The 228394-nt window shown below is 47.3% G+C and overlaps 1 protein-coding gene across 50 annotated transcripts; it reads right to left on the minus strand.

Annotated features, from left to right (window-relative positions):
* Positions 1–10355: 10355 nt before the first annotated feature.
* Positions 10356–225314, minus strand: SORBS1 (sorbin and SH3 domain containing 1). Of its 50 annotated transcripts, XM_059660859.1 has the most exons (36): positions 225203–225314; positions 167229–167323; positions 120133–120187; positions 118112–118180; positions 116100–116145; positions 115769–115864; positions 114189–114317; positions 104320–104346; positions 104100–104212; positions 98890–99585; positions 97926–98288; positions 94534–94678; positions 90610–90639; positions 85414–85586; positions 83720–83783; positions 81857–81931; positions 81469–81531; positions 71479–71526; positions 71232–71361; positions 69492–69606; positions 64089–64172; positions 59711–59776; positions 59062–59163; positions 56270–56319; positions 47982–48154; positions 45274–45359; positions 42142–42309; positions 38405–38451; positions 35072–35186; positions 34833–34958; positions 32929–33120; positions 30703–31467; positions 20703–20762; positions 19947–20005; positions 16746–16858; positions 10356–13608 (listed from the first exon to the last, which is right to left on the minus strand). In XM_059660859.1, exons 4-36 carry the CDS (start codon positions 118124–118126, stop codon positions 13541–13543), a joined length of 4602 nt encoding a protein of 1533 aa, XP_059516842.1. In that variant the 5' UTR covers positions 118127–118180; positions 120133–120187; positions 167229–167323; positions 225203–225314; the 3' UTR covers positions 10356–13540. The 50 variants fall into 50 exon arrangements, with proteins under 50 accessions (XP_059516842.1, XP_059516838.1, XP_059516847.1 ...); XM_059660855.1 differs by lacking the exon at positions 116100–116145; XM_059660864.1 differs by lacking the exon at positions 115769–115864 and having other exon boundaries at positions 225203–225313.
* Positions 225315–228394: the final 3080 nt, after the last annotated feature.

Below are 228394 nucleotides of genomic sequence, written 5' to 3' on the forward strand. Positions count from 1 at the left end.
AAGACGTGGTCTGAGGGATAACATTAGTGGACAATAGGCAGGCTGGAGAATTCTGTGGGGAGGGCTCTGAGCACCGGCGATCAGATAGGGTGTGCAGTGGGGACAGGCACAGGCTTCCTCCAGCCTCATTCCACCCATTCCACCCTGCACTCTCTCTGTGACATCCCCTCCCAATCATTTCCTCTGGGGCTTGGCCTGAGTTTCGGGCCTGGTCTGGTTATGGCTGATACTGAAACTATTTATAGCACTTGGGGACAGATGAGTGGCAGGGCCAGTTTCCATGACGCCAGGCCTCCTAGAGGGTGGCTTCCTCTCTGCTGGGTCTGCACCCACCCCCTCTGGGTTCATCTTCTCTCCTATTACCTCTAGCATTCTGCTTCCCTGTGGTCATTCCTTGGGTAGCATCAGGGCTGCTGCTGGGTGAGAACAGAGCGGGTGGACAGCTAGAAATGACAATGCTGACAGGTATCACCACCTGTCCCCCTCGACTCCTCCCATTAGGTTACATTCTAGGCCAGTGGTTGGCAAACTGCGGCTCTTGAGCCACATGTGGCTCTTTGGCCCCTTGAGTGTGGCCCCGAAGTTTCAATCACACTGTACTTGCGCGCCCGCACGTGGTATTTTGTGGAAGAGCGACACTCAAGGGGCCGCAGTTTGCCGACCACTGTTCTAGGCTGAGGAGAGGTCTCAGCCATCACCATTGAGTGCTGTGGGCCTGGGGTCTTCTCCTACCCCTGGGGCTAGCCACTGAACCTCTGACTTCCGCCCCCACCCACTGACCACCTGGAATTATGAATCCCAGAGCATAGGAAGAGTGGTTACGAACTACGAAGTCTGGAGGTAAAAGAGATCACACAAAAATGAAGTGGGAAAATGACCATGACGACGTCTGTTATCCTAGCCAGACGTTAGTTCCTATGTGGGGTCTTTGAAGCAGGTGAAAGGAGAGGTCTGCCCTTTGTAGCTGTGAGGGTTTGGTGAATCATTTAGCTGACTGGGACTGTTTCTTTTTTTCTCTTTTAGTCAACACCTAACAAAACAGACAAAAATGTCCTCCCTCACGGAGCTAACATTTTAGTGTAATAGACAAACAATAAAATAAATAAGTAAATGATATGGTCTCCTTTTTGTGTATGTATGGTTACATATGTGTGTGTATCTATACTAATAAAAGCGTAATATGCTAATTAGACTGGATGTCCTTCCAGACGTCCTTCTGGATGACCTTCTGGACAAAGCCAGGGCTGCGAGGGAAGCCTGGGTCCTGGGTGCCAGAGGGAAGCCGGTGCCGGCAGCCTGGGGAAGGAAGGCCTACTCTTGCACGAATTTTGTGCATTGGGCCTCTAGTATTTAAATAAGTACGTGTATGTATATGTGTATTTGCTTGCATATGTTTTCCTGCCAAAAGGTCCTGGAAGAATGATACTCCAGAGCAGCGGTTCTCAACCTGTGGGTCGCGACCCCTTTGGTGGTCGAACGGCCCTTTCACAGGGATCGCCTAAGACCATCCTGCATATCAGATATTTACATTACGACTCATAACAGTAGCAACATTACAGTTATGAAGCAGCAACGAAAATAATTTTATGGTTGGGTCACAACATGAGGAACTGTATTTAAAGGGCCAGAAGGTTGAGAACCACTGCTCCAGAGCAATGAGTACACCTGGTGTCCTGATTTTGGTTTCTAAACACCATGAAAGGTACGGTGCTTCTCAAGGAAATTATATGGCTGTGGCGAGCTAGGTGCATGACGAGCCCAGAATAGCTGGTTATGTAGAAAATAAGAAAGTTCTTGAAAAGGTGGTGAGCGCATGTTACAAGGGCACAGAAGCCTGCTTAACGGAGCTCCTACTTCTAAATTTGGAACAATTTAAGCATTAAAATTGTCTAGCTCACCAGAAAAAACACACACGGATCAACAAGTTCACACAGTAGATGGATGTATGGATAGATGAAGGAAGCAAGGAAGAACGGGAGGGAGGGAGGGCAGAAGGAAGAGGGCTCCTGCTTACGGTGGAATTCTGAAGGCCAAGTAGGAAATGTGGAGGGGGTGCAAGAGTTTGCAAACCGCCCTGGCTGGGGAGCTCCGTTGGTTAGAGCGTCGCCCGGATACACCAAGGCTGCAGGTTCTATCCACAGTCAGGGCACAGAAAGAATCAACCAATGATGTATAAATAAGTGGAACAACAAATTGATGTTTCTCTCTCTCTCAAATCAATAGATAAAAATATTTTTAAAAAAAGAGTTTGAAAACCATCATTTTGCAACTATCATAGTAAAGATTAATTCAAACAAGAATCATCATTGGGTACAAAATCTGGGGTGACAGTTTGATGAGCAGGACGTCTTAGAGTATTTCCTGCAGATGGCTTTTTGGATACAAAGGGGAAAAATAACAATACATGGCAAAATCCAACACCACTTTGCTAGGAGATCCAAGTTAATGTCACCAGCGAGGGCAGAAGAGCAATGTGCGACTCAAATACGGCATCCTGAGAAGGGCACAGCGTTGCTGTGTAACACGCCAGCCGGGAACGCACAGCCTGAACACAATCACAGGGAAACATCAGACAAGCCCCTCATAAATTAAAGCCTGGGCGAGGAACTATGTTCTTTAAAATGGCAACGTCATCAAAGACAGAGAAAGTTGGTGGAAATGTTTCGGATGAAAGGAGAGTAAAGAGTCCGACAACCCAAATGCAATATATCTGGCGGCAGACCCGCCCTTACTGGAGGGAATGAAAGGATACAGGTGGGAGGTTGAAGTCTTGTGTCAATGTGAAATGTGCTGGCTGATAACTAGATGGTGGCTGTGTAAGGGCATAGCCCTGTCTTTAGGAAATGCACACTGGGGTATTCAGAAATAAAGGGCCGCACCCTGGCCAGTGTGGCTCAGTTGGCCTAAACTTGCAGTGGTCGGCAAACTCATTAGTCAACAGAGCCAAATGTCAACAGTACGACGATTGAAATTTCTTTTGAGAGCCAAATTTTTTAAACTTCAACTATATAGGTAGGTACATTGTTATTAACTTAATTAGGGTACTCCTAAGGCTTAGGAAGAGCCACACTCAAGGGGCCAAAGAGCCACATGTGGCTTGCGAGCCGCAGTTTGCTGACCACGGGCCTAAAGCACCGAAAGTTTGCTGGTTTGATTCCCAGTAAGGGCATGTGCCCGGGCTGCGGGCTCGATACCCAGTAGGGGGCGTGCAGGAGGCAGCCGACTGTTGTTTCTCACATCGATGTCTCTCTCCCTTTCCTTTCCTTTCTCTCTCAAATCAATGAAAACATTTTTTTAAAGAAATAAAGGGCTGCATGTATGTAACTACGTCTCAAACATTCAGAACAAAGTTACGTGTATATGAGTGTGTGAAAGGAGAGAGAGAGAGAGAGAGAGAGAGAGAGAGAGAGAGAGAGAGAGAGAGAACAAATGAAGTAAATGGTATAAGATGTTAACCACAGCTGAATCTGCTAAAGGATGGCCCTGCTAAAGTTCTTTGTACTGTCCTTATTCTTGGAACTTTTCTGTGATCTTGAACTTATAAAATGTTTCTTAAAAAGGAAAAAAAAATATGGCACCATAGACGGTGTTATGTTCTATGGAGAAGGGTTGCAAGAGTCAAAAATAAAAGTGGTGAGAGGAGAAGACCTCCCGGAAAGTGATTTGAATGGAGACCTGAGCCAGGTGAGTGAGCATTCCAGGCGGAGGAAATAGCAAGTTCAAAGATGGGGACTCCTGGCATGTCCATTGGCAAGGTGGCCGGGGGGCTGGGGTTAGCGAGGGAGGGAGGAGTAGGCAATGAGGTCAGAGACATGACAGAGAGCCTACCGGGCAGTGCCTGGAGGGGCACTGGAGAGCCGCTAGGAGTCAGAGGGAAGGTCCTGAGGGCTCCAGGCAGAGGATTAACACGATCTGCCTCGTGTTTTCAACACTCTGCTCTCTGTGTTGAAACAGATGGAGGAGGCGGCAAGAACAGGGCAGGGAGCAGTGAGTGGGTTGTTGTCATAATCCAGGCGAGAGATGATTATTGGCGGGGACCCAGGTGGAGAGCGGAGGAGCCTGGGAGCGGGCCGGGATTCCGGCTGTGTTGTCGAGCATTTGCTGATGGATAGGAAGGGAGGTTCGGAGGGGTGTCCAGGATGACTCAAGTGTTCTGGCCTGAACAGCAGCTGTAAGGATGGAACTGCGGTGAATGAAGACGGGGTAGCCTGTGGGAGAAGCAGCTTTGGGGTACGCTATGGAGTTTAGCTCTGGACATATTTAAGCTCCCGTGGGGATGTGGCACCGCAGCTGCATCCAGGAGTCTGGAGCCCACAGGAGAGGCCAGGCGGGAGAGGAGCATACAGTGGATTTTTAAGACGTGAGCGTGGATGGCGGCACCGGGGACCAGGAAAACAGGGGAGGGCGAGGATGGGGCCTGGGGACACCAACTGTAAGATGTTGGCCTGGGAGACGAGGAGGAACCACCACGGGCAACTGAGAAGGAGCAGCTGAGGGACAGGAGAAGCAGGCGAGGGTGTGCCTGGGAGCCAAGGGAGGAGAGTGGTTCTCGGAGGGAGGGGTGAGCAGGAGAGTCAGATGCTGCTGAAGTCCAGGGAGCTGAGATTTGAGACCTAGCACAAGATCCAGAGGCGGGAAGGTCACTGAAGGTCATGAAGAGGACAGTTTTGTTGGGGGTTGGGAGCAAATGCTGAATGGAGTGGAGCTCAAGCGGGAATCAGAGGAGAGGAACCGGAGACCGCAAGTACAGACAGCTCTTTTTTTTTTCTTTCAAAAAATTTACCGTTGACACTGTTACAGATGTTCCCATCCCCCTCCCTACCCCTTTGGCCGCCTCCACCAGCCCCCCGACGGCTCTTTTGGGGCCTTTCGCTGCCGAGGGAATGAGGACAAGGAGGCAGTAGCTGGAGGAGGAACAGGATTGAGAGGTTTCCTCTTAACTGAAAAGCAGGACCAGGCCTTCTTTGCAGGGTCAGGGAGAGGTTGCTGTGCATAAGGGACTTCATTGTTTCCAGGTAAATGGGACACAGTTGTTACTTACTCTCTTTCAGGCCTGACCCCGCCTGCTCGGGGTGAACTCTCTAAGCCCCTGGATTGCAGCTTAGCGTCCTCCCTGCGTGTTTCTGTACACAGCTCCTTCTGAAAGCTCTCCTCTCGCCCCTGGAGTCCCGCTGCCCCCCCCACCCCCCATCTGCCTGCTTCTCCCACCGTTCTCTAGAAGTGCCTCCGGTTCCACACCGACTGCTCGGGACACCCCCTCCGCAGGCTGCCTCCCCTGGGCTCCTGGTGCCCTAGGACCTAGGGCCTAGTCTAGAATCTAATCAGTGGTCGGCAAACTGCGGCTCGGCAAACCGCAGCTCACGAGCCACATGCGGCTCTTTGGCCCCTTGAGTGTGGCTCTTGCACAAAACACCGGCTCTTCCACAAAATACCGACTTCTGCGCATGGGTCACGAAGTTTCAATCGCACTGTACGTGCGCGCCTGCACATGGTATTTTGTGGAAGAGCCACACTCAAGGGGCCAAAGAGCCGCGGTTTGCTGACCACGGGCCTAGGTGAAGGAGCCACACTGAATTCTTTGGAAACTTTTTTTTTTTTAAATATATTTTATTGATTTTTTACAGAGAGGAAGGGAGAGAGATAGAGAGTTAGAAACATCAATGAGAGGGAAACATCGATTAGCTGCCTCCTGCACATCTCCCACTGGGGATGTGCCTGCAACCCAGGTACATGCCCTTAACCGGAATCGAACCTGGGACCTTTCAGTCCGCAGGCTGACGCTCTATCCACTGAGCCAAACCGGTTTCGGCTCTTTGGAAACTTTTAAAAAATACTTTAAAAAATGGAAAGAGGGAAAGGGAGAGGGATAGGATAGAAACATTGATGAGAGAGGAACATCATCCATCGGCTGCCTCCTGTATGGCCCCTACTGGAGATCGAGCCCACAACCTGGGCATGTGCCCTGACCAGGAATTGAACCAGTGACCTCCTGGTTCATGGATCGATGCTCAACCACTGAGTCACACTGATCAGGCTAAAAAAACAACAACAAACTTAACCCCGTTCATCTACAACTGGACTCCCACGCTGAAGATGATGAGGGCACCTCTAACTCCACGCTCACTTGGTGCGTGGGAAGCATTTTGTCACAGAGGGAGGAGTTTCAGGAAGAGGTGTCAGTTGAGGGAGAGCCTGAGATGATGAATTCTTAGCCACAGACAGGAAAGCACACATCCAAGATGACCTCCAAGAAAGACCTGACGGGTCTTGTCAACAGTTGTATCTGAAAAGTATACATCATGCCGGCTGGAGTGGCTCAGTCAGTGGTTTAGCGTCAACCTACGAACCAGGAGATCACAGCTCAATTCTCAGTTGGGGCATATGCCTGGGTTGTGGGCTCGATCCCCAGTGTGGGGTGTGCAGGAGGCAGCTGATCAATGATTCTCTCTCATCACTGATGTTTCTTTTCTTTCCTTTTTTTAAAAAAAATATATTTTATTGATTTTTTTACAGAGAGGAAGGGAGAGAGATAGAGAGTTAGAAACATTGATGAGAGAGAAACATCAATCAGCTGCCTCCTGCACATCTCCTACTGGGGATATGCCCACAACCCAGGTACATGCCCTTGACCGGAATCGAACCTGGGACCTTTCAGTCTGCAGGCCGATGCTCTATCCACTGAGCCAAACCGGTTTCGGCAATTACTGATGTTTCTATATCTCTCTGTCCTTCTCCCTTCCTCTCTGAAATTAATAAAAAATATATATATATTTAAAAGTATACATCATAACCTTTGATCTAACAATTCCACTTAATTTATTTTTTTTAGAAACATAACATTTTAATAGATGAAATAAACACTCCAGTACCTGCAGGGTAAAAACTTGACAGGGGGTGGGGTGGGGGGAGAATCACTCTATAGTGTAAATTAGAAAATGAAACACACACTCCCAGTAGCTTTCCCCTCATTTGCAAATCACATGGCAAGGTCAGACTCTCCACATCAATACTTCTAGGAATTTATTCTAGAAAAAAAGTAGGCACTTAAAGTACTAAGAGTATGTAAAAGGTTGTCCATCAGAGAATTGTCCATAATTGCAAAATATTGAAAACATCCTGCCAACAGGAGAGCTGCTGGGTATACCACGGCGCAAGCACACCCTGAACACCATGGAGTCATTACGGAAATGATGTAGAGATGAGTAGATATTGCCAGGTCCTGGGTTGCTCCCTGCCACCTGCCTTCAGAGGCAGTTGTACGAGGACGTGATGCTTGGAGTTGCCATGGCAGCAGTCAGCTTGTAATTAGGAAAGGCCAGGGGAATCAGAAATGCCAACCCAGGCGCCTGCCTTCTTTTCTGTGAAATGAGACATCTGTGTCACATACGCTGTCACTTGTTGGGCCATGTGCCCTTGCAGTTCAAGTTATTCTTAACCGACACAGGAAATATGGAGTACAAGGTCCTCGGTGGCCTCGGAGCTCTGCGGATCTATGCCACTACCTATGGGAGCCGCAGTGCAGGCATTAAAGGGCTGGTGTGGGCGTGAGGAAGTACAGGCAGGGGCTGGACCAGAGAGGCTTGTGAGTGGTAAAGAATAGGATGACATGGAATCGGCAGGGGTACATGAAGATTTCTTCTATGCCACTGCTGCTATCTCAGCTCTGACATTAGACGGAGGAGGGACATAAATCCTTTATTGAAGTTTCAATGTTCAAGCACGTAGTAGATGTTTAGCAAACGGTCATCACTACTGGTATTCCATGAAGTCACTCTTGCAGACTTGTCCCAGCTGTCTGTCCCCTGGAGCAGGAGCGTGTGATCAATGCAAAGAACTGGCCTTGGAGTCAGGCTGAATTCCCGAGTCTCAGGTTCCGACCTGTAAATGGAGACACGAACACCCACCTCACAGGACTGGCATGAGCAACGAGAAGAGGCATGGAAGGTGCTGGTGTGCGGGAGGCACTGGAGTAACTGGAGAGCTCTGTGGTGGGCCTGGCAGGTTGCCTTCCAAACATCACTTCTTCCTCCTTCCTAACAGAACTCCACTGTGGTCCAGGCACCTCCTCCTCCCAGACGAGGAAACCCAGGCTCAGAGAGCTCAACAGGCACTTCCGAGGACTCACAACCTAACAAGTAGTGGGTCTTGCAACCGGGTCCTTCGAACCAGGTCTGCAGACTCCCAGCCCACTGTTCTTTCGAATACCTCTTGTTTCGGGAGGCATTCGCACATTTATCTAACACAACAAGGTACCTGGCATTCAGAATTTCTAACTTAGAGCCTGTTTCTCCCCAAGAGCAAGAGGCAGAAGTCACATGGCTTCTATGACCTAGACTCAGAAGCGACATACCCTCTCTTCTGTCATAATCTGTTTGTCATGCAGACCAACCCTGACAGAATGCAGAAGGGACCACTCCAGGCTGAGTCTTGGGAGGTGAGGATCGCTGAAGACTTTCTTGGAAGCTGGCACCACACGCATCTTAACATTTTTATGAAAATAGTTTTGACTTTACAAGTCTCCTGAAAGGGCCCGAGGACTGCAAGGGGTCCACAGACCACACTTTGAGATCCACGGACCTTGATACTCCCAGCTCTCGCTAAAATTTTAGCTACATGATTCATGCTACTGCTCGGAAGATGATTTTCAGATCCACCTCTCTTTTGCAGATTCATATCAGTTTGTCAGATCTCGCTTGAAAACAAGTTTTCCAGAGAGATTCAATCTAGGTAGCATTTTGCTTCTGCTGATGGCTGAGTGAAGGGAAGAGTAGTTTATCTTCCAGGACAGACATCAAAAACTAAAGCGTCACATAGTCACTCATAATCTCATCCCGGCCTTTTGCATCTATGGCTTCATCTTAAATATTTTTGAATATTCTCAATCTGAACCACCTTCTTGGCTAATCCATGCAATAAATTACCTGCATCAAGAAGCAACTTAACAGGAAGGGCTTTAGCCTTGTCTGGAGTCAGAGAACTGGTGGGAGCTGCTGCCAGGCTGCCTGTGCTGCATTCAGTAGGTGAACCTGCAGCCAAACAAGACCAGCAACCCCAAGGATAAGACCAATACCAACAGAAACTTTGTTTCTGGATTCATTCCTGTCCGAGGCTAGCTCCAGTTCCCTCCTTCCCAGTGATGTCACCCAAGAATGGTCCGTGGTGTTAGTTTCTATCACTCTTCATTGGAAAGAACCCACATACAATGGACTCTTCGGCCTCAAATTACATTGTGAGGGATCTGAGACCTGAAGGAGCATGTGTGGAGAGACAATAACAGAGGGCTGAGAACTCAGCGAAGATAGAGAGGACTGAGAAGGGGCCGATCAGAGAAAAGGCAGGCGAACCAAGGGACATTTCCTAGAAGCGGGTAATGAGCTAGTTCTATGGTGGGGAGACAGATACTCCCGTGGTCTTGGCCGTACAATAAATCGGCATTTCTGGGGAAGGCAATTTGGCAGGATCTCCAGATTTGAAATGTTCCCGCTCTTTGAGCCAATAACTGTACTCAATGCAGCATTGTTTGTTGTGGTAGAAAGCTGGCGAGACTTGCAAACATTTGCATCATCAATAGGGGGTTGGTGGATTATGGAAACCTATCCCAGTTCCATTGTTAAGGGGATAAAGACTGCAAAGCGTTTGTTTATAGATTTGGGTATTTCCTATGTGCAGAGGAGAAAGCTTAGAGGACCATACAGCAGACAGTTGGCACTGGTGACCTCTGTGGGGGCAACTGTAATTATGGAGAACTTTCACTCTCTAGGTTTAATTTGATTTAGAAAAACCAAGTGTGGTGTCACTTCTTGTGCCCTTGTCTTGTGGAGCAAATCAAGACCCATTTTACATATTTCATAATGTTTTACCTTTTCTTTTAAAGATTTATGCATTATTTTTTGTAATCAGAAGAAATAAAAATGTATAGAAAGAATGGTGAAATGGTCAACGATAATTCAAAGAAGGTCATGAAGTTACCTTACTGAGAAAAGAATAAGGTAAGAAGAGGTGCCTTCACGGAGTGGGTGGGAGCCAGATGGCAAGTGATTAAGAATGAAAAAGGAGCCCTAGCCGGTATGCCATCCTGCGCACCAAAAGGTCATCAGTTCGATTCCCAGTCAGGGCACGTGTCTGGGTTATGGGTTCAATCCCTGGGTGGGGAGTGTGTAGGAGGCAGCCAATTGATGTTTGGCTCTCATCTCAATGTTTCTCTCTCTCTCTCTCTTCCTCCCCCCCCTCCCCCCCAATAAAAAAAGAAAAAGAATGAAAAAGAAGAAGAAAACTGAAGCAGTGAATGTAACTCTCCTTTGGGAAGGTTGGCAAAAGGAGGAAGCAATGAAAGCTAAGAACAACTAGATACCACGTGATTCTGAATAAAGTTTATTAAATGATATGTACAGCAAATGTAGTAATTCAACACCTTTATTTATCAACCCACTGCAATAAAGAAAAATAAATGAACAGGAGAACCTGTGTCTGCACAGCACATGCTCTCGGTGTGTAATGTAAATGGCAACACTTTAAATTAATTGGTTATGTATAATGTCAGTTATTTTTCTCTCAGAATATAATCTTTTTTCTTTTTTGTAGTAATCTAGTCCAGCAATAGGACTTAATACTACTTCAGATAAACAGAACTGCCAAAAAAAAAAAAAGAAACCAAACAGAAAACAAAAACCTCAAAACCAAAAAAACTGTAACTGAGATTATAGTTACTACCTTCTCTCCCAGAAATAATGATTATTTATTTAAAGTTTTAACTTTACAATGGCTGTATTTGTGCTAAAAATCTGCCGGTGAATTATTTGGAATTCCTTCATTTAAATAAAAATGCAAAAAACTTAATGACTTCCTTATTTTACCTCCCTTCAATTGAAATTTTTAAAATTATTTTTCTATACAAAGTAGGTACATGGGCTATACAAAGTTAAATATACATATTTACAGTCCCACCTAAGCATATGGTTTTTTTCTTTTACTGACCCCAGAGAGACTGCAAAAGAGAAGTGGTTCGGGGCTTGCCTTTACCCAGAAGCGTGGCTAATATATCAAAACTGTCTGCAAGGCATGCCGCCAGTTAGCTGCACTTGCTATTAATAAACCTGTATAAACATCTCAGCATAAAAATAGGTATTTTATAATACTAAATGTCTGAAGACAAAAGAGCATTGGAAACCTTTGTTCCTTCTCTTGTCATACATAGGAAGCTGAAGTTTGATGCAAATTTGAACACATGATTTTATTAAAGACGGGCAAATTGGTGAGGCATAGCTGGGTTTCTGTTGATACACAAATGCGAGAGGCTGGCATCATATGCAAATGTGGCTTTACAAATTGGTTTTATTTTCTAGCTGTATTTAAAGAGGTGTTCACAATTACCTACAGAATCAAGAAGCACCCCTCAAAAAACTATTAGGTAAGATCATGATATTAATGGTTTGCATCTAAGAAAGATGAGGAAACACATTAGCCAATACAAGAATTACATTTCCAAACGAGTGAAACGCTGCTGGGCAAATGCACGTGCACACACACTGGTACTCATTCCCTCAGAGTCAAATCACAGTGCCCTGGGCAGCGGAGGGGACCTTCCAAAGCTATGAGTCTTATTTAAGGAATTTCTGCCCAGGAGGCTCCTCCGCCCACCCCACCCCACCCCACCCCACCCCATCCCAACATTAGTTCTATAATCTTTCCCCTGGGGATTAAGGCTCTGCTCTGCCCTAGTTAAAAACAAATGTCTCTGGGAAGAGGTAACATACTCCTGTATCAGTCATTTACACTTTAGTGTGAAGAAGTCAGCCAGCAAGATTGGAAAAGAGGACAGGGAGAGAAGTGAGTGCACTGTAGCTGTCTGATAGGGGATGGGCAGCCGGTGGGATCCTAAGATGAGTAGTGGAGACAGAGGTGGAGGCAGAGACACTGAAGACAAACTTTTTGCTTACTTATAAAGACTCAGACCTTCGGACAGTGGTACTGGGCACTTCTGAGCTACAGGCAGAGAGCCAGGGCTCCTGCACACACGCTGGCACTCGGAAGTGCTCCTCCTACTTGTGGCCGATGTGTATTTGTGGAGAGGGTGAGAGTCTGAAGACTTGGAAACAGCGCCAAGTGTTTTCAGTCATAAAGTACCCTCAGGCAAAGCGTCTTCCAGCATCCTAGTTGTTCAACAGTCAGCTAATAGAGACAGAAATACAATACTTTCTAGGATCCCTCCAGGGAAATTCATCTCTTCCTCTCTCACACCCTTCTAAGCACATTTCACAGTCTCTCCTGTGTGTGTGTGTGTGTGTGTGTGTGTGTCTCCAATCACCTCTGAGTCCCCAGGCAGGGAACGGGCCATTCCTATCTTTCATTCTCCAAGGGGTCTAACAGAGAGGGCTGACAAACATCCTGGACTCGGACAGAGTTGTGACTGAACACCCAGGTGTCGCAGGGGCCTCCCCGCTGAGCTCCGGCCTCCTGGGAGCAGCAGAATCACTTCCTCACACCTGGCGCTGCATCCGCACCTCTGCTCTGAAGCGAAGCCTGGCCAGGGTGCACCAGGACCCACAGCCCCGGGGACTACATTCTGAGTGGCCCTTGAGCTCCTCTGGGGATGCGGTAAGTCTGCTGGCTGGTGCCCAGCATCCAGTGTCTATCAGAGGGTGTTAAATGAATCACTGAACATCACCATCCTTTTCTCCCTGAGAACAGGCCTATCAACCCCAAACTGTCCTGGCCAAGAACAATCCAGAAGAGAAAGATTAGCAACGGCGTCTGATCAATGAAACTGTGGCCTGAAAGGGAACATATGTGGAAGCCAGTGATCCGGGAAAGGAGCACACGGCATGTGACCTCAGGAGCCACAGGGCTTCCTGACCCAAGTCACTGGGACACGCACATTCACTGTCTGCCTGGCCACCTGCTCCCGCGGGCAAACCTCCGTGCTTTTCTGTCTGACACCAGGGGGCAGTGGCGATGCCGCAGGCTGGGTGTGCATGCTCGGGCGCCGAAGGTTCGCCTCCATTTCCCCACTAACCTCAGCAGGTCCAGCGAGGGGCCTCCACCACCGTCTAGGGATGACCTCGCAGCCCAGACCGATCTCCAGCGGCGCTGATGGTGCTGGGGGATCTGCGGGCTCGGGTGGCTGGGGTGGGCGGGGGTCTGTGCGGAGCCTTTGGAAAATGGCTGGGGACCTGCCGGGGCTCTGAGGGCCGCTTCAGGCAGGCCAGGGAGGCAGCAGCAGGAGGCATCCCTGTGGCCACAGGTCAGATTACCTCAGACGGGGAGCGGAGGGGAGGGCTGGAGAGGCTCCCAGAAGCAGCTATATAAATACAGATTTGCCTCATTCCTTTCTGCTCAGCGCATGGTCCGGGCCTGTCTGATGCAGGGTGAGCTGAGACAGGCCCGGGTTTTACACACAACACACTTCTCTGTCCCGCTCTTTTGCTTCGTTCTTTATCCACTGTATTACTCTTCCTACTGACTCAACTTTCAAATAAAGAGACCAGTTCATGGGTTATGCTTCATCCTCCGGTAAAAATCATCTCTGCGGTTTTCAGTCTTCTTACAGATACAAAGGCTTTACATAGTTGCCTGGAAAAGTGCCAAACTGCCTGGTCCTTCTGGAAGTACCTGTGAAAACACGAACAATGAGGAGACCCGCCCGCAGGAGTGCAGAGGGCCCTGATCGCCACCGGCAGCCCGCAGCGCAGTGTGCGGCCTCCACACGGTGCGGCCTTCCCTTCCCTCACTCAGGCTCAGCATCGGGCTGGGTGCTGAGCGAGGCAGGCGTTTTTAACACTCCTGCTTTTTGTTCAGATGAGCTTTTTTTTCAGAGAGCGTGGGTGACATTGCTGAGGCCCCACAGCTTAGCAAGCACCAGGGCACACTTGATCCCAAGCCTCTGATCCCCAGCCACTGCTCTTCCCAATGCTTCTCCGTTTTTGGAAGAATGGACACATTTCTCTAACACAACAAGACACTGGGGATTTACAATTTCTAAACGGCAGGATTTCTGAAAGTCCAGTGGATATGACCACACATCAGAAGGAAATTCCTCTCTTAGGCCTGGCTAAGCCCCACACGGACTCCCAGCCTTTGGGACCAACCTTAGGAGGGTTCCCGTTGAGCCAGAAACATTACACGGTTTGGGTACAAAGCCCTTCCTGGGCTGCTCCAGATCCCTATCCAGTTGCTGCCCTCGGGATTCCCTCTAGAGTGGCACGTGTGTGTGTGTGTGTGCGCGCATGTGCACACGTGTGTGTGTGTGCGTGCATGTGTGTGCAGCTATGCCACCAATACCCTCTCATTAGCAGACAACACCATCTGAGCACTGCTTCCTTTTCCCAGTTGGCCTGGATGTGGCTCAGAATCCTGTCGAATACAACCTTCAAGCAGCCACTACCAGTGCGTTGGAGCTGTTGCCCAAAATGGAACGTCTCAGATAAAAGAATGTGTCACAGTGACTACCTGACCCCTGGGGGGAGGGTCAAGAAGGTGGGAAGGCCCAGAGTTGCCGCAGAGAGCTGGTGAGCGCCTTGCCTTATGGATGAGGAGGAGCTTGGCTGGGTTACTTTATTCAAAGTCTGAATATTGGGTTACTTTTGGAAGTGTTTGAGGAATTGAGGAATCTGAAATATTTCCTTTACCAAGCTGCCGGGATGCTCCGTTAGAGAACTGGTGCCCCTCACCCCACCCCCGGTTCTGGTAAAAACCGTAACTGCTCTGGGAGAGGAGAGGTTAGCAGCGCGTATGCACCGGAGCTGGGCTCTCGGCAGTGGCCATAGGCGTCTGCTGAGCACTGAGGCAGGGCCGCTCCGAACTGGCTGGCTGCCCCGGGAAACAGCACTGGACTTCGAAGGCTCAGTACAGAATGAAGAATGTAAAGTAGCTCACAGTTTTTTATACCGATTACATGTTCAAATGATAACATTTGAATGCATTGGGTTTAATAAAATATATTAAAATTAATTTCACTGGCTTCATTTTACTTATTTTGTACATAGCTTGTATTATGTTTCTACTAGACTTCTTTGCATTAGAACAGCGATTTTCAACCCTTTTTATCTCATGGCACACATGCACTCATTACGAAAATTCTGTGGCACACCAAAAACATATATTTTTTGCCATTTTGCCAAAAAAATTGGTATAATTTTGAATCATTCACACTGGGCGGCTATCGTTGTGCTGGCTGTTGTAATTTTTTTAAAAAAATATTTTATTGATTTTTTACAGAGAAGAAGGGAGAGGGATAGAGAGTGAGAAACATCAATCAGCTGCCTCCTGCACACCCCCCACTGGGGATGTGCCCGCAACCAAGGTACATGCTCTTGACCGGAATCGAACCCGGGACCCTTTAGTCCGCAGGCCGATGCTCTATCCACTGAGCCAAACCGGTCAGGGCCATTTTTTAAATTTGACAATCTAAGGGCAAAGAGGTCAGTGCCCCTGACTAAGCAGTCAGGAATTGCATGTTTTAAAAATTCCTGTGGCTCACTGGCTGAAAATCGCTGCACCAGTGTACTGCTGACTTCTCAGATCTGGTTTCCCTCTGAACACAGCACTCAAGGTAGTGAGCCTGCAGGCTTCTGGGGCACTGGGAGGGTGCGTGGCTTTCTAAGAGGCTGGTGAGGCCACGGCAAGTCTTTCTGGCTTCCCGTTTATGCTGAGACCTTGCTGTTCTCACTACCCCAGCCCTGGCATCACTTTGCTTTAGTAAAGCTTGGGCAGAGAGATCAGGAAAAAGTCTTTGGAGAGAAGATAAAGGCAAAGCCATTGTACAAGGGGAAAATTGAGGCAAAGAGTGAGCTGGTGACTCCCAACATCATACTCATACCTGCAGAAGGAACAGAGGCTTGGGCCGGGGTTCAAACACTGGCCCGACTATTTGCTGCCTGGGTGGCCTTGGGCTAGGTCAGTGATGGCGAACCTTTTGAGCTCAGCGTGTCAGCATTTTGAAAAACCCTAACTTAACTTTGGTGCCGTGTCATATAGAAATTTTTTGATATCTGCAACCATAGTAAAACAAAGAGTTATATTTTTGATATTTATTTTATATATTTAAATGCCATTTAACAAAGAAAAATCAACCCAAAAAATGAGTTCGCGTGTCACCTCTGACACGCGTGTCATAGGTTTGCCATCACTGGGCTAGGTACTTAATCTCTTTGGGCCTCAGTTTTTGAATCTGTGATGAGGATTATTCTTGGCTTTTGGGCTGTTTGTTGAAAGACTATCAATAAGAAAGTATATCAAGCAAGTATCTGCTTTGTAATAGAATTTCACTTATTCCTCCATTTTATAAAGGTGAATCCTTTGTTTTAATTAAGCAGATGGCTTTGGTTAAAATTATTAGAAGGCTGGAGTAGATAAGATCTTGAAATGTTTACACATACGCTTGAGTTTCATGGTAGAGACCTAGGCTCAGTCAAAGTTTCTTGTGTTGTTTCATAAGAGTTTTAAAAAATAAAATTTCCAAATGTAGAACAGATACATGCACAATAGAAATACAAACAGAACTTAATTAATGAATTTGACAAGTGCCCTCCCTCCATTGGACGCTGGCAGATTTGAGCTTTAGGTCCAACACTAATTGCTGCCAGCCACACAGTCCCGAGAGCAAACATGAACTGTGCCCAGCACTCATGGTGGTTCGGGGACCAAGAAGGCTCCTCTTCCCTGCGGAGAATATGGCTTTTGCTGGTTCATCACTCCTAGTTGTTCCTTCAGAACACGGCTAGTGAGAGAAGTGGGACCAGGTCACTTACCAACAAACCATCCATCGTCACACTTTTCCATGACATCAACAATATCTCCATCTCGGAGTTCCAACTCATCATCGTTCTGTGGTATATAGCTATATAATGCTTGGTAGCTAAATCTATCAATGAGAAAAAGGAATATTAAGTAAGTGACTGATAGGATTAAATAAGGGCTTTTTAAAGCCATTTCAGTTAAATCAACATTTAGGTAGTGTTTCCTGCTTACCAGTGGAGAGAAAAAGTATTTTACTGGCGATTTCTCTAATGACTCATCATTGGGGGAGATCCATTCAACATCAATCTATATGTATAAAAGCCTAAGCGACCGTCTGACCATTTGACTGTTCGACCGGCAGCTATGACGTGCACTGACCACCAGGGGTCAGAAGCTCAATACACAGGCATGGAAATATTGAACAGACTGATGAATCTCAGAGGGAAGAGGGGTGGGGGGGTGGGGGGGTGGGGGGCGGGGGGAGGACAGGAAGAGATTAACCAAGGATCTTATATGCATACTAGAGGCCTGGTGCACGGATCTGTGCACTAGTGGGGTCCCTCAGCCTGGTCTGCAGGGATCAGGCAGAAACTGGCAGTCTGACATCCCCCGAGGGCGCAGGCCAGGCCGAGGGACCCCACCAGTGCATGAATCTGAGCACTGGGCCTCTAGTCTGATAATAAATTAGGACTGGCAGGGATGGAGAACTTCTGAGCAAGTCATGACCAATCCTTTTACTTAGTTTCATTTGGTTACTGTAACAGAGGATTTTTTCTAGATGTCCCCCTCCCCTTTTACATTTACCCAAGGCTTTTTCTTAACACGGGATAATTTATATAGGTTGTTGGGAATAGTCAGAGGTTACTGAAGTCCAGAGATAGACATTATATTCTGGCAATTTACATTGGATGGCCCAAGACAATTGTCATATATTATAAAATTGTCATATTTATATGAAATATATTCCAGTTGCCTCACCATTTAGCAAAACTACTTTGAGTTTCTTAATCCACCAACAGACATTTCATTCATTGTTTTAAAATACGGATGTCATTTTTCTGAAACTCTTGAAAGCTTTTTTTTCTATCCCAGTGAGCTGGGGGTTAAGATTTTTATTTAGGTGGCAGTTGGCCTAAGGCGATTAGGGTGTGCTGCTCTGCTTGTTCTAACAGCCACCTCGGAGAAAGCTGGCATGCGGTGAAGTCTGGCATCTGCTTTGGCAACAAGGAAAAGCTCCGTTTTCACTTATTCCTTTGACAAATAATTAAGAAGCATCCACTGCACACCAGTTCACAGTTCTGTTTGCTCACTATTTTGAAACACAACAGTAGCAGGAAAAACTCTGCCATGAGCCAAACATCTACCATTTCCAGTAGATGCCTGTGATCTCCAGTGTGTGGGCAAGACAGACTAGACCCAGGTACGCGAAGCCAGCGCCTAGAACAAGAGGCTCATTCTCCTCTGCTAAAACCAAAGGGGTAATTTCATTGTGCACATTTATCTGAATGTGTCCGTCTTTTGTAGGTGGATCTGCCTGCCAGAGGGTCTCTAATGAGGAATTAAGAGTGGCCACAGACTTCAGTTGGCAAATGAGCACATTCTGCTGTTTCTGTATGTGCCTGCTGCCTCCCCCACCCTGGCCTCCTCTGAACAGCTGCTCCCCTTCACCTCCACTTGCTCAGCTCTGGGGAGTAACTCCTGATTCTGCTTCCTGCTCTCACCCCCAGACTGCGGAGCGCGGCTGGAGGAAGTCCCGTAGCCTTGCTGCTTGGGTCGCCCGGGCAGCGCTGACGTTGGTGGGAGTCCCCCGCCTCCTCTGCTTCCCTGTGCAGAGGGCTCTTCACGCTGCCCCGTTCAGGTTTAAGCCTCCAGACCCCCTCCCTCCTGCTCTGTTCCCACAGGGGAGGAAGGCTCCCTCTGGTCAAGTTGAACTCTATTTCCTTAGCTTCCGTGTTCTCTCCTACGTCTGTTGACTCTCTCAACCCCTTCTCCTCTGGTACAAATGTACTTAAGTCTCTGCACCCTAAAAATACCCCCTCTCTGTCTGCTACTCCCTCTGTCTAGAGCCCTTTCACCCACCATGGCACCGACTACCAACCCTTTTTAAGGAGGCGTCTGCCTCCCCCTCTCTAACTGCTGTCTCTGAGGTCACCCATGATTTTCTCCAGTTGCCGAACAGAACACCTGGAGGACACGCCGCATTTCCTCCCGCCTTGGCCGCTCTGGAGCAGGAGGCACTGCTGACCGAACACACTTGCTCCAATCTGCACAAGGGATCGCTCCTAACCCCTCTCCCGAGTCTCCTGTGGCTCCTCTGTTGCCTTAAAAGTTGTTCTCCCAGGACCTACCCTCGTTTCCGTTCTCGCTCTACCCGGAGTCTCCGTGGGTGACCTTGCATGTGCCCGTGGTCACAGTGCACCCACTCTGTCCTGGCTCAGGCCCTCATCACTCACTGCCTGGATTAACATCTCCCGACCAGCATCTTTGTCCCTCGCCTCTGAAACCCACCTTCTACTCCGTTACCAGAGTTACCTCCCGAAAACAAAACAGAAGCAATATGCTCCTCCTTCAAACCCTCTGGTGGCTCCTGAGAGCCTGCAGAATGAGACCCAAACTTATTTCAGTCGCACCATGGATTCTACAACGGGTCCCAACCTACTTTTTGAGCTTTGTTTCCTCCGTGAACTGTACCCTGCGGCCACGTGGGCACCTCTGAGGTTGTCCAGGCCCTCCGTGCCCATGTGGTTTCCTTAGCCGGGAAGACCCTGCTCTAACCCTCAAGTCCAGTTTGTCTTTCAGTGCTTATTCCAAATCCCCTCCCTCTGGGAATGGAGTTTACTCCTCTGTGCTTAAAAGAGGAGACAGAGCCAATATATTGTTCTTATCGAATGGATCAACCCTATTCACTCAGCTCTCGTCACAATTAATTTCCTTCCTCTATTCCCACAACACGAGGAGGGAAGCCAGTCAGCACAGCTCTCATTTGCCCTTGGAGAGCAGTTCATTCTTTACCTGTCTCTCTCCCAGTAGGTCATGACCTTACTGACCTGCCACCTGTTCTCACACTGGCTGATGGGAAACACGGAATTCTCAGAGAAGCTGGGAGTGATTCACTCATTCCCCCGCCTGGCTGCCCCACAGCCAGTCAATGAACACTTCCTGAGCCCAACAGTCTGCTAAAATGAGAGAACTGAACTTTGCCGGGTACTTACAAATCTTGTGAGGCTTGACTCCTGTCTGGGGTGACTCTTCGCTGCTGGGCTTGAGGTTGCTGAGAAATGATTAAAGATGATTTATTGTCAGAAGGGGGTACCTTGTGATGAAAGTCAAGGGGATGAGAGACAGTGCTGCAGTAATGAACAGACTTTTCGGCAATGTTTATGATCTCATTGCAAACTGCTTCCTGTGAGGTGGCCCCGAGATATCCAGAAACCCCCATAAAACAGTCAACATGGGGACAAAAAAAAAAGAAAGAGAGGAAGAGATGGAACATTCCAGACGAAGCACATAAGTCCAGGAAAACAACAGAGTTGAAGATCCAGGTTAAAAAAATAGATATTCCAGTAGTGGAGTGCAGGAGGGATCCAGGCGTAAGCATGGAAAAACAGGTAAGATACAGAATTCGGAATTTAGTATGAATATTAAAAAAAAAGGTAGCAGCATAAAAGCCTGCAATTAGTGAGTAACTGTTACAAACAGAATAACTTCAGGATAGAAATGCAAGTATGTACCCCGATCATGCACTAAGACATTGATTTAATCCCGTATGGAGGCAGAGGAGAAATGGCATCTCTAATTCCTCTGCTTTTTGAGAGGGAAGGGGCGGCCTACCATCTCTCTACGACAGTAGCCACAGAATCCTGTAACTCGTGGCTGAGAGTTAACCAGGCAGTACTCCCGGCTGTACTCTGGAGGCCAGTAAGGACTCTTTTTAGAAAAGCTACAGATTTAGTCAACAGGCGTCTTACCACATAGCTCTTTTCAGATTCTGTGAGATCAGGTCCTGCGCTCAATGAATGATGAGAAGGCTGTGATCACCAAGCAAATTATAAGGGAGACATTTTAGCAGATGTCACATTGGAAAGAATTCAAAATAAAAGCGTGAGCAAATACACGTACCACACCATCACACTCGATGACACCGGACACTCGTAGCCTAGGGCCACCGAGTCTCCATGACAACACGGTGGGTGCACAGGAGAAAATGCAATGTACAGAGTTAGAAGCAAGCATCCAGGCAATGAGATGGGAGGCTGAGACATGGCTGCAGGGAGGTGAGAAGGACCACACAGGGTCCCAGAGTGGCAGACAGACACGGACGGGCTGTCTAAAGAACAGTTACGTCCCTCCGTTACCACACACCTGGTCCCCATACTCTCAGCTGCCTAGCATCTATGGATGGGCTGCTGGACCAAAGCCAGTTTCAGTTACCTGGCCAACTGCTGGCAAAGCAGGCTCACAAAACTACCAGGCACGCCACGCTTCAGGACTCACAAAAACCGAGTAATGCTTCTGAAAAGCTCCTTGGTAATGTTTAGTATTGGAACAAGACTGTTCTGGAAAGATCTGCACATGACACACTCCAGCTAGGTGTTTGAGGAGTTGAGACGTCTCACAGAGCGGAGCTGAAACCATCACTCATCAGCTCAGGTACCCCAGGGGCGGTCAAGGACGAGCACCCCTCTTTAAAGTGGGTCTCCCACAGCAGAGGCCAGGCCTGCACCGCAGGGTGTATGAAATAATTTCCCTCACAAAGGATTCAATCTCAAGCTCTGGGGAGTCTCCCTAAATAAATATTTGAAGAGCCATCCTTGGAGACTTCCTCCAGGCGGCCCACCATCATAGCCCCGAGCCTCAGCACCTCCAGGGACACCTGTGCGTAGCTCCCTCGTTCCAGAGAGGCCCCGAGAGGGTGAGGCCTCCTGAGGCCACACTGTGAGCTCGTGGTGCACTTGGTTCCTGGTGTCATCGCCTGTCCCCGAGGACCTTCCCTGTCACCCCGGACCATGTCCCACATTCCCAAGTGTGCTCACTGACCGTACTTCACAGAGTCCTGCAGAAACCCGGGAGACAGGCAGGGCAGGGTTACACATCCCCTTTTCTTTAGAACCCAGAAAGCTGACGCTGCAGGACCCACATCCATTCCAGGCACCACTTCTACCCTCCTGTCCTTTTGGGAAACCCCTTCAAGTTCTCCAAACCCCCTCCAAACTGCAATCACCTAGCCAGCCCCCTGGACTCGGCAGGAGTGAAGGCAGACGCAGGACTGGAAGAGGCCTTTTCAAGCTCCTACAATGTCTCAGGGCCTGCAGGCTCTGGCAGGTGACGGGCGCTGACCCTGCATAGCCCCCTCATCACCTACCAGCCTCTGGCCCAGGCTTCTGTGGAACAAAGGGAAGCAGTAGCCTACTCTGCGGGCTTTCCCACAGCAGAAGAATGGAACTTATTCTGGGCACCCCGAGCGGGGCATACCTCCAGGCAAGGGGAGCGAAGGGGAAACTTTCTAAAAGTAAGAGCTGTCTGTCCAGCAACAGCAGGGGCTGCCTGATGAGAGTGTGTGGCCTGCCCCAGCAGCTGTCCGAGCTGAGGCTGCGCTGACATCACTAGCTGGGACATGGGGTAGTGCTTCTCAGGCCTTCATGGACGCTGGTCTCTCCTGGGATCCTGTTCAAAGGCAGGCTCCCGAGTGGCACCTCAGGGGTGTGTGCTGAGACGGCTGGTCCACAGGCTGCAGAGGCTCTCAACTATCTGACACTGAGATTCTCTGTGCCAGAACGACATGGGTCGCACCTCATAAAAATAAAGTTCTCAAACAAATAAAAATATTTCCAAACTCCATCTGGGGCCTGATGACCTCAGGTCAAATGCAGACCAGAGAGAATGCGGACAGTCTCCCAGAGTAGTCGGCACAGTTTACGGAAGTCCTTAGCATCTTTCAATCAACTTAATCCCAAAGCAGTGACTGGAATCGATCATCCACAAATAGTTGGCACATAAGAGATTTGGTGAATCAGATACAGAAAGAAGGACTGATATTCTACGAAATCCTTTCTTTTTAAAGCATTTTTAAAAAGCAGCTTTCAAAGCACATATAAGTCTGAGTCCTCATCTGACTCGTGTACTAACGCGAGTGACAAAGGGCGGGCAGAAAATGAAATGTTAAGGCTCAGGGAAGTCTGAGAACTTGACAAGGTGGCTAAGCCCCTGAGAGCTGAGCCTCCTTGTCTGATCCCTGTACGCCAACCCCTCGAGTCATGACGGGCAGCTGGTAGCACCAGCGCACACCCAGCTCAGCCTCTTCAGAAGACCAGCGTATACCTTCTCATTACCTGTTCATCATGTGAAAGGCACGATGTGCACGAATAGGCATCATCCTATCATTAGCTCAAGGGTCCCCAGTACTAAAAGGGATACTGATGCCCCGCCTTCCTTGGTCTCAGGTCCTATCCAAACCAGAAGGCAGTCATCATCACAACCTTCACATCCAAACACACTTAACATCTGGACATACTTAACTCATCTCCCAGAGGTAGGGACAATTTGGTTCCTTATTTAACGTTTGTGGGAAAATGCAGGAAGAAGGCAAGATAAACATTTATCTTATTAGTGAGAGAGAAGGCAAGATAAACATTTACCCTATTAAGATTCAATTTCTTCCCCCTTTTAAAAAAATATACTTCTATTGATTTTTAGAGAGAGAGGAAGGGAGAGAGAGAAACATTGATCGCCTGCCTCCTGTACACGCCACACTGGGGAGCGAGCCCGCAACCCAGGCATGTGCCCTGACCAGGGATTGAACAAGTGGCCTCCTGGTGCATGGATCAACACTGAACCATGAGCCCGCCAGCCGGGCTCAATTTCTCCCTCTTGGAAATGCTTTCCTTAGACTCTCCCTCCAAACCTACGCCAGCCAATATGGTCACCAGCAGGCACATGTGACTTGGCCAGGATAAAATATACAATGGATTGCAAAAATAAAGTACAAAATAAAGAATGTAAAATATCTCAGTGATTCTTATATTGTTTATATGTTAAAGTGAATTTACTTTGATATATTGGGTTAAATAAAATAAATTATTAAAATTAATTTCACCTGCTCCATTTTACTAGCAGGAAATTTAAAATTACATTATGTTCCCACTGGACAGTGCTGCCCTGATCCCTGGTCCTCACAGTCTGCCCTTATTCAGGCCTAAAAGTAGACACGCGTTCTCACCAGGACCTCATCCGGGGTTAAGAATAAAGAGGGTATTATCTCATGCTAAGTGCGTTTTGGACTCTTGGAAATGCAATGAAGTTTTTCACATGTTTAGAAAACAGCAATTGGCCCAACACACGTACACACACGGGTGCGTACATACACACGGACACGCACACACACACTGCATTCCCCTCCCCCCTCATCAACAATAAACAGGTGGTAGTTTTGGATTCAGAAACTGCTTTGCTTTCCTATTTGCAAACACACACCCAAGCACCTCTCTTGGCTGGAGCGCTGGCTTCATTCTTCCCCGTGAGCAACCCTGCAGCGTCCTTGCTCTGTGGCCTTGCTGCCCTTCCATCTCCAGTTCACAGAAGTCCCTCAGAAATCTGACCCTAGCTCCCTGGGACTGTTCATCCTTCTGGATCCACAACACACCTGGTGCTGCTGTGCAGACACTAAGCACCTTCTTCCAGCGTTTGGTGTGTGCCAAAGCCCGAAGCCCCAAATAACTGTCTGCAGGCTGAAGAACAGCAGGGAGTCCTGGAGGTGTGGGCAGGATAGAGGAACTCAACCTCAACATGCAGGACCCACCTAGAGAAACCTGCTCTCCTGGCCTGCCCGGGCCCTCGGAGATGGTTTTCTTCTCATCTCAGGCCCTATACCTTTCCGCCTCTTCACACCCCACCCACATTTGCTGACCTACCCTGGCCTAGGGGTGAGAAATCTGGCTTCCAGGCCAGGCTCTGATACCAATTTGTTATTTGAACAAAATGCTTAATTTCTTTGGAGTTCCAGTTCTTAGTGAAATCAGAGGACTGGACAAGATTTACATCAATGTCCTTTGGCTGTAATGTTCCATGACTGGAGTGTAAGCACCCTGTGATTGAGACCTGGCACTGGGCAGGGCTGAACTGGCTGAAGGGGACAGCACCACTCATCGCCCACTGAAGACTGGACGGAGGGCTTTGACAGTAGCCCCCGATGTAGAGGGGGATCTGGCAGTGTGGGAGGTGAGGGTGCTCCGATGGAGACAGAAGGTTTGCAGCTCCTGGCGCACCCCGGGCAAACTCTGCCCGAGGAGTAGGAAGCCCTGAGTGACTCGGGCTCCTAGGATTTGGCTCTAGGGAACCTAGAGCCATCCTGCAGCGCCCTGCTCTGTGCCCCCCCCCTGCCCCGCCGGCTCTGACTCTGCTGATTCTCCTGATTTCATTGAGCAAAAGATCCCAGCTTAAATATAAACCAGTGACAACCGAATAGTTCAACTGCTTACCACCTAGACCTGGTCTCCATCAGATTCCCCCACAGATTACACACTAGCTCTTGTCATGTAAACCTGATTACAACGCTCCCATGCTCAGCCACCTGTCAGAGTCTGGAATGTGGACTTCTGTTTCCTTCCTAAAACAAGCCGAGGAGCAACGGCAAAGGCACTCAACTATGAAGAAACCGAACGCTTTCCAAGATGATGGCTTTGTACTCCAGGTGGGAGAGAATACGGAGAAGCAGGGACTGGCAGAGTCAATCTGAACTTCTAACTTCTGGATCTGTGCAACACAAAGTAAAAGGCTTCTGCCACCACTTACGCTCTTCTCTTCCTCCCCCCACCTTCCTCTCTGTGGTGGAACGGGGTAAGGAGGATAAAGTAAACTACCTCTTACTGTTCTTTTTCCTGCCATATCAGTATCACACAACAGGTACTTATTGGTTCTAATTACATGCTCGGGGCTGGGTGCTTTAGTCTCATGACATCTCATTTAGTCCTCATAATAATTCAGCAAAGTGGTCGCTATGTACCTCAGATTACAAAACTGAGACCCAATATGTCTGAGTTGGGAATTTGAAGAGCCAGGATTTGAACCCTGGTCTCTGGGACTCCAAGTCCTGCACATTCCACTACACCCTGATCTCTGGAGCTAGGGGATCTGCTGTCTACCACTTCTCCTAACGTTTTTCAGGGGGAGACACTTCAACGCTGGGTCTTAGTTCCCCATCTTAGATGGTGAGACGCTGGTTATTTTTGTAAGAACTTTGGCCAGTGTCTCTCCGCGTCCTGTAAATTGTTAAATGCCCTCGGTACTTAGAGATTTCCCTCCTGAGGGAGCCAAAGGGAAATGATTCCCATTCTTAGTTGGATATCTTAACATTTTAAATTTCCTTTTGGTTCTCACAAGGTGCATTGCAAGCTTTTCCTTCTAGTTCTGATGTCTGTGCCCAAAGCAGGCCTGTGTCTTTGTTCTTATCTCTCTGGAACTAACCTAGTTCCCACGTGGTGAGGGATGTTCCCAAGCCACCAAAGCACATCACTCTGTCGTCAGTTGAGTAGCTTTCCTTCCTCTAGGCCGCCAAGTGATTTGTTCTTGCATTTCTCAGACAGATGCTTTGAGGACACACAGCTTTCCTGAATATTTTTATTTTTAAATGTCACGCCTTCAGATTTTATTGTTTGACTGGCTTCCTTCCCTTTAGGAACCAAACTGACATCACAAAAGTGTGTCACTTTCCTCAGACCTCAGCTTTCTCATCTCATCATGGAAGTCCAATCGATTTGGGCTCTTAATCTGGGGTCCATGAGCTCCCAGGTGGCCTCAAGTGTGGCTCTCTTGAAACTTCATGCGGACTTTGGATGCTGGCCTGGATCCCTGGCTGACCTCAGATTCCCACAGGTTCCATAACCCAGAAGTAAGGAGTCACTGAAACAGGTGATCTTTAAAGATGCTTTTTAATTCAGAAATTCCACGAGGCTCTCACCAATTGTAGGAGCTCAGAAACCAAGGCTGGGCGTCCGTCAGCAGACAGTGCCCTGGTTGGGGAAGCCCAGTGAATGTCTGCTGATGCTCATGAAGGTTTCCGAGAGGCGCTTCCCCTCTACTCGCTGGACTGGTTGTTCTAAACTTGCTCGGCCAAAATTATGCCCCTCAAATCCAAGAACTTGGTTGATGATTCTTAACTCTTGGGCGTTTTGTATGTATGTTTTTGTCCAATTAAGCTGTCCCTCAAATAATAAAAGGGGAAACTTTCACTTTTCAATTGAGAAGGTTCGCAAGTCGATAATAAATGCCATACTTTGCATTTGTTCTTGCTTTTCCTTTCAACTGAAACTCACATTGGACTTTTAGCTAGTCGAGACCAGCAAAGACAGAAAGAACTCTCATTCTTGTCTGACTGTTTTGCTAACGGACTGTGGAGCCAGAGGAGGGAAGTGACTCATCCAAAGACACGCAGGCTGATGGGAGCTGGAGCCCAGCATCCTGTCCACACAGCGTGCCTCCCCCAGCCCCCTCCCCGACTTGGCTCACCCCCTTCTGCTGTTCAGAGAATACACACCTACAAACACAGGGGACGGACCTGTGTGACATCAGCTTGGGAGGCTACCAAGGAGTGGGAAGTCATAGGCAAGTGTTCGCACATCTGCAGAGTTGGGGGTGGCGGGAAGGACTGGACAGGTGACTAAGGGGAAGGAAAGCAGCAAAGCAGGGACTTAGCACCAAAAATGGAAGTTTGACAACCCAGTCACAAGGGTCACGTGACCGTGAGGAAGATGACTAGCTACACTGTGCTGACGAATGCCCGCCATGGCACCACCGAGCCCCTCCGTGCTCTGCTCCAGCCTCTTCTCCACACCACCCCCCTCTCCCCTGCAGACACCCTACGGGTCACCCCAACCGGGAACTTGCCACTCCCTGTACCCCCTTTCACATCCCCACCCCTGGGCTGTGGCAGGCCTATGTGCTTGCTGTGAACGCCACCCTCTGGCTGGGTGCCTCCCACAGAGCTCCAGGTCAAACCCCACTTCTCTTACGCAGCCTTTCCAGATGGCCCCTTCCCCTCCTAGTGCTCATCATCTCTCCGCATCTTGAACCCTCAGAGTGAGCTGCTGTCTGTCCTCCTCTCTGCATTATAATTACTTGTGGACATGTCATTTACGAAAATGACATGTTGGGGTCAGTCATCTTTTATCTTTCATTCAACAAGTATTCATTTAGCGCCTTCCATTGATCATGTGTCCTGGTGTCTCACTCTCATTGTGACACAGACAAGCAAATGGGCAAATGCAGTAGAGCTGAAGACATGCCCCACAGGTGAGGTGCAGAGGGCTGTGGAAGCACAAGGTCAGAGCATTTAATCCGTCTTGCAGGGGCGGGAGGACGCCAGGAAACGCTTCTGGAAGGACATCTGAGTGGAGAAGTGTAGGCAGGTGGCAGTCACCCAGGCACACAGCGTGGGGGCTTTGGGAGGTGAGGCTGGCCTGCTGTGTAAACAGCCCGGCACATGGTCCGCGAAGCCTAAGAGAGACTTTCCCAAGAGCAACAGGAAGAACCCTGATGGTCTCCCCTCTGTTTCTCACAGCACTTAGCACGGGGCCTAGAACATCCTTGATGCTTGGATGGAAGAGAAATGATCCTAACAGTCAGAACATCGGCGATTTTAAGGCTCTCAGGCATTTCCCTCTGTTCACTGGTCAGATACTTTTGGTTCAGCTCCCCACAGCAAGCAGAGTGGCCGCAGTTTTCCCGATAACACAGACTCGTCTGGAGCACATTTATCTACAGTGACTCAGCCTGAGCTCACACCATCCTGACGGCCACCAAAGAACAGTGTCACTGAAGTCCTTTCCATCTTTAGCTCTGTCGCCCAGAGGGCCTCGCGAGGCAGGAAGCTTCTTTTGAAGGACCCCATTTCCCGAGTATCGGGGTCCTGTTCCCAGGCACAGGAGGGGCAGTGAAGGGGCTGGGAGGGAGGTGTGTGGGCAGGAGCCCCTTTCCCACAACCCTCTAGCTCTCGTAGGGAGCAAGGCCCACAGCCTGGGCGCCACATGGAAGAGAGGAGAGAGGGCGGGGACGGGAAGTGGTCCACTGGCGGCCTGGAGGCCCATCGAGAACGGAACAGCGATTTCATCAAGCCTGGCACCCGTGTGGCCAGCTCCTCCTCTCGCCCCTCCGTCAGGAAGGGAGCGTGTACACCCCTAGCCCGGCCCAGGGCTTGGCACCACGCTCTTCCTGTGCGTGCTGGGCCTGGAGGCAGGTCGCTGTGACTCACTGCTGACAATAAGGAGGTCTCCGGGCACCAGGACTGATGGGGAATGTTTACAGAACCGTTCCTGTGTCAGACATTTAACTCTGTCCCACCAGCCACTTCACCACGTCTCCCCAGTGAACTATTCTGTCCCTCACTGGCCGCACCCTTTTCTTCCCCAGTGAACACACGTCCCAGGAGCGCCTGCCGGCACGGCCTCCCCAGGTGCTCTGTGCCCCTCAGCCCCACACCCGGAGCTGGAGCAACATCCACCTTGTGGAGCCTTCCCTGTGCCGGGCACCACACCCCCACTTTATCCTCACAGCCCCCCCGCCCCCCGGAGGGAGGGACCGCCTGGCACAGGAGAAGCCCGCGCTGGGAGATTAGTGGCTGCTAGCGTGAGGCTCGGCCTGAGTGGTGACATGTCCCACACCGCCCTCCCGCAGCACACGGCCCCCTCCCCACTGCTGGCTGGAGCTCGAGGTCTGGCCTCACTTGCGTGTGGGTCTCTGTGGGCTCCAAGCGCACCTCCATCACTGCAGTCCTGGCGCTGCTGACCCAGGCTCCTCGAGGGCAGGGATGGGTGACCCCTGCCCCCTGCCCCCAGGCTGGTGTCTACAGGTCTTGAGTAAATATTTGTTGAGTGAAAAATGAAACTTTAAAGGGAAATGGGGACACCAGGTCTGAGATCAAGCAGTCTCCTGTGGGCATCGTACACAGCGACATCGTCAAACGGTTTGGAGCGACATCGTCAAGAATTCCACTGGGTGCTAAAGACATTCTAGAATGTTCTCAGTTCCAGAAGCAGCTCCAGGTCACCCGGGATGGTCGCCTCCATTTACAAAATGCTGACCATGCGCCACCCCAGCCCCTGTACGAGCACTTCTCACACGTGACTTCCTGGAACCCTCCCGACCACTCTCTGAGGTAGGTGTTATCAGGTCCATTTTAAAAATGGGGAAACTGAGGCTCAGAAAGGGAAGAAACTCCCAAGCACTAGACATTAGGAGGTAGGCAGGCAGGCACACCTGGCTTCGTTGACATTTGGGGTATTGAACGGCATCGCCACATTGGAATCGCGATCGAATTGCCAAGTTTATCTCCCCCCCACACACCAAAGTCTCAGCGCTCAAAACACCCTACAGTCACCTTGGTCCGCACTCGGAAATCTCTGTAGCGGACACGGACAGAGGAGGGGACAGTCACGTGGAGAGCAGGCGTGCCCAGTCAGGGACCCAAACCTGTGAGGCCGGTGCGGGGCCTGAACGCTCCTCCCGAAGCAAAGGGCACTTGTTCGCAGTGAACAAAGGCCTGTGCACCCAGACAGACAGGACGCAGACCACGGAGCCGCACGGCATGCCACGGAGCGGCTCTCACACAAAAGCAAACCACACTGCGCACACGAAGCCTGTGTTCCAGCTGTTAGTCTGACAAACCGAGGTGATCTCCGCAGCGGGAATGGGGGAGGGGAGGCCTTCCTCCTTCTCAGGGGCTTGTGCAGGAGGTGCCCCAAGGGGGGTCTTTGGAATCCCCTCAAATGGCAGGAATAGAGCCTGACTTTTGCCACCGACTTCCCAGCCCTGACATCTTCATCAAGGACCCCTCTGTTCCCTCCTGGGTATTTCTGCTCCCAAGACAAGCAAGTGGGTCTCCCTGGCATCACGTGGCCTCGGCAGGCGGACTGTGGGTGAGACGTCTGGCCCACCTGCCAACGGAGACTCCAAGGCACACACGTCATGCTGCAGGCCTACCTGGCGCACACCACTCCGAGCAGCCTTCCGCTCAGCCTGCTCGCCACCTCTACGCGGCTCTGTCTGCTCAGCCTCCCTGCCCGGGAAAGGGCTGCCCAGCGCCTGGCTGGGCTGGCTCTCCTCGGGGGTGCAGAGGTCTGAGAGTCTCTGTTCGGTGCTCAGGCACCTGACCACGTCTGAAGGTTTCAAGCAGCTCTTCTTAGAGATCGTGGGTCCGCCCAGGCATCTCTCACCTGCCTCCCTCTCTGCTTTCCTTTCGTACTGTCTGCTTTCTTCTCTCCACGGGCCCTGGCTGCTAAAGGCGTTGCTAAGCTCCGAGATGACACTATCAGGGCTCCCAAGCAGAGGCTGGGAGAAGCTGCCCTGCGGAAAGCCTGGAGGGGGCCTGTGGCTGCCACCGTCTCCGTTGACGTGAAGGGAGGTCTGGGCACCAGGCACCGGGGAGTAGGCTCGGTGTGGAGCAGGGAGGGCCAGCGGGGAGACAATCGAGTGGGGGGTGGAACGACCCGACCAGCTCGAATGGGGGAGGCTGAGGGACAGGGAGGGACTAGGCCTTGTCAAAAAGGCAAGGTGGTCAGTGTAATAGACAGACGCCTCTGGCAGAGGAGGCAGAGGAGGGGTCAGGGCCAGAGGACGCCGGCCTGGGACCCCCACCGTCAGTGAGATCCACTCCGAGGTGACAGCCTGCATCTCAGGGGACAGGGCTCGGTGGGGGTGAGGCAGAGATGAGGGGGCTGGCAGGATGAGCTTGCTGTGACTGGGAAACTTAAAAAGAAAAGGAGAGAGAGGAAAACAAAAGGAAGAAGCACAAGGTAGAGTCAGCTTAAAGAAGAAAGGAGGAATAACCACAGGGACACACGGAGAGGCTGAAATGGAGACGAGTGGGACACTCTGGTATCCAGAGGGAGCTGTCTGCTTAGGTTCGGAGAGAAGCTGAGATGTGCGCACGTGTGTGTGTGTGTGTGTGTGTGTGTGTGTGAGAGAGAGAGAGAGAGAGAGAGAGAGAGAGAGAGAGAGAGATTGTGATCATGTGCAGCTGGGGAGGGTGGAAGACGTGAGTGGAGTGGGGGAGAGATAAAGGGGTCCCACTGGGCACTTACACCTGTGCCACCTGGTCTGCAGAGTCACTTCCAAAGGAACACACTGGAAGCTGCCCGCCTGCCCCACCAACCACCTGGGCAACCGAGGCCCTGACCCAGAACCGAGGAGAAAATGGTGACCTGCCACTGCCCCGCCTTGCCTTGGGCTTTTATTCTCTCCAGGGGGCTCAGCAAAGAGCCTTCCAGAGAGGAGTATGAGCAGGGTGGTCAGTTTTATAGTCTCGCTTGGCTACAGTCAGGCAAAACATCGAATTGAAGTCCCTGTAATATAAAGTAGAATGTGCTGCACTAATCTCACACCCTGTGCCCACAAGATCACAGCAGGTGGACCTTGCTGGGCAGAGAACCTGCCAGTACCCATCTCCTGGGTCAGCCCTGGGCGGTCAGAGAGGAGAACATGACCAGGGAGGAGAGGAGAGAGGACCATCCACTGTCACCTGGTCCCGGGCCTGCTCTCCTTCCTCCCGACAACCCACAGTGGCAGCAGGCGGGGCTCTAGCAGGAAGTCGCCCACATGCCTCTCCCGAGCCCAGGGTCCTCATTTTTCTTGGCTTTGGGGAAGTGGAGATTTGGAATAATTCATGTTTTAAAACCAGTTTGCTCATAATGCATGTTCAGGGAAGTGAACATTTTGTGATAAACCCCCTTCCTTCAGCCCAGTGTACACAGAGGTGCTAGAAGTTACGTTTTAAACCTGGTCTGTGCTTGCAAAGCATAGTCTGGGTCTTTACCTTCTGCAACCAACCTTGACCAATGAGGTGGCAAGGACCGACTGGGCCACGGCACGGAAGAACAGTGGAGGCACCCGCCCGCTTCACTGGGTACTCCCGGCACAGAATTCTGGACCAGCTGATAAAGGCTCCGATTTCTCTCCCTCTCATCACCTTATCCCCAGAGCAATTTCCTTAAGCTCTCCCTTTTCTCCAACCAAGGGTGTGACAATATTTCCCAACAGGGGGTGAAAAGTGCCGTTTGTATGCATGAAGACAGGCCCGGTGTGTCTACACCCCCCTGCTGAGGGCTGTTCTCAATCACAGGCTGAAGAGCCACCCTCGGGGGGCTGTGCCCTCAGCACCGAGGGGCTGTCACACCGACTGTGAAAACCAGTGACGAGATGCGTAGGTACCTGTGGGCTCGCGGTGGCACTACGGCTTGGGGAGGAGTAAGGCAGGTCGATGTAATCCACCCGGTTTTTCACCAGTGGCCTTTTGATCACGTCCACGTAGGTGATGGGGAAGATGCCTTGCCGGGTCGTCCCCGGGATCCTCCCTTCGTACCAGTTCTCGTCCACCTGTCGGAGCAGCGTGATCCTCTCACCCTGTAAGACACAGCAAGGCGCGGTCCGTGTCCCACCATGCCCCAGCCCCAGAGGCCCTGCCTGCACCCCTCGCTGTCCTGCTAGTTTAGCACACTCTTTGCTCACATGAACCTTCCTTGCTAGACCTGGAGAGAATTACTGTCACTGGGATGGTGATGCTCCCAGCAGTGGAGCTACCTGGATGCTGGGAGGTTGAGCTTGGCTCGTAAATATTTCCATAAAGAAGGTCAGACTCATTCCCCGAAGCTAGCAGGCAAATGGAGTGTTTTCACTCACTAAATGCATAACGGACAGATATGCAAACTTCTTCTCTAAGGCAAAGGCTTTTTGGGAGGGGTTCTCTTTTTTCTTCCTTTTTATAACTTTATTTTTTCCTGTGTCATTATAGAAAAATTAAAGCGCAAGCAATATAAAGCAGAAATAATCGTTACCCATAATGTTATCACTCCGGCAACTACTGTTAATATTTTTATATATGTACTTCCCAGAATGAATTTTGTTTCTGTGAATTGGACTTGCACATCTTATTTTTCTTATAAAAACTGAGTATGCACTGTATTTCCCTTTCCCAACTTACTTTTTTTATACTAAACAACATGTAGTGAGCCTCGTTCTTTCTCAAGAAAAATAATTCTACATTTCTAACAGTGCTGGCAGTGTAAGGACCACTGTGGGCTATCCCATTGCACATGCCTGCGCCCATTTAGTTGCCATTCACCTGATGTGTGGCACCTGGGTTGCTTCCAGCGTTTCTTCTTTTCTAGGAGGGGCTCATCTTTATCTGAGGCATATACTCACTCTCCTCAGTCCTCAATGGAACTAGTAACTTTAGTAAGCCAGAGAATTTTGGCAGGTAACGTGTTGGCATTCCTGGGAAGAACATGTCTCTGCCAGCTTGTGTTCAAAATAAGCAAGCGGAACCCTGGCTACTGTGGCTCAGCTGGTTGGGCATCGTCTGTAAACCGAAAGGTTGTTGTTTTGATTCCTGGTTAGGGCACATGCCCGGAGCTCGGCTCATTCCCCAGTGGGGAGCCTGCAGGAGGCAGCCAGTGGATGTTTCGCTCTCACATGGGTGTTTCTTTCTCTCTCTCTCCCTCTCCCTTCCTCTAAAAATCAATAATAATATAAAATAAGCATGCTAAGCTCCTCGAAGGCAATAATGGATGATAATAATACTGGCATCATCTCCCACTTACTGAGTACCAACTAGATGCTAAACGTTGTTTCATGTACTCCTCCTGCAACAGCTCTAGGAGAGCCACTTATCTTCATTTTACATATAAAGAAATGATGGCTCAGAAAAATTATTTAACTCCCCAAAAGCTGCACAGCTGAGAACCTGTGACTTTTGGCTTCACAGTTTTTCAAACTTCTCCTGGTGTCAAGACTTGCTTTTCTCGACTAAGCCAGAACCTGTGATGTAAAACCTAGTCACCTACACAGCTCCGATCACATCATTAGGTGCTGGACAAATGCCAACTGAATATGGAAGGTGTGTAAGATTCAGAAACTGCTGTCTGTAATCAGTGAACTCAATGTAGTTAAACCCTGACTCTCGCCTAGGGTTTATTTTAAAAATTATCTCAAAATTATCCAGTTGCCCTTCATGCACCCTGGACTGGCACATCTTCAAGGGGTTGCTGCCCTGCAATGCCACCTGCCCTGAGATCAGGGCCACCCAACAGGCCCGAACCACGGGTGAGAGGGCTCACCTTCCTGAAGGACATTTCTACTTGCGTATCCCCATTGAAGTTGAACTTTGCGATAGCTTCTCCGTATTCCAAGATCTGCACCGGTGGCAACTTTTTGGGCTGAGCCTTCTCCGCAGGAGGAAGAAGCTGAGAAGGGAAACGAGGTAAAAGGGAAGAAGTGGGGACGTGAGAGGAAAGTTCCCGATAATCCGTGGCCCTTGGGCACGACCGGCTTTCCCCAGGAAGAGGGGCTGCGGTACCTCGATGTAGGTGCGCGGGAAGATGCCCACCCGGCCGTGGTGCTCGCCCTCGTACCAGTTCTGGTCGATCTGCTTATAAATGTAAACAATGTCTCCCTTTTGCAGAGGAAGCTCCCTGTCAACAGAGGGTTATGCACGTTAGCAGACGTTTCAATGCATGTAAGATTAAGACGTGTAGATTTTTTTTAAAAAATATATTTTATTGATATTTTACAGAGAGGAAGGGAGAGAGATAGAGAGTTAGAAACATCTATCAGCTGCCTCCTGCACATCTCCTACTGGGGATGTGCCCGCAACCCAGGTACATGCCCTTGACCGGAATCGAACCTGGGACCTTTCAGTCCACAGACCGACGCTCTATCCACTGAGCCAAACCGGTTTCGGCAGACGTGTAGATTTTTATAAAAGACTTTAAGTGAGGCCAAAGGACCGAAGGACACAAGTGGGGCTCCACATTTGGAAGTGAGACCCCTCCGAGGCGGGAAGTCACATCACCTTTGGTGCTTTTCTGGGCTTTTCTGGGGTGGATGCTAACTTTCAAACTGACCAGCACTTGAAAGTGCTCAGGAGCCTATTAGCTTGTTGTGGTTTCTCCAAGAACTTTTTGCGAATGCTGTGCTATGCTCACGGTTTACATAACACCTAGCAACGCACTCGTTAGTCTTAACTGATGTTCATTCAATGATGACAAACGTTTCCTTCTCAACACTTTCACTGCCTTTTCTACCCTCTTCTCTGCCCTGCCAAGGCATGTCTTCATTGCTTTCAATTATCATCAAATTATTTCTCCAATATCAATATCCTCGATCGTTCCATCCATCTCACCATCCATCCATCAACGTGCAGTAGAAAGGCTCTAAAATTAGGCAGATCTGGATTCAAAAGCCAGTTATACCGTCTACTAACTCTGGAACCTTGGGTGAAATACTATCTCTGAGATACTTTATCAAAATAGGAGCTAACTCAGAGTTGTTGGAGAATTCAGCAACAAACTACAAATAAAACACCCAGCAGAGTGCCTGACATGTAGTTAACACTCAGTAAATGCTATTTCCTTTCAGCATAAAGGGATCTTGGAAAGAAAAGTAAATTTCCAAATGTTCTTCATGCCCCTTTCCCAACCTCTCCATATCCATCCCTTTGTTTGCCTCAATAATGATGCTAATCCCTAATCAGGACTCCCTTAAAAATTAGAGACAAAAAGATAACCTAAAACGAGAACTTAAAAGGAGAACAAAAATTGTAACTTGAAATTTTCTTGACTTGAAAACACACACGCCTAGATCTTTTCCATTTGCGCCACACCAACCGCTGGGAAAGAAAGGTCTGTGCCTGCAGATTGGAGGGGGTGCCTGCTTTGCCCTGTGCCAGGAAGTCCCATGGACGTGAGAGACGCTGGCTGAACAATGGGGCCACATCTGGAAAACCTTCCACAAAGCCGGCGCTGTGCCGAATGAAGGAACAAGGCAGCCTTTGTGGTCTCTCATTGGTAGATGGGACTCTAATCCGAAAGAGGCCTGTGAAGGGATCCGGGCACCTGTCTCTGGAAGAAGGAATGTGTTTGGCCAAATTTTGGCCATAGTCCTCCTTGGGATGTTCTGAAATCACCCTCCCTTTACACCCAACCACGGACACCTGGGTGAGCAGGACCCTCGGCACATCCACGGGTGCTGGGGGTCTGCAGGCCCAGCGCTGCCACCTAAGTGACTTGCAGCTGTACCGGCAGGTGGGAGCCGTAAGGGCCCCACTGTTAAGAACTTTTTTGCTATGGGGAAAAGAGAACCCAGTGACTGCAGACGTTTAAGACGCAAGCCTATGGGTCTGTCACTGCCGCCTGTAGGGACGCTGCACGAACTTGTTTTGGCGGCAGCGGGGGCGGGAGGGAGGAGCCCTCTCCAGCGCCCGCACTGTTGGAAGTGGTGACGGTCCTGTTTACCTCAGATTTCTCATCTGTTCTACTTGACAGGATTGCTCTAAAAAAATTGTTTTAAGACTTTAAAATGTGAAATCGTGGTAAATGCATTATTATCAATACGATACCACTTAATGAATATTACATGGACATTTCTTAATTAAAAAAAGGGGGATGAAGGTGTCGACTTGATTAAACTAAAGCCTATTTTATAAATCTTTGTTACCCTCTCTGGTTACATCATGCAAAATGTTTTATAAGTGTAGTACCTTGGCTGCCCTGCAAGACAGGCACCTTTATGCCCATTTACAGATGAGAAAATTTGAGGTGGGAGAGGCTGGCGACTTGGCCATGGTCACAGAGACAAGAGTGGCAGAGGCAGGACTCCAAAGCCCATGCTCTTTCTGGGACATAATGCCACCGCCTCTTGTTAGCTGCTGAGCCAAAGGGCTGGAGGTGTCATGACAAATACCCGAGGGCACCAGACTTGTGCCCAGGTTCTAGAAGTCATGGCCTGGTTTGTGCTGGAGATCGCGGCCCCGCAGCCTCCACACACAGTTCCCGTGTCTGAGGATGGGAGGTCTCCCTCATCATCAGATGTGGGGTCTCCCACCAGCAGGACAATGGGATGGCTGCTGGCCACTGCTGCCCGCGAAATCTCTGGTCCACTTTCATCCATAATTAGACATGAAGTGAACAGGCTCCTTTTGGAGCCCCATCTTCGGGAGCACTCCCATTTCATTCCCTGGAAGATATAGCGGTCTCCTGGTCATCTAAACGTAGGTTGCACTGGGTTAGTTAAGCTACTCAGGTTTCTTTCTTCATTGAAGGACTTCTAGAGCCAGACATGTGCCAACAGCAAAGTCTCTCTTCAAGGGCAGGCAGGAGGAACAGACACGGTGGGGTGGTCCCAGGCTCCTTTCTATGACGAGCACTCTGAGAAACATACTTGGAGAAATGCTGGTCTCTTGTGCGTTCCCACAGGCCTTTAACCTCTCAGATTATAGCAGCAAAACTGATAAAGTTATCTTCCTGAGACTGGCTCTGGTTCCCTCCAGGGAGAGGTTGGGTCAAAGGGAGCCCCCACGTTATCAAGCAAACTGAATCCCTATAGAGGAGGAGGCAGGGATTTGAATCCTGATTCCATCACTGACCAGCCTGGGAAAGTCCCTTACCCTTGCAGTTCCTCAGTTTCCCCATCGATACAAAGGGATAACAGTACCGACCTCACAGGGCCACAGTGTAACCTGTGCCATAGCATAACACAGCGCAAAGCACTCGGAACAGTGCTCGGCACACGGCAAGCGCCATAAACGACTGGTTTTCATCACTGTGACTTCTCCAGCTCTTCTCTCTAAGTGGACATCTGTGTTTCAGAGAGGCAGTTAAAATGACAGACAAACAGGACCAGTGGCACTTACTTCAGTGTCTGAGCTTTAAAGTCAAATTTGGCTCTGGCAGGTCTCATCTAAACACAAGAAACAGTGTCAAGTTAAAATCACAATTCACGTACAATGGAAAGGACACATTTTCACGCGTTTCCGGAAAGCAAAGCAGAAAGACGCACTCTAACCAGTTCATTCTGGGGTACACATCTGGGCAGGATTCCTCTCGTCTGACCTCAGCAGAACACTAGGTGGATGTTTGGTAAGCTACGTCATGCATGAGACTCTCCCTAAGGAGGGCCAGATTTGGGGAGGAGGTGGTGACAGAAGTCCCAAAGCTGACGTTCTAGTTCCCCACAGCTGACCATGGCTATTAAAAGCAAAACAAAAAAACTAATAAAACACAAAAAGAGAGTTAGCCAGAAGTCTTACTGTGTGGGAATTGTGACCGTCTTACTCTTACCTCCTCTGTTTGCCTGAGTTAAATTACAACCTGCAAGTGGATGAAACCCCGATTCACCTCTCACGTCATCTTCAACTCTGTACATTTCTCATGGCCTCTGCGATCACCCACAAGCCAGGTGAAGGGGCCCTGCGCTCATTCTTTCTCCAAGGCTGCCCTGCCTATCGGGTGGCTCTCTCCTTCCAGACTCCAGGCCTGGGTGCACCCTTGGCCCGTCTCCCCTCCTTTGTCCGTCTGCCATGAAGTCAGCCAGCTTCCCTCTCCCTCCCTCCCCACTCAGGTCTGACTCTGGTTCACAGGCACAAAGCTTCCTTTGACTTCACTTCTCTCCGCTCTAATCTGCTGTCACTCAGGAGCACAAAGAACATTCCTCAAATGCTTCCATCACATCACTTCCTTGCTTTGAAGTTGGCTGAGGTTCTCAACTGCCCTCAGATCAAATCTCAATTCCTAAGTGTTGTTAAGGCCTGTGGGTAATGTCTCCCCCCCTCACACCTAATGGCCTTTATCTCTTATTACACTCTTCCCGTCAGGCAAGTCTGTTTGCCACACCTTGGCTAAACTGCCTTCTCTGTCTGGAATTTTTTCATTTCCAATTCCGGCAAAAAGAGCAGAAAGCTCACCTTTACTTACCCCCATATGTATTTGCACATCTGTCTTCCCCACCATTAAAAGTAGTTATTTTAACTAATTTTAAAAAAAAAAGGAGGGGAGAGAAGTCATGTGAGCAATGTAGCTGCCAATATAGATCTGACCCCATGACCACCTGGTCTAGGGGAACAATGTGATGGAAATTAAACCGCACACTTCCTCTTCAGTATTAGAGGCCATGGTCAAAGTTCAGGGGACATGGGCGACCCTAGATCCCGATTCCTCAGTGAGGCGCCCCGAGTGGCCAGGCTCCTCAAGCTGGGGTCTTGGAGGGATCTTCTTAAGGGCATGAATTCTCCACAGGAATTTTTTATTTTTCATCTTCATGCTGATGCTTCCATCCTTCTATCTACAGACATGCATATTAGAGGTCAATTGAAGGATGACCTTACAACCAATGCTACACAATTTCAATGCCTGCATTGTGTCTGTGACCAAGGGGCATAACTGAACAGCTGTGGGCAAACAAGAAAAGAACGGATGTGGGGTTGATGATAAATGACAAGAGAAAATGACCAAAACTGTAAGGACAAACATAGCAGTGACTACAACGAAAGTGGTGGCCACCCTTGACAGCTAGCGCTAGAACTGGGTGATGTAAATATTTGCACTACACAGCGCCATCTGCACACTTTGGGTGGCAACAGAGCTCACGCAAAGTGGTATGACCTACAGTTAAATGAATAAAGTTGTACAGGCGTGTATTTACTGTTTAATTCGTGAATTGGCTTAGGTCAAAACTGGGGGTTGAACTTCCTTTTTTCATTAAAGGAAACCCATGTATCACTCAACGTTGAGCAACACTGATTCCATTGATCTGTTGGGACGCATTACCTGAGTCACCGTTGCTTGTACAAGCATCTCTCTCTATCTTCCTAATCTTCCTGGGGCTGAATCCTCTGGCTCCCATGCACTGTGCTACTTACCACAGCAGAGACACCCGTGTGGAGGGGGCCTCTTCTGCTGGACTGCCAGCTTCCCAAGGGCACAGTCTGAGTCTGGGTCCCGCCTCCCCACAGGGACTTGCGCAGAACCAGTGGTCAGCCGAGGTCTGCCTGATGGGTCTGAAGTGTGTCTGCACAGCCCGGTGCCCTCGGATTTGTTGGCGTCTGTTTTCTCATGTCTGTCAGCCCACATCGAGGGCAGTGATTTTCTAAGTGTGGTCCCTAAACCGGTATCACAACGTCACTTGGGAACTGGTTAGAAATGCACACTCGCAGGCCCCATGCCAGAATCAGACACTTTGTGGATGGAGCCCAGCCACCTGTATGTTAACAAGCCCCTAGGGGATTCGAGAACTCAAGTGTGAGGACCACTGCTCTGGAGGGAGGAAGGCGGGCTGGGCAGTGTGCCTGCCTCTGTCCATGGTTATTCTACCCCAGCCGCGTTCTCACGCACGTGTGCTGTCATCTGTGTGAGTGTGCAGGCCTCGGTGCTTTGGTGTGTTCCCATCTTCCCACCACTCTCGAGCGAGCCCGCCCAGGAAGGAGGACCAGCCACCGTTGCAGCCTCAGAACAGGGCTTTGAGGAGCTGGTACAAGAGGGCATCCTTCCCTTGAAACTGATCAACCTTGCGAACTCCTGCCTCTTCCTTATGACCTTTTCCCCATCATGTTAGTCTCTGTCCCCGCTCTAGTTTCCTGTCTTCTAATCTGGCTCCTCCTTTTCTCTAGACCTCTTCTTCCCAGACAATTTGACCACTAGCCAGTGACACCTCTGTCACTCAAAAGATAGAAAAATGAGTATTAACCTACTATTATACTGAAAGATGATAAAACGGTATGTACTTTGGGTGTAACTCATTTCTATACCCCGCAAGCCCCAGACACACAGGTCCCTGAAAGGAGCCAACCTCAGCAGGGCCAATGGAGGGTCACGTGGCAAAACAAACTCTGGCACAAGAGGCAGCCTTGGCAGCACTAGATTTCAACATGCCGACCTCAGGGGAGGGGGAGGAGGCCGAGGCCTGAACAACATCACTTCAAAGGTTTGTGCTTCTTCGTTTGTTTTATAATATTAAGTTTCATAACCTCAGCTGAGAAATGTCAAAATTAAGGGAACAAATGAAACGCCTCTCACCCTCCATGAGCTCATCCCGCTGCAAAACTCATTTCAAAATTTGCCAGTGAGGCTGCAGTCCTGCTGGGCATTTTATCCAAGTACCTCATTGTACCACTAAGAGGCAGCATGGTGCTCTGATAGTTCAATGTTAACGGGACTAAGTTTCGAGGTCGGTGTAAAAGATGCATTGCTAGCTAACTTTTGTAACTTAAGTTTCACTCAACCATCTCTTAGAAGAACCTTGTCCACACGGAAGCTAACGCACAGGGACTAAGGTCTAAGGTTTCTAAGCAGAATGCACAGGCAACATGGTATCACGATGAAAGGCAGGATGTAGAGGACTGGACGCATGGAGGCAGCCGATGCTCTAGGCATGCAGAGGGTGTGTGCCAGCAGATCCCGGTCCCGCAGCCAGGCATGCTTGAACATACAGAGCGCAGGACATGATGGGACTCATGTCCACGGGCCAGCCACAGTGAGCCAAAGCGAGCCTAGGGAAGCCAGGATGACAGAACTAATTCGGCCTACAGCGGGCAATGCTGAGGGGAGGCAAATATGGCTTTGGGTCAAGCAGCAGATCGAGGCGACCAAAACAGACCTCTGACCCAGATTTCCTTTTTGCCGTATCGTCTATATTGAGGAGGTCCCCAAAGCGCTCATTAGTGATAAACTGATGGTGCGTTGGAATGACGCCCGTGTGGCGCCGAGCTGCAATATCGGCCTCTTCTTGCTCGCGCTTAAGTCGTCGCTGGTCCGCTAAAAGTTTCTGCCATGAAATTGCATAAAATGGGCAGTGAATCATCTGGTCCAGGGCATTGGAAAACTGCCAACAAAAACAACTGAGGAAAAGGTGCCAGGTCAATAGGAGGGAAGTTAAGGGTTAGATGCTGGAAGGGCTTTATGGCCACAACTACTATGTTCTGCTATGACCACCCCCCGGCGCCACTCTGCGCAGGAAGGAGAAACCGGGGGGCACTGGGACACAGCGAAGGCTGAAGTCCACACGGTTACACTGTCTGCAACCTGCCCCCGGCTCAGCCCACAGCCCCCTACCTCCTCACACGCGGCAGCAAGGCCAGGTGACCCAGGTGTATCCATGCATTCCTACGCATGCTGGGCTGGCGGCAGGAGGCTGAAGTGCTATCCTTCAGCGATGCGTTCCCACAGCTGTTCCCATGGTGGGACCAGGGCTGGCTGACTCCTCTACCCACATCTGACCTACTACACCTGCTATGGGCTTTTACTCTGAGGGGTCGAGGGCAACAAGGTCATGTTTGTGCTTCCTATGTCTGTCACTCTAAGATGCTTGACAGAGTGGAGCTGCCATTTCAGCAAACAGCTCCTCTTCTCCTAGGCTAGCGATCTTTTCTCTGGGCACAGTTTTTAGGAGGCCTCAGCCAAAGCGATGTTTGACTGGCAGAGCATCAGGTACTTTCTTGCTATACTTTTAAAGATAACTATTTCTTCATTAGGTGAAATGAAAGTGAGTTTAATTTGTAGACTATAAATACAGAAGATAAACTAAGAATGATGGTACTTGTGTTTAGAAGAAATATTCTCCCCTAAATTAAGGAAATAGGCATCTATTTTTATTTTGAAAGATCTTTTAAAATAATTAAACAATGTTGCATTTCCTCATTGCCTATTGGAATGACCCTATGGAATAGAACTTTAATGTGTTTTCCTATTTCATACCAAACATACATCCTTGGGATTAACATTTTTTTGTAGGAAAAGCATTAATTATAACTGACGATTCCTACATTCTTAATAAAACATTAGTCTTTTTTCAGAAGGAAATTAAATGCCTCATGTGACACCTAGCCCCAAATGACGGTGGGCCCAATTTTCCTATTTTTCCAGGGTCACAAATAATAAAGTAACGACTCACCAAAGGCCGTGGGATTTCCAACGCTCGGGTAAGTTGTTGTGAAGATTAAATAAGAAAAGACAAGGAGGTGCTTTGCAAGCACATGGAGCCCTGGTTTCCAGCTCTGCCTCGGGTATAAGGCAACATGGATGTGGCCCTGGCAACCACCACCCTCTCGCAGTCCCTTCCTGGATGAACAAGGAGGTGACTGGGTGACCACGAATGTCCCTGCCAGGGCTGACATGACCATTTCCTGAAATGCCACCATCATCAACGTGGATAAGAAAGCATTTGCTAGAAACACGCCAGCACCGACACCCAGGAGCTGGGAGTGTGCTTTCCCTGGAGCCGTGGGAAGGGACCGACGCTGAGGCCAGGCCTCTGGTGGTTTGGCCCAGGTCACATGAAGCCAGTGAAGGTGGAAAGGGAACGGAGCACTTGGATCTGACCTCGATAAACCCACCTGCCCCGCAGTTCCACCACACCAGCCAATGCCCTGGGGAAAGACATAGCTTTTAAGGGCCTTTGAGCAGTTCAGGAAATGAGCTGCTCACCTTCTGAATTTACCTCTGAATATACCAAACGGCTAAACCAACTACGTGAAATATGCCTCCCGGGGGGCAGGCAGCGTTCTATCACAAAACCTTCTGTGCTGGGGACTCGGTCTACACAGCGAGTTGGAATGCCCTCCTCCACCACGGCTTCCGGCCTGCAGGGCGGCTCCTGTGGCTCAGTGATGGTGACGAGAACCGAGTCTGCTCGGTGGCCTCGTGCACACTCACGGTGTCTGAGCTCTTCACCTGGTTATCACAAACTACTCTATACATCAGATCCTTCCTCTTCTTTCTTCCCATGGACACGTGCCTGCGTTATGCCCGGAGAGGGGAGGCCATGTCTTTTCTGTCTTTTGTCGCACCACCCGGCTCTCCTCAGAGTTGGCCTCACCCGAAATCCTTAAGGAAAATCCACCCAAACCCTGAAACCACCATGAAACAGAACCACCAGGGACTTCAGACTCTGCAGAGAAAGGAAGAGCTGCGTAGACATGGACACCCTCCCCTCCTGCCGCCAGGCTCCAGCCGTGTTCCACCTCTTCACTCATGACAGGAGCAGGCACTGCAGCCTGTTCCATCTACAGGACCCATTGTCCTGGGCACACAGCGTCTAGAAAGCACGCCTCGTACCAAGACTGTGTCATAACAGACGCTGTGATGTGGCCCAGTCAACGGATAGGCAGAGCGGCCTCCTCCTAAATCCCAAGGGAACGCACTGCTTTCCCTGCCCCGTCAGCCATGCCTCCACAGCTGCAAGGCAAGGGCTCAGCCTGAAGCTCTTGGTGGGAGTTTACCAACGTTTATTGGGGCATCTCTTCTTCTGAGTTCAAAGGCAACATCAAATGGTTGCCTTCTAGTGACCACAGTATGTATCATGGTCATTATTCTTCTCCAGTTTCCGCCTCCTCCTACTGCACCCTTCCCAACATGAACTGTGCTTGGTGCCAACAGAGGGATGGCAGTACTGGAGAAACATGCGAGAGGATTTCCCTAGAGAATAATAAGGCCGGGGTCTGGCGGAGGGATGAAAGAGCAAAGAGCAACACAGGTGGGCAACCTCTGCTTGGACCTCCTGGGGGGCAACGTGGCGTTCAGAACCCAGTGCCTTGAGAAAATCTACTTTAAGGGAAAGTGGACTAAAAGAGGCCTGACTGCGCCAATGTCATATAAAAAGTCACTTCTGACAAAGCTAATCTTGGCTTCCAATTGCTAGGCCACGTCATCTCTCTGGCAGACATCTGGGATGTCTACTTCCTTCATATTTTTCTCTGCCCAAAAGCCAAGAGATTTTAGAGATGGCACTTACTTCTTTATCATCATGCCGCCTTCGGATGAATTCTTCTGTGGATTCCAAGTAGTCAGCTGGTATAAAATGTCTTGGTGATTCTGAATCTTCAAAAGAACAAAGTAGAATTAAAACAGGCAAAGATTTAGTGGGAAACCAAACTGGGAAAAGATGTCACCTTTCATCCATTCTAAATAGCAGATTTTTTACAGTTGTAGAGTCCAGTGATCAATAATCGAATTCTGAAGGAAAGAACCCTCGAATTCCCCCCACGTTTTGGATTCACTTGTGAACTAGTGTAATACAAAACTCATTACAAGGCAAAAGGTGAGCAAAAGGAGAGGACCTTCTCGGACAAGTGTCCCTGCTCAGAGGCGTGCAGGATCTCACAGGGACACACTGTACACACACACACACACAGGCCACCGAGAGCGGCTGCCTCTCAAAAAACCACGGCGAGTTGGGGTTGGTGCAAACTGCAAGGGGTGCAAGGGTTCAAATGAACCAATTTCTTGGATGAGCTAAACGGCCAATTTTTCTTTCGAAACAGAGTTTGGTGGTTAGTCTAGATGACATGGGGGCTTTGTTTTTGAAGAAGTGCAGCCACTACGAGCCATGATTAATTGCCAAGCAAAACAAACAGAAAACAAAGGACAGACCAGAAAATGGGCACCAAGGGCACACAGGAGGAGGGGGCAGAGCAAGCAGAGTGGAGACGGGAGCTGAGACTGGGCAAATACACAAAAGGCCACCTCCGTGGGATGGTCCCAGTTCACTGGGTGGGTTGTTGTTTCTGTCCAGGCTGTGGTCTGAGTACGGCACAGGGTTCCCATTATCAAAGGCCCCCGGGCAGTCCTCTGGGACCGCGGGTCTCTCCTGAGGGGGCTCTGCGGTCCGGCCCAGCCTGGCCATGGTGTGTCGGGAGGACAGGCGCTTGGGCACCGAGGGCTTCCCCCCAGCGCGGGGCTCGTCCTGCTGGGGCTGGCTGGGGAGGTCTGGCTTCCGGCCCGCCGGGGGGCCCGAGAAGTCCCCAGGGGCAGGCTGCCTGGGATGGTGCTGGAGGGGCTTTTTCAGCCGGAAGGGGAGGGGGCTCATCAGGTAGATGTTCCTGAGGAGCGCGCTGCGGTCCCCTCTGCAGTCCGGGCGCCAGTCGGGCTGCCGGGAGGCCTGCTGCTCGTGCTTGCGGATGGTGGTGAAGCGGGTGTAGGAGGCCGGGCAGGTGCCCTTGCACTTGTTGAGGCGGTGTTTGGGGAAGTCTCCGTGAACGCTGCCGCCGCTGCCCTCCCTGCTGTCACTGGAGACGTTGGAGCAGTGGTCGAGCTCGTCGGAGCAGGTGGAGAGGGGCTCAGAGGGCGCCAGGCCCCTGAACCCCAAGGGGGAGTCCACCAGGCGGCTGCACGTTGGGGAGGCATAGACCCCCGCGGGGTTCATCCCGTCCACCTCCCGGGGCCGGAGCTTGGTGGACTCCAGGAGGGACTCGGCGGAGCGGGCTGCGGTCAGGCCGCTCCGGGACAGCACGGGCGTGGGGGACTTGCTCAGCCTGCCTGACAGGTCCAGGGACGGCATGGACCGTGACCGCTGGATCAGCTGCTCAAAGGCCGTGATGCGGGAGGAGACGGTGTGCTTGGGGATGTGCTCCGAGCCCTCCTGGCTGGGGCCCAGCTCGCCCCTGGCCAGGGCCAGGCTGCTCCTCTCAAAATGGGAGGCGAGGTCCCGCACGCTGGAGGAGGAGGCAGAGCCCAGGAAGAGGCCCGCTCGGTTGATCTGGTGCATGTCCCGGTAGAGCATGGTGAACTGCATCCCCGCCTTCCTGGAGAGCGGGCAGGGCCTCCTGGCGCTGGAGCCGTACTCCTGCAGGCTCAGGGTGCTGCTCGACTTGCTGTCGTAATCCCGCCGGGAGCGCATGAGCAGGTTCTCGATGCTCCCACCCACCTGGAGGGGGAGCCCTCTCTTGGAACCATTCAAAGAAACGGAAACACAAAGGTTCTCACAGCTCTGAGCCTTTTCTGATGGCAACAGGGCACTCTTCTGTTCCTGCAAAAGAGCGCTGGGAGCGGAGAGCCTGGGCTTGAACTTGGAGGGGAGGATTTCTGAAATGCAGGCTTTTGCAGCAGACAGGGGTTTCTTGTGCTTACACACAGGGCCTAAGGCATTGCTAGTGTTAACCGTTCGGCTATGAACTGAAGATGAAGAAATCATGTGAGCATTCCCACCTTTACGATCCACTGGAAAGCATGCAGAATAAAATAAACAGACCCATTAGGTTAAAGCTGAAAGCTGCTAAAAAAAAAAGGGAGAGGTAACATGCTCATTTGTCATAAGGTGTTTTTATTTTAAATTTCCAGTCGATGTCCAGAAGCAAAATAATCTGTGCTGCAAAGCAGGTGCAAAATGCAACGAAAAAATGGCCACCTTGCTAGTCAGGAAAGGCTAAAGCTCAGCTAGTTTCTAAGAAAAGGGAATCAGAACAAAAGAGAGAGAGATGCTTCAGGGAGAGCAAGGCCGGGGATTGAAGGAAGGAGAACTATTAATCCAGAAAGAAAAATGGCCGGTGAGAAACGAGGGGAGGGGACTAGGAAGGCTCAAAGGCCTGGAAGTGGACCCGCACAAGACAAAAGTGATTCCAGTAGCTGGAGGTTCACCCCTGCCAACACCCCGGTGACAGTGTGGACGGGAGAGACACCCGATGAGGCAGACAGGCGAGAGGCCTGCAGGCTTCGCGGGGTTACCTTTCGTGGAGGCCGAGCTGGATGGGCGCTTGAGCCCACTGAGGCCCTGGAGAGGGATGTCTCCACCTTCCAGGACGCTTTTATAAATCTGCCTCTCATTCTCCAGGCTCCCGAGGTCGCCGGGAGCCCCATCGGATTCCCTCTTCACTGCGTGGAAGTTGGAAGAATATATACTAAGAACAATGTAATTTTAAAAGGAAGAGAGAAGAGGGGGGAGGGGAGAAAAAGAACAGGAGTTAGTATTTTAACATTTGTCTAAAAGGTACATTTCCAGCTGAGGGTAAGAAACATACTTTCTGGCTTTCTAATCAAGCACCGCCCTTCTAAGGAGCATTCCTACGCAGAGGTCGAGTTCGACAGGCAAGGCAGGCCCATGGGAGCCCCTTGTCCAGATAGCGAACTGCCCTAATTGAATGACTGATTTGTGCTTTCGCAGACTGAGAAACACAGCTGGGGCAGGGAGTAGGAGATAAGATTAGGAGGTGGGGAGGGCAGGGCAAGAGATGCTGGGGTCCAGGTGCTGCACACAGGATGGGGCAGTCACGAATATAGTTGGAGGCCGGCTGGCGTGGCTCAGTGGTTGACTGTTGATCTATGGACCAGAACGTCATGGTTCGATTCCCAGTCAGGGCACATTGGGTTGTGGGCTCGATCTCCAGTGCGAGGCATGTAGGAGGCAGCTGATCAATGATTCTCTCATCATTGATGTGTCTCTCTCTCCCTCCCTCCCTCCCTGAAATCAATAAAATATATGTATGTATAAAAATAACGTTAAGTGGAGCCTCCGACCAGTGTTGGCAACTTTAAGTCCAACTTAAAGTTGGACTTAGATTCCTGGGTTATTTTTCTTTGGCCAATGAAGCATTAAAATCAACCATGAAAAGAGGAGGCCCAGCTGGGGCTCCAGGACAGTCAGCCACCAAGTGAAAGGGAACCTGGGTCCTCCATGCTTTCACGGTGCCAGCCGCCTCTGCACCCACTGCTTTCAAGATTCATACTCAGAACATGATGCCATGTTATGAGGCTCACCTATCGATACATCCTTCACTCACTGACATAGCCTTCACTTACTTGTATCTTGTTGAAGTCCTGGGTATTTTTGCAAGTTCCCACAAATCCTTTTTGGAATGAGGTGGGCCCCAGAAAGGATGAAGAACACTCACACACTGAACCGCCCCTTCCCGAGGCCCAGTGTCCTGCGCCCTCGCCCCGGACACACTGACAGGTGGATGCACAGGCACAGATAGGGAAGGACTCCTTCCCCACAGACATGCCCAGGCTGCTGCTCGGTCCTACTGAGCTCCGTTTGCTGGAATTCTCAGCTCTAAAGATGTCAACAGCTGGGTGGATGCTTCATCCCCGTATTTTATTATGAATATTACCACGTGCATGGGAATGCTTAAGGAGCTGTAATAGTGAACACCTATGTGCCCGCCTCCCCCCGCCCAAGGTCCAGTGGGCTGCTTCTGCTTTATCCACATCTGTCCGCTGCCTTCCCTTTCCCCAGCGATCACAACAGAATTCCTCTGATCCTCACAAACAACCCCACTCCTCCCCTTTCCAGAGGGGGAGCCCCACATGGAGTGGGAGTGGGCGAGGCTTAGTGGAACGGGAGGGCTGGACCCTGAGCCAGGACACCAGCGCCACATGGAGCCGCTGTTCTAGAACATCTCCCCACGACTGTGGAGGCAGTGCCCGCACCCCCCACCCCGGCCCCCCGAGCCCAGGCTCACACACCACGGAAATGGAATCTAAGGGAAAACAGAATCAACCCTCACAGCTGAGAACATACAGGCAGGCGGTGGAGTGAGACCACAGAGCAGCCCGGCCTGTCTCCCACCAGGCCGTGCCCTGGTTTCTAAGAGCCCACAGGACTATAGGGTCCGTGAGGACACTCAGCATGTATTTGCTGAATGAATAAAAGGTCACATTTTCTGAAAGCAAATTTGGCCCATGTGATCTGATTAAGAATATGTTTTGAACCCTAGTGAGGGGGAGGGTCCCGGATTCAATTCTGTGTCAATCCCTGGCCCTGGTTAGGGTGCATGCGGGAGGCAACCAGTCAATGTTTAGTTTCTCTGTCTCTCCCTCTCCCTTCCATTCTCTCTAAAAAATAAAAAAATATCCCCAGGTGCGGATTAACAACAATAACAACAAAGAATATGGTTTGATTTGTGAAATGACGTACTTAGGAATTCTTCCACAAGTGTAAGAACTATGTCACATTTACTTGGGGCTCTGAGCTATTGACGTCAGTGACCTCAGGCCATCAGAGCAGTGGAGAGAGAAGGGCTGCAGGATTGAGGTGGCCGAGGTGGCCGGTGGCCTGGGCTCAGGCTGGCTGTCCTTCCTGGTGCCGGGGCCCTGCCTGGAGGCCTACTGCCACCTGGAGACAAAAAGGCGTGGCTTTCCCAGGCGAAGGGGCCTGGCAAGGGACAGGGCTGCCACCCACGCAGCTCTGGGCTCTCCGGCTTCTGCCGGCAGGGCATTCACAGATGTCCCCGGTTCTGACTGACCAAAGCCACTCACTCTAGTGGGGCGGGGGGGTGCTTCAGGAGACTAGCAAGCTGTCAATGCCGGTTTAGACCAGCACAAGTCGTCTAACTTGGTGTTCCCTTTGAACTTCCTAACTGAAAAGAAATCTGCTTCTTTTCAAAACTTCCCCTTCGCCATCCACCCTCTTTGGCTGCAGTTCCTGATTTTGTCCTTCAGCTGAAGCCCGTGTCTCCTCTGTCCATTCCACCTGCAGAGAGACCCACCGACAGGCGTCCTTCAGGCCTGCCAACCAACAGCTGTGGGACCGAGGTCGCTTTTGTGAGAGGAGCACCTCCAAAGCTCTGGTTTGGGGCGACCAGACCTCAGCACAGAGCGACTCTGACAGTGGCTTCCACCCCGCTGTCCTTAGACTGCCGTGGCCTCAGCCAGAACGACCGACCCATCTCCCCTCGTTCCTCCTAACTTCTCGGCCATGACCGGCTGCGGACCTCACACCTCCCCTTCCCCTACCTCACCCGCTGTCAGAACTCACCCCGCCCCCAACGCCACCCCACTTTCTGGCTTTATTCCACCCATTATCACCATTTTTTCCTGCTTCCCACCAGACCGACAAGCCTGAAGCCCTCAGGAAACCTCTCAGGATGGACCTGCTATGGCCAATTGTTTTCTTTCTGATACCGAAGCCGACATGCTTTTTCCAGATGTGTGACACTTTTGCAACTTGTTTAAAAACAATGTCCAAAAGCTCCAGCACAGTGTTCCTAAGCGAGTTATCTTCCCCAGGCCTCCTCATTGGAAAGACAGACACCATTTGTCCACTGGACCAAAGGGGAAACTGAGGACCGGGCGGTGAGGCCTCTGTCAAAGGTCACAGTGCTGCTGGGTCTTTGCTGTGTTCACACAGAGCAGAGAGGGTGAGAACAGGCCCTCGGTCTGGCCGAGAAAGACCCGAGTCACCGATTCCACTCCAAAACAAGCCAGGCTCAGAAGCTCGGCTCTGCAGCCCGGGCGGAGCCAGTTTTGGGCTGAGGAAGAGCAGGCCAGCAGGAGGCAGTGAGGAGAACGGACCCCCTGGCTAAGAGGCAGTGCTGGCTGCTGAGTTTCAAGGGGATTCGACAGAAACTCACTCGAAGAATAAAGTGAGAGAACAGAGCAATCATTTTAGGGCCGAATGTTTCCAATGGGCTAACTGGCCGGGTCGGGATTCCAGCCTGACTCCAACAGGCAATGTGATCAGTGGAGGCAAACCTGCTCACTTTAAAAACTTGGAAACAATCTGTTTCTCTCAGCCTCCATTTCCTTCATCTACAAAACTATTAGGTGTGGTGAGACTGTCCCAAAAGTCCACCTTCAAATCCCTTATCTACAAAGACATTCCTTCCGACCTCCAGATACATACGCTCAACTGCCTTCTAGAAGCTCCACTTAGATCAGTGATGGCGAACCTTTTGAGCTCGGCGTGTCAGCATTTTGAAAAACTCTAACTTAACTCTGGTGCCGTGTCACATATAGAAATTTTTTGATATTTGCAACCACAGTAAAACAAAGACTTATATTTTTGATATTTATTTTATATATTTAAATGCCATTTAATAAAGAAAAATCAACCAAAAAAATGAGTTCGTGTGTCACCTCTGACACGCCTGTCATAGGTTCACCATCACTGACCTAGATGTTCCTCAGGCATCTTAAACCCAACACATCCCAAACCAAACGCAGCTCTGTTCCTCCACCTCCCATCACCCAAGCCAGAGAGCCCAGAAAATCAACCCCTTCTCCCTCTCCTTGCCCTGCAAACTTGAGGAGTCAGCACGCTTTGCTTACTCCGTGTTGACACAGCTCACATCAATCCCTTCCGTCTCTACCTCCCTGGTCCCCACCTCCCACCACTCACCCACACCTGTGCAAACAGCACGCCACCACTCCCCCAGGCTCCACCCCATTTCCCTCCAGTCATTTTTGCAAACTACTGCCAGCGATATTTCTAGAAAAGATCTCACCATGTCATTCCATGGCTCATCTTATTCATTCAACAAGTATCTATTGGGCACCTACTCCATGTCAATCAGTCTCTTTGGTGGAGATTCAATAAGGAACAAAACAGATAAAAAAATCCCAGCCTCATGGAAAAAAAATTACCTTTTCTGTTTGTAATATAATGTTACTATTATTATTCACTTTTCATTTGCGGCTCCTCTGTAAAGCGTACCTTTCTTCCTCCACGAAACAGAGGTGTTCCCTCCCTCCTGATCCCATCACTGCCTGTCCTGCACTGGATTCTGATGGTTTACAAGTCTGCCTCCCATTACACTTACCTTTGTTCAATAAATATTAGTGGAATAAATGATTTCATAAAATTAAATGCCTACACACACACAGATTTATGATACATTTTCAAGCCCTGGAAGTTTCTAATATTTCATCAAGTTCTCCAGGCAATGATTTGTGTTTTGATCTTAAGTTAGATTAAGGGAAAAGGGTGTTTTTTCAAGTGCACCATCACCACTTAGGAAAGCAGCAGCTTGAGTGCCACCTGCTGGCCAAATAGAGTAAAGCTCTTTGGTTAGGCAAAGACTATTCAAACTAACCAATGCTGAAATGCTAAGCAATGATGAAGAGTAGGCTACACTGTTGATTTATAGGTCTGGTAATTCCACAGAAATAAAATACAAAATTTGGCATACATTGTGATCACAACTATAAAAATATATTTTTTTGAGAGGAAGGACTGGTAGATTGTATTAGGATATTGGGACAATGGGTGAATTTCTTCCTCTCTGTTCCCAGGTTCTTTTAATATTGTGATATGTAATCAACTTAATAACATTCTAAACTAAAGTCTCTCCAAGATATTAAAGTGGATTCAAAACAACACCATCCCTTCCCCACTGACCACAGAGTCCTGCACCTGGGCCATTGTGATTCCTCTTTCTTCAGTCCTTGGGTTAAGTCAAGTCTTTGCCAATGTTTCTTTCAGCAGGTCATTCCTGTCCGTCGGGTGAAGGGAACCAGATTCAATCCACAAGTTTCCGGCCTTGGTGCTGAGTTGAATTTTAGTTAATTAAGGTGCTTTCCTATGCGTCAGGCACTGCACTTAAGCTGGCTCCTCACCAATTCCAAACACAGAAAAACCTTATTCATTTGAACAAACTGGGAGAAAACCAAGCCCGAATTTCTGATAAATTCCCAAATGGTAGAATAGCAAGAGGAAACAAACCTCATCTATCCCTGCCACATATTTCCCGTGAGCTAGGGTAAGGCTGAAAAAAACAGAGGTCTTTGAAGACCTGTTCCGATGATATAAATAAGAGTGCTGGGTAAACGAACACATCAAATAGCTTTATGCACATGAATCCTCAGTGTCTGACAGCAATTTGCTCTTTTCGGCAGTTTGCATTAGGCCCCTCAATCCTGCTAACACAATATTACAAATAGTTGCTTAAATGGTTTTTTCAATCATTTGAAAGACATTAAGTTATAAGATGCTTTCTATTAGTTTATTATCAGTATGGTGCAATGGGAGCGCCTGCCAACACCAGTGCCCTGGCCGAGAACATGACTGCTAGTCTGGTCTGAGGAGGAACAACTCCACCACACACCAGCTGCAGAGCCGTGGCTGGTACACTCCTGCTCCCTCACCTGTAAAATGCGGATTAAAAATAATGCCTGGTCCGGGGATGTTGCAAGGACTAACTGAGGTGAAGTACGGAAGCTGCTAAGCATAGGGCCTGGCACATAGTAAATGCTGAGTAAGTAGTTCAAGTCACCACTTTATTTAAGACCCGTGTGCCTAACTCTGACAGGCTGGGCACTGCTGTCTTTTTCTGAATATTCTTAATCCTTAAAGTCTGCTTCAATCATGTGCCACTTTTCTTTCTTTCTTTAAAATATATTTTTATTGATTTCAGAGAGGAAGGGAGAGGGAGATAGAAACATCAATAATGAGAGAGAATCACTGATTGGTTGCCTCCTTCACGCCCCCTACTGGGGACCGAGCCCGCAACCTGGGCATGTGCCCTTGACCGAAATTGAACCCGGGACCCTTCAGTCCGCAGGCCAACACTCTATCCACTGAGCCAAAGTAGCTAGGGCCCACTTTGCCTTCTTATTTACTAACATTCCTTTTTTTTTTGTTTTACCCCCAAAACTACTAAGGGACAATTATGCTCCTATTTATTACATAGCATAGTGCCTTGGTCCAGAGAAGCTAAGGAATTCACTCAGCTGGCCACCTGAAACAGCCTTTTTTGTCTGTGCATTTCAGGGAGATGGACGGGGCGAGGAGGCAGAGGGGGAGACCAGGCAGCAGGCTTGCGTTATGCAATCCTGGGAACGGCAGGGCAGGGAGAGATCTGGTCCAACCAGGCTTCGGGCAGTCAGGACCGCCAAAGTGACAGGCTTTGTCGCTGACCAGTGGGTGACCTGAGGGACCAGTTTGCTGGGAGCTGTGGCCTTGAAGCAGCCTTCATCTGCAGATAGCCTGAGGCCGTCTGTGGGTTCATTTCTGGGACCTGGAGGACCTGCGGCTGGTCATCCTTGGGCTGAAGGGATAGTTCAACTATCTCCTTAAAACAGAGTGAGCCTCAGAGCCCAAGGTAGCGGGGTGGGGGGCGCGGGGGGAGAGCAGGGGCAGCCTGATGATACAGCTGAACTCGGGTTCCTCTCTGTCACACCGGTGGCCTGACAACCAACCCAGCAGTGAGTGCAGGAGGCGATGCCGACCTGCTCCAAGATGGAGCTGTCCTTTAAGACAGGAAACTACCGACCTGCTCCAAGATGGAGCTGTCCTTTAAGACAGGAAACTACCAACCTGCTCCAAGATGGGGCTGTCCTTTAAGACAGGAAACTACCGACCTGCTCCAAGATGGAGCTGTCCTTTAAGACAGGAAACTACCGACCTGCTCCAAGATGGAGCTGTCCTTTAAGACAGGAAACTACCGACCTGCTCCAAGATGGAGCTGTCCTTTAAGGCAGGAAACATTCCTTCTAACTGCTGTCCTAATACATTGTTTCAACTTCTTCTCAGACTCTGGGGTCTGTTAATCATAGCCATTAATATACACATTTATAGAAGAAATATTAATAGAATAGATCTGGCTAGAGATTTGGTCACTACCCTAAGAGGATGAAGGGTTTTTTCCAATTTTCTAGTGAAATACTCCAATCACAGCTAATCGACTTTCAAATGAAACCACTCTTGCAAAATGCCCAAGTGACCAAAAGGTTCGTCACAAATATCCATAAACTCAGCATTCAGATCAAGTCAGGCTTCTGTCTGCACAGGTGAGCTTGTCTCACTGTGGATTTGCCCAACCCAAATGGAACAGGTAATAGCTGTGCCTCCCCTTCTTGTCACGCTCTGAAGAATAAGATACAGACACAGCGGTGATGAGGTGAGGAGCTGCTCCCACCAGAACAAACTCCCAGACCTGTGGGTGCACCTGGCATGATGGAGATGGAGTCCTCGCTCTCAAGGAGTTTACAATTTACTAGAGGCCTGATGCACGAAATGTGTGCAAGGGGCTTGGCCCTCGCAGCCCCAGCGTGGTCCGGAAGGTCGTCCGGCTGTCCCGTCTAATTAGTATATTACGCTTTTATTATCATAGATTAGAGTTATACAAACATAGAAGGAAAAAAATGGATGACCAGAACTGAATTGCTACTTATCACCAAGCTGTACATCATTCAAAGCCACTAGACTGCTGCCTACAACACACACTTAGGTCCAGATCGTAAGCGTCTCCCGTTTAGACATTCCATACAGTGAGCCTAGAAACAAGGTGGCAACTTACTATCCAGGAGGCTCTGAAGACATTTCCGGAGTGGGGCTGACTGCTGAGCTCTGTAAATGTCAAAAAGAGAAAGAAAGAAAGAAAAGTGAACATGCTTTATTTTGACTCAGATGTTTCAAGCCAAGGGGCGTCCCTGTTTCTTCGCTTCCTAATGTAGCCAGGGCCTCTGGGAGGAGGGGGCCTGGCTGGAAAGGTCTCGGGCCGGGAGGGAGGGGCCCTCTTTGTCTCTGGTCTTGACCTCCCGGTGGCTGCATCGAGGCTCCCTGGGTGGGTCAGGAGATGGCCGCCTGGGCCCTCTGGGGGACAGGCCCACCGTTTGGCCAACATGCATTGACAGAGCACACCCTCCCCCAGCGTGCCCCGACCTCCCGACCCCCTGCCAACCCACTGCAGACTCCTTCATGCGCCCCAGATGCCACATCCAGAGAGAGGGCCACCCGAAACATTAGGTGCAGAATGCACAGCAACACATTTTAAAAGACCACACTGGGTTTAGCTGTTTGTCTGCCCCCGCAGACTTAGACGTGCAAAAAGGGGGAGAAATGCAGGTTTACAGAAGCTATTAATGACCACCTCAGCCTCAGTGGGAAACACTTTATAAGATTACAGACCACGGTGCAAAAGGAGGAAAACAATAGGGAGCTACATGCAGAGAAAAAGCAACGCACTGTGTCGTTTATTTAGGGTTTCTGTTATCTTGGAGAGAATCAGGCAAAGGGTTCAGTATATTGGCTCTTAAAAATAATGTGGTGGTTGAATAAATCAGTGAAAAAGTTAACTTTCAAAGATATTCCTAGCTCTAATACTGACCATTTCAAGGAAAACAAACTACCTGGAGGAGAGATATTTGAGGAAAGGAAACACCAGGAAAAAAGAAAGAGACTGTGCAGGAAGGAGGTAACCTTCCTCAGGGGCTCAGCCACCTGGCCCTCTGCCTGCTGGTCCTGGCATTTCTGAGGGCACCTCCACCCCAGGAGGTCCCCGCCCTCTCTCTCCCCATTACTCCTCAGAGAAGGCAGCCCTCTTACCTGCACGTCCGTCCGTCCGTCCGTCCGTCCAGCCCTTTGCCTGCACTGGTCTCCCTGCCCACCCTTCCCCCTTGAGCCTGTCCTTTGGCTTCTGGGTCTCCCCACCTCTGTGGACGATGCCCCGGTCTCCAACGTGGAAAAGTGTTTGCCGACCCTGCTGAGCCCTCTGGGCACACGCCCCTCGCCTTCCTGCCGTGATCACATTTTTAATCAGCGTGTACCCCTGGGGATTCCAGTTCCTCTCCACATACTCCAGCTCCCGTCCACCACTCAGCAGCCTCCAAAGCTTTTAGAAACCTCTGGATTATCAAACCCATTGGCCTTTCCTCAGAGTCGAGGGTGGGGACCTTTCTGGAGCATTGGGTCATGCTCAGACCCACCTCTCATCTTTCCTCCTACGTCTCGGGAATGCTCTCTCTCTGACCTCCCCTTGCTCTCCTGCTGTCACCAACATCCCAACAGGTCCTTATGGATCTTTCATCCTTTCAACAGGCTCCTCCCTTCAATCTTTCACCTTCCCCAGGCGGGGTGTCTTCATCTGTTCCCGGACGTCAACCACCACCTCTCTTCAGGGGACTGCAACTGCCTTTGTAAGCCTCTGCTCGTCTCACAAACCTAGTCTTACATTTCAAACTGTCAGCTGCATATCCCCTATATGATACCCAACCAACATTCAAAACAAATGACCTAAAACCAAATCCTTCATCTAACCTCTGCACCGACTTTCTCCCCATCTTTCTTCTGTGACGCACTGCTGTCCCCACGGCTCCCTCTGTCTGGACCAAGGGCTCACGTTGTCTGTTTCCATCCTGCCCCCCAGTGGCCGCAGCTGTAACCCCAGCTTCCGCTCCTTCCCTGGGCTACGTCCCTGGCACCCACTTGACTTTTGGTGCCTCGTCACTCACGCTGGGGGTCTGACCCTCCTTGCTTCCCTAGCTCCGCTGAAGTATAACACGATCCACTCACAACCTCCACGCTCCCTGCCGTGGTCTGCGGACCCTCCCAGCCTCGAGTGTGCCCACATTCCTCTCCTATTTTCTGTAAAGATCCCCTTTCCTTCAAGGGTCTCTCTTGTTTCTTCAAGGAGCCCTAGGAGCAGATCTCCAAACACTGGGTGTTTTCCTTCCGCTGGGAGCCCATTTACCTCGGACTCCCTCTCTTCCTGACCCAGCCTTTAATAAACCACGCTTTGACACGGCTCCACTTAAAAATACCGGTGCAGGCCGAGTTTCAAACGCTTGCCTGTCGCCCGGCGGTCTGGCCCCTGGAGTGCATATTTTCATTGAGAACTTCCTGACCTTTCAAACCACAAGCAGGGCTGCTCTGGCAGTGCCTGCACTTAGTAAGCGGCGCTCGAGTCACTGCCATGCTTTGGAGAATGATCTCCGAGGCCGGTACCTCCCAAGGCTGCAAAAATGACAGGTGCCAATCACAGCTCCCTGAGAACCCCGAGAGGCATACCAAGGCGAAGGCAGGGAAGGAGGAGGGCCGCCCCTGACAGCAGAGGAGAGGGGGAGCATGGAAATCACCAGCCACCCCACGGATACCTGCAAAGCCCCCTTTAAGGAAGATGTCAAGCTCCAAAGAAACCAAAGCAAAACTGAAGTTGGGGGAAGGGGATGGAAAACAGCAGCCAGAAAGCCATGCAGCTTCACAATAATCAGCGAGACAGTCCCCTCCTCAGCGACATCCCAAACCGCAGAGCAAAGAAGACAGAACCGCGCTGGGACAGGCGTTGACGGCAGGAGGAAAGCTCGGAAGTACCTGCGCCAGGTCTGCACGGGCTGCTTTACTAAGCGTCTCCGTTTTTCCTACGTCTGCCTCTAACTCTGTGCGGCAGAGGCTGAGCTCTGTTTCTAGGTTAGTCTGGTACGAGAAAGAAAAGATGAGAAAGAGCGTTTTAGTTTAGGGGACAGGCAGAGAGAATGGAAGGTTAAGTTTGAAAAGTGAATCTTCTTAGGGTTCTATTTTAATAAGGCAGAGATGGCAAGATTAAACAAAGAGCTCACTGGAAATGACTAAAAGCCACGAGAACAGAGAATGCAGCGTTAGGCATGGAAAATATAAGCCCCACAGTAATCAGAGCTTCAAAACTCTCTTCTCCTGGCTACAGAGAACTACAAATACCACAACACCTGCCGGGAGGAAATACCTACTGTCTCTCTTTTCAGTCTGGTGACTGGCAAATACTACATGTCAGAGTAAGTCATTGCTTAAAAAGCACACACACCTCTATACATCAGTCTATATCTCAGAGACTTTGTTAAACAGATTTATCACCAAGCAAAAAAAAAAAAAAAAGTTATCAAGTTAAAAAAACAGTGATTGAAGAAAATAAGAGCAAAACCCCACAGCACACTCACACTAACCAGGCCAGGAGCACACACACAGCCCCCGGAGAGGCACGCATTACCTTTCTATCCTCTCTAGGAAGGATAGAGCAGTCTCCAGGAGTATAATCCCATATCTTTTTGGGAGGCTGATGGGAAGCAGAGGAGGAAATGGAGAAATGAGCATAAAGACAGACACGGAGACCGGCTCACACAAAGAGGGGCACACCAGGAGGGCTCATCAACAGGGAGCTAAGCAGGGCGTGGGCGCTAACTGGGAGCTTCCTTTCTACGTTTCTGTCTCAAGAGCAGATCATGGTTGGAGTCCAAATATTGCAAACTTAAAAGACACAAAGAAAAAAAAAACATTAACACCAATTTGAACAAAAATCGAAACTTTAAAAATTCCCCGTTGTTGTTTTCAAACTAAGATGGCCACTGAGAGCCCACATTTCTGAAGCAGGCTTCTCCACTGTGAAACTCATTGTTCCTCGATGTGGCAATCTGGAGATTTGGCCAGTGGAGGGTAAATTGCACTGAATGTGTTTTCTGTGGTTTGTGGCAAGTGTACCAGATGGGTGTTAAGTTTCCCACGGTGTGACTAGGCAATTTTAATAATGTTCACTGCTTGCTTAGACATTAACACTGCTAGTGGTAGAGCCATACCTTCCATCTCCTTTAGAGAACAGAGTTCTACTTTGCATTTAAACAGCGGACTGTAAGGCTATTTTTGTTTTTTCCTTTAACTCTTCACGATAGAATTAGGGTACATTCCTAAAACAGAAATCTGCTGGGAGAACCGCTGTAACGTCTAGTGAGGGAGGGGTTCGAATGTAGGACACTGGAAGTTACAAGCTACTCTGCCCCCAGGTGAACCCTCTGCTCTGTCCACTTAGACTTGAAATTTCTCATACAGCTCCCCCTCCCCTCTGCTGTCACTTAATAGCTCCTGGAATATTGTAATTATATTCATTATAACCAATTAGGGAAGCTTATTCAAATTGGTTTACATTGTGACATTTTGCCACGAGTTTACTTATAGAAATCACATCAATTTCTGTAGAAGTTGGCGGGGGGGGGGGGGGTGACACCCAGGCTCTTAGTAATAAATTTGCAAATGAAAAGTAATCTGATTTCAAGATGCATTTACCACCCACAGCAATGGGACAGCAATGCGATCTCTGTAGACTTATACTCTGCACTTTATAAAGTAAGTGCTATTAACAATCATCATTTTTCTTTAAGCGCTTTACACACTTCACAGATGGTTCAGATGGGAAGTAGACCTTTGAAAGCCACATACAGTCTCCCTACGTGTCCTGACTACAAAAAATAAGACAGTGCTTACAAATTAAATTGGTTGTCAATAACGTCCCCCCAAATGGCCCCGGAGTCTGGAACGACGTATGTTCCACAGCACCGGTTAGAGCTGAGCGGCGTTAGAGTCAGCTCTTGCTGAAGTGTCAGTGTGTTTGGTGGGTTTCAGTGAAGGGGCTGAAGGAGGAAGGGGTCCAGGGTAAATGAAGGTCTAGCATCAAAGTCCTGGCAGGCTTTCCTCACTCGGGGTGGGGGGCGGGGTCGAGTGGGTGTGGAATAAAAAGCAGAAATGATGACCCACACGCTTTGGTAGGAGTTTTAATTTCATTCTGCTTCTGAATGACGGCAAAACCTTCAAAAACAACTTTCCTGGTTTATGCCACGTTCATTTATGTCTCTTACCCTTGTATGGCCCAGAGCGACTGGGGTAGGAGAGACGTGAAAAGAAGAAAAATATTTCTCCCAACCTCCCCTTCTTACCAAACGCTGAGAGTGCCATCCAGTCATTCAACTTGGTTCAACTAGATAGGAAGCCCACCCTTCGAATGCCTCAGACCATCGGAACTGTGGTCTCAACACTGTTCCCTCCGGATAGACAGCGATTACGTTATTTTGGTAAGTCTTTAAAAGTTTTACCTTTCATTACTTTAAAAGACCTGCACAAAAAGGAGCAGTCCCCTTTAAGGACCCTAAGGTCTATGTAAGGAACACTTGTGGCTTGAGAGAAATGACATTTTGGAAAAGCATTTCTTTAAATAATTAAGAGGCAGTTAGAATAACAGGTTGGGGATACGAATGACAGGAGGTCCCAGTACACGAATGGGCTGTGCTCCCAGGATCTGTGTGGCATGGCTGGGGGCACTCAGACCAGCTTCCCGCAGAAGCAGTGTCAATTCACCGAGCTCTCAGAGAGCTGCTTAGTGTGTGCTGGGGCAGAAGTACTGTCTCTTGCTGACAAAACCAGGATTATTTGCAATGACAGATTTGGTAAAACAAATGATTAATTAGAATCATTTCATGTTTCCTAAAAGCTAGCATTAAAGAGAAAACTATTTTAGTCATTTGGCCAATGAGGAGACGGCTAGAAATTTGTGGACCTGAATGGACTTTGAAATTCAATGGCATGGACTTTTGCTTATACATAATTCAAAGCAAATAGCTTTTGTTTTCCCTGATGGAAATATGGTATTATTATTATACCATAATATATATATTATTATATATACCAATCACTGGGGAGAGGGGAGGAACTACATATATCAAAAGGATTTTCTGTGAGATAATTGAGTAGGTTTTAAGAAAAAGAAAAGGGTTAAAATACTGTTAAATATTTGAATGTGGAAGAGACTGCCTGGGTAGACTCCACTGATGTCTGAATGGTGGACAGCAGGGAAAAAAGGGAGAGAAAGGAGAAGTGAGGTGTGCGTCAAAGCTTTGGGAAGGGGAGATGGGGCACGCTCTGGGTTAGATGCTTCCCTCTCCACTGGTCACTAGGTGGCGCTGTTCACCCAGGACAGCTTAGCTGCTATTAGGAGCCAGTGTCCCAGGAGGGACAAGGTGGGAGGAATGTCTGTTTCTACAAGCAGGATGTTTGCAAGTCAGGTGCTCCTCTCAGAAGATGCAGGAACTTTGAAACAAAGCTCAGCATCGCTAAATCAACAGAGAAATCCCAGAGCACCAGCTTAATTTGTCTTTGTCTTCATCTTAATAAAAATATACACCATGGAATTTAACATTTTACTGAACTATATAAAGTTAATTCCTGTCTGCAGATAAAACCATCATTCCAAACCACGGTGACTCAAATACTGGAGGCAATGCTTAAAATCTCACATGAACATCTAATGCAGTGGCTCTCAACCTTGGCTGCACATTAGAATCACCTGGGAATCTTTTTAAAATCCTGATTTCTGGGCCTCATCCTCTGGAAATTCTGTTTCTTTGTTATGGGATAGGCCACAGCATTAGTAACAAAGAAACAGAATTTCCGGAGGATGGGGCCCAGAAATCAGGATTTTAAAAAGATTCCCAGGTGATTCTAATGTGCAGCCAAAGTTGAGAACCATTGATCTAATGAAATATTCTATGTTTATACACTTAACCCCCCACTTGTAAATGCTTTTTGCAGTTGTGAACATTTAAAGTAAGTGGAGTTTTAAAGTCAGTTTCCAGCCATCTCCAGTGGAAAAATGAGCTCCCTTCTCCCTTCTGGTGGGTACTCCTCTGAGTACAGGGCTAAGAAACCCTCCTTTAAGTACACAAAATCCTTTGGTACCAAAGCCAACTCAGACACATCAGGGGGAAGCTGTGGAATATTATTAGGCTCAACACTAAACTTGCTAGAATTCCTAACTCTCATTTCAAATTTTGGGAAATGTTATCCTAACTCACAGAGTTCATTCCCTAAAAGTCACCTGACATGGGGTTGTCATCGTGGATCACATCTGCATAGACCCTTTCTGGCCGGCTTCAACACTCCCCTTGCACAGGTGCTTTTAGAAGCCCTATCCGAAGCAGTGGCCATGCTGGTCTGCTCACGCTGTGGTGCACTGTCCTGCTTATCTTCAGTATGCCATAAGGACTTTGGCCACGGAACTGAACTGACGGCCAATTCAATGTCATCCACAGGCATGTGGCATCGTTGCTAGTGGTGGGAGGGACTGAGACAAGCTAGGATCTAGTTGTGTCTCTCAGGATTTTCTGGCAATAAATCCGGAGCTCACTGTCCTTTCTTGGTGAAGTAAAGCAACGGAAAGCTTACAGATGGTAGTGAGACTAGCCCAGCCGTGGGCAAACTACGGCCCGCGGGCCGGATCCGGCCCGTTTGAAATGAATAAAACTAAAAAAAAAAAAAAAAAGACCGTACCCTTTTATGTAATGATGTTTACTTTGAATTTATATTAGTTCACACAAACACTCCATCCATGCTTTTGTTCCAGCCCTCCGGTCCAGTTTAAGAACCCATTGTGGCCCTCGAGTCAAAAAGTTTGCCCACCCCTGAACTAGACAATCCCACCAGGGCAACCGACACGGGCTCCCCACTCCCTGAAGTCCTTACAAACAGATCTGATTCCTTAGCAGCGACAATGCAGCAACAGCATGATTTTTAAAAATGTCTATAACCACTGAAGCTATTAAACTTACCGGTTTCCCAAACTCCAATTCCGAAAAGAATTTATACCAAGGTTCATTCTTTAAATCTATCTCTTCTGGGCTTATATCCCGACTCTATAGGGGTTGGTGACAGGGAAATGGAAGAGAGAGAAGGATAACATTATGCAAAGATTACATAGGAACAGGCCAGTAGAGATGCAGTGGTTTCCAGATATATACAGAACTGCATTTAACAGCAGCAATCACCCGTTTCCACTGACACTGGCAACATCATGGAGCTAAAAAAGATGGGGAAGGACGTGTTTATAGAAACAGGGCCCCTGAGCGAGGGAGCAGTGGGCGCATCACGCTCAGTCCCAAGGCAGGAGGATGGAGTGTGGACGGGGAGCTCTGCACACACTGTTGCCCCCCACAAATACGAATGCGGGGATAGCAGTATTTCCATATTGTGGGAGAAAAGAAGGACCTCATCTCCTCTTCACCAAGAACTATTAGTTATGAGCAAATAACCTGGTGAGCACACCAAACATTTAGCCACTTACGCCAGGTGAGTAGAGCAAACCATTTTTACGGGCTAGTACAGTTTTAGTACTTATTTGCAAGGCTGCCTTAAGGTTTTCAAAATAAACGCAAATTTTGACACTTTTATCCAAGCCAATTTGTTAATACTGCATCTTTAATGGCACATGAGTAGGTGAGAAACCATGTCCCTTACACAGTAAAGTGAAAGATGAGATAAGTAACAACAGAGGACACGAGTGAAAAAACATCTTAAACAAGCTCCCAAGGGGATGGATACAGATAGAATATACTTTATGTTCTAACAAGTAAATGTTAAAGAGCTGGGAAAATTAAAGCGAGGGAAAAGCCGAACAAGACAGATAGCAGAACAGGGGGAGGAAAAACTTCTGGGTTATGTTACAAAAATAAGTTAGATTTCCCACTTTACAGAATTCTCAGGTAGTTCACACAGAGTGAGAATGGACCCCAGGGGATTTCATATTTAATCAAGTATTTATAAAGTCCTGGTACTTTGCTGTGGAAAACGTGTGTTTCTGGCAATAATTAGTTAAAGATGAATGCCTGGAAAGCAAATCATGTTTCCCCCTAATAAAACGGAGATATGTTCACAGCAGACAAAAGTGTTAGAGGCTCATGGCTTAATTAAATTCCAATTAAATTCATACATGTCTATGTTTCAAAAAACCTTGATAGTCACAAGACAGGGGGGGATTTTCCGGTAACGGTACGAAATATGAAATGTACATTTCCCACGGAGGTGGAAAATGGTCTGTAAGCAACGTCACTCCCTCGGGCCCCAGCACAGGAGGAGGGGCTGCGGCTGTGGACTCCTCAGTGCGCCTGCTCCCAAGCAGCTCCCCCGGACTCGGCTCTCTTAACGTTCAGGCCTTTGCAGCTTGTAGGGATGCTGCACACGTCTCAGTGACCTTCACCCATCTCTTCTTCTCAGATCCTTAGAAGAACCTTTCTATTATTCCTACGTTTGTTTTATCTTTTTGCAAGTATAATAAAAATATTTATTTCCATCAGAAGAACTGTCACTGTGATTTTTTCCCCTACATTTGTTTTAAATTGAGGAAGATATGACAGAGAACGTTCCTTTAACTGAAATTCACTGACTATACGTTAGTTGAAACCAGAGGGAAATGTCCAGCTTAAAGCCTCCCCCACGGTCTGTAGGGACTTGGGCTTAAATCTTGAAGGAGACGCCGTGCTCCTCCTCAGGGCTCTGTAACCATGTAAAAGAATGGATTCTGTGTCTCTTCAGGGAGATGAGGCCCCGAACCCATACGCTTCAGGAGAAACAGTTAAGGCAGTGGGACATCCTAGGTCCTTATATGATGGGGTTTCATGAAACCTATTTCATGTTTATTATTTTTAGAGACTATTTATAAGCTGCTCTCTGGGAATAGGTTAGGCTTTTTTTTTTTTTTTTTTAAATAAAATGTACCAACTCTTTCAGGAAACTGCCTGAATGCTTTGGTACTTGGTCCTGAAAGAATTAACCCATTTCATCGCTGAAGGCTGTTGGCAACGTGTCCCATGGCTGAGGTTCACACTGTGCCAAGGACTGAGTCAGGAGGTATGTCGAGCAGCGTGGCCCAGGCAGCAGCCTTGGTCCCTCGAGCTGTCCAGGAAGTGAGCGGTAACACACACAGTGCTGCCGTCTGCGTGTGACTGGGCCATGTGTAACTCAGCTGTCCATCGGTGATGGGACGGACAAACAGCACAGATCCTTCCGGACGCACAGCAGGACCTCGGGACGGCAGGCAGGGCAGGCTCCACAATGCCAGGCTCAGTGCTCTCGGCCGGGCTCCTCTTTTCCCAGCTGGCAAAACCCTTGGAAAGGGCGGGTGCCTTGCCAGGAAAATGCCTGATTCTCCTCAAGGACAGTTTTGTTGCTTGAATAGGAGCCAGAGACCAGCTTCAACTTTTAATTAAATAGTAATCTGAATGTGGTACGTTCATTGACACAGCACTTCATAATGTTCAGGGTTCTTTTGTCCAGATTCTTGCCCTCAAGTCCTCTCACTCGTGACCTCCGTTCGGGCCAGATCATACTTCTGGTTGAGATGAGAACACCGAGGCTCAGAAAGGTTAAAGCACCTGCTCCGAAACACGAACTCAGAGCTCGGTCTTCCAAGTCCGGGTGCTCTTTAGCCGCATTGCACTTCTCCCACTCCCCACGAGAAGGGGCGGCCCACTCGGTTTGCAGATGATATGAAGCTAAAACGGGCCTAAGTGACAGACCTGAAAAGCCAGGGAGGAACTCAAAGTGACCCTGAACCGGGAGGAAACCAAATTGAGAAAATCCCCTCATTGTACACTTGCAAATATAAGTTGTGAAATTACGCTAGTGTCTCTCCTTCCCACTCTTCTCCCAACATCTAACCCAGGGCTTGGCATATAAAAGTTATTCTCTCTGTACTTGTTGAATTGAGTCAAAGTCCTGTAAGGGGCTGGGAGGAAAGTAAAAGGGACAAAGCCTGAATCGGCTATTCCTGACCAAGCAGGGGCTGACCAATATCTCCAATCCCAAGGCCAGAAGAGGAGGAAGTGGATTCACGCTACGGTAAGAGAGGCTGAGCAGTTATGAAGAACTTCGTATGATTTTGCCAAGTAGCTGAGTAGCTCATCAAATCTGTGCGTCTCCTGGTGGGGTTTCTGAAGGTGGTATAGTGTTTTATTTCTCTGGATGGTTGGCATTTGCTCCAGGGACAAAGATGAGCTCTAAGGCAGCCTTTACAGTCTGCCATTCAACCCTTCCTGCACACAGCAGATAGGTGTGCCAATGAGGTCGCAACTTAAATCGCCAGGCTTAAGCAGACACGGGTACCTCAAATTGGAAACAAAAGCATGGTTCCCCTACTCTCCCCTCCCTTCCCAAAAAGGAATTGTGTAATCCTGAGAGCAAATTTAGATTCTACACCTGTCACTAGCTAGTACACTCATCCACAGTTAGTGTGTGTGTGTGTGTGTGTGTGTGTGTGTGTGTGTGTGTGTGAGCAAGCTGGGGGTGGGAGTTTTGTCTTCAAATTCTGGCAAACCTGATACGGGATGTTAAAAGGGAAGACTCACACACTGAAACCAACATTTCAACTTTTCTGTTCAAAGATAGGTGAGAAGAATTCAAACATAAAGGACTAACTTGACTACCGTGAAGAGTGGCTCAAAGATGAGGTTTGACTGAAATTTCTCTCTGAAACGAAGTCTCTAGAGGAAGAGCACTAAGAGTGGAAGCTCCGGATGCAATGTGATGGGCCCTCTGGAGCTTCCGTCCCACGACAGACAGGATGGGCCTCGGTCTCGGCAGACACAGGGGCTTCTGGGTAGGAACACAGATGGTGCTCTGTGATCCATGCGTGTGATCAGGGCAGGTCCCCAAAGAGGGCGCCTATGGGCTACTATGTGTTACTTCTCTGGGTTTGTAAACACATGGAAGATATTTGTAACCACGGTGATATCAAGGAACAAAAAAAAACTATGTTATTTTATTCCTACTTCTGAATTGGTGGTCAAATTATTAGGAACTAAGGAGAGGAGGGGAAAACAAAGAAGAAATTTTAGGGTCAAGGCTTCGAGAGAAGTGACCACCTGTAAATAGTAACACTGCCAAAACAACGCACCCAAAGGCCTACAGACTCTGAGGTCGTTCACGTGCGCTGATAGGTGACGGCGTGTCCTGGCTTGTTATTCCAGTGTCAGGAATACACCCAGAGCATGACTTTCCCTCCTGGAACACCTGTGGGGAAGGTAACCTAATGAGGTTATCATCTTCTAACACGGAGAGAGCCTCCAGTGAAAGGTGGAGCCACAGGCAACATTTTCTGCTCCTCTCTGAACTTTTTGCTTAAAATAGCTGCAGTGCACAGAAAATGCTGAGGAATGACAATCGGGAGCATTTCTGCAGGCTGCTTTATCCTAATTAAAATTACTGATCCCTTTGTGCTTTCAAAGATGTCAAACTTTTATCTTCGTCAAAGTGAAGTCAATCGCTCCTGAAAAACACGTGGCATGGGAGAGGCAGAGGGAGAAGAAGGCGCCCCCACACCTCAGGGGTTCCTTGCTCTGTGCTCAGTGTGGTAGCAGCATTTTAACAGAATCCAGTTCTCAGCATGACAGCTCCATCTTGCGGGCCCGGCGGAGGCTGCGGTGGCACGAGCTTTGGAGAATCCCGTTAACCATGATCAGAATTCTGAACCAGCTTTTTCAAAGGAAGGACGGATAAAAGGAAGTGTGATGGGCGGGTAGGAAACTGATGGGTTTGTACAAATCCTTCCCCGTTTCACAGAAGAGGCCGCTTTTCCAGGGTGGTCTGCTCTGCCCCACACGCCACTTCCCCACTTAGAAGAGATGTGAACCATAAATCAGACCGACTATGAAATTCGTCCTCGATACTGCACGTGTCAGAAAAGGAAGACCTAAAACACATGTTTTAACAGCCTGGGGCTTTCCCCCCTCAAATCACAACATCGTATTAATTACTTAGCTTTTAGTGATGTACTAGAAGTACCTTCTACAAAATTTATGCATGTTCAAATAGAGGCACTTAAAAACACACACCACGAACTTAGTCCAGTTAGTAATGAGCCTGCCAAATTAATGGTTAGATGTTTAAAAAAAGACAGCAGCAAAGTCAATCTTTATGTTAATAGAAAATGCTGAATTAGTTAGAACCATGCACAAAAAGCGCCAGAAAGCCACAAGGCGAGCTTCTTTCAAAGCAGACTCTCAGGGCTTATGTTATGAACACCTGCAAAAATGAAAAGGGTACAAATACTTCATTTTTTCATTGTCTTCTAAACAAAGCAAGTCTATCTCAAGGAAGAAAGAAGGGGATGCAAGTGCACAATGCATCCGGATCAAAGAACATGATAGGGTGGGACAAAGGGACTTTAATATTCACATTACCATCTTTTCGTTGTTCAGAACGGAAGACCTGCCCGGCTGATACTCGTATATGCTTTTGGGCTCTGCACGGTATTTCCTTGTATCCACTTTCTTATCTGGGGGCTCCCAGTCGTTTCTGTAGAAAGAAAATCCTGTTAGAGCTGTTTTCATGAAAATTGGCATCCAACAGGTTCTGACATTGGCTGACTGTAGTCTAATCAAGGAATTTTTAAATCCAAAGCATAAAATCGGACTCGGTGCAAAGCCTTTAGTTGTCCTGGTTCCCGTCTCAAAACCACCAGTTAAAGCTCTGGGTTTGCTTCACAAAAGGCCTAAGGTACCAGGAACCAGGTACCAGGAAGCAGAGAAGAGAGGGAGGCAGGGAGGGAAGCACAAAGCTTGCTCTGCTCTCCCGAGCTTATCATCCCCCAAACACGCCTGCACTTCCCACTCATGCTTGTACAGGGAGAGAGAATGCAGGTCCTGGAGCCAGTCAGCTGTGTTTCCAATCCCTGCAACAGTACTTGCTCGCTGGTGATCCAGGCTACACACTTTACCTCTTGCTACCTTAGTTTCCTCATCTGAAAAATGGGGTTGTTGCAAGGATTAAATGAGACAGTGCATGTAAATCACCAGGTCCATAGTAACCACTCAGTAAATATTATTTGCTATTATAACCGTGGTGTTTCCTATGCCACACTTCACCCCAGTAATCACCCAAATTGCAGCCTTTGGCACACAAATTCGACTGGATCCAGTGGTGGGTTTCAGAGGAGATGAATCCCTGAAAATTGTTTGCAGAGTTTTTATGCCCGCACATGACTGCCTTTGCACTGTGATTATATTTAGTTTTTGCTGCAAGGCAGGGATGATGATTTCTATATGCTTATATTCCCCCACAGCATGTGGTCCCGTCTGCACACAGAACGCACCCGGTTTGATGAATGCCGTTGCAAAGAATTTATAGGCAGACCCAGCCTTCCTTTCAAATTCATTATCAAACTCCTGAGGCAGATGCCACTTATGCATGTGTGGGACTTTCAAAACAGCTATTCAGTTGTCTACGAAGATGGAAAAGGTATGAAGGTGTCAAACTAAGTGTGTTTTTCAGGAAAAATAATTCATTTTGGCAAGAGCCTCTTTTGTGTTGCGAAGCAGTGGGAGACATGTGGGACACCAGTCCAGATGGCATAAGAAGGTTGCTCCATGGGCATCGTAACCCAAGGAAAGAATATCGGGTCATTCCATGCGGGTGTCAAGACATGACTAACGTCATCATTACAGCCAATCCACACCTATGTCTCAATAACATGTGCTGTGCAAATAAACTGATATTAAAAAGTGTAACTTCATGTTGAAATTATATTCTCTGCTACGGGCTCCATCAGTAAACACAGAGAGTATAAAAACACATGACAAAGCTTACAGCTAAGGTTTCTCCTGTGAGAAAGTAAAAAGTGATGAGTTATAGCCAACGTGAATTAAGCCCATACTTGGCCAGGCACTGAGAAATGTTATATGCACTACCTTGTCTTGTTCTTGCAACACATCTGACAAATGTAAAATGTGTCCCCATTTATAGGTAAGAACATGAACACTGAAAGAAAAGGTCGCTGCTAACACAGGACAGAGAGGGACTCCAGGTCAGGTCTGCCCGACTCCTGGCCCCACAGCTGCTGCCCAGCAGCGAGAGGTGGGACCTGGCTGCCACACTGTGTGGCAGCCTGAAGTCACAGTGGATTGGGGAGAAGGAGCACTTACCTTTCTGGGCTTGATTTCAGTGAGGAAGAGCGGGCCGGGAGGGGAAGTGTGGCTGACCGCTTAACTACCTTCTCACCGTCAATGTAGCTCATCTCACTTTTTGAGCGAGGCACAGAAAGGGGAGATTTTGCTGGGGAAGAAAAGTGTACAAAAGACTTAAAACTGGTGAAAGCAGGAATTAGGAAGAGGCTTCCCCTTATCCACTGCTCCCTCTTCCTCCCCATGCTCAGGAAATTCTGTCACTTACTGTCTTCAGAAAAGGAGTATCGAGGAGAATACAGTTCTGAATCATCATCTAGTGAACAAAACAAAATGCAATCAGGAGAAATCCGGCTGAGGCAGGAGAACGAGCGCCCCGTGCCCACTCCCGCCGACCTGCACCGCCATCCAGCCACACCAGGGGCCCATGGGAGGGGAAGGAGCTAAGCGAGAGGAGCCAGGTTTGCAGAGCCACCCACCCAAACAGAACCTGCAGGCCAGAAGGTACAGTCACGTGGCCTGGGAGATGACCACTGCCTGACACCAAGAAAACATGGGGACAAGTGGCCGAAGGGCCTCGGGGAGAGTTTCCACAAGCAGAGCTGGAACAGGGGGCCCCGCCTGGCTGAGCTGGAAGCAGGGGCTGAGATGCCTCCCTGGATGCTCACCCCAAGTCTCTGGTCTAGTCTGCAAGGTCCTCGGAGTCCCCCAGGCCCGCTACTGGGTGGGGTTGTCAGGGAAGAGGTGTGTTTTCTAGCTCCCCACCTCAGCTGTGACGTGTTTTATATGCTAAGGTTCCCTATACAGTATCATTTAGCAAGCAGGCTCTGCCGCGAAAAGAACAGTTGAAGAAAACCCCCATAATCGTATTTTGATTCCACCCCGACCTGGTTCCTCAAGGCACTTTTTTTCCTGGGATATAACACACCCATGGCAGGTGCGGTTATGCGGTTTGCTCCGCAAAGGCGCTGCTGGGGCGAGTGTCTAAACTGTGGCTCTGGAGTAAGTCAGACTCCCAGGGGTTCCTGTAAGTGCGAGATGCCCTCCGAGGGCACAGCACGTCCCTAAAGAAGCCGGGCACTGGGCTCTCAGACTTGGGAACCGCGATAAGGTCTGAACCCCCGTGCAAGTGGCTGCACTGCACTAACACTGAGACTACAGGCGCACTTACAGGGACAGCTTTCACAACTGGGAGTGTCCTGAGAATGTCAGATATTTGGTCACTATCCCCGCGATGACCCTTCCAAAGTGTTGAAACAGTCGGCCTTTCCCATCCTCTAAGGTCTTGCTAACCCAAACTCAGGATTCGTGAATGTGGACTGAAGACCCAATACCTTCCCTTCAAATCTTAGCAAGTTTACAAAACACATGAACTAACCTGAAAGGACAAGTCAAAGAACCCAGTACATGTTAATGACTAAGTGTTAATCAAGTCTTTGTCATTGTAAAAATCATTTTTAGTTTCAGAGTAGTACAGGTCATAATATTTTGTGCAATGTACATAAAGCTAAAACAGCTGTTATTGTGAGTTAAGTATTCTGCAAAGGCAGCCTCTCCCCCTCCCCCTTCTTACTCCCTTCCCCTCTCCCCATTTTTATCTGTCCCAGGTCTTCCCCGCAGCCCCCACCCCCGCAAATAAAGAAAAGCCATTAGGTACCAAGTTATTTCGCCCACCTCCTTCCCCATCCCTCTCTCTGTGTTAAGGCTAGGGTTAGTCAACATCAAATTTGAACAGGGCTTAAGGTTCCTTCTATCCACACAGCCAAGCCTTTCCCTGCTATAAGCTGAGCGGGTGAGTGTCGTTAACTTTTGAGAACAGGCCAGAAGAGATAAAGTGGCATCTGGAAATACATATTTTGAAGAATTTTGTTTTAAACAGAACTTCTGATTACTGTACTGATAAAATACTATGATGTCAAAGAAAACTAAAAATTAAGTTTGATTGGAGGCATTTGACTGGAAAAATCCTGCCTGTCAAATGAAAAATTAGCCTAGTTGGGAACCAATGTACACAGTGCTTAAAATCCAGTCTAGCATTTTAGCTCAAAACTCTGCATCTCTCTGAGCCGTGGAGAATTACAGCCTTTCTGTAACTGGTAACGTGAGGGTTAATTCCTATTACCTGTTCTTGAGGTAAGAAAAAATGGGGAAGAAAAAGGCACTTAAAGATTCAAAGAAAAAATTTTAAAAACCCTGAGATCTTTAAAAATATTTTCTCTCTAGAGCTTTCTAATGTGGATTTCTAGAAGATTCTTTTTCTAATTTTTTTTCTAGTCCTCACCTGAGGATATGTTTAGAGGGAGGGAGAGAGGGAAAGAGAGGAAGGGAGGAAAAGGGAAACAGAGGAAGGAAGAGAGAGGGAAAGCGAGTGGGGGAGGGAGGGAGGGAGGGCGAAAGGGAGAGAGAAGAGAAAGAAAGAGAGAGGTGTTCCTCCCGCATGCACCTTAACCGGGGATTGAACCCACAACCTAGGTATGTGTCCTGACTGGGACTTGAACCTGTAACCTTTTGGTGTATGGGACAATGCAATAGAGCTATCCAGCCAGGGCTAGAAGATTTGTTAACAGAAAATGAGAAATAGTTCTTATAAGATGAAAGGAATAGCTTGGAGCGTTAAACAATTAATGTATTTTGAAAAGCAGAAGTAGGAAAGATGGGGGTGAGGGCAACAGAGAAAATGAATGAATGATGTTCTTGAAGCTATTTCTTATTTGGTGCAGGTGGGGAAAGAAACCTTGCCCACCCCGTGGTCATGGGATCCAAGTCTGGCATGTGGATTTCAGTTCATCAAACCTTTAAGAGGGCAAATTGAAGTTGTACTAATTCATCTGAATATCCAGGGTACATATAATCTATTCTTTAAATTTTTATGTTAGTCTTGCAAAACAAATGGAAGAAATTTTACCCGTGCTTATGAGTAAAAATAATAGCAGCTCCCATTATTAAGTGCCTAATAACAGCCAGTAATGTACTAGTATCACTTAATCTCTGCAATAGGAAATACATAAATATCTCACATACAGACAAGGACATTAAGGCCCAGGGAGGCCAGGAAACGTGCCTGGAGCCTCGCAGTAAGAGCCAGAGCACGTCTTTCTGACTCCACTTCCCTGGGATAGGGATGGGTGCCTTGTTCTGAGTTCACCCTCCCTAGCTGCCCAGTCCCGGGGGAAACTGGCTATTCCTTTATAATTTATATCATGCAAGAGACAAGGGAGAGTGTTGTTCTGCGACTCAGTCCTGCCCTGCGTCCTGGCCTGCCTCCCAGACCCTGAGGCCTTTGCTCTGTTTTTCTGCATCGTCCCCTCCCTGGTGACACTTAGGCAAGTTTGCTGCGTTACCCCACCACTCTTTCAGTCTCCAGGGACACGGGTAGAACCGAGTCACTGTTGCTACATCTCCCGCTTGCTGCTTCTTGCTCTCCAGGCCTGGCAGGCTAAGTCCACACTGGGGTAGAGGGGTATGAAGTTCAGAATGGCAGTGAATGGGAAAACTGGTTACCTGTCTGTATGTCTATATACTAGGGTTAGCCAACAGGAGACAGAGAGAGACAAAGAGGGAGAGAGAGAGAGAGAGAGAGAGAGAGAGAGAGAGAGAGAGAGAGAGAGAGAGAGACCCATAGAGACACAGAGAGATGGAGAGACAGAGAGTGAGTTAAACCACAGTCCAGATACATTAAATAAAACATTTCTCAAATTGTCCAAGAACATGGACATTGTCCGTGTCTGAAATCCTGCCTTTATTCTTTCTTTAGGGTCTTTTTTTGTTTTGTTAACCCTCACCTGAGGCTATTTTTCCCATTGCTTTTCAGAGAGTAGAAGGAAGAAGGGGGGGGGGGGGGAGAGAGAGAGAGAGAGAGAGAGAGAGAGAGAGAGAGAGAGATGTGAGAGAGACACATCAACTGGTTACCTCAGGATGTGCCCCTGACTGGGAATTGAACCCAGGAACCTTGGGTGTGCAGGCCGACACTCGAACCACTAAACAACATCGGCTTGGGCTCTCCAGGGTTTTTAAAACGATGCCATAGTGGGCTGAGCTGAGCCGGGATCCTGTGACTCTTGCTCGTGGTGGAGCCACATGCTGACTGTGCCCCTCAAAGCTGCAAACATCAAACCTTGGCAGCAATGCTCAGAACTTCCTGTGCCAGCCACTTCCAGGAAGCTCTAACACTGAGGGGATTCACGGGGTGGACAGCTCACTCCAGGGTCCACGGACACTGCTGGGCTCTGATGTCCACACACCCGCGCCGCCGCTCTGGGCTTTGGCAGTCTGTCCTGCAGGCGCATCTGGGAACAGCTACTCCCTGACACTGCCAGGAGGCACATAATTGCCTTTTCAACCACAGTGACTTTAAAAATGAACTTCTAAAAAAAGACTTTCTTGGAGAATTAATGACAATCTTAAAGACACTGGAAAAAGTGCTAGTTGAGAACGATTGTTCTATAAAAATTACGTAATTGACCAAAATGGGATGGGCCAAAAGCAGTATTTGCATAATCACTTGCCTATATCAATTAAGTTTCAATTTTATGCATTTCTTAGACCTTGAAAAGTTCAAATTATTTCTCAATAGCAACAGCTTGTTTTAACAGTCTTTTTCCACTGCTCAAATTAATTCTTTCTCCTACTTTAACCCACACACTTAGGAAGAAAGAGGATAAATGGGTCACATGAGAGGACACACACCTCCAACAAAAAGATTCAAAGAAGAAGAGAGACCTATGCAGAGGCAGAGACCAAGTCTGGGTAGAGGGAAGAGGAAGAATTTACAAGCTAGGAAACGGGGCAAGTTGGTCAGTAGCCCAGGGATCTTGGGGGGAAGATTCCTCAAGCTGCCTAGGTCCCCGTTTAAGGCAATCAAATTTTAAGGGATGAACAAAGATCAATACAGGGTGTAGAGTAGCTATAGAAGACAAATTCGGGGAAAAGCAGAATCTGAAGGAGGGGGAACAGGAAAGGAGTGAAAGGTGGAGGAAGACTCACCACCTCATCTCCTGGGGCATTCCTGGCCCTTGAAGGTGGGAAGGGAGTCCACCACTGTCTCACCAGCTAGCGGCTGTCAGACTCCCGTGCTTGTAGGCGGAGGCCTCGGGCAGCTCTAGCTAGGAGAGCAAAGGTGACCGCGGGGAGCGGCTCAGCCCCTCCTCTGGGCAGTACTAGCCAGAGTTTGGGGCAGGAGGCACAGATCCTGGCCAGGCATCTTCACAATAGAAGGATTTGCTTGAACTCAAGCAAAATAAGGCTATTCTTAGAAATCCTGTAAGGCCAGCAGGGGATTATTTTAACTCAAATATAGATGTGACTGGGAAAATCAGCCTCCTAAATCCTTGCCTTAGTGCATCCTCATCGAGAATTGAGGGAAAAGCTCAAGGCGACAGACCCGTAGGACATGATGCGTCACTGCGACCTGGGGATGTCTTGGGGATGGTGTCTTAAGTCACTTCGCCAGGAGGTGGCAGTGGCCAGGATTCGCCTGACAGCGGCGGCAGAGGCCCCGGACGGCAAGGGGACATCACCCCCGGCCGGTGTGGAAGCTCTTCATCCTGACACGGACAAGGGGTTCCTCTCAGGCCACGGACCACGAGGTTTTACTGCTTATTTGGAGGCATCAATTGAAAATGTCTTCTATTTTCACCCACGGAATTTTTGAATCTGTATTCCCCACTCTAATTCTATATCTAAATCCCTCAAATTGCGCTAGCGAGTATCTTCCTCTTCTGGAGGGTGGAAAGGGTGGCATTCCTCCATCCCAGTGGTTCTCAGTCCTGGCCGGGTGTCAGGGAGCTTCCCTGACTTCATATCCCAGGCACCGTCCCGGGAGACACCGGCTCAGCCCGGGAAACATGACTCAGAAGCAGGGCAGGCCCGACGCCTGGAATCAGGCATCAGAGAGCCCTTGGGCAAGGGGGCCAACCAAGAACACAGAGCACAGCCGAGAGGAACGGGAAGCAGCAGAGCAGCAGAACAGAGTGCATAAAAGCCCATGTTTGCTGGGCCCCCGAGACCTGGGTTTGAATCCTGGCGCTGCCACTTACTGTGTGATCTTGCACAAATCACTTAATCTTTCTGAGCCTCACACCCTCTATTGGTAGAATGAGGTTGCTGGGAAGATGAAATGACATGACGACGGTGATGCACTCAGCACGGAGCCTGGTATTTGGTAGGGGCTCCACAGAGGACAGTGAGGCACAGTCATCGCAGTGGCTATGCTACTATTACTATTAATTATTAATAGGATTCTGATTGTGAGCTGCTGGGGTGCTGGCCACCACCCTGCTATTTCCTAGAGCAGAAGGGAGGAGGAGGGGAAGGGGCGTTTCGGAAGCGGTTTCTCCACAGCTTGTTCCTCTCGCTCCGCTTTAGCAGGAAACCCTGGGCAGGATGTCTGAAGACTCCTTCTGGCAGCCCCTCCAGGGTCTGGGTGCAGCGGAGGGGTGGGGCGATGCTGGGCTCCATCAACATCCCTGCTCCCCACCCCCACAATCTTTTTTGACTTGCTGGTATCTCAGAGGCAAGGAAAGGACATTTGCTTTTGAGAGAGAGAATGGAGTGTAATTCCCAGGCAAGGAACTCTGGGTCAGAGAGGAAGGAATGATGGGGAGGAAGGGGGTGAAATGAAAGCTTGTTTGTTTGTTTGTTTTCTTAAAGAAAGTAAAACTCATTTGCTTAGCCTTCTTTGAAAGTTATTCCCAAAGGACTTTTGGTAAATTATTATTTTTTATTAGCTTCCTAAGGACCAGGGAATGTAGTAAAATGACAGGAAATAAGTCTCCTGAATTCATTCTACTCTCCCCAAATTTCCTAGCCCTATTCTTCCCAACTGCCTCATGAAACGGAGTAGCAAACATCACATTGTTCCTGTCCCGTAGAGCGGCTCCAAGATTACAAAGCAATTAGAAGGGGCTGCTCCTTGTTGGAATTTACAGGTTTCTTTAAAAGGATATTTTAAACCTCATTGATTAAGACATGTTAATCCTATTTATCTTCTGAAAGTCTGGCCAGAAGTTTACTTTTGCACCGCAGTGAGGGGAAAAAGAAGGTTGCTCAGCCAGCATAAACAAACTTTCATGTGATCCTTTACTATTCAGGAGAACCAGCTTTGAGACACTTGGAAATGTCTTTTTTACACTGTATAAACAACCAGAATCTAGACAGCGGCGGCAGCTGTAGGCCAGGTTTTGATAGGTTTATTGCAAGTTTCAAATTCTGAATTAAACAAAACAAAAAACCAGCAGCAACAACAGTCTCTCCTCCCCGGGGGATGAACTCTGGAATGAGGGCTCACATCTCTCAGTCAAGCTGTCTATTTTTTATTGCTCATTAAAAACCTGGGGTAGAGCCTCTGTGAGGTGCTAATCTGTCTTGAACACCTTTCCCTGAACGGCATAAATCTTCCCCACGCTGAGAAGGGTGTGCAGGCGCAGGGCTGGAGCTGCACCAAGGACAGGCTGAGGAGGCCCTGCTGGGCTCACGGCACAAGCCACAAGCCAGAGAATCTCTTACTAGTTACAGAAATTAAAATTAAAAAAACGATTTTCAAAAGCGATCGAGTCAAACGTTTCACTCACTTGTAAAAAGCCCTCATCTAATTGAATGCATCTGTGCTCTACCTCGGAGGAATCTGTCATTTAGACAGGAGCGTGGGCAAGAGATGAAATCTACCCTATTTTTAAAAGATCTCCAGGGAAGAAGACTTTCTTAGAAATTTGTGTTCAAGTTTAATCATATTGGGTATTATGAATTTTTTCCTTTTTGGTCTTTGAAAATAAAAAATAATAACGTCTGGCCCTAGCCGGTTTGGTTCTGTGGATAGAGCATCGGCTCAAGGAATGAAAGGTCCCAGCTCAATCCCTGGCCCTGGTCGGGGCACATGCAGGAGGCAACCAATCGATGTTTCTGTCTCTATCCCTCCCTCCCCCTCCCTCCCCTCTTTCTGAAAAACAAAAACAAAACAAAAACAACCAATGGAAAAAATATTCTTAGGTGAGGATTTCTGCTTCCTAAATTATAGATGAAGAGCTGTCGTGTCACCCCTTATTGTTTAAGCCTTTAGACAGAATAACCCTAGTTCCCCCGTGGGCCTGACCTGAAGTGTACCAGAGGCAGACGTCACCGTTGGCCAGGGTTGCTAGGTGTGGCAGTGGGTGATGTGGCAGCTCTGGGTGTGAAGCCTGAAACCCTGTCTTCAGACCAACAGCCAGGCTGACCGTGGCAGCTGCTGGCATTGCCTGTGCCAGGCCTACAGCAATTTTCAATGGGTGTCACTGCTCCTTTTACAGGATTCTCCAGGTGCCCCTCCTCTGCCCATGGCTACGGGACAATATGCCTTCAGGCACGGCGTGCACTTACTACAGATGTGAACCCTACCTTATTGAGTGGGTTAAGCTCCCAGGCCCAAATAAAGTCAAAATGAAAAAGTCAAAACTACCCTGAAAAAATCCCCTTGTCCACAGTCAATTGTTTCATAAGCAGTGTTTTTGGCTAGACTCGGTACCCCAAGATAAAAAGACTAGGCTATCTCACACCAAGTAGACTTTTGTTGGCAGCGAGGTGGTCAAAGATTAAAATTCAATCATCAGCTTTTAATTTTTACATCTGCTTTGGTATGGTAGACTTTTCTTTTCATTCAAATTAGGCCCGAGGCATGAAATGGTTGGAAACCAAAGATTATCACAGAAAAACAGGGAGGCCCAAAAGGGAATATGGCCATTTATTTATTTATTTATTTGAATCCTCACCTGAGGATATTTTTCCATTGATTTTTAGAGAGAGAGGAAGAGAGAGGGAAAGACAGAGAGAAATATCGATGTGAGAGAAACACATAGATTGGTTGCCTTCTGCACACACCCTGACCAGGGCCCAGGCTGGGGAGGAACCTGCAATTGAGGTACGTGCCCTTGACCCAAATTGAACCCGGGACCCTTCAGTCCAAAGGTCGATACTCTATCCACTGAGCCAAACTGGCTAGGGTGGGAATATGGTCTTTTAACTAAAGCTGTATCTACATACCAATGTGTCATCTCATAAATATTAACTGATCAATAAAAGTTTGGTGAATGACTAAATGGATGACTTTACCAATGGTGAGAAGGGCTGTGCGAAGTTTGCTTACCTAATTAGAGCAGAGAAGAACCAAGGTGGTGGCTCACCTTAGAAGACAACTCTGACTTCATGGTCCAAAGCCTTCACTCATCAACACTCGCCAGGTATGCACCGAGGACCTGCTGTGGCCTTTTGGACACATGCTTTTGCAGATGCCACCACGTTGCTCAGAATATGATGGAGTGGCCTTGCCTGATTCCCTGCCAGATGTGGACTTTTGAGAACAGAGGACTTATCTTATTCATGGCACTAACCTCAGTCCCCAGGACAGGAATGGCACATGCAAGGGCTCAACCCTGCCTGAATGGATGAAGGTCAGAGCATCCGACATCTCGTCCTGGAAGAGCACAGAGGGAAACTTCCTCCTGCATGTCCCATGCTCTCTCCTCTTTCTGGGTCAATCCCCAAAGATCAGACAACCCCTGGGACTTGAATAATTCCCAGATGTTGCTCTGAACTTGCCTATTAGAACCTTCTTTGACACCTAGACTTTTTGCCCTAGAGAAGACTATCTCTAGGTGTAAGTGTGACTATCCTCCCCAGCATGTCTAAATTTCTAAGCCAGCTCTTTCATGAAATATTTCATAGTTTGGCCAAAGCCTTTATTTTCAAGAAATATCATTTCCCGCCATGACTGAATCTCATACCTGGATACCTCTTCGGGAATTCCCTACCAAGGAGCTCCACCCTGAGGGTCCATGACAAGAGGGTCCTAGTGATGGAGTTAGTTGCACGTACAGGAATGGGTAACTTTTCTGTTGACAGATGGCACATCTACCTCCTGCTCACCAGCCATAAGACTCAGCCTCCCTGAGTCAATGCCCCACCACCCACAATACCCTGTGACCACCCCAAGCATAAAGCCCTGGGTGGCTGGGTATGGCAGCTTTTCCCAGAGCTCCACATGCTCACAGCATCATAACTAAGGTACACTGGCTACCCCATTCATCATGTAGATTCCAAGGAAATAGGATGAACACACCATCTGGACAGACTCCCATCACACAGTCAGCAAGGAGCAAGACAACACCACACAATGCAAGGTCGGAGGAAGCAAATGATTGGGAGACAGCCCTTGGCCACCAGAAAAAAACCCAGGATGAGAGAAAGGAACAGCACCAGTAAAGGGAGAGTCACATGATTTTCCTTTAATTACCTTCAGATTTAGGACTAGGAGTAGACGCAGGAAACTGGTAGGTAGGAGTGTAAGGACTGTCCTCTGTAGCAGAGAGAAGCAGTGGATTTTGAAACGATCCACCATGAGGTGGAGGAACTGACCAATCCCCCACTGACTCTTTCAAATGACTGATTACCTGTTTAGTGTTATTAAAGCCCGTGGGCATCACACCTAAAACAGGTTAATGTATTAGAGAGGTCTTAGTCATTTTAATATAGCACATCATGCAAATGAGTGAAATAAAATTTTCGCCAACCAAAAACGACTATAAAAATAAAATCTAAAAGCCAAGTCTCATTCCTATAATGGAACTATAAGACTTAATTTAAGGCTAGCACAACAGATACACTGTCTAAGTTTATGGTACCTTCAGAATTGTGCTGGATTTCAGGAAGTTCAGGGAATTTGTACGTAGGGAAATAAGGGTTTTCTTCAGGAGTGTCTAGGCAGAGGAGCAGGTTTGGGAGAGAGAATAGAGGAAGATACAAATGGAGAGAATGAACAAATAGGAATCCACACACAATTTAGGCTCCTTGAATTCCGGAACATAAGCTTCACTAGCGATATGAGAGAAATTCACAATGCGTTTAAAAATCCAGTCCTTTTGCCTGAAGTACTGAGACACACCTAAAGAGACCATATCATTTCTTTTCTTTGACAAAGAATTACGTACATATAGGCTCCGGAAAGCAAGAGGCATTTAACACACAGCGTCAAGTTTTTACCTTTTATAGGCAAAGAATATTAAAGTTTGCTAATAGTATGTAATGAAAACACTATCATAAAATGTTTTGTAAAATAAATCAAGCCTTGTGCTGTGGACATTAGAGTCAAGGCAAACAAATGAGGTTTTCATTTTTCCATACCTCTGCCTACCATGAAGGCAGACAGTTTTGTTCGGGACCTGTAGTTGAGCAGTTAACAGCTGTAACGTATGAGCGGCCCACACTGCTGGTCAGGCAGAATCACATATTTTTCACACGTGTGCCTGTATTCCCACATCGGGGCTGCCAGAGCTGGGGCTAAAGGCTAAACGTGAGACACAGCTTGCTGGAGGAAAGGGACATCAGCTTCAGGAAGTAACCAGAGGAATTGGCACTATCCATTCAGAGAGACCTGGCCGTTAACTTCGCCATCCTGACGGAGCTCATCCACCCAACTACAGTGGACTTACTCTTGGCTCCGAAACACAGAACACGAGCATCTCAATATTTAGAGAGTCTGAAGAGGGGCACCTCTGAACACTGCAGGGGTAATTAACAGTGACCTTCACTGGCATCCACAGCTCGTCAGAGAGATTGGTTATTTGCGGCTTAGGCCAACACTGACGGGACGCTTTTTCTTTGCCTGCGTGTGTCATCCGTGCCAGGCAGCCAGACTGGATTTGGCCACACGGAAGGACAGGATGCTCTGCCTGAGGGAGGCGTGGTACCTTCCCATGGTGCAGCTGCATCCCTGCCTACCAGCTGACTGGCGGCAGAGGCGATGGGAGCTGGAGGGTCATGACCTGCCCGAGCACTGCCCTGGGGCTCTCCCACCATGCGGAGAACCTGCTACCACCCAGCGGGCCCGGCCTGGAAGCGCTTCTCTTCCAGCGTGAACGGGCTTTGGACTGTCAGCTCTTGACTGACTCAGGGCTACCTGCCAATGGCTGGCTCCAGATGGGGAAGATTATTTTTCATATTCACACCACCTTACAGGGGGAGAAGGCGTGCTGATCACAGGCAGAATTTGCAACATCCCTTGGAGGAAGGGAAGCAGGACAGACAGAGAGAGGTAGGTGATTGGTCCAAGATCAGATGAGTCCTGGGGAACTGACTCCAGGTCAGAACAGTTTTTAACTCCCGGTTCAGTGCTTTCTCAACCTGCTCTCCTACAAGGCAGTCATGGGCTGACATGGGGAGGTGCCCTTAAAGCTGGAAGCAGGTGGAAGTTGGAGCTGCTCGCATCCCAGGCAGGCAGATGCCGGAGCGCAGGAAGCAGGGTCTGTAGCATCCCACAACATCTGGGCAGGACTTCTAAGCTGACCTCAATCCCCCACGTGAGGCAGGCACCCAAGTGCTCCCTCCCCCCATTGGCTCTGGAGGTGGCTGCTGGGCTCAGGCAGGCTGGCGATTAATGAGGTCAAGCCGCAGGGCCAGTCCTGGCATCCTAGCAAAGGGGGTTTATGCCCTCACCACAACAGTCAGCATGAGAGCACAGCAGAGCTTCTACAAGAGCAAACCAGTACCTCTGTTTAGCTTGTGGATCTGCTTAAACATGGTCTTGTACCAGTCTTTGGATCTCTCGGTGTTCTGGAGAAAGAGAAAGGCAAAGAGTAACATGAAACGGAAATATTGGTACATTTCAGAACTTCTACAATTACAACAGCTCAAGTCCAAACTCACGTAATTCTATACACCCTGTGATCCCACACTTAAATCTTTTTTAAAAAAATGCAAGACTTTTCAGAAAGAACAGATAAACCAAGAGATTCAGACCTTAATCTGCAGAGTAACATTTGGCCCACAGGACACAGATTTTGACAACAGTGGACGAAGATACACTTCAAAAGGTGTCCATTTTTATAGAACTTTTTAAAACTTCATTTTTACAGAGAGTCTCTTTCCATACATAGATGACTAAACTAAAGTAAAACATCCTAGAAACATACACAAGACAAAGAACATTCGCTTGTCAGGCCTTGCCCTGTCCATCCCAGATTACTCTGTAGAGGTGTGTCTAAGTCACCTTGCATGGGGCCAGTTTCAGAATGCACTTGATAAAATGTAATCCATTATAGCAGCCAATGCCAGAGCCGTCATCCTATTCACACAGCTGGGCTCATGTTTATTTATTTATTTTTTAAGATAAAAATAAACAAGAACAGGGACAGATAGGTGGTTAGACCAGATAGTTTCACTCCTACTTTACAGATGAGGAAAATGAATCAAAGTGTCCAAACCGACAGAGCGGTGACGAGAGGAGTGGAAGAGCCGCCTCATCTATAAAATGGGAACAATATTATTAGCCACCTTGTAAAGTGAATGATGTTTAAATGAGATAATGCACTTGGCACATGGTAGCTGTGATCACTACTAGTGATAATTCTCATTATTGTTACACAACTATTCTTATATAGGACTGGACAACATTTCTTTGGAGGCTGAGCTACTGCTGTTCTATCAGCCTTTTCCAACGGGCACATAACCCTGTACACTAGCTCAAGGGAATCACCGAAAAGCACATGGCAAGGAATGGAATTCACCCTAATCCAGTTTCAAAAGTCGGGCTTCCCTGGAATCCCTGAGGGCCCGCAGGAGGCTGGCATGCCTGTACCGGGGGGTGGGCTGGGCAGGCTACCCCAAGACCACTCTGAGCCATTCTGTGGTTGCCTTAGTTTCCCTCTCATGCTGGGTGATGGGCTTGCTCCCATCAGGGGAACTGCTCCCAGAACCCGTGAACAGGGACCCTGAGCCTCACTCTCCCCTGCGCTCTCTAACCCTGGACTAACAATTTCCGAGCCTGCTCCATGGATTAGTAAATAACGTGTCCATGGGTGGGGAGACCGGGAAACTGCCGGCAACATTCTCCTCTTCAACACGCACTTCTCAGCGCCTCTCAGTTCTGCTGCAGAGAAATCTCCCTGCCCTGTTCCACGAAGCTTTTCTTCGCGTTCATTCAACCGGGAAATCCCTTTTCTCACGAGACTGACGGCACCTCTTTGGGGAGAGCTGCTGCACGCGGAGCCCAGGACCAAGGTGGGCTCGGAGGCTGGACACAGCGCTCTGAGGCTCTGCGCCCTCAGTGGGCTCGGACAGTGGGCAGTGTGAGGACCCTCCTCACGAGGCCTTTGCAACCCACGGTGGGGCCCACATGCACGCAGGGTGTACACTTGTCCCTGGCTGAGAGGGGGCCCAGAAAGGACTTAGCTGGGACTCGTACCCGGAGTGGGATGCCCACTTCATCCATGGACACATCGCTCAGGTCCTGAGTGCTCTTAGCCGCCCGCCTGCTGTCATCCTTGGCCTTTTTGTCAGTGGACCTGCCAGGAGAGGTGGGTTTTTCCTGGGTTGTTGCCAAGTCCCGTTCTCCCACTCTTCTTTCTGACACAGGATCTGGAAGTGAAAAACAACCGTTAGCTGAAGTTCTTCTGGTGGCTCCAAAGCAAACCTCCCCACCCCCCCCCCCCCAAAAAAAAACACCCACTCAAACAATCCAGCTGGGGGAAGTGTGCTTGCTAATTCTCAATTGGAACGAGTTTCACGTAGAGCAAGGGTCAGCAAACCAGGCCCGGCCACCTGTTTTTGTAAATAAACTTTTATTGGAGTACAGCCACACCCATTCATTTACGAATTATTTATGGCTGCTTTCAAGCTAAAATGGCAAAGTTGAGTAACTGTGACAGAAACCATATGGCCTGCGAAGCCTAAAATATTTACCATCTGGCCCTTTAAAATATTTGCAGAGGTATACACCGGAGGCTGCTGACTGTCAGGGAGCAGGTAAAACCATCAAGAGGTGGCTATTCATTCCTTGAAAGTCCTTGTTTCATCTTGGGGAAGTCACTGAACTTTTCCGTGCCCCTGTTTTCTCATCCAAAAATGGGGATAATCCTTCCACTGGCAAGCTCACAGGGACGCTACGAGAGGACCTAACAAGATAACTCATGCCAAAATGCTCAGAAAGCTCTACATTGCTTAATGCACATTAGAATATTTTAAATTTGATTCAGGATTGGAAGTTACAAAGAGCTAATAAACGTTCCATGTGCGGTCTACAGATTATAAAATTACTCCGTTTAACCTATTATTCCATGTCACTTAGTTATGGGAAGGCATTTACTAAGTCCCTGCCAGGTGCTATGCATTCCCATGCAAAGGAAAGGGAACAGGGCTGGGGAAGGCAGGGAGGGATGGCCTCTTCCATTTAGACACGGTAACTTAGAGGTGACAGTGAGATGTTCTTGAAGAAATGCCCTAGAACCCCTAGAAGAAATGTGGGAGCAGGGCCCAGGTGAGAGGCCCCAGCAGGAGTGCAATTTTGGAGCCATCAGCATGAAAGTGATGGCTGAGGTCAAGGAGCTGGAAGAGCTCAGTGGAGGAGGTAAATGAGAGAGTCAAGGGCTGAACTCATGCACCAAGGACTGTCGCAGTCTTAGGCTCCCCAGAAGATGCAGGAGTCGCCAGAGGGGTAGGAGATGAACCACAGGCACAGTGAGGTGCCAGTGAAACCAGAAGACAATGCCAAGAAGTGGGTGGTTAAATACGTCAAAAAATAAATTAAAAAACCAACCTCAAAACAGAAATTGAAGCAGAGGAGGAGGCATTAGATTAGGCAAATGAAGAGTCACAGGATTGCTCTGAGGGAGTAATTTTGGGAGGGCAGTGGGGGTAGATGCCAGATCACAGGAAAAGAAATGAATACAAAAGCAGGAAGTGGGGTAGTAAGTAGGGAGGTGGGCATGGAAGAACTATGCCAACCAGAGAGGTCACAAGATTCGGGGGCAGAAGGTCCAAGCCAGGGGAGTCTACAGACCTACGGTGAAGCCTGCGGTGAGGCTGCGGGGACTGAGATGTGCCCTGGAGAGGAATAAATGCTCAACAGGCATCTGTTCACTGCTTGAGGAGGAGGTTCTCATCTTTGAGAAAGGAAAAGGAGTGCTAGCTGGAGAAACCCGAGGGTGCAGGCAACGTTGTGCTGAAGATGGAGCTGTCGTGTGTGGAGGGGACGCTGAGGGGCGGGGCAACACATTCGTGGGCACCCTCAGAGTTTGTGACTTTCACAGTCTGCTCCATGGATGTCACACTAACTTCCAAAATGCAGGTTTATTCTGTGGTCATAGGACGATTTCTTTCTTTCTTTCTTTTTAAATATATTTTTATTGATTTCAGAGAGGACGGGAGAGGGAGAGAGAGAGAAACATCAATGATGAGAGAGAATCACTGACTGGCTGCCTCCTGCACGCCACCAACTGTGGATCAAGCCCGCAATCTGGGCATGTGCCCTTGACAGGAATTGAACACGGGGGACCCTTCAGTCCACAGGCCAACGCTCTGTCCACTGAGCCAAACCAGCCAGGGCCATAGGACGTTTTCTAAACTTTCTGTGGGAGACTCGGCTCAGGGAGCCCTTCAGACAACCTGATCCCGGTGTCATCACCACGAGCTTTAAAGGATGTCAAGGCCAGACTGTTTCAGAGAATGGGTTCCATTACTCCCAGGAAATTCCAACAGGAGGCCAAGGACTTGGCAGGAAGCATGCGACATGTCAGGGGATTTCAAGTTACCAGAGTCCACCCTTCAAACGGCTCAGCTGAGCATTCTCCTCCCCCCTGGAAAGGCCTTCCTAAGTGGGATCAAGATGTCGAGCTCTGGCCCTGGCTCAGTTGGCTGGGCTCGGCCCATGAACCAGGAGGTTGCTGGTTTGATTCCTAGTCAGGGCACATGCCCAGGAATTGGGCGTGATCCCCGGTAGGGGATGTGCAGGAGGCAGCCAATCAATGTTTTACTCACATCTGTGTTTCTCTCTCCCTCTCCCTTCCTCTTTCCCTCTAAATATCAATCAAAAAATTTTAAAAATAAAGATTTCAAGCTCTGTCTCGCTGGTGTTTGGAGGTGCTCATACTCCTCACTCTTCAATGTCATTTCTTTAGAAGAGGAAGATCGCATCTATGCCATTCTCATGGTTTTGGGGGTCCAGGAAATTAAAAAAATTTTATGGCAGGTGGCTCTAACAACACTTAACTGTAAAACCCAGGCTGACTGTCCATGGATTTGTTCCAAAGCTGCCAGAGCCCTTTTGATCTACAAAAATTAGCCCCGAATTATCGTTTTTTAGAAGCTTGTGATCATGTGATTCATGATTGAGTGGATTTCAATATACGGAGGGCTGAACTGCAGCTTCTGAAGGAAAACTGTTTCTTTATATAGTGAAAACCCAAAGTGACACTTCACTGTGTCACCCAGGTGACGTGTGGGTTGCAGTGAGGGCTTCTGCTACGTCTCACTAGGCCAGTGATGGCGAACCTTTTGAAAAACCCTACCTTAACTCTGGTGCCGTGTCACATATAGACATTTTTTGATATTTGCAACCATAGTAAAACAAAGACTTATATTTTTGATATTTAGTTTATATATTTAAATGCCATTTAATGAAGAAAAATCAACCAAAAAAAGGGTTCACGTGTCACCTCTGACACGCGTGTCATAGGTTCGCCATCATTGCACTAGCAGCTGCCAACGCCTCCCACTCTGGAGCAGTTCCTTCCAGTGTCATACTGTGCTTTCAAAAGCAAGATCCTGGAATGAGCCGCTCAGTAAACAATGGTGCCGGCAGCCTGAGACCGGGCCTCTCTCTTTGTGGGGGTGGGAAAGCCTTGTGACTGAGGTTACAGCCTGCTGACACTTCTCTTGGGGAAGCGCCCCTCTGTCCTAGCCCTTCTCCTGTCTGTCCACCCAGGGGACCATGAGCCGCAGGGGCTCTTTCCCACAGGTGAACCTCACTGAGCAAGAAGCCCCCGAGGGTGGCTGGCAAGTGCCATCCCCGCAGGTGAGATGGCAGAGCCTCACTTACTCCAGGCACAGGGTGGAGTACCAGGCCTGTCGCCCCATCCGCTGGGAGCTCTGAACACAATGGTGCTTCTTTTAAAACCCAAACTAACGTTTAGTGAGCTAGGGATGTGCCACTCTCTGAACCCCATGAGTGGATCTGTCCTCAAACCCAAAGAGGACAGAGCGCGAGGCTTCTTTCAAAGCCGGGAAGTGGCTCGGGCCTGGTGGCACGGTGGACAAGCCCTGGCATTTATATAGCACTTTGCAGTGTGCAGAGAATACCCCAAAGCCTCCTGTGGCACACAATCCTGCAGAGGCAAGGACTGTCACCCTACTTCCCACATGAGGAAACTGGCTCAGGGAGGTGAAGTCACTTACCCGAGGACAAACAGCCATAAGAGGGACGAGCCAGGACCAAACTCTGGGTCTAACTTGTGTTTGGGACACATATGTAATACCCTTTGTAATACTTTAAGCAATAAAATAAACAAACAAACAAAAAAAACCGTGTTTGGGTGCCTTCTAAAAACCTATTCCACTGCTCCTTTCAATCTCCCAGAGGCAGGAAGGAGCCCACAGGGGCCACTTCCCTTCCCCCACCCCGAGCCGCCCTGCTCTCAGCAACCTGGGCTGGGGCCACAGAGTGGCACCTTGAGGAGGGGGCAGCGAAGGGCACCTTATGCTCAACCACAGCCTGTCCTGGCTCCACAGCCAAGTCCTGATAAAGCTGAGAGGGTGTGAGAACCCCATGTCCTGCCCACCCGCGCTTTCCACAAGCCCAAGGACAGCAGTGGGACGACGCAGCACAGGAATCATGAAGCAGCGGCTCAGAAAGCGGTGGCTTTTGCTATCCACCAAATCAGGGACTTTTAACCCCCGAGTTCAAGACTATCTGCAAACGACCACAGCCATGCGTTTTCACACGCGTGGCTTCTTCTAGATAATGAATCTACCGCCTTCACAGATCCCCAGATGGGGCCATGACCAACACAAGGTTACAGCCATCACACAAGCTGTGAGGGCAGCACTGCTCCCTGTCATGGCTTCAGAGCCTATTCAGTGCTCGACACAAAGTAGACATTCAGTAAAATGATAAGTAAATCAAGGGAGGCACCTACTGAAAACAGTGACTACCCATCATGCACTTAGTGAATGCCAAGGCTCGGCCGAGCTGTTTATAAGCAGAACATGTAAGAAACGGATTAGTTGTTTAGTAAGTGATAGAACCAGGATTCAAAGCAGGGTGACTACAGAAGCCATGGAAATGGGTTTCCCCACAATTTCCGCCAACATGTTTGTTCGGAATATCCTGTTCTTACCCATCAGGACACGTCTATTAGTTTGGGTCACTTGTCTGGTCGGCCCCCCCCCCCCCCCCCCCCCAGCCTTCAAGCTGTAGGGAAGCATGAACCACACCTGGTTTCATCATCCTGGCCAACCAGCATCAAACAGAGCCTCCCCCCCCGCCCCCCCCCCGCCCACACACACCAGGAGAGCGCATAAGACTGCTGACGGAACATCAGCGGTGACCGGAAGCCAGCTTTAACACGGACAGGTGCTAACGTGTAAATAAATATTTCTCACCTACCTGACAGGCTACTGAGTCGTTTCTGCTGTTCTGTGATAAAAGAAAAAACACACAGTGTGAGATTTACAAAGACGTGGTGAAACCGCGTTAGGATCCCAGTATCTGTGTCCTCACTGTCCTCTGGGTTTAGATGCTAAAACACTGTGCATCCAGTGAAAGCAGCGTGTTGACGCGGCCCTGTCATCCAAGTGTGGTATCTCATCCCCCTGCCCCTGCGTCTGCACCAGGACTCAGGCACTGTCACTGTTGTTCTGGGTGTTTACATCGTATCTCAGGATAATCTGGTCACGGAAGGAGACCCTCCCACCTCCACTGGTTTCAAGGGAGCAGGACTTTGAACCACCCAGTCTTGGTACCTTCTGAGGAGAAGTAATTGCAATGGTAGCCATAGCAGCTACCACCTCCTGAGCGCTTGCAGATGCCAGGCATTGTCTTAAGAGCTTTTCCACAGGTTAATGCTTTTAATCTTCACAACAACCCTAGCAGTTAGGTCAGGGTGGTTGAGACACCCTCAATGAGGGGCACAAACTACCCAAGAAGACACTGAAAACCAGGACTGGTCTAAAACCTGGAATCTCCTTATCTCTAGTCCAAGGATCTTTCCAACTCTAATCACCAGGTCCCTTTCCTTAACACTGAGGTCTATGGGTTCTCACTCTCCTGGGCACTTGTGAGGAAGGAGTCAACCTCTCGTTTGGAGAGTCCTGTGTGGACGTGCGACGGCATACGGACAAAAATGACCTCTACCTTCCATAGCTGCTAAATATAAAGCAGCCACATAGATAAACACAGAGAGCCTGCCAGCCATGGGTGCTGCCATTATCCCCCGTGGCTGCGTCTCCACCCTCCCCGCAGAATCAGCGTGGGCAAGAAGTAGAGAGCCCGCAGCTGGTGGAAGCAGCCCTGTCCACGTCGGGCCCGTGGACGAGGCTCACTCACACGGCTGGCAACAGAGACCAGCAGAGCTCGAAGCACCGCGCTGCCAGCCACACTGACCAGTCGTCACCTCCATTTCCTAATCTGTTAAATCAAAGCGCTCACTGGGTCCGTGGATCCCGAACTCTGGTCTCCTAGCCAGGGGCAGGCTCTTCCCCAGCAGGCAAAAGCCAAGTTATCCCGTTTAAAACACTATGTTGTTCCCACTTCTCAAGTGTGAAAGGCCCTTCTTTCCTGGAATGACATGCGATGAGGATAACGGCAATTGTCTTTCGGGGGTGTTATTTAGCAAAGTTAGAAATTAGCAACCCTAGGGTGGTCCCCAGACGGTTTCACTTGACAGAAGTCTGGAGACCAAAGAGCTCTTGATCTCCAGTGTGGTCCATGGACCAGCAGACCCAACACGCCCTGCGAGCTGCTGAAAAATGCAGACCCTCAGCCCTGCTGCAGAGCTCCGGAATCTGCATCTGCATCTGCAGATCAAGAAGACCCCTCCCCCAGAGTCTAGGCACAATCAAGACTGCGGAGCTTTGCTCTGGCCGGGAGCTCAGTTGGTTAGAGCATTGTTCCGATACACGGAGGTTGTGGGTTTGATCCCTGGTCAGGGCACATACAAGGATCAACCAATGAATGCATAAATAAATGGAACATCAAATCGATGTCTCTCTCTCAAATCAAGTAAACATTTTTAAAAACTTAAAAACAAAACAAAACACTGAGAAGCTTGGAGCTACGGAACCCATGCATCTCTTTCAGTCCTGAGAGTTTTCTGATTCCAGTCCTCCTACCAGACTGATCATAAGCAATCTGCCCTCAGACACATGTAAAGCGAAGTCTCAGGAGAGGAGCAGGGCTGTGTGGTGCATGACCTTCTGAGCCAGGCCAGACTGCGGTGCCCTCCATCTGCTTGCAGCGAAGGGAGCTGGCTGCGAGAGAGGGGGCTATTGTCACACCACCCCCGGGCCAGTCTAGGCAGGAAAAAAGGGAACCTTTCTTAGGATGACTAAACTAGAATTCCAGAAGTGGAGTAAAGTTATCATTCCCTCAGGAGACTTTGCAATAGTTAAGAAACTTTTTACGGGTACTATCTATGATGCAAAGCAGAGCTGCCAGGCTGGGTCAATTCCAAAGCAAAGCCAAAAATGCTTGACCTACACCCCACTGACGAGCAGTCCAGCGAGGCGCGGCCAGCGAGGCGCTTCCATTCTCCTGGACTCTTCCTGCCGCACCTCCTTGGGGACATATGGTTTGCTCTTTATAGGAAGCGACTTTTCATTAAAAAACAAAACAAAACACAAATATACGTGTATCCTTTTCTGAAGGATGTGTGTTGCAGGCTGCACAACTCTGATTTTAAACCCAGGGGCAGGGCTTGGACAAAAGAGAAATTTAGAACCAACGACATCTGGGCAAATAAGAAGAATCCGTTTGTTCAGGAAAGGAACAAAAAGGAAGAACGGGCATGTCTGTGCCCAAAGATGTCTCACTCGGTGTCAGAGGACTTGGCAGAAGTAACTGACATTACACTTGGCATTTCCCAAAACCCAAGTTGCCTTGGGAATAAATCCCATTTTTAGAGAAACTGCTTTTCCTTCTGGGAACTCACTTGCTTCTATTTGACTGGATTTTTTAAAAAGATGAGTCATAAAGAAGTTCATACAGAACCAAAATTTCACTTTGTCTTGCATTACGGACACTTTCTGGGCAGGGAAAGCCGCTGCCGAGAGGAGAATGGGCTCTTACATAATTTAGTGTGTGTGTGTGTGTGGCGGGGTGGAAGCACTTTTTATTTTTTGAAGCACACAGATTCATGGGTGAAAATTAATATGGGAGCCACACAGAGTGAAAAAAATAAAATTACTAAAATAACTAAGATTGGAGTGGGAAGATTTTCAGTGAGAGAAAATGTTTCATTCATCTGTTTTTTAAGTTAGAAGCAGGAAACAGAAAACTCCATTTAATATGGAGAACAATTAAAAATAGATTTCAGCCTCTCATTCTCATCCAAGTTAAGGCAGAGAGAGAGGCGGAGGGGAGGGAAACTATGAAGTAGGCAAGCAGGGAGTCAGGAAAGGAAGATTTGGTACCGAGCTTTGAGCTCTGAATAAAATAATAAAACCTCACTCAGAAACACCCAGAAAGCTGGAAAAGTTTACATTTCACAGTGCAAAGACCTTTGGGGACCGGGAAGCGCATCCCTCTATTGAATTCCAAAACCGAAACATCTGGATTTAGAAACATCTTCTGGAATCTTAAAGCAGAGGGTCAACATATGAATTATCACCTCAAAGCACTTCTGCTTCCCCACGACGCCTTGCAAAGAAGGGGAAGAACCAGCCTGCGGAACCGCACACGAACCCCCCGGCCGAGCTGCCTGGGGCCACACAGTCAGGCAGTCCCCACAGGGGGTGCTGAAAGGTGGCCCAGTGTGCCGACTGCTGGCAAGAATGGAGGCTGGTGAGACACTGAGACGTTCAGTAGCCTCTGTGTTAGAGGCAGAAAAACATGTTTGACATTTTAGAAAATATTCCATCACTAGGTTTTTTTACAGTTTGGTGCTCAAGATGTCTCTTTCTAGAGAACTCACGATGTCAGAGCTCAATGATTCAGGCACTTCTGAAAAGAGGGACCACTGCACCTAGAGTTTTCAAGCCAAGCTGTGATGAGAATTCTCACGATGAGGAATTAAGGGGCCCAGACTTTCCCTTTCTGCCTCTTTTTTCTTTTTGGTGCCACCCTCTGAAGACACTGTGAACACCCAAGGTGTGGAACACACACTGCAGAAGCTTACTTATTCTGATACCAGATGTCACCGCAAATCAGAGGTCTGTCCGCTACCGTCTACTTGGTGGGTCGTGGGAGGAAACTGGGGCCGATGTCCTTGGAGATGAATGAGATTTGTGAAAATTTGCGTGGGAAGGCAGACTTATTGTCCTGGGGTCACGGAACAGTGAGCGGAGGGAGAGGTGAGCAGTGAAGCTCCCTTACCTCGGTTGTGTTGCAAGAGCACAATAGTGGGATTGACAATGGTCGTGGAGGGGTAGGCAGAGGATGGCTTGCTGACTGGTGCAAAGGTTTGGGAATCAGTTCTAACACGAGATGAAGGGACTTCATTTAGCAGAGGACTTGAATCCTGAAAAAGGACAAACATAACTGTCAGTACACAAAACCTAGAGCTAATGCTTTTTAAAAAGAAAATTAAGGCTGTACAAGGACCTTAATTAGAAAAAGAAATGTAATCAATGAGACGTCATTGATTCCAGTTAGAAGCTTAATCTGGAATGCTTATTCTCTTCGCTGGTATTAGTAAGGGGCGAGAGGGAAGATAATGTTACTGAAAGTCGCAGCAACATTATTCATTATTTTCACCTGGTAAGAAACGTGGATCAATCCAGTTACTGAAAAAGCAAATTCAAATCAAAGTAGAAAAAAACATGCAAAACTCATGCAATTCCAAATGCGGTCCGAGCACGAGAGCTGGTTTAATAGGGAAAAATCAGGAAAGTTTAGTACACTGTTTACAGAAACATGAGACGATGTGAGATAAGAAGCCATAGGTGTAAGAGTAGAAAGGGTTAAGTACTGGTACTCTTGGAAAGCTATTCTTGTCATCCACATCACTGAACACCTTGCTAGCACTTGCTGCTGAGATTCAGATATTATCCTGTCCTACAGCGGCGCTTTTTTCACTCCAATATCGACTGACAAAGATCTCTGAAGACTTGTGAAAATCCTGACTTTTAAAAACCTGAGGGTCTCAGCCAGAAATACCCATAAAATTATTATTCCTACCATTACAATTTGCACGATGGGAATAAGGGCAGTCTTTTTAAAGACAGGAAAAATAAGACTTTGAAATGCAGCAAGGATATGTAAACAGTTTCCTCTATCACACCTATACATTTAGCAATGTTTCTATTTTAGAATTTACAGACCCTAAAGCCAGAATATCATTCTTAAAGGGTTTGAAGAACAAGACTTTGTTACTGTCTAGAAAACAGTATGGCATAAAAGCAATTCGTATGCTCCATCAGAGATCATGGCTCTGTAAGTACCTGCAGGACTAGGGACACGGCCCCAACCTCTTCCTTCCTTCCCCTACCCTAGCACAATGCCCTGCAGACAGCAGGGGCTCAGTAGTAAAATGCCACATGAGAGACAGCAGCCACCTACCAACAAAGGTGCTTCTGAACAACTTGTGTTCAAAAGAACAAAGAGTTCAGGAGAGGATGTGAGTGTCAGGACCCCGGACAGCTCCCAACACACAGTAGGGGCGGCTTCCTGGAACCCACTGGCTTGGTCAGTCCACTTCTGAAAGCGCCCCAATGTCACAGCTGCTACTTATGAGTGGCAGCTCAGGTTAGTGAATGAAACTTTCCCCCAAGACTTGAGGCACAATATGGTCTTGTACAAAAGTGCCTCGTCTTAATTTTTCATTTATAAAGTGGGAAAACAATTACACCATCCTATTTACTTCCAAAGTGATATAACACAAATAAATGACATATCCATGAAAACTGCCCTAATGCAGCCAAGAAACACGAGAGTCGGGCACACGGCTTTCTGAAGTGTGCGTACTGCCATGAGGCCTGGAAGGATCATGTGAGCATTACCCATTTTACAAACTTCACTCTGTGGCACAAGTCTGGTTACTGACTAGATTCAGAACCTGGACTAACTAACGTGAATGGCTGCAGATGGAGCAGGCATCAATGGTGGCTTGGCCGCCATCCGCGGGGATCTGCTCTGCTTGACGAACCTCCTTCAGGGGAGGAACCCAACAGTTGCCCTTTTCACCTTCTACTTCATTGCCTGGGCCAAACTAGAAGTTATCAGGCCAACTGAAGTCTCCTGGGAAGTCTATACGTCAGCGGGGTTTGAGAAACTGAGGACACTGCCCCAACTCACCTGTCCTGGTCTGCCTGAACAAACTCAACATGAACACCTAGATCTACTCAACCGAACTGCTCACCATGCATGTGAGCACACTGAAAACGCTGCTCTAGAGACACATTCTATGCCAAAGGGAAGAGCACCTGTATTCTCCAAAACAAGGGCAGCTGCTAAATTCACCTGTAATTTGAGATAAGGTAAGATGAGTGCAGCAGGGAACAATTTAGCATTTTTCTCCACCTGGGCGGAGTTGTAGAGGTCAAAACTAGGACATCCAAGCCCCCGGGCCACGTTTGACAGTGTCCTGACCTAACCCATTGTGCTGCATTCTAGAGTTTTGAGAAGGGTCCCAGCATTGTCTCTGATATCTCACTGGAATTTCTCTTAAAAGCCTCCCTCCCCCAAAAGTTCCCCTCCTGCTTGATTAAACTGCATGAATTGCTTCAGTTTAATGAGCCACTTGAGCCTGTTTTGGAGGCATACAAGGGATGCCAGTGAACATTAGTTCCATCAGCCAATTGCATGGCCCTACATCTCAAAATGTGGCCCATGCACCCTCAGCATCAGAATCCCCCAGGATGCACATTACCACGTAGTTTGAGTCCTAGATCCCTCCCCAGACCCACTTGATTAAAATCTCCAGGAGTATAACCTGGAGAGGACGATTTAAATGCATTTTCCTGCCGCTCAATGAGCCACGTACTCTGAGCTTGAGAACACAGCTCAGATGAACTCTCTAAGAGCAGGGGCTGTGCCTTGTTCGTAGAGAATTGAGAAGAATGCCCAGAACACGGTGGGGATTCAATGAAGTCTTCTCTTGGGCTTTCCCCCCTGGGTTGGGGGCCTGTCCCTCACAGGATGGGCCCTTTAACTTCATGACCAGTGAGGTGCTGTTTTGCTACAAAGGCCTTGGGAGCCACTACTCAGGGTCCCCAGCAATTATCTGCCTGTTGAGGAAATAGTCCTAACATTCGTACAAGGCTTTTATACCCATTTTCTCAATCATATTCAACTCTTTTTTTAAACCTAGTCTCTGCCATGGCTGTGGACACGAGTTTGTTTACTTGCTAAATCCACACAAGGGTGACTCTCTTCCTCCCCTGCTCCCTGGTGGAGAAACGGCTGTTGGTTTTTCCACCTGATTCGTAGCTTTCCTCAGCTCTCCACAGTACACCTGCCTGCCTGTGGCGAGCACACCTAGCCAGAGGCAAGGCCACAGAGGCTGTTTCCTCGGCGGAGAACCACGTTCCTTCAGGAAGATGTGCATTCCGAACAGGACAGCGAGGAAGAGGGAGGGAGACCGTGAGCAGCCGCGAGAGCCTGGGACACACGGAGGCATGCACTCGGGACAGCAGACCCGGCTCCAGCCATCACGCAAGCACAGGCAGCCAGCACTCCCTCGGAACTTAGTACTCCAGTGAGAAGGGCTTTTACTGCCAGGGCAGACATTCAGGAAAGCCGCGAGGAAGGGACCCCAGCAAGCTTACGGTACTTGAAACAGCTCCCGTGAGGTCAGGCTCCGAGACGCTGTGCAGGCCCTCCGGGACTGGGGGGACCAGCGGAGGCGGTGGTGAGAAGGATGGTGGTGTCTGGCTAACGGGGGGGTGGGGGCCCGGAGCGCTGGCTGGCGGGCTGTGGTGGGGCCGCCTCTGCAGATGAGGGGGAATGAAATCATCTAGAGTCGGGAAGGTCAGAGGTGAGCCGGCAGGGGCGGCCGCCGGGACTGGGGGGCCCAGTGGCCCCCGAGGTGCTGGAGGTCTGGCAGTGCCTTCTTGCCCTCTGTCAGTATTAACCAGGTAGAGAGGGACAACTATGACCTCAGGCTGGGCTGGGCTGGAGGAAGTGGCGTCCTGTAGGAAATAAGGGGTCGTTATGCAAAGGGGTATGGCAGCAGGGGAGAAGGAATTCCATATTTAAACAGTTGAGCATGGACATGCAATGATGTACTCTGAGAACTATTTAATCGGTGCCCTTTGCTCAGGGTGCATGAGACAGTCGGTGCTAGCCAGCTGGCCTCCTGACACTCTATGACACAGAGGGAACCCCATCCAACTTTACTTTCCATCCATCTATTTTTGAATCCTTTTAACACTTTAGGAGAGAGAAAGAGAGAGAACAGGCAGGCAGGCTGTGTTTAACCCCCAGAGCTGCTTGCGGAGCCTGAAAGCTTGGGAATAAATACAATTTCTTTGGCACTTGTTATAAAACATAAACGCCGTGTCCCACCGTATTATCGGGCTATGTATTCCACGCTCTGGCATACTTACATATTCACAGGAAAGACAGACAGGGAGACAGAAAGGACTGTGCTGAGATGTTTAGAGAATTCGGGATTCAAGCTGCAGCGGTATTAACGAGGACAGGGAAGGGAGGGCAGCCCGGAACACAAACGAGCTCTCACATGAGTTCCAAAGAGACGGAGCAGACACACAAACATTCCTAGTTCCTTGCCTTGGCTGGATAACACGGCTGCAAAAGGTAAGGTTCTTTTCTCCTCCGGTTTTCGGGATCAGAGGTAACCTGGGGGCCTAGCACAGGTGGTCCCACTGCATCTGGGAACGAAGGCCGAGTCCCCAGGGAAGGACTCTCGCCACGGTTACCAGCATCTTTACGGGGGTCAAAGAATAGCTTGGAAGAGTGAGGAAGAGCAGAGCGTGGCCTCCCCGTGCCCGCTGAGCAGGAGACAATGCTGGGAGCCAGTGCTCGAGTGCCTTGGGCTGGGTCACGTGCAACACGAGAGCAGCTTTCCGATGCCACCGGGCAAATGTTATTGGCTAAACAAGGTACATATAAGCTGCTGACCTTTTTATTCCCAACTGCCTTATGACGTGGGTTAGAGCTCACATTCCCACTATAAACTGTCCTGGTGGCTGCACAGTGGCGCTGGGGTTGGGGTGAAGCACTGGGGGACGTGGAACCTGGAAGCGAGGGCCCAGGACACACCACACCTTTGGGAGCTGATCTGGCCGCCAGGGGGACAGAGACAGGCTGGGGTGGTGAGGGGCTCTGCTGGCTGGGGGTGCCGGGTGGGGCGTAAGGCTTTGGTGAGCTGCGGTACAGCGAGTCCTTGGGGGCACCGTGGAGGGCAGGGGGCTGCCATGCAAAGTGGCCCACTTTAGGGAGAGGAGGGCGTGGGGGGGAGAGAACCTTTAGTATGATTTTCAAGACACAATATTAAGACAGAGAAAAAGGAGAGAGGAGGGGAAATGGAAAGAAGGACGACCATTAGAAAGAGCAGCATAACATGATCTGAAGAAAAAAACAATTCTAGACAAGTTTTTAAGCAAATCCTCAGCGTAGACTCTCGTGGAGTCTACATCTCTCTCCGGGTCAAGCCGAGGACCGGCTCACTCACCTGGAGGGGAGGCCCGACCCCTCACCCGCAGGAGGGAGCTCAGCCCAGGAGAGCCCCGCGCTGAGTCTATGTTGGCGCCGATCCTTGGCTGACCTGCACTCTTAGACCTCCTGACTGAGGAAGGGTGCCCAGGGGCTAAGCCAGGGGAAGAAGCCCCAGGCCCCCAATTACTACACCTCCTCTCCTCAAAGATTCTCCTCTTTCTGCTTTTGGCTTTAAAAGTTTAAGTTCACTGAAACCCTCAAGGGTCTTTCATGCTTTTCCCTCAGGAAATGGAGACTCGGAAGAGCCATCCTTATTTGTGCTCACAGGAGACAGAGGTCTAACGGAATCCCTGAGCTCTAGCACTCACTTCCATAAGCAGAACCACAGCTCCCCAAGAAGAGAGTGCTAAGGGCTTAGCACCCACATGTGCTCTCTCCTCGCAGGAAACAAGACGATGGAACTAATTATTAGAAGGAAGACAGGTGTGGGCTGAAAAGCACATAATATCCAATTTTTGACGTACATGGAACAAAGGGATCAGACAATGAAACACTTGATTCTCCTACCAGATTGGGCTGTACCTGGTTTATCAAACTCTAGCCATTCCCACCCAGCCCACTAGGAGGCAGTGCATTCTGGAGGGATGTGATCAGCCCCAGGGCTCTTGGCTTCAGAGCTAGAAAGCTACAGGTCACATCTCACTCCCTCTCCCTCCACATGACTCCTCCTTGGGGCTCAGTGGAGCAGAAGGGCAGGAAATAGGGTAAATCTCCAGACTGATCCTCATGTCTGTGAGAGCCATCTGTCAACCTCTGGCTCACCTGGGAATTAGACCATAAGATGCGCAGTTTATTTTCCTAGTGTTGAATGGCTGGATGTCTGTGTCCCCCCAAATTCATGTGCTGAGCCCCTAACCCTAAGTAATAACTTTTAAAGGTGGACCTTTAGGAGGCACTTAGGATTAGATAAGGTCATGAGGATGGGCCCCCATGATGTGGATTAGTGTCCTTATAAAAAAAGGAAGTGACCAGAGATTGCTTGTTCCCTCTCTTTCCCTCCTCCTTCTCTTTCCCACCCCCCACCATGTGAGGACATAGTGAGAAGGCAGCCATCTACGAGCCAGGAAGAGAGCCCAAACCAGGAACCAAATAGGCCAGTACCTTGGACCTCCCAGCCTCCAGAACTGTGAGAAATTAAGTGTATGTTGTTTAAGCCACCCAACTACGGTGTTTTGCTCCAGCAGCCCAAGCCTAGACACCTAGATGCCCTTCACTGGCCCCCGTCTTTAAAGATAACCGTCCTCCAAATGGAGTGTGGTCAGTGTCTGGGTTGTGACCAAAACTGGAAAGATACAAGGGTGTGGGTCTATTTTAAGGTTGCTTTTTATTTTTTTTATTTCTTTGTGGAGTGCAGGTGGCAAGGGGTAAAGGAATATTAGCAAGGGTAATCGGTGAGAAATAAAAACGTTTTATGAGCCTGGATTAGAATATCAAGCCAGAAGTGGTAGCTGACCTATTCCTTAACAAACTCGGTTTTCAAATAACCTGGATGGAGCAGAGCCTCCTTGGGTATCTTGGGCTGACTTGATGCCTAGCCTTCCACAGGCTGCCCATGGCAGTGCCGGTGGAATGCAGCCATGTGGAACCTAACTACTGGCCAAAAAGACAAAAGGAGCAGCCCCTGTTCAGTAGTAACCAGAAGCAAAGCCTTCCAGACGTGCTCACCTGGTCCTGGCGAGCGCAGGCTGGAGGCTGGGGTGTGTTTCTAGACTAAACGATGCTCTCTAGAAACAGTGCTTGAACTGACGCGCACCGCAGGGACCGTGGGGTGAGGTGATGATGGCGGTCAGGGAAGTAAGTGAAAGGCAATTTTGAATTAGGCTCAGGTTTACTTTTACTTTGAGCTGGAGTGTCCCACATGTGATTCCTTCTTGTCCAAAGATAGAAATCAATTGCAATGAGGTTTTAACTGGATTTGGCTCTGGCCATATACGGTGCCGCAGCTGCATTACATCAGGCGCGAGCCCTCCCAGGGCCTTGACCCGGTGGCGAGGACGCCTCCCCAGAGTGCTGACAGCGCACTCGGAGCCAGAGGCCTTCCTGTCCTGGGGCTGCTTTTAGCCCCAAAGAAGGAGGGGGGCAGGCACAGTTCCTTTACATGGAAGGCGCTGCTTCATTGTAAACGTGGCAGGAACCACACTGGCAGTCTGCATCCTCCCCAGCAGGCTACTAATGAGATCTCATTTCTCTTAGCAGAAGGTGAGGCAATGAAAAGATGGGGCTGCTTGGAAGAATCTGAGTGGCTCCTAGTTTATACCGTTCCGGAAACTACCAATCTCCATCTACACTGGGGACACCAACACGATGATGCTGTCAGAGAGAGGGCAGCCCTGGCTCCTGTCACTGGGAGCAAGGACAGCAGGGCAGCAGGTCCAGGCTGGCAGGAGGAAAGGAAGCCTGTGGGAACATCAGGGACAGGCTCCCCCTGAAGCTTCTGGACCCCAATCCAGTCCTTCTGAGGAGATGCTAGGTCTGTAGGGATATGAGAGCCCCCAGCTACCTGGCTGTTCTGAGCCAGTGAATACTTGCAGCTTTGGCAATGGCTCTACAGACAAGTTGTATTCAGCCAACAAATTCAAGAGGTAAGGCATGACCTAAAGGTTCTTGACATTTGGACGGGCAACTTAACTCTGAACATATGGGATTCAACTGCTATAGCAGCAATTTACCAGGCTCCCTTTTAAAAAAGCAACGTCTCGGATAGTGACAGGTAAGAAAATATGCTATTCACAGGTGGTATTACAGGATGTTCACACTTATATTATGAGGCTTACAAACTCCTCGAGGGCGACATTTAACAGTGATCTGAACACAGTGCCCAATAAAGCTGCGGTAAATTCATGTGTTTAAAGTGATTGTTTAGTTCACATGCTTTTAAAAGCATCTCTTTTGAAGAGCTGCGTAAGAAGCCAAAAGGGATCAGTGAGCTCTCCTTGAGCTAAGTCACCGAGGGGAAGAGGCGTGCTTGTACGTTTGCCTGGCGCGGTCAGCGCTGTTTCCTAACCCGGGCCGAGCCGCCTGTACCCATTCTGAAGAAGGAAGCCTGTCGGACGCAGGCAGCACGCTTACCCGCCAGGAAGGTGGTAGAAAGGGAGAACTAGGGCATGCCACCTACTGGGAAACCCAGGTCCCGTGTCTGATGAAGACTTCAGGAGACGATTTGCAGCTCCTGGCTCTAACCAGTAGCCTGGACGCACCGGGCCATGCCCCAGAGAGGCAGCCATGGGGGGGAGGCTTGGTGGTGCTGCTCGGCACACAAGGTAGAGCATTAAGTGACCAGCTCTAAAGCTGGGAGGCGGGTCGACAGAGAGGAAGGAGGATGTTATCTCCGACTCAGTTTCTTTTCAGGGGCCAGTCCTCGGGAACAGGAACCAGAGGATCGCTGGAGAAGGCGTGTGGGAGCCAGGAAGGAAATGCAGAATTCCCGGGTCTGGTGGGTCCTGGGAGAAGGCACCCTGACAGAGGCAGGCACAGGGAAAGGCCCCCCTGAGGAGCACATTTCTGCAATACATTTTGCGCAGCACAGCTTCCTTTAAAAGAAAGAACTGCTCCGTTCCATGGATGCGGCTCCTCTCTGTAAAGACGCCCCTCACAGATTGCCTGGATTAAAACAGGGTCCATTCCTTTCCTCAAAATAGCCAAGTAGCACAGGGAGGGGAGGGCCATCAGGAAAACAATCTAGGACAAGGGACTGAAGCAAAATGATCTCTACTCCAGTTGTACACCTGGGGGCAGGGTGACAGGTTTAAACTACAGGTGCTCCCATTTTGACTTCTAGCTGCTGCTCCTGGGCCAGGGCGTGAGGTCTGGCCACAGCTCCCCATCTTAGGCTGAAAAGAGAAGAGTTGCTGGAACTCTTACAGCCCCACCTGCAGCTGGTTACCGGAATGAACACAAGAGTGCACTCTTGTCTTGAATATGACTCTAAAGAGTTTTTAACAAACAGGCTCAGAACTTTTCCCCACATCCAAGGCCAAATGGCTTCCCTGTTCCAGAACATTCCTAAACACACGTTACTATTATAACACATCGGGCCTCTAGTTCCAATCCCCTGGTGCAGACCAACCTGGTTCCACACCTCTGCTCCCCTCAACCCCAACTCTCCCTACGGCTGTTGCCTGAGTTTCTCCAGAGTGGCCAACAGCACAACTCTGAGCCAGCCCATTCCTCAGCGGAGCAAGCTGGCAGTACAATCTGAAGCTAAATGACTTAGGAACAGGTACCGCTCACTGGTGCCCACCCCGCCCTGGGCACATGCCTACCTGGGGCTTGTCAGAAGGGAGGTTGGGGTGCACGCTTCTGTAGCCCTTGGCAGCGAGTGAAGACGGCTGGGCATTTCCATTGGCATCAGCACTGGAAGAAAGCCGCCACTCATCTGGATGGAAGAGAAAACAACACCCTCACTCGCAGGAACGCTCCGGGTTCCCTCTAATTGGAGGGTCCCGGGTGGAAGGCAGGACAGAAGAATCAAGGGACACATACCTGCTGGGGGATTCTCTGACTCCAGCACTGTGTGTGGTGCAGAAAGGATGAAAACAAGAAAAGGGGGGGGGTGCAGAAATGGTTACATTTGCAGGAAACAAGCATGCGCCCGACAGAAAGGCGCAAGTCCAGCGCCCGGCTGCCGGACACAGAATGCCCTCAGTCACAGCGGCCTAATTACCATAGGAACCCACTCTAAGCCACGATGTGCTCACAGGCGCTGACCTTTGCAAACACAAGGCTCACATTCACAGCAATGAAGAAACAATTGTTCCTTGACATTCTTATTTTACAGACTGAAAGGCAACAGAACTCCACTGTCCAGTCCCTCCTCACTAAATCTCACCCCCTCCTTCACGCCTGATGTGGGCACAGAGTGCCCCCTCCTCATTAGCAGGGGACTAATGAGCAGACCCCAGAGAGGGAGAGTAGATGAGCACTTTTCCCGTGGCTGCTGGTGCTGGGCTTGGAGACAACATGATTTCAGCCCAGAGGTATCTGCTGTGGTAAGGCCTTCTTTTCTCCCCACTGCTTTTCTTCTTTCTGTTAAACGAGCCACATAAACATTTAAAATCTAATCACCCTTTCTGAGTTTTCACTGCACTGCAAGGCACCCTTGTCTCCCTCCAGCCGGCTACTATACTGCCCTCCCAGTCATTGCCCAGCACATCTGAGACCCTAAACCAGTGATGGCGAACCTTTTGAGCTCGGCGTGTCAGCATTTTGAAAAAACCTAACTTAACTCTGGTGTCGTGTTACATATAGAAATTTTTTGATATTTGCAACCATAGTAAAACAAAGACTTATATTTTTGATATTTATTTTATATATTTAAATGTCATTTAACAAAGAAAAATCAACCAAAAAAATGAGTTCACGTGTCACCTAACACGCGTGTCACAGGTTCGCCATCACTGCCCTAAACCTCTAACTTGACCCACTTAATGCCACGGGGCAACAGGGCACAACATTCATGAGCTCGGCTGGAAAGGCAGCTGGACCTCAATTCAAATCTTGACTCTACCACCTGTGGGCTCTGTGTCCCTGGGCAAGTGATAAGCCTCAGTTTCTCCATCTGAAGAATGGGGATAATGATATGCCTGCTTCATAAGTGTTGTTTTAAGAATTAAATGATACAATGCATGAGAAATGCTTAGCCCACACCTGGCAGAGCTCAGTAAATGTCTACTCTAATCATCTTCTGCATCATCTCTCGCCTCTCTTCTCTATCCTCCATCTAGCCCAGTGGTCGGCAAGCTTTTTCTGTAACAGGCCACACAGGAGATGTTTTAGGCTCGGCGGGCCATATGGTCTCAGTGACGACTACTCAACTCTTCTGTTGCAAAACAAGAGCAGACATGGATGATATGCATATGAGCCAGTGTGGCCACATTCTAATACACCTTTATTTACGGACACAAATTTGAATTTCATGTAATTTCCAAGCGGCATATAATACTGTTTTGATCTTCTTTCCACCGTTTAAAAATAGAAAAATCATTCGTAGTTCACAGGCTGAACAAAAATAGGCACGGCCACATCTGGCCTATGGGGATATTTGCCAACCCCTCAGCTTCCTTCTTCTCCCTGGGCGCCTGCTCTTGTCTGACTCTGTACAGAGATAAGAGGGAACAACACAGCAGTTCTCCCAGCCCAAGGCTCCATCTCATTGTGTCCCTCAAGGACTAGAGATGGGCTTTCCAGATGTCAAGTTGAGATTTACACACATTTATTGAACATTTTTCTGCCAGACACTGTCACTTTTGCTCCTATTTAGTATGTTAGTGCACACGAGTCTTTACTTCATGGACGAGGAAATAGAAAGGCCAACTGACTTGCCCAAAGTCACAGCCAGGCGACGACCAAGCAGTCAGCCCAGGTCTCCAGAATGAAGTAGGCGCTCCGCCCACCATCCGCAGGATAGTCAGCAACCCCACATGGGCCACAAAGCAGAGCCTACATTTCAGGGAGGTGGGGGAGCCACGAGGTGTCAGAGCGGCATCAGAATCACAGAGGACAGACTGCTGTGCTCTGCCCCCCAGAGCCTCTGACTCATGATGGGAGGTCAGTCCAAAAATCTGCATTTTTAACATGTTCCCAAGGGAGGCCAAGGCTGATGGTCCATAACCTACACTTTGAGAACCACTGTTATAAGGAATACTTAAAAACATCCTTGTTCTGGAAAACTAACTATGTCTATTTTTGTTTGTTTATTCCCCCCTCCCCCCACCCTCAATCTGGTCAGAGTTTTTACAGATTTCAGTTGTATATTCCTTTAGTAAGTTGTCTGTTGCATTTCTGCCCCTCCCTTATGGACAAATCACAGGTATTTGTCTTCTCTTCCCAACCACAGAAGTTGGGAAATTTATAGGACTTGAATTTTATTCACATTATTGCAATGTATTAGCTTGTGTGACCAAGGGCCAGCTGTCAATCACTCGAAACTTCACTCTCGTCATCTATAAACCATAATCCTTACTCGCAGGGTTGCTGGAGCTCCAGAGGTCAGGTATGTGAAGAATCCTCAACGTGATCATTTTCAACCCTCTCTGTTGCCTCCATCCAGAACCCTGGCCCTCACATCAAACAGATCCTGAAACACCAGGTGACACACTGTGACAATGACTCTCCCTACTCCCTGGCACCTGTCACTTGTACTGTCCCACCCTCCTTTCTACATTATTTCTGGTCTACCTTTGTCAATCATTCTATCAAGTTTATTAGATTTACAAATACACTAAAATATCAATAGGCTCTGAGTGAGGGGCTTTTCCTTAAAGGATGTGAGCTTTCTGCATGGATGTAGGGCACCTTATTTTGCACCTTCTTTGGTTCTCGGTTGGGTTGGTTCTACTCAGGTGACATTGGCCAACATTATGTCGTGGAAAACAGAGAAGAGTCTGTGCTGCCGCAGGTCTGGGCATCCTAAAGGGACTCCCGTGTTGGCACCAGACTGCCAGGTTTGAGTCCTGACTATCTCGCTAACTGCACATCCCACAGCAAATGACTTAGCCTCATTTGTGAAAGAGACATTATCTACCTCTTTTGAGTCATGAGGATCAAAGGGAAATGTCTGGCATAAGTATGAGCTCAGTAAACTAGGAATCCAAAACATAAGGGGAAAAAAATCTGCCCAGACATAGAGGTAAATTAGAGTTGCTAACATCTGCCATTTGATAAATAGTGTCAAGAACATAATATTCTTGGGGCTCAACCCACTTTTTCTTCTAATTCCAAGTCATTAAAACGGTTCCCCTTTCCCTGTGGGTCCCAGGACCTCTCTGAGCAGTCCTCCCCCCTCATCCTTTATAGGACAGCTGTGTTTCTGCAGTTTTGTCACCCTTCATCCGTTACCCAGTCTTCTGAACCTTGAAGGCGGGTGGCAGTATGACCATTATGTGCCCGAGTATAGCATGTGAAATCTTATACACATAACCATCAGCTATTAACTTTGATGTGAGGAGATTATCAGAATGCTTCCTTCAATAAATGTTGGAAAGCTGGGTCCTAGGTAGGCTCTACAGCTCGGAAGAAACCCGAGCCTTCCCACAAGAAGAAAGTAATATTTATTTTGCCTTATCTCTTCCTCCATCTGTCTTTCACAGACAATCTTTTCTGGCCTGAGACCACAGCCCCCTGACATTTTTTTGTATCTCTTTCTGTGCTCATTTCATTTTGATCTGTTCTACATTGTTTTACTGATCAGTTCTTCTTGGAATCTTAGGATAGCTTTCTCTGAGAGAATTGACACATTCTGTAGAGTGTCTAACAGATGAGATGTGTTAAAGTGGCTCTACGAGTGTTTTAAGCTCTTTATGTTTATTTTTTACTTATGTTATGTGGTAATGAACTTAACCTTACTCAAAAAGACATCTGGCTCTGCCCTCTGACTTCTGGGAGTTATTCTCTAAACCCCTGGAAGGTCATCCTGATAGGAGTGTCTGTGTGCCACACCAATAACGTGATTGAGGGTATCAGCACATGGGCAGTGAGAAAGCCAATGTAAGGAAGTCTCAACAAAAACTCTGGACATGCCCAGCCAGTGTGGCTCTGTGGCTGAGCGTCAGTCAGCCTATGAACCAGGAGGTCATGGTTCCATCCTGGGTCAGGGCACATGCCTGGGTTGCAGGCTTGATCCTCAGTAGGGGGCATGCAGGAGGCAGTCGTTTAATGATTCTCTCTGATCATTGATGTTTCTTTCTCTCTCTCCCTCTCCCTTCCTCTCTGAAATTAATAAAAATATATTTTTAAGAAACCAACAACTCTGTGGACACGTGGCTCAGGTGCACTTCCTGGTTGGCATATCTGAGCATAGTGTACACCTCAAGGCCAGGAACTGCACGTCCTTGCCGGGGTCCAACCCCAGCAGGTCCAGGGGTTCCCAAAGGTGTAGACGGAGTCGGCGAAGAAGGAATGACACGGAGACAGCGTTCAGTTGATCAGCAGCCTAGCCAGGATCTCCAGCCAAGTTCTGGTCTCGCTAGGTTCTGTCTCTAGGTTCTGAGGCCAGTTTCTGTCCAGGGTCTTTTGCCATGCTCTCTCCAACGAAGTTCTTCTGTCTGTAGGTTCTGTGTAGGTTCTGTCTGTAGGTTCTCTCTTCTTAGTTCTGTCTTCCAAGCCCTGTGTTCTAAGTTCTGTGTCTTTCTGTCTTCTGAATTCTGTCTGTTGTTGTCTTGTTGCATCTGTATTTATACCAGTTGATTCCAATCCTATCAATCTCTATTCCAAAGGTTAGGGCGTTTCTTATCTCCTTTCCAGGGAGTAAAGATTATATAGCTTAAGCATGATTGTTCATAGTTAAAGTGATTAATTACCCGCCTGGCACTTAGTTGAGGGGTTTTATTCCCTCCCTAACTTCAGGGGAAAATCCCTACCTGGGGATTCAACCTTTCTCGGAGAGGTGACCTTGGTTAAAACACAGCGCCAAGAAGGTGAGCAAACATATTAAGAACCGTATGCCATATATGCCAGGTCCCTTGAAACAGCAAGGATGGACCGGCTCCCGGCACGTCCTGACTCCACAGGAGAGGACATTGGAAACTCTGCTTCTCCTGGCTGATTTTAATCTGAAAGAAACCATAACCATGAGCAGAACAGCTTTCAATGAGCTCTTTGAGTCCTTCTAGCAAATGATCAACTCTGAGGATGGTTTTGGGAATCCCTGAACTTGGAGTTGGTATCAGAGTGAGGGTGTTCTCTTTTGGGGAATTTCCCGCCATCTCTCAGCCCTGATTCTCACACATGTGCTCATAAAAAGGGCTCTGCAGTAACAAGGGCAGGAAGTGCCTTTAACTGCTTCCAAGTTAATTTTCTCATGACACCTTTCTGCTCCTGCCATTTCTGGAGAGCAAATGCGAGGCTCAAACTAGAGGAAATGAGCTGATTGCAGGTCCAAGAATCTTCATGTCCAAAGCTGACTTGTTTCTCAAGAACCGGGCAGGAGTGGAGCCAACTGGCACAGAATGAGCAACATGTAAGATCTGACCTGGCTTTTGGCTTGTGAGTCAAAATGCAGGGATTGATGGTCTTCAGGCTACCAGACAGGAAGCGTATCACACCCATCACCAGTTCAGGCTCCCTGTCTCCTCTTGAGTAAAAACGCCCTGACCTGGGATGTGGTGGGTCACTCTGAACCACAGGGCCGACACTGAGACTGCCAGGCAATGGCATCAGGAAGCAGGGATAAGGTGATGCCTCACCCAGTAACCTTTGTGGTTCTGATTCAAAAACCAAGGCCCATGTTCTGAGATTAGGAGGTTGGTTGGGAAGCCATGGTCAGGGACCCAGAGTCCAGCTTCCACTTGAGAGCAGGAGTCTGGACTGTGGGTTTGAACTGGGGAACCCCAAAGGCTCCATCTGTCCCTGACCCCCAGCATCTCCACCTCCCCATGTTCATGTGATCAGGTGGCCCCCACATCCATACTTTGACTCCAAATTTCCTCCTAGAAGTTCTTTCCTTGCCAAAACAATTCAAGATGTCTAACAAAGGAATTCAACAGCCCTTCACCTTCTGCATAAACCCACCATCTGCATGAGTGCCGGTTATTCTCCTGTCCGCACTGCGCTTTACCCCTCCGTGCTCCTTACACACACGGCACTGAGCCCTGCCCTTTCACTCTTCCGAATCCACTCACCCTTGGCCGCTGCTCTTCATTCCTGCTGCCACCACGCCAGGCCCAGGCCCTCATGGCCTCTAACTGAAATTACTGAGCCTCTTTGAAGGGCCTCCTGTCTGCAGTAATTAGAATGGTTACATGCCTGGCACTGTGTTAAGTGTTGATATGAAAGAGCTCATTGAATCCCAACAACTCTATTACGATCATTCCTATTTTGTAAATGAGAAACTGAAGCTCTCTAAGGCTGAGTGATTTGCCCATATCACAAAGACGGTAAGAGGCAGAGCTGAGCCTCGGAGAGCTCTATGATTCAAGGACAAGCCCAGCATGAGAGAGTTGGAGCAAGGACTGGAAATAGGGGGTATCTCTGAAATGTGGGTGTCAAAGGCCCATGTAGGGAAAGAAATCAGATGCAGGTGCTGGGCAGTGTGGGGGACTGGAGCTTCCAGTCTAGGTCAATGATCAGCAACTTGGAGACCTGTAGGAATGGAAGAAGGTGGCAAAGGCAGGTAGCAAGGTAGGGGGAGGGGTAGACACAGCAGCTGGGGGACATATGCTGGCCTAGTGATCAGGGAGGGAGCTGGACACTATCTGGCATTGGGAGTAGAAAGCATGCCCAATCCTTGGCAAGAGCCACTCATTACCGCACACTTGGTGGGGCTTCCAGTCCAGGCTGGGCATGGCTTCCTGCAAATATTGTTCAAGACTGTTTTCATGAGGCAGGTCCCGGCCCAGTGTCCCCCAGGCCCAGGACAGGACTTCAGACTGGTGTGGGCCAACAAGTTGTCATCCGGAGGCCCAGAGGGAGGGAGTAGGCAGGGATGAGAGGAGGACGAGGGAGCCAGGATGCTGGTCAAGGAGCAGCAGAGTACAGCGACGAGATCCCCACTCCTGAAGGTCCTATCTCTAGAGTCACATCCTTTTAACCTCACCCCCAGTATTAACTCGTTCCAGCTCTTAACCAGTACGGGGCTCCCCGCCACCCCTACTTAAAGCAAACTTATTCCTTCCCACTCAAACTGCTCTAGTACACAATCTTGAATTTGTCCAGTGAATGGAAATCAGTTTGTGTCAGGCAGTTTCAAAACTTGTCAGGCCACAGAGCATTTTGGGACTAGAATGGCTTGGAAACCATGTCACCCAGTCCCTCATACTTCAGATGTGCTTAAAATGTGTGACTTAACCACGGTCAGAACGCAGGTAGTGGATCAGGGGCCCACACCTGGCTCTCCTATTACAACAAACTGCCTTCTGTCCTCACCTAATGCACCCAGAATTATTCTCCCTTTTCCTCCCTTCTCCCCCCTTCTCATCACAATTCCCAGCGACTCGCTTAGTGTCTGACACAGAGATGATAAGTGAATGGCTGAATGAATAATTTGGATTCAGTGATCTCAATTTATGAGGATGAAAATAATCTACTAAGATTAATTTACTGTGAAGTGTGAATGACTGATAGCTATCCCCTAATTCTTCAGAGTTTTTGCATTTTAAAACATGATCTTTTATCACCCAAATTAGCTGTTATAAATTTATAAGACATAGAATTATTTGGGAACTAGAGAGAGTTTCCTAAAGTGACTCAAATAACTGCACAGTCCTGTAGTGAAAGCCTACTGACAGTGTGGCCCTGGGTGGGTAGCTCAGTTGGCTCAAGTGTCATCCTGATATGCCAAGGTTGAGGGTTTGATTCCCTGCCAAGGTACATATAAGAATCAACTAATGAATACATAAATAAGCGGAACAACAAATCGATCTCTCTCTCTCTCCTCACTCCCCTACCCTTCTTTCTCTAAAATCAATCAATTAAAAAAAAAAAAAGAGTAGCATTTGCATTCTGATAGTGCCACACTATAACCACCAGGGGGAGCTCAAGGCTCCTCCTTCCTTTCACCGCTCACCACCGGAGAAAGGGCCAGGGGGTGACCCGTTTTTTATTGGGCCATTGGAGGGGAGGAGGGTTTTCCTCTTTAACCATCACTTGGGATTCACTCTTGCCCTAACGTCCTCCAGCTTGGGAGCTGGATTTTCCCAATTAGGCCTGAAGAGACTGGATTAGACTTGTTTTAGGAAGAAATTATTTTGCCTTCACTTCCTGGCCCCACCTTTCCTGGAGACGAGAATGGCAAACAGCAGTGGAGCAAGAGTCAGGTGTAAATTCAGGAATCGAGGGCCAAGAAGCTACTTTTGAGTTTTAGTGCTGGAGGCCACTCACGTTTTCCCTTAGTCAAGGGAGAAGAAGCTCACACTCCAGCCTGGCCTCGCCCTCGGGCATCTGCCTTGGCACCTGCTCCCAGGATGCTGGGCACTGACCACCCCCATCTTGTCTAATTCCCTTCTATCACCACACACTGCTCCCCACTGTGCCAAAGAGTTTTCATGCCCCCCTTCCTTTCTTCTCTGGTCCCAAGGGGGTCATCATCACCCCAATTCCTTTTTTCCCTTCATTTCCTTCCTTTAAGAAACTCCCATCCCCTATAGTAGCTCTCAAATGGGGTCCTCGGACAGCAGCATCAGCATGACCTGGGAACGTCAGAAATGCAGAACCTGGGTCAGCACCCAGCCCTTCAGGTGGGAATCAGGAATTCTAAAGCTCTGACGGGGGCCCAGGAACCTGTGTTTTTATCCAGGTGATTCTGATGCAACGCAAGTGTGAGGACCGCGCACTGCCACAGAGTGGAGAGGGCCGTCCCGCCCAATCCTGACGGTTCCTGTGGGACCTCAACATCAGAGTTTCCCAACTCCCAGGACCCTTGGGTTGCAGAGAGCCCTCTCCAAAGCGGCCAAAATAATCAGGTCTTCCCAACGTTACCGAGCATTTAGAACTAGAATGGCTTGTAAGCCATCTTGCCCAAGTCCCTCAGGTTTCACATGTGTTCAAAGGTGTGACTTATCCAAGGCATGAAAGCACTACCAAGGTAGTGGATGAGGGGCCCATGTCTGACTCTCCTGCTGCAACAAATGCAGCCCATTCTATGCCACCAGGTGTGGTGCAAAACACCTCCCGCACTTGCATCCTCACAAGGATGCGGGAGGCAGTGCAGATGAGATTACCAGCCGTGAGAGGCTAACTATATCCCCGGACTCGCACAGCCAATAGGTGAAGGGGCTGAACACAATCTACCAGCTCCCGACGTCCCAGGTCTAAACCTAGACACCCAGGCTTTCCGAGTGGCGGGTCGTGTGGGGAGCTGGGCTTCATATGGCTTTTTCGTCTCTGTAGCTCCTAGTCTGCACTGGTCTGAGACCTGCTCTTTTGCTCCTGCTCCCTGAGCTGCCAGGTCACCCCCCGCCAAGCCTGCCCCCTGCCCCACCTCTGCTCTCCTGGGAGCCAGGTCGGTCAGCCGCCTGCACTTCTCAGTGCCCTCTGGCTTCCTCTCAGCCCCAGCCCTGCCTGGCCAGGCACAGCCAAGCCCTCAGAGACACCTAACCACTAGCCCATCTCTCCACTGCCCCCCCTCAGGCCCCCAAGCCTCTCTGTCCTCACCAGTGCAGTCAGCAGAGACCCCAGCTCTGAGATAGGGTATCTGCCCACCTGTCCAGTCAAAAGCTAAAATAAAGTGGTGGTTGCTGCTGTGCCTCTGCCAGAAGCAAGAAGGCCCTGTCAGTTCAGGGCATTGATCACCATGTATCGCAGATGGGACAAAAAGCTGAGTGACCCAGGGGCCCCTGGGAGAATCAGGAAGCAGCTGATGAATCTGTGCCCTTCTCACGTGACTTGAATACCTGCCCCCAGTTGCAGAGGTGGCTCACCTGGTTTGCTTTCGTATTGTGGGCTTTCCTGAGGGCTCACAGGGCTACTGCTCGGGGTGTCCCTGTAGGAGGATGAGGCCCGGAGAGTCACGGCTCCCTTCCCAGTGCAGACTTTTGTAGGATCCATGTCTGAAAAGGAAAGATCCAAAAGGGAGGACTGAATGCAAAGCTCCTAGAGGATTAAGCAACAGTCAGCAAGCAACTTGTTACAGCTGGGGGATGAGATGAACCTGGGCACAGCCGCACAATCTTATGGTCAATGAAAATTAATTTGTGGGTAGTGGGGAGGAATGAACCCCATTTTCAGAGGTTTACCACCCATCATGAGGTTAGGGGGAAATGGAGTATATGTATGAGTTACAATATCAGCTGAAGACTTTCAAAATGAAAGCGGGTTTATTTCTTTTATTAAATGAAGTGTAGGTTGGTGAGATGTCTGGCCAATTAGTAAGGCTCAGAGTTTATGAAAGATTTCTCAAGTTTCCAGACCATCCGTCTTAGAAAAGCTCTAGGCACATCAGGAATTCAGTGGTTTTCTGCAGAGAATCACTTCTCTGGTGGGAAAAGGAAAAGAAAACCTGCATCAGCAAGTCAGGACCCTGAAAAGATGAGACAGGATCTGCTGCCTGGGCAGAAAGACCAGGGGTGAGAGAGCCTCGCATTCCAACTTAATGAAGAAAATTCACACCAAAGGAAAGGACCAGGAATGCTAAAGCCTTCCCTGAACAGTGTGCGCGGCACCCAGCCGAGCCGTCACTGGGTCCCGACCTCTCCGCAGGTGACAATGGCCTAATAACAGGCCTGGGTCATCTTTCAGAATCGCACTGAGAAGGGTTTCAAAACAGGCTTCAAAAGAGCTGGCTGCTCACCCTCCGAGAGTCGGCCCGGGAGGCGCCGCCAACGCAGAGCACAGCCCTAGCAGGCGCACGTGCTCACGCTTCTTTCTGTGCGGCCGAGCTGAACTGAATTCCACAGCACAGCTGGGATCGCTGACCTAAAATCGTCAAGCCTGGGATTATGAGGTCAAGTTTAAGGTGGGCAGTGGACAGGATGGGGGCTCAGACATCCACCTCATTCCCAGGCCTGTGCCAGGCGGAGAGAAGCGAAGCCTCTTTTCCAAGTTCAGCCCAATGCAGAGGGTCCCTGTGCGGCCACATGAATTCTCCGGGAGACTGGAGTTCTAAATAAAGTACTGGGAGAGCCTAAGAAGTCCATGTACCTCAGACCTGCACAGAGTAAATGCTTAGCCTCTGGGTGACCCTTCTCCTAAGAAGGGGACGGGGCACAAGGTAGCTGTCAGTTTGTCTCTGGACTCACACACACACACACACACACACACACACACACACGTACACACACGCACACACACACGTACACACACGCACACACACACGTACACACACATGTACACACACACACACACACACACACACGAAGAAAGGAAACCAACCGAGGCAGTGAGAGGGAATGGCTCCTAAGCATGCAAGGATTAAGCCTCCAGTCTTTGTTAGAAGGAAAGAAGAAACACCATGCATGATCTGCTAACAATTAAAAGAAGAAACCAACCCAAGGAGAGGTACCTGGAGGGAGTACTAGGCCTGGAGAGCTTTTCACTGTCTTCACAGGAATTATTTTAACAGCAGAAATAGAGCGTGCGCATGAGGGGTCGGTGGTTGCTGCAAACACAAAAGGGTAAATGGTGCCTCCAGGAAGGACATTGGGAAACACTCAGGCAGTTGAGGGACTCGCAGGGACAATAGGAGGAAGTCGCCCACATGAAAAGAACACTAGAAAGAGCAGTAGATGCAGTGATTTGAAATAACCTGCTTTCTCTCTTTAGAGTTCTGTGCCAAGACGGCAGAACCCTCCCTCCTACCGGTGCCCGCGTGCAGTTGGTCAGTGTCTCTGTACCTCCTGCCACACCAGGAACTTGCCAAGAGTTAGAGATGCAGATGGCCTGGCAAATAGAGGAAGGGGAGAGAATCAGGGTCCAAGGGGCCCCTGAAAGAATGCCGGGGTGTCTGTGCTGGGTTGTGGGTGGGTGCACTCCGGCCCCAGGTGAGTGGAGGAAGGAAAGGGGCCAGTCTGTGAGTTGCCTGGTTCCTTCAGCCATCACAACTGCTTCCACAGAATCGTACCTTCTGGGGTCCTGTGCCTCCTCTGACAAGTGTAGCCCTCTGTCCCCAAGCCAACCAGAACCCCCATCTGTCAGGCAGCAGATGGTCTTGCTTCAACCCACCCTTTCTCGGGCAAGAGGTGGCCAAGTGTCCAAGTGCATATTCAAGACGCAGGGCAGCACCTAAGTGCGCAGCCCGGGATCTGACACCCGGCTGAGCTTTAAGACCGGGATAACTCGTGGGGCACGGCAAGGGCTGCACGTGTGAAGGTACAAACATGCTTTCGCAGCAGTCCTATTTATTCACTGCTCTCTAAGACCAGCTGGGAGACTGGCTGGTGGGAGACTTCTGTTATGTTACCATTTTCAGAGGAAGAAGCCAGAGGCTCAGAGAGCCGCTCAGAGTCACCCAGCTTCACTGAAGGAAAGAGGCTGAGGCTAGAGTTCACTGTCCTGGCACTGGGTTCAGGGACCTCCTCGGGCCACTAGGATGACCTATGGTTGCATCTGCCTCCTCTTCCCAACCAAAGGTGATTTTTACTGAAGAGGGAGTGGAAACCACCTCCATCTGCCGCCCTCCCCCCGCTCCCCTGGAGCCTCTTCCTTAAGTGGATTCACGGTGTTGCTGGCACCACAGGCTCTTTAAGCATCAGAGGCCATCCTCTCCATGCTCCTCACTGGAGGACTGAACCTTCCCCTGGAGCCACTCCACAGGCACCGCCCTTCAACATCCCCTGATGCAACTCCGCCTGATTGTCCAGGACCCCGAGAACACGGCCCCACACCCTGAGTACAGGAGGGCAGCCAGCAGGGAGGCAAGAACAGGCTGGCAGCAGGACACTTCTTGCCAGAGAAAGCGCCCCAAACCACCACCCCACTCCCCACCCCTCCGCTCTCTATGCCTTCCCTCTCCGGCTCTTCCTTCTGACTTTGCATTTGGCCTGTCGAAAAAGGAATACTTGGCTAAACCAGCCTAAAATTACAAAAGCCAAACACATCAAACTCTCTGAAGTTACTTAAATGCCCAATGATAGGACTTCTGCCCTCCCTCTCTGATACCCTAAAATTTAGTGGGGTGAGCATGGAGAGAACCACTGGCACCCAGAATCTGAAGAGGAATAAATACTGCAGATCATGCAATGCCTGTGTTTTCTAGTCATACCCATGAGGACAAAGGACCTCCTGAGATGTCTGTACCTTATCACTCCAACCCACCCCTCGCTGCAGAAGAGCCACGGGAAGCCCCGCTGCCTGCTACCTGGGCAGCCACATGGAGACATTCGGGATGAGAGATGACAGGGCAAATGGGACCTCAAAGGTCATCTTATCCATCACTCATTTCGCACTTAAATCTTTCATCCTAAAATTTTTAAAAACTGAAAATATGAGAGGATGTGCACGAAATGAATGCCACTGAAATCATTTATTTCAGCAACTAAGACTCCTGCCTCAGGGTCAGGGCTATGAAGGTGAAATGCCAGTGAGGAAAACTTCAGGCTGATAAATGCCATATGCAGCAGGCAGGAGGTACACCTTGGTCTGTATATTTGATCTGTTATTTGAAACACCCTGTGAGCAGGAGACAGTTTTTAATAAGTCACCTCACAGTGGGAAGCAGCAGCCTCAGACTCCTGAGATACAAGATCATGCTCACGGTTTCAGAAACTCAGTGTGGGAAACAGGTCTCCAGCAAAGGGCCTGATTGGATCATGACTATTCCCACTGGGCAGGTGGTCCCTCTCCGACACCCTGCTCCTTCTAGAAAGGCTTCCCAGTACCAAGCCGGGCTTCCCTTTAAAAGCCTTACCTTTGTCCTGCCCATTGCTGCCTGGTGCCAACCCGTTCACCACGGCTTTAGAAGCGCCAACGTCACATTCTGGAGAAAGAAAGAAGCATGAGGATAGGGATGGGGTCTCCCCAACATTTGTTGAGTCCCACCCGGTGGGAGGTGCTGGGGACGTGGGGGCTGCTCATACCTGGAGATGGGCCCCCCTGGGTGTCATGGGAGAATTCGGAGAACTGCGTGTTGTCTGGACCAGGAGAGAAGGCAAAAGCTGCTTTCATGCTGCTCTGTCCACCAGAGGTTAAAACAAGTGTTTCCCACAGAACTGCTTTCTTCCTAATGATCATTTTTAATAGCGGCATATTATTCCCCCATGTAAATACACAGCATGAACCTAGAGAGACCCCACCTTTATGTGGATGGTGTTTTTGTTTTCTTGGAATTAAGACGGAAATTCCCAAGAGTGGAGTTGTCAGGTCAGAGGGTCCAGACTTTTTGGACTCTGGCTGTGAAAGCCTCCTTCTAGCACCACCCGAGGGGGAGAAGTAGGGAGACCTCACACAGGCACTTCCGCACCCTCGTCCTCCGGCCCGGCCCTCCCTTCCTACTTCCTCTGCCCTTATTTTGCCAGGAGTAGGTAGCAATGCCAGTTTGGGCTAATTTTGATATTAGAACAACAAAAACTCTTTAGGCTGCAGAGCCAAAGTTTAAAAAAATGATAATAAAAACAAAAAAGCGTTACAAAGCAGGAGCTGCTGGCAGTACCTGAGCCACTTGGAGGGAAAAGGTGTGCAGCGTCTTATGCATAACAAGAGCACCGAAGGCATCATGGGCCAGTCCCTCCCCTCCCAAGGAGGACATCAGAGCTGGGAACCCATGGACGGAAGACCAGCCGAGCCTGGCGCCAGGTACTCAGTACTTAGGGAGCAAGGCCTCACTTAATCCTCACACAACCCCAATGGATTGGTGCTTCTAGGATGTCTGTTTTACGGAGGAGAATGCAGAGAAGGGTCCACCACAGGCCCAAGGTCACACCGTGGTACCTGAGGAAGCCAAGTTGTGGCCCTGAGCTATCCCACCCAGAGCCCTCCTCAGTCCTAAGCACACACTGTCCGCCCAGTTTAGGACCTGGCTAAAAAGGCACTGTATGTAAATACGTGGAAAGAGATTTCTGGAACATGCTGGAAATAACTCAGGATTGGGACACCCTTGAATAAGCTAGCCCTTTGGTCATCCCCCTCACCCCCACAGCCTACAGGTCATGGGAGGCTCCAGGTAGGCCCAGTGGCCGAGGCGGGCCCAGTGGCCGAGGCGGGCCCAGTGGCCGAGGCGGGCCCAGGGGCCGAGGCGGGCTCAGTGGCTGAGGTGGGCCCAGTGGCTGAGGCAGACAGGTCTTAATCTCCAGATGGAAACTTCTCTGCCTCAAACTCTTGGCTGCACAATGAGCAGGGGCTTGTTCCATTCCCCGTCTTCCCTAGCCCATGCTTTCCACCCCAGATCTAAATGCAATGTACTCAAAACTGGTCATTTGTGTAGGTCTTGATTTTTACTACCACAGGCACAGCAAAAGGGGAGCACACCGCTCCATCAGCCTGGATGAAGGAAGTGTTAGATTAGCTTGCACCCAGGGGCAATTATAGTCCATTGGTTTCTTTTTGCTGCACTCACTGGGATTAAGAAATGCCACTGAGGTGTATACATGTCAAAATTTATCAATTGTATACTTAATAGATCCACAGTTTACTGTATGCCAATTATACCTCCATAAAGTTGTTAAAAATAGAGACAAAGGAAGCTATTACAAAGATGAGGACACATGCATGTAAAGTGTATAGCATAGTTCCTGTCACGTGGTAGAGAATAAATCCTCAACAATGCATGTGATGATAGTGATGATGACGATTTATGACAAAGCTCTGGCACTTACCCAGGTCTCAAAAATAAAAAAAGAAATGTAGTTGGAACCTTCAGAGTAAGTAAGAAATCTGGGTAAACTGCCCAGTTTTGTAGATTTGTCGAGAAGAAAAGGGTTTTAAATGACTTACCCGAGCTCATGGTGGTGACAGGACAAGTCTTTTGCAACTGGGGCTCGGCACTGCTCTGCAGAAAAACAAAACCACACAATGAAACCAATGAATGGCAGGTTCAAGATAAGTCCCTGTGGCTCACATTGAAAAGGAAAAAACAACACATACATCCTTGATAAAACAGAGCTGAACCAGGAGTCAACGTGGCCAAGCTTCTGGTCTGCTACGTACTAACATGACCGCGGGCACGTCACTCAACCACCTTGGCCACAGTTTTGTTGCCTGTACTTGATTTCAATACTATGCAAGGTCTCTTCCAGCTCTAATCCTATATAATAAAACCCTGATATGCAAATCGACCAAACGGTGGATCGACCGGTCACTATGATGCGCATTGACCACCAGGGGTCAGATGCTCAATGCAGGAGCTGCCCCCTGGTGGTCAGGGCACTCCCACAGGGGGAGGGCCACTGAGCCAGAAGCCGGGCTCACAGCAACATTCAGGCCGTGCACCGGGCCTCTAGTATTCAAATAAAACCCTAGAGTTACATGAGTGCACATGGGTCATGGAGAGGGTGAAGTTCGGAAAGAACCAAGTTTTAGGAGAAAGGTGAAATCACAGTATTATTGGAGGTTAATAATAACAACAACAAAAGCAGCAGCAATAAATATGGCTTATAAGGCACAGGGAAATGTTCAAGATGCTTTAATTATGTTAATTCACTTGATCCTCACAGTGACCCTACAAGGGCAAGCACTAACACTGTGTTGGTTCATACAGATGAGGAAACCGAGGCGCAGAGAGGTGAACAAAGAGTTGCTACTGGAACCCAGACAGCCTGACTTGAAAGCCCAGGCTCTTAGGCACTGCCCTCACCACTGACACTCAAATGAATAACCCTCTCAGTTAGTATGGTCTCATCACCAGTAATGTCACTAGTTTCTTCTTTCCTAGAACTTCATGTAAATGGTATCATAGTGCATGTAATCTTCTATACAGCTTTTCTTGCTCTGCATAACACAATTTAGCATTTGCCCACATATATGTGGGCCTATTTCTGGACTTCATTCTGTCCCACTGATCTGTCTTTATGCAATAACTCACTGCCTTGATTACTATAGCTTTATAGAAAGTGTTGAAATCAGGTAGCATGAGTCTTCTAACTTCGTTCTTTTTCAAAATCGTTTTGGCTTTTCTAGGTCCTTTGCATTTTCATATAAAGTGTAAAATTATCTTTCAACTTTTACCAAAAACAAAAACAAAAACCTGCTGGAATTTTTATTGTGATCATTCTGTAGTAAGAAGGTCAAGGTATGGTCTGAGGCTCTGCACAAGGAGACATGCTTTAGTTTTCTTTCTAACATGGGCACCTGTTTCCTTTCTAGGTGGCTGCCTTGCTGTCCTTGGAATTGACCGAGTAGAATGCTCAAGGCAACAAGCAAATCACTCCAAGTCCTGTGCAGCCCAAATCAACACAAACTTTGCCTCCGTCACTGTCAATACACCTGAGACGACCCATGACCTTCAACAGCCCCCTTAGATCATTCTCTAAGCGGTGGAAACATCTGTTCTCTCAGTCAAGGAGCATAACCTGTGTTCTGAACGCCCCAGTGGTTTCCAACCTTGGTTGGTAATACATCAATTTGCTTCCCAGGACCACAAGGGCTGTGGTGATAGCATCCAAACATTTTCATGTAAAACTTTATTTTGGTAATCAACTTTTTATGTTAAGGTTTTATTTATTTCGTTTTTAAAGCATTAGTTAAGAAATGGTATTATTCAACCACAGAGCTATCTTAACAGAAAAGAACTTTTATTCCTTTACAGTCCTTCCTACCTTCATTTATTTGTATAAATAGCACTTACATAGTTGTAACCATATGTCTGGGCAGTTTTGTGTTCTAACTTTTAAATTAAATATTTCATGAACATTTCCTGAACTTCTACAGTCATTAAGTCCATCATTTTAGTGGCTATATAATATTTCATAGTATTAACATGCCATAATTCATTTACCAATTCCCTCCATATTATTTAGTTTAATTCATCTTAATTTTGTAAATAAGTACATAGCACAACAGCATTCTTAGGCAGGGGAGGAGATGAATGGAAACATTCTATGAACCAAACACAAAGGATGCCTCATCTCACACACAATGAGTGATCACTGTCATATGTGGGTAGCTCTTTGCGCGTTTTATATTTAATATAGATTCTGGTGATTTCTGAGTGTCAGCCCCTCTTACTTACAGACTAATCTTAAGTACACACGGTCAGGGCTAATATCCAAAATACTATCCATCAGTTTGCCACAACGTCCACCACCATAGCAGACGCCAGCTAAGGCAGGCTCTGGGACGCCCCTCCCTGTGCCAGGAGCTAACCATGCAATGGCTGGATTGTAAGAAGCTGGAAGAGAATGGGCCCAGGTTGGTAGGTAGGACACTATTTTGATATTTTAGAACTAGTATGACAGTAGGTGTCAATGACGATGCATAGGTGAGTACCAGCTCTGCACACAAAAACTTTTGGGGGAGTAGGTTCTGCTGTTGTCACTCGGTGATTGATTGAATCTGCAGCAGGTGACACAAAAGACGCAGTGGGCCGTTTAAAATAAAAACTGTAGCAAGAATGGCAGTGGCAGCTGTGCCAAGGATGGCGCCCAGGGCCCAGTCCTCGCCAGGGGTGGCAACAGCAGTGACATCCTATCCAGACTATTCCAGAGCCCGAGGTTGGCTCTCATTCCAGCCAACTCAGCCTCCTTGAATTCCTGCCCTGTTCTGAGTGCCATTCCCCAGCCTCCCATAAACTCAGAACTACCTGAGATCTTGCCAATAAATCCCTTTCCAGTGGGAGTTGACCAGAGGTGGTTTCTGGTCATTTGCAACCCAAAAACCTTGACCAAGAAAGATGATGAGGAGGAGGGCATCCCTAAGGTTTCACTGGGAGAGGAGAACCTTCATCCCTCTGCAGTAAGACCAGCCAGACTCGAATCCCACGTGGCTCAGCAAATGGTTTTGTCAGTGAAGATGCATCCGGAAGCTGCACAAACTGAGCCTGACCAGAAGAACGCCAAGAGCTTTTTGAAAGTCATAATCCAGCCCTGGCTGTTTATTTAGACACTAGAGGCTTGATACACAAAATTCATGCAAGGGGCTCGGCCCTCGCAGCCCCGGCTTCGTCCAGAAGGTTATCTGGTCTAATTAGCATAGTGTGCTTTTATTATTATAGATAGTACAGGCTATTACAATTATATGTAGAATGTGAGAGTTTATTTTACATAAAAAACCTGTGACAGTTAATATTTGTTTTAAAACTAAGCTGTAGGGAGCTGATTTGGTTGTGAACATGATGGCACCTCTTTGGAATTTCTCCCATGTGTCCCCTCCATGGGGTAAAAGCCAAAAAGATGACCAGTGCCAACTAGTGACAAAACCGGGCAGCTATTCCCCCAATGGGTTGCAGGAACCTACACAGTATCACAGCTTGAGTGGGGCCAGTGAGGGTCCAGCCACCATTCCACTCCTTGGGCCATGGGACCTACCATACTTGGTCAAAGCATCGCAGCATCCACACAAGCATTCCACCAGAAGAACAAGATGTGAAGTAGCCAGACTTGTTAAGAATGCGTCTGGATAATTAACAGCTCTGTATGGTCCCTCCCTCACTCCACGACCCTATAATTCTGAGATGACACAGAGTGAATAATTACTGAAAAGCAAAAGTTACCGTATACTCCTGCTTCCAGCTGAAATAGGATCCAATAACTAAATATGGGTTTTTGTTGGGGAAGGAAAGAAGGTCCTTATATGGGTGGTTCAGGGATATGTCACTAGGGAGGAACTGAGTTTGCCTGTAAGAGTGAGTTCAAGGTCCAGCAAACGTTTGAAAGACAATGAGCCTTTGGTTGACCTCTCCACACAACATGCTCCAGCTTCTCCTATGCACTGCGGTATTTTGCCTCCACGAGCCGCCCCCCTCCCTGCCCTCCCCCCCCCCCCCCCACACACACACAAACACAGGACTGTAAGTTACAGGAATGGAGACCCTATGTCATCCTCAGGAGCAAGGATACAGTGGGTGCTCAATCATGAACTTTGCCCTTGTCTCTATTTAGCCTTCAGAACCTACTTTGGAGTCTTATCTTCAAGATAACCAGACCCTCCTTAACTGCACTGCAGCTGCTTAAAAGGAAGCTGGCTCCCTGACCGAACTCTGGTTAAACTCTAGCTTTGAAATATAATCTGGGACTTGATATAGTTGTTGCTACTTCCAAAGGCTTGAAAAGCATAGGGACAGCTCACAGAGCCTTGCTGCTTTAAACTCTGCTGGTCCACCGGCAAAGCCACGCTTCTTCAGTTTTTCAATACCTCATCCTCTTCTCCATCTCTATTAATGTAATTTCTCTCCAAATGCACTCTCTACGTAATTGGAGAGGGTGCAGAGGCTCCTCAGAAAGCCAGAAAGGATAAAACACTGTGTTATTAACACTTCCTTGCGTGGGGAGGAAGTTAGGATAAACTCGACCCTGACATTAACTTCAGTCTGGAATCCCATAGCACAGTTGGGGGCTCAGAACACAACAAACACGATCTTTCTGTGAAAAGATCGATGCTTCTGGAGAGGGAGCAATAGGCAAACACACCAGAAAGGCCACCCCCCACGTCCTCCCATTTCCTCCTGGAGTCCCTCCAGCACAGTTTCCGTTCTAACCAATTATCTGAAATGGCCTTCAGAAAGGTTTCCAGTGCACACACGGCCAAGCCCAATGAATTCCGCACTGATCAGGGCCTTGCTGACCTTTCCACCGAACTGAGGACAGTTAACTCCTTCCTCCTCCCACAATCGCTCTCTGGTCCTGATTTCTAAGTGGCACTGTGGACCGGTTTACCTTGGGCCATGAGTAACCTCCCTCTAGAAAGGGGCCTCTGTGGTTCTTCTAGCACAGTGGTTCTCAACCTTCCTAATGCCGCGACCCTTTAATACAGTTCTTCATGTTGTGGTGACCCCCAGCCATAAAATTATTTTCGTTGCTACTTCATAACTGTCATGTTGCTACTGTTATGAATCGTAATGTAAATATCTGATATGCAGGATGTATTTTCATTGTTACAAATTGAACATAATTAAAGCATAGTGATTAATCACAAAACAATATGTAATTATATATGTGTTTTCCGATGGTCTTAGGCGACCCCTGTGAAAGGGTTGTTCGACCTCCAAAGGGGTCGCAACCCACAGTTCTAGGAGTTTAAGAGCTAGAGGGCCCTGAGTTGGTGGTCGTCATTCCTTTCCAAGGACATACTTGCTTCCTGAGGATTTCATCTGGAATATTAGAACCAGAGGATCCATGCACGTTACATAGCCCATTTTCATGGTTTTCCACTCATATCAGGAGGTTTCATGAGCCTCCTCAGGCCACAGCTCAGGCGCCCGCCCACCCACTCCCCACCTTTCACTTCAACCAGGGCAGCTGTCCTTTTACCGATTTCATTCATATATACTTCCTGAGTTTTCCTTGGATAAATGGGTTCTGTGGCTACAAAAAAAGTTTGTAAACCAGAAAAATAATCTTCCCCTTGTTATTTAGGTGCAAAAACAGATTCAGAAAAAGTTTCCCTTTGTCTTGCTTTATACTCCTCCTATTAAGCCCACTTTCCTATCTCTCCTCTAACTTCCTCAGGCCACCTTTAGCCACCTGGCAACAGAATCTGAATTCCAGATGAGAATCAGCCCTCCACAGCTGATGGACTGGACAGTGTCATGTTCCCTTTTTGATATTGCCCCATAACTCACCAAACAATGCAAAGTTCTGATGATAAACTACTAGGACCAGCCAAGGCCATCACCCACCTCTCCCCACCTTCCCCTCCCAGTCTCTGCTGCTCCAATCAGGCCTCATACACAAAACCTACCAGACAGTCAGCACCTGCAGGCAGGACAGTGTGTTGCTTAACTCTATCCTAACATCTAGTAACGCATCCAGCACAGGGTCAGCACCCAACTAATATTGGTGGAGAGAATATCTGTCCCTCGCATGTGTCTGAGTGCACTAATTTCTTCTCTTTCCTTTGCCACCCCCTCCATCCAAAGTGGGTAAGTTGCCTAGTCTTGTCATCTCTTCCATCTTCATGATTCATCCCAGCCACCTCTGCTTTTCCATCCGCATGTTCACCATTCTATTCCATCACCTCATCCCTAGACCATTACAATAGCCTAATAAGGCTCAGAATCACCCTTAGAGTCCAGTACTCCCACATTCTGCCTTCAGCAGCGAAAGAGGTCCTGGGTCAGATTTCAATGGGGAAGAAACATCTACTGGACCCCTATGAGCTCAGAGGGGTTGGCTGGGCAGTACAGGGCAAAAGGAAAAAAAGTGGTGAAACTCCTAGGGAAAAATAATGTATCTAAATCACAGATCCAATGATACCATTCAAATAGCATTTCTTTTAAAAAAATGTTTTTATTGATTTGTTAGAGAAAGAGGAAGGGAGAGGGATAGAGAGATGGAAACATTGATGAGGGAGGAATATCATCAATCAGCTGCCTCCTGCACGCCCCCTACTGGGGATTGAGCCCACAACCCAGGGATGTGGCCTGACTGGGAATCAAACCAGCAATCTCTTGGTTTCTGGGTTGACGCTCAACTGCTGAGCCCCACCGGCTGGGCTGTGAGCCACACCAGCCAGGCCAAACAGCATTTCTTTAGCAGCTACTATGCTTCTAGGATAGTGTTTGGCCTAGAGCAGTAGTTCTCAACCTTCTGGCCCTTTAAATACAGTTCCTCATGTTGTGACCCAAACATAAAATTATTTTCGTTGCTACTTCATAACTGTAATGTTGCTACTGTTATGAATCGTAATGTAAATATCTGATATGCAGGATGGTCTTAGGCGACCCCTGTGAAAGGGTCGTTCGACTGCCAAAGGGGTCACGACCCACAGGTTGAGAACCGCTGGCCTAGAGGACACCAACACGAATCAGACACAGCTGTTGACTTTGAGGCTATCACAGTTATAGGGAGGCAGACATATCCCATTGAAACATAACACGATGGCAATGTTGTGCTAGCAATCTGACCTACGTGTTACAGGAGCACAGAAAGAAAAGGAATGAATTCTGCATGGGAAATAGAATCAAGGAATGAATAAACCCTAACATTTTTAAATGTTCAATGACATACCTTCTAAAATCCCCTCAAATGTCACACTTTGGGTAATACTAGTCTAAAACATCAAGTCCAAACTTTGTAATGTACCACAAAACCCTGTAAGGTGAGGTTCCAATTACTTTTCCATCTCATTTCCCCCATACACTCAATAAGCTCTAAACTCCATGTATTCCACATTTGTCATTCCTACTGAACACTGACAAGATTTCCCATTTCTAAAAAAAAAAAAAAAATTAAAAGATTTCCCATTGTTACTTCCACTTATGCCCTTTCTCGCACCTTCGCAAACTTTAAGGCCAATCCCAATAGCCAGATCCATTTGCCCCACAATAGTAAAGGTTTTTATTTTGATTTAGTTTTGTTTTTAAATCTCCATTAAAATTCACGGTGATAAGAAACTCATTTTAATAAGACCTATTTATAATCACAGGATTCAGGTCCAAAAGGCTGGTGACCACTGGGCTAGAAAGTTAACTACCAATAAATTTGCAAGTATTTTTTACCTTTTATACCTAAATGGAGCCTTTAAATCAGCATATGAAGTTGATTCTGCCAAGAAAATTGCCAATGCCCTGCTGGTATGGCTCAGAGGTTGAGTTTCAACCTATGAACCAGGAGGTCATGGTTTGATTCCTGGTCAGGGCACATGCCTGGGTGGCAGGCTCGATCCCCATGAGTGTGTGGAAGGCAACTGATCAATGATTCTCTTTCATCATTGATGTTTCTATCTCTCCCTTCCTCTCTAAAATCAAAAAATATATATTTAAAAGAAAGAAAGTTGCCAACAACCAAAATACAGCCCAAAATAGCTTCAAGTCTTATGAATGCAGTATTATTTGCACTTCAGACAATTTAGGAGATAGCCTGTAATCATTTATTATTTATATATTAACAGAGGTTTACTATTCTTACTTTAGAGTGCATTCATACTTATTACCAAGAAAAAAATTTAAAAGGCATGAAGAAATCATTCCCAGAAGAAAAAATACAAGCAACAAACAGATCTATGAGAAAATGTTCACTTAACCTGATTAATTAAAACCAAAAAAGATTCAAATAATGACTAACCATTTTTCCACTTCTTAAACTAGTCCACAAATTTAAAAACATTGATACTCAATGTGGACAAATGCAGAGACACTGGCCTGTTCCTTACAGCAGTGCCACTGGAACTGTTTGCAGTACACGGCATCAGGAGCTGTGCTCCTCTGACCCTTTCTGCATTAGGGGCATCGAGCCTGAAAAAGAACCGCATGACAATAACGCTACGCAGTCAGAGAAGACTGCCACAGCTTTATTAATAATCATGAAAACCTAGTAACACTAGTAGTGAGTGACAGCGAACTAGGCCAATTACATGGCCACCCCCCCAACCCTGTGTGGACTGTTGAATAGTTCTGAAAATAATGGCTATATGGACCACGCAACAAGGGAAAAGACTTCTTATCATAAAATTAGGGGAATAAAGCAGGGTGTAGGTCTGTATGACATTTGTGATTATAATTATGTAAGAAACAACACATATGCATATATTTGAAAGGAAATATGCCCAAATCCTAGTAATAAGACGGTAACATGGAATTACTGGTAACTTTATTTCATTCATATTTTCCAAACTGTGTGGAACAGACACAGACAGGCCCAGAATCAATAATCCCTGAGCTCAGGCCCTTTTATAAGGTAGTTATAATACATTTCTTTTTTATTGAAAGGTAATTTTATACCTAGCATTTGATACCCAATTGTGTAATCTTTAGAACTTTCGAGAGAGAATTCTAGGAGACAAGCTTAAAAATGCCACTAACAACCTTGTCCATTAGAACTGGCGGCCCGCGTGGTGCAATCTCCCACAGAACTAACGGCAAATACCCCAAATGTGGAATTCCAGCATGGATCGCCAGTGATTGCTTTTGTTTAATGAAGCCAAACTACTCCCATGCAGTGTCTTATGAGGACGGGACAATAAAACGATGAGAATGTTCAGCCAGATTTCCTAAAGAAGCAATTGCACCAAAAGGTTTTGTCTTAAAATAGTCAGCAGAGGCTGCCAGGTGACAACACACAGGACCCCATGGCTCCCTAGGCCCACTCACTGCCAATTCCCTGCTCCTAACCCGGCTTCATGGCATTCCAGAGCCCTGAGCTCCTTCCCAAACTCTTTATATGTACAACTCTGGGCACACAAGTTTCTTAAACATGCATTGTTAACCCAGAAAGTCTTAAGTACAAAAACTGGCCCATTTGTGTTTCCCAAATATGGCTGTGGCTACAGAGCCCAAACAAAGCTGTCTGATTGCAGCATCCAGGACATTTGGAACCTCCACTTAGACAATCTAGATAATTCAAACCAGGGCAGATTCCCAAATTCATCAGATAAAAGCAAAGCATTTTAGCTCCGTTTAAATTGTAAACACATAACCTCAAACTATTAAAGGCAAGCCCTGGGTAGAGGTGATGTCTTCCTTCTGAAGCGGCCACCACACAGTGTCTACCTGTGGAGAAAGCATGAGTGGAAGCATTCTGAATTCTCAGGAGAGTTAATACTGGGCCATAGGCTACGGTATAAGCAAAGGAGACTGAAATGTTACTGTGTGCGGCTAGAAAAAATCTGAAAAGGGGTCTGTTAGAGCTTGAGAGCGGGAAAGAAGGGTAGGTTTGATATGGCAGGAGAGGTGTCCACTCCCGCAGACAGACCACAGTTCAACTTTTAACCACAAAATTCCTAAGGCTATGTTTTACCACATCATGTATCATACAGACATCTGCAGTGCAGGCCCATACCATGCTCAGGAATGAGGGAACAGAAGTTCCATTCAGTGAAAGGACTTAAATACCTCAGTTCATAATACTGGCTTATTCAGGAATTGCTTGTTTTCTTTAAGAAGTTTTGAAGTTTTACTGAAAGTGTACTAACCTCGCAAAAAGCCAACATGAAACACTGAAAACATTATCTTTTCTAAGGAGGCCTCTCTTCTTGGTGGTATGTATTTAATAACTGGGGTGGAACACACACAGACAGCCCAGAACCAATAATCCCTGGGCCCAGGCCGCTGCGGAGGCCTGGCTGTAGTACACACGAGACCCCGGCTCCACCACTCAGCGGGTTATAGTACATTAGCCACCTTTCTCTACTCTCGTCATTGGATCTTGCACTGATTTTAGGCAATTTTTTAATATATCAGGCAAAAAGGCTGCCTCCAAAATTTGAGAATACAGTGCAAATTTCTGAAACAGGTTTTCTTCAAAGTAAGCTAAAACCACTAAAATATTCAATAAAGTGCCAAGCTCATAGCAAATATTCAATAAAAATGTATTTTTAAAAATAAATCTACTTGTCTCTCAGACCAGAAGATGGAAATAGGTTGGCATCTATTATACATTTATATACTAATAAATACAAACTTTATATGTATGCCTTTATATACATAAACACACACTTGCTCTATGTGTATCCAACTATATCAATAATCACTTTGAACACCGATGGTCTAAATGCATCAATTAAAAGACATTGTCAGGATGAATCAAAAAACAAGACCAGCTGTATGTTATCTGTAAGAAACCCACTTTAACTATAATGACACATATGATGAAAAATGGATGGAGAAAAATATATCATGCTAATAGTTGGAGTACGTGCTTAGTGGCTTTGAAAAACCAAACCAAACAGGGTGAAAAGAACTGGGTTTGAATCCAAGCTCTGCCAGAGCCCTGAGCCCCTTCTCCAACTCTTTATATGTAGGATACAAAGTTCTATTTTTGCCAGGGCTGTGCAAATTGGGAAATCCCGTAATTCCTCAGCCTCAGAGTTTATTTTAATGAAGGGAATTAATAATACCTAAATTAATAAGGTATTTTTAATGTTAGATTTAAAAACACATGAAACACTGTAAATTGCTGTATTATAAAAGGAAAGTATTCTAGCTAAGAAGGTGCTGGTCTAGTCCTAATATTTTTGTTTACTGCTTTAACAGACTAACGAATATAACCACTGTGTGTCTTATTGTGAGGTTGACATTACCAGCATTTACCTGTACAAAACCCAGGCTTTACCCACTGAAGTGGCATCTAAGAACCAAGACATCCATCTCTGGCCCCGCCTTCCTACGCAAAGTCAGGCAATGAAGAACACTCAATAATGGCATCAGGATGAACCTTGAGGACATTATGCTCAGGGAAATAAGCTAAAGAGTATATGATTCCACTTATATGCAGTAGCTATAGAGTCAAACTCAGAGCCAGAAAGTAGACTGGTTGCCAGGAGCTGGGGGCAGGGGGAGAATGGGGAGTTATTGTTGAATGGATATAGAGTTTCTGTTTTGCAAGATGAGAAGAGTTAAGGAGGTGGATGGTGGTGGTGGTTGCACAACAATGCGAATATACTTAATACCACTGAGCTGTGTGCTTAAAAAATAGTTAAGATGTTAAATGTTATGTTATGTGTGTTTTACAGAGAGAGAGAGAGAGAGAGAGAGAGAGAGAGAGAGAGAGAGAGAGAGAGAGACTTCAGAGTTGCTATCTCTTTAGGGTCAGTTCTCGAGGAACCAAACCATTCCTATGGGGCAGCATTCTGTGCAAGGCCCTGTGCTCATGCATAGAACACAGATTAACCATCTCTTCATTTCCTAAAAGACTCACTGAAGAGTCTTGCAGGAGCCAGCAGGAAAACTGAGATACAGACCCGGGCGCTGGCTCCCAATCCTGCGCTCTTTCCACTGAGCCTCCCGCACACAAGGAGGCACAAAACAGTCCCTGCCTGAAGGCTGTTCCGAGAATAGACAGGCCTAAAAAGGAGACATGAGTAATCTTAGGGGACATTTTTATCCAGCTGTGGTAATGAAATAATCCAAGTTATCAACCAAGGTAAGACATGGTGCCTGCCCCTCAAAGATCTTAGATTCTAATTGGGGAGAGAAGATGAGCAGCCTCAAAACCTGGACGAATCACTGAAGACAGCACGGAAGAGTCTCTGCAGACTGCCCTCCACTGCAGGGTGTGCCCACCAGGAGAATGCCACACTTCAGGACCTACCAGCAGAAGACCTGGGGACATGCTGACAAAAGAACCTTTTTCTGGATGGTCAAGATCCCTGTAGGTCTTATGATATTAACTTCTATATAGAGAATGTTCATTGGGGGAGGTTAAATTAAACTGAATAAGCTCTCACACGGCATTTTCTAACAGCCTTTAGGAAATAATGATACTCATCAACACCCCTTTACCCACAAATACCTTTACAAATGTGTAGAGCAGCGGTTCTCAACCTGTGGGTCGCGACCCCTTTGGGGGTCAAACGACCCTTTCACAGGGGTCGCCTAAGACCATCAGAAAACACATATATAATTATATATTGTTTTTGTGATTAATCACTATGCTTTAATTATGTTCAATTTGTAACAATGAAATTGGGGGTCACCACAACATGAGGAACTGTATTAAAGGGTCATGGCATTAGGAAGGTTGAGAACCACTGGTGTAGGGGAACTCTAGAATAAATCTAACTTGGAATTCACAGCTGCTGCTCTATCATGTGCTGGATGCATGATTTGAGGTTGGTCAGTTAACCTTGCCAAGCCTCAGTTTCCTCATCTATCAAATAGGAATAACACCACCCAATTTCACTGTTACAGCGAGCCCTAAATCAGGTCAAGCACATCAAATGCCCATCGTAGTGTTAGAAAGTGCTCAATAAACCGTAGCTGCTTTCAGCGTGATCCGCAGCAGCAATAGTGTCTGAGGCTCAAAACCTTTTCATCCTCAGCTGGTTCCTCTGAGTAGCTGCAGATGTTTTTTTCCAACTATAGCCCCGCTCTCCTTTCAAGAGCTTACTATACCTACTTCCTCTCTCTCCTGAAGTTACATGGCCTGTCTTTCCTCAATAGCACAATCCCTCAGTAATTCAACTTCCCATAAGAAGCAAAGAAATGTGTCCACTCTTGCTCCAAATGGTTAACTCTCATGGACATTACTAGCTAGGTGTCACTTGATTTACATCTAGAACTTACTGTCTTCCGTGTCTTTGGCTATTAACCAGCTGTTCAACTGCAGTTGCCAAGGAGATTTCCAGGTAGTGCTTGGTACACAGCAAAGAAGAGACCCAAGTCCAGTTCCACTGGTGGGAAGGAGTTGTATTAAAGAGTACACGGAGGTAACGTTGGCTAGATCGTGTGCACAGGCCACAAGATGGCTTTGAACACAGGCAAAGGCACTGTGCTTGCCTCTGTCAGGCCAGAAAACCCAAAGTAAGTTCTTCAGAAGGTTCCTGATTCAAGATCCATCTGACTGAGGCATGCAGGATGAACTACAGAGGTGGGGGCACTGGGGCAGGGCGAGCATGTGAGCTGAGGCCAGGCCAACAGAGAGGGCATTGATGCCCTGTGATTTTTATCAGAACCCTCTACCCCCCACTCCCCAACCCCACCTGCTAAAAAATTTATTTCAACCACATGCACCCTTCTCTACCCAGGAAAGAAGCGCCCAGCAAACTTGTTTTGCCCATTTGGCTGTGAAAAGCTCCATCGAGGCCTTGATTACAGCCACCACAGCTGACAATTTCTGCATTTGTCTTGTCTTGCTTATTTGTAGCAAAAATTGCTGCTCAGAGAGAATTTGATTTTCTGAGCTTACTGCTGAAATCTCGTTCTGCCACTTTTGCCCATAGTGAATCTTTTTTCTGTCCAATTGCCTTGGGTGGCTGACAACATAAAATTATCAGAAAATAGAAGGTGTCAAAAATCCCTTAGAACTCAAAGAAGCTTACTAACTAGAGACACTACAATAGCAACCACTAAAATAGAATAAAAGATGACAGAATCAGGGATGTTTAAGATCATTTTCAAACTGTTGTTAAAGAGAACAGTTCTCCACATAAAATGACACTGTCTTCCCAATTCACAGAAATACAGCATAAGACACTGGAAGAAAAGAACTATGTATTCAATTGAAGTTATTGTAGGAAGAGGGGGGATAGTTTAATGACATTGAGGTCCTGATTAAGAGAATATTAAATCTCCCACACTCAACTCCATCAGCAAAGAGTTCTAGTTGTTTAGGCAGTGACGCTACCACTGTGAACCCCTACGTGGGAAACAGGGATTAAAACAGCACCGACTTCCCTGCTGGGAGGAATAATGGGCAGAGCATTTACCCAGGTAGCACACAGTAAGAGCTCAATAAACAGCCATGTACTGACATAATTGGTTTATTTCCCATTTGTCTGGTTCTAATTCCAAAAATGAGGAGAGTTGGAGGCAGGTGGAAATCGTGGTTAGTAAGAGGCTCTAATTAGTCACTGTTTTACTAGGATTTTGTTGGGGGAGGCAGGGCACTGCCAGGAATGAAGGCTTTTTGCCTTGGGCAGAGAAAGCATGAAACTTGCAGTGACCCCACCCAGCACCGCATGTGCACAGAACTCTGCAGGTTACAGAACAGCAGTGCCCTTGGCTGTCTGCAAAACAGGTTGGAAGGAAAGCAAGAGATGGGAGGAGGGGAGAAGAAAGAAAAAGAAATGCAATATGTCTTTATGAAGGTTTCATGTGACCAAAGGGCTCAGATCATCATAGAATTTCAGGGCTGGAAAGGGCCACAATTTCTAAATGTTATCAGCCTTGAAGTCCTGACATTGAGATGAGAAAATGCAAAATCCAGGCATACATTCTCCCTGAAACAGAAAGAACCGCACCCTGCCAAGCCCTTCCGACAGGACAAGGGGGCAAGCCAAGTCGGCAATAGATGGTACACCGACTGCACCTGTGGTCCTGCTGTGCTTTCTAGAAGCTAAGCTCCCTGAACAGGCGTTCGGGACGGTTTGAGTTTGTAAGTCACAAGGACAATATTATTCTAAATTGCTTTTTAAAACTTTGTTGTGACAGTCTCTTCCTTCTATTAAAAAATGCAGGAAATTAAAACTGAATTCTCATAACATTTATAGTAAGTCCAAATGTCTCTAAAACTAAGGTCTAAAATCTTACATATGAGTACAAAGTTGGGGAATAAATGGCTTTCTCCTTTTTAAAAAATAAATCATTAATTTAAGGCAAGTCCACCATCACTGCCCTTTGGTGCTTCTGAACTCATTAATTCATGCAATGAAAGTTCACTAAATATGAGGCATTGAATAGTGGGTCTTCTCACTATTTAAATTTATGGCTACATTTTACATATCTGGAACTCAAGGCTTCAAAAATTCTAACAGGGATAAGACTACAGAGATGGGAAAAGAGAATAAAAGTCCCATACAGCAATCTCTCCTGTCATTTAAGTATGCTACAAAAATCCTTCATAAATATGTAAATTTAGAACTCTTGGGTGGGTTCCCAGTCTTCTTAAAGGAAGCTTTGGTGTTCGTGGAGTTTGCTGAATATATTACATTTCTGGAGGACATGCAGTTTAAGGAGCATATAATTATAGACTTTCTTCATATCTGTTTAATAATAAAGGTGCAAAAATAAATAAGGTTTTCTCCTGTAAAAATGTAAAGTCTAAGTAAATACATGAGATTATGAGGGAGAAAAACCTAAACCATGAGTTTAACACTCTAAAAACAGAAATGAAAAACACTTGAACTCTCAGCATGGTGATGAAGCATTTTAAATTCTCATCTGCTAATATCACGGCTCTAAAACCTAACTGGCAATTTAATGCAGAGAATCAGGTGCAGCGGGGCCTTGGGTAGCAGGAAACCCCGGGTGACTATGCAGTTTGCCAGCAGGTTCTGCTACCCGGGCAAGTCCACCAGTGAACAGGAACAGAAAATCCCAGTGACTCTAAGGTACATGTATGTGTGATTTAAAATACTCACGTTCCTACTTCACTGCCGGTTACACCAAAGTACTTGTATGTAAGATTTTACACCGAAGAGAAGGGGGCTCAGGAATGTGCCCTGACTCTGACCAGATGAGGACTAGCTGGGAAGGCCCTTTTTTGGAGTCACCCAGCAATCGGCATTTACTCATTGAACACGTACAAGCAGCCGAGTTCTTCCAATGGGGTGCCAGATGGGGAAACCCTTCCCAGGCCACTCAACTCTGCTCCCTCATTAAATTCAGAGTGAAACCAGCTGCCGGGAAAGGCGGAGGGTGACCCAGCCATGGCTCTGGAAATTCCTAGCAAAGAAAATAAATGGAGTGCCTGGGTCACTCGAGCTCATAGATCACAGCGCTTGAAGGGATATTTCAGGCAATTAATTGTAAGGAAGATACAGAAACCTCCTTAGAGTGTTGCTCTGCTTCTGGCTGGAAATAAACTGTGGTTTCTCTATAGGATGTGTTATGTTGGGTCCACATTCCAGTCCCCTGGGCCCCTCTGCCCTCAGGAGAGAGAGCAGATGGAGGAAGATAAGGTGGAGGGGTAGGGGTTCCCAAAGACCAGTAAAACCATGTGGATGAAGAATAGACCAGTGTTTCCCAGTCCAAACAATATTTCAACAGGAAAAAATAAAGGTCAACTCTTTACAAGAATTATTAAAATTATATTGAAAGAAACATACAATTCTTCGCTAAACAGAGGTTAAAAAGTTTTATTTAAATCTTATTTCATTCATTTCTTCTGTCCATGAAATCTACACAAATGAATGATGACATTATATTTAAATGTAATGTTATGTGAAATCATTTTTAAAGTCAAAGAAATTTTGAGATAATCCAAGTGCTTGTCTTTCTTGTGTTCTGATTTGTTTCCTTGCACCTATATCTATAATACAGGGTACGGTGAGACACAAACTGACTCCTCTTTGGCCTTAATTTCAAAAGCCAAGAATGCTGCTTTGTGTTACTATGTGGTTAAAAGGTCCTAATAAAACCATCATTATCTTATAGTGGAGTGCCAGCTATTGTCCTTACTTTTATCTCTAAATAAGGTATATTTATTTATTGAATTAAATATTGGTTTTAACCCTTGACATGGGGTGTCATCTTTTCATCCCTTTCCCTCCAAATTTAATAATTTCTTCCCAAGTTACTGTGTTATAAATTCACAAATGACTTACTAATCAATGTAAGTTTTCTTGCTGTGGATACTGAGAAAGCATCTTAAAGTACTTCTTGCTATGCTATTTCTAGTCAATGCTGATGAGTTGCAGAATTTAGAAAAGAGCACAAGCATTTTAAAACGTATTCTCACATGTGCCCTGCAACTGAGTTTTTAACTTATACTTCAATTTTCATCATAAGTTTGAATTCTCTGGGTTTACAAATATTTTCAATTCAGATAACAACTAAATCTTTGACAAGTTCTGCTCTCAGATATATTAACTGAGGAAGGGAGGGAGGGAGGAAGGCAGAAAGAGAGAGAAAAACATTGATGTGAGAAAGAAACATTGATCAGTTGCCTCCTGCTCCACCCAACTAAGCCACCCGGCCAGAGCTGCAGCACAACACTTTACACAAAGCTGGAAATGATCGTGAATTTGTTGCATTGCTTTAAATATAATTTATAATCTTGCACTGGTAGTGTCAGAATTTCATTTAAGCAGGGAGACGGTTTTTCCTGTTTTTTTTTTTTTTTTCTTTTTTCTCTGCAAAATGTTCACAGTGAATAAAACAATGTGCAAATGTAATCCCACTGGCAGGGCCTGCCAGACGTGACTGCTGTCCATCTGCACACAGTCTGCCACAGGTTCCAACACAAAGAATTCAACCGTGCCCTACAATAAGGGCTATTTCACAGCACAATCCATAGTGACTATAACCTTAAACAAGGAATATATTTTGACTCTTTTGTTGATGCCATCTAAAGGACAAAGATTTATTTTTTAATAACACAGGCTTTCATTTCTAACAGTCCATTAGCACTTTACCTTATCATATTAGTAAGGGGAAAGTTTTCATTTTTTATCACTCTTAACTTCTCAAGGTGTTTCCACTAAATAGAGTCTTATTAATTATTCAGCAACAGACAATACTTTCTTATCCAAAGAAATTGCAAAGGCAATTAAAATCCCCCAAATTCAAAAGTGGTTGCTGTTCAAGCATTAAACTCTTTTTTAAAATAATCCCTCTGACATGTCATTTCAAGAGTGTAGTTTTTAGACTTAATGGGTTTTATTTTTTAAAACATGTTTTAAAGTACAAAAGAAATATAAGCACAGGACTAAACATCTGAAAATTAAATAAAGAGACCCATGATGTCACCACCTTAACCACCTCTTAATCTGTGGGACCAAACTTTCACAAACAGCACTCCTTCCCTGGTGAGCTTGTATCTGACTCAGGTAACTACAAAGTATTCCGACTGTACCACTCTTCACCATGTAAACTTTTTTAATTTGGGGGGGAGGGGGAACACATACTCAAGTTCTACTCCAGTGATGGCGAACCTTTTGAGCTCGGCGTGTCAGCATTTTGAAAAACCCTAACTTAACTATGGTGCCATGTCACATATAGAAATTTTTTGATATTTGCAACCATAGTAAAACAAAGACTTTATTTTTGATATTTATTTTATACATTTAAATGCCATTTAACAAAGAAAAATCAACCAAAACAATGAGTTCGCGTGCCACCTCTGACACGCGTGTCATAGGTTCGCCATCACTGTTCTACTCATTTCTTTTGAAAGGTAGTCAAACCTGTTTTCTTTCCCCTCCCCCAACAATAGATAAAATACAACTACTGTTATTATCAAGAGCTCCCCAGGCACTATGCTTAGCATGTTATATATAATATCATTTAATCCCAATAAGCTTATGCTGTATGTACTGTTGCTACCAATTTAGAGAGGCAATGGTCCCATGGCTTCTCCAGGGTCACGTGACCAGTATGTGGTGGAACTGTGACAAAAACCAGATCTATCTGACCTTAAATCCCAGGCTCTTAACTACTACCTCACTACAAAGATGTGTCGTACAATGCATCACCCCCCAGCTCATTTTTAAAACACCCTTTCCATTACACTCATTTTCACAGTTATTAAGAAAATGTACTCAAGAGATCATTCCACACGTTGACTCAGCCTTTGTGAAGTCTGCTTAGTGCCACACGCTGTGCTCAGTGCTAGCTCCAGAGATGAACACTTACTGCCCTTGAGGGACTTACAATCCAAGACCTGCTTAAAAGCAAGATAATGGGTTTCTGTTTTTGTTTTGTTTTAATGCCACATGATGCCTGGACAATGTCCACCGCTGACTGCTGAGAGTGACAGTGAACAGGAGCTCAGACCGAGGCCTATGGGCAGATATGAGGGGCTGCTCGGGTCCAGGAAAGGAACTGAGAGCTAGTTAAGAATGTCACATTGTTGACTTGGAGCCTTTCACAGCACAAATTCCAAGTGTAGAAAGTTTTAGTTCAAGGGGAGACATTAAAGGGGAAATATTAGTTTAAAGTAAAATTAAGTTTTGGAAAAATTGAAAAAAAAAAGTTTAAACCTTTTCATAGTTATGCTTTTGGGGTCAACCTCCACTCCCAAGTAATTGCGTCCAGCTGTCTACTCCCTTGACGTGACTCTTGCCAACTCAAGTAGCAAAGATATTCCACGTTCCAATAAACACGCGGCTCTTTTTAGCACCGGTAGGAGTGCTGGAGGGGAGCTGGAGGGAGTTTTCTGGCCAGGCTTGGGCTACAGTCTTCACAGACAGGCAGTATTCCCCAGTGTCCAGCAAGGCAGTGACAAGTAATCAAGGTGAGAGCACCATAAGAAATGAGTCAGTGTAGGTGGCTCATGATCATGAATGACCCCTTCTCCCTCCATCACTAACCCTTGACAATTCCATGCTTCCCTTTAATGAGAGGTCTACTGCCTTTCTCTACCCATGCCCTCACTTCTCCCTCAGAGGCATGGTGATCGAGAATACAGGCTCAATATCAGTTATCAGTTCCTCCACTTACTAGCTGTGCAACCTTGAGCAAGTTTTCTCATCTGTAAAATGGGTAATCACAGCATTCCTCCCATGTGGTAGGTAAGCACCTGGCACAAAGACAGGCATGGTGCAAGTGCTTAATAAATGACAGCCATTGCTCAGGACTCGGGGCACTCGCTGTCTAGTCCACCCTTTGTCCTACTAATGTGACAGCTCCTGTATCGTTCGCTCTTCTGTAAACCAGGGAAAATTCTCTAAAGGGGATGCCGAGCACTCCACTCATTGTGGCATTCTCTCTGCTCTTGGCAGTGATCTGCTCGTGCAGCATGGTCAGAAAATATTTTTGTTGGCTGGTGGTTGGTTTATCTAACTATGAGGGATCTTTAGAAACTTCCAGAAGCAAGAGACTCTCTTACACTTACTTGGATCTCAGTACCTTACATAGTGGAAAGTACTCAATAAAAATCATTGTCGGGTTTATTTTGTTATGAAGACCTTAGAAATAATCTGTACAGATGAAAACCCAGTCCAGGTGGGAAAGTTGAAGCCTGCCCACAATGTCAGAGTGAGCTTGTGACCTGGACAGGAATGAAACCGGACTTTTAACTCCCATTCCAGTGCTGTTCCCCCGCCAAGGATGCTGCCTTGAGTCAAGACATGGCTAACTGTCTACTTTTCTAGAGAACAAATCATAAGGAGAATGCCATATTTCAAGGAGGGCAAAAGTCTCTATTTACTGCAAATACGCTTACTGGAATTTTCATACAATGCCTTGGATGTAGTAAATAGGCAATAAATATGTTGTTGATTTGACTTTATATAAAAAGTATATGATACTAAGAAATATACCTCAGTAGGAAAAATTCTTCTAGATTCTAACTTTCCATATACAAATAATGAAATATCCTGGTTGCTATGGTCTGAATGTTTGTGTCTCCCAAAATTCATAGGCTGAAAACACAACACCCAAGGTGATGGTCTTAGAAGTTGGGGCCTTTGGGAGGTGATTAGGTCATGAGGGCAGAGCCCTCACGAATGGGATTAGCACCTTCATAAAAGAGGCCCCAGAGAGACCCCACCCCTTCTGCCATGTGAGAGTAGAACAAGCAGTCTGCCACCTAGAAGAAGGTCCTCACTGGAACACCATCATGCTGGTGCTTTGACCTTGAGCTTCCTGGCCTCCAGAACTATGAAAAATACATTTTCATTGTTTATAAGCCACCCAGTCTGTGGAATTATGCTGTAGCAACCTGAAAAGACTAAGAATGAGAAATATCATGAAGTGAAATAAACTAGCATCCTTAACGTGGTTTATCTTTCGATGGGCCAACAGACATCTAGAGAACATTGTTTTGGGCATCAGTGGCCACGCATCTATATTGTACCCCATATCCCAGACTACTAGGACAGCCCCAAATTCAAATTTCCTCTCTGCACCAATAAATAACTTGAAGTTCCTCCCAAATATCACTTTTTCAGAAACTAGTAACTGAATAAATCACATCAGTAAGCATCATAAGTAAAAACCATAAGACACAACAGATTAAAAGCCCTAAACGGAAGCCGCAGGCTTCCCCAAAGGCATATACACATGAGCTACAACTAGGCATGTCTGCAGCTGTACATGTGGCATGGTTTTGTAACAGTCTCAAGTGGAGCCAATGTGACAGCAGACACAGCTCGGGCAGCAGCGCAAATCCTATAACCAGAACCGTTACTCATTTCCATGAGAAAGAAGCAACGGCAAAAAAGGCGGATTATCACAGATTTCTTAAGAAAACTAAGACACCAAAAAATAATTTTTCAGATATATTTTGAAGTCAGAGAACACTGAACTCAAACTCCTATACTTTCTATATTATTACCAGATTGAACCATATAAAATGGCCTTTTTAAAGTCAAAAATAGTCAAATTCTGAAAAATCACGTTCAAACTAATATAGCATTCTGAGGGAACATAAGACCTCGGCCATTGAAGACAGCCTCAAACACGACTTCAGGAAAACTCGCTCCATTTCACAGCGATTTTCTTCAATGAGTTCAGGGTGGGGGTGAGGGCCCAAAGCAGGAGGGTTGGGGGCGGACAGTTGTCTTAGTTAGCAACTACTCCCTGGACTAGGACTCTTCATTTTCCGAGCATGGCTATTACAGGCTTACTGCAGAATAATTTATGAGATGTTGTGCAAAAAAGAAAACATGTCTGACATTTCAGACTATTTTAAAAGATCTCGCTGTAAGGGGAGCTGGAGGTGTGGCAGGTTGGGGCCGTGCGCGCGCCTGGGGGGAGTTGTTTTTAGCAGTTTGGGGCAGGGACCTGGCGCAGCTTCAGAGCTCTGAGGCCCAGCCGCTCTCCACACGCCCGAGGCCCTGCTGGGCAAAGAAGGCATCTCTGTCCCTGCCTGGGGCCTCAGCACTCAGCTTGCCCTTCAAGGTTCCCTGCTGCCTAAAGAAACATTGGAAATATTTCCGTAAAGGAGCGCTGTGTGGAAGCAACAGGAAATAAAGGTTTACTCCAGCGACTCCCTGCTAAGAAAGAGGCAGGGGTCGCAGCTGAGAATCACAGTTTTCCAAGCCACGTGTTATTTTTACCAGATGTTTTCAAAGGCAGGTCTTGTGCACAGTATTTGAGAAGTGTGTTTGTTTTCTGGAATAAAGAGGACTTAACCATGAGATATATGCTAGTTGAACACTAAAAGCCAACCTGAATTCAAGATGACATGGAAAAAGGAGCCTCCTCAGAAACGAGACTTTCACATTTTCTGAGGGCCTGAGAGAAATGAAGCATTCATGTACTCTGAAACTTCCCGAGAAAAGCAAAGTCAGCCTTGGCCATCTCCTAACAAAAATGTTAGGGGAAAGAGACTTCACTGACCAGTGGGCCCCAATATAAAAACCAGAGTCAGAGGCATCCCGCCATGGCCTCTTTCTTTCCCCGCTGCCGCCCACCTCCCACCACCAGCCCCATTTCCATTTGGCTACGGCACCTATGAATACAGCACCCCTTCATTCTACTCCCACAGCCAAGCCTTCCCAAGCTGGGCCATATGTCTGAAAATGTCCCTCTACCTCCCCCAGCCCCGACAAGCTGAGCGCCCATTCATGCCCTTCAAATGGCTCCCACATCTGCCAAAAGCATTTCTTAGGATAAGACTAATTCCCAAAAAGGATGGATGACAGATTTCCACAGCCCCAACCCATCTAGACATGGAAGCTACATGTTTACCATCTGTCTCTTCCCCATAATATATAATCTGCATACTTTTAAAAATATTTTTTATTGATTATGTGAGAGAGGAAGGGAGAGGGATAGAGACATAAAAACATCAATGAGAGAGACACACATCAATCGGCTGCCTCCTGCTTGCCCCCTACTGGGGATCGACCCCGCAACCCTGACATATGCCCTGACCGGGAATTGAACCAGTGACCTCTTGGTTCATGGGTCAATGCTCTGGACATAACCTACATACTTTTATTGTTAATTTATATATTTCCCTAAGGGGCTTTCTCCTGGTTGCTCAGAACAATGTTTCTAGCTCAGAACACGAGCTTGTGGAGAGCAGGGTTCTGAGCCTCATCACATGAGGAAAGACAGACGGAAGACAAGATGTTCCTCCCCATGAAACGTGTAGGGACAGCATGGGGCTGAGAGTCTGACAAGCCCTTTGACTTCTGCCCCCACCCCCTGCTCCTCTCTACGGGTCACTTGCTTTGCCTCGTTGAGCTTCACTTTCCTCTTCTGCAAAGTGTGAAGTAACACCACCTACCTTTGGGGTTACTATGAGGAGTGAATGAGATACATATAAAACCTGCGCTCATAGAGGAATTCAAGTCCTGCATCAACCATTGTTGCTTTTCCTGAACTCTGCCTACACCTTTTAGAAATAGTTCCTTTATTTAAATCTCTTAAATTACCTGATTTGAATATGCCATATGTTTCCTGCCAGGACTCCAAGACTCTCAGTAAATGTCATTTTCCTAAACTTGTCTTCCCCACCTCTCCCCTAATATATGGTTTTCTACCCAAGAAAAACTTCCTAGCTAAGGAAAATATGACACTGTACTTTACTTCCATGTCGTCTCAGTGTTCAAGTTGCTCTGTAAGTCTGGTTTACCCAAATGATAAATTTTGGCATCGTGACTGACTTTCCCTGTTCGTGAGGTTTCTGCATCCTCACTGATTTACAGGTCATAAAATCTCAAGGTTCAAAGTACCCTTACAGATCTCCTGGGCCAGCATCTTCCAAAGTGCGCTCCACAAAACACTGCTGCCACCAAAGTTAGCAGGTAGGCGGCAGAAAAGATGTTCTAGAAGCTAACAAGTTTGCAACATCTTTCCATGGCTATTCTCAGTGACCCTCAATGACATCCTGGGGTATCAGAGAGTGTTTCCATACAGAATCCTGTCAAAACTCACTGAAACCACATTCACTAACATTTTGGCTACAGAACCCCTTACCTATCCCACCTTTAGGCACCCATTAACATCCTGCAGAACAGAGTTCTACCAAATACCCCTGGAGGCAGAGAAGAAAGAGAAAAATTCACTTTCCTACAAGTCAGTAAATGGCGGAGCTGACTTCAAACCAAGCTTCGCAGACCCCCAAGCCCCTCTTCTCACTACACCAGAGGTTGCTAAACTTCATCTGCAGCAGAATCATCAGGAGTGCTTGCTAAGCTGCAGTAGGCTAGGTTTGCATTTCTAGCCATATCTAAGGTGATGCTTTGAGTAAGCTAGGAAGCACACTTGAGAACCAGTGGGCCACACCCATCTGCATTGGTCCAGGGGTGGACAGGCCTCGGCCTACAGCGTCAAGACCTAGTGGCAAGCCAAGGCATAAACACAGGGAAACGCCTACATCACAACAGGGTTAATAACTAACAGTTCAACACACACACACAGCTGTATCTACCAGTAACTAACAGCCAGTCAAATGGCCCAGAGTCAATGAGCTACACAACCTGGACAGTGGAACTCGAGCTGAATCTTAAAGGACAGGAAGGTTTGAGTAAAAAAGAGAAGAATTGGGAAGAGCATTCCAAGTGACAACAATGGCTCCTATTATCCAAATATTTGTTTGTAGAATCCCAGACTTTTGAAGCTAGAAGGGAACTGGACTGCATGTCTTTGGAGAACACTCGGGTTCCTACATTTGAATATGGGTGTGACTGCTATTTCAAAAATTCACAGCAAAACACTTAATGCAAAATAGAGGTGCTCCCCTCCAAGTAAGTGATTTGGAGGATCTGGCAGAGGTCTTTCCGCTCCCTTTCCTGCTGTACTTGACTTCCCTGCTCACCCTCTCTGCCTGGGTGCCCAGCAGCCCACCCACAAGATACAAACCAAGGGCCAAGCAAAGCTGGCCACTGAGTCTACAAGCCAAATGGTTCCTGCTTTCCTTGGGGTGTGTGTGGGGGGCGAGGGGGGGGGGAGACAGCAAGCAGTCCTCCTGCAGGTGCCTGGAGCTTTGATGAAATGGAACAGTTTCTAGACATTCCTTCCACCTCACCCTTCCCCCTCAAAAAAAATCTGGGAAAATAATTTTCACAAGTTGGCTATAGCAAATTTCCTCAAAGGAATAACCAAGAATGAAAATACCATTCTCTGTGATCACTTCAGGGGCTACCATACTCCCTGTGGCTCCCGATCCAATCTTGCGATACTGTTGCTAGCTACGGCTTTTCAAAGAAACGGTAATGACCTCCCTGGGGTAGAAAAACAGCAAGCCTGTCTCTCACTCACTCCATTGCTGGCATTCACTGAACATCTGACATTGGGTTAACATAAGGTAGGATGCAAGTGACAACTCAGACATACACGGCCCTCCCAGTCAAGGCAGAGAAAAAGCACATGGGTGACATCATAAGGCAAACTCGAAGAGTGCAGAGGAAGAGCAGAGGAGTTGAGTTTAAGGTGGAAGTGGTTACTCCCAGGGGCCTGTGGTGTGGCGGGAGGAAGCGGGCGCAGGAGAGGAACCATTAGATGGCTTGAAAGCACCTGCTCTGTGCCATACACTGCTGGGTCCTTCACATGCCCTCTCCTGTCATCCTCACAAAGTCCTATGGGCTACATCAATGTCTCCCCTTACAGATGGGGAACCAACACCCTGGAAGCGTAAGTGACTTGCTCCAGGTCAAACAGCTAGCAACACCAACACGGGAATTTTAGCTCTGGTTTGTCTGAATCTGAAAGTGGTGGTCTTTGATGCTATCAGACTTACAAGTGACATGAGATCCTGTAAACTTCCACCATCAAAGTCAACTAAATCAGGGTAAGTACACTCTCCAGTCTTTTCCAAAGATTTAATTTGCAATTTAAAACATGGTGAAATCACTAAATTTGAGACACACACACACACACACACACACACACACACACACACACACGCGAGCTATGTATTTGCCAAAATGTAAAATATTTAAGTATCATAAAGTTCAAAATTAGTTAAGTATGGGGGAGGGAGGATCTGGACTATTTGTTAAAAATAATCACCAGGGGGCAATACATTTCGGCCTTTGTAGGGGTTTGGACACATGAGTATAATGGCCTGAAATCTAGCTTTTTCTCCTCCAGGATGTTACACAAAAGCTACAAGGAAGTGGGGGAAGGGAGGATGAACATGGCATTCAGTAAATTTAGGAGATAGTCCACAGGCTCAAAAACTGTGTTGTGGCTCCTAAAAGCCACTCAGAGTGGTTCAGAAACATTCAGAGGTAGGAACATCTTAGGATCCAGGAGTTTCCACATCACATAATATGATAATACTAATAAACACATACAGATCTGTCTACATGCCCGGCACTGGACTTTAAGCTTTAGTGTGTTTAATCATCGCATACTGCCTATGAGATGAATACTCTCTCAGAAAAGAGGAAACCGAGGCACAGGGATTAAGTAATGGCCAAGACCAGAGAGTTCAACAGAAGAGCATGATGCCATCTGTGTGAGGCAAACATGGAGAAACTGAGTTTTAAACCCAGGCCTTTGGGCTCCAAAGCCCACTCTCATACCCACGGAGACAGAGCGCCAATCCTTTGGCAGCTGTACAAGATTACCATTATACCGTGATTTTAGGGGCAAAAGATTAGAACAGCCTAAATAAATACCACCCATGGCGACTGTTTGTGTGTTATGACACATCTACTCAATGAAAATAATAAAACTATGAGAGATTGTGAGGTAGCTTGAAATGTGAGATGGAATGACTTCTAAGACTGTGGTTAAATAGAAATGCCAAGTGTAAAACTGTGAAGAGCATGATGTCATTTGTGTGAGGAAAACACAGAGACACACATAGTTATAAACTCGGAGAAAACCTCCAGAACAGCTACCAGGAACTGGTGCCCAGAGTTGCTTCGAAGAGAGAACCAGGCACCGGGATACGGGAGAGATGGAAGATTTACTTTCACTACAAACATTTCTCTCATTTTTGAATCCTGAACATGGTCACATATCACCTATTTATTTGAAACAAATTTAAGATCAAAAACTATTTGAAGAAAATCAATGATTTGCTTTTTAACCTAATTCAGGGCAAGTGGAGTCAAAGAGATCAGAACAGTCTCTCTCTGACAATTCTCTATTCACTCCAGAGAGAAAAGTTAATTTCCTGAAATTTTTCATAATAGAGATTCTGAAAGGCTTAGGACTAAAAAAAGAAAAGAAAAACAGAACGCCATCCACTTTCTTAAACTCAGACTCTCGTTTCTTAAAAAATGCATTAGACAGAGAGCAGGAAATAAATCCCTGTGTAGATGGCTGTACGAGGTGTTTCAGTGTCTGTGCATGAGTATGCAGGACAGAGCACAAGAAATCCCTTAAAAAATAAAGCCATGATGGCAGGTAATGACCCAGCACAACCACTGTGGGGCTAAAATAGAAATGGGTATGTCACCTTCATGCCACTAAAGAAACGGAATCTCTCATGTCCTACAAAACATGCAAGGCATCTTGCCTTGCCAAATTTAAACGGGGACATTATTTTTGAGTTACTATAATTAGTCCCCATTTGTCTATGAATCAGCCTTTATGAGGCAATAGCATCTAAGCCCTATCAGATGAAACCTGAGGCGACATCATCTCTGTTTATTATTTTGAAAAGAAAGACAGGGTGCCAAGTTTCCTGCAACACCCAATTCAAACACTGAAATTTGGAGGACAGAATGTCCTGTTGTCCCCGATTGAAGATAGGAATATATTTTCATGTAATACATCAGCCCCAGGTTCAGCTGGCAACAGGAAGGAATTGAATTCCAGCGCTCAAAAATAGGACTTAAGTACTAAAGCATCTTTCACTGCTCCTATAGGGTGATACTTACATTTTAACCCCTTATGTTGCAGCATTTTCAAGAAGTGCCCATGTTTGTGAACAAACACAAAACATTTTATTTTTAATATTTTTTTTTATTGCTGATAATATAAACACGAAACATTCTAATCTAAAGATACCTGCCTAAGTGACAAGAGGTTTGGCACATGCAAGTGTTGTTAGGCTATTTTCCCAGTCCCCGATACAATGCTTTCATAATTAAGTTCCTCACAAGCGATGAAGAATTTCAACACCAAATATAAAGGCCAAGGAGGGGCAGGATGCCTATTTAGACCTGAAACAGCTGCTTTGAGGTGTTCTGAAATCAGGTACATACATCCAGAAGAATCTTGTGGTCTCCAAAGGGAGTGCAACCAGGGAGCAGGCGGCACTACCTAAGGTAGTTGGGACCTGAAAGAGGGTAAACTGTCCGCCTCTGGAAGAGGTCCAATGCGAGGGTACAAGCTCAATGCTGTACCTCCGAGAGAGCACCGTTAGCATTAGGCCAGGGGGTCGTAGCACATTTGAGTGAGGGTGTGGGGGCAGAAGAAAGAGGCCCACTATTCACTTGCCTCAAATTTATTTGCCTCCAGATTTACTCTGTCGAAGCCTGAAGATTTTCACTCACGCTCATGTGGCCTTGATAAATGTGTACAGGCCACCTATGCCTTCTCTTACAGCAAATACCCTGGCAGTTGGAATCTGGAAGAGGTGTAAACTGGCAACCTTAGGAAACGGTCCCCGTTTTAATACCTGTCAGTCAGCTTCCCTTCAGCAAACCATTTTAACACATCAGAATCTCATTTTTATACTCCAATACAGTAACAACAACAAAATAGGGGATGGGGAGTAATACTTGCCCATCTAACCTCACAGGAATTCTGTAAGAATCAAAATGAAATAATTAACAATGGTTTTATGGTTTTTAAACTTTAGCGAACATTATAACACTGTACACCAGGCATTAGGTACTGTGCAATTCTTACTTTAACAACTCTACAGTGTAAGTACTATTATTATCCCTGTTTCATGGATAAAAATCTAAGGCCCAGAGAGGCTCAATAAGTTTGTCAATGTTACATAACTAGGAAGTGGGATTGAACTTTGGCGGTCTGGCATCACACGGCCAGCGTGGCTCAGTGGTTGAGCACCAACCTATGAACCAGGAGGTCACAATTTGATTCCTGGTCAGGGCAAATGCCCAGGTTGTGAGCTCTATCCCCAGTTGGGGGCATGCAGGAGTCAGCTGATCAATGATTCTCTCTCATCACTGATGTTCTCTCTTTCTCCCTCTCCCTTCCTCTCCGAAAGCAATAAAAATATATCTTTTTTAAAAAACTTTCGTGGTCCAACTCCAGAGTACGTGCAAATATACAGTATACCATGCAGCCTAGCATCAGCATCATCATTGTTATTACTATGAATACTCTCCTATTAAACCCAATGCCACAAGCAAGGAGGATGAGGCTCAGAGGTTGTCACAGCCCAGATAAGATCATAAAGGAAGCATATGGCACAGAGCCAGGGTTTGAAACCCAGTCCATGTGACTCCAGACCCTGTACACTTAACCACGTAGTGAATAAACGCCGATCCACAAATATTTACTCTGCGCCAACTGTGCTCTAAAACACCACTTTTTAAAAAGCTAAGGAGGTCGTGGTGCTCCCTCAGAGCAGAAAGACGCTCCTATAGCTTCAAGGCTAAGTCAGCCCCTCCCACGCTCCCCCGGGCATCTGGAGCCCTGCACACAGCAGGTGCCCCGGGATAACGGATGCCAATAAGGATGACGAGGACTGAAATATTTTAAATGTCAGGATATAGTTCCAAAAGGGAATTAGACTGCTTGATTTGAAGGGTTTGAAAAAGCCCCACGGGGCAGACAGAATGCTAACACGGTTTTTAAAACAATGTGAACAGGTGTGGTCTATCTGAATAGGTAGCATGTGTTAGGTACTTTGTTCATTCCTAGTGAACTTTCAACGTCTCAGGATGACCATCTGACCCCAGTTCTCCCTGGACTTTCATGGCAGTCTCATGTCCCGGGAGTATTAGGTTTTATACTCTTGACCTTTCACCCCCACCCCCTGGTTCTCACACAGTGCCTTGCAAATAGGTGCTCACATGTCTTAGTTGGTTAGACAAATGGAAGATGCAATATTTTATTATTTCCAAGTACTCACTTCCATTCTACAAGGGTTGCCAAGCAGCAGTCCCCTCGCTGCTGAAATGACTATGTGAGAATCATTTTAATTAGCACTTTCATTGTTTATATGCAAATGTACATTCCTAAAGTGGGCCCTTTAAAAATCTTTCCCTAAATCAACATCCCTCACTGAGATTTTTCTTAGTAAATCCTTGTTTATAGATAACAAAGAGATAAATTTCAACCCAGCCCGAGTCCTAAGGATCCTAACTCTGTAATAATGAAGTTAAGAAGCTTTTCTTTATAGGATGCAAGACTGAAATGAGGAAATGCAAGGCACTTCCAGGTGCCAGGACAGAGCTGCTCTCTGACTTACTCATCCCCAAACAGTATGGGCAACTCTGCGAGAGGGCACTCTGCCCACACTGAACTCTTCTTGCAGAAAAGTGGAACCCCCGCTGGCTGCCTGGGCCCCGGCTTATGCAGTCCTCACAGCCATCACAAGCAAGACTCAAACCTCGCCCTCTTCTCTGTTCCCCAGATGTCCAGCTCCAGCTCAGGCAGCCCATTCTCTCCGCTGGCCCATCCCTGCCCTGTTTCCTTCTTTTGGTTCTGACCCCGGGCTGGGCGGCCCTGGTTTTGTGCCTCAGTTTAGGGAGAGGCCCAGGCTGAGAATTCAGCCCTGGCGGAGGTGCGGGTGGACCTAGCCCAGCCCTGCCCTGGGTGGGAGCTCTGATGGTCTCCCGGGGAGTTGGGGTGGGAATAAGTTATGAGCAGTTGGCAGGGCTGAATCTTGTCCTGAGTCACTAACTTGGTCCTGCATGCTTACGCCAGGCAGCCTGGAGAGCCTGTCACAACTTAAAATTAGAGAAGTCAATGGTGAGAAGTGAAGTTCTCGGATGGGCAAACAGTAGACGTTTCCAAGCTCGTTGAAAAATCCTGTGGTCCCAAAAGGGTGGTGAGGACTGGAGCCAGGAGAGCCCGGGAAAGTGCTGTAAGTAGCAGCAAAGCATTCCTAGCACGAGATGCTCTAGTGCAGTGGTTCTCAACCTTCTAGCCCTTTAAATACAGTTCCTCATGTTGTGTCCCAACCATAAAATTATTTTCGTTGCTACTTCATAACTGTAATGTTGCTACTGTTATGAATCGTAATGTAAATATCTGATATGCAGGATGGTCTTAGGCGACCCTGTGAAAGGGTCGTTCGACCGCCAAAGGGGTCGCGACCCACAGGTTGAGAACCGCTGCCTAGTGGCATGTCCGGGCCACGGGAGGAGAAACAGTCAAAGCTAAACAGATGTCAGTGCAAGTTATCAGTCAGAAGCAAGTCCAAAAGGCTAAAAAGCCTGGGATGAGTGAAAATATCAGCAATTTGAATAAGCATTGGGGTGAGTGGGTTTTGTTGGGGGTCGAACGACCCTTTCACAGGGGTCACCTAAGACCATCGGAAAACGCATATATAATTACATATTGTTTTTGTGATTAATCACTATGCTTTAATTATGTTCAATTTGTAACAATGAAATTGGGGGTCACCACAACATGAGGAACTGTACTAAAGGGTGGCAGAATTAGGAAGGTTGAGAACCACTGTTCTAGCTGTACACACCAAAAAGCCTGGCATCAATGTCCAGAAAAATTCTAGCCTGGAGTGTTAAATATCTATTCAATACCTAAGAAAAGAAAAGGTGGTGACCACCAAGAACAGACACAGGTGCACTACGAATAAGTACTAAATTAACCAATTCCTTTATTTTTATATTTTGTTTTTATTGAGAGAGAGGGGAAGGGAAAAGGGAGAGAGACAGAAACATCAATCAGCTGCTTCCTGCATGCATGCCCCCCACCAGGGATTGAGCCTATAACCCAAGCATGTGCCCTGACTGGGAACTGAACCAGCAACCTTTCGGTTCACTGGATGACGCCCAACCAAATGAGCCACATCGGCCAAGGCAACGAATTCTTTTTTTAAACTTAGATTAGACCAATAGTTCAGATGACTGTAACTTCACTTGAGCTAGCCTTTAACAGAGTCCCATGATATTCTTGTGAATATGACGAAAGAAACATGAGCAATTAGATGGATTTATATATAGATGACTGAAGCATCAGACCGCAGGCATGTGGATTTAGCCCTGTCCTGGTACATTCTGGTCCATGACTTGTGTCTAGAGGTGACACAGATGAGGGATACATCTGCTTGTTAGATGACAAAAGCTGGATTTTAAAAGTTCTTCATAGGACATAGGATGAATCAAATCTAACAAGACTAAATGTAAGTTGGGTACATGCGGAGTCTACATATTTTGGGGGGAAACCACATATTCCACATGAACTAAGAGCCAGATGCGGTTACTGAAAAGAGTAGTTAAGTCTTGGTTGTATTAGGGTCCTGGCGATGATCCTCGGAGAACTTCTGGAGGGGATCCCAACACAACTCTGGGATGCCAGCAGAATCTCTTCTAATGCTCATTGATGGCACCATGCAGAAAAATTACACACACACCTGGAGGAGAGCTTGGGGTTGGGACTGAAGAGAGGCCCCCTCTTAGAATACATGTTTAGGTCACAAGCCAGCAGTGATGGCTGACACCTTAGAAACACCTTCTGCTCCATACCTGCTACAGTCAGAGCTGTTTGTCTCAAGATTGTCACTCTCAAAACTAACCAGCAAAGTCCCACTGCCAGCAGGGAGGAGTGGGTGTCAGGAGCATCTTAAATGTGGTGACATCCTTCTCACCCAGTGACCTGTGAGTAACAAGCCAAGATCCCTGAATGGAAACGCCTGGCTGGAATGCTTCTTAGCTCATCAGTCAGACGAGCATCTTTGGAGATATTTTTTTCCAAGGAAGGGGACGTCCCTGAAGGAAATGAGTCGATGCCAACCAGAGAATATAGCAAATCAAAAGACTTCCTGGCGCAGTCCAGACCCTTGGCTGATGTCCTTCCAGCTCAATACCTGGAACTCAAGACCAGCCCAGGGAGATTCAGAAACAGGCTCCATGTGGCTGAGAGCCCAAAATGTCCCAAGTGGCTTCAGAAACCCCTAAGACCAAAGACACTGGGTTTGTTCCAAGCCACAGGATTTCTGAGCTAGAATTTCTAATTCTTAATTTTTTTATATATATATAAAAATGGGAAGGGAGCACTGACTGGTTTGGCTCAGTGGATAGAGCATTGGCCTGCGGACTGAAGGGTTCCAGGTTCGATTCTGGTCAAGGGCATGTACCTTGGTTGCAGGCACATCTCCAGTAGGGAGTGTGCAGGAGGCAGCTGAATCGATGTTTATAGCTCTCTATCCCTCTCCCATTCCCTTCCTCTCTGTAAAAATTCAATAAAAGATATATTTTTTTTAAAAGGGAGGGGAATATGGAAGTACTAAAGGGCAGCAGTATTGCAGAGCTCCCTCACATAATGAAGAACTGAAAGACTCTGTTCTAAATAAATAAGAAAGACCCCGGTCTCCACAGTACTTTTTCCCAAATGGGCATTTTTGCCTTGTACTGTTTGGTTAGTTAACAGAGGAGCCCAAAGGTTTAAACCAGTCTCCCCCACCCCCAGAGCTCAGTGAGTGAACCTCCTAGAACTGAGTGTGAGATACTTTGGACCAAGGGTGATGGGGAGAGAGCACAGATGATCTGCAGTGAGCTGGAACCAACCTCGCAAAACTGCGTCATCCATGAACAGGCAGTAAGGGATCGAGCCACACCCCGCCCTGTCACGCTGAGACTTTAACCCTAGAGCACTGTGAACATCAAATATTGTCCAAAAGCTCAGGCAAGGTTTGATGGCAGAAAATATGCAAGCAAGCATTTCTAGACATTCTCCCTTGTGTCCCATTCTCCATGGACGGGTCTGGAAACCTACAGATTGACTTTATTTTTACTGATACAAAATGGTTCAGACTAGTGTCCGCTTTCTCTCTCCTCGGGCTTCCCTTTTTCAGTGCTTTTGCTCCAACAAGGAAACTACCAGCCTTTAACACGTGCTCCCCCAGGGCCGTTTGGAGACCAGAGAAGCAGCGATAGCAGCCAGAAGGGGGACAGGCTAAAGCAAAAAATCACTAAATGTTTTAACCACAAACCGGAATCGGAGGTTCCTCTGTTTACTTAGAAACAGTTGCTGATGCTTACCCCAACCAAAGATAAACTAGGACAAACCCGGAAAGGGAAGGGGAAGCAGTGAGGTAAGGGCTGTTGTAAACCTGGCACCGCGAGAGGAAAAGCTCCTCGGGTGTCAGGACACTGTTTTCCTCCCCGCCAGAAAAATGAGAGAACAGATGGCTTTGAATAGCGGCAGAGGCTATACGCAGGAGCTAAGCAGAGGCAGAGGCCTGCATCTTCACACACTTAGACGTCATCACAGGCACGTTTAGAGACTGTTGTGGTCGAGTGGAAAGAACGTGGCATTTGGAATCAGAAGAGGTGAACTTGAATCCTGGCTCTGCCTCCAGCAAGCTGTGTGACATCAGATCAGGCACTCAGCCTCTCTGAGATTCAGATCTGTGTGAACTTTAAAATAAGTTGGATGAGCTGATGTTGTCATTTTCTTCCAGTTCTAACATTCTGTTGTACTACTAACACTGCAGCAAGGCAGCTATGCCTCCATTCATCAAGCATTTGCCGAACACTTTCTGCATGTCAGGTGCTCTGCTAGGTACTAACTACAACAGTCTTGCACTCATGGAACCTCCTGATCTACATACAGCAGCAGCCTGTAGACAGCTTCTAGAGTACAGAGGGGAAGACATGTGGACAAGGTGAGAGGTCAGCTGACCCAGCAGAGAATGAGGGAGAGGGCAATCAATCAAGAACAGCTTCCCAGGAATGATGCCCAGGCTGGCACCTGAAGTAGAAGGTAATCAAGCCAAAGGAAAGGGCGAAAGAGTAATATGTACGAAGGACACAGGAATGGCCCAATGGCGCATGCATGGTGGGAGCAGTTCTGAAATAAAGGGTCTTATAAGCCATGCTAAGAAGAGCTATTATTGCCCAGCACTCACTGGCCCCCCACTTTCTCTGCTGCTCACCTTAACATCTCCCTGTACAGCAACATTCTTAGGGTTGGTATATGCCAACACCAGGTCAACCACCAAGCAACCACCCAACCCCTGCCCCCAGCCTCTCCTTTGTCCCTGATCAGGCAGCAGGCCACACCTGCTGTGCATTGTGGCTTCTTCCCAGGCACTCAGCTGGCCTTGCTTTCAGTGCTTGCTCAGCCCCTACTGCCCAACCCCTGGCAGCTGTTCCAAATAGTTTCCACCTTCCTCAGAGCTGCAACCGCATCCCAAACACCCCACTCATGCTCAGTAGATGATTTCCACCTCTGTTCCTGGGCTTGACTGTCCAAGCACAGCTCCCATAGCAGCCCTTCTGCCCACTTGTCCCAAGTTCCTTCCTTAATAGCCAGGCAGGCCAAGCTATGGGTACCTCTTGCTCACAGTACAAAATAAAGGGAAAATCAGAAACCATAGTCATCAACCAATGCAGGCTGATGCCCATGCACCTGACCGGGCTATGCAACGAGCACTGAAATGGGCTAAGGTATATGGATGTGCTATGCATGCAAATATTATTAGCAATTCAATAACTGTTGGCTGAATAAATGAGTAAAGGAATCTGATGTTGAAGAGGCACTCTAAAGAGATGCAAAACACACAGTGTCTTCAGGTACGTGAACCAAGAATACAGCCTAGCATTCTGCCCAGAGGATCCTTTCTGTAACACAATGGCAAGGTCTTCATGAGCCTGGGAACTCTGGTCCCTGCTCTGGCCCCACACACGCGGCCCATTTAATGCCAGCCCAAGCAGCACTGAATCATTTTAGTGCCATTTATTTCTGAAATAAAATTCCTAAAACAAACACAATATATTTAATATAAAGTACATACTCAGTTTAATATACATTGCATACATATTATACCGCGTGTATTTATTTTTCCATGCTCTAAGTGCCGTTATAGGCTCTCAGCCAATGAAAAGCAGCACATCGTGCACTCAGCCAGCTGCTGACACAGCCCCCATGTGAAACACCCTCAGCAGCCCCCATGGCACCATCCTGTATTGAGCATATTCTACAACATGTCTGTTTACTTTACTAAAGACTCTGTCTGCCATTTATTTTCTGTTTTGGTAAACAATTTTGACTCACAATAGTCAAGAGATGATATGCAACTGGTGTTAGATCTGCCAAAAAGAAAAAAAGGAAAAGTAGGGGGGATCACTGCATAAATTACATAAATGTCTAACCACTATGCTTGCTGTACACCTGAAACTAATATTGAATGTCAATTATAATGAGAAAATAAAAGAGATAACTTAATAAAATAAGTCAAAATAAGAATTTTTTTAAAATAAAGGAAAATAAAACTATAAAATTCAAGTGTTAGGGTAGTCAACCAGTGAACATGGGTCAGCTTATAAACCTGGGAACACAGGCTTCAGAAATAGTCTATAGGATGAATGCCAAAAACATACAAACCCGTCTGCCTCGTCTACCTCCGTGCTATCTACTAAGCAGAGCACCGGAGTTCTCTCCCAGTGCTGTGAGCACAAAACTCATTATACGCAGTTCCTCAGTGTTCCGCAGCCAGCACTCCATTTCCCAGAGCGCACGCCCAGCACGGGGTGCAGCATGGGACAGAACAGAGAATTCTAGATTGTTAGTGTGCGGGAAACCCAAACATAATCTCCTTTTATATAAGAAACAAACCACCCTAGGTTGTCCTAGGGTAGGTGGCAAGTCAGCGCCGGGCAGGTGGCCAGGGTGAAAATTCCAGCCTCCTCATGGCCTGCCCAGCATACCAAGCGTCTATCATGAGCTCTCACCCTAAAAGCAAGAAGCTAAAAATGAAGAAAGATCAAGGTGCTGTCTCCATCCTGGCTAGCATCTAGTTTCCAGAAGTTTACAATAATGATTTTAGGAGGAAAAAGGCATTATCAGGAGAAACAGAAACTGCTGATCACAATAGCTCATAAAAAGGGCTTCAATTCACATGCTATTGAAGTGTTGGGCTGGTTTGTTGATTTTGTCTTGTTTATGTGAAGTTCCTTTCCTGTGATCTACTGGGTGCTTTGGAAGGCACCAGGTTCCAAAAAACTAACGACTTTCTCTCCCTAAAATGGTAACTTCTGTTGTCTAATTTTACATTTTTGTCTCCTTACTGTAAAAAGGGAAACAAACTAAGGAATGGTCAGCTACTTCAAGTTCAGTAGTTCAGTTCTATTTGAAAGAAAAAAAATACTGGAAATATTTAAAAGGAAATGTAATTAGTAGATTTGTATAAATGTTCCCAACATGGTAATTTTATGAGTAAACCGCATTACACAGAGTACATGATACATTTCAAACCTAATATAATGATTTGGTATTTTTAAAGAATACAAAAATTATATTATTGCTTTCTTTCCTTCCCCTCTTGCTTAAAAATGCACAAATCTTTTTTAAGGAGGAAAACATTGGTTTCACAACTCCATTGCTCCAACTATTTTTCTCCCTATCATTTTAAATTTAGTTTCTATTACTTAAAAGGAGGATACCAAAATGATGTTTTGCTGAACCTCAAGATCCCTTGATTTTTTAAGATAAAATTTTAAACTGAAACTCTAAGTGAGGGGTTATAAAACAAAACGTCTGAGAAGGTCAAACAGGTAAGGGTGGTGTGGGGACTGCAGCAAATGGGGGCTCGCATGCCCCCACATGCAGAGACAACTGCTGGTTCCACTCTAGCCCACACTGTTCCATGCAAGAATATGGCCCATACTGCTAGATTGTCTGTCAAGTGAAGCTAGAAATCAAACTATGTGAAATTTCCTGACCTTTACAATGCTGGCCACTTCAAAAACTTTTAAAACACTGTTGTTTTGTGGACATCTAGTTTGCAAACTGCCACAAAGCACAGAATGCTACAAATGTGATTAACTCAGAGAACAAAAATGCACATCTAGAAACACAAATTTTGTTGGAAAATGAAGGCTGGTCTCTATATCCTTTTTAAAAAAACCTATATTCTCCTATAACAACCTTTCTCTTGGCCAGGGGAAGGGGGAAGGGGAAATGAATGAACTTGAGAAAAAATGAAATTAGCTGTTAGAAAGCAAAAAGATTACAGGTATCTCCATTTCTTTTTAAAAAAATAAAAACAATAGCAATTCATACAAGAGTGTTTCCAAGTTTTGAGTCCATGCTGGGATAATTCTGGAAGTTGCAAATTGCATCAAAATTAGGCTGCCTTGAACATAGCTATCTTCCCTAAATTTTCTCCGTTGAATAAAAATGCCATTCTAGCCTGCCGGTGTGGCTCAGTGGTTGAGTGTCGACTGATGAACTAAGACAGGGGTGGGCAAACTTTTTGACTCGAGGGCCACAATGGGTTCTTAAACTGGACCGGAGGGCCAGAACAAAAGCATGGATGGAGTGTTTGTGTGAACTAATATAAATTCAAAGTAAACATCATTACATAAAAGGGTACGGTCTTTTTTTTTTTTTTTTTTTTTTTTTTTTTTTGTTTTTTTTTTTTTTTTAGTTTTATTCATTTCAAACGGGCCGGATCCAGCCCGCAGTTTGCCCACGGCTGAACCAGGAGGTCACAGTTCAATTCCTAGTCAGGGCACATGCCCAGGTTGTCGGCTTGATCCCCAGTGGAGGGCGTGCAGGAGGCAGTGATCAACGATTCTCTCTTATCATTGATGTTTCTATCTCTTTCTCCCTCTCTTTTACTCTCTGAAATCAATAAAAATAATATTTTTTAAAAAGAAATGCCAGCCTTGGCTGGTTTGGCTCAGTGGCTAGAGTGTTGGCCTGTGGACTGAAAGTTCCCGGGTTTGATTCTGGTCAAGGGCACGTGCCTAGGTTGCAGGCTCAATCCCCAGTAGGGGGCATGCAAGAGGCAGCCAGTCAATGATTCTCTCTCATCATTGATGTTTCCATCTCTCTCTCCCTCTCCCTTCTTCCCTGAAATCAATAAAAATGTATTTAAAAAAAAAAAAAAAGAAATGCCATTCTAGAGCAGGTAACTGCCCCTCAGAGCTATCCAAACACAATCATTATTACTATGGTATGCTAATGGTTTGTGTGACTAAGTTAGAAGGCTTGATAACTGGCTGGGGAGTGTCACCTCCTGAAAGTGAAACATTATTATATATGCAAATTGTGTATGTGTCTTAGAGAAATTCTTGACCTCTCTTCTCCAAAAGCTTAAGAACCAATGAACCAATACCTATCTATCTATATAAAACCCTAATATGCAAATAGACCGAACGGCGGAACAACCGAACAACCAGTAGCTATGGCATACGCTGACCACCAGGTGGCATGCGTGGAACATGGCGGGCGTCGACCATGGTGGAATGGTGGAGCAGGTGAGCAGGGGGCACCAGACCAAGGCAGGGCGCTGGTCCCAGTCATCGGAGTGAGCCTCTAATGGTTACTGAAAATTCTTTGCTCCCGCGTGCCGCAGTCCCGCCCAGCGCTCACACCCGCTGCCAGCACCAGAGTCGTTGCTTGCACCCGCTGCCAGCCCTGCTCGCACCCACAGCCCGTGCCATCAGCGGGTGTGAGCGGCAGCTGCTGGCCCCAATCGCCCCTGAGGGCTTCTCTACCTCTCCCTGTTCCTAAAGGGTGATCGGGGCAGCAGCCACTGCTCACACCCACTGACAGCACCGGCCCTGCTCACACTTGCTGCTGGTGCTGGCCCCAATCGCTCCATGCCATCAGCAGATGCGAGCAAGGCCAGTGACGTCAGCACATGGGAGCGGCAGCGGTGGGAGAGGGGCTGCCAACAGAGAGGGGACCAGGGGCCACAGCGGGAGGGGCCGGGCAAGGGTGCAGAGGATGGGCTGAGACCTGCCCCTGTACCCACCACAGCCTCGCGGCCCACAGTTCCTTTCAAGGTGCACAAATTCGTGCACTGGGCCTCAGGTCTGATTGTAACAGTGAAAGTTCAATTGCACAAGCTCAAGCACAAATAGTGCAGTCGATTTTTAAAGCATACCTCTGCAGGAACCATTTTTTATTTAATCACTGCCGTAATCAGCAGGCCAGAGAAGATCCTTTCTGAGTGAGGAAAACACAGTGAGTCATCTCCATGTTGATAAGGAGACTGCAGGATGAGGGCACTGCTGTGAAGTAGGTATCAGATGGTGCCTTTTCTAATTAGTGGAGCAATCAACGATTTCATCCCACGACATTCAGTAATCACTGGAGATGAGGTTGGTCTCCTTGTTTTAGTGACAACCCCAAGTACAAACTAATGTTTACCTCCCCAAACCATGGGGCGAAAGGAAAGACAAAAGATGTACTAGTATTTCACTCTATCTGTGGTCACTAGATGGAAAAGGAGAAAATATCTTGGCTTTACACATGGCCAGTAACTGTGATACAACTTTCCTGTTGGTTGAAAAAGTACAAAAGCAAATGTGTGACTCTCCTGGAGAAGCATCGACACCTAAAAAATGTCACTGCTACAAAATGGGTCTCATGTCTTTGTAGGACACAATAACAGCCCAATATGGCAGCCCAGAGAAGTCCTTCCAGACAATGACCCCTGCAGAAGCTGCCTCTGAGCAGCAGTGGGTGAGCAGCAGCATGGGTCCGAGACACTGAATCCTAGCCTCCCCTTTCAGAAAGGTGACAATTTATGCAAATTCCATTTCGAGCATTTTCCTACAGTAGTGGACATTCTTAATTAAATTTGACTGAACTTTGGAGTCAGAAACTATCAAAAACAATAGATTCCCAATGCCCTGTCCTGTTCTCCAATGCACGAAGCCTTTGCTCAGGAAAGCGGCAGAGAGCTGTCCAGTTGAAATGGCCAGAATTTGTGGCTCAGCTCATGGCAATTATAAGTCATTTCAAATCCATATTTGTCTAAAACAGCTGAATAACATATTGGCTAGCCCAGCTGACACGGCTCAGTGGTTGACCATTGACCTATGAATCAGGAGTTCATGCTTCGATTCCCAGTCAGGGCACAGGCTGGGTTGTGGGCTTAATCCCCAGTAGGGTGTGTGCAGGAGGCAGCCAATCAATGATTCTCTCTCATCATTGATGTTTCTATCTCCTTCTCCCTCTCCCACTCTCTCTCTGAAATCAATAAAAAAACATATTTTTAAAATACTGGCTAGAAACAGCCTTAAATCCTTTTTGAAAGAAGGGGAGGAAGGAGGAAAGAAACTGGCCTGATATGCAAAAATCTGAAATTCAACTTTTAAGATGCTAGTCTCAAGTTGCTTATGAACATGAAGCCTCAAACAAGCAAAGGCAGTGGACAGTGAACAGGCAATCACCTCAATCAAAACACATGTCGAGCAAGGGCACTCAGAAAACCAAGCAGTGAAGGAACTCTAAATATTTCTAGATCGTGGATTAAGCCTAAAAGGGATACTGTCATGCTTTTTAAAGCTAATACATAAACATGACAGAAAAAATTTAGAAGTATAAATGGCTACACAGTGAAAAATAAGTCTCCTTCTTACACCACTGCCCTCCCCACAAGGCTACTCATCTCCAGCACCTCATCCTGAGATGGTCTACATTAAGCATGTCAAACTCATGGCTCATGGGCTACAGCCAAGGCCTGTGAGTTTGACATGCTTGGTATACATGCACACAAGCACTGAAGCATCGTTCTACTTTTTTTTTAAAAAAAAAAATTATTATTGACTGATTTGAGAGAGAGTGAGAGAAACATCGATTTGTTGTTCCGCTTATTTCTACATTTATTGGTTGCTTCTTATATGTGCCCTGCCCAGGGATCCAACCCACAACGTTGGTGCATTGAATGACACTCTAACCAACTGAGCTACCTGGCTGGGGCAGCACTGTTCTGCTTTTAACTTAAGGAGGACACCACCATTTTTTAAATGGCCCACCACTCTAAGTCTCTAGGGGCCCAAGAAAGTGCCATCCTTTTATTCCTAAAATCACTTACTAAAGAAGTAAACAGGGAGGAGAAATCTCCCCAACATGACTGTCTGTACGTTTCATTTCTTTTTTAATCTTATTTAGGTTCCATTCTGTGGGATCAGAAGACAAATGAAAACCAACAGGGTTGATGACAATAGTCATGAATATCACTTCACTGAAACCTTCATTTTGCCGTAAATGGCTGGTTACAGATATTGAGCACTGTACAATCAATGCTTGCTTTTCAGAGATTAGATGCTAAAGAAGTCCCATTGAGAATATTTCACTGAAATAGGAGGGTCTTGAAATGCTGCAAAAGCACGTTAGGGCTGTCCATTTCCCAAGTGATTTGCAACAGCACAGGGCAGAATGCTGCAGTATCCCTCTGCCCTCAGTACTGCACTAAGTCCTATTCTTCTGTCATTCCTGAGAAAGGCCTGAGAAGACCAGGCCTGGGCAAAAAGTGAAAATGTTTCCCAACATTTTAAACAAAAAGCCTGGAGGGAGAGCTAAACTTGGGGAGCTCACCAGAGCAGACAAGAGAGAGACGGGGTCCAAGTTCAAGGCAAGAGAGAGGAGGCTGGCAGGCCTTGAGCTGGTAACTGTGGGAAGGGGACCACACTGTCCATGGGGGCGGGAGATAACAAGACTAAAGAAACGCACCTCAAAATGGAAAAACTAAGGAGCCGAATGAGACTATGCAGAAAGCTCAGCAGGGCAGTTTGTCCGGAAAATGGATAAAACCAGTATGTAACAGCTGTGTTTTATGCCAGACGCCCACAGATAGTTGGGAATGTGTGGGATTCAGAACTGATTTTCTCCTCAGTCAATGGCAGTAGAGGGCTCTGGGTGGTACTGGAAACATATAGATCTAGTACACGCATCAGAGTATATTTTTGCTGCTCTTCATCTTCTAGCATTTATTCTTTATAATTTCAAAGACATCCTAATTACTTCCTAAACTGAGGTAGTGCAAATCATAGTGCCTGTTTGACCATCTTCATGAAATGTTATCACATCTAACTTTTATTGCAAAGTGACTGATTTTTCAGTGCACCTTCATTTAATGAACTTTTGAATGATATGATTATAGGATGAAAAAAATCTGAAACACTAACAGTGAATTAAACTTAACAGTCATCAAAATAGCTTGTAAAGCCCCAGTGCACATAGAGAACAGTGTAGTTTACAAGCTACTGGCAAAGGGTGCTGGATCTTTCTGCTTGCCAGCCAAAGGCATAGCCTTGTGCCAACTGCATAAATGCAGTTTCTACTTCACTTAGCTAACCAGATTTAAAATTTATGTAATTCTAAAACGAATATTCTTTCATTTTATATATTTTTGAGGTATGACTTTCATTCAACATTGTATTAGTTTTAGGTGTTCACCATAATAATTTGATATTAATATATACTGTGAAGTGATCACCACAATAAGTCTAGATAGCATCCATCACCATACATAGTTACAGAATTTTCTTTCTTTCTCTCTCTCTCTCTCTCTCTCTCTCTCTCTCTCTCTCTCTCCCTCTCCCTCTCCCTCTCCCTCTCCCTCTCCCTCTCCCTCTCCCTCTCCCTCTCTTTCTTTCTTCTTTCGTTTTTTCCAGAATTTTTTTTTCTTGTGATGAGAACTTTTAAGACTATTCTCTTAGAAACTTTCAAATATGCAATATAATATTATTAAATATAGTGGCTATGCTGTATATTACTTCCTTAGGACTTGCTTATTTTATAACTAGAGGCCAGGTGCACGAATTCATGCACGGGTGGGATCCAGCTGGCCGGCCCAGATCGGGGCCGATTGGGCCCAGCCAGCCAGAGGAAGGGGCTGTGGGTGGTTGGCCAGCCAACCCTGCCCCCAACTGGGGGGTGGGGGCGATCGGGGGTGGGGGGAGGGTTGACCAGGGGGAGGGGCTGCAGGCTATTAGCTGGCAGGCCCTGCTCCCTGGTCAAACTCCAGGCTGAACTCCAGGTGGAGGGGACAATTTACATTATTAGCCTTTTATTATATAGAACTGGAAGATTATACATTTTGACTCACCCATTTTGCCCATTCCCTACCCTCCTATCCCCCACCTCTGGCAACCACCAACCTATTCTGAAATAAACTTAGTATATCTGAACTAAAATTAATTTTCTTGCTTTAGGGGAGTCACAGTATTTCCAATATTTTTATATAAGAAGAGGCTTTGTTACTACTCATATCATGTTATCTTATTTAAATGATTTATATTTGCATTACATGAAATCATATATTCATAGCATGTGCCTTCATTAACTTCTTATTAGAGATTTTATGTGGAAAATGCATGCTTTGCCTTCCCTCTTTTCTGTTCACATCTTACCTATCACTCTGTTCTCTCCCTGGGTGATCTCCTCCAGTCTCTTCATTTTAAATATCATCTGCATTTAGATGATTCTCAGAGGTACCATTTCCAGTCCCAGGCAACTCTAGATCTTTATAAGGGTATCAGGTGAACATCTTAAATGTAATATATCCCAAACAAAACTCTTAGGGTCCCCTTAAACCTCCCTCTTTGCTCCCCATCTCAATAAACAGCAACACCATCCTCCCCAAATCACCAACTCATCCTTGACTCCTCTTGTTCACACCCATACCCAATCCAGCAGGCTCTCCCTTCAATATATCCTGACCTTCACCACTTCACATCATTCTAGAACAGTGATGGCGAACCTATGACACGCGTGTCAGAGGTGACACGTGAACTCATTTTTTTGTTAAATGGCATTTAAATATATAAAATAAATATCAAAAATAAAGTCTTTGTTTTACTATGGTTGCAAATATCAAAAAAATTCTATATGTGACACGGCACCAGAGTTAAGTTAAGGTTTTTCAAAATGCTGACACGCCAAGTTCAAAAGGTTCGCCATCACTGTTCTAGAACCACCACACCAATCTAAGCCATGCCTGGACCACTAGAAGGGCCTCCTGGAGGCTACACTGATTCTACTCTTGCCCCCAAAGTCTATTCTTCACTCAGGACCCAGAAAAATCATTGTGAAGCACAAAAAGGATCACATCACTAGATTACTCAAACATCTCCAGTGGTATCCAATCACGTTTAGAGGAAAATCCAAACTCCTTATCATAGCCTACAAGATCTGGCTCCCACCTACCACTGATCTCATTCCATACCACTCTCCCTTCCTATAACTACCCCTCAGCTCAAGGCCAACCAAACTGGCTGCCTTCCTGGTCCTCTATCATGCTGAGATCCGCCATCATCAAAAGCCTCTCTTTTAGCTTGCTGTTCCCTCTGCCTAAACACTCCTCCCCAGATCCCTTCACTCCATTCAGATCTCTGCACAAAATCTCTCCTCTTCCTCCCTGCCCCTACCCCACACAAGCCTTTTCAGACCAGTCTTTCAAAAAAAGCCCCATCCAGCCCCTCACTTTGTCTTCTTTTTTACATCACTTATTACTACCCGAAATGATATTACCTATTGAGTTATTTCATTCATAAAACAATATTTAGTGAGCACCCACCAAGAGCAAGGTTCTCTTCTCAGAGCTGGGGATACAGCGGTGAATGAAATGAGCAGACTTCTGCCCCAGTGGAGCTCGCATTCTTGTTTGTCACCCTCTCTCAGATCTAAGCCCCAGGGAAACATGCACACAATCTGTCTCCAGTGCCCAGAGCGGTGCCTTGACACAGAGAGGGAATTAACACATGTTTGCTGAATGGGTAAAGTGCTCCCCTGGGGACTCCCATCCCAGAGCCTTCCTGCCTACCAGATGGGACTCCAGTTATACGGGGTCCAGAATGTCCACTGTGTCCCTTTAGACACAGTAATCTGGGCAATCAGCTTTTCAAGTCTGAGATGGGTCCCTAACCCCAGGCCTGCCTGTCCCAACTGCCTGCCCTTCCTTCCCGCTCCAGCGCCCAGCAGCCTGCAAGCTCCTCAGGTGGCCGTGCCACAGGGGTTTGTCTCACAGGGACACAAGAGCACCTGGTCCACATGGAGGGAGCTGACCAGGCAGTCAGCATCAGACAAGCCAGCTTTCCCCAAGAGTGTGTCTGGAATCACATAGCACAGGTCAACCTGCCTCCTGGCTCCTCCACAGCTCACACAAGACCTTCAACATCAGCTAGCCGGCGGGCCTCAAAGCAGCCTCCCCTCAGCTTTGGAACACACTATTGCTAAGCACACATCTTCGCGTCTTTCAACTGCACAGAGGCAAAACGTTTACTGTTGTAATGAGTAAATCAGCTTCTTTCCAAAAAGGAAACTCACAGCCCCCTTTTCATTTGTAAACTGTGAAATTATCTGATTGCAAATAAAAATAAAGGTAACACTGAAATGTAATTAATTTGTCTTTTTTAAAATAAACAGAGCAGCTACTATGGTAGAAAGAAAAAAGAAAAGAAATGCAAATCTTTGAAAGTCTGTAAGTCTCAGAAAATAGGTATTTACAATTCACATTTTCATCATGTATTCATGTTGTATTTGTTAGCTTAGAATTGCCCTGCCAAATAGGATTACCTTATATTTGCCAAGCATTTTATTCCCTCGGAAGTGTACTCACTTAGGCAATCTCTTTTAGCAGGGCAGGATTCATTTCTGTCTGGAGCCCAGAGAGGTCCAACAATTCACCTAACATCCCACAGTGAAAGTGGCAGAACCCAGTAGGTACCAGAACCCAGATAGGCTGAGGTCCAACCCTCCTTTCCTTCCATAATAGAAAGGACAGTGTTGTTCCCTAAAAATCACATCCTATCGCCCACTGAAAATATTTCCCTTCACTGCAGAAGAAAAACACACATACATTCACCAGTGGTTTAGGGCGATGGAAAGATGCATTGGTCCTGGAGCTCTGGGTAGAGAGAGGGTTTCACAGACTCTTCCGACAAATGCCTCGTCCTGCAATGACAAACATACAGAACATCTGGTATGAATCAGGCACCTGTGGCCTCTTCTCCAAGGAGGCCACCCAAACACCAAGGCACCCTGTTAGACTCAAAGCTCCCCCTCCCCTCCTCTCCCAGCCCACTCCCTTCCCATTCTGACTTCCCCAGTAGAACAAGAATCTTCAGTTCACCAGCTGAAATGGTCCCCTTTAGAATCACTGGATCTTGTGCAGAAAGAAGCACTAGAGGTCATGTACAATGGGAGCACAAAGTGAAAGCCCAGTGGGTCACATCTAGCCTGTGCTGGCATTACACTGAATTACAGGGTATGTTTAGAAAATGCAAGCCAAGCTAAAAAGTCAGAGACATCATAAAACCCAGACTTCTGGAACCAAGACCTCTGGCTTCTCTTAAAAAAAAAAAAATCAGAGAATCTCAAAATGGGCTCATATCCATGTCTGAACATGATCAGATGATGCTAAGTAGTAGCTGCCCTTCATAGGCAAGCTTGGTTATCCCAATGCCACAGTCCCCATCACTCCCTAGTGTCTCAACACAGAGAAGAGCTGGAACTGTAATTTACAGAGAAGAGCTGTAATTGTAATATCACTGCCCTTGCATTACTGTTTTTCTTGTGGTACAGAAATATTTCTCTCTACCTATGATTTTAACAAAAGTGGGAAAACAGAAGAAAAGGGGGCTGTGAGTTCCAAGAGGAAAATGAATGGTAGAGCACATATAGCAACTTAAGTTAGTAAGCTCACTCCTGTAGACATTCGCAGTCCCTGAACAAGTACAACCACTCCCATTTTATAATGTAAAGCCGGAAACTGACTTGCCCACTGTCCCGGTTAAGGGGAGAGCTAATTCTAGACTCTAGGTCTCTTGACTGCCAATCCACAAACTTTCACTATGCCCCATTGCATAGCAGTCTTATATTATGAAGCCAAAAAAATAAATACTATATAGACAGATAATAGATAGATAGATAGAGGGGAGGGGGGGGGGGAGAGAGAGAGAGAGAGAGAGAGAGAGAGAGAGAGAGAGAGAGAGATCTGTGTGTGTGTGTGCGTGTGTGTGTCTCAAAGCTAATACTAAATTCAAGGAAATACATTAGAAGTATCTACTTTGTACTAAAATGTTCTCCATACCTTCATTTGTAAAAAATAAATAGATAAATAAATAAATAAATAAATAAATAAATAAGAGTAAATGCTATCAGGTTCCCTAAAGGTTTGTTTGTTTCTGAATGTGAAATTTTCAATAATTTTGCTGCTTTAAGTACAAAAATAATTATCACAAATACAATGCATCTACTACTTCAAAAGTGTTCAGTTAATGTCCAAAACTGTCTAAAATATATTCTTTATGCTAGAAAAATTCCCCTTTACAAGGCTATAAATAAGCTTACGTGCAAGGTACTGGCACTGTAATAAGTGAATGATGTTCACAACTAGAAGCCCTTGGTGGGAGTTATTTATATCATCCTTCAACGGATGTATTGATTCATTCACTCAGCAGGAATTTACTGAGCCTGTTACACGCCAGGCAGTGTGCAAGGTGACTGAGATACAAAGATGAACAGGCCCCAGTCCTTGCCCTTAAGTTGCTCTGTCTGGGTAAAAGAAGGGCCCAGACGCTCGGAAAGAATTTGAAAACAATGGGTAACTGTAAAGAGCTGCGCAGGCACTGTGTTATGGGAGCGCTGAGCAGGGGCGTCCAGTGCAGCTGAGGTGAACAGACGCTTCCCTGCATGGACAGAGGCCTGAGGAAGCCCTGAGCAGGGATGGGAGTGGAGCAGACAGGCGGCAAACTGAGGGGAAGGTGAGAATTACAGGTCATAGGACAACATGGGCAAAAGCAAGGACGACAGCAGCCCCTCCAATGAGGCCTAGTCCAAATCTCACATGATCTCAGAGGTCTTAAAAAGCCCTGCCTTGCCTGGCTAATGTTGCTCAGTGGTTGAGCGTCGACCTATGAACCAGGAGGTCACGGTTCAATTCCTGGTCAGGGCACATGCCAGGGTTTCAGGCTCGATTCCCAGTAGGGGCCATGCAAGAAGCAGCCAATGATTCTCATCACTGATGTTTCTATCTCTCTCTCCCTTTCCCTTCCTCTCTGAAATCCATATATATGTATCTTTGAAAAAGCCCTGCCTTATGCCATGTGCCCCACATCTGTTGAGACTCAATGTGCAGCCCTGCATGTGCACTCTTGAAAATTTATCTCGACAGGTGCCCTTATAAAGAGTGTACCCGCTCCACGGCAATGCAACCAGTGCTATCCCAGGGTCTGCAGGGCCGAAGAAACAAGGTCTCTGAGAAGACAGTCAACACTGTCTTCCCCTGTGCCAGTCACAACATGGTCCTGTCTCCAGCCCAGGGCCTGGGTTTCCAGGGCCACAATCTACTATGCAGTCAAGCCTCAAGCAGGAGGTTTTATGAGAAAGTGTCCCAGGAGGAGTTGTCCTGTTCTTCATGGATAAGAGAGAAGGCATCACTCCTGACCTAGGCTGAGGCAAAACGAGGCAGGAGGGTATTGAGAGGGGGGATAGCATCCCCCAAAGACAAGCTTTTGGAAAGGGCTATAACTAGGAGTGAAGACCAAGTACATGGCCATGGTCAGAGCTCAGTGTTCAAGGCCAGGACAAGGAAACAAGCAGGCAGAATTCACTTGAAAAGTGAAAAGAGCTTCCCTAGATCTCTAACTGACAAGCTCTTGTCTCTAAAAATAATGTCCTGGGTCCCAGACCCATCAAATAAGAGTCTCTGATTTGAAGACCCAAGAATTATTCAGGTGATTCTGGTGCCCAGACTCTGATACCCATTTGGAAAAGAGTACCTTTCACTCCTTAAGCTCATTAATTCAGCATCCCCGAGGCAGTATTCAAGGGTCCAGGCTTTGAGGGAGTTAAACATTCTTAGTACATTTATCCATTCCCTACATCACATTATGACAACCATCACCTACTAGTAACTCCATTTTATTTTAAGTAAATAAAAATACATAAAATGCCAGCAGCCAGGATGCAAACTAGGTAAGTGAAGGCGGCCTCCTGTACCCAATGCCAGTGCCTCCAGATAAACTACTGGAGTTGTCCAGACTCAGCACAGACTGAGCCCTCATACACTTGTGCAGGCTCACCGTGGCAGAACAGAGGGTCTGGGAGCACTCAGTCATCAAGGTGGCCTTCGAGGAACAGCTCTAAGGCACACAGCACTCAGATCAGGTCCTTCCTGCCCACAGAGTAGGACACTGCAGATCAATGCAGTGCCTGGAAACCCGCCAAGCCAGCTGAGCACTTCTCTTCCCAGATTTCCACTTTGTGGTCAAGTAACAACCTGAGCAATCTCAAGCCAAAAATGGCAAAGTAAATGCTGTGGACCACAAAGATGACAGATCGGAGTAAGCTGGTTCCTTGAATGGACCAGCCTAGAGAGATCCCTTCCCTGACATCACCGGATGCTACCGGGCAACATTCAGACAGCCCAGTGCCAGAGACACCAATGGCGGACCAAGGCCAGCCTTCCTAACGGCAAGGCCCAGCTACAATGCACAATGTCCTTCACTAGGATGAGGGTCCCCTTCAACTTGAGGGTTCTTCACTTGAGTCAATGCAAATTTGGAAGAGCATGGGTGGGCAGGAGGTCTAGGAAAAGCCAGGATACTAACTGACCACTTCTGGTGGTCCTCAACTTTTAGAAGACCCATTATTCCCTACAGAACCATTATAAACTTGCCTAAAACAAGACCTCTCTCTCTCTCACTCAATCATCCAAAAGAAATCACAAGAGTTGCTCCACGCCCTACCAACTACCTTGAACCATTACCTACCTACCTCATCTATATCCTCATCTCTACCCCATCCCAAGAATAAAGGACAATACAAGAGGCAGTGAAAGTCACCTTAGCCACCTTTGTTCCTACCAATCATCAATCCAGACCATCCTATCAGCTCTGGACCAATGGGGGCCTCTCTAGTTAAATATCCTCACAGACCATGCACCACTCCTTCATGGCACAAAGCACCTACTCATGCTTGCCTTCTTATTGTTTTTGATATTTTAAGGGGTCTTTTGTTTGACTGGCTAATGACTGTATCCCAATACACTTCCTTCAAAACCTCCAGGTTGTTTGAAGAATATACCTCAAATTTCATGTCTCCCAGCCAAAAGATGATCGAGCCAACCCATTCCCCAACTCCTTAGTCTTGCCACTAGCCTCTGAAATCTAAGCAGCCACTAATTAGTCCATTAATTTAGTGAACTTTATGAAGGACTCTGCTTAGAAAGCTAGTGTAGAATTGGAGAAAATCCCCAACTGATCCTGAGGCTAACCAATTCAGGAAGGAAACATATCAGAGTAATTATCTTTTTATTTCTTTTGTGCAATTTTTTTTAAATCACACTGCATTATTTAAAGATAACCTTCTAGTATATGCAAAATAAACTATTTTTTTGACCTTGAAGAGCACTTTCCTATTTCCCAGAACCAATCTCATTGGGGCCATGCCCAGAGCCACATCCTCAGGACTTAAATGACATTGAAGCTTCCAAGGTGCTCAATGCCAAGGTGGCTCAAGCATCTCTCGCCTCTGGTCCCACTGCCTAGCTGTCCTCCCTTCACACCCCTTGGCAGCGGAAAGTGGGTTTGGAGGAGCTTTTTAAAGTTCTCTTACCCACTCCACAAATTCAGTAGGAGGGAGAATGAATGTTTCCAAGTTTGCTGAATGACACGGAAGTTCATAAAGTAGAATAAAATTAGTTAAAAAATAGGAAAATAATTTTTAGCTCCCCTTTAAAAAAAAAAAAAAGCACGCCTACTTTAAATGATTCACGGTGACTTCATACTTTCTTCCTCCCAGAGTTGGTGGTTCCCTCCCTCTTTCCCTGAGCAGCCCCTGCGCTCCTTCCCTCAAGGGCCTTTGCATTTGCTAGGCTCTCTGCCTGCAAAGCTCTAAATTAGAATGTTTGATTCTTTTTTTAAAAGCCGAAGATTTTACCTTTTAAATATTCTGGATTTGTGGCTTCTCCTTAAAAATACCAAGACCTGGTAACACTGGGCCTTAAGGACCACATCTGGTGGAGCTGGGTAGTAGCTATTCCCCCTTAGGTGGGCAAGGCTCTCAGACTCACCTCCCTAAACTCCAAGGTCAAGTGTCACTTGCCATTTATCATTTGCTTGTTCTCCTTTTTTCTCTGAGAAGAGAAATATTTTTCTATCAACAGTAGGAAAATGAAAGACCAAGAGGGTCTTGTATTTCCCCCAAGAAGGGGAGACAGCCACATTTTTGTGAAAGTGAAGAGCATTCCTAAGAGTTTGATTTGCAATCTCCCACCCTCCATCTTGCACCACCTGCCTGACCTTTGAGGTTTAGAACCCAGAACTACAACTCTTTAGGAACAAATTCTTACTCTAAGTCACCAAACACATTTTAAAACCAAACCACTGGAAAAGAAAACAGTATCCCATTCTCCCGTGAAAATGTTGGTTCTTTGGTCTCACCGTTACTGAGAGCACGGGATCCTGCTCGGAGCCACCAAAAGGGCAGGTTCCACCCCTTATGCATGCTCACATCCAGGTAAATACACAGGATTTCTTGTTTGCACAGAAACTGCGGTTCTATGTGCAGGAGAGGAAAAAGGTCCCCAGGGCTCGCATTCCCCCACCTTTCCCATCACACTCCACCTCCACCCCCACAGAACGTGCTTGGAATGCAAGTGCCCAGACAAGGGGGCGGGCTGAATCAGAGAACCCGGGGAAATTGCCCAGTGAATGTTTTTAGTGCAGTTGTTTCCAATCAGGCTACGCAGAAGAATCACCTGGGGCTCCAGACTGGTGGAGGAATTTGAATGCCCTCCTCCTCAGGTGACACTCACACAGACTGCCCGGCACAGACGGATTCATCCCTTGGCGTTTGGAAACCATTTATTTAAAAAATGGTGACCCCTAGCTATCCTTGGCAGCCTGCAGGATGCGCCTCTTGGGTCAGATCCTGAAGCTGTACTATCTTGCAGGATAGCCACTAGCCATGCGTGGCCACTGAGCCCTTGAAATGTGGCCAGGGTGACCTGCGACATACTGTGATGGTAACACGCACTGGTTTTGAAAATTCTGGTGTGGAAATAAAAGAATGTGAACTAGCTCACTGATAATTCTTAATACTGATTACATATTTAAATGATGGTTTGGATATACTGGGTTAAAAAAATACATATTTAAAAATCATTTCACTCGTTTCCTTTTACCTTTTAATGTGACTACTGGAAAATTTTAGCCGAAACCGGTTTGGCTCAGTGGATAGAGCGTTGGCCTGCGGACTGTGGGGTCCCAGGTTCGATTCCGGTCAAGGGCATGTACCTGGGTTGCAGGCACATCCCCAGTGGGGGGTGTGCAGGAGGCAGCTGATCGATGTTTCTCTCTCATCGATGTTTCTAACTCTCTATCTCTCTCCCTTCTTCTCTGTAAAAAATCAATAAAATATATTTAAAAAAAAAATTTTAAATGCCATACACGGTGACATCGTGTTTCTATTGCACAGCCATGCCGGAGGAGACACATTCTAGCATGGGGGTTATAATCATAAAGGAAAAAATGAGAACTTGGTCAAGCCTGATCTCCATCTACCACCTGCATGACCCTGAGCAAGTTATCGACCTCCCTGGCGTCCATTTCCTCCCCTGCATCTGAGCATGATAACGGAGGGTGAGCGGACATAAAAGAGTAACTAGAAGCACTGGGCATGGCATCTTCCTACAGCTGGTACTCAACACCTGCACATGTCCCTTGGCATCCTTAAGGTCACAAAATCTGAATCCAGGATCTCCCGGCATCCCATTTACTAACCGCAACGCCCAGTCTGCATAGCGACTGCAGATGGCACAGTGACAGCAGATGGCACAGTGGCTTTCCATCCAGAGGGTAAAAGGATCCAGTATGCACACTACTCATAAAATCGTGGAGCCATTGTAGGAGTCCCTCTGAGAAACACTCAGGAACTGTGACCCATACTGTCAGAGCTGCCTCTGGACTGAAACAAGGCAGGTGTGGCCCCGGGAGAGGCCAGAAACTGACCAGGACCTTCCCCAGCAGAGGGCTGCTTTCCTGCTACACCAGAAAGCAGCTGACACTTCCTGCCCTCACACAAGGTCCTTAAGAGGATCAAAAATGATGGACAATTAAAAATGCCCAATAGCTTGGCAAATGGACTAAGAACACAGCTGTTCAGCATCGCCACCAGCAGCACAGGAGAGGGACCAGGGCAGGTATTCTTTCTGCCCTTCCCTGGTATCCAAAAGCACCAACTCTGGCCTGAATTCCTCGGAGGCCAGGTCAACCTTTCGGGCTCTTCTGCAGAAGCGTTTCTCCTCTCTCCTAGGAGCCCACACAGGGGCCAGGACTTCCATACACAGACCTGCAAGTTCCAGCGCCTCTGTTCTGGGGCCTTCTGCCAGCGGAAAAGGTTTTACTGGACAGATAGAGCACACAGATCAGTCAACCCCAGGAGGCCCACTGGCAGAAAAAAAGCATTTTCCTTATTTAAACCGAACAGTCACTGCTCCTAATCCCTCTCTGTGCTAAGCTACCTCCATCTCAAAACAGTACAAAAGGAAAATTTCTTGGAGGAAAAACTAAATACCCTTCCGCAATGATATTTCAGTAAAATATGGCCAAGAAAATCAACCTTTTCCTTCTTTTTAGGACAAATCTGCTCTTTTTTGGAAAAAAAACAAAACACAATGAATTGCTACAGGTAAAACTGCCCGGTAGAACTGCCTCAGACTATATTTGGAACTAAGGTAACAAAGTGAATAAGCACTAATCTGAGAACTCTGACATCATTCTTCATTTTTAATGCAGGAAAACGATCGGGCTGACTCTGGCACGTCAGCCCCCCCCCCCCCCAAAGCAGTGCATCTTCCCCAATCACCCACCTCCAGAGTCTGCTTCTCACGTTCTTCCGCCCCACACTCAGCCTGTCTCCTGACAGAATACACCAGTAACGTGAACATCACTGGGTCTCCAGGTAGCCACTCAAGCAAACGATCCAGCCCACATATAAGAAATAATTTAAGGTTGGGACGGCTCCAGTGAGGTTGGGACAGATAATGGGGACCAGTATAGACTGATGAACAGGGGTAGATGCAGAGGCAGAGCAGCATTGAACAGACTGTCAAACTACAGTGAGAAGCCTGGGGAGGGTTTGGGGGGGGAGGGTGTTAAGAGATCAACCGAAGTACTTATATGCATGCATATAAGAATAACCAATGGACACAAGACACTAGGGGATAGGGGCCCGGGGAATGTCGGGGGGGGGGGGGGGGGGAGACATATGTAATACTCTTTGTAATACTTCAAGAAATAAAAATTATTTTAAAAAAAAGGAATAATTCAAAATGTGAGTGATCTTGTTGAAACCCAATGGGAGAGAATTAAGTCCTTAATGCATAGGAAATTATCTTTAAAGTCCTTCTTCCTTATCTACAAATGATATCCCATACATAGACAGCAGCTGTTCTAGAAACTCTCCTCTACTCTTCACCCCCCCCCCACTCCCCCACTGCCCCAAACCCCAGCTCGAGGTGTTTCCGTCTCCTTCCTTTAGCCACCAATCCATCTTCTCTCACAAGTACTGTGCTTTTTCAGTGTAAATAGAGCCCCTCCTTACACACACACACACACACACACATACACACACACACTGACACACATATACACACACACACACACACACATACACAGGTGATCCCCAACCCCTGGTCCCCCAACTCAGCCTCTACTCATTGCCCTGACTCTATATGAAAAAATGCCCAGGAACTGAGTTAAAAAAGAGAAAAATTTCCTTAGAAGGTAAGATAAGTGGGAAAGCTGAGTGAGTAATAGACAATGGGACTCTCTTCAGCAGAGAGAAGGTCCATGGACATTCACAGTGGCAAGGAGTAGTGAGTGCTAAGCTAGTGCCCAGTAGTGCTCAATATCACTACTCTGAACACCCGACCCAGCCCCAGAAAAGATGCTCTTTACATCCAAGTTTGACTTCTGCTGGAGAGAGAACCCCACACAGCCAGTAATGAACCATACCACCTTGGCTTCCACAAACTTCCAGTAATACATTGGCTGGGTGTACCTATCACTACTGTAATGGGAAGACAGCAGTGTATGGAGAGGGGTGTTTCCCAGGAGGGTCTCTGTCTACAGCAGAGATTCATCCTGACATCTGGAGAAGTTACAACCATCTGAATGTGTGAACTGTGGGCCTAGCACTAGAAAGAACTTCTGAGATGGCTCTGCTTATACAAATGGCTTTGTTCCTTCATTCACCACACACTGAGGCAGTGAGGAGGGAGAGGGAGAAGGTATGGAGAGAATGACTCAGCAAATAGAAGGGGTAAGGTATAAACTGATGAAGAGTTGCATCTGGTTGTGAAGGGCATTAAGAGAAGCGATAAGGGACAGCCATGTAGCACAACTAAAGTTCTGGCTCTGCCATGGATTAGCTGTGTGATCTTGGTCAAGTTCCTACACCTCTCTGAGCCTATTTCCATTCCTTTCCAGTACTGACATATCCCATGGCTCTATGATAAGGACACCTGCTGTGAGGGTCATGGACAATCAGGTGGGGAACAGAAAGGCAGAGTCAGGAGGAGGGTACAAACTATTCCAAAATCTGATGTATTATGATCACTGACTGTTGCTCTATGAATATTCTCACTGTATCTTCCAAAGCTGCAGTTGACAAGCGTGGTGAGTGGTCACAGGTCAGTTTCTGGGCCCACTGATCTTAATAACAGAACAATGTGTACAATGTACTAAGAACAGGCCATTTGCTTATGAGCTGCACTGAAGCACATTAAGAGCAGTGCCTTCCTCACACAGTGGTGAGGACCCTCCCACACCATCCTAATGGCACCCAGAGTCATCCACCAAGGTTTGCAGATGAGCAGACAGGCTCAGAGAGTGAATGACTCCCTGAGTCACACAGCTTAGAGGGGCAGAACTAAGAGAAGCCCAGATTGTCTGACTCCCTACCTACCGTTAAATGCCAATTAGATAACTGCGTGGGATCCATGCAAAGCTTGGACACTCAGAAACCCCGTGCAGATTCGCAGAACTGATCCGATAGGATTCTGCAAAGGGGAGCCAAGAACAGCCTTTCCTTCCTCCACCACCTTGACTAGCAGTTGATCACCAGTTGTGGGGGTTGGTATCCACCTGCTACCCTATTTCACATACAAATTTCCCTCTTTAAGCAGTGTAGGTGGTGGCTTGTACTCTAGAACTGAGATACTTTAGATCATGGGGTTCAACTGAAATCATATGCAAAGACCCTCAACCACTTTCTAAATGTGTATCCACAGGCAAGCCATTTAACATCTCAATGCCCCAGTTTCCTGGTCTGTAGAAGAGAGATAACAACAGTCCGTACACCTCAAAAGGTTACGGTGAGGATTAAAAGAGATAATACATGTAAGTGCTTAGCACAATGCCTACAAAATAAATGTTGGTTATAATCACTATGATTTTTCTGGGAAAGGGTCCAAAGCTTTCATCAGATTCTCAAAGGGGTCAATGACCCAATAAAAATTAAGAGCCCCTGTTCTACATGCTCAGAATGGAACTAAGGTCATTCCGTGGGAAGAGAGGTACCTCCACTAGCTTCCTCACCTTTCCAGAAGAAAGGGACTTGAGGCTTTCTATGCCTCCTACTTTGAGAGGGCACAAGAAAAAGAACTGGAGGCATGGAGCAGTCATTTCTGTGGCTGGGAAATGTCTCCTTGGACCCCGTAAAGCCCCAATCTAAAAGTGAGAAATTAGAAAAGGGAGGACCAAATCCCAACTCCAGTTCCCACACACTCGGGAATGAGCCTTCCCATCCTGTCTGTCAGGGTGCAGGAGGAGGAGCTCTTGGCACAGGGCCTTCATTCCCGGTGTCTGGCCACCTTTCCTGGACCTCCTGCTGAGGAACTGAGAAAAGAGAGTCAATTCACTCCAGACACACAGAAAGGTGAAGTGCTGGGATATGAAAAAGACCTGAAGCTGAGGTCCTGTCTAGAAAAAGCTGATTAGGAGGAAAGGTGTGAAAGAGAAAGGGTATGAAAGATCTATGAGATGGAAAACAATTTAAATCTTAACTTCACTGCTCTTTGGCCTCGTGACCTTGGATAAAAATCTCAACCTCAGTTTCTCCATCAGTAAAAGGGGGACTCATTAACAGCACTTGCTTCACAAAGGAGTTAAGAGGATCAACTGAGATCTGGGTAGACATTTAACATAGTACCTGGTGGTAAATCTGTAAAGCACATTCAACTGATGCCAACTACTATAACCATTATAAGGATTATGCTGATGTTGAGGGATGAGGCAAAGGTCAGCACAGTCATGAAGCTTTATTGTATTATTGGTTTGGGGTTTCAAGATGTTGTTACAGTAAAAACAAAATCAAGGAATTTGTGGGGGGAAATATCAGTCCTAAAGGGAATACAAAGTCCTGGGCTCAAAACACAGAAGAGCTCTAACTGCAGAAACCCAACCTTGAGTCTTCAACTCAGACAGTTCCACTGTGGTGGCACTGAAGGCAGCACAGACAAGTGCCTAACAGAAAGGCCGACTGGAGCATCACACATCTTTCCTCTTAGCTGGAATAGCATCAGCTCCACAAAGAAATCTGGGTAATCCTCAACAGGCAGTTAGTCTATCTTTGATTGATCAACAATGGGAGAATTACTACTTAATAAGCACAATGTTGGGTTAGATGAAATCTTTCAAAGCAAGGAAGGACATTTAGAAGAAAAATAAGTATAAAGATAAAAAAAGAGAAGCACCTTTGATGATAAAAAGACTGGGACAACCACTCCCAGGGCAGCTCTGGCTCCCAACATCCCAGGTTCCAGTCTGTTATTCCTCCTGAAGTCACCTGGTTACCTTCTTGGCAGACCAGGAACGAGTTTGAAAGCAACCATGCTTTTTTCCAAGTAATTTTCTCTAATATAATGTTCATCGTAGAAAGCTGGGGAAACAAACGAACTCTCAAAGGAAACACAGTAATCCAACCACCAATGTTAACACACACACACACACACACACACACACACACACACACGCCCGCGTGCACAGGCCTTGCCTCTAAGAGGCCACTTCAATTCACCATCCGGGATGGTCACTATGGTCACCCTGATCTAAGAAGTTTAAACTTAGAAGATCAAAAAAGAACTCCACCCACTAAAACAATGCTCTTTAAGTAACAAAAAGCCTAGCATTTCAAACGAGCATTTTTAAAAACACATTTTTAAAAACCCCAAACCTATGATGTGTTCCTTGGCACAAATCTGGGTCAGTTCCTGGTAGGGTTCCAGGATAGAATTTCAAAAGGTACTATAATTATTCTTCATGTCACTGATACCGTTCTATCAAACTCAAATAAATCAAAATCAAAATGAAAAAGAAAACAAAACTGAACCTCTCTGGCAACACACTTGGTGCTTAGAAAACATGAGTTTCTATCAGCATCTTTTATGGTTGCCTCTTAAAACCATTTTCAATACATTTATGCCAGAGTAACAGGAAGAGTCATTTTTGTTGACTAGTTTCAACAAATTGTACCTTCAAAGCCCTTATCTGTTTAGTGGATAGAAATCCCAGACAAGGATGTCAGTTCCTAAGAGTAGCTCCCCAACAGTGGAAAGGGTGGCTCCTTGAGAAAGCGAGCCCCTCACTACTGGAAATATGCAAGCAGAGTTGTACAAACCACATGGCTTACAACTTTAAGAGTCAGAGTCTTCATTTCTTACAGTAGAAGTCACGAGACATTGCTCTGTTGCCTTCCCTCATTCTTCATTGATGAGAAAGAGGCTAAGATCACTGGTGTGAGTTCCAAGGAAGACTTTTTCAGAACTCAGAAGGGCCATAAATAGAGGCAAAAGTCAGGAGTGGGAGTCGCTCATGAGCCTGGAGGAAACGGAGAAGCCCAGAGGAATGGCCTCTAGATTTGGACAAAGAATTCAGAGGTGTTTGTGGGTGGCTCTGGGAAACTCCGAGACTCGGAGTAGAGTCCACATGCCCCACTTTGAGACTGAACTGCAGCAGCTTTTCTGGGAAAGAGGGCACTTTTAGAACTTCATACAAATCCCCCTGGGGCCTCAGGACACAGGCACCTCTACCACTGCCCCACAAACCCTGGACATGACCACTCAAACATAAACAGAAGCTGTCTCCTTGAGAGGGCCCTGGAACTGAGAGTTCAAGGTCCATGTCTTCTTGGACCCCCAGGATAGTCAAGTCCAGCAGACCATGGCCATAATAAACTTGGATGCCATATTTTCTCTACTCTACTTTTTGATAAAAGCAAAGGTAACAAAATAAATTGATCGTGCCAAAAAACATCATCCAGGAGATGCCCTGGTTCAGTCCAGATTCCAATGGACCTTGTTTTGGTTGGCCCATAAAGCTAAAAACAACATTGGCCCAACTCAGGCCTAGAACTTAGAATTTTGGACAGACCTTAAAAAATCTTATTGGCTTCACAAAAGGCCAAAGGATGTACATGTTACTCCATGTAAGGAACCCTTGTCCTTTAGGATAATGTATGTCATGACTTTTAGAGAAGCGAGACAGGATTTTTCTTCCTTCAAAGACAAACAGAGCCCTAACTGGTTTGGCTCAGTGACTAGGGTGTCAGCCTGCGGATTGAAAGGTCCCAGATTCGATTCCAGTCAAAGGCATATACCTTGGTTGCAGGCACATCCCCAGGGGGAGGTGTGTAAGAGGCAGCTGATCAATGTTTCCCTCTCATTGATGTTTCTAACTCTCTGTCCCTCTCCTTCCCTCTCTGTAGAAAATCAATAAAATATGTTTAAAAAAAAAAGACAAAGAGAGATGGTACATGGAAAGGAGGAGGAAAGGAGAGCTAAATTCTTACCTTACATGGTAAGGAGTCAACAGATAATGCCCAAAAGTAGCAAAACATACAAGTTATTGAAAAATGTGGAAGTAAATACCAAGAGAATTAGCTAATATTTTTAAATGACTGCCACTGGGGAGTTGGGATAGAGATGAGGGGGCAGGAGATTGTGGTGCTGAAGAACTATGCATGTGTAATTGTGAATAACACTACAAAATTTAAAAAGAAGAAGAAAAAAGGGAAAATGGGCCAGGATACCTTGGATGGATATATTTTCCAACTTAAGATATAAAAAATAAATAATATTCTAGACAACTGATAGTATTCCAATGTTGTTTCTCCATATTTTTCAACCAGAGTGTTATTTTTTAGTAACTTTTTCTGACTAAAGTAATACCATTCACTGTTTTCTAAAAAGTTAGAAAATAACATCCCCTCAAAAAAAAGGAGGGGAAGGAATAATAGTTATAAAAATCACAATCCAGAGATAACCACTGGGTGATTGAGAGGTAGTTTCTTTTTATATATGTGCATTGAGAATGTTCTTTAACTCTTTGGACGTATCCAATGACCGTAACGTTTTTGTTTTATTTTGAGGGAGAAGAGATATTTTATTTTGAAGAGTATTAAATAAATTGGGCCTTTGCTTCTTATACCATCAGTAGATATCAATATTTCATTCCATGTGGCGAGGCATATCAGGTTGTCATATTTCTGACTTCATGGTGTATTTACAAAGAAAATACAAACGCTTTTTGCATAGTGATTCCGTGATTTTCTCAGAATTCCTAGACATAAAATTACAGCGATGGGATGAAGGCTTTACTGCCACTTGGTTTCACCTCAAAGTGGGTTGTTTTCTGACTCTGTGTGCCTTGTTAGTTTCTTCCTGGGCAATTCTCTCTGTGCTTCTTCTCCCCGCCCCCGACTTGTCACTGTCTTTGCTTCCCCCTCCACCCCAATATCTTGTTTTATTCCTCTCTCCCACGCCTATACCTTCTCCCTGCCACCTTCAACCTGATGCAATATGGAACCAAAGTCATACATTTATTACTTTTTGCATTTGCAGAATATAATTATTTTTAAGTTTAAAACAGGAATACAAAACATTCTATTTATGCATTTTCTAAAGCCCATTGATTTTTAAACACACACACACACACACACACACACACACACACACACACACACACAAAACACAAAGGCAGCTACAGCCTCAGGGCCCAGGGCCTAACTAGGAAACCCAAAACGCCAATGTAGACATGGAAGAGGCCTTGAATAGGCAAGGGGGGTGGTTCCCCAGAGGGGAAGCCAAGGAGGAGGACTAATGTCAAAGCCACTTCTCTGCTCCTGGGCACCCAGCCCAGCATCGCCCCTTGGGGTAGAGGGGAAGTGAGGAGGTCCAGAAGGCAAACCTAAAATGATCAGGGTACCCAGCTTAAGAGCCACCTCCTCTCCATTCCTCTAAGAAGCACCTGCCTCTTTTCCTCAACATCTAAAATGCCCGAGTCTTTTTCCACAAGAGCTTCTTTTAAAATCAGGTCACCCCCATCCTACACACACAAAATTTTTCTGTAACCCAGATGCTGGGCACATCTTAGAAGAGCTTTCTGGGTCCTGATTACTCTTTGAAGTGTAAGTGCTATCTCCCAGCCCTCAGAGATCTGCACACTTCACACGGCTGCCTTCTACAGCTTCAAGTGCCTGATAAAAAGTACTGACCAGACACAATCCTAGGTCTGCCACAGGAGGCTTCCCACGTAGAGCTCGCACACCTGATGCAGCAACCCAGCCGGCAGGGAATCTACCTATCGCCTCATCACCCAGCCCGCACGGCCCATTTCAGCCGTAGGCTCCTGGAGGGATCCTTCCCGTTAGATGCCTGCGGTCAGCACACATGGTACTGCATCGACTGCACATCCCTGAGTCCATGTCAGAAAAGGAATATGATCCAATGACAGGCTCGTACTTCAGGAACTTGTACTGGTTCTTAACTACTCCTGCATTCTTCTTGGTAACTGTTCCCAAGTCATCTCCTTGTGAGGACACATGAAATTAAGAAAGCAAGAAAAAAAGAGAGAAATGGAAGCACAAATGAGGCAGTTCTGCTTTTCCCAAGGATCTCCTCAAGAAAATCAGGCAACAGTTCCAGTTCTGAGGAATAAACCATGACATTCCTAAATAGTCCATTTTCTACAAATGATGTCGGCAACTGGGGGAGGTGGAGGGGAGGGGCAAACAGAAGGACCAGTTCTCATCAAAGAGCAGAAGATGAGTCAAGTTTTTATACAGTGGCAAATGTCCCTGTTGGACTTGCTTCAAACCTGTGTGTGGGCTCATTCTCTGAAATAAACAGAATTCTCTTGTATAACAGAGGTTATGAGATGATTAAGAGGGTGAGGATCCCAACGGAAAAGAAATCCCCCACAAATCACCTTTGACTAAATGAAATCACCCACAAATCACCTTTGATAAATAAGATCAGCTCTTCTGCCTCCACTGGGTCTTGACTCTGCAAAGCCTGACCAGCGACACAGAGCCATCAAAGGGTCCACGTACCCCAGAGGGAAGGGCATATGCTCCAGTTTAAGTTCAACAAAGACCTGAACCGGGACAGCTTTTAAGATCATTGATATGCCCTGTCCCACCCAGCAAAGAGCTGGAATGCCAATCCTGGCTTCAATCGGCCCCCATACGCCACCAAAGGAGGCACAATGTCCTGAACAGCAGTTGGCCAAACACGTGTGAGGGAGGTGCAGCTGCTGAGCTTTCATGTTTACCAGGAAGAATGAGTGTTGATTTTGCAGATTTTTGATAATGTTTTCACAGCCAGTGTTATTCCCAACCCATTTTAAAATGCAATCTGAACAACACCCCTTTCCTCATCAACCTCCTTGAACTGAAATGGTTCCATCAACCTCAGTTCTGGAAGCCCTTTCCCACTGGCCACACCTCAGTTTGGCCAAGTGGAGGAGCAAAAGGGAGCCAGGCTCTCTGAATGGCAGGGCGGGGAGAGGAATATTAAATTCACACACGGGACTAGGGCTTAGGACCCTGGCCCCCAGCAGCTGCATGATCTCCGTGGCCCAGCTAGGATCACCTGGGAAGGACTCTCACGGCTCTAACCATCTCTGGATCTGTGGCTGTATTGACTGATTCCACGTTCTTGCTTTAAACTTAGCTATCCAATTGCAGTAAGTCACGAAAATTGAAAAGGACTAGGATGAAATAAGAAGTTACTTTAGACTGAGAGTGAAGAATGGGAAAACAACCGGCCACCTTACCGGAGGGATCTGGCAGGTCACCACAGAAAGGGCCCAGTCTAGAAAGGGCCATTTACAAAATGCTGAGCGTCTGCCCAGGCCCTTCTGAAAAACTGGATTCTTGAGTTGTTTCCTGATTTCTTTTTTCCCCACAATCTCAAATACTGACTATTGTGTAGAAAAAAAAAAGAAACATTTAAAGGGACAAATATATCTTTGGGAGACACAGGAAGAATGCTGTTTGAAGCAAGGGCCTTTTTTCTCTCACACACAACCTCATACACATACTCAACTAGGCTTATGAGTAATCCGCTGCCATGGCTGATGCCCAGCTAACTCTGCCATAGCCAGCAGTCTCTGCCAAGCACTGATGCTGCAGAATGGTTGTTTGACGAGCTCCCTTCCTGAGGCTGGTCTATTTTTGGTTAAAACTTGGGCTTCAGATAGGACTCAGACATGCCTAGGGCTCCCTCCTTAGAAGTACTATTTGATGGTGGTCATCCTCCAGGGTCTGTACTAAAAATGACACTGTGAAGAACAAGCCAATTTAGACTCTTATTGCCATGGCTGTGAGATCTGTGCAGGGATCAAGCTGTCGCCAGCCCAAAAGCATCATGGTGAATCTCACTATCCTACTAGTGATTTCCTGCCTGCATGTCCAGCACACCAGGTAGACATCATAACTTCTGTGATGCTTCCAACGTAATTTCAGCGATAAAAACCAGCCTTCAGTGAGCCCTGGTCAGGTGGCTCAGTTGGTTAGAGCGTCGTCCCATACACCAAAAGATTGCAGGTTCAATCCCCGGTCAGGGCATGTACAGGAAGCAACTGATCACTGTATTTCTCTCATCTCTCTCCTTCTCCCTCTTCCTCTCCTCCTCTCTCCCTCTCTCCTTTCCTCCCTCTAAACATAACCTCAGGTGAGGATTCAAAAAAAATCAGCCCAGTGAAAGCTAATCAGACAGCCATATAAAGCAAAAGGGGAATAATTTTTTTTTAACCCATCATCGGTCATAAGAAGTTGTGAGACTGAATCTAGTGAAGGCTAAAGGTCACCCAGACTTTGCACTGGACCCTGGGGCAGGAGGAAAGTTTGTGTAAGCAGAATATGATAAAAGACACCCCAGGTAAAAGACCTCCTTAGTGACCATAATGCAAAGCCTGATGCTTTCTTCTCAGAGAAATCAATGGCCAGGCCATCTGTTGGACCAAGAAAACAACCATTAACAAACCCCTCCTCTTCCAGCCCACAGCTTTGTGTCTCTGGCATGGATTACAGACTCGAAGGTGGTAAACGCTAAGGACAGATGTCCAAGAGGAGCTTCTGGAGTAAAAGTGGTACCCACCACATGTTGGCAGACTGAAAAGCAAGTCCATTTCTCTTTAATTTTCTCCCTAAGTGTGGTTCTCAGATTCCTGCATCAAAATCCCTGGAATCTTTCCAGACCTGAGAAGTCAAAATCTTTGAGGGTGTGGCCAGGGAATCTGCATTTTTAACAAGCCACTCAATATGACCCCAAAAGTATAAAAATTGCTGCTAGCTTGCTCCAGCCTGTCCTCTTCCAAAATGGAGGTAATTAAAAAAAAAAGGCTGGGTGTCTCAATTAAGAAAGAAAATTAAGTGGGAACCACACATGTGGTGGAGGGCATGGCTGGAGCAATTAGTGGGAAATCTCTTAGGGTGACAAAGAAAATATGATGATGAGCCACTCAGCTGCACAGGGAAACCAAACCGTGCATCCACTGCAACCTTGGAAGATCAAAAGAAAGAAGGTGATTTCTTTCCAGGAACAAAAGAGGGCTTGAGTTTCGGTGGATCTGGGCCAGTCTGAAGAATGGAGGAGTTCACCAATGTGGATGGGACTGTCCAAGTTTGGCCCAAAGCACCCTGCAAGTGGTACCTTCTTTCCACACACCACAGCCCTGAGAACTGGTGACCAGCAGAGACCAACCCAAGTCCTAATGGAACTAAGGAGACAGTGACGCTGCTCCACCCCACACCGGACATCACAGCCACTGACCCAGAGTGGCCAATGCCCATTAGCTCTGTCTGGCTACAACATGGCCCTGAACTGGCATCTACATGCCTCCAAGGGTCAGTAGGTTCACCTGTCACTCTCTAGGCCTGAGGCAGTAGCAGGGCTAAGCGGCTCCAGATCTAAGTGGTGTATGCCAGTTCTCAAAGTGTGGCCACCAGCCCAACAGCATCAGTATCATGTAGGTTATTAGAAATGCAAATTCTCTGGCCCCACTCTAAAGCTACTGAATCAAATTCTGCAGGAGAGGCCCAGCATCTGTGGCTTAACGAGCTCTCTGAGTCATTCTGATGCAGCTAAAGTTTGAGAACCAGTGTGTTAACACTATTAATAATATGAACCATAATGATAAACCAACAAAAAAATGGTATCTATTTACATAGGCTTATAAAAGACTTTGAATGTATTATCTTAGGGATGCCCTCTTCTAATCCTAAAGTCCAATAACTCACTGGAATCTCATAGCAATGGTGAGGCAGATAAAGCAGCATTCTGTAGGTAAAGAGATCGAGGCTCAGAGGAATGAAGTGACTGACACATTACCCCCACCCAGAACCCACTCATTGACAAGCCATAGGTAAGTCACTGAGACTGTGAGTAAATGAGTTATCAGCCCACACCAATTTCTTTCCCCGGAGCTCAAGGGGATACTGTTGGCAGCAGAAACTAACATTTTTATCTGGCCCATTGTTACTCACCTCAAATGACTATTTCTAAGCATCCTCCAATAATTCTGGATTTGAACTGAAAAAGCAATTTTAAAACCACTGCAAGACAGATTCACTTAGACTTCATGCTGAACTGACACAGACAACCATCCTCAACTGATAAGAAGGCCACGTGCCAAAAGTGCATTTGTAAGTCCGAGGGCTGGAACTCAGGCTGCATTTTCCCACGGCCACAACATGGAGCTGGTGGTTGGATCCCCAGATCAAGCCACCTCAAGCCCCTCTATAAAAGGGGGAGGCAGAAGGGCACGGGTAGGTTTGACTGTGAGACAAAAAGTTCAAATCCCGGCTTTCCCATCATTAACCAACATGAGAGAAAGCCCGAGTCACTTCTTTCTGACCCTCAGTTTTTTCATCTGTAAAGTATAATACCTTGCAGGGTTGTTGAGAGGATTAAATGACAATGTACGTATAGTGCCTGCCACACAGCAGACATTCAACAAATGGTTGCAATTTATGTTGTTTAACTCCTAAAACAGTCGGCCTACTATATTTTTGCCATGAAAACAATGCAATTAGAAAAAGCAAACAGCCTGGCAGTGTGGCTCAATGGTTGAGCATCAACCCATGCACCAGGGAGGGTCACAATTCCATTCCTAGTCAAGGCACATGCCCAGGTTGCAGGCTCAATCCCCACTAGGGGGTATTCAGGAGGCAGCCAATAAATGATTCTCTCTCATCATTGATGTTTCTATCCCTCTCTCCCTGTCCCTTCCTCTCTCTGAAATCAACTTAAAAAAACATTAAAAAATTTTTTTAATGCAAACATTTGAAATGATAAAAGGATTAACGGTAGAAGGATCAACTACCTCCTAAGAGACCAATGAAAAGGAGGGAGGATGGCAGACTTCGCGGGCAGCACAAAAGGTCAGGTCACCCGTTCCCCTGCCCGTTGGCCTTCTTTCAGCTCTCAGCTCAATTTTGGGGGCAATCTTCCTTGTCCTCCAAGACTGGGTCAGATCTCTTTAGTATACACTCCAATGGCCTCAAGTACTTCTTATTCATAGCCTTACAATGATTATATAATTAACTCATATCTTTAAAGTCTATGTTCACAACCCCATTAGCTCCATGGAGTCAAGACCCAGGTCTCTTTCTGCTCACCAATATCTTTCCCTGGTACTTTGCCCTATGTCTGGAACACAGTAGGCATGCAAATATTTGGAGAATGAGTCATACCAGGACAGCTGGGCAGGGATGAGTAATGGGAAGAAGAGGTTGTGTGCAGCTGGCTGTGTGTATGTGTAGATAACTCGTAAGTTGGAGGTCTATGACTCAGGATAGCCTAGACAAGCATACAACTCTTTCTGCCCCAGGAAAATCAATCTGCCTCAGCTGTATCACTCAGCCAATAAAGGCTGATTATTAAACCTACAGGCATCCTCTTCCAAAGGTCGCCCATCCCCAAGGCCTCAGTCTGCTCACAGGGCAAGTGCGGGATGAAGTGATGAGGGTGCAGGAGTCCAGGCAGTTCTCCCTGCCTCACTGTCAGTTAAAGAGGAGGAAAAACTCCAGCGCCACCCCAGCTGGAACTCTGAAGTAAGGCGTGGGAAATGCTGCTCACCCTGCATTTTACTGAGTGTCTATGTGTGTCAAGGAACAGTCTGAAACAATCCTCAAAACCCAATGAGGTAAGTATGTTTCCCATTCTACAGATGAGAAGACAGAGGCTCAGGAAATCAGGAACACACTGATGATCACATTTGTAAGCAGAGCCAGAACTGGAATCCAAATTAGTCAGATTGCACCGTGTGTGTGCTCTTGGCCATATTAAACTACCTCTCCCCATAGGGTATAAGTTTCTTCAGGCTGAAGATGCACAGGTCTTGATGAGTCAATGCCGTGGTGAGAGGATTCTAGTCCACTAGTTCTTCCACTACTCTGTGCCCCAGGGTAAGTCATGTTTACTTCCCCGGGCCCAGGAAGACTTCTCCCCCAATAATGTAGAAGGGTAGGCCAGATGAACGTTAAGAGAGAAGACCCAGTGCTGCTCAGCACATGAAATCACCTGCCAGTCAAACCTACCATTAAATCATATGCCGACCAGAGTGGCTCAGTGGTTGAGCATAGACCTATGAACCAGGAGGTCACAGTTTGATTCCTGGTCAGGGCACATGCCTGGGTTGTGGGCCCAGGAGGAGGTATGCAGGAAGCAGCCAATCAATGATTCTGTCTCATCATTGATGTTTCTCTCTCTCTCTCTCTCTCTCTCTCTCTCTCTCTCTCTCCCTTCCTCTCTGAAATCAATAAAAATATATATATTTTTTAAATCACATCAGCCTGGTCCTCACCTGGACTCCACTATAGGCTGCTCAGCTCTCCCTCACCCAGAGTGGAGGACTACCAGAGACTGAGCTTTCTGATAGAAAAAAAGGAACAACAGAGGCCACTGACTTTTCTACCAAACCCTCTGAAACAGGCTTAGAATGAACCAAGGATAAGCAACAAGGGAAATGAGACTGTTTACCATACATTTAGTTAAGGTGAACCTCCCTTCCTGCAGCAGGAAATTGAAAGAAGATCATATGCTGTGAAAAAGCAGCTGTCTCCCCCCAAGTTTCCCTTGGGCTCATGCCCACCAATAGTCTCCTATGCAGCACCAGCTCCCTCTGGGAGGGTTTAACATATACCCAAGACCGTGCTGGCTGTTTTGGCTCAGTGGATGGAGCGTCAGCCTGTGGACTGAGGGGTCCCGGGTTCAATTCCGGTCAAGGGCACATGCCCGGGTTGCAGGTGCGATCCCCAGTAGAGGGCATACAGGAGGCAGCCAATCAATGGTTCTCTATCACTGATGTTTCTAGCTCTCTCTCCCTTCCTTTCTGAAATCACTAAAAATATATAAAAATAATAGAAATAAAAAAACTAAAAAAACATATACCCAAGACCAACTGCAGGAATGGCCTTCAGAGGTCAGGGCCACTGTCCCAGAAACAGTCTCTCCCTAGAGTCAGCCTCTGCACTGCTGTACAGAGTAATCTGGAATTTACAGCCTCTTCTGCAAAGCCTTACAAGGTCAAAAATGTTCACGTTGTATCTATCACTCCTATGATGAAAAGGCTGTGAACAGCACAGACTAAATGGCCAATACAAGGATAATTCAGAAGCCAAAACTCACTGGCCAAACCACGGAGTCAGCAGCAGCACAGCAGTAGCCAGGAGCCCGGCTGGCCAGGCCTCAGCAGCACTTGGACCTACGCTGCCACCCCCCCCCCCCCCCCGCCCCATGAAAGTGACCACCTCCTGCCAGTCCCGCCAAGAGTGAACACAGTCACCCCAGCCCAGCACCAAAATAGGAGTCACAAAGAGTTGACCTCCACTTTGGGGAAGGTTGCTGATCCCTGAGCTATCACCCTCTTTGTAAAACCCATACTGACTTTTACATGCATGGTAAGGCATAGGGGAAGAGGCCAAAGATATTTTGCAAAATGTTCAGTAAAATAAAGCCTAAACTATGAGGAGAAGAGGGAGTGGAGAAGGAAACATCCCCTCCTTTACCACAAGCCCGGATGCACTAAGTCTAGCAACAAATAGGGGTAGGATAGTGGAAAGAAACAAGGGAAATCGAGCAAAAAGAAAAGAAGAAAAGGAAAAATCAGAGAAGCAAATGGTGTTAAAAGAGGAAGCCAATGTCAAGTTGCCCCACCTGACCCAGCCTCAGTAGCCTTGGTCTTGCTCCCCCAGCCCTACTGTTCAAGAGGGAGGTCTGCGATTCCACCCTAAACATCAAACATCAAAGACATAATAACCCTAGCAAACCAACTGTACTACGTCAGCACCCAATCGCCTACAAAATAAGAAAAGCAAACTGGCAAAAGTCAAATGGACCCATCACCAAGTCAGATAGATACCAGATACAAGGTTTGAAGACATTTCTGGCTTCTAGAATATACTTAGGTAAACAAATCCTTTCAAATTAAATGATAAAATATACATTTATCAAATACAAACTTTTAAGTTTTTAAAAAATAACAGATGCGTTGTGCTTGCATGAAAGGGCATGAAAAACTATCAGGATTTTGCAATAAATACTGGAAGGCTTAAGAGAGTATAGTAAGACTGAGGACAGATCTAATCTAATAGATGTAAAGCTACGGTTCTACAAATTAGGGGAAAGAGTAATAGGCAGCTAACGGAGATCAATAGATTTTCACCCTGTAAGATGTGTTAAAAATGAACATTTCTACAAAAAGATATTTAAAGTGGTGTTTATTATTAATTTGAATGCCACCTACCCAACTGTTCTGATATTAAAAAGACACAAACACAAAAGATGGTTCCAGTTCTTTCTATGCCCTGAATCTGATGTAATTACTACAGAGGGTCCTGCACTGGATGCTGAGCTAAAGAGTGTTTATTAAGTACCTACTATGTGCTAGACCTCTGAGCTCAGGTCCCCCTTTTGCCTGACCCCTTGTCTTCCCAGCTCCCAAACAGCTGTGACAGGTTAGGAACGGAGAAAGAGGACTGAAGGTAACACCATGCCTTCAGATTCAGCGGATAGTTAACAGCAGGCAGAGGTGAACAGCATACAGAGAGAGCTTCGTGCTCCACATTAGGAATATGTCAGCCCTAATTTAGAGATGACTTTTTCATCTTAAGAGGCAGACAAATGTAGACTGATTAACTCTTTCATCATCCTTTCTCTGGTGGCTGCTGAGCCAATCTTCCAACCCTTCAGGTCCTTCTGATTGAGGACAGAACTTCCTCCCCTAATTTTATCTTATTTCTGGTCACCAGTAAGACTGATCTGGAATTCAGCAGGACCTCAGAGTAATAGGAAAGTGAAAACTGGGGCTGTCCTGAAAACGGGATGAAATCACATCACTACCTTCAAGAAGAGAAATTTTCCAGGCCCTCATAAAGCTCAGAGCCAGGTCCCAGGGTGGTTACAGGTTAGAGACAGGAAGGGTGAGAAAGCTTTCACACAGTCTCAAACCCAACCCAGTGGGACCTCCCTCTCTCTCTTTTCTTCTTCTCTGTTGCTAAGTATTCCCCTTTTCTAGTCAACACATTTCTTGAGCCCTTACTTTAACATATGCATGTTTCCTAACATAGCCTTTATCAACACAATGCAACTGTACACAGAACCTGACATTTCATAAAGCCTGCCCTTCGGGGATCTTGTAGAAAGTCTTCTGTGAAAAACAATCTCTGAAATGAAATTTCCCCAATGACCCACACTCCACCAACATCACATCAATCCTCAGAATCATGGGTGTGCCTGGCCGGCATGGCTCAGCAGTTGAGTGTCAACCATATGCCCCAGGAGGTCAGGGCATATGCCCAGGTTGCTGGCTTGATCCCCCATCAGGAGCTTGCAGGAGGCAGGTAGGTGATCAATGATTCTCTCTCACCATTGATGTTTCTCTCTCTCTCCCTCTTGGAAATCAATTTTTAAAAAAAATCATGGGTGCAAAGTACCAATAATGAATACAAGGCCAGAGTTCTCTCTGCACAACCACATGTGAGACACACATGAGCCGATGTATCAGGCTGGCACTGATGAGGGACAGCCACCATGATGTACTGAGCACCTGCCCATGGGTCTGGGCTTCCGTACATCACCTGGTTCAATCCTTACAATTATGAGGTCAATTTTATCATCCCAGTTTAACAGAGGGGGAAAGATGAGCTCAAAGACCTTGCCTGCAGTTACACAGCAAGTAAGAGGCAAAGACAAAATGTGAACTCAGGGCAGCTCAACAACTCTTTTCTCCTGGTGGTGAAGAGTCAGACAGGACTCACTGCCTGCAGCACATGGGGTAAGACCCTTCCCAATGCTGGTGCCCCTCCATCCTGTGTACGGGATGGCGGTGAAAATGAATGCTGAGGTGAGAAATCTGTGTACCAGAAATATCAGGGGGAATGGCGGCAGTAAATACGTGTTTGTTTTTCATGATTTAAGTGAGGGAGGGGAAGAATCTGTATGTAAATATTTTCTCCATGCACCCAATAATGTCACTGTCCTCCCCAAGCATTATCTCAAGTTCTGCACTTGAACATTTGCAAGTGGCTCGCGCTTTTACTGCAAACGACAGTAAAAGACTGCAGGCCAGAGAAGCAAGGTCTGGCCTGATCAGGCTGGCTTGCAAAGAAGCAATCTGTACTGTTTATTCAAGTTACATCCAAGATTTGTCTAGAACTTTCAGATTTCACAGATAACACCAGATGACTCCCAGGGAGCAGGGCTATCAGAGGATTATTAGCTTCTCTACTTTGTCCTCAGATACCACTGATGGCAATGCCAGGGGTGCATGGGCACTGCCGGTCTGGCTCCGAGCTCCTGGCTCTGCAGCAAACCTGCAGCCAAGCTCTGCAACCCTGAGTCACTGCAGACCAACCGGGGCACATGTGTGTGATGTTAAGAAAAATACTAACAAGAGGAAATATAGTTCCATTTGAAAAACCAGAGAAAATAAAACCATATTCACCAATATTTCTACCACGGTATTATTTGGGGACATTTCCTTGCAGATTTTTTCATGTACATTTAGCAAGGTTGTGACTGTAGCTTATATACAACTCTGTTTCCTGTTCCTCCAACAACTACTACTGCTTTATCAAGGGTCACCTGCTCTATGCAGCCTTTCCCAGCCATCCCCTTGCCCAGGTGAAACTCAATCTTTCGTCCTCTCTGCGTCCACTATCCTCTGAATCATGCTCCTTTGAAACTTTATTGATGGGCCTAAACATCAGGCTCCCCTTATAGACCTCAGTCCTTCCAAAGCCGTCTGACTGTAAACTTAGATTATTTTTCACATAGTTGGCAGAAACGACACCAAAATGTTAACAGGGGCCAAGTTGGAGTGGCGCACCATGACTGGTTTGTTTTAGCATTCCTTCGACTTTTGATGTGGTTCCAAATTTTCTTTAGACAACATATAATTCTTTCACGCATATTTAACTGACTATGAACATTTCTTAGAACTGTGATTGATCAACTTCAAAATCACATAAAGGAGGAAGGGGTCTGACAACATGAGACAGGTCCATGTTTTAAAGTAGGAAAGTGGGCAACCCTGACATCTCCAAATAAAAAAGCCCTGATAACAACAAATCCTGGCAAAATTATAAAACAAATGGTTTGGGAGACATTTGGAAAAGAATGGGAACATTGGGAAAAGGCAATGCGGGTACACGATGACCAAGTCATGGCAAAAAGCAACCAGTTGTTTTTTGCTGTGATTACCAAGTTGGTAGACCAGGTGGCATGTGAGAAAGAAAAGGCATCTGGATTTCAGCAAAGCAACTAGATAAATCTCCAGTGATTCCCTGGGTTAAATTAGTGACACAGAGTCAGACTGTACTAGCATACAACTATCTGGCCCGTTGAATGACTACCCACACAGAATGTACATCACTGCTTCCTGTGGGCCACAACTATACTTTGTATATATCCCTCTCGGCACGTATTAAACCTGACTGAGCTCCTAGTCTGTCTTCCTTCTAGACCTGGGGTCAGCACACTATGGCCCTCAGGCCACATCTGGCCCCCCAACTGTTTTTGTTACATTTCACTGGAAGAACCATGCCATTTATTTACATGTCCATGGCTATGTTGGCATTACCAGGGCAGAGTTGGGTATTCATAACAGAGATCAATCCACAAAACTAAAACTATTTCCTTTCTGGCCCTTTAGAGAAAAGTTCTCCCACCTCTATACCAGACGATCATCCTTTTTCAGGCAGGAAGGTTGTCTCATTCTTCCGTGTACCCTCAGCACTAGCATGTGCCTGGCACATTGCAGGCGCACATTAAACATCTGCGCACACTGATGTCTTTAATGGTTTGATGACAAGGTAGAGAAAGGTTCAATTCTTCACCACAACCTGTCCAATGTCTTAACAATGACTTGACTGAAGAGAGACAGAGGAGTCAGGCTCATCAAACCCCCAGGCGGCACCAGACTGGGAAGAGGAGCTAATACTATAGATGACAGAATCAAGATGCAAATGCTCCCGACAACCTAATTCTGGGCCAAACACAAAGCTGATTGTGCAAGTCCAGGCTGGGGGCAGTTCTAAACTTCCTCGAGTCCATCAGACCTGCCCTGGCTGCCATTCACGGGAAACAGAGCTGGGTACTGTCATTGACCACAGGTTCATCGGAGCCTACAGGCCAAGAGTAATGCAATCTTCAATGGCATCAAAAGTAGGACGGTGTCCAAATCCCAGAAAAACGGTAATACTCCCACTGCACCTCACAGCGGTCGGGCCACAACTGGAGGATTCAGCTCAGGACACCACAGTTTTTTAAGTAAATTTCTTAAATGGGTTTATTTAAAAAGCACCCAGTGGTTTATAGTGAAAAGTTCCTATTCCACCCAGTCTCCTCCTCAAAGGCAAACAATATGACCCATTTCTTTTGTGCCCTTACACAGGTTCTATATGTATATACAGGCAAATAAACATGCTGTCCTCTCCTCTTTTCACACAAATGGTAGCACATCACATATGCAGTTCCACACTGTACTTTCTTCATATGAAAAATAGATCCTCGAGGCCCACAACAATACTAGAGCAGCCTCGTTCTTTCCCGTGGCCGCACAGGGGTCGACTGCATGGAGATGCTAGACTGATGAGCACTGAGGTTACTCCAGTCTTTTGCTCCTACAAGCAATGTTGTAAGGAATAAACATACATCATTTCTAATCTGTGGAGGTATATCTATAGTCCAAGAACTGGAATTACAAGCAAAAAAAGCAAACGCATTTGTAATTTTGATGGATATTGTCAAATGAGATCTTGGCTTCTTGTTTTTTTTTTTTTTAGATATATTTATATTGATTTCAGAGAAGAACGGAGAGGGAGAGAGAGATAGAAACATCAATGATGAGAGAGAATCATCAGTTCGCTGCCTCCCACACACCTCCCACTGGGGATCAACCCTGCAACCCAGACATGTGCCCTGACCTCCCGGTTCATAGGCCGATGCTCAACCACTGAGCACACCAGTTGGGCAAGACCTTGATTTTTAAAGAAAGTCATGGAGTTTCCCAAAAGAGGGGACTGGAAATTATTTAAAGAGGTAAAGGGGCTTAGGGTGGGGGAAAAAGAGGGCTGAGAGAAGAGATGAGCACCATCAGCTTCAACTACCTACAGCTACCACCAGTATGTTCAGTCCTACTTCATTCACCACGTGCTGACACATCCTCAGAGATCTGCACACATATTCCACTTCACTGTTATGACAACCCTGAGGGATGGGCATTTTTATCTTCATTATGCAGATAAGGATTCTAAAGCCAGAGTCCTCCTGCCAAATTCCACTGAGCTGATAAGGGGCAGAGCCGGGACTCAACCCAAACTGGGTAGCTCCACCATATGAGCTCCTCACTGTCACAACCCTGGGTCCCTCCAGCCCTGGCTGCACAGAATGGCCTGGGAGGCTTCTGCACAGGCCCCACCTCAGATTCTCATCGGCCTTGTCAGGGCACAGCAGGCACAGGTTTAAAAGCCCCCCTCTCCAGTGACTCCAACGTGCAGCCATGACTGAGAACTCTTGCTGTAGTCTACACACGGCACAGTTCTCCAAGCAGGGAAGGCATCAGTCACCTGGAGCCCTGGGCAAACCGTGTCCAGGCCCCACCCATGAGTTCCTGAGTAAGCACCTCTGGGTGGTGCTGGGGAATTCACATTTCTAGCAAGTTCCCAGGTGATGCTGCTGACCTGGGGACCACACTTTGAGAACTCTGCTCTGGAAACAAGAGCTAGTACTACTCTTAGTAATATACAGCAATTAACATTTTATAAGGTACATCACCCCCAATGAACTTTCACTGCTTTGAAAGTCCAATTGAGAAAATGAAGTGAAAACAGATAATCAAGTGTCTTAGCCAAGTTCATACAGTGTGCAAGTGGTACAAAACCTTCATTTCTTTTTTCTTTCTTTCTATTTTAGTAATTTTCTTTGGCTTGCACTCAGGTTTTCTGACATCCAGTTCAATGTTCCTTCCAGTGCACAAACCCCAGGCTCTAAGTTCCAGGAGGCAGGAACCTTGTCTATCTTGTTTTCTCTTATTCCTCCTGAACCTAAAACATACTTGGTACTCAACACATATGCTTGAATGAACGAATGAATCATGGTATAAATATAGTGAGACATGGGTCCCGAAGAAGAAAATTATAAGACAGGTTGATTGTACCTCATATTAAAGAATTCTAATAATTAGAAACATTCAAAAATAACCTGAAGTGCCTCAGTAAATAGTGAGCTCCCTGTCCTTGGAGAGACACCAGCAAAAGCCAAACAGCCAAGTGACAGCCAAGTGACAGAAATGTCACAAAGCAACTATGCACTCCAAGGTGACCTCCATCCCTTCTAACAGCATTTACAAAGATATTTTAATTCACGTGTATTCCGGCAGACAGGAAGTACTCCATAAATCCTTCTTGACAATTAGTCAACTGGTCTGCCAATAGCTTCAGTATGTAAACTTAGACTCATTACTTCACTCCCATGCCTCAGTTTCCCTGAACACAAAATGAAGGGGTTTGCTAATCAAGCTCTGGGGATTCTCTAACAAAAAGACTTGCAAATAATGAACAACTAGCAGATGTAGCAAAGCACTTGAAATGCACACAGCATCTGTCCTTTCTCCTCTCTATCATTCTGCACTGCAACTAACCCTGCATCTAACGGATATTTCCATGAATATTAAACTTAAGGAAGAACCAAGGGCAAAGTCAAATCAACACTGATCAGATTTCTGAATGCCAGGCCTTTACCAGTTTAATTACCAGCCTATCTCTCTTTTTTTAATCCATGCTCCCAACAGCCACATGTTGGGCACCCACTATAGATGGAGGATTGGGAAACAGAGGGAAGGATCACGCCCAGCCCTACCTTCTTTCTCCCACCTGAGTAATATCCAAGGGTTCATCAGAGTTTACTAGTGTAGAATTCTGTGTTTACAGATTGATTTCCATTAAGAAAACCACAACACAGACTAACAGAACCATAAGTGAACCAAATCCAGAGGAGCGTCCTCAATTTTTATGATCTTAGATACTAGGTCCAAGGTTTCATCTTTATAACGGGCAAGAATGCCCTTGCCTGGGACCTGAATGGTATGAAGGGGTCCAGCTGAGAGAGGTTCTTAGGAAACAGCTTCTCCACATCACCGGCTCTGTGGAGTCCAGGAGACTTCTGAGGGGAAGGGACAAGAACCTGGAGCAACTCCCAGGCAGCTACAAAGGCCTATAAAGCCAATTACTAACTTGAGCATTAAAAACTGTTTTCAGACCTTCAAAAAATGAGACCACATGCAGCAGCTATTGAAACAGTGTGAGCCTCCCTTAGGAACCTCACAAAGATGATCTGAGGGCAACCGGAGTGGAGATGCCGTTTGTGAAAGAGAAGATGAAACCTTGGCTTCAGTTCGACAAGGCAAATGACCTCTTCAGAATGCAGGAGGTCAGTGAGAAGGGCCGGGGACAGGGAAGCCAGTCAAACACTGCAGAGCCAGGGCTGCAAAGCTGAGATGGGTGTTTGTTGTAGCGACTCAGCTCCTAACAGATTCTGACAGCCACATTCAGGTGCCCGGCAGCAAGGCTTCTCTTCCTTAAGGGATCTCAAACCCGCCTGCGAACAGCTCACAGCACAGCTGCCCAGAGTCGGGGACCTCGACCAGGAGCAGCGTGCTGCAGGAGCCATTGCAAGGGCAAAACATCAGGAAACGAACGTTCTGTTTTTCCAGTTCCTGTGCACCTATCTATGGCTGAGGAGTTCAGAGCTGAAAGGATTAGGCTGAAATAATGTAGTCCAGGTGTGACAAAACCCTAAGGTGTCTAGGAATCACCTGGAGTGCCTGTTAATGCAGACTCTCAGGCCCCAAGCATCTGGTGTATGAATGGGGCGGAGCTACCGCACAAGGACTTCTGCACACCATGCCATTTTATATATATATATATATTGATTTCAGAGAGGAAGGGAGAAGGAGAGAGAGATAGAAACATCAATGATGACAGAGAATCATTGATGGCTGCCTCCTGCACGCCCTCTCCTGGGGATTGACCCTGCAACCAGGCATGTGCCCTGACTGGAAATTGAACCATGACCTCCTGGTTCATAGGAAGATGCTTAATCACTGAGCCACCCCGGCGGGGCACCATACCATTCTAAAGTAGGTGGTCCCTAGACTGCTGTTTGAGAAACAATGACCTGGTCCAACAGCCCTTTTATTTCATAAGTGAGAAAAATAAAATCCAGAGAGGTGAAATGCCTTGCCCAAGTCCAACTTCCTAAGCCCAGGAGGAAGAAATCAAAGTATAAACAAATGTCAAAGTATAATCCAAATTGTTGAAGGGCACAGCCAATGCCAAGGGCAGCAGGCAGAAAGCTAGCTTCTTAAACAGAGCCTCTCACCAATGCAAACATCTGCAAGAAAGAACCTTCCAGCCCTAACTGGTTTGGCTCAGTGGATAGAGCGCCAGCCTGCGGACTCAAGGGTCCCAGGTTCCATTCCGGTCAAGGGCATGTACCTTGGTTGCGGGCACATCCGCAGTAGCGAGTGTGCAGGAGGCAGCTGATCAATGTCTCTCTCTCTCTCGTCGATGTTTCTAACTCTCTATCCCTCTCCCTTCCTCTCTGTAAAAAATCAATAAAATATATTTTTAAAAATTAAAAAGAAAAGAAAGAACCTTCCTGAGTGGAAGACTGAATAGCAAATGCCAATACCTAAGTTAAGCAGGGCCCCTATGTTTCCACAGGGGCCCTGCTTCTGTCCACACTCCAATCATATTGTCACCTGCACGGTCACTTCCTATTCACCGCTGACTGTGAGCACCTGCAGGCAGGAGTCCCATCCATCCTTGCATCACCACCAGCACACAGCAGGCTTCCATGAACTTTTCTTATTGTCAGATGAAAGCTATTACCGCCCTCTGCCTGGAATCCCTTCCAAGAGGCTGGTCCACCTGGCACATTTCTCCCCCAGCCTTCCAGCCCCAGCTCAGGTGTCACCCTCTCTGAGAAATAACTACCCCTCCCCCACCACACGCAATCAAGTGTTCCCTCCTACCTCTCCCAGAGAACCCTGTACATACCTGTTAGCACTTATCACACAGCTTTATAATGTCTGTTTACCTACAAGACTCCTCCTTGAAGACAATGATTTTGGTCTTTGAAACCTCAGTACCAAGCTCAGCTTGCCATGCAAAAATTGCTCAACAAATTTTTGATAAATGGGAGGATGGGGGGTGGTGTAGGAAGGATGGAAAGGAGAAACTTATTTTAAATACCTTGCTACAGACTCAAAACTCTAAGGTTGCAGATGTGCTTCACTGGGGGAAAAATTCCCTATTATTTCCTCTGTTCATAAAGTCTCTCTCCAAAGTCACTGTGATCAGGAGTGTGTTGTCTACAACTGGAAAGGGCCTCACCTGTGGATGCCCCCTGCGTGCACACGTGCACATACGTGCACGTGCGTGCACACACACACACACACACACACACACACCCCTGTGGTCCACCATCAACACACATCTTCAGCTCCCACCTCCCAGGTATCCAGAGCTTCCTGAGCCCCCAAGATCCTCCCCAGAGCAGCCACGTGCTGTACTTTGCAACGTGGTTATCTCCCCTGAGCATCTGTGGACAATACTCCCCGAGGCACAGGCCAGGCAACCAGCCAAGTAGGAACTCCAAATGTCCAGAGCTAAAAAGGGGCTTTTCAGGCAAAGCTGATTTCTCCTTGAGATGAGGCGGAAGCCAGACATCTGCCCTCCACTGGCTCTGACGTGCCCCTGCACTCTAGGCAATGAACAGCTCACAACCAGGTAGAGCTGCACTTCGTTTAAAACTAAAGTGTCAACTCTGGAGCTTCCCCCTGACACGCCGTCACCTTTGCAAAGCCCTGGAGAGCTGACATGGCTTACTCCACCCTTTACCTCTCTGCTCCCTCTGCCCACAGAGCTGCATTTTATGTGTCTCAAAGGCAGAACTGGGGAACAGCGAGGTGTTCAGACTCTCCGCCCAGCACTCACTCCTCACTGCAGCCGCACAGTCTACCATTTACCGATTGTCTCCCGAACCCAGAGCACCTTTCCTACCCTCTCAACCATGGCCTTCCACTTTCAAATCCAACAAACCTTCAGGCTTTGTTGAGAGTTCTTCCTATTCACATTTTACTGCCACATAACAAACCAGATTTCCTGTTTCTTTCTTGTGTTTATTATGCTCAGGATATTTTTTCCTAGTGCCCTGAGAATTAGTCCCATAGGAAACATTCAGCTCCTTTGGAACTCTTTTGACACTAAAACCCTCTTCCCTGAGAACCGTCCTTGGGGGCGTAAGAAGGCTGGCAGCTGCTGATAAGCCCCCATGTGGCACCATCTGAGTCAGGCAGTCAGCCAGCCTGGCTCCCTCACTGCAGCTTCACCTTCCTGGGCCTCAACTTCCCCATCCATAAAATACGAATAGTAAGCCCAGCTGGCGTGCCTCAGTAGTTGAGCACTGATCTGTGAACCAGGAGGTCATGGTTCAATTCAGAGCCAGGGCACATGCCCCAGTTGCAGGCTCGATCCCCAGTGGGGGGCGTGCAGGAGGCAGCCAATCAATAATTATCTCTTATTACTGATGTTTCTATCTCTCTCCCCTTTTCCTCTCTGAAATCAATAAAAGTATTTTTTAAAGTACTATATTAAAAAAACACACATACAAAAAAAACACCACACCAATAATACCTAACGTCAGAGGTTGTTGCCAGGATTAGAGATAATGTCTGCACTGTACCTAGCACAGGGGCTGAAGTGGTAGCCCCCCCAAAATTTGAGCTGATATCATTATTTCAACTGCTTTTGGGCACAGCCTATGTGGAGGTGGGGCCGGCAAAATATATCTTTTTTTCTTATGCCTGGAGAAGCCTTTCCCTAGGAAACACTCAGGAAGGCCTGCTGTCATGAATAACCGCAGTCGTGGAGGAGAAATCAGAAATGAAGGGGCTGCCTGGAGACCTTAGGAAGGTGAGAAAGGGAGGATTGCTCTCCCAGGGCTAAAAGGCCTCACAAACACCCGTTCCCTCACTCCCAACCCGCACAACCTCCGGGTGTGTTATCTAAGACAAGTCCCTGAAGCTCAGTGAGTGTCATTTCCTCATCTGCACAACAGAGATAACCTTACCACTGCTCGGGACGACGTGACGCAGTGTACCTTGGCGTGTGGTCTGCAAACCACCTGTGCACTGGGGCCATGGTTGCCTTCCCAGCTCCCAGTCCCCTTCCTTCTTTCCTTCCTTCCTTCCTTCCTTCCTTCCTTCCTTCCTCCTAACAGACCTCCGCTTTGCTAGGGTGCCCACCCCTTCCCCAGACAGCTCCCAAAGTAAAGCACCTTCAGTGAGTGATTGGCTCAGGGGTGGGGATGTGACCCAGCTCCAGCCAAGGAGGCATCAGGGATATGCCTCAGCCAGAAATCAATCTACATCCCCCTTCCTCCTCTGGATGGCAGTGTGTCTGAGATGCTTGGAAATGCCAGTCATCTTATTCCCGGCCCGCAGACGAGGCTATCACCAAGATGGCAGAGGTGGGAAGAACCTGGGGACTTGCTGACATCATGAAGCCACTGAAGCCATCAATCCCGAAGCCTGCCCTATCTGAGGGTTCAGAACCGCCCGCTGCACAACCTCAGGGGACACAATTCACACTGCAGCCACATAATGGTGGGTCATGGCATTGTCTGAGAGACAGTGATGTTCCCTGACAGCCAATCTGAGTTGGAGTTTGTTCCTTGTAGCTTAAAATAACCGGGTAGAACCTACAGAACATGTTAAAAATGCAGATTACTGGGTCCCACTAGGGAGTAACATGCATTTTTAACTGACTGTGGGGCTCCCCACAGTTTCAGAACCACTGCTTTAATGGAAGGTAGAGACACCCAGTGGGGCCAGGCACACAGTCGACACTCTAAGCACTGGTCCAAAATGGACTTTCCAGAGAAACACCATCCATCTGTCTATTTCCTGTGAAAAGCTACTGCAGGAAGAACAGATGAGGGGAACTGAGGGGAGTGTGGCTGTCAAACAAATCTCACCTCTTCCCACAAAAGGCTGCTCTGCACAGTTGTAGAAAAACATCTGCTAACATTCAGCCAGAACCCTCTTCCATTGCAACCCGACTACTCCTTTCCTCAGCAGCTATAGCCAGAGTCATACCTGGGCCTCTTTCGGTGACATGGCACAGGCAGGTGTGGCTCACAGCCATACATCTGGCCATCCCAGCTCTCCCAATGGCCCTTTCAACTTTATTAAAAGGTCACTTTCCTGGCCTGGCTATTTCTTATCCTGGACCAATCACCCTCTGCGGCACCAGGAAACTGCAAGGGAAGCTGTATTTATTAGAAGATAAAAGAAGGAGCTGGCTGAGCCACCAGGCTGATTCCTGAAATCACTGGGTTTGAAATGTCAAACACCCACACCCCTCCTTCCAAGGGAGAAACCAAGAACACCGAAGGGTGGGACTTGGGGCTCCCCTTCACATAGATCTTTCTTTTCAACATCAGTCAGATTTAGGAGGTTTCTTACTGTGGCCATGGTAATGGATGGAGGGGGGACAGAGACCACTTAGCATGGGGAAAAAGATTGAAGGGAGGGGCAGGCACTGATTTAGCGAGGCCTTTGCAGGATACAGTTGCCTAGATAAAGCATTGCCCGTTCACTCGCGTCTCTGTCTCCTACAGCAGGAGCTCAGCTTGTCCATCTCCATGTCTCTAGCACAGGTCCTAGCCCCTGTGGAATGCCGGTTGTACTCAGTGAATGGAAGGAAGCACCAGGAATGCTGGCTGATGAAATGGATAGTGGTTGGATGAATGGGCAGTGGATGGACAGGGATGCTAAGAATTGTGGCCATGGAATCAGGGAAGTCTTCATGAAGGCTGAGCATCTGAGTTGGATCTTGAAGCACTTGCCCACTTCATCCAACCTGCCTAGTACCATCTTAGGCAGAAAGCTGGTGCTTAATAAGTTCTTCCTGGATGAGTTTACTACTGAACTGGCTTTCCTAAGTGAAGGAAACTGGCTTCATTTCCCACAGCCTTTTGTTTCTCCCTATGTAAACAGAGGCCACTCCTAAACAGCAATTAAACTGATAAACCAAGGAAAAGACACTGCCTGACAGTCTCTACAAACACTGCTAGCTGAAGAGCTTAGCAGGACGAGGACACTCCATTTCTACGGGGATGGTCTTCCAGGACCTACTGTGAAATGGCAAAGGCGATGTCAGTCACCCCTCACTTTATGTGTGTGTCTGCATATAGAAATATTAGAGGAATATACAAAAAATTAATAAAAGTGATTATCAATCTGTAAGGGAATGTATCACTTATCACCTAACTAGGGACACTTTTGAGAATGGGAGAGGGTGTTACTGACCACCCACTGGCACAAAGAACATAAACTAGGACTGTCGTGGGCACACCGGAATGTGTGTTCAGCCCACCTAATGGGTTCCAGGTTGGGGGAGGGAGTGAAGTAGACATCAGGGGGTGACAATGAAAATTTTCCATGAATAGATTTTTATAGTGTTTTGATTTCTGAACCATCTGTATCAACTATTTGAAAATGTAACTATCTTTTTAATAGGAAGAAAAAAAAGCCCAAGAATTTAGCCTTCCAACTCTCTTGGACCAAAAAAAAAGTTCCTTTGGAGCACTACTGAACAGCCACCCTGAAGAGCACCCCTAGATAGTCAATGAAGTCACCGCTCACAGCACAACCCTTCTGCAGCGCACAAGGAAACAGCCGCGAGAGGAGCGCTGTGTATGGCCTAAAAAGGCTTGGACTCCGTGCGGCCGCTGAGATTGGGAACGTCGGGGATATAAACAGTGTGACAGACAGAAAGCAGTTCAGGTTTTACACAATCATGGCAACAAAGTGAGATTGATTCCGGGCTGAATCAAGCTCTTTATATTGTTTCTTCTTAAAAAGGAAATGTATTGACTACAGTCCTCCTCACAGATTTATCTCTCCTGACATCAGGCACATTCATAACCTATTTTAAATTCCAGGGAACAATGCTGGGGTTTAGGAGAGTGAATGCCAGGGTGTTTCACCAGGACGTTTCAGAGACTGGGAGAAGCTCCTCTGACTTTTAATTGCTCAGAAAATACACACATGTAGTCTTTTTCTCATCAGTCATAACTCAAGTTAGAAAAACGCGTCTCCAGGATGCCTGAGCTTTAGGACGGGTCTTTCTTTGGAAGAGCTGCTCTGGAGCCTCTTAAAGATGTTGCTGGCACTTTGGCCTTTAGTCTGCTTTGTAACCATCTCCTCCCTTCACACTACCGCTCCTCAGGCTCAGGCCTGAAACACGGGGACTGGAGAGTGTCTCATCTCCAGCCTCCCAGAGGTCAGCCGACCATGTCCCATTAGGAACCCTCAGGGCTCCACACAGCCTTTCAGGGGTGCAGAATCATATCACTGATCACCCAAATAGGGACACTTGAGAGTGAAAGGGGCACTATTCATAATCACCCAGAGAAACTGGAATGTGAGGTCATTCTACAGTAGGACAAATCCAGGCCCTTTAGGATAAGCTTGAATTCAAGACACTCCACCATCTGGCCCAGCTTACCTTCCACTTTCTGCATCCTGACCATACCACATGATCCAACCCCCAAGGTCTGGCCGTTACCCTGCATGCCTCGGGCTTCACTACCCCTGTGCATTTGCTCATGCCATTTCCTCCTCCTGCCTCTGTCCTTCCCCATCCCTGGCCAGTCTGTAATGTGCCTTTCTCCATCTATGCAGGTCTAACTCCTATGTTCCCTTCAAATCCCAAGTCAAATGGTACCATTCTTTATTGCATTCATTTAACAAATCTTTACTGACTGCTCATTACGTTAGGCACATAATGAAGAAGACTGAAAAAAGTCCACCGCTAAGGAACTTTAATCCATGTGTGTGTGTGTGTGTGTGTGTGTGTACACAACTGTGACAGCTGGTACCAAGGATGGGAACAGGGTGATAAGTTAGAGAATCTACTCTGTGGTGGTTTTGTACAGACGCCTCACCCCCAACCCATAATGCTGTGAGCTCCTTGAAGGCAAAGCCCAAGACACCCATCTTCCAGCCCTGCTGAACCCATCACACACCCTTGGATATAGCAGGCACTCAACAAACATTTATTGAGTAAAGAGTTAATATGAAAAAGTTTACTTATTTAGTCTGAAAACAGTTTCCTTACACCAGTTCTGAGCTCTCAGGAATCTGTATAGGATCAAAGGGAAGCATGAATTCCCACTGGCCAGGTTCTACAACTGTGACTCTCATCCGACACTGGTGCTGGACGGGCACTGAAGTCACCTGATGCAACACTGTGTTGCTTCTCCCAGGTTAAGTGACTCACTCACCCAAGGGCACACAGCCGGTTAGTGACTGAGCCACTGCAGAGGTCAGAAGGTGACACTGAGAACCTAACAACTAGATAAAGGACCAAAGGAGTCACTGGGCAGAGGTGTCTGGAGGAGGGAGGTGACCTTGAAGTTGGAGTGGCTAGAGAGCTCGAAAGGAGGTCTCGGGGTGGGGCCCAGGTGATGGACAGGAAGTGGGTGATTGTTCCCACCAGTGAGGCCAGCAGGGTTTCGAAAGGCACCATGGTAGAAAATTTGGAAGGGAGGGCTGGCTACAGGATGACAAAAGGAAGCCTACTACTGAGGCTAAAAATCTTACCTGGTGATGTACTCCACGCGAGAGAAGGGCGCAGACACTCCTTTTCCGTGTCTGACCTGGAAGAGGGGCCTGCAGTAAGAGCAGAGGTGGTACAGCAATTCCTTCCTCAGGTCTGCCCCAGCACTGCCCTTCAGGCCACGGGGCTACTCGATCTGACCTATTCAACCACCGCAATGCTCAGATAAAGCTGCTCGCAGAAGCTCAAGTGAAGGCCAAGTCCTGGGACTTTCCCAAATTTGTTTGTCTTTCTGCCCTAAGTGGCATGGGGCAGACTAGAGTTAAACAGTAACTAGCAGCAAAGGCGCTTGGCCAGCAGCATAGTTGAATCCAAGTACTCCCGTAACATGCGTACCCCTTTCTCAGGCCTTTCCATGGTGCCTAGTCATAGCAATCATTTAATAGAGGCATTTACAGAAGAAAAAAATAGATGATTAACTGGATCTGAGTTCTTATTTCAGTCACACACAGAGAAACAATCAAGTCAATTCTCAGCAGCCTGGACAGGACCCCGCACACCTGTCACCACCTGCTCAGCTCGTCTGCAGCCCTGAGCCACCCTGGCCTGACTCGCCTTCCTGGCCTCCACCCACCACTACCACCACCCTGGCCCCTCAGAACTCAGTCTGCAAGGAGCCCACACTGCAAACATTCATTAACATACAACATATTGGTAAGTCTCTGAGCTAAAGGAACAACTCAAGTTCCTCAGATGGGCTTTCCAGATGCCCTTGCACTAGCCCTGCACGCCGAGGTAAAAATATAACCAGGTCCCTGGAGGGCAGGGTTTCCCAACCTCAGCACACGGACATTTGGCATGGGGCACCCCTTGGTTGTGGGCTGTCCTGTGCATTGCAAGACGTTTAGGGGATGCTACTGGCATCTCTACCCACCAGATGCCAGTAGCATCCCCTAAACTGTGACAATCAAAGCTGTCTCCACACATTGTCAAATGTGCCCTAGGGGTCAAATTGCCTGTGGCCAAGAACTACTACCGAAAACACCGGGAGCTCCCAGTCCTCCAAAAAGCTTAGGAGGTGAGGTTGGAGTCCTGGCTCTATGTGTTACTCACTCTGTGGCTTTAGGTAGGTCACTCAGCCTCTTTGAGCCTCAGTTCCTTCATCTGTAAAATGGGAACAGCAAAACAGCCCCTACACCTCAAGGAGAGGTCATGGCAGTTACATAAAATGACATAAAGATTGACTGGCACAACGAGTATTCAATAAATGTTAGAGATTATTTGCAGGCCTGGAACATTCCATTTAGCCAAGCCTAGAGTTTAAGTCTTCTATTTCTGTGGCTTCTGATCTTCCCCCTCCTTCCTATGCCCTTTCCACCTGTTAAATGCCTTTGGTCTTAACCTTTGGTCTGAAGGAATCCTTCCTGCTGGTTCAAAGGCATCTAAGGTTATAGTGAAGGAAAGAGAAAGCACACACGCACGCGCACACACATGCACACACACATGCACGCACACACACAGAGGACCTTTCAGATCCAACCCTGCCCAGACCAACTCTCCTGACAAAGGCTTCCATTGTCATCTATAAACAAACTTTCCCACAGGGAGGCCTTAAAGAGCCAAAAATCTCAAAGTCTCCAGACTCTTCCAGCTCTCATTCCCATTCTGCCCCTCACCTTGGCATAGCCCTCCTCCTTTCTGGGCCTCAGTTTCCTAATCTGTAAAAGAGGGCCGCTGAGCTCCAAGTGCTCCATCGGTCTCTGAGATGCTGCACTGTCCTGGAACGCCGCCGTATAGGTGGCAGCTGGACCACATTTCAAGTAAGTGCTTAACTGGGAATGAGGATCATAAAGCAAATCATTCTATTTTTTCCCTGGGTTCCCCCAAAAGCTAGTAAAATACAGTTCTTGCTGAATGTAGAAATGGGTGTTTGCTGCCCTGAGACCTTGGACAAATTAGTTCCTCTCTCTAATCCTGTTGCCTTTTCTGTAAGATGGAATAATAGAGAGCAGAAATGATGGAAAGATTATGAAACAAAGATCATGAAAGCTGGTACACACACAAGGTATTCAAAAAGCATAAGCCTTCTGTCTGGACTATTTTAAATTCTGTAACCTAACTCCCTGTCAATCTCCTCTGGAAAGCCTTCCTCCAGTCCTTTCTCAAGCTCTGCCCAAGCCCTCCTCTGCCAGGAAGTCTTCTCTGCAAGACCCTATTTCTAAAGGTCCAAAGCCATACGTTTCCCAAAGACAGGCTTGGAGAGTGGGGGTGGGGCAGGGGAGAGCAGGAAGGTAAGGGGTTCACTAATGACCAGTTCCCTGCCCTGACAATCTCCCTTCAGTGAATTCAGGAAGATTAACTCCCCAGCCCTGTGCCGCCTTATCAGAATGGAGCACTGACCTTGGCCACACTCCAGGAAAACAAGGAAGAGGACTGGGCGGTTTCTTCTCTCACCTCCATGCAACGCCCTCACAATTCTCCAGCCCAGACCCTTCCCCCTGCCCGAGCCCCAGGACTAACAACGCCACTGTGTGAGATGAGCTTGAGCCATAAGACAGAGGGGCCTCCTGATAAAAAATGGAGCTTGGAGATAAAGAAATTGGCCCAAGGTCTCCCCTCTAGGTCAGGGGCAGGGCTGGGGATAGAGAGTAGTCTCCAGACACATCAAACATCTGCCCACACCCTCTTTCCCACCAGCTGGCCCCCCTCCTGTCTCAGGTGTCACCATTCTCCCAGGCTAGGAAGCTTGCAGTCACCTCCACCTTTTCCCTTGCCTTATTTTTCTCCTCTTCGTATCACCAAGACCAGTAACCCTTCAGTGATAAAAATAAAAACTGCAGACAGCCCTAGCTGGTTTGGCTCAGTGGACAGACCATCGGCCTGCTCCCCTCTGTGCTCCCTCCCCTCTCTGCTGGATGATCATCTCTCGGCTCCCTCTCTAGACCTTTGCCCGTCACTCCCCTCCTTGGGCAAGTCTTACCTTCTCCCCTCTCCCATATCCAACGGGTCCTTCCAGGCTCTGTCCAAGGCCCCCTCCACGAGGACGCCTCCCCTGACCTCTACGGCCCACAGTAATCCCTGACTCCTCTCAGTCCCCACTGCCTCAGCCTGGTGCCTAAGCCCTCCTGGCCTCTGCTGTCACCGTACCACCAGAGCTGTATGAGCTCTACCCTCACCAAACGGCAATGGCCACCCAACAACTTGGCCATGTTCCTTCCACTTCCAAATTCAGCCTGGCATTCTTTCCACAAATATTATCTGAGTGCCTCTAATATGCCAGAAAGTTCTTATCCCTGCTGTTGAAATGCTCCTTACTGTTCAAGGCATTTATTAAAGGCTACCCACTCTGTGAATCCTTCCCCACCCCACCTCCCCCACCCCCCACCCCCAGCCCTTGGAGTCTTCACTTCTACACCCTGGGACCTCCTAGTTGTTCTCGCGCCAATGTCCCCTGGCGTCCTCCAAGAGCCAGACCTTTTCTTTACTCATGGCCGGGCCTCCCACAACACCCTATACCAATAAATGCTCAATGAATAGCTTTCACAGTGAACTGAAACAGAATCTGGCCAATTCTCAGACCAGTTTGGGCTCTTGGGTGGCCTCAAGCCCTGTACATCCAAATGACCTCTTACTGTTCTTCCAAGATTGGATTTGGGCCCAGACTGAGTCAAATGACCTCTTATCATTCTTCCAAAATTAGGCTTTCCTCTTTAATTACACCTTATCTAGCCATACTCTATGTGGATTCTAATTACATAATTACTTCAAGCCCTGGGACTTAAAAACAAAAAAGAAAAGAAAGGCATATGTATGATTACACAGGCTAAATAAATACATCAAACAAGCATATTTATATACATCGTACTCCATTTTCTTGTTCATGTAGTTTTGTGATCCAGAAAATACAGTCCATGGAGGGGTCTAAATGGCATTACGGTAAAAATCTCACCGGGTGCGAACAGATGAAGGAGAACTTCATGGAGAAGCCTCACCCTGAGATGGGCCTGAAAGAGCTTACAGTCAATCCCCAGGCCTCTCCCCTCCACCTTCTACATGAGGAGAGGGGACTGAATGACCTGGGGTCTGGTAGATTTTTTAAAATCATGACCAGGTCTGATCCCTCCTAACCGAAAACCATCCATCATTTTCTGAATTCCAGGGACTCACTGTGCTGTCGCTCTCCTAAGGCACATTTGCACCATGTCCATCCTGCAGACAAGGGCCCAGGCTCATCCGTCTTGGTATTCCCAATCTCAATCCCTCCCGGTACCAGAGGGCCTTCTAGCAGGCCTTCCTTCTGCCTTATACTCCAGCCTTATTAAAATATATTCTCTAGCCCAGCTGTATGGCTCAGTGGTTAAGCGTCAATCTATGAACCAGAAGGTCCTGGTTCAGTTCTGGGGCAAGGCACATGCCTGGGTTGCAGGCTTGATCCCTAGTAGGGGGTGTACAGGAAGTAGCCAATCAATGATTCTCTCTCATCATTGATGTTTCTATCTCTCTCCCCCTTCCTCTCTGAAATCAATTATATATATATATATATATATATATATATATATATATATATATATATATATATAATTTTTAATAAAATGAAATTTATGCCCTCTCCCAATGCACTAAGCCTTCCCTGCCTTTGCATGTGTGGTCCCTCTGCCCTCTACCAGAAATGCCCTCCTCCGGTCCAGTTCCAGCTTCCCTGCCTTTGCATGCGTGGCCCCCACTGTCCCCTGTACTTGCCCTTACTTAGAGCTTTATAACATTTTGACACAAAAACCTTTTCATGTGCCTACCTCTCCCTTCAGACCAGTGGTCACTAAACTTTTCGGTCTCACTTTTCTATTAGTAAAATAGCATTGAGCATACTCACTTAATAAGTTAACAACTCTTGTTTTATAAGTAGGAAAGCTACATTGTTCTATACCTGAATTAAAGAATAAATGGAACTTTAACTGGTAAGTTTTCTTCCTTCCCTCAGTGGGTATCTTGAGAGCTCACCCACTGCTCTGGTTTACAAACAACAAGAGGACAACAAGGGAGGTTTATTCTCTTTGTATTCCCAGATTCTGGTGCAGAACCCAAAACTTACTAAATGAACTAACTTACACCACAGATAGACAATAGTTACTGTGGGCCAGGCACTTGCCAGCTTTGGGGATAGAATGGTGAAGAGAAACAGCCTGGCCACTGTCATCATGGATCCATCCCACTGACTGGTGGGCTGGGCAGAAACAATGATTTTCTAACCAAGTGGGACAGAGCAGCTGAGATGGGTGCTGTGAGGAATGCTCATGAGAGCCTCAGGCAGGAGGGTTTATCCTGCTCCAAAGGGCCAGGGCAGGCTGCCCCGCTCCGCTGCTTCAGGTGAATCTGAAGGATGAGCAGCACTAACCAGGTGAAGGGAGGAAAGCGCGCTGCAGGCTAAGGAATGGGGATAAGTCCTGAGGCAGGACAGAGAGGCGTAGGTGCCAGGACTCACAGAGGCCAACAAAATGAATGCGTGACCAAGCCCCCAAAGGATGGCGCATGCTCCTCTTCCCATTTACTCCTCTCCCCTTACCAAGGCCACCCCCAGCTCCGTACCTCTGAAGGGGTCACTCAGCCCTGCCTCTGCCCAGTCCTCCCAGAGACAGGACCCCCACTCCTGAGGAGCCCAAAAGCCCCAGGAAGACACCTCTGGAAACCATGCATGTTGCCATGGGCACCACCAACCAAAGGCTCCTGGGCAGTTTAATGTTTTAAAGAGCGTGTTAAATATTTCACGTCATGTAACAGCACGGCTTCTTCCTTCCCTACCTTCACAAATAAAATGCCAACCCGAAAGACAGTGTGGAGGTGCGCACCCACCGTCAAGGGCATCCTCCGGGTTTCCTGCTTGCCAGGTGCCTGTTCCTTAAGGGAGCGACCTGGGCAACCTAGAACCACAGCCGCAAAACTCTCCTCTACCGGAGCCCTCTGACTCCGGAAGGGAAAAGTGTTTACAGCAATGCTTTAGGTGAGTATTTAAATAGCCCACGACTTGAATAATTAAAGACAAGACCAGGACCACAGATCGCAATGCAGGCTGGCGGGCGGCGGGGCCTCCTCCCGTGGCAGCTGTCTCGAGGAGGAGCTGTATCTTCTGTCAGTGCTCAGGCATGACTAACATTTCCCAGTTCCTGGGGGGCCTCGCCCCCTCACACCTGCCAGTGCTGGCTCACTCATGTACCGTGCCCAGCATAAAGGCCCCACAAAGCAAGCAAAATAGTCCTAAAAGGCCTGAGACTGCCTGGCCCCGGCTCGTGGGCCAGGCAGCCTGATTTTTGGCAACCACCGCCAAACCCTGCTTAGGCCTCGGCACTCCCGGGCCCCGGCTTTCTCCAGCGACTCTATTTTCTGACCCTGTTGGGATTTTGCTTTCTCCAGAGCCTTACTCATTTTGTCCTGCTTACAGCAGCCCAGTTCCTACTTTGCCTTGGCTTCTCCATCCAGATCCCTGGCCGGATCTCAAGCCCACTGCCCGGGCCACTGGGGCAGCGGCTCAGATCTCCCAGCTCAGTTCCGGCCTCTCTTACCTCATCCCTGGCTTCTAGATCCCGCCCAGTCGCCTACCACCGGCCTCCTGTGTGCATTGTCTATAAAGAGAAACCCAAGCACAGAAGAGTCAGCGGCGCATGTACGTTACAGCCATCTTGGAAAGACCCCCTAACATCAATGTCCACAAAAATGCTCCCACTCTCCTGTCAGTGTGTTACAAGCAAATACAACCCCTGACCATCATGCTGTGCTCACAGACAATAGTCACCCAACCCTAGCTCTGCCCTGACGAAAGACAAACACAACGTGGAGAAGCAATCTGCCAACGAACCATCTATTCACAGGTCAGTCAAGGAAACCGCTCGTGTGCACAGACACCAGGTCCCACACAAATTCCAGGCAGTAAGAGGAACTGTTTGGATTTCACAAGGTATGTCCTAGTGACCCTTCATACTAGGAATCCAAGTTTAACAGTCGGCCTGCAAGCTAATGTTAATAATCGATGCGTAAGGCATTATATAAACGAGTAATGAGTTTTCACAGTGACAAGCAGGCAGAGGGTGATTCTGGATCTAAATGCCCATTCCTGCTAACAGCTGCAATGAGCTCAAATCTCACCCAAACAGGAATGAGATGGCAGAGCCAGGTACAAGTACTCAGTACTGATCACTGGTGTTGGTCCTCACGCAGTATTTGTATGCCACACCGAGAATCCAGGTTGTCAGGAACAGTCTCCTCGCTGGTCATTCCTGGCCCGTCACTGCCCTCTCTGTACTAGATGCCCTGTGTGCCTCACTTGGGCAAGGCAAGATACCACATGGGTTATGTATCTAGCGTGCCCTCACTGCCCCTCCCTCACACCACACTTTGTCATACTGAAACCTTCCTACTTCAAAACCTGAAACAAGCTGTTGAATGCCTGCTGGGGAAGATAAGAAAAAGCCTAGCCCTCTTGGTGCTAATGAAGAAATAAACTCCAAGAGGGCAGTACCCATGTCTACACTGTTCACAGATATTTGCTTAATGAATGAAATGAAACTGGCTATTGAGCACTTCTTAAATTGAAGAACCACATGTGAGGGATTCACCTATCACATGGGCACCCTCCTTCCCTCGGGCTAGAGCTCTCCTTCTCTTCATCCAAAATGGGGCACCTCTAGGACACCTTGATACATGAAACCTGCTTACAAGACTGAGTGATGACGGGAATGCAAATCACCACGCAACAGAAACCTCGAAGAAAAGGCCAGGGCCCAACTGCTAAACCACCTCGGCTTCTGGCCCTTCCGTCTTCTGCACTCCTTGGCAAATCCCTTGCTCACAGGAATGATGGTAAATGTCTGTGACCCCGTCCCTCCAACGTGGAGATACAGAGAGGGAGAAGGACGTTTGGGGAACAGGAGGAAGGGCTGTGAGCAGAGGTGGACAAGGAGGAAGGTGACATCAACAGGATCCTTGTGCAGAGTACCAGTGACCAGTACAGGGACTCAGAGGGTCTGGTGAACATGCTGGCATTTTTACATCAGCTCACATGACCGGAGCAGTCCCTGGCTTAGAAACATTCAACTATACGTCCTCTCCAGGTGGTCATCTGTTCTATAAACACAGCCTCACCTGCCTATGTTCTTTTTCCCTTTCACAGTCTCCTGTTTGAAAATGCCTCCTAGACTCTGCCAGTAACTTCTCATTCTCAATATAGCAACCAGCACCACTCAGTGACTTCCATGTGTCAGGCTCGTTCTAAAGACTTGCCTTTATTGGATTATGTGATCCTCTCCACAATCCTATGAGGCAGGTCCTATTATTGTCTCCATTTCATAGGTGAGGCAACTGAAGCACAGAGCAGGAACTGTCCCAGGAAGCAGCAGAGCCAGGGTGCGAGCCCAGGCAGCCCGAGTGCAGAGACCACACTCTTAGTCACCCTCCGCCCCTAACTCACTTCAGGGAGAGAAGAGCCAAACTCCAAGACAAGAGATCTGTTCCCACGTCAGGCCCAGCCGGCCACATGACCTAAAACAAATGGCTTTTCTGTGCCTCAGTTGCCTCAACTGTGAAACACAGCTCATCACTGATGCCTGGTCCAGAATAGTTTCTTAGCTCAGTAGGCCAGCGCTGCCCCAGAGAACTTCCTGAGATGATGGGAACATTCTAGACCTGTGCTGCCATATGGCAGCCACGAGTCTCATGTGGCTATCAGGCACTTGAAATGTGGCCAGTGTGACTGAGAAGGTGAATTTAAATTGTGTTTCATTTTAATTAATTTAAACTTAAATGGCCACATGTGGCTAGTGGTACCATATTGGAAAACTCAGCCCTAGTCTGTACATCCCAGGATGGCAGGTACCGTTTCTCCTTGGTCATCACTGTACTCCCAGAATCCAGCATAGGCCCCGTAGTAGTCTACTTAGTGGTTCGAGCACATTAGCTAACAGGTTTGAGAAAACCAAAATAAGTTATGAAAAAGCACTTAAACATTTTTAAACACTATAAATGCAGGATTGTATCTGTCATTCATTTTCCTAGTCAATATGAATCTGATCTTAACTCATAACAATGTGAGGCCGATTAAATACATAACTACAATCTGTTTGGGAGAAATAATCCTCTACTGTCCAGGCTATGGACCAGAACTGCTATCTCTGCCGACTTTGAGATCAACCATTGGACCCCTGGGCTCTGTAGGAGAGCCAGGGAGTGCGCAGCTGAACTCCCAGAGAGTGAGGCCTCATTCTTCGATTAGGGTCTGGGGATTCTGACAGAGCAACTCATGTTTTCATACTTCCTTGATGTACCCTTTCGAAGTGGAGAAACCTAACACACACCTCCTATGCACCGAGAACCGTGGCAGACACAGGAGGTACAGAGATGACTACAATGTGGTCCTCACAAGGAGCCCACAGTCCAGAAAGAGTAAGAGGTCACATTTACAGAGCCCTTACTCTGTGCAAGGCACTGAACTACAGTCAGGAGAAAGGTATAAGCCAAGCACAGTCAATTCAGCGACATATACTGTAACACGTATATACCATGCCTTGCACATAGTAGGCACTCAGTGCAGTAAACAGAATCAAATCTTTTTATATTTATTGATTGATTGATTTGAGAGAAAGAGGGGAGGGAGAAAGGGAGAAAGAGACATTAATTTGTTCTTCCATATATTTATGCATTCATTCGTTGATTCTTACATGTGCCCTGACCAGGGATCAAACCCACAATCTTGGCGTATGGGGGGACACTCTAACCAACTGAGCTACCCAGCCAGGGCCCTGAATCAAATCTTGACCAACAGCTCATTTTAAGGCTGAAGAAACCAAGACACAGACAGGTTAAGTGACTTCTCAAGGTGACCCAAGTAGTTAGTGATGGGGCTGAAGATAGCACCTGGGCCTTGTCACTCACCAGCTCAACAATCTATACACTGTCTCCTCGTGCTTCTCATTGGACAGCACAGAGAGTGGCAAGATCTGCCTGTTATTATGTCTACCTCAGAATGAAACATGGATTTACTTTTGTAAGATTGTGTGTTTGGGACTTTTGAAATCTGATGACTATCGTATACATACCATCTTAGAAACATGCATTCAATTATTCAGCAAACATTTCTTGGGAATATGTATACTATATGTCAGGCACCAGTTAGAGGCTTGAATGAAGAGATGAAACAAACTTCTGGTCAAATCAGAGGGTTGAACAGCCATATTTATTTCTGCTCTCTCCCAAAACCCCACTAAAAGCGAGGCCTGTTCTTTTGTTTAATGAAAAGGAGACAACAGCAGGCAAGAAATGTCAACAGAACTCTGGAAGGCAGAGAGCTGACCACCATGCAGTAGCTGATTTAGGTTTCTGCTTCGTCTGCTCTGCTAAGTGCAAACGGGAGGAAACCTCTAAACAAGTGGCAACTTATGCCACAGAAACAGGAGAAGGCGCCAAGGACTGTGAGAAGCAGGAATGGATAAAAAAGAGGACAGCTGCTAAAAGTTGGTGCAAAGAGCAACCAGACCCCAGAGTCCTTGCAATCTGCTCCGTCTGGTGACTCCCCTTCCTTAGCCAGCAGAAGGTGGAGTTCCTGTTTAGGCAAATTACACTAGACGCTCTAAATTCAGACACAGTTGAGGGAGGAACACACAACTGGGGGATGTAGGCAGAAAGGGGGGCAACTTTCAGAAAGTAGATGCATTGAGTGAAAATCCATACACCCAGGCTCCTTCCCCACCAAGTCTCCCAGAATGCAAACTCCTCTCCAAAAAAAAAACAAAAAAACACCAACATACCCAGAGAAAGGATCTATAGGCACTGACATCTAGGTGTCCCCAGCAGAAAAAAGGGATCACCCAAAAATGAAATTAACAACCCCTTCCTTGTCGCACAGATGCCCTACCAGCATTTTGGGGTCCACTCTTAAAGTACAAATGGACAACTCAGTGATCAACATACAAGGAAGGACAGCTCCAGTGGGAAATACAGTAACCAAGCAGAAAAAGGGACTTGGGGAACAAAGACAATGTGGGGAACCGCAGAAATATGCCCAAAACCAACCAACAAACAAAAACCCATTGCAAGTGAACTTATTGCACCCATGAAACAAGAATGGATGTATTTAGAAAAGAAAGAAAAGTGAGCATTCAGAAAATAGGGAATTCTAGAAAGTAACATATGCAAGTATGTCTCATGCAAAATCATAAAAGCATAAGAAATTCAAAAGGGTTAATTAAGGATAAAGCTGAAGATATCTCTCAACAGGTGAAACAAAAATAAAATGGAAAACAAAACAAAAAATCAAAGATTTTAAAACTACTAACTCAATCCCCAGTAAGTCCAACTAATGTGAGTTCCAGAGACAAAACACAGAACATGGAGAAAAGGAAACTGTCAAAGAAAATTTCCAAAAACTGAAGGATGTGAATCTTTAGTTCAAAAGAGCATACATAGAAACTGTGATGTAACCTTAATGGGAAGACAGGGAGGAGGGAAGTAGTGGTATGGGAGGAGGGGAGAAGAGGGCAATAAGGGTTCCTCTGTCTAGACCAGTGGTTTTCAACCTTGGCTGCACATTAAAATCACCTGGGAATTTTTTTAAAATCCTGATTTCTGGGCCTCATCCTCCGGAAATTCTGCTTCTTTGTTATGGGGTGGGGCCACAACATTAGTAACAAAGAAACAGAATTTCCAGAGGATGAGGCCCAGAAATCAGGATTTTAAAAAGATTCCCAGGTGATTCTAATGTGCAGCCAAGGTTGAGAACCACTGGTCTAATCCAAAGTAGGACATGAAGAAATAACATCTAAAATGAATAACCAGGAACCAGTATTATAAGCAGATAACTTACAAATAATATCTATAATAATAAAAGTGTAATACGCAAATTGACCAAACAACTGAACAGCAGAACACCCGTCCCAATGACCGCCTGGAAGATCATGTATGACACGCACTGGTGCCAAGCCAGCCAAGGTGGGTGCAATGCAATTGGTCGGAGGGCCCCACCATCACCCCATGATTGCCCCCACAGAGGAGGCCCAGGCCACCCTCTGCAAGGCAATCAATTGGGAAGGGGGTGCGGGGGTCTTCCACGATCAATTGCCCCAAAGAGGAAGGCCCAGGCTGCCCAGCCGGCGGCACTGCGGCGGGTGGCAGGGCCTCCCTCTGCTGGGCAATCTCCACAATTGATCGCCTCAAAGAGGGAGGCCCAGGCTACCTGGCCGGTGGCGCTGCAGCTGATGAGTGAGACCGCCCTGTATAGGACAATTGATCATGGGGCTCCCAGACTGTGAGAGGGCGCAGGCCAGGCTGAGGAACACAGCACCCGCCCCCCCCCCCACCGAGTGCATGAATTTCATGCACTGGGCCTCTAGTATTATAATATAATACCAATGATAGTAATATAAGGATAAATGACTAAGAGAGTTGGAAATGACTGTGGTAGGCTGAATAATTGCCCCTCAAAGATGTTTATGTCCTAATCCCTGAACCTATAAACATGTTACATGGCAAAGGGGAATTAAAATTGCAAATGGAATTAAAGGTGCTAATTAACTGACCTTAAAATAGGCAGACTACCCTATATTATCCAGGTGAGCCTGAAGTAATCACAGGGTCCTTAAAAGTGGAAGAGGGAGGAAGGAGAAGGGAATCAGAAGATGCGACTGTTAGAAGGACAGAGTGATGCAATAGGAAGACTCACCTGGCCACTGGGGCTGGGAAGATGGAGGAAGGGGGCATGAGCCAAGGAATGCAGGTGACCTCTAGAAGCTGGAAGAAGCAAGATTCTTCCCCTGAGGGGGTGCAGCCAGGCTACCACCTGGATCTTAACCCAGTGAGACCCTTTTTTAGACTTTTAACATACAAAACTGTAATATAAATTTCTGTTGTTTTAAGCCACTATGTTGGTGATAATTTGTTACTTCAGTAATAGAAATCGTGTTTGGTGACTGACCCCGGGAAGTGGATCACTAGGATGAGAGGACACAGCCTTCTTATAAGCCTTGAGGTATTATTTGACTTTTAACTGTATATGCATATATACATCTTTAATTTAAAAAGATGAAATGCAGATTCTCTCTTGCCAGATCTCACAATCTGGTGGAGAAGACCAACAGGGAACCAGCTGTTGCTAAAAAGCGAACTCGGGAAGAAAATCTTTTCAGATATCAGGGGAATCTAAAAAGAGAAGGAGGAGTCAGCCAGATAAAAGAGAAGGTCTCCTGGTATGGGGAGGACCTGGTCTTTGGGGACATGGAAGGGTTCTGAAGGACTGGGACCTCACTGGGCCTGCCAGGACCAACGGAAAAGGCTGGAGGAACAGTTCTCAACACCACCAGATGGGACACCTGCCCCACAGCTGGCTTTTCTGGATGGAGTAGAGTCTGCCATGAATATTTAGCAGGGACATGGACAGGTAAAGCCCCAAGAGAAACACATTTTCCTGGGCCATCAATTGTACTCAACAGTAATGCATTTTAAATGCTTTTATACTAAAATCAGCACATATTATAGAACACAAAACTCATGTGACTTTTTAACATAAAAAACTGGAGACTTCAAGGGGGTTTCTTGCTTGGGAGGCTCACTTTACACGCTAAACTTCCTCCTGACCATGAGCACCAAGACTCCATCTTCTGGGTAATTAATCAGAGTCAGAAGAAAAGTTTAAATGGCCAAAGCATGCATCCATCAAAGCAGCTGGGACTTCACGCCAGCAACCGGTCGGTGGCTGCCGACTCTCCCTGTGGCACCACAAGATACCCTTTGGGTCCTAACCAACAAGAATCAGAAAGTTGGGAAGCAACTTATTCTTTTCCAAAGGGTCCTGGGTGCTGGTCCTGCTGGGTGGGTTAGCTCAGCCTGGGGAAACAAAGAAAAATCACTGCACTGAACTTTTCAGAGGGACACTAAAGGATCTACAGAGACACTTCCAAGGACTGAAGAGTACTCTCTTGGCCATAAGCCTGCTCACCTCCCCCATTGAACGCATCACCAGATCCACCAAGAGCCCAGCTCCACCACCACCACCCCAGCCCCTTACGGTGCAGGCGTCTGTTAGGGAATACATTGCTGACAGGCTTCCAGGGCAGGAAGTCAAGAAATAGGGCACATCTCTTGGGAGAGGGTGTCCCTTGTGTCCACAATACTAGGGTGGAAACTTTTTCCATTGTTATAGCTGTTTTTTGTTATAACAATAGCCACATGACAGTGAGCTGGGAATTTTTTTTTTTCTATAAAGAGCCACTACTGACCACAGAAGAGGGAGGATGGGGGATCAATGGAAGACCACACAGAAGTAAAAAGCAATTCAATTGGGTTTGGTTTATTTGTTTCGTGTGTAAAGCACATATACACACATTCAAAATGATTGAACTCAGCTGATTTCAAATTAAGAAAAGAGAAGATGAAATTTTAATGACACAATAAATACATTAAAATACATTACAAAGCTACATCATTGACAGTAAAGAAAGGATGGGGAGGAGTTGCAAAGAGAAAGATACAACAGGAGAGAAAGAGAAATGTACAGAAGAGGAAGATGTGGGAAAAGGATGGGAAGATAGTGAGACAGAGGGACAGACACATGCCTAACCATACACAACAAGAAGGAACAAGTGAAATCCAGAGACACTCCTTAGGCCTCCAGAGTTAGCCAAAGTGAATTACACTGTACATGGTCAGCTGTCGGTTTGGGCTATGGACTTCCAAGTATTATCACCTACTATGCCTTTGAATGGTTACTGATCTGGGTAACAACTATTCACAGCTCTTTAATCGATCATTGAAACACTCTGAGACTTAGCTCCCCCCAAATGAGCTACAATTCAGTAAGTCAGTCATTTCCAAGTATCTCCTCTGAAAAGGGGTACATGAAACACTACCTCAAAAAAAGTGCAATGAAAGGCAGAGGAGAAAATGCTGCTTGAGTTGAAAAGAAGTTCGATGGAAAACTTTTTTCATTTTCGGCATTCAAAAAAAAACCACACACACACAAAAAAAACCTGGGACTTCAGCAGAACTGGTCCAACCTCAGCATTCTCCGGCATCACCACCAACACACCTGACTCCCACATGTTCCAGTTCAGTGAGCCAGTGGCTCCGAAGGCCTCAGCTGGCCCTGAATCGGAGGGTCAACAGGAGCGCTCCCAAGGAGACTCCGAGTTAGTCCCAGCCCCAGGCTGGACTCTCAGGCCACCCACCCTACCCCTTGTCTAGGCCAAGACTCTCATACTTAACTTCACTCTCAGGGCTGCAGAAATCTGCTGTTTCACAGCTGATAGAGCCCCTCTCCCCACTTCCAGCTCCATCCCTTTCTCCTCCAAGCTTGATGTCTGGTTTCCCCTTCCCCACTTGACCTGCCCTCAACCTCCTCCCCAGTTTCTCCAGCCTCTCCAGTCTTCAGCCCCTATGTCCTCCTCACTTTATCCCATCTTAGAATCACTTGTCAGAGGAGATACATTCAGAGATACATTTAGAACGCAAGACCTAGAGTCTCTATATCCATCAGGGATTCCGCCCAGCTCTGCATCTTGCTAGCTGTATGACATCAGACAAATCACCAAACCTTCTAATACTTCAAATTACTCAGTGAGGGAGGTTGAACCTAGCAATCACAGAGGTCTCTTCCAACTCTCATGTTCTAAATATCTAAACGTCACCTGTATAACCATAAGTTAACCTATGAGTTAAGCATACAGAGAAAGAGAATGAACTATGCAACTCCCTGCCCTCAGCATTCTACCATCCCACCCTCATCTGCCCAGCCAGCCACCCACTCTGAGGGTCTGTGCCTCGTCCTCTGGGCAGTCTAGCTCTCAATTATTTACATACAATAAAACCTCAAGAATCACACTAATCAAGAAAAAGGTGAGTCTGAATCCAACAGAAGCTCGAGTCTTGAAACTCTCCATTCATGCCATTCAGCAATATTGTGAATTTAACATCAGTTTAGCAAACAGAAGGGAAAAAAATCTGAAAATGCCACCACAAATTGTACTTTTGAGTCTAAGAACAGTAATTCTGTCAGGAACCCCGGAAAACAGTCTGCTCCAAAGCCCTCCACTTTACCAAGGCCCAGAGGGCGAAAGCCTCTATTAGCCCAAAGCCCAGAGCAGGCTGGTGGCTAGGATCAAAGCCCAATGCCCTGCCTCTGCTCCAAACTCCTCCACCAAAGCTTTGTGAGACCTCCACTTCCCTTTTCACGGAGACAGAATAAATCCTAAATTACCAGTGAGTGCCCTCCACAGCAAATCCGCTCCCATGTCCAGGGAAGGGTCTAGAACGAAATCCCATCACCAGAGGATTTACTAACGCTGCCTAATAAAAGCTTGCTTTCCTGAACCCTGCCCATTCATTCTCTGCAAAGAAAACCCCAGATCCTGCTATCTATACTGAACTCTATTTTGGAGAGGGGAAGTGAGGAGAGAGCTGAACAGTTCTTTGTTTTGCCAGTAAGAAGCATCTATCTGCTCGGCCTTTCCCATAACTCCTTCCTCACGCCCCAATATCCCCAACCCCTTCAGAAAAGTTCACAGCAACTCTCCAACTAGAATGGTGAAAAGCAGGTCAGAGGAGGAGAGGGCCAACAGGGGGTGGGTGTCCAATGGAAAATGACAATGCCTTCCCTTCTCTCCACCCTGTGGGGTAGAAAGCATTTCTTTTCAGTTGCTAATACCCTGCGGGAAGTCACCAGAGCTGCTAGTTCAACTCTGGGCCCTCCAGCTGAGAAATGAGCCCCCAGCAATCCTGGAGAACTAACCCTTGACTAACCAACCATCAACTGTTAGTGCCCAACTAACAGACCAACTCCTCCCTGAGGGTGGGGGAATGAGCCTGAGACATCAGAGCTGGCTGGCTAGGAGCTATTTAAGGAGCATCAAGAGGGTGGGGCAGAAAATTGCTGGCAGCATCCTCTTCCTCCACCCCTCCCTCACACACACCCTTCACCTCTTAGATAGCCACCTATCTCACCTATGTCCCTTCAGGGCTGTAGACCTGGAGTCCGAAAATGTCCAGTATGTGTTTTCTGTCACTGAGGTTCCTGTCCACATTGGCTGCCCACCCCTCTTTTAATTGACCCCCTTCTCTTGGATCACCACCAAGTCAAAAACACAAAACTGAATCTAGAGGAGCTAGAACGAACAAACAAACAAGGAGGGGAGTGGATACTGACAAGCCATCCCTGGCCTTCACTTATGAGAGGAAAAAGGGGTGTGATGTCAGATGCCTGGCAGGCCAGATAGTTCCGTGATATCTCTAAATGAACTCCCTCCTATTGATGGTGAAATCAATGCGGCCAATTTCAGCAAGTCTGCCCTGTGACAACCGGGGCATCCCAGCACTCAGTTTAAAACAAAAACCCAAAGGCTCGGCCAGAACGTGCCGGGAAGACCCAGGGTCTGGATAAAGCGAGCCGCTCTCAGTGGGATCCCTCCTGCTTTCATGTAGCGGTGTAACAGCGCAATAAATTCTGTCCGCCTGGAGAAAGCATGCACTGGTGGATTTCAAAGCCATCTGACGACAGCGGATGCAGGGGGATGCAGAATTCGGCAGTGCCTTCCCCCATGAAAGGAACATAATGACTTCAAGCCTCTTTCCTCCTCTATCCTGGACGGAGCTACCGCTGATCAAGGAAGCCACGTCGTAAAGCAGCCAGGGGAGAGCCGGGGATGCCGGGGGAATTCGGAGAAAGGAGTCGCTTTCCGTGCATCTCGGTGACGAGCTGCCAGTCACTCTGGGGGATGGAGCACGGGCGGATGGGAGGCACGTCGTCCCCGGACGCGGACACACACATGGACCCGCTCACTCAGGCGGGTCCTAGGCCAGACCGCTCGTCCTTGGCCCCTCCCGCCGCCCTCTCCTCCAGAGGGATGCTGATGAATGAAACACCCGAGATGCCTCCATCCTGCGCTCCTCCGTCCAGCCCCTGGCTGCGCCAGTTTCACTTTACACCGCGGACCCACCCGCGCTTTGATGTCTCCTCCGCCGCCCATACTGCGGCCAGCCTGAAGCTGGCGGGCGTTCTTCCCCACCGAGGCCATGATCGCACGTACCCCCGACCCTCCAAAAAAAACCCTGGCATCTCCCAGAACCCCCGCACCCTGGGGAACTTTCCTTGAAAGACTGGCAGGAAGGAGGGTTCGGCCACGGGGGGGGCCATGGTTTCCCTGTGACTACGGGGGATGCTCTGGGGGAGGGGGTCCCCAAGTCCTTCCAACAGCTGGCCCTTTAAACGCGCCTCCTCCGAGCGCGGAACAAAGGCGCCGCCCGCGGGGGCCGGGCTGGCGCACGCCCCCGGCGCCGGCGCAGCGGACCGGGTGAGCGCGGGCGGGCGGGCGGCGGGCGCGGGCTTACCTTGCGGGTCGCCGGGCGGGCGGGCGGGCAGCGCGCGTCCTGTCCCGCTCGCACTACACGCTGCAGTTGGCCCCGCTCTGTTTTTCTGGGACTCGGCGCTGACTTCACCGACACTCCGCGGCGGGCCAATGGGCTGCGGCGGCCGCCCCCTCATTAGCATGCGTCTGGAACCGTCCACTCCGGCTGCGCTCGGGCAGCGGGCGGGGCCAGGGGGCGGGGCCGGGCTCAGTGGTGACAGGAAGGGGCGTGTGCGCCAATGGGAGGCGAGGAAGTGCCCCGCCGCCCCGCCCCGCGGCATTGTCAGCCCCGCGCGCGGGCCCGCGGATCTCAGGCAGATAAAGCGCGCGCGGGCCCAGTTGCCCTTTCAGTCGGGCCGCAGCGGGCAAGGCGGGAGGCTAGCGCGGCGCGCCCTCTGACCCTTCAGAGGGCTGGCCCACGGGAAGCTGGGAAGGAACCTTGGACATAAAAATAACAGCTATCATGTCCTGAGTTCATATGTTACTTAACGTCTGTGCCCCAGTTTGCTCACCTGTAAAATGGTATAATAATAGGATGTAGGGAAGATGAGTATAGTTAACCTATGTAAAGCTTTTAAGCCAGTGTCTGGCTGTCAAGATGCATAAATGTTTGCTACTCTCATTATTATACTCTGTACCAGCCAGTGTGCTTAATGCTTCCTCCATATTTTCTCATTGATCCTCATAGCCTTACAAGAGAGGCACTGTTATTATTCCCTATTTTTCAAGCAGGAAAACGGAGGTGTGGTTTAAATGGCTTGCTCAAGGTCACATAGAAAGCGGTGCAATCAGGATTTGAACTCCGGCTCTGAGTGTTCATTCATGCAACCCATTAATTCAGGGGCTGCATGGCAGGCATGTGTTGGGCCCTTGGGTCACTGCAGAAAAACCAGCAGGCAAGACCCCTCCCCTCATAAAGCCCACTTTTCAGTGAGGGAGACAAACAAGTGAATAAATAAACAAGATCACCTGCAATGTGAAAAGTGGCGTGAACAAAATAAAACAGGGTAATGTGCAAGGAGAAAAGAGTACTTTACTAGATCGAGTTCAGAGCTAACCATTGTACCGTACCATCCTGACTTCCTCCAGTCCTGCTTGTCCAAGGTCACAGAGCCAGCGAAGAGCTGGCCTGGAACTTGCTCCCTCTAGGCTTAGCTTCCCACATCCCTGGACATCCAAGTCCTCCTTGGGCTGAACAGAACGGACTTTGGTCAGCTGCCCTGGGCAATCTCCAGCCAGGGCACATGCCCAGTTCACAGGCTGCGTGTGGCAAAGTATAGACCGGCCTTGATGACTGCACGGGGTGATGGGAAACACATCTGCTAACATTCTTAGATGTCAAGGAACAGGGGACAAGCCTTTGCTGAGCACCTGCTGTCCTCTTCTGTGTGAAAAAAATAGAATTTTAGAAGAGCCCTCGCCACTGGGGGCTTACTCTGCAGCTGAGGAGACAAGACACCACCAGAAAACTGCTCCATCTAGGGAACCCCAGTCCAGGCCTCTCTCCACTTGCACCTCATCCGGCTGTTTTGCAAAGAACACTAGACTAGGAATCAGGCTTCTCAGGCTCCCTTACTAACTTACTCCATGACATACGCAAGACAGTTCCTTCTGGGCCTGTAAAGTAATAAAAAGGCTTTTATCGAGCACGTCTAGACTGCTATGCACTCTTCTGTACTCGTCCTAAGAGCGTTACCTGCATTAACTCACTGACACAACACAACAAGCCCAGGAGGAATACCATAATTATCTTGAGGTTATCCACACAGGAGGAAAATAACAGGTAGAGAAGCTAAGTAAGCTGCCTACCTAGAAAATGCAGGGCAACACCATTTAAAACTTTTTATTTATTGACTGATGAGAGAGAGAGAGAGGAGAAACACTGATTTGTTGTTCCACTTACTTATGCATTCATTGGTTGATTCTTGTATGTGCCCTGACCAGGGATCAAACCTGCAACCTTGGCCTATCGGGACAGCGCTCTAACCAGCTGAGCTACCCGTCCAGGGCCAGAGCAACACCATTTAGAATAGGGGGGAAAAAAAAATTCCTCAAGTATCCAATTGAGTGGATTGGATAAGAAAAGTATGATACAACCATATAACACAATACCAACAGCCATAACAAAGGAGTACAGTGACACTTAACACATAAAGATGCTTATATTATAGAATGAAAAAAGTAGGTTGAAAACTAGTTTTATACAGCAATCCCATTGGAACTATGTCTAATAGTTCTAATGCGATTATGAGTATTTTTTGCTCCTCTGTATTTTAAAATGAAAAACCAGACTCTACCCATGGACATCTGATGTACATGGGAAATTGCCTCAAGGAATCTTAAATGAGGCCAACGTCTTCAAGTCATCCCTCAACTGTGAACTCCTCTGCTGGTCCCAGTCTGTGTGACTGTTGCGTTTCTCACTGTAAAGCCTAACATTATCATTAGAGTGTGAGCTAAATGAAAAAATACAGGAAGGAAGGGAAGAAGGAAAAACAGAGAGAAAGAAAAATCCTATCCTTTAAGATTCATCTAAAATGTCTCCTCCAGAAATTATTCAGAATCATGTTCTAATAACATTTTAACAGTGAAAGCAACCCAAGAAATCATCAGAGGTAATCATGTTAATTCATTCTTATTTCCAGCCATTCACTGATTCCTCTGAGTAGCAGGCCTGTGCGGGGCACTGGTGACACTGGGCTCCGTGCCTCCCAAAGGTAACCCCTGACTTAGCAGAGGCCCCTGGAAGACCAGGCCCCTGAATATGCAACCTGTGCTGAGAAGGGTCCCATGCTCTGCTCTCCACCATCCTGAAATGCTTCATTTTTTAATAAGGGGCCCTGTGTTTTCATGTTGCACTGGGCCCTGTACATTATGAGGGCCTGTCCTGGGAAGGAGAAACACTAAGGCCTTATCAGTTTATCAGTGACTGAGTCTGGAGTAAAGCTCAGGGCTTTCCGCTCTCCATCCCAACCATTCACTTATATCACATGGTCCTGGCTCCCGAGGGAAACGTGAGCCCCCCTGCTTTCATTTATTCCTTTCTCATGGACTTTACCCTACTTGGCAGGAACTCATGTATATATGGGTAGTCTTATTCCTCATCCTCTCTCCAGATTGTAAATTCCATGAGGTCCTGGCTTGTGTCTGCTCATCTCAAACAGTGCTTAGCAGT

The sequence above is a fragment of the Myotis daubentonii genome, chromosome 13 (assembly GCF_963259705.1).
Source record: "Myotis daubentonii chromosome 13, mMyoDau2.1, whole genome shotgun sequence".
NCBI classification, from domain to species: Eukaryota; Metazoa; Chordata; class Mammalia; order Chiroptera; family Vespertilionidae; genus Myotis; species Myotis daubentonii.

Bases quoted from the DNA above. Each gene is read 5' to 3' on its own strand.
- SORBS1 (XM_059660897.1), bottom strand. The intron at 71,362-71,478 runs GTAAGTGACAGA...TTTCTTCCCCAG, and splicing joins ATACTCCTTTTCTGAAGACA to CAAAATCTCCCCTTTCTGTG. The intron at 59,164-59,710 runs GTAATGCGTGCC...TTCTCGTACCAG, and splicing joins TTCCTAGAGAGGATAGAAAG to ACTAACCTAGAAACAGAGCT.